This window comes from Phyllostomus discolor, chromosome 8 (genome assembly GCF_004126475.2).
Source record: "Phyllostomus discolor isolate MPI-MPIP mPhyDis1 chromosome 8, mPhyDis1.pri.v3, whole genome shotgun sequence".
Taxonomy (NCBI): Eukaryota; Metazoa; Chordata; class Mammalia; order Chiroptera; family Phyllostomidae; genus Phyllostomus; species Phyllostomus discolor.
The window spans coordinates 75,436,599-75,681,883 of NC_040910.2; the positions used below are offsets into that span (position 1 = coordinate 75,436,599).

General features: G+C 49.9%; 3 protein-coding genes and 2 pseudogenes across 10 annotated transcripts; 2 read left to right on the forward strand and 3 right to left on the reverse strand.

Annotated features, from left to right (window-relative positions):
* The first annotated feature begins 5,711 nt into the window (after nt 1-5,711).
* LOC114503780 (olfactory receptor 1D2-like) lies at nt 5,712-8,259 on the forward strand. The gene has a single exon (XM_028521393.2). It carries the CDS (start codon nt 5,782-5,784, stop codon nt 6,727-6,729), a length of 948 nt encoding a protein of 315 aa, XP_028377194.1. The 5' UTR covers nt 5,712-5,781; the 3' UTR covers nt 6,730-8,259.
* A 21,484-nt stretch (nt 8,260-29,743) lies between these two features.
* LOC114503547 (olfactory receptor 1D2-like) lies at nt 29,744-31,068 on the forward strand. The gene is given in 2 exon segments (XM_028521187.2): nt 29,744-30,519; nt 30,522-31,068. Coding segments are annotated over 2 exon segments (939 nt in total). The 5' UTR covers nt 29,744-29,762; the 3' UTR covers nt 30,704-31,068.
* Nucleotides 31,069-32,795: 1,727 nt separating this feature from the next.
* Nucleotides 32,796-40,114, reverse strand: LOC114503781 (annotated as a pseudogene).
* A 3,110-nt stretch (nt 40,115-43,224) lies between these two features.
* RAP1GAP2 (RAP1 GTPase activating protein 2) lies at nt 43,225-237,626 on the reverse strand. 8 transcript variants are annotated; one of them, XM_028520082.2, is made up of 25 exons: nt 237,444-237,626; nt 216,428-216,463; nt 142,205-142,289; nt 105,238-105,273; nt 101,190-101,234; nt 100,411-100,443; nt 99,853-100,065; nt 98,563-98,666; nt 86,085-86,163; nt 85,262-85,315; nt 82,668-82,751; nt 77,678-77,778; nt 75,296-75,425; nt 72,894-73,049; nt 67,728-67,799; nt 67,162-67,248; nt 65,632-65,766; nt 57,463-57,600; nt 55,736-55,854; nt 53,118-53,231; nt 52,784-52,901; nt 52,202-52,328; nt 48,600-48,676; nt 48,182-48,220; nt 43,225-47,333 (listed from the first exon to the last, which is right to left on the reverse strand). In XM_028520082.2, exons 2-24 carry the CDS (start codon nt 216,448-216,450, stop codon nt 48,212-48,214), a joined length of 2,139 nt encoding a protein of 712 aa, XP_028375883.1. In that variant the 5' UTR covers nt 216,451-216,463; nt 237,444-237,626; the 3' UTR covers nt 43,225-47,333; nt 48,182-48,211. The 8 variants fall into 8 exon arrangements, 7 of the variants coding, with proteins under 7 accessions (XP_028375883.1, XP_035889169.1, XP_028375882.2 ...); XM_036033276.1 differs by lacking the exon at nt 237,444-237,626 and adding an exon at nt 222,088-222,227; XR_004904796.1 differs by lacking the exons at nt 216,428-216,463; nt 237,444-237,626 and adding an exon at nt 180,742-181,171 and having other exon boundaries at nt 52,202-52,323.
* Nucleotides 96,375-98,037, reverse strand: LOC114502504 (annotated as a pseudogene).
* Nucleotides 237,627-245,285: the final 7,659 nt, after the last annotated feature.

Below are 245,285 nucleotides of genomic sequence, written 5' to 3' on the forward strand. Positions count from 1 at the left end.
GACATAGACCTGCCCTATTACCCAGTAATTCCCCTCCTACAGATAGATGCCCAAGAGTGACATGTAGCTGCACTGTTCTTAACAACCTATGGAAACTAAGCATGCCCCTCCATGGTAGAATAGGTTTTAATGGTATATTCACACAATCAAATGCTATAGAGCAGTGAAAATGAACAATCTATAAGCACATACAACAATATAGATGAACCTCACATATAAAACAGTGAGTGAACAAAGAAAACAAAAAAGAGTATAAAAGGTAAACTATTTAAATAAAGTACAAAAATGAGTAAAGCTAATGGATGCTATTAGGAGTCAGGGGAGTGAGTGCCCTTCTAGGAACAGTGTCTACAAGAGGACATGAAAGATCTTTGCAGGATCTTTGCAGGGTTGGGAATATGTTCATCTGGCTGCTGTTTACTCTTGTTTGTTTAGTTTGTAAAGATTCTGGTCAAAATTTTCTGGCTTGGCTCTATCTCAAAAACCCTTGTAAACATCCCTGTTTTTCAGTCTATGTTTGATTATTGTATTATCTGGAGTCCCTGTGTTATGCTTTCATCTGTTGTTCTTGGTTTTAGAAGCCTATTTCCTAAATATAGGGTTTCTCTATTTCTCTGGGTTTGGGCTGAATATTGTGTTTAAAGAACTATTAAGAGAAATCATTAGAGGTCTAAGATGACATTATTCCCCTCCAAATACTATGTTTTTCCATTGCTTTTCCTTAGTATTCAGGGTTACTAGCAATCTGGAATCATCCTAATCCAAATATAGTGCTTGAGATTTTTCCAGTCCTCCAAAGACTCCAAGACAGGAGGTCTTCTTTAATTATGGCTTATTCTTACTCCTAGGGTGCCCATTAGGATTGCTGCCCAATGTGGAATTGGTTTACTCCTCATAAACAACTCATTTCCCAAGGCTTTTGCTTATAGATACTAATACTGGAGCAATTATCCAGGTTCATCTCAACAAGCTTTCTTGGGATTGTCATCCCGGAGGCCTCTTCAAAACTGACAAATAGGCCTGATATGGATCCAGCTCAGTCCCTTTCCTCATGAATCTGGTATCACAGGGTCAGTTCTCAGATTCCCAAAGATCATCAGAGCATCCACAGCCTTACATTTTTCTCTTTTTATGCAGGCACTGAAGATCTAGGAACTAATTCCTCCTTCCCAGCTTCAGCCAATAGGATGAATCACCAAATCCTATTCAGAAACAACACCTTACAATCCTTTCTGTCCTGACAAATTTTCATCCTGTACAGAAGGAAAGAGGAAAGCAGAAGCAGCAGAACTAAGCAACTTTGAGACCAGTACAGACAGAGGGGGTAAGGTCTGAATATCTCAGACATTCTCCTCTCCCCTACCATATCTCTCTCTTCCTCTCTCTCCCCCTCTCTCCCCCCTCCCTTTTCTTATCTTCTTTTTCTCCATTTCCTGTGTTTCACAAAAATATATATTTTTAATATCTTCATATAATCTACCTTCTTAGTTTTTAACAGTAATATAACGATCCCTCCAATCTTTTTTTTCCATCCTATAGTTTTCAAACTGCTGGCAAACACAATATTGTGTGTGGTTCTCAAACTTTCAAGAAAGGCTTATGGGTAGGATGAGGAGGCTCAAGGAGGTTGTGTGCCCTCCTCGAGGTCATGCAGCTAGACAGAAACCCAGGAGTATGAAAGGAAACCTGTCCAGTGCTGAGTTTAGAACCCTTTTCCATACCATCCCACTTTCCCCTCTCTACCCAGCCACACTGCAGAGAGCATTAAAGACAACTGACATCACAAATGTTCAGAACCCACTGACTCCTACAAGCTAGGAACAGTGTTTCCCAAAGTGTACAATCAGAATCTCCAGATCATTAAAAAAACAAAAAACTTGGCTCTCAATACTGAAGGAAGGACATAAGGGGACAAGAACAAAGGCTTTTTGTTTTAAAGCATCCCAGGTGATTTCAATGTACACTAAAGTGAGGGAGATGCCTGACTTGAGGCCTAGAAAGCAGAGAAACCAATTCCTCTGGATGTCCTCTGGGTTTGACCAGCCCTCTTACCTGTCTCCTACCTTCTCTCCTGCCAGGCAGACGCACTTTACGTATACCAAGCTAGATTTACAGCTGTCTACTTTAAGTTGATGGTCACTTTAGTTTAAACACATTCTATGATATAATCACTAGCATTTTTACTCACCCCTTCCACATTTATGTTTTTGTCATTATTTACTTCTTTTCTGTGTGTTTGTGCATGTCTCTTAAGTTACTGTAGTGTTACACATTACCCTACTTTTGCCTTTTAACCTTTGTACTAGCTACTGTTGGGTGACTCACTGTTTTTATTACATGTTTGCCTTCATCAGTGAAAACTTTTTTCTTTCAGTATTTTCTTATTCATATTTCCCATTCATTTCTCCTTCTTCTTAAATAACTCCCATTACCATTTCTTGTAATACTGTTTTGGTAGTGATAAATTCCAGATTTTTCTTGTCTGGAGAGCACTTCCTTCTATTCTAAATGATAGCCTTACTGGGAAGAGGGATCTTTGTTGCAGGTCCTTGCTTTTCATCATTTGGATTATTTCATGCCAACCCATCTGGCCTGTAAAGTTTCTGTTGAGAAATCAGCTGACAGTCTTATGGGAGCTTCTTTGCATGTACCTAACTGCTTTTCTCTTGCAGTTAAGATTCTCTCTTTGTCTTTAACCTTTGGCATTTTAATTATGATGTGTCTTGGCATGGCCCTCTTTGAGTTCATCTTATTTTAAATTCTCTCTGCTTCTTGAACTTATATGTCTATTTCCTGTAGCAGGCTAGAGAAGTTTTGTCATTATTTCTTCAAATAGGTTTTCAATCCCTTGCTCTCTCTCTCTCTTTTCCTTCTGGTACCCCTATGATGTGAATGTTGATATGTTTGATGTTATCCCAGAGGTTCCTTAAACTAGCCTCATTTCTCGGATTCTTTTTGTTTTTTTGCTGCTCTAATTAGATGTTTTCTGCTACCTTGTCTTCCAAATCACTGATTTGATCCTCTGCTTCATTGATCCCCTATAATGTATTCTTCATTTCAGTTATTATTCCTCCCCATTTATGACTGGTTCTTTTTTGTTTCTATCTCCTTTTTTATATTTCCTATCTCTTTGTTGAAGTTCTCACTGAAATAATCTATTCTTCCCTCAGTTCCTTATAACCAGTGTTTTGAACTCTGCATCTGGTAGCTTGCTTGTCTCCATTTTGCTTTGTTCTCTTTCTGGAGTTTTGTTCTGTTGTTTCATTTGGGACATGTCTCTTTGTCTCCTCATTTGAGCTGCCTCCCTGTGTTTGTTTCTACATATTAGGTAGAGCTGCTACATCTCCCAGTCTTGGCAGAGTGGCCTTATGTAGTAGGTTTCCTGCCAGATTCAGTGACACAGTCTCCCTGTCTACTGAGCTAGTGTCCCAAGGGTGCCCTTTGTGTGTGTTGTGTGTGCTATTTTGTTTGAGTTGAGCTTTGATTGTTGTTGGAACGTCAGTGGGTGGTTTTGGCCCTGTGACAGACTGGCTATGAGAACTGGCCATGACTACAGCATATAAGCTGTTGTGTGGGAGCTAAGCCCACAGAGCCAGACTCACTTTAGTGAAACTTTGGTGCCTACTGAGTCCACCTTTTGGGTATGTCATTTGTGCTGTTCATTGGGTGGTGTTCTGGTATGCTATGAACTTCAGGTGTTTTGGTTCTGGGGCCTCTTGACACAGGCCAAAATCTACCACTGCCTGTGTCTTCATAGGAACTACAAAGTGACCTGTGGTTGGCAGCTGCCTGTTGCTGATCTTAGAGGCATCTGGGAGTGGTTATGCTGTGAACAGAGGCCAGCTGCCACTAGTGCTTGGCTTGGGGAACAAGGCATGCAGAGACCAGCTTCTGCTTGTTTGGGGACATTTGGGAGATTCTTAGGATAGTCCACAGCATGAGCCCAATGCAGCCACCTGTGTGGATTATCATCTGAAAGAGGTTCAGGCCTGGCAGGTGAATTGGCTGGGATGAAGTCCCAGAGAATCATCATACTAGGTGGAAAGCAATGTTAGCCAAGTGAATGGAGACTAACATTTGGTGTTGGCCTGGGTCTGCTGCTGGCTGGGTGAGGCAAAGGCTCTAAAAAAGGAACAGTGGCACCTGCTAGCATTTCTGCCTGCATCTAGGAGCTGTGTGGAGGAGAAGTTCAAGAAAGGAACAATGGCGCCAGATGACACTTTAGTCCCAGAGAGGGCTTTCCCTACAGCCCTCACCCTGAAGCCAAACAATTCAGCTCCTCCCCATATGACCCTGGTGCTTTTAAGCTGCTGTCCCTTTTCCTAAACTTAAGGCAAGTGAGGCTGTACTCAGGCTCTTTAAAGGAAGCCTAGGTTTTCAGTAGCCCTTTGTGTCACCCATACTGAGTCCCTGCTGATTTTCACACCCAGAAGTTGTAGAGACTTATCTGCCCAGCACTGGTGCTCCAAGTTTGGGTAACCTGATGTGGGGCTGGGATCCTTTGCTCCTCAGGGGGGACCTCTGCAGCCAGGATATCTCTTCCAGCTCTTAAGCACCACACAGGGATGTGGGACCAACCCATTTCACCCCTTCTGCCCATCTCAATGTGGCTTCTTTTTATATCCTTAAGTATATAAATTCTGTTTGGCTGGTCTTCAGATAGTTCTCAAATGTGGTTGTTCCTTAATTTACCTGTAATTTTGATGTAGTTGCAGGAGGAGGTGAGCACAGTATTTGCCTGCTCTGCCATCTTGACCAGAAGTCCTCATGCTCATTTTTAGATTAAATTTAGATGAGCTCTGTTTTCTTAAAAAGCCTGTTAGAATTTTGATTTTGGATAGGTTAAATTTTACATTAATTTGGTAGAATATGTGCCTTTGCAATAGTTCATCTTCCTATCTGGAATCTTGGTATATCTATCCATTTATTAAGATTTTACTTTATGACTCTCTGAAGAATTTGAAGACCCTGTCTGATTCTCATTAACAACTTAATGCATAGTTTTCTTTGTTGATAATGTGAATGGAATTATTGAACATCATATTTTAATCTTATTATTCCTGATTATTATTAGTAATAATAATCATGAATATTTCTTGAGTACTCACTGAAGGTTAGCTTCCTGTATTAAGCACTTTATTATTTAATTTTATTCTCAGTTTGACCCATTTTTTCACATTAAGAAATGGAGTCAAAGAACTTGTAGCTTGCCTAAGTTTTCACAGCTAGAAAATGTCAGAGCACAGACTTCTTTTCAAGTGTTCTGAACTTTCTTTTTATTTTTAACCACATTTCAGCTGATTGTTTTAGCCCAGATAAATCATCCTATCAGCAAATGATGATAATTTTTCAATTTCCTTTTCAACATTTTTACTCTTCCCTTTTGTCCAATTGTATAACATCAATTTATTATACTGCATACATCTGTTTTAAATATCATGTAAGTGTGTACAATATCATAATATAGCACACTAATCTCTAAGCACTTCTAAGAGAGTTTTAAGATCATATTATTTAAAATAATACAGTTGATATTATTCCTATTATATTGCATATCCTAGATTAGATATGGCTGGAATTGCTGAATTACATGAAGATTTCCCATGTTCTCTTTCTATGTTTATTGTCACATTGTTTCTTATTCAAAAAAAAAAGGTAAAATCTAGCTTAAGATATTTCTAATGCTCAAAAACAATTGGTTTTAATTATTTGAATCTTCTTATTTGATTGAGGGCATATAGTAAATGTCTGTTGGTGCTGATATTGCAGAAAGGTGGGGAAATGCATGGAGGCAACCAGAGTGGGGTCTCAGACTTCATACTCCTGGGGCTCTCTGAGAATCCTGAAAATGAGCAGGTCCTGTTCTGGATGTTCCTGCTCATGTACCTGGTCACCGTGGTGGGAAATGTGCTCATCATCCTGGCCATAGGCACTGACTCACGCCTGCACACTCCCATGTACTTCTTCCTGGCCAATCTCTCCTTCACTGACCTCTTCTTTGTTACCAACACAGTCCCCAAAATGCTGGTGAACCTTCAGTCCCAGAACAAAGTTATCTCCTATGCAGGATGTCTGGCACAGCTCTACTTCCTGGTCTCCTTGGTGGCCCTGGACAACCTCATTCTGGCAACAATGGCATATGACCGCTATGTGGCCATCTGCCGCCCCCTTTACTACACCACAGTCATGAGCTCTGGGATCTGTATTTTGTTCCTCACCTTATGTTGGGTGTTCTCTGTCATCTATGGCCTCATCCACACCCTCCTCATGACCAGGGTGACCTTCTGTGGGTCCCGGAAGATCCACTACATTTTCTGTGAGATGTATGTCCTGCTGAGGATTGCATGTTCCAACACCAAAGTCAATCACATGGTACTGATTGCCACAGGATCCCTCATATTCCTCATACCCTTTGGGTTCATGATCATGTCCTATGTCCGGATTGTCAGTGCCATCCTCCGAATACCATCAGCCTCTAGCAAGTACAAAGCCTTCTCCACCTGTGCTTCCCATCTGGCTGTGGTCACCCTCTTCTATGGGACACTTGGTATGGTATATCTGAAGCCCCTCAACACCTACTCCATGAAGGACTCAGTGGCCACAGTGATGTATGCTGTGGTCACTCCCATGATGAACCCCTTCATCTATAGCCTGAGAAACAAGGACATGCATGGGGCTCTAGGAAGACTCTTCCTAGGAAAAGCCTTCCAGAGGTTCACACAAGGGTAATTTTGAACAAGGCATTAAAGAGAAGACTAAGAATTTCCTCCACTGTGTGCAAAGCATTATCCTATGGGGGATACAGAAGTGATTAGGACAAAGCTCCACCTTATAATGAGTTCAATATCTGTGATGAAGAAAATACTTATATATGTAACCCAATGGCCCTCAGACATCATCAACCCTGGCAATAAATAAGGTCACATAACACTAATGCTAGAAGTTTGCAGGATTAAAGCCTTCAACTGGCCTCACACAGGACCACAGTCCCAGTCTTACTGACATGTATCTGGTTATGTCCTACTGGGTCTCTCATGTTAGTTAGCCACACACACCTCCCATATTTTTCTGAGCTCTGCACTATTCTAAGGGAACAGTTGCCAGCAAGCCATTTATAAAAGATATCTTGCACTACTCCCACGGTAGAATTGCTGAGTGAAGTTTCCCCTTTCCCAATGCTCTGTTGGGCCCCACTCCCACTGCTTCAATTCTGACCCACAGTCCCTCTGGACACAGGCCCTGATGTTCAGGCAGAAAAGCAAAGATTTCTTTTCTGTGCTCTGGGAAGATTTTTGTCCCTTGGTCTTCAAAATAATATTATCTCTCTTGCCCTTTTCCTGCATTCCTTTTCTCTGATTGAAGTCAGACTTTATCTTGGGGTGCTCATCCTTTCCTTTACTTCTGTGACTCCTCATCTCCATCTCTTCTTCATTCTTCTAAAAAGAACATTCAAGCATATCAACACATTCTCATGAACAGGTATGGTAGTGGGGGCAATAATAGGATGGGAGAAAGTAATTGTGAACCCAATCTCTACTTAGGTTCTATGATTCTGACACCAGTTCTGATGTGTGTGTGTCTTTTTCCACACTACCAAGAAATTCTCTGTCATCAACTGGATGGCCTACAATTCAACCCAATTCTGATATTATCTACCTGGAGGTAATATCAGATCCCATAGGTTAAGGGCTCAGTCCCACAAGACTTCACTTCAGACACAGATCACGAGTCCAGGTTGTCATCTATGCTTCTGAAAGACTAGCTATGGATCACAGGTTCAAACAATCCCCTCCATGGGTTCAGTTAATTTGCTAGAGTGGCTTATAGAACTTAGAGAAACATTTTACTTCATAGATTATCAGTTTGCTATAAAAAGATATAACTCAGGAACAACCAGATGGAAAAGATGCATAGAGCAAGGTGTATGGGAAAGTGCATGGAACTTCCATGCCTTCCCTGGGCATGCCACTCTCTCCAAGTCTCCATGTGCCACCAACCCAGGAGCTCTCTGATCTCCAGGCTTTTGAGTTTTTATACAGACTTCATTACATAGGGATAGTTATTAATCATTGGTCACCAGTGATTAATTCAGCATCCAGTGCCTCACCCCTCTCCAAAGTTTCATTGGTTGGCTGATTCCCCTGGAAATAAGCCCCAACATTATGTGCTTTCCAAAGATCACCTCATTAACATAAATTCAGGTCTGGTTAAAAGGGGTTTGTAATGAATATCAAGACACCATTACACTCTTATCACTTAGGAAACTCTAAAAGTCTTAGGAGTTCTGTACCAGAAATGGGAGGAAGATCACATATATATGTATATATACAAACATATTGAAAATCACCATATCACAGTCATGTTAATAGATAGAAATACTCAATATTGTCAAGATCTCAGTTTTTCCAAATTTGATCTACCAATTCAATGCAATCCCAATTAAAATCCCAGCAAGTTATTTTTTGGATAGCAATAAGTGGACTCTAATATTTATATGTGGTTAGAGCAATGGTCTGCAAACTGAAGGATCACTGGTTTGATTCCCAGTCAGGTCACATGCTTGGGTTGTAGGACAGGTCCCCAGTTGGGGCCAGGTGAGGGGCAACCTCTCTTTCTCCCTCTCTTTCCCACTCTCTAAAAAAATTAATGAAATCTTTTAAAAATTTTTAACTAGAAAATATGTTAACATTTATACAGTGAAGTAGACTTAAAAGAGTCAGCACAATATTGAAGTAGAAAAATAGTTGATACTATGCAACTTCAAGACTTACTACAGCCCTGGCCAGTGTGGCTTAGTTGGTTGGAGCATCATCCCATAAACCAAAGATTGCAGGTTCAGTTCCAGTAAAGGTACATGTCTAGATTGTGGGTTTGGTCCCTACCCAGTTGGAGCATGTACAGGAGGCAATCAATCAATGTTTCTCTCTCACATCGATATTTCTCTCCTTCTCCCTCTCCCTCCCTTCCCTTCTCTCTAAAATCAATAAGCATGTCTTCAGGTGAGGATTGAGGGGGAAAAAAAGACTTACTATAAAGTTACTGTGATCAAACTGTTGTATTGGAGAAAGAATGGACAAAAATATCCATGAAATAGGACAGAGCCCAGACATAGACCCATATGAATATGGTCAACTGATCTTTAAGCAATGGCAATACAATGAAGCAAAAAGAGTCTTTTCAACAAATGGTTCTGGAACAACTGGATATTCACATGTCATAAAAAAAAAAAGAATCTAGTCACAGATCTTACATTCTTCACAAAAATTAATTGAAAATATATTACACATCTAAACATTAAATGCAAAACTATAAAACACCCACAAGGTAACATAAGAAAACTTAGGGTGCCCTCCAGGGTTTGTGGCTGAGGAAGCCTGGTCTATGCCACTGGGCCTGGGAAGATGGAGCAGTGTGGTTGCCTGGCCTGATGAATTGATAGAATGTGAAGCTCCAGTGGATCAGACATCCAGTGGTGTCTCAAGTCTGGTGGTCTGGCCTACAGTGATGTGGAACACATGTCAGTCCAGTGCCGGGCCCTGGATAGAATTGAGGGTGCCAATCCTGGGACCTCCCCATGAGAGGATAAACCTTGTATAAAGTATACCAGACACTCCTTCATAACCACTCTACTCTACTCTTTCTTCCTGGGATGCTGTGGGGTGGATTGTTTCAGTCTGGGACACACTGGCACAGCAGTAGGGAAGCTATTGATGCTGGGAGGACTTGGGATTTGGTGGTTTGTTGACCTTATATTACTTATAACTGGAGGGCTGATGCCAAGTGATGGCAGCAATTAGTGCACTGCTTATGAAAAAGAGCTACTCTTATGGCCCAGAGATGTCAGTCTTCTGAATTCATCTCTACAGGCTCAAAACCCTTCCTTGATCAGACCTGACCATTACTTGCCCTCTTTGGAGGGAATGGGTTTGCTTAGGACAGTTTCTCTCAACTGTGGATTTTCAACCTAAATTTTACCTCACAGACTAGAAAAGACAAGCAAACAATGTTGCAGGAACCAAGTGTATACCTTTCCCTGTGTACAAAATATACAGGCTAGCAACTAACTTATAAGCTGCAAAAGGGTTCCTAAGCTCTTTATTTCTATACATGGTATGTCTTCAATCCTGTGGAGCAGGTGGACCCACCAGCTTAAGCAAAGTGAATATTTTTAGCCTTGTGCCTTTTGTGACCCTGAGGCTCATGCAGAGGAGAACTGAAGCTGAACCAATTAAAATCTTCAGCAGAAGCAGAAATGACCATGGATTTAATGCACATTGAAATTTCAACTTTTAAAATTTAAACTGCTTTATAAGGTTTGCCAACCTGGTGTGCTATTTGGGTATTCTCAGTAGGTAGATTGAAACTGTTCAAAAACAATTCCATCCAAATGACTATAACACTGTTCTTCATGATTAGATAAGATGAAGAGCATCATGCTCTTGGAAAGAAAGACAGACTGTTATTTAAAGGAGATTATTCTTGATCACTAGATAGATTTAGGATGTGATTTGTGGGGAGAAGGAGAAACTGAGCACTTTCTATCAAAATAAGCTTGATACCATAAGCTTTCACTGTGGCTACAGCAGTCAGTCATAGAGAAAGGGGCACACCCAAGCTTTCACATTCCCAAATCACTGGGAATAAAGGAAATGTTTTGAACAGTAAGTGGTTTTGTAAACTTAGTTCCTGTCCTTTGCAATCCAAGTTGAAAAGAACTGTTAAATACAAGTAAAAGGAGGACTTTATGGACAAGTCAAATTAAGATCCTGCTATTTGGAATAACTTATAAGTTCTAGAAGCAATTAAGGTAGAACTATCTAAAGTTTAGTTTCATAAATTGACTTAAAGACCAAGATTCACAGTTAAAATAGCTCAGGATGTGCTCTATTCTTATGAAACGGCTTTTCTAAAAGCCTCAGCTCTATAACCCCTTATCAATGCGATCACTGTTTTTATACTATTAAATGGTGGCAATTGTGTAAAAATTAGAACAGATCATTCTGTTCTGTCTTGAAAGTTCTGTATCACACTGACCTTAACCTGTTGACAACAATAATAGTTGGTAGATTTTTAATCTCTATAATCTCTATATTCTAAGCCAGTGTGTTTTAGTTTGTGGGTCATGAAGAAACTGGATCTTCTCCAGAAAAATACAAAAACACATAAAATTTTGCATAGATACCATATTTTTTCAAAATCCTCACTTCTAGAGAAGTCCAGAAAATAAACTAAAATTAAAGTCTTACCCAAAATAATATATTACTTTAAGCTACAAATTCTGCTTCATCTCACAACTTTTTTATAAATTTCTTTACAGGTAGTTACAAACCCCATCAAAAGCTAGCCTCTTTTTTTTTTACGTTTTTTTATTCATTGTTCAAATACAGTTTTCTCCTTTTTACTCCCAATCCAGTCACCCCTCCCAACCCTCCCCACTTCCCTCCCATTACCACCATCCCCTTAGTTTATGACCATGTGTCCTTTAAGTTTGTTCCTGTGAACCCTTCCCACTGTCCCCTTAAATTCCCTCTACTCTCCCCTGTGGTCACTATCAGCCTGTCCTCTATTTCACTGTCTTTGGTTACATTTTTTTTGTTTCTTGGTTTTGTTATTTAGGTTCCTGTTAAAGGTGAGATCATATGGTATTTGTCTTTCACTGGCTGGCTTGTTTCGCTTAGCATAATGTTTTCCAGCTCCATCCACTCTGTTGCATAGGATAGGAGCTCCTTCTTTCTTTCTGCTGCATAGAATTCCATTGTGTAAATGTACCATAGTTTTTTGATCCATTCATTTACTGAGGGGCATCTTGGTTGCTTCCAGCATCTAGCTATTGTAAATTGTGCTGCTATGAACATTGGGATGCATAGGTTCTTTTGAATTGGTGTTTTAGTATTCTTAGGATAGAGTCCAGGCAGTGGAATTGCAGGGTCAAAAGGCAGATCCATTTATAGTTTTCTGAGGAAGATCCATACTCATATCCATAGTGGTTGTACCAGTCTGCATTCCCACCAGCAGTGCACTAGGGTCCCCTTTTCTCCACAACCTCTCCAACACTTGTTGTTTGTTGCTTTGTTTATGATGGCCATTCTGTCTGGTGTGAAGTGGTATCTCATTGTGGTTTTAATTTGCATCTCTCTGATAGCTAGCGATATTGAACATCATTTCATGTGTCTTTGGATTTTCTGTATGTCCTCCTTGGAGAAGTGTCTGTTCAAGTCCTTTGCCCACTTTTTAATTGGATTCCTTGTCTTCTTAGAGTACAGTCCTGTAAATTTTTTCTATATTTTGGAGATTAAACCCTTGTCTGAGGTGTCATTGGCAAATATGTTTTCCCATACAGGTGGTTCTCTTTTAATTTGATACTGTTTTCTTTAGCTGTGCAGAAGTTTTTAATTTTGATGAGGTCCCATTTGTTTATTCTTTCCTTTATGTCCCTTGCTCTAGGGGACAGGTCAGTAAAAAAGTTTCTTTGTGAAATATCTGAGATTTTCCTACCTACGTTCTCCTCTAGGACTTTAATGGTGTCACGTTTTATATTTAAGTCTTTTACCCACCTTGAATTTATTTTGGTATAAGGTGTAAGTTGGTGCTCAATTTTATTTTTTTGCCCATAGCTGTCCAGTTCTCCCAACACCATTTGTTGAAGAGGCTATTTTTACTCCATTTTATGTTGCTGGCTCCTTTGTCAAAATATTAATTGGCCGTAGAGACTTGGGTTTATTTCTGGGCTCTCTGTTCTGTTCCATTGGTCTATGTGCCTGTTTTTATGCCAGTACCAGGCTGTTTTGATTACAGTGGCCTTGTAGTATAGTTTAGTGTCAGGTATTGTGATCCCTCCTACTTTGCTCTTCTTTCTCAAAATTGCAACCCCTATTCGGGGTCGTTTATGATTCCATATAAATTTTTGAAGTGTTTGTTCTATTTCTGTGAAATATGCCATTGGTACTTTAATAGGAATTGCATTGAATGTATAAATTGCTTTGGGTAGTATGGATATTTTGATTATATTAATTCTTCCAATCCATGAGCACGGTATATGTTTCCATTTGTTTGTGTCTTCCTTGATTTCTTTCCTCAGTGTTATGTAGTTTTCTGAGTACAGAAAACTCTTTGGTTAGGTTTGTTCCTAGATATTTTATTTTTCTTTTTGCTATTTCAAATGGGATTTTTTCTTGATTTCTACTTCTGCTGCTTCATTGTTGGTGTACAGAAATACCTTTGATTTCTGGATATTGACTTTGCATCCAGCTGTTTTGCCAAATTCATTTATGAGGTCAAGTAGTTTTTTGGTGGAGTCTATAGGATTTTCTATGTACACTTCATGTCATCTGCAAACAGTGACAGTTTTGTTTCCTCCTTTCCGATTTGGATGCCTTTTATTTCTTTTTCTTGTCTGATTGCTGTGGCTAAAACTTCCAGTACTATATTGAATAGAAGTGGTGAAAGTGGACAGCCTTACCTTTTTCCTGATCTTAGTGGAAAAGATTTTAATTTTTGCCCATGGAGTATGATGTTGGCTGTAGGTCTCTCCTACATGGCCTTTATTATGTTGAGGAATGCTCCCTCTATTCCCTCTTTGCTGAGTGTTTTTATCATAAATGGATGCTGTACCTTATCAAATGCTTTTTCTGCATCTATAGATATGATTATGTGGTTTTTGTCTTTGCTTTTGTTTATGTGATGTATTACATTTACTGATTTGCGAATATTGTACCATCCTTGCATCCCTGGAATGAATCCCACTTGGTCATTGTGTATGATCTTTTTAATGGATTGTTAGATGTGGTTTGCCAGTATTTTGTTGAGGATTTTAGCGTCAATGTTCATTAGTGATATTGGCCTGAAGTTTTCTTTCTTTGTTGTGTGTTTATCTGGTTTTGGGATTAGGATGATGTTGGCCTCATAAAAAGAGTTTGGGAGACTCCCATCTTTTTGGAATTTTTGGAATAGTCTGTGAAGGATAGGGGTTAGCTCTTCCTTAAATGCTTTGTAGAATTCTCCTGTGAAACCATCTGGTCCAGGGCATTTGTGTGGTGGGAGCTTTTTGGTTACTGCTTCCATTTCTTTTGCTGTTATTGGTTTGTTCAAGCTTTCTCCTTCTTCTTCATTGAGTTTTGGAAGATTACATTTTTCTAGAAATTTGTCCATTTCACCTAGGTTTTTTGTCAGATAAGGTCAAGTTAAAGGAGTTCAGCATCACCAAGCCCTTATTATATGAAATGTTAAAGGGACTTATCTAAGAAAAAGAAGATAAAAAATATGAACAGTAAAATGACAACAAACTCATAGTTATTAACAACCACACCTAAAACAAAAACACAAGCAAACTAAGCAAACAACTAGAATAGGAACAGAACCACAAAAATGGAGATCACATGGAGGGTTATCAACAGGGGAGATGGAGAGGGAGAGAGAGGGAAAAGGTACAGAGAATAAGTAGCATAAACGGTAGGTAAAAAATAGACAGGGGGAGGTTAAGAATAGTATAGGAAATGTAGAAGCCAAAGAACTTCTATGTATGACCCATGGACATGAACTAAAGGAGCAGGGGGAATGTGGGTGGGGGGGTAGTGCAGGGCAGAGGGGAATAAGGTTGGGGGAAATGTGACAACTGTAATAGCATAATCAATAAAATATATTCAAACTATACTACAAGGCCAAAGCAATCAAAACAGCCTGGCACTGACATAAAAATGGACACATAGATCAATGGAACACAATAGAGAGGCCAGAAATAAACCCACACCTCTATAGTCAATTAATATTTGACAGAGGAAGCAAGCACATACAATGGACTCAAGACAGTTTGTTCAATAAATGCTGTTGGACAAATAGGACAGATAAATGCAGAAAATGAAACTAGACCACCTTCTTACACCACACACAAGAATAAATTCAAAATGGATCAAAGACTTAAATGTTAGACTTGAAACCATAAAAATCCTAGAGGAACACATAGGCAGCAAAATCTCAGACATTGCTCATAGAAATTTTTTTGGATATATCTCCCCAGGCAAGGGAAACAAAAGAAAAAGTAAATAAATGGGACTTCATCAAACTGAAAAGGTTTTCACAGCAAAGGAAATCATCAACAAAATAAAAGACAAGCCACAGAATGGGAGAATATATTTGCCAATACATCTGATAAGGGGTTAATATCCAAAATTTATAAAGTACTTACAAAACTCAACACCAAAAAACAAACAACCCAATTAAAAAATGGGGAAAGGGCCTGAACAGACACTTCTCCAAAGAGGACATACAGATGGCCAATGGACATATGAGAAGATGTTCAATTCCACTAATCATCAGAGAAATGCAAATAAAAACCACAGTGAGATATCGTCTCACACCTGTCAAAATGACTATCATCAATAAATCAACAAACAAGTGCTGGTGAGGATGTGGAGAAGGGGAACCCTTTTGCATTGTTAGTGGGAATGCAGACTGGTGCTGCCACTGTGGAAAGTAATATGGAGATACTGCAGAAATTTAAAAGTGGGTCTGCCTTTTGACCCAATGATCCCATTTCTGGGAATATATCTGAAGGACCCCAAAACACTAATTCAAAAGAATATAAGCACCCCTATGTTCCTTGAAACATTGTTGACAATGATCAGGACATGGAAGTAGCCCAAGTGTCCATCAATAGATGAGTGGATAAAATAACTATGGGACATGACACAATGGAATTCTACTCATCTGTAAAAAAGAAGAAAATTTTACCCTTTGAGACAAGATGGATGGAGCACATTATGCTAAGTGAAATAAGCCAGTCAGAGAAAGAAAAATACCATACAATTTCACTCATATGTGGAATCTAATGAACAAATGAATTAACAAGCAAAACAGCGACAGGTGAGAAGACGGAAAGTAGATAACAGCTAGTTGGGCGGAGATGGTTTGGAGGTAGAGGGTTTAAGCAAAAAAGAAAAAGGTTTCATGGATATAGACAACAGGGTGGTGATTGCTGAGGGGAGGGGAGTATAAGGGGACAACATGGTAATGGTAAAAATATAATAAAGATTATATATTTAGATAGATAGATACATAAATAGATACATAGATAGATCATGTGGCCTTTGGTTTGATGTGCCAAAACATGTTAACACTCTGAATATATATCTGGCAAAGGTATTCACAAATAATTGCACAAATACATCATTTAATTGACTGACCCCCTTAAAAGAAACTGTGTCTTTGAAAACTTAACTCTGCAAAGAATGATGCAAAACACATTTACACCATAGCCAAAATAAGTTTACAGAAAGGGAAAGTAATGACCTGTCTACGTACATAAAATTATGCAGTTTAAGGATGAATTCTTCAAAAAGGTTCATTTATTTCCAATTGTATGTCAATAAAATGACATTATATGTTATATGAATATATTAGTTCATCTTTCTCAATATTAATAGTATAAAGGAAGAGCAAAAAATGAAGTTAGTGAAATACAGTGCAATATAACACTGAAAAGTGAAAAACGTAATGACAACATGGGAATACCAGAATTCTACATCTATCTCCAGAAAAGTGACCCCCCCCAAATATAAAAATGTGTGTGCAAACACATCCACTGACACTGAGACTTTCCAAATAAGATCCTTACCAAAATCTTTTCTCTGATTTCCAGATACTGCCTTGCAGACTGGCCAGAATTTCCCTCCAGTCAGGTACTACCCTATCTCAGGCTACCCTGTCACGTGGCTTAACACTATCCACACAACAACGCTATGATTTTTTCCTTAAAATTCATCCCACAATATCTTGGATATAGTGCCTGGTCTCCTCCTGATACCTTTCCCAGAGGGTGACTCAGGTCAACAAAACAAAAGAAAATTAAGAGGGAGCATTTCAGGTTAAGGAAACATCTCCTAACCCTGAAAAGACAGGACAGCATGCTTACCACAGGATATTTGCCAGGATTATGGGGGTTAAACCCAGCAAATTAATGTGTTTCCACACGTGGACAGAGAAAGAGGACTATGTTGACATGTGTTAGAGGGAAGAAGACTCTGTCTCTGACTCCTCAGGAATGATACTGTCTGGGAACCAGGTAGGAGTCATCCCTGTGTAAAACGTCTGATTATGGAGCTGAAGTCAGTCAGACAACACTTATAAACTCTGCCTTTGAGAACACATGTGAGCCTACATACTCCTTTCATTTCTCTACGTGTTGTTTTCTGCAGCTTTAAAATGACAGTACTGGCTTATCTCTGCCTACCTCCATACTACCACAAACTTGAAATCTCTTTTCAGAATTTCTTGAAAAATATAGAGGACTCTGTTATGATATACTTGTGAATCCTATTTTAAATAAAGAAATTGGATATGGTAGACACTAAGCAGACACTAGAATGTTGAGCAGTTACTTGGACTTTATGCTGCCTGAAGAACAGTCCTGTAAGTCACAACACAGAGCCTCAGTGATCTGGCCTGGAAGTAGGGAGAAGCCTAAGGCACGTGTGCTCTAGCCCAGCTAACTCAGTATGCCTGAACATATATGCGGCTTCTGGGCTTTGGCCTAGGACCCTTTTGGTATTCATTATAGGCACATGGAGATCCACCCTCTGTAGTCATCACCTGAGCCATTACAACATTCCTTCTTGCTTCTCTCCTACTTTTCTGGGCCTGAGGGACACTGGGTCCCAGCACAACTTACGTCTTGGAAAAAAAACATTAATAACAAACAAAGTGAACCCCAAAGTCTCTCTGGAACATGTCCCCTAGGAGGAGTAGGGTAGGAGCTTCTTAATGACTAGTCATCCTTTCAGCAGGAAAACAGGTATCAGAGAAAGCAACCTCATGCCTTAGTCCCACCAGGGATGCTGCCCTGGGTTCCAGAGCCCAGAAGGGCACTTCCTTCTCTGACTCGCTCATTACTTTTAGTCTTAAAACATTTGACTTAGGACACATGTCAGATTGATAACCTGTCATTCTGTGCAGTTCAATTATTGCTTCATAGATATTATTCCAAAAACAGGGGAAGAGACATTCTTTATTGGTCAATTTATTCAATCATGTAATCCCATAATTTATCCCTAGTATATTTAAGAAAAGTAATGTGAGTTACTTTAACATGATCCTCCTCATTAATTTTGGTATCTGATCCCAGTCCTTAAACACAGCACAATTGCTACTCCTTGAGAATGACTTTCCTAAGCTGCCCAGCCAGATTTGATAGCTGTATCTTGGATCTCTATGAGGTAACTGGATGAAAAGAATAAATGGGAAAAAAAAAGGTTGTTTTGAGCAAAGTAAACAATATATGCAAAGATTTAAGAGTTTAAGAAAAACTTGGCATATTCAAGAAACTAAACAAATTTCAAAATGGCTGTAGCATATTGTGTAACTAAAGAGAATGCATGGGATGGGGCAAGAGAGTCAGGCAGAAGTCTCCTCATGCAAGGCCTTTATGATGTGGTGAAGCACTTCACCTTTGTCATAAGCAAGAATTCTCCAAATGGTTTTAAAAAGACAACTCTATACTCACATTTAAGTTTTAGGAATTTAGTTCTGATGAAAGTGAGGAGAGTGCACTGGCACTGATCATCAAAAAGGCAGAGAAATGCTTTAGAAGGCGTTTCAGCACCCGAAGGTGAGAGACGACAGTGACCTTAATTAAGGGAATGACAACAGGTCTCAAAGTGGATATGTTAGAGAATTTGTCACTTTAGGTGGCCACAAAACAACACAAATTTTTAATATTAAAAGGGGTGTTACAGGCTAGATAAAAATTCTCATGGACAGAATGAGGCATTGATGCAAGCACCACAAACTGTCAGATGAACAAAGAATTCAGAAACAATCACACATACACAGTCACCCCACTACTGGAAAGACTCACAGGGCAATACAGGGGGGAGGATGGTCTTCCCAGTAAGTGGGACTGAATATGTTGGATATCCATACTTGAGGAGAAAAATGTATCTTGATCTCTCTCTCCCCAACCTAATAAAAAATCAATTCTCAATTGATCACACATCGAAATGTGAAAGATTAAACATGTCTCTTAGAGGAAAATATATGAGAATATGGGCAATGATTCTCAAAGAAAATATAAAAAGTAATAATTATAAAATGAAAATTGATAAACCATGCTATTTTAAAATTAAAATCTATTTCTCAGCACCCACCATTAATTGTATGAAGGTGAACCACGCTCAGATATTCACACAACAGAACACTATACAGCAATGAAAATGAACAATCTTCAAGCACATACAATAATATAGATGAACCTCATGTATACAACAAGTGAGACAAAAAAGAGTATGAAAGATACTGTTTAAATAAAGTACAAAAATGACCTGGCTGGTGTACCTCAGCGGATTGAGCATGGGCTGGGAACCAAAAGGTCACCAATTTGATTCCCAGTGAGGGCATGTGCCTGGGTTGCGGGCCAGGTCCCCAGTGGGGGCCATGTGAGAGGCAACCACACATTGATGTTTCTCTCCTTCTTTCTCCCTCCTTTCCCCTCTCTCTAAAAATAAATAAATAAATAAATAAATGTCTTTAAAAAATAAAATGATCCTTTTATAAATACATACATACATACATACATACATAAATGTACAAAAATGGGTAAAACTAAGGAACGCTATTAGGAGTCAGGGGAGTGAGTGCCCTTGTAGGAACACTATCTAAAAAGAACATGAGAGATATTTGTAGGGCTGGGAATGTGTTTATCTGACTGGTAACCTGTGTCTGCTCAGTTTGTAAAGAGTCCTGCTAAAATTTTCACACTTGGTTCTATATTCCAAAATATTGTAAGCATCATTGTTTCTATTCTATGCCTAATGATTGTACTATCTAAAGTCCATGTGTGCCTACAGCTATTGGTTCTTCTTTTGGGAATCTTATTTCCTTATATGTCTGTTTATCTTTGGATAGTGTACTGATAACATGATTAAAAGAAATAATTTGAGGTCTAATTTGTTATATCCTCCAAATGTGATTTTTTAAAATCTCTTTCACAGCTGTGGCCAGGTAGCTCAGTTGGTTAGAGAGTCATCCCATACACCAAAAAGTTTTCGGGTTCAACTCCCGGTCAGGGCACATGCCTGAGTTTCAACTTTGGTCCCAGGCAGGGCACAGGTATGGGGCAGCCAGTCAAAGGTTCTCCCTGACATCTCTGTCTCTCTCTGTCTCTCTCCTCCCTGCCTTCCTCTCTCTCTCTTTAAAATCAATGGACATATCCTCTTAAGAAAATCTCTTTCACTTAGTATTTGGAGTGACTAGCAATCTGGGCATCATCTTAGCCCAAGTTCAGTGCTTGAGATTTCCCAGACCTCTGATGACTCAAGGCCAGGATGCACTGTATGAGAAGTCTTCATTACTTCTGGCTTATTATAACTTCTAAGGCATCTTTTAATATCAATGCCCAATGCTGTTTCCTCCCTATAAACAAGACTCATTTCTCAAAAACTTTGCTTACAGGTATTAACCCTGGAGCAATTATCCAGGTTCATTTCAACAAGCTGTCTTGGGAGTCCCCCTTCCAAAGCCCCTCAAGGCCTCTCCAAAACACATAAACAGGCCTGACATGGTCCCAATACGCCCTCCTTGTTTATAAGCTTGGGATCCAGCCAGCAGCTCTCAGATACCCCATCCTCATCAGGGCATAAACAACCTTACCTTCTGTCTCCATTTTTAAGGACTGATTATCTAGGCACCAATGGGCCTGCTTCCCACCCTTAGCCAAAAGGATGAGTCATCAAGTCCTATTCAGACAGCAATGTCTCGGCCCTTTATATCCTGACTGAAATGTCATCCTTTATATGTTGAAAGTGGAGGCAGCAGAACCAGGGAACTCTGAGACCAGCCCAGAGCAGTAGGTAAGGTCTGGACAGTGCTGGCTAATGCTTCTCCCTCCTTTCTCCCTTTCTTCTCTCCTCTCCTCTCTTCTCTGCTCTTCTCTTATTCTCTCTCTCTCCCTCTCTCTCTCAGACACACAAACATACTCACATACTTTGAAAATCTTCCTATCATCTAATTCCTTATTATTTAAAGGTAATATAAGAAGCTCTTCAATCATTTTAACATTCTGTAGTTTTCAAAGTGCTGTCGCACACCCATGCACGCCTATCAAACCGGTAAGTGAGGCATCACTGGGGAGAGGAGGAAGCCCAGAGAGACTGCAGGCCCTCCTCAAGGTCACACAGCTAGGGAGCACCAGACAAGGCCAGTTGTCTAGTGCTGAATTGGAGCTCCTTTCCATTCTGCCCCCATGCTCTTTCCCCTCTCCACTCAGCTACACTTCACAGGAGTTTGTGTCTCTAAGGCTCAAGTGTTCTGACCCCACTGACTGTTACAGACTCAGAACAGCATTTCCCAAAGTATGTCATTAAATCACTGAGCGCTTGCTGAACTGACTTGGTTTTCAGAGCATAACCAAGAATCAAGAAAGGGGGAAAGGCTTTTGCTTTAAAGCATTGCAGGTGATTCCGATGTGCACCAGAGTATGGGAAAAGCCTGGGTTGAGGTACCGATTCCTCTGGATGTCCCCTGACTTTTCCCAGCCCTCCTACCTGTCTCCTACCTTCTCTTCTGTCAGGCAGATGGCCCAGAGGGCCCTGAACCCAGGCAACTAGCTATGGAAGGAAGTTGTTTCTGATGTGGTCTAAGGAGATGGACGACTTTATGGCAGAAACAGAGGTGGTGGCTAGGGTGCTCAGGGATGGAGTCACTCTGACTCACATGGTGCTCTTTTTCATCCTCAGATCTATATGGGGGTCTTGAGTGGTCTCTGGAATGAGCCCATCCATTCCCCTCTATTGGTCATGGTCAACTCTTTTCCTAAGAGCCAAACAGCCCTCCCTTTGGTAGCCTCAGGTTTTCAGGATGTCTGATGTCTGTTTTCTCTCAGTGCTAGGCTAACAAAAAGCAAACACCTAGCTTGGCACTCCCAGTCAAAGCCACTCAGTGACACTGGGAAGATCTCTTTAGTTAAAATCCTCACTTCAGTACCAAGAAATAGATAACTTCATTCATGGTGTAGAACCATAGAACAAATAATACACATAGAAACTGTATCCAAAAAAAGGCTCTAGGGCCTGTGCTAAGGGTTACTTGAATTTTCACTCAAATGTCAAAGGACCACCCTATGGTCACTGTCTGATTCAGAATCTGCAGGTCAGCCCACCATATCACAACACCATCTGTGATGGGGAACTCACCTCTCCTGAGAGCCCTCTTCACTGGCACAGTACTTGGGAAAATAGTGTGGCTCATCTTTCTATCTCCCTTTTAGTTTCTATCTCCTGACCTGGCGAACCCATATCCCTTTGTGTGGGAAGTCTATAACAATGTTTCCTCCCTCCCCTCTCACTAATGTAGATAGCACCAGGGGGCCAGCTGCAGCCTCCACCTGGACATTCTGCCAAGCTCCTGGCAGGCACTGGTGGGCTGAGGCTGTTTCTGTCTGAGTGAGAGGCAGAGCCAGCCCAGGATGGAGCTGAGACTGGGCCCCTGGACCACTCTTTGTCCTGAAAGCAGGGTTTCCTACCTGAGGGTTTTGGGAGACAGTAGCTTCAAGGAATGATAAGTAATAGGACTTGTCTGGAATCCCCATAACAGCTGCTCCCATTTACACAGGGCTTCCAGGCTGCAGAAGTGGTTCCACACCCAGCATTTCAGCTCTGCTCTAAGCCCACAGTGAGTGGCATCATCACTCCTGTCTCACATGTGGTAGAGCATTGAGGGTGTGGACCCTAGAGGCAGAAAGGAGAGGTCAGATCCACACTTCCTGACCTGTGGTTGAGCAGCAATAGGAAACCCATCCACCTTCAAGATCTCAATCACTGCATCTATAAAATGGAAAACTAGAAACAAATGGTGCTGTTGTGTGGGAAAAAAATATAAGAGACACATCATCTAACCAAGTATTCAGTAGTTGTTTAATCAAAAAACGGTTGTGTGTGTTAAGCTGGGACATGGACCCAAACTTCTGATGCAGAATTTCCTTCCACTGCATCACCGACATTGAATAGATATGTGGGAATTCCACTCCATTCATTGGCATAACAAATCCATTCATTTGCTGAGGGTCAGCTGGCCTCCCCCCTAAGACCAAGAGCTCCAAAATACTTTCATCTCCTAGGTTAGTCACAGTTCCCACCTTTGCATTAGGAAATCCTGCTGCTACTTTAACTTAGTCATGTTCCTGATTGAATTTTCAGAACGAGCTCCACACTTCCATTGTACATTGACTGACTTTCCAAACAACTGCATTTTTATCTGTACTATTGCTTCTTCATTTAGGTTCTTGGGTGTATGACTCTTCTCCATCCTTTCATCTTAAATGCATGGAATGCCTGCTATTCTATACCATTCAGTTCAAGCCTCCTGTCTTGATCCCTGTGCTGCACCTGACTCTGTGTGGAGTCCTGGGACACAGAAATGAAAATGATATTGTTCCTGCTCTCAAGGCCCTCACAGGCCTGTGGGGTTGGGGGGAAAGGTGATCTGACATTTAAGCAAAATGTAGAATGGATCAATCACTAAAAAATATAAAGATCAAAAATAAGGCAAAGGCTGAAATGGTACCCCAGGGGCAAGAGTTGATGTCACCAGGAGGAAATGGAAAAGCAGATTGGAGAAAGTACATTTGGTAAAAAGGAGCAGCTGGTCAGAAGGATGGAGGCAAAGTATTTTGAGACCTTGTGGAAAATACAAGCTGTGAGGGTGGCAGAGAGAGTGCAAGATCAGGGGGACAGGAGAGCCACTGGGGACTACATGGCCACAAACCTGGGCTGTTCTGGAGGCAACGGGGAGCTCAGCTGCTGCAGGGAAGCTGTGTGGTCAGATCTGTAGTCTAGCGAGCACACCTTGTGCAGCAAGGAGGTTGCCGAGGCCATGCTCGATTATGTGAACTTCCTCCTTTCCTTCTCACAGTGACACCAAGGACTGGGTCCTACTAGCAGCGCAGAAGCATAATTGGTAATTTTTCTATTTTACTAGGTAAGAGTAAACTATATTTTAATTTAATAATTATCATGAACACACATGTGAGTGGAATACACACTGATTCAGAATGGCTTCACTGTGTGCCTTTAACTGGACAGACTGCACCCTTTTCTTATATCTCTACTGGTGGGAACTGAGGTTGTTTCTTTTTCCTTTTTCCTTTTTTTAAATAAGGCCCTGATCAACATCCCATATGTCCATATATCTGTGTTTCTGTCCTGTTATAGTTTAAGATAAACCCCTAAAACCAGGGTTGCTCAGAGATATATCCTGCCCTACAGCCTGGTCTTCCAGGTCCTCCAAAACCACATTCCAGTGTTTCTCTTACCATTCGTCATCCTTACTTCTATTCTTTTCCTTGGCATCCTGAGGGGTATTTTAAAACTGGCATTCCAAATAATTGATCCTATTGTCTGCAGTAATCCAAACTACTCTCCATTACTCCAGCACATACACTTTTTTCTTGGCTGACTTCTTTCTTGACACCTAATGGAGATGTAATTCACACATCACATCCAATTCACATACTTAAGTGTCCCCTTCATTGGCTTCTAGTATATTCACAGATAAGTGCAACCATCACCTCGGTCAACTTTAGAATATTTCCCCCACGCCCCATAAAATCACTGTACTCTCCAGCTGTCACCTTTTGCCCACTGCCCTCCTCCCAGGCCTAAGCTACTACAATCTACTTTCTTTCTCTATAGAGCTCCCTATTCTGGCCTTTCATATGAGTGGAATTGTAGAATATGTGGCCTTTTGTGAAGGCTTCTTTCACTGAGCATACTGCTTTCAAGGTTCATTCATTCATTCACATTGTAGCATGTGTCAGCACGTCATTGCTTTTTATAGCTGAATGATATCCCCTTGTATGGACATACTGCTTTTCATTTATCCATGCACATGAGAGAGACATACAGATCATTTCACCTGTTGGATATTATAATATTACCGCAACATTTATGCACAAGTTTTTATGTGTACACATGTGTTCACTTCTCTTGAGAGATACCTAGAAATGGAAATGCTGAGCCATGTGGTGACTCCATGTTTAGCCTTTGGGGAGCTGCTACACTGCTTCCAAAATGACTGCACTATCTTACGTGCCTGCTAACACTGTGTGAGGGTTCTGATTAACTGAAAACGCTTGTTCTTATCTGAATTGTTCCTCCTACCCATCCTAGAGGGCGAAAGGGCATCTAACTGTAGCCTTTATTTGTGTTTCTCTGATGGTTAATGTTGAGCATCTTCTCATGAGCCTATTGGCCATTTGGACATCTTCCTTGGAAAACTGTCTTCAGAATCTTTGCCCATGTTTAGTTGGGTTATTTTAATTTTTATTATTGAGGTATAAGAGTTGTTTTTATATTCTACATAGAAATCCCTTATCAGATAGATGATTAGAAAATACTCTCTACCACAGTGGGATTTCTTTCTACTTTCTTAATGGTGTCATTTGAAGAACAAACAGTTTTGATTTTCATTAAATCCCATTTACCTATTTTTTCTTTTGTTGCTCATGCTTTTGGTGTCACATCTAAGGTCATGAAGATCTGCCTGTGTGTTTTTCTGAGAGTTTTTATGCCTCGAGCTCTTTTATTTAGGTCATTTATCCATTTTCAGTTAAATTTTGTGTACAGTATGAATAAGGGTCCACCTCTTTGGCATTGGGTTATCTTGGGGTCCCAACACTATTTGTTGACAGTATAAAGATAGTGGGGAAACCCCCACTGAATGATCTCAATCTCTTTGTCAAACATCATTTGACACATGGGTTTATTTCTGAACTCACGGTTCTCTTCCACTGAGCTACATGTTTGGGTTTGTGGCAGTACCACACTGTCTTCATTACTGTTGCTTTGTAGTTAGCTTTGACATTGGGAAGTCGAGTCCTCCAAATATGTTTTATTTTTCAAGATTATTTTGATCATTTGAGGTCCTTCACAATTGCATATGAATTTTAGAATCAATCTGTGTCAAGTTCTACAAAGAAGTCCTGGAATTCTGATAGGACTGCATTGAATCTGTAGCTCTCTTTGGAGACTGTTGCCTTAACAATGTTAAATCTTGTAATCCATGCATGGGATTTCTTCTGTTTATTCAGATCTATAATTTATTTTAACAATGTTTGTGGTTTTCAGAATATATATTTTGCATGTCTTTTGTTAAATTTGTTCCTAGGGATCTTTTTCTTTTGAATGATATCATGAATGGCCTTATTCTTCTCAATTTCATTTCTAAATTGTTCATGGCAAGTATGAATACATTTTATTTTTTAATATTGATCTTGTATCCGGCAATCTTTATTACTTTATCAGTTATAGCAGTTTTAGGAGGATTTTCTCTATGCAAGATCCTGTGCTCCATGAACAGAGATGGCTTTGCTTTCTCCTTTCCAGTCTCAATGACTTTTATTTGTTTTTCTTACATGTTTCTTGACTAAGTGTCATGGCTAAAATAAATTTTAATTTTTTCTGTATTGCTTGAATTATTCACACTGGGAAGTCTTTGTTTTTAATCAATAGATTGCAGAATAGTAGTACAACTTATTTTTACTTGGAAAAATAATTCTATGGAATATCTTTTAAAACTTATATTTTAAGCTATTGAAGAAATTCTAACAAATTCCAAATAACAGAAATCTACAACAAATTAATACATGTTTGATATGGAATCTAATGCAAACCAAATCATACCAAAAAGATGATAAGGATGGCACATAAAAAAAGAAACTATAAATAAAACTCAGTTATAAATATGACTGAGAAGCCTAAATAAAATATGAGAAAATCAATTTCAGTAATTTATACAGGGAATGTTAGTATGTTTCACCAGTAGGAAAGCTATTAACATAGTATATCTTGATAGGAACTGAAAAGTGTTTGATTAAAAATGCAATAGCCATAACTTATTGATAAAATACTAAGGGTAAGATAGCTGCTAAACATATACCTCCACTTCTGCTTAAATCCATTTACATTGACCATGCTGCTTACAACTCTTCACTGCACATTGAATAAAATTTTTAAATCATTACAAGGTTTGCAGGATCTGATCACTCTGCTTACTGCACAACCTCACGTCTCCCTGGTGTCCACTTCACTCCAGCCATGCTGGCCCCTGTTTGGCTCCTTAAACACAAGAACTTTCCCACCTCAGGGCCTTTGCACAGGCAGCTTTCTTTCTGCAATGCTCTCTACCTAGTGCTTGGCAAGATTGGCTTTTTTTCGCTCTTCAAGTAGCAACTAAAAAACACCAAGATACACCCAGTGGTTATCTATCCCAGCATGGTAGAATTTAATATGATTTATATCTCCTTTCTGGATTTAAATTTTTAATTTCATATTCATTAAGTGTTCAAAAGAAAAGGGAAACAAGTTATTTTATTTCATTTCTCATTTCAGCTTTCTTGAGGTATAATTGACATAAAATTATAAGATATTTAAACTATAATCGCAATAATTTATTCTGATCTTTAGGAAATTTTAAATGTGTTTGATGAGATACAAAAATTGATCTAACTGTTCCCTGAAATAATTAGACAGGTGCTTCAATACCATTCACTACATAATGCAACTTTTGCCTAGTCTCATAATAATTCACTCAGTTCCACATGTAGCTGGCTGTCTCTGATGTTTCTGTCCAGCTCTATTAACTGTTCACTTCAGCGCGAGTACCACACTGGTTTAGAGTCCTTAATATTTGCAGAGGAAGTGTTTCCTGTTGCTCTTTTGATGCTTCCACAGCTTACTTCCATGCTTATTTTTAGATGAAATTTAGATTAGTTTTTGTTTCTTAAGAAAGAAAACGTGAGAACATTAACTTGGAATAGGTGAACAGTTGGACATGCATCTTTGCAATGTTTCATCTCTCTATTTGGAATCTTGGAATGTCTATTTATTAAATTTTCACTTTATGTCTTGCTGCACAACTTGATGATCCTGCTTGATTCTTGTTAACATATTAATGCATAGATTTGTTTGGTAATAATGTAGCTGGGACTGTTTCACATTATATTTTAACCTTATCATTCCTGAGTATTGTTTACATGTAATAATTGTAATAATAATAGCTGATATCTGTTCAGTGCTCACTGCATGCAACCTTTTTGGTGTTATGCACTTTATCCCTTAATTTTGTCCACACCTGACCCAATTTTTAAGTGAATAAATGGAGTCTAAGGAGCTCAGGTGAATGGCCTGAGGTTTCACAATGCATCAGTGGCAGCATTCACACTTGAATCTCAGCACTCTGACAGCACACTTTTCTTTTCACTGCTTCAAATTTTTAATTATAGTCATAGTCAATACTATTCTGCATGAGTTTCAGATGTATGGTACAGTCTTTACAAAATCATTTCCAAGGTGGCCCCCATAATGTTTCAACTACCCACTTGGCCTCATACATTGTTATTATGATGTTACTGACTATGTTCCCTATGCTGTAGTCTACATCTCTGTGACTGTTCTGTATGCACATACTAATGTGTACTTTTTAATCCCTTGATCTTTTCTTAATCATTGCACTCTACAGCTTACTAAGAGCACCATTCCTTTTGGATCTATTCATTGTGTGAATAGCCACATGACTGAAATGTGGACTTCATTTTAGTTGACTGTCTTAAGTCTACCAGATATATCATTCTATCAGCAAATAATATTTTTCCTTCCAATATTTTTACTTTTTTCCCCTCTGTCCAATTGCATAATATCCATTTCCTATAATGCATACACACCCATTTTAAACATCATTTAAAATTTGTATACTACCATACCATACTAATCTTTAAGTACTTCAAGAGTATTATAAAATGGTAGGATTTTGTTTTTAAGTATATTTTATTGATTGTGCTATTACAGTTGTCTCATTTTTTTCTCCCCTTTATCTCCCACCACCCTGCATCCCCCCTACCTCCAGCATTGGCCCCATTAGTTCATGTCCATGGGTTGTACATATAAGTTCTTTGGCTTTTCCATCTCCCATACTATTCTCAACACCAACTCCCCATCTGTGTTGTGTCTACCATTTATGCTTCTCATTCCCTGTACTTTTTCCTCCCATTCTTCCCCTCCCCATTGATAACCCTCCATGTGATCTCTATTTCTGTGGTTCTGTTCCTGTCCTAGTTGTTTGCTTAGTTTTCATTTTTGTTTTTTTAGGTTTCGTTGTTGATAGTTGTGAGTTTATTGTCATTTTACTGTTCATAACTTTTTATTTTCTTCTTTTTCTTAGATAAGTTCCTTTAACATTTCATAAAATAAGGGCATGGTGATGATGAACTCCTTTAACTTGCCCTTATCTGTGAAGCACTTTATCTGCCCTTCCATTCTAAATGATAGCTTTGCTGGATAGAGTCACCTTGGATGACTCTAGGTCTTTGTCTTTCATGATGGTTCAGTCTCTGGTTGGGGTGCATATGGGAGGCAGCCAATCCATGTTTCTTTCCCTCTCTCTCTCCCCTCTCTCTTTCCCTCCCTTCCTTCCTCTCTCTCTAAAATCAATAACATATCCTTGGGTAATGATTTTTTAAATAATAAATACATAAATAAGACAAAGACATTATTTCTGTAATATTGAGTATGCCAGACTACAAGTTGCTGGAATGATTAAGTTGCAGAAAATTTTCTCTGTTATTACTTTGTTGCTTATGTTTTAAAATTCTTTATAAAATTTGGTCTAAGACAATTGTAATGCTAAGAAAATAGTTGATTTTGCTTATATGAATGTCTTTACCCAGCTGAGTACACTTACTAAATAAATGTCTATTGCTGCTGATGTTGCAGACAGTTGGGGAAATGCATGGAGCCAACCAGAGTGGGCTCTCAGACTTCATACTCCTGGGACTCTCCGAGAGTCCTGAAGACCAGCAGGTCCTGTTCTGGATGTTCCTGCCCATGTACCTGGTCACCGTGGTGGGAAATGTGCTCATCATCCTGGCCATAGGCACTGACTCATGCCTTCACACTCCCATGTACTTATTCTTGGCCAATCTCTCCTTCACAGACCTCTTATTTGTCACCAACACAGTCCCCAACACACTGGTGAACCTTCAGTCCCAGAACAAAGCCATCTCCTATGCAGGATGTCTGGCACAGCTCTACTTCCTGGTCTCCTTGGTGACCCTGGACAACCTCATCCTGGCCACAATGGCATATGACCGCTATGTGGCCATCTGCCATCCCCTCCACTATGTCACAGCCATGAGCCCTGGGCTGTGTATTTTGCTCCTCTCTTTCTGTTGGGTGCTCTCTGTCCTCTATGGTCTCTTCCTCACCCTCCTCATGACCAGGGTGACCTTCTGTGGGTCCCGGAAGATCCACTACATTTTCTGTGAGATGTATGTCCTGCTGAGGATTGCATGTTCCAACACCAAAGTCAATCACATAGTACTGACTGCCACAGGATCCCTCATATTCCTCACTCCCTTTGGGCTCATGATCATGTCCTATGTCCGGATTGTCAGTGCCATCCTCCGAATACCATCAGCCTCTAGCAAGTACAAAGCCTTCTCCACCTGTGCCTCCCATCTGGCTGTGGTCACCCTCTTCTATGGACACTTTGTATGGTATATTTGAAGCCCCTCAACACCTACTCCATGAAGGACTCAGTGGCCACAGTGATGTATGCTGTGGTCACCCCCATGATGAACCCCTTCATCTACAGCCTGAGGAACAAAGACATGCATAGGGCTCTGGGAAGACTTTTCCTAGGGAAAGCTTTCCAGAGGTTGACATGAGGGTAATTTGGGGCAGGACATTACAGTGAGGACTGTGATATCCTCTACTGATATCCCAGTGAAGACTACGAATATCCTCTACTGTGTGCAGGGCATTACCTTATGGGGGATACAGGAGTGATGAGGGCTTAGTTTCAGCTCAGAGTGATCTCATATATCTCTGATGAAAAAAAGAACATATAACCCAAAGTCCCCCAGACCACACCAGCTTTGGCAGTAAAGTCACACTAACACTAATACTAGAAGTTTGCAGGATCAAATTTTTGAACTTGTCCAACCACAGGACCACAGTCCCAGCCTTATCCAGATATATCCAGTTATAGCATAGGGAGATCATGTCCTCTGACACTCACAAACTCATGTTTCTAAGCACTAGCCTTCTCTAAGCCTGCTGCATTAAGCCAGGAGACACTCTGGTTGAGGTTGCCCCTTACCTGATGCACTGCCAGGCAGAACTCCCTGCTTTAATACTAACCCACAGTCCCTCTGGACACAGCCCCTATGTCCCAGGCAAAAACAGCAAAAAGATTCCTTTCCTTTTATCTGGGGAGCCTTTTATCCCTTGGGCTCCAAAGCAATATTGCCTCTCTTGACTCTTTCCTGCATTACTTTTCTCTGAATGATGCCAGACTGCCTCTTGGGAAGCCCATTCTTTTACTTCTGTGGCTCCTCACTTCCCATCTCTGTTTCATGCAACCACTCCATCCCTCTCTCTAAATAAAACTTTTGAGCATCTCAACACACACTCATGAACAAGAGTGGTGGTAGAGCCAGGAGAAGAAGAAGAGGTAACTGTGAGACTCAGTCTCTACATGCCTTGTGAAAATGCAAGGAATAGAAAGTGAATAGTAGCTGATGAGATGGTTAGTCACTGGGTTGTGGCAGTTTCAGAGAGAGAGAGCAATCTTTTACAGATCCAGCAGAGCCAGCACTTGGCCTAGACTTTGACAGGTATAGTTGAATCAATTTGAAGTTCTTTCAGTCATTCATCAATCGAGTGATTGTCCATTAGGGGCCTCAAACTGTGTTACAAACATGAATAAGGAGCTCACAGTTTACTGAGGGAAGCAGACAAAATTATAATAAATGCAAACAGACCTAACTCATCACTTAAAAAGCCATGTTTAACAGCAGAAAAGAAACAGACTCATAGATACAGAGAACATTTTGACTGTTGTCAGATGGGAGGAGTGTTTGGGGGGATGGGTGAAAGAAGTGAAGGGATTAAGAAGTACAAGTTAGTTGTTAGAGAACAGTCATGGGGATGTAAAGTACAGCATAGTGAATATAGTCAAAAATATTCTAATAACTAGATATGGTGCCAGCTGGGTGCAAGATTTATCCAGTTGATAACTTACTAAGTTAGGTAGTGTCTAATCACTGAAACTTATATAATAATGTTCACTTGAAACTTATATAATAATGTTTGTCAACTGTAATTGAAAAATAAAAATTATTTAAAAATGGAAATAAATAAATAAATATCCCCCCAAAAAAATAAATAAATCCTCCTTTGCCATTCCAAAAAACAGTTCACTGTCTACATTTTCTTCTAGGAGTTTTATGATTTCAGGTCTTACATTTAAGTCTTCAATCCATATAAGCTTATTTTTGTATTTGGTATAAGAAAGTATACAGATTTTTTTTTTTGCATGTCTTTATCTATCCAGTTTTCCCAACACCATCTATTGAAGGCACTGTCATTTCCCCATTGTACATTCTTGCCTCCCTTGTCATAGATTAATTGGAGGTCTCAAAGTGTTTCTTTGGTTTTTGTTCACTTGGTTTTTTTTTTTTTAACTTTGTAACACTTTTATTAAGAGTGAACCACATCAGGATTCCTAAATTGTAAACAATGCGGAACTGAAGTTTCAAAGGAAACACATTAAGGATCATATGTAATAGACAAAACCCCTTAAATTTTCTTATTGCCTTTAGACATCAATGCATAATACCCAAGCAAAACTGAATTCCTTACTAAGCAAACGTTTTTGCACACACTGCCTTCTCATCTTTCTGTGATTTTGTTTTCTTTCACTCTCAGCAATTCTGCCTCGATAGCTTTATTTTCTGATGCTGTCTCCCAAGTTTCTTAAAGATCAGCCAATGCCTGGTTGAATTCTTTTTTATTGAATTTATTGGGGTGACACTGGTTAATAAAATTATATAGGTTTCAGAAATACAATCCTATAATACATCATTTGTGTATTGTATTGTGTGTTCACCACCCATGTCAAGTTTCCGTCCTTGATCATCTTCTTTTCATTTTGCCATCCTTGAGCTTAACAGTCCAGTGCTTTGGTATTTAATGGGTCTATTTCAAAAGCTTCCAAACAACTGTCCATTGATCCCTGCCAATTTGACATCTTCCATTTACACCCACCAATCAATATTCAGCATGCAGCTTAAAGCTACAGGTTGCAACTTCAATTTATCTGCTTTCTCAATAACAGCCTTTGAACCTTCCGCCCATCTTAAAACCTTTGTATATTGTTAATGGCCATCTTCCAGTCCTGGGATTTGAAAACAGTATTTCCTATGTTTTTTAAGTATTCTGTTATTAATAATATTTTATCTACATCTTTGAAATCTATATCTTCATCCTCAGGGAAAGCTGAAGGACTGCCACCAGACCACCTTTCAGGAGTATTCCCCAGTCATCCCCTCTTTCAGTTCTCTGTGTTCTGCGCCAATGCACAGTTTGGCAGGTTTTTCACCTTTCACTTCTATGTTCTCCAGAATTTTTGCCATACCCATTCCTTCAATTACAGAGCTAAATACCACGTGTCTCCCAACCAAATGAGGAGTTGGAACTGCTGTGATACAGAACTGAGAACCATTTGTGCTGCAGCCTGTATTTCCCCTGCTCAATAAACCCTCCTGGTCATGCTCACGATAGAAATTTTCATCTTTAAGTTTTTCACCATAAATACTTTCTCCACCTGTCCCACTCTGATTTGAGAAGTCTCTACTCTGAATCACAGAGTTCTTAATAATTCAATGAAATGGGTATTCTTTGAAATGGAGAATGTGGACCAAAAAGAGGGGAGGAGCCACATAATAACCCTGACAAACTGTGGAGAGGCCTGTGTGGTGCACTTACAAACCCAGAGACCAGAAGCAACCACAGATGATGGTCTGAAATCAAAGCTTTCTAACTCAAAGCAAGTCATGGCAGGTAGTCAGGTCCTAGGCTGGTATCTTCCCTGAAAAAGGTCAGTCTTTACCTTAACCGAGCTTGTCTATTGTCTTTGGAATGTCAAGGTAATTTCCTCCCCACCTCCCACACCCCACTGGGACCCTTGGGGCACAAGGGCACCAGAGCAGAGACCATAAGTCCCCTCGTTGTTATCATATTAATTGTGACAATTAACATCCTACACTGGTAAGTGTAAAAGAAGTATGTGTCCCCTGGCTGGTGTAGCTCAGTGGATTGAATGCCAGCCTGCAAACCACAGGATTGCCAGTTCGATTCCCAGTCAGGGCACATTCCTAGGGTTGTGGGCCAGGTCCCCAGTAGGGGGGTGTATAAGAGGCAACCACACACTGATGTTTCTCTCCTTCTCTCTCTCCCTTCCCCTCTGTCTAAAAAATAAAATCAATAAAATATTTTTTAAAGCCGTATGTTTAAAAAAAAAAAGTATGTGTCTACTTTACTTTTTATCCAATCCCAGCAATTTCCCCCACTTCGCTTTCTTCCACCTCCCTGATCTATCACTAATGAATTTCATGTAACCCCCTTACATCTTCCTCTTTGATTCTGATCTATACAGTAAGTGGTAGACCTGCCATTCGCCACAGCATTTTCTCAATCCATTGAGATTTTGCTTCCTGACAAATCGTCTTCAGTTTGGCTCAAATAAACTCATAAAAATTCTCTACAGCTTTTTTATCTACTCATCTACTGATAAGACAGTTGGGCTGCTTCCAAATCTTAGTTATTAAAAATAACACTGCAGTAAACATAGGGATGTATATATTCTTGCAAATTAGTGTTTTGGGTTTCTTCAGATAAATTCCCAGGAGTGGAATCGCTGGGTCACAAAGCTGTTCCGTTTTTAATTTTTTGAGGTAACTCATATTGCTTTCCACCGTGGCTGCACCAGTCTGCATTCCCACCAACAGTGCACAGAGCAGTTCTTTTTTCTCCACATCCTCACAGTTCTTTTTGTTTATTGATTTATTGATGACAGCCATTCTGACACATGTGAGGTGACATCTCATTGTGGTGTGATACATCTACACCATTGAATACTACTTGGCCATAAAAAAGAAGGAAATCTTACCCTTTACAACAGCATGGATGAATAACTGATATAAGCCAATCAGAGATCAAATACCATATGATACTCATAGACAAATAGACTCACAGATAGAGAGCAGGCTGACAGCTGTCAGGGGACTGAGTTGGGGGGTTAGGTTGTGGGGGCAGACAGATTGAGCAAAAAAAAAAAAAGACTTTTGCTACTCCTGGGATGTCCAGTATCGGGGTAGACACCTGATGGAAATGCCTTTCTACAGTGGGCCCACTTCTATGCCTGACAAAGGAATCCATCCAACTGTCCAGTGTATGAGCAGCTGCAGGATCGCCACGGTGGGTACTAATGCTCCAGAGGGGACTGGAAGGCCCTTAGGTAATGCATTAAGAATAAGCTAGGACTATTACTCTTTTTTTTTAATAGTTACTTGAAAGATTTTATGTATTTATTTTTAGAAAGAAGGGAAGGGAGGGAGAAAGAGAGGGAGAGAAACATCAATGTGTGGTGGCCTCAAACGCACCCCCTACTGGGGACCTGGCCTGCAACCCAGGCATGTGCCCTGACTGGGAATTGAACCAGCAACCCTTTCGTTTGCAGGTTGGCATTTAATCCACTGAGCCACACCAGCCATGGCTAATTGTTGTATTTATTGATTTTTAGAGGGTGGGGGGAAGGAAGAGGGACAGAGAAACATTGATGATATACCCTGACTAGGGATCAAACCTGCAATCTTGGCCTATCGGGACGACCCTCTAACCAACTGAGCTATCTGGACAGGTGGACTAGTACTCATAATTCATCTGATATTAACAACACTAACCCATAAACCTGGTCTTTAACACACACGTTATCAATAACAGTGGACAGGGGTATACTTTTTCTGTCAATTGAACTACACAGGCAGCCCATCAAATTGCTGACCCAAAGGGTCCTAAAAATACCACCATAGAGCCATGGGTGACTAAGTTCAGATTGGGGCCAGATTCATACAGCTCTCTATGGTTATGGACATTTGAGCCCCCTGGGCAACCCTACATTGGGAATAGAAAAGTCACTCTAAACAGAGCCAGCCCAGTTGTACCAGAAATATGAGAGGCATATCACTGGAACTATGCAGTCATTCTGTCACACTCAATAATAACAACTAGTTTGACACTGACTGGGGTCACACCACCCAGGTATATATTGGGTAGCCCCAAATGGGATCCAATGGGTATGTGTCACAAATATTTGGCCATGGCCCTGGCCAATGTGGCTCATTATTTGGGCATCATCCTGCAGGATGAAACATCACAGCTTCAATTCTGTCAGGGTACATGCCTGGTTGTGGGCTCAGTCCCCAGTTGGGGTGCATGCAAGAGGCAACCGATCGTTGTTTCTCTCACATATCAATGTTTCTCTCCTCCTCTTTCTCCCTCCCTTCTCCACTCTCTAAAAGCAAATAAGTAAAATCTTTTAAAAATATAAATTTGGCCTTGGCTTCCACCTGGGTGGTTGTGCTCCTGCATCCTGGTTTTCCCTGGGCACAAGGGAGAATCAGCCCCATGGTACAAGGGGCATGTGAGGTTGAAAGAGCTGGTCAGTGGGGTAAAGTGTTAGAGGGAGTCATCTAGCAGGCATGACCTCCAGCTGATCCTGGGGCTAGATCTGGCCAATCAGAAGCCCCTGCCCCTCCCTTGTCCTTGGACAGGGCATTTGCCTGCCTTTCCCACACTAGAAGCTACCCCAAGGACCCAGCCTTGAGACCGTACTGTGTGGTTGAGACCATCTGGGCCAAAAGCATTACTAAATCCAGGTAAGGCCTCTGGAGTAACTTTTAAGATTCTGGCAGGTGGGTGTGGAGATCTACTTGCCTTGTAAGTAAATCCCCTTGCTTATTAAAACTGTCACCTACCAATCTGGAGAGGTTTGTTATTTCTTCTTTGTTCTCACCTTGGCCTCCATGTACTGGGAACCAATTTCAAGTTTCACCCAGTGAACTCCCGAGCTTACTGACCAACAAGGCTCAAGAAGAGGTTGTTGTCCCCTAGGTGCTGCCAGCTATTGTGCACTGCAGGAGCTGGACACTGAAGAAGCTGAGGAATCCAGGGCTGCATGAGCTGTCATGCTGCTGGAGGCCGGTCTGAGGCCCAGGCATGCACCTGTGCTGCAAGAGTTTTCAGAGCAAGCCCAGAATCAGAAAACAAACCTCTTCAACTACAATGTCTCTTGCACCATCTACTGGCAACGCTTAACAAGGTGCCAGCTGACAACAGAAACCTTTAAAGGACCAGATCCACTCCCCAGTCTAGGCAATGAAGGGAAAACTCCGTGAGGAGACCAGCTCAGCTGGTAGTCTTCAGGGCAAGAATAAAGCTAAACAAAAAGTTATCACAAATCCGTATGGAAAAGACCAACCACCCAAAAGAAAGGAAAGAAAGGTCCTCAGTCAAGAGGCCTGAGGACCTTTGCTGTCTTTCCAGGGGCTCAGCTGCATCCCTAGTCTTTGATTCTGGAAGACCCTCCTGTCTCTTTTTAATAAATACCTCCTTTTTTGTCAGCTCAAGCTGGCTTGAAGCCTGAAATAAGCCACCCTAATCAATACAAGTTAAATAAGCCACCCTAATCAATACAAGTTAAATATGTCACCCTAATCAATACAAGTTGGCCATAAGTCACTGAATTAAAATCTTAGATAATTTTATCATTGTGGAGCCCTTGCATGGCTTATAATTGTTTGTATCTGCTGGAATTTTAACCTTTCCAGTTTTGGGAAACTTTCTTCCTTAGTGGAAAATCCCACAATTACAGAAGTTAAAACCCTCTTCCATTATACTCACTACTGCTCTCTAATGGTGTAGCTGGGTTTCACCTGGGCCTCCTTGTCCTTTTTCCCCTGGACTTGTCCTCAGATTCCTCATTAGTGATAAATTCTTGTAAAACCTACCAACCGATATGTTAGAGCAAGGCTATAAAGACTTCCTTGTTAGTCTTATGTTTAAATTTTCTAGTGTAATGTCTTGCAGGAGGTTAGTAAAATTCATCTGATCCAATAATTTGAGCAAATTTTCTAACCTCTTTCCCATAAATACACGTTTCCACAATGCAGTCTTACTGTGTCTCTCACCCTTCATTTGTATGTTTTCATGTGGAACCATTTGTGTGGCAGCTTTTTTATGAGATCTTTTCTATAGGCTGTTTCATGTTATTATTCCACTTGATGGAGTCAATTCATCAACCACATTCTTTACCTGCTGCAGTTAGCAGACTGTTTTGCCTGTAACATCATTAGCGACAGAGAACACTTGCCCTGGGGGTTGTCCTCCACTCCTCCCAGCAGCTCTGCTTTGTTCCTGGGCCGCAGGGAGGTTTCTGCAGTCTCACATCACATCTTCCATCTGATCATTTGTTTTGATTTGAAGAAAGAGTCTCCAGCTGTATTTCGAGTTTTAATTTTAATTTCATTTCGATTCTCTCAGTATCTAATTTTCCTTTTCACTAGACTCCTTCTGTTGCATGCACAATGCTCACCTTGTCTCCTGGTGTTTCTGTTACAGAATGCCCTTGTGGTTCACACAGCCATAATCCATTCTCATCTTCAAGTACTCCTTACAGGCTTTGTGTTCGGTGTATATTTCCCTATTCTCTTCTCTCTAGCGATTCCCTTTCATTTTCCTGCAAGATCTTGTGTCTTGCTGGGACAGACATTTCTCTCATATGTGTGATAATGATGATGACCAATCCCCTTAGGTGGGGGACCAACATCTCTCAACCCCACCTGCTCACTTTCCCCACCACTTTCTCACTTGGATGAGAGCCGAGTATAATAGGAGCAAGACTGACAGAAACTGCAGACTGGATGACCCTGATGTATCCAACAGGCATTATCTCTGCCTGAATAAATGAAGACTGCAGGTCCCCTTCCAGGGATCACTGTCTTTAGGTGTCATAACTATGTCTCAGGGTTCCTCTCTGGAGCACAACCTCTGCTCCCATAAGCAGTGTCCACCATGGGAACCCCATGAAATGTGTGAGGGCAGGTGTGTGAACAGGTCGGAGCAGTAACCCACCAAGTTCACATTTCAAATTCAGGGAACCAGTGGAGTCCCAGGAGCCAGCCAGGGTGCCCCACTAGGCTTGCAGAGAGGCACCATTGCATCAGAACCAGCAATAAAACCAACACCTCCACCTCATTCCAGAGGCAATAGATGAGGAGGACTGGTTCCAAGAAGGAGGGAGGGCATTTGACACGTCTCTCTACTCCTACAAGGTTGCGTGGGTCCTCCAAACACATCCCCAATGGGTCATGGTATGGCAATCGTCTTAACACTGTCAAGACCACCTGTGACTGCTCAGGTCTGGAGAAAGGAGGAGGTAGACACAGGGTGAAGAGAAAAAATGCTAAGACATGGCACAGAGTAGCAAAGGTAGCTCCCCACGGGACACTGGAGGCTTAGGTTCGAGGGGATAGGGAATGTCCTGAGAGTTGAGCAGATGGGTACCAAGGAGGTAGCGGGCTTGAAATTTATACCTTTAACCAAAGACTGCAACATAGACTTCTTAGAGCAGGAGCCAAGGAAGAGGAGAAATGGGCCCAGACTGAGCCCCATCTCTCATGGCAGGGGACTTGTAACAAGACAGCAGCATTTGAATGCCTGCCAAGCAAAAGAAACCACTGGAGGGTTGGTATGAGACAGAGAGGCAGAGAGAACCAAGAGAAAGGGGGCTTCAACCTCCCCATCTGCTAGTGAGGGCCTCTCTGAAATTGAGGGGAAATTCCAAATGGCCAAAATTGGGGCAGTTCATAGGGGACCATGAGAAGGTAGCTATCAGGTCTCCAACTGCAGGGGGCGTAGTTGTCCGACAGCCCCAGTTGCTGCCCTTAGAAATCAGTCATGATTTGCACCCAGGCCAGGTTTCCTGTGAGCCACTCTCACCCAGGGACTGGGTGTGGCAGAGAGAGCAATTTTAGGCTCATTCCTGTGATATGCAGGACTTCTCTGGTGGGCAACTTTGGCAAGGGAACCCCCCAGCAGCCCTGCAGGATTTTTCTTAGCACTGGACTGCTATCAAAGGGGCCTCCATCCCACCGAGGTTCTCCCAGCTCTCCTTCACCAGGGCAGACCACATCACAGTCTGAGAGCTCACCCGCCTTCTCCAGCTCCATCCTCATGTCCTCTCACAGGTCTTGCTTCCAATAAATTCCTTTTTCCTGCCTTGGTATCTGCTTCTCAGAGCACCCCACTAACACTTTCAGGGGCTGGCTCGAAAAGAGAGGCCTCTTCTGCCTCCCTCTTCCCCACCCCAGCACCAGTGTGGAAGTGCAAAGGAGGGGTGGGGGCTTGGGCATGAGACTGGGCCAGCTGGCTGTCAGAGAAAATCTGCACCAGGTGAGTCCAGCAGGCAAGGAAGACTCCATTGAACACTGTTGTGACAGGGGAGAGAGATTGGCCTCAACTCCAAACACAACAGGGACAAGTGGGGATCTCTTGCCACCAGGCAGGGTGAGGCACTGGATGGAAAATTACTAGAGGAACTTGGTTAGGTATCAAGGGTGGAGGAAGAGCAACTTGATTGGGTATCAAAGGTAATAAGTGAGGAAGATTCTTGATAAACCAGTTTAATAGGATACTTTGCTAAAACTGGGCTGGGAAGGCCAAGGGCAGGCCAAAGATGACACCCCCTTGAAAAGAAGGCTCAGAGATTAGGTCAAGGAGGGGGTCCTCCCCACACACAAGTCACTGCGCCCAGCGGCTAACCTGCCCCAGGGTGAGGTGGGCAGTGCTAGAATTGAATGTGAATTGAAGGTAAAACAAAGGGGACTGAGTCTGCACGGAAATGACACTGTCTTAGTAACTGATAGCTACTGCAAAGTCCAGAGAACTGGACTGTGATATTGTTACTGGCAGCTACCCAGAAGGCAAAGGGCTGGTTGGAGCACAGCTGGTAGCACCACTGAGGCTCTTGGGAAGTGAGATGGAGGGGAAAACTGAGCAGGGCCCCAGACGCTGCCCAGGACAGCCTTCCCATGTGGCAGGCAGAATAATGGCCCGAGATGTCTGCTGACTGCTGCGAGCTGCTGGACACTGAGGTGGGGGGAACAGGTTACCAGAGTCTGAAGGTGACGCCAGCTTGACAGAGCGCCCCAGCTAGTGGAGGACATCTGAAGGCAGACCTAGGCTGAAGGATGAGCCTGCTGAGAAGCTGAAGGTTTAGAGGGACTGGAACTGGCCCCGCTGACAGTCACCCACGCCTCCTACAGCACTTTCCCACGGATAGGAAACGTCCGACCTCCACAAAAGCTCCAAAGAGTCAGGGATCTCCCAGCTTCTGGGAGAAAGGCTTGAACTCGAGAAGCAGACAACCCCTGAGGTGCAGACGGGCATGGTGGTGTTTGTGTAAAAGACGCAGCTTCATTTGCAGCCATGAGGACTCAACAGAGGGAACCTAAACCTCTGAGAGACGGGTGGCCTGACACCATGGGTTTGGGTGTGGCTCCACAAGGCGTGAGTGTGAGGAGGGTAGCCGGGACACTGCAGACATGGCTCCAGCACTGCGGCTCCAGCACTGCGGCTCCAAGCTGGGCAGGGAAACCGAAGGACTGGGATGCACTCTCCTGCACTCTCCTGCACTCTCCCTGGCCCCTCCCTGTGCACCTGGGGCCCTACAGTCCAAACCACACCTTCATGCTGAGGTCAGCATGTCCATGTGACCCTGCATCCAATTTAGATTCCAAACTGAAACTTGATTCTAACTCTTTAAATGAAAGAGAGACAATAACACATGCTTTAATAGGTTGCTTGGATGACTAAGATAATATGATCAGTTCTGTGGAAATACTCACTTTGAAAATGGTAAGGTGGTCCAACACAATTGATATATTAGAAGAAAATATGAATAGAACATAAATTGCACATTTCAGGGTGCAACTCTCCCGTGAGAAATACCAAGTGAATGCAGAAAACTGCACCCGGCTGAATGGAGCTGCATAGGTGCACAGAAAACCTACACATCCACACCCCAAACCTCCACCAGCTTCCACAGCGTACCACATGTGAGGGGGGCCACACTGTCCACATCTGGGGCGGCTGCCATCCTCCGGAGTTCGGGAAACCTCTCATGCCACTTCTCAGCAGCTCACCCGTGGCAACCCTTCCACACCCGTGCTGCAGCCAAACTTTGGGGATATTTCAAAAAACGCCATATTTATTGTAGCATTTACATATTTCTCAGTCATTCAACATGTGTAAAACTGTTACCATTTTTACTGACTAGTGAATATTTACTTTTATCTGTCACTGTTACATGTTATGTCCCTAGCCCTATTTTTTTCCATTTGTACAGTTTTGCATAGCGCTGAGACTTCTTAGGGGCTAGGATGCCAGGTTACAGCAGAACTGACGAAGCATGTAAAACACTTAAGCTCCAGGGAAGCATTCAATAAGTGTCGGCTGCTCTTACTGTTATCATAACAACAATTATTACTGAAGCTCTGGTGCTTGAATAACACTTATTTTCTCCCAAATCTCTTTCCTGATTATAAATTCACTTTTAGCCTCATGCTTTCCTTATGGGTTATTTCCCCAATTATACATAAAAGAAAATGAAAATCCAAGAAGTTAAGACCACCCAAGACCACCCAACCAAGTCCCAGGAAATAAAGGCCCATTTCTTGCCTTCAAATTTCTTAAAGGAAAAATAAATACACATATTACTTCTAAACTTTGTAAAGTTTGCACATCCAAGCATTGGAAGCAAAGTGTATATATGTAAGTGTGGCCACCCGGGAGTCAAAGAAGACTGGGGGCGGTCGGGGGGGCGCATTTACTCATGAAGAACCCTTGAAGAAGCAAACTGGGAATCTGGAAAGAAAGCAGGCAAGGAATCCCAGGCTGAAGACACTCTGTGAACAGCAGGGACCTCAAACTCAGAGCGCCTACAGAGACAAGCAGAGGACAAGAAAGAGTGAGACACTCCAGGTGTCGGCAGTGGGACCAGCGGGCACTATGGTGCGTGCCGATCCCCATGAGTGACACTCCGAAAGAGTGGACCCAGCATCTGATTTTTAACAGAAGCAGAAAATTCAGGTTTTCTGTGAAGTATCTAGGTTTTCAAAAAAAACTTTTAATGGTGGTCAGCTTTTTTAAACATCAGCAAGTAGTTGGAAAATTTTCAACCACTTTTTAGATACCAAATGAACAGGCCCATGGGCTGCCAGTACTCAACCTCTGTGAACTAAAAGGTTCAGGAGAGGGGCCCCAAGCAAGGAAGTCCGAACACTGATGGACACAAAATATGTTATTTATTGTCAATTTCTGCAAAGACACATTTAAGCAACAAAATATACATTTGTCAACCTTTTAGAATTTGTTTTATACATTAACAAATACAATGTGCTACCATAGCAATAAATTAAATGTACACTATTTACATTACATAGGCAGTCAGGGTCTACAAATCCCTCCCCGCGAAGAGGAAAGGAAGGAAAGTCATTCACCACGTGATCAGCATCTCCAAGCTACAGCTCTAAGGTTCAGTCACACCGAGGGATCTCTGCACACTGCCACGTCAGCATTCCCTGGGCTGGAGTGTGGAAGGGGAACTCCATGACAGGGGAGAGTTGGCACACATGCTAAGGAGCAGGAACAGGGGACTGACTCTTCCAAGCAGAAATGTCACAGAATCAAAGACAATGGCATTTAAATTCTAGTCTTCCAGCCACACACCCTCTCCCCAGGGCAGGTCAGGCACAGAACAGAGCCACTGCCCCTGCGGCCTCGCCCTAGGCAGGGCTCCCCTGTCCCTGGCCCTAGTGGGGGTTGTCTCCTTCCCCTCAAAGTGGCACACAGCCCAGCTAAAAGGAGGGAGACATGGGGCGAGCAGGGCAAGGAGCTAGTGGTAAAACAGATCAGAGTTTGTAGAAGAATGCCCCACCTGGCCCCCCCACCTGGGGACAACCTAAGTGAACTCCACTGCCTCCCACCCCTGGTGTTCGAGAAAGGGGTATCCACAGGCTGGGGGAGGAGCTGAGCAGTCCTGAGTACAGCTGCACAGCTGGTTGCTGCCTGCCACCCGCAGCCCTAAGCTCTGCTGGAACCCCGCCCACTCCCCCATGACAGGCCTGCCTCTACTGACTCCCAGTGGAAGGATGAAGGTAGTGTTTGAGTTGGCACCTTGAACAATCAGGGTAAGAAACTGAAACAGGCTCTCATCCCACCTCGCCGCCTGAGTCTATATTTTTACTACCACCTTTGTTTAAGGACCAGGGAGAATCAAAGACTTCTCATTTACACTTTTCTTAACTGAAAAAGGGGAAACTGAGGGCTGGATAACTGCATCTATGCCCTGGCCTCCACCCCCTTACACACCAGAGTTGAAGAGTCGATGTCACCCAGGAACAAGCCACTGAAGAGCCCAGTATCCCTCCCAATGAAAGGAACAGAGTCAGAGGCCCCACCAGCACCCCTGACTGCAGACACCTCCCAGCCAGGGCCCCAGGAAATGCAGCCCTTGTTGAACCAACCATGTAGGCGGTGCCAAAGAAAGGGCCCTGGGCTGTTTGTTCTAATCCCAGCTTTGCCAGTAGCTGCTTATGCAACCTCAAGCAAGTTCTTTTTCCCTGCTCTGGAGCTGAGGTTCTCATCTGGAAGGTGACGTGGTTGGATCAGATGCTACAAGGAGCCCAGAAGGCATGGACATCAAGATGATACTGTCAAGGCTAAACCACGGAATATTTTTTAAGAAACACCATCTTCCATTCATGACAGAAACCCATCCGGGCTCTTCCTGAGTCTGCATTTCAGCATCATCTGAGCAGAGGCGTGGGGGTGCCCCCCAGACCCTGACAAGCATGGCTTCGTCCGTGAGTCAGGCAGTTCCCGGAGCCAGGGACAGGTCTGGGGATCACATGTGGGATGCCTCAAATGCCAGCACGAGCACCGTTGGGATGAGCTTGGCCACAAGGACCAAGGAGCTTTCAGCAAATCTCTGAGCCCCAAGACTGAACACAGCAATGAAAGAAAGACAGTTGGGGACAGAGCAGAAGCAAGGGGGTTGTGGGGAAGGCAGCATCCAGGTCCAGAGCAGGGAGCAGAGCCTGCTGGGTCCTGGTTCTCCTCTTCCCCCTCAGCCCTGGGACCTCAGGGAGGCTGGGTATGTACATTCTGGAAGCCATAGGATGGACTTTTTAGGGATGGTCATGCAGGACATGGGGGGAGGAACAGTTTAGATCCTTCCCAGAGCATCCCCATTAGCAAACAGAGGGTAAATGCCCCCTCTCAGGTCTGTGAAGCTCAGGGCAGACCTGCACCTCTCAGCTTCCCTGGTCACACCCAGCCATCCCGGCCACTGGTGGAGGCAGGAGGGAAGCCCTCCCAGCAGGTGGGAGCTGCAGTGGGGGCAGCAGAGCACAGCGGGAAGTGGGGTATGAGGTTCCCAAGTAGGACAGAGTGGGGGCCACCTGGAAACCCCAGAAGACCCCCAGACCACGACACAACACAGCACAACCACGGAGCAGCTGTAAGTACCGGCTATCCAGAGAAGCAAGCCAGAACCCTGGAACTGTTTTTAAAGAAATGCAGTTTAACCTTCCAAGTTCCTTCAGAAACTCAGCCAGCAGAACGCTGCCAGCATCCGCAGGCCTCACTCCAGCAGTGGGTGCTGCCACCGTGATTTGTCATAAAATCTAAACAGACATTTGTTGACCTTCTAACTAGAATAAGTTCTACTAGACTAGTACTTTAAGTAAACACATTCCCCGAATGATGTGGGGGAGAGGTCCACCAGCCCACAGACCGGACCCCACCACGTCCACGGGAGCGGGGGAGTGGAGGATCGAGGTTTTGCTCTAACTGAAAAAGCAATGGGGAAATGACCACATCAGTCAAAAACAAGGGTAACATTTGTATGCCTTGACTTTGGGGATAAGCCCAGATCCAATGCAAATAAAGCATTTGGTTGGAAACCCTCATCACCTGCTCATTCAAGCAGGAGCCCAGCCAGCGAGCAGCCCTGTGTCCCGGACGCCCCATGCACACTTGAAATTGCAGCACCTCCAAGGGTCTGCTCTTCAGACTCTGTTTTTACCTGGAGGATACCAGGCCTTAAACCCCACCAGGGCAGGTCTGCAGAAACCACCTGCAGACTCAGGTGGGTAGTGAGAAGCAGGGAGCAGCTGTCCCATCCCAGGGGAGGTGGCTCTCTCTAGCTGAGGGGGCAGATGGCAGGTGGTTTCTGAACTGCACCCAGCTGGGGCTCTGGATGAAGGAATGTCTCCAGGAATGCCACAGGCCCACGGTTGGTAGGTCAGTTGGGAAAGGGAAGAGGGCGGGGGATCCCACCCTGACAAAGCCAAAGGGCACAGTCGCTGTAAAGAGCCCCCCAGGCAGCACTGAGCTGCCCACATGAAATGCAGAAGGAGGTCGCTCCTTCCTGTCACCTAAGTTCTACACCCACAGTCGGCCTGACCACACCTACCGAGTCATCCCCTCCTCACCTCTCCCGCTCCACAAAAGAGCTGGGTTGCGGTAACTCTCCACGAACCTCCACGGACAGCCGCCACCTGGGTCACCGCCTCACCCTCGCACCCAATGTCCTCCTCTGCCAAGGCCCAGGCGCTCACTGGCTCTCTCCCTGGATTCCTTCTCTGTCCTGGCTGCCCTCCCTTTCGTGGGAAAAACACACACTCAAAGGGGAGCCACCGACACAGGGCTTCTCCCCCAGCAGCCACCGTCTGGAGCTGGCATGAAATCAGCCAAAAGGAAGGGTGTGGCGCCCACTCCCACACACGCCGGGCTGTGCGCCGGCAGCAGGGACAGAGGCAGCCCTGGGCCTGTGGCAGCAAGAGGGGGAGAAGTTCCTGGCAGAGAAGCAAGCAGATACTGGGAGCTCCAGAAGTGTGAGAGCAACAGAGCCAATGTCTATCAGGACATCTCTGAGGAGCTACAAATGGGTCCCTGGAAAAGTGCCCCCCTCACCAGCAAGAATGCACTCACTGTGCCTGTCGGGCCCAAGACACAGCCCTCAGTGGGCCTGCACTCCCCACGTCCCATGCTCTCTGCCTCTCTGGTCTCCAAGTCCCCAGTACCTAGGTTCCCCCTTGCCCAACACTTGCCTCTGCAGGCAAAAACGAGATAACAAACGCCCCAGACACACAGCACAGGGGATGGTCAGGAGCAGGGGAGACTGGAGGAATGAGGCTTTGTCCACAGAAGGGGAGGTGCTGGCAGGGTATCCTGGTGAAGGGGTGGGCCACTGTGGACAGGTCAGGACACCAGGACAGGTCTGGTGGGCAGGTGGCCAGTGGAGCAACAGGCCTGTGATGGTCATAGTAGTGAATGGCACCCCCGCACTGCTAGGACAGGAGCCTTCTCCGAGACAGAACTGAGGCTTCCCTGGAGGAGACGAGAAGGAGGGAGATGATAAACACAGGGTGAAGGAAGGAGGGGAGAACTTGCGTGCCCATGGCCACAGCCCACTGGACACGCCAGGACAGGAGGGTGCCAGCCCGTGGTGGCCAAGACTCTGGGCATAACATTACTCTGGTGAACCAGGCGTGTCGCTCCTTCCTGTCACCTAAGTTCTACTTAGGAGTAGAACTTAGCATCCCCTTTTCCTGTTGTTTTTTCTCACAGTCAGATTCAATACACAACGGGCCCAGCTCTGTCCCTCCCCTTGGCTCCGGGACTCACACACCTGCAGCCCCACTTCAGGGTGGGGATTCAGAAGGGTTTCTACTAACTTCACTAGTACAAGTTCAGGCCTTGAGGCGAGCTGGACCCAGGCCCTGATCTGCTGAAAACGACATGCTCCCAGCGCTGTGGCTGGGAGCAGAGGTCCTCCCTCAGGTCGCCTACACGTTTACAGCGCTGAGGCCTCTCTGGACACTCAGGCAGGGCCTCATCCCAGCTGTGGTCAAAGACCAGGAGGGAAAGGCTGCTGAGAGCAGAAGGGCAAGTGGGCAAACTGAGGACTCTCCCCTCCAGGAGAGGAAAGCAGGCTCTGGGCTACTGCCCCTCAACCGGGCTCCTGTGGGGCAGGGAGACCACCTCAGTGGGTCTGGCCCACATTACCAAACAGCCCTTCCCAACCACACCTGAGGCCACCTGCCTTCTTCCCCACCCTGGGCGGCGCCACAGAGGCTTGGGAAGAGGCGCTGGACCCTCCCCAGCTGTCAGGGTCCCTCAGGCCATTCTCAGGTTACCAGGCCACGTGGCCAGAGCAGGACAAACACTTGACCTACCTTTGATAGGCAAAGGACTCCTCTTTCTCATTAGTGACCCTGTTTCAAGAGAAATCCATCCAAGAGTTTTATAAAACTAGACGTCATCATCCCTACCAACTGCAACCTCAGTGCACTCAGGCCCCAACCCCCAGTGAGCTCGGGGAGGGACCGGAGGCCCCAGGAGCCAACAGTCCACAACTCACACCTGTGTGTGTCCAAGGGCACAGCTCTGACATAGAACGTGTGGCAGAGGGGGCTGGTGACCCCCAAGCTGATGCTTGTACTGCATGGGATTGATGGCATCACCCCCAGATAGAACCAAAGCTTTCCTCCCCCCACGGTGATATGCCCCCAGGAAGGAAGGCTGCCTCTTGGAGGAGGTTGGCAGGTGGGCTGTGGGAGGCCCCCCGCCACTCCCACGCCCCTCCATCCTTACCGAACTGGAACTCCCGTGGCTGAGCTTGTCAAAGCGGAATTTTAGGTTTGACCTCGGGGAATTTCTGTTTTTGGCATCTAGGACAAAGAAGAATGCCCATGGGGCCAATGGGGGAACACTTGGGACAACTATAATAGCATAAACAATAAAATACTTTTAAATAAAAATAAAATAAAAATCTTGGCGCACTTACAACAATGTTATACACTGCATTATTGAACATGTTATTGTTATGAAATTATATCAATTAAAGTGGTTCTTCCTCTTTCAAAAAAAAAAAAGAATGCCCATGGAGAGGAGGCGGGGCTGCAGCAGGTCACAGGCCATGGAGAGGGAACTGGGCAGGGGAGGGGCCTCCTCCCTCCACCAGACGCTCTAGCTGACTTGCACAGGTCACAGGGGCCAACTTTTAAATTGTTTAGAAATTTTTTGAGCTGGTTGTTACACACAGTCATTTTTTAATTACATAAGCTTATAATTAAATGATATTCATCAAAGGTAATAAATACTCAAAAGTCATCACTTCCTTGTTATTTCACTACAGTTCACTATTACCTATTTTTAAGGTTATTTATATCTATTGCTATCGGGTAGTTCCTCCCAACCCCACGTCACACTGGCTGCTTGAGATCGGCGAAAGCTGCTTATCAGCTTGATTTATTTTGCTGTAGGAAACTAACAGCCTTCAGAAACTAATGCAGAAAATATTAGTAATAGAGATTAAATTTAAAATGCGCTGTGTCTTAGGCATTGTGACTAGCACAAAAAACTTAGCAAATATTCTTCCAGCATTTGAAAACTATTGTCCAATTCTGCAAAGAAGTTGCTCACATCACTGACAAAAACCACACCCATCGCCATTCACGTCAGAACTACACTTGTTCGTCACTCGCATCCTTGAGGTGGCTATGGATGTAAAGTTAGGCAAATGATTAATAAAAGTGTTTTTGTGAGCATCATTTGGCCATATGGGATTTATAGTGAAGAACAGTGTATATTTTGTCACTATTTATAAATTGTGTGCTTTGGACCCTGCACATCAATAAAATCTACAATTAGCATACACAGATGTTTCCGGGGGGAGAGTGGACGGGGGCCGGACAGCCAGATGTGCAACATTTGCCAGCACACCACTGGCGGGCCGGGTGCGGGTGGACACCTGGCCCAGGTGGACAACCTGCAGCTCAGCACACCGCACTTGGAGGCCACTGACTTACTCCTGGTGCTTCAATCAAGGGGTCCTCCCAGCGCCATGAGCACCTCTCGGTGTGGCTGGCCAACCCCCTCTCAGAGCCCCGAGAGCCCAGGTATGACATGCCCAACGGTCAGGGCGTCTGAGATTAGGGAAGAACGTCAGGCCCTTCCAGGCCACCTCCTTCCCCTCATCCCTGTCTCTCCTCAGATGCAGCCAAAGTGTCTAAAATAGGTTTCCAGATCTGTGCAGGGCCAGAGTGAGCCTGCGGGTACCTGGCACAAATTCCTCAGAGCCAGGGGTGACAGGTGACCCCTCAGGGTTACATACCCCATGGGGAGAGGGCCATGGGGTGCGGAAAACACCAGGCAGGAATCACTGGGCCTGTTCCACATCCCTTCTGCCCTGGGTGGCCTTCAGTAAGTGGCAGATACTCTCTAAACTTCCTTTATCCAAAACCTTGGTTATTTTTATATTTATTTAATACCAACTAGGCCCTGGCTGGTGTGGCTCAGTGGTTTGAGAGCCAGCCTGCGAAATGAAAGGTCACAGGTTCAACTCCCAGTCAGGGCACATGCCTGAACTGCAGGCCAAGCCCTCAGTTGGGGCGTGTGAGAATCTGATGCTTCTCTTTCTCCTTCTCCCTTCCTCTCTCTAAAAATAAATAAATAAAATCTTTTTTAAAAAATACCAAGAAGTAGCCAAGCCTGGTTACATATTCTTTCCCTCACTCCTTCAATAGTTAAGGCTTATGTTCTTAAACCAGAGAATCTGCATGACTGCCCCACTTTACAGGTGAGGACACTGAGGCTCAGAGAGGTGGGCCGTCAGTCATGCAGCCAGGATGGCAGCCCAGCTCTGCAGCTGCCCAGCTCCGCAGCCACCCGGCCGGAGGGAGCACCCACATTGGCCCCTTCTGCATCTCCATCATTTAGACCAGAGTGTCCTCACCTCGGCCTGTTGACCGTTTGGGCCAGACAGCTCTTCACTGTGGTGTCTACCCCGTACACTGTAGGACGCTGAGCAGCGTCCCTGCCCTCTGCCTGTGAGGGGCCAGCAGCAGCCCCTCCTGCCACCGTGAACATCAAAAAGACCTTTTGTCCAGACACTGCCGGATGTGCCCTGGGGAGCAAGGCCCCTCCCTGCTGAGACCTGATTACACTGTTGCTCTGTCCCTGTTATTTCACAAGCACGTAGGTTAACAGTTGTAACTTTCTTACAGGCGTGAGCTCGTTCAATCTTCACACAACCATGAGGTAGAAACTATTTCCCCTCCCTCCATTTTTTTGCTTGGGGAAACTGAGGCACAGAAAGGCTCAGCCACTTGACCAATGTCACACTGCTAGTAGCAGCAGACCCAGGATCGGGACCCAGGCTCCAGAGCCCTGTGCTTGCCCCCACACTGCGCTGCCCTCCCCGAGAGCAGGCCCAAGGCTCTGATTTCGGAGCACCCACAGAACCCAGTGGTGCCTACCGTGCACACCCACCGGGACACCCCCCAGGTGCCAAGCCTTCACCCTCTCCCCAGAGCTGGCTCCTCCTACTCTGCCCAACTGCAGGGATCACAGAACCCCAAAAGGCCCAGACTCCTTGCTCTCCCTGAACCCCCACTACTAAACCTTTACCTCCTTGGCATCTCTTGAATCCACATGCTCCTGCCATTGCTCCAGCACCCTGCAGATCCATGGGCCATCCCCTCACCGCTCACAGTAACCCTTGAGGATCTCTCTCCCTGCACCTGCGTCCACCAACCCTGTCTACTGAGCCAGCTGCAGCCACCAAAGTGGTCCTTCTCTACTCCACATGGTATTTCCCTACTTAAGAACCTTCAAAGACTTAAGCCTTCTGGATGGCTTCCACTGCCTGCAGGATAAGGTCCAGATCCTCACCAGGGGGTCCATGGCAGCCCCGGTCTTGTCTCCTAACCACGGTCTCCTCTCATCTGTCCCTTGTCACCTTGGTGAACTCCAGCTGTACTGACCCATGTATGATTCCAGATCACAGACTCTCAGTCTCTCCAGGACTTTCCACGTGCTGTCCCCTCCACCTGCAACACTCTCCCTACCCAACACCTGTGCATTCTGAGGACCACCACTGTCACAGAGGGGCCCTGAGTCGGTGATGAGGTGGAGTGAGAGGTCAGTGGAAAGAATCTCAGCTTTGGACTCCCACAATCCCAGCTCCTCCAGCAAATCAGTGAGTTCTCTGAGCTGCAGCCTCCCCCTGAGTGAGGACAGCAAATGGGCTCTCAAGGCTGAGGAACAGGTGCAGGGAGCTGGCAGAGCTCTGGGCCATACCCCGGGGATTGGAGCAGAAACAGTTCAATATGCCTGGGGCTCATGCCCCACAAACAGGGGTCAGACACAGTCCCCGCCCTGGCCACGTGGTGCCACCATCAGATGCCACCGACCTGTAGGACTCCGGCTCATGATGATGGGAGTAGTGGCTGTCCCCAGGCTGGGACTCTCGCTGCTGGGGGATGGGCTGTAGACAAACACCTCCTGCTTGAAAGGCGAGGTGGTGGACGGCTGGCTGCTCTGGGTAGAGAGGAGGGGTGAGTGAGGCCGGTGACCCAGGGCTGCCCCTGCCCCCTGCCCCCTGCCCCCTGCCCCCTGCCGCTTAATCCCTGCTGGGACATGCTCTTCCCTGCTGCTGCCTCCAGCCCCAGGAATTGCCCCGACCCACACCCATGGAGCACTAACCCCTCTCCTCTCCAGCCAGGAATCCCATGGCAGGGACACCCCTCAGCCTGGCCTCTGACCCTCTGCTGCTGCTCCTGTGTCTCTCCAGGGAGATGCCCTGAAGCACTGCTCCCAGAGGGTGGAGAGGCCACTTGGCCAGGGCTTGTTTCTACACTTCCCCTTCGTCCCCAGAGAACGGAGGGGCTCTGCCCACAGGAGCTATTTTGGCGCACAGGGTGGGTGTGGGGGGGCAGGGCAGGGGCGGGCAGAGGACCCTCCCCACCCCCAGGGCTGGACAGGGCCCCACCTACCCCGCTGTCACACTCCTCCAAGGCCTCGCCCTCCCCGGCCGTGCTGCTGAAGCTGCTGGTGCTGGAGGAGGAGCGGGAGATGTTGGCCCGGCCGTTCTCCTTCAGCTTTATGAAGGGCCTACAGGGGACAGGAAGGAGGCCCTGGTCACAGGCCAGGACCGGGGCAAGGCAGGCCTCCCGCAGACTGAGCTTGCCCACCAGTGGCTCCCACAGCCCTGCCTGCCAGCTTTCATGTTCCAAGGAGTTCCCACAGCCAGCGAGGCCTGGAGCAGAGACACACCGCAGGGCTCCAAGGGGCTAAAACCAGCCGCCCTCCCCCGACCCTCACTCTTACTTCTCCTTATTGGGGCAGATTTCTGGAGAGCTGGGATTGGATGAGGTCTCAGACTTTATCTCCTGAGAAGAGTGCCCGCCATCCAGAGCCTTGGGGTTGTTGGATGCACTGTCACTGAGGAAATGAGGATGAAGAGGAGTGAGGTCAGGGGTTCAGTCCCCAACCCCTATCTCACCCCCCGCCCAAGACAGAGCTCCCTCTCAGTACCATGGGGGTACCTGTGGGGATCACAGCACTCCCTGACAAAGCATGGCCACCAGGACCTCCATTCCCACCCACACCCCCCTCAGAGACTGAGAAGGGGCAGACAACGGGGTTTTCTGCTTTGCAAGGGGCTACAGCAGGCTGCTGGGGGAGAATTGAGAGCTACCAGGCAGAGTCCTGGCCTGAGGCCACCAAGCCAACCCCCCACCCAGGCAGGGCACCCAGCTGGCAGAGCTCTAGGTCAAGAGCAGGCCACAGAGGGAATGGAGTGGGGTCTGGGACATCCACCACCACAGCCAGGAACCAACCCAGTACACTTTAGCCCCTCGGGGTGTGGGCAGGGCCCCGGCTGGGCTGCGTGACTTCCAGGCACGCCCTTCCCACAGACTACAGAACAAGCTCCCTGGATGCTGAGGTTGAGGCTGCCCTTGGGGCTGGGAAGGGCATCCAGGTAAATGGGCTACTCACAGCCCGGCACCCAAGGGTTTCTTCCTCCTCCAGTTTAAGGGCGACTGTGTACCACTGCCCGCTACTTCTCTGTGCCCTCTGTTGGGGACAAGATGGCCCTGTCCTTAAAATACTTTTACTCTTATAACAGATTCATGGCAATATAACCCACACACAATTCACTCATTTACAGCGTACCATTCAATGCCTTTTTAGCATATTCACAACCAGACCACCATCTAATTTTAGAACATTTCTATCCTCCCAAAAGAAACTCTAGACAGATTCACGATCCTCCCCGGCCCCTGGCAACCACTAGTCTGCTTTCTATTTCTATGGATTTGCCTCTTCTGGGCATTCCATACAAATGGAGTCACACAACATGGTGTGGTCGTTTTGTCGGTGGCTTCTCTCACTGAGCATGGTGCTCAGAGGTTCGCTGCACTGCAGTGTGTATCAGTCAGTACTTTGTTCCTTTCTATTGTAAGATGATATCCCATTTTGGGGTACACCGCATTTTATTTATCCACCCGCTGAGTGATGGGCATTGGGCTCGCTCCCACTTTTGGCTATGACGAACAATGCTGCTACAGACACCCGTGTGCGTGTGCTTGTGCTGGTGCAGACATGCGTGTTCTTCCCTTGGGTAGACACCGAGCACCAGAATCACTGGGTCATATGGTAGCTGCATAAGGAGGACCAGAGGATCTGAGGAGCCGCCAGACTGCTTTCCGAAGCAGCCGCACTAGTTTACACCCCCACCAGCAATGCATGAGGGCGCCAATTCCCCTGCATCCTTGCCCACACTTACGATTTGTCTTTTTGATTATAACCGTCCCAGAGGCGTGAGGTGCCTCAATGTACTTCTAATGAGGCCACTAATGAACTGCTCATTGTCAACCCATGCCAGGACTTGGGCCACCGGGCTAGACTTCTCTGCACAACTGACACTGCTGACCCTCCCTCCTGGAGTGGCTCCTCCCTAGTTTCTGAGATGTGCCCCCCCACCCCCCACCCCCCCCGGGGTCTCCTCCTCCTCTCCCACCTTCCTTTCCCGCCAGTCTTTTCACTGGCTCTCTCTCTCCTTCCGCCACTTGCCCTTAAGTGCTGGTGTGCCCAGGCCTTCTCCACACACCCTTGGGTGATCATATTCATTGATCCGTCTCAACCACCACCTCCACACCCGTGACTCCCACCTCTCCTTCTCCAGTCACAACCTCTCTCCCCAGCTGAAGACAGTGATTCTGACCACTCAGAGTTCTGGACTTCTCCATGGAGTGGGCCACAAGGACTCACTCACATGGATAGGTTCCAAACAGAGCCCTCCATCCCCCTCCACAAACCTGCCCCTCATCCTGCAAGACCAAGCTCAGGGCTGGTGCCTCCTCCAGGGCCGCAGGCAGACAACTTGGGCACTGGGAGTCAACCTACATGCCTCCCTTCCCTCACGAGGCTACAAGCTTCTGGAGCTCCAGTCCAAGCAGGGAGACCACCCCAGGGGACAGGCACTCACAAATGCTGCTGGCTGAAGCAAACAGCAAACGGGCTCACCGATTAAAGGATCAGAAAGACAATTAGCAAGAAAGGAGTAAGTATGATATGAGAGTTGCTAGAAGAAAGAAGAAAAAGGAAGAAAGAAGAAAGAAGAAGAACATTCATTCTGGAACCCCAAAGGAAGGTTCAATTAACTCTGGCAGAATATGGGAAGGCTTCCATAGAAAGGACATTTGAGTAAGCTTTGAAAAGGGAAGCAAAGATGCTAAGCGACATTTCTAGCCTGGGTGAAATGCGACGAGAACAACCATGACCGTCAGGGGCAGAGACTGCGGGGCAGCCTCCGTGGGTGAGCTGGGTGAGGGACAGCAGGCGTGCAGGGCCTGGTGCGGGGGCCGGGGGTAGAAGGACGCCGTCCCCCAAAGCTGCACCAAGCCCTCCCAAACCTGACCAAACCCACACTGGGCAGTTACCATCGCGTCCGGCTGTCCCCTTGGCCTTCGGAGCCCGTGTGCAGACGGGGGAAAAGCCCTGACCGCCGCTTGATGGGGCTCCTCGACTGGTTCTTGGCGGTTGCCGCCGCCACTGGAGGCTGCCAATGAAACCACCAAAATGAGTGCTCATTCCCCAAACCGAGACCTCCTGCCCTGCGTCCCCCTTTCTGGTCTACAAATGGCCCCTGCACCCTGCCCACCAATGGTCTGAAGAAACCCCAGGAAACAATGAGACAAGAAGGCCGGGACCTGGAAACAGCAGCTGAAACCCAAGGCTCATGCCGCTTGCAGCCCATTTTCCTGTGTTCTTAACCCTACCCTGATGGCCCCAGGTAACAATCCACCAATGACCGGAATTCTTAGAGTAACTTGGGGTCAGAGCCACCCTAAGAGAACCCCATATAGTGAGAAGGACAGGATGATTCACGGGGGTCACAGACTCGGGAATGCTGAGAGAGCCTGGGAGTTACCTAGCTCTACCAATGAGGAAGCTGTAGAGTCGAAGGGCAGGGAATTTGGTCAAGGTCATAGAGCAAATCACTGGCAGGACAAGCGTAAGGACCCAGGGCCCCTGACTCTCTAACCACTGCTTGCAAATAAATGGGTCTGAGCTGGGTGTCACAATAACAAGACAGCACACGAGTGGCAGGGCCAGGTCCACCTGCACTCACAGCAGAGGGTGGCTCTGCTTCTGCCACATGCAGGGGCCAATGGAGGGGGGCTGAGATGGGGGAGGGTGGAGCCTGCAGCCCACCTTTAGGCCCTGCCAGGCCTCCAACCCAGGCCCCAGCTTTTGCCATTTGCGTGCTGCGCAACCTTGGACGAGGGGGAAAAGTTTCTGGGCCTCAGTGTCATCCACAGACTGAAGATCATTGCCCTGCCCACTCACCTCATAGACCTTCTGGGAAGAGCAAGGTCTTAGCTATGAAAATACTATTTGGTACATGAAATGAATTACACAAGGCCATTTATAATAGGAATTGTTGGTACTGTGGTGGGTATGTTCTGCTATTACAGAAAAGAAAAAGAAAGCCTGAACATGCACTAATCCAAACCCTAATGTGCACCACTCCTGGCACAAGCTGACCAGGCCCAAACCCCCGGGCCGGCCAGGCTCTCTTCTCTTGGAACTGTACACACAGAGACTGAGAGCAAAGACTTGGGATCTAGGTGACCTGCAACCAAACCCCAGGTCTTCAGCTTAGCCGGGCGACCTCTAGCAAGGTACCTAACCCCCTCTGGGCCTCCTCTTGCTCAAACGTGAACTGGGGGAGCACAGCCGTTCCTACCTCACGCAGCTGGGACGGGGTCCACAAATTACTCAGCTCAGTGCCCAGTGCACAGCAAGCAGGGGCAGCCACTCCTACCCTTGATAATAACAGAAGACTGACGCCTCTCTCAGGATAGTCACAGTCCCCAGCCCCAGGCGAAAAAATGCGTCCCAGGACCACTTTGCCAGGCTGCCCAGGAGGGGGAGGCCCAGGTGTCAGGAACCCAGGTAACAGGAACACATGAGGGCTCTGGTCCGGGTCAGGCCAGGTGCCACCAGGAGGAGGCTCTGATTTCAGAGGGGGACTGCCCCCCAGCCTGCCTTGGTTTCCCTCCATCATCACACTTCCTCTGCTCTAGTCACCTAGCCCACGCCTGGGCCAACACACCCCTCCCTGACCACAACCCGGGGGACCCCGGCGCATGCAGGCACTCACCGAGAAGGTAGTCTTGGTGACCTCTGTGCTGTTGTGGGAGATGCCCCCGCTGAGGCTGCCAGGGAGACCTCCGCCATGTTGCTTCTTCTGGCTGCTCACCATGGTCTCCATGGAGTGGCTGCGCACTCGGATGGCCCTCTGTGGGGATGGCAGAGGACAGGGACCTGAGAGCAGGAGCTGGACCCTTCCAAACGCCCTGCCCTCTCAGAGAGCTCTGCAGACGCAGCCCTTGGCACACGTGTGCACCCCACCCATGCACACACCCTTTCGCCCTTTCTCCCGAGAAGAGGGGGATCCTCTAATCCCTGGAGTCTACAGAGGATTTTTGCCTGCTCTAGGAGTGGACGGCTCTCTGCAGGTGGAGGTGAAGGAGGATACTAGCCAGGGAAGTCTGAGCGGTCAGTGCCCCAGGTCCCCTGCAAGGTGGACAAAGGTTATTACAGAGAGGAAAGTGGCTGGAACAGCTCACCAATCGGCATGACCCTGGTCTAGCTCTCTAAGCTGCAGCTCCCTTGCTGTAAATTGGAAATGACGAGGTCCAAGCAGCATCATTCAGCCACATCCTTCACCCCAACTTGACTCTTGTTTCCAGAAAACCAGGCACCCTGCATTTGAACACTGGGTATCCCTTCTGCTGTCACCCCAAAGTGCACCTTGCACAACTCAGTGAACTGTGGCCCAAGCTCCTCCTGATCCGTGCCCTGAGCCACTGCCCACACTCGCAGGGGCTAGGGACAATGTCAACATGAGCCTGCCAGCTGGTTCAGCTGCTGACACAGGATGTGCGTGCTCAGACACGAGGCTGGAGCCCTCAGAGGGCCCAGAGTGGCTCAGGGCACGCAGAGCCCTGTGCCCATTCAGGGCCACCAAAGAGCATAGGGCACAAAGTGCAGTGTCCCAGAAAGGACAACCGGGACAGTCAGGGGCTTGTCCCTGTGCATGCCAAGATAAGAGGGACAGTTACAATGAAGACTGCTGAGCCCACAGCAGGGACAGACCTGGGGGATGGCGGCAGCTCTCACACTGCCCTGTGGGCTTCTCACATCACTCTGGAACCTGTCCCAAGGACAGCGGTTAGAGTGAGGTGGGCACATCTCAGCGGGGGCTGAGGGAGGATTTTCCGATGCAGGAAGCCCTAGAGGATTCCACAAGGACGATGCTCCTGGTTCGGAAGGCCTTCGAAGATGACATGAGAGTTCCAGGAAGGAAGTTTCTCTCCAGGAACCCCCAAACCCCACATCACTTCCCTTTGGTCACTTAGTCAGTCACTCAACAATACGGGCAGGCAGCCAGGCATACAAAGTTCTTAGCCCCTGCATACCCTAAGTACCCAATAAATGTGGCTACTCTTACTGTTAATAACAAGCATTTGTCATGTGCTTCCCGTGTGCCCAGCACCATGCCACCAGCTGGGAGAACTGCAGGAGGGGAGCCAGAGGGGTGTGAGACATAGCCCCACCTCCCAGGAGTGTGCACATCAGCGGGGGAAATGGGACATTCCTAAAAGTAGACAGCACTAAAGGGCCCAGGCCCGTGGGGTGCTCCTGCTGTGTTAACTCGCTGTCCAGGGCCCCTGGGCCTCAGAGCCACATGCAAGGACTCTCGAATGCAAATATTACTGGTTGCTCACATACAAGTGCCATCCCATCCTGTTCCTTGCCGGCTGCCAGAGCCTCCGTCTGGTCCAACAGCCCCTCCTCCTCCACAGGACAAAGGAGTCAACCATGATCCTCTATGGCAGGCATGTAATCCGTGCCCTTGCCAGTGGAACATGAGGGGACAGCGGCTGGGGGCTTTGAGGAAAGAGTTCCTCAATGTTTCCCTAAAGAGATGTGACATGTCTGTACCTAGAGCCGCAGCCGCCCCCTTGGACTGTGAGGGATGAGGCCTGAGGGCGAAGCTGACAGGTGGGGATGACAGAGGGGAACGGGGAAGGACCTGCCTGCCGGCCCGTGGCCAGGCTGGGCCGCAAGTCACCTGGGGCCTTCTGGTCAGGTGAGCTGACAGATGTCGCTTCCTGCGTGAGCCAGTTGAGGCAGGGTGTTCTCAGAACCGCAGCTTCAGAAAACAGATGCAGCGAGACAAACGTGTGGGCACTGCTCCCATCCTCACTTGGCTCACACCCACGCATGAACACACACGCGTCTGCCTGCACGCTCCACGTGCCAGGCCACAGATTGTCCCGTGGAGGAAGCGGCCCTTCCCTCCCTTGAAGCATCGAGGGAAGAGCCTGGCCTACAGAAAGACAGGCCCAAGAAATCAGCAAGAACACTGCCCCCAGCCCAAACAGCAGACCCCGAATTCTCCAAGTTCAGGAATGACCAAGCACCACAGCCTGCTGCCTTTCTGCCCTGAGGAGGGGAGCTGGCTCGGGGGAGGGGGGCCGTTTGTAAATCTGACTTTGCTGGAAGGGAGCTCCCCGTGAATGAAGCACAGAGCCCACCAGCCCTGTCACTCATCTGACCTGGCCTGTCTGAGCCACAGACGCCCCCTCCAGGACATCAACTCTCTCTAGGCCACAGAAGAGAGTGTCCTAGCAACAGTCTCCCACAACGAGGTTGGAACAGCCAGCATGTTGTGTTCACACCACCACCCAAACCCACCAAGTCCCAGGCCCTCTGCAAAGCCCAGGGCAGGAAAGGTGCGGCGCCACCCTGAGGTGTCCATGGGTAAACGCCCAGCTTCCTTAAATGAGTCAAGTGCTCCATCGAGCGCAACACATTCCCTGGGGCCCTCCGGTGTGTCACCACCATCGTCATCAACTGTGACACGGCCATGAATCATTTATGTTCAGATGTGTTCTCTCTGTCTTTTCCCAGGAAAAACTAAACATGTGGAATGAGCACCGTGTGCTGGCATCTGGTCTGCTGAGCTCCACAGGCATGATCCCACTGAGACCCCATAACTCTGAGATGCTCAGAGGACCAACGCTGGGAGGCAAGGTCCTGAAAGGTGAGTGACGGCCCGAGGTCACACCAAAGCTAAGAGATGGAACTAGGACCCAAACCCAGCACCCTGGCTCTTGATGAAAGGGTCCCAGCAACCCAAAACTAAGTCCAGATCGAACGTACACTTCCACTGGCTGAAGGACTGAGGGTGACTAGAAACCAAGGGGTGTCAGCCTCCCTTCGAAAGAGCCCAAGTTGGAGTCCGGGAGGAGCGTTCTCCTCATGTGCCCTTGGTGCTGCCAAGGGAGTGAGTGAGTGAGGCAGGTCTGAGGGGACAGGGGGCTGACAGGGAATTCAGGGGCGTGTAGGGCTGAACCCTGGCTGTTCCCAGCGCGGTGTGTGAACCTCTCTGAGACACAGTCTCCTCGTCAGTACGACGTGGCGATAGTCCCTGCGTGAGGATGACAACTACCTGGCGTGACACCTGCTTGCTCACGGTCACCTCTCCTCCCCACTCTGAGGGACCAAAGAAGAGAATGAGGATGGCTACCTGGAAACCCTAAAGTAATGAATGATGCCCCACTTGGGCAAAATCACCTAGGGACGTGGTCTGATGTGTCGCACATTCCCTCTGGGACTGAGCTGGGCGCACTGTGTTCTCAAGTCAGGCCGGAGAGTCAGGTACCAGGTGGAGAGGGAGCAAGGGCAGCGATGTGGAAAGAGGGGGCAGGAGAGGCGCAGACGGGCACAGGGAGGGAGCCTTTGCAGGGGCATCAGGCAGCAGGGGGGCTCCCAAGAGGGGCACCTGGCCCCTCTCCTACTCGGCCCCTGCACATCCAGGCCACAGCTTGTGTCCTCTCCACCTGCACATCCCAGGGACAGGCTGCTCACTGCTCTCAGGCCTTCCTGTCCCATGGGGAAGAGTCAGGCTCTTGGAAAGGCCTTCTGTGCACTGAGCGGAAATCCTACCATTTCTAATGTCGGCATCTCAGACCCGTCCACTCCATGCCACACACAGCTATTCCTGCCTCTCCCTAGCGTCTGCTCGCCTCCCAGCTAGTCACCCCTGGCTCTGTCACCCACCCTCAGCCACCGTGGCTTCCTGGCCCTCGGCACACCTCACAACTTACCCGAGAGTGAGTTCTCCTCTGGGGGAGTGAGAAAGAGGAGTGGAGTCACTTTCTCATGGTCAGCTTGAAGCCACCTCATTTCAACTGGGGTGTGCGGACCAGTTGGCGTACCATATCTCCTCTGGGCCAACAAAAACCTCGCTTCCTTACAAATGGGTTTCGTGAGTTGTTTCAATTTAGCAAATTCAACTCGAGGATGACCACCGAGGAGGACATGTGACCATGTGAGCCCTAGCAGGGGTGTCCAACCTTTTGGCGTCTCTGGGCCACACTGGAAGAAGAGTTGTCTTGGGCCACACATTAAATACATTGTGACACATAATCACCAAAAAATCTCATAATGTTTTATGTAAATTTACTATTTTGTGTTGGCTCACATTCACAGACACACCTGTGGCATAGAGGCAGGGGGCCCTCAGAGAGAAAGATGCTAATTTTTTGCTCACTGTGATGGCCCCTAACCAGGAAGTACTCTGAGGTCCAAAACAGGAACTTCTTTCCCACTAACAGCACAAATAAAGGAGGGAGGCCGACCAGAGAAGGAAATATTCCTCCCATCTTTAGGACAGATGATTGTTCTACGCTGCCCCTGCCTGCAGGTACTCTGCCCAGATAGCTGCAGCCGGGCGCTCCTCTCCTGCCACTAGGGGTCAGGGCAGACCCACACATCAACCTCCACAGCCTGCAAAGGCTAGGAGAAATTCACTTGACAGCTCCCTGTTTTAGGTGGTCCAAGTTCAGAGGCTGCTGGGTGACCTTCACCTCCCAGGCCCGCCAGTGCCCCTGCTGCATGATGAGTTGAACAGAGGGTTGGGCTGGCTCAGGACTTCTCAAAATGTGCCTCACACGTGCTTTATATGTTGGGACCTCAAGCAGCATCGCTTTTTCATTTCATTAGGGACCAACAAAAACATCAACAGCTGGCAGTGGCTGCGAGTGGCATTTGAGAACAACAGTCTAGAGATTGATATTTTCCCAATGTGAGTAATATGCAGATCCCTTATAAAGAAAACCCTTCTGGCAAGACTCCAGGAATATGTCCATAGACACCCCCCAACCCCAGAGCAACCTGCCTACTCACTCATGTATTTCAATTGTGAGTTTCACTGCAGAAGTTTAGTCTCTATGATTAGAAATATATTTTTTATATCACCCACTAAGTAAAAATGCACAACTTACAAGTGTAGAACTGGCAGGTTCTTGAGAATACCACCAAGCACCTGCTCAGAAGCAGGTCCAGTTGGCATAAACCAACTGTTCCATTTCTCATGGAGAAATGCTGACGTGGACAGCCAGGGGAATGGAAGATGGATGGGGAGAAGAGCTATTCCCAGTGGTGGGAGGAGCCAGGAGCACAGGCTGGGGCCGTGAGGGGCTGCCTCCCAGCAGGGGGGCGAAGGGTCCCTGCACTGCAGGGTGGGGGAGGGCGGTCACAAAGGCAGGGATGGACAGCTGAGAGTGCGTTCAGCCCTGGGAACCCTCAGTTATGTTCCCATGCACATGCGAGATGAGAACTGGGACAGGAAGGAGAGAAAACATTCAACTTTTCTTCCTGGAGTCATCTCAAGTACCACTTCTTGTAAGAAGGATGTTGTGGAAGTCTGGATAAGAAACCCCAAGAGGAATGTCAATAATTGAAACCACAGCACCACCCAAGGTGCCTAGGAAGAAATACCAAAACTGGAGACAGTTTCCTGAGCCGGGGCAGACCCCAGGCCTGGCCATAGGCAAGGCCCAAACACCAGAATCCCTGGACTCCACCGCCTGGGACACCTGAAGGCAATGATGGAATGGAAGGGGCAAGAGAGCTGGGTTCCCCAGGGGGGAGGGGAAAGAGCTGCTCACGACCGCAGAGCTCTGAAAGTTTGCTCTGTGCGAGATCCCACGGACTAGAACAGTCCCCTCCCTCACCCCACAGCACCCCCTGGGACACAGGTGTGGAAGTCAAATGTAGAAGCGGGTGTCCAGCTTACAGCTGGAAGGGTCCAGGGTCAAAAAGAAAAACAGCCCAGATTACTGGGTCAAAGACAAGAAATGACAAAGTCCGGAAGCATCTCCCTCTCTTGGCAACTCCTCCAGTCAGACACGCTGGAGTCGGTCCAGAGGCAGGGATTGGAACGCAGCCTTGGGGTCATTCCCCTTTCTACCCACAACTGGAGGGAGCTGCTGGGCCGTTTTATCCACAGGGCACCATGGACAGAGTGTCCACAGCCTACAAGCTTTTCCAGGTTGTAAAAGTATTGTAAATGTGAAAAAAAACATTGTTAACTCCAAAGTACAGAAAGCAACCTGCAAAACTGAATGCAGCAACTGTTTCCTTAGATGTCTGCAGTCCGCTGCAGCTCACGTCATGTATAAATCACATTTACTGCGGGACCCAGGCACACTCCACAGGCTTGCTGTGATGTAGGGCGGAGCCTACAGCAGTTTTCCTACTCACCTGGTCTCACTTTCACCTGCCCCCTGCTGGGCTAGCTGACCTGGCTCCCTCTCTCCTCCCCTGTCCCTCTTCTCCCTTGGCCCCCTTTCCTCTCGACCTCTCAGTTTCTCCTGTTTCACCCTGGCTGCCACTGTCCATCAGGGCGGAAACAGATGCCCCAGGAATCTCCCACCAGCCTGGACAAGCATCCCGGCTCCTGCCCGCACCCTGGTGAGGAATCCTGGCAGCTGGCCCTCAGGGCCAGCGGGGCCCCGCCCTGCCCTCTGTGCCTGGCCTGGCAGCGAGGGACAGACCCCAGGCTTGCCCGGGCCAGGCTAGCACAGGTGGAATCTTAACTGAGTCGGGAACTGGGAGGCCTCGCAGTGGTCCTTAGGAACACAGGCTTCGGAATGCGGCAGACACAGACTCTGGTATCTGTGGGTGACTTGGGACAAATTACTGTGTCTCTTTGAGTCTCAGCTTCCTCACATGTAAAATTATGCTCATAATTAGTAAAACTGGGTATGAATTATTATGCCAAAATGACCATACCCATAATAATGGCCTTACCCACGGGGCACAGAGGCAGAAATAATGTGTGTTACATGTTCACTTTACAAGACAATAACAACAGCACCACCTTCCCTGGCTCTTTAGTTGTCCCAGGCCACGTGCCCTCCTCCAGGCTATTTCACTGAATCTCCCAACAACCCTAAAATAGAAGTCCCATTATCAGCCCTGAGCCATCCATGAGAAAACTGAAGCCTCGAGACCTTCGAGACCGTGCCCAGGATCACACAGCTGGGATTCTAACATAGGCAGGTGGAACCCTCACCCCACACACTGTCCACGGAACAGCAGCTTTATAAACCCTTCTGCAAAGAGCAGTTCAGCAGAACACTGACCTATGGACCAGAAAACCTGGGTTCGAAACAAGGCTTTACCTCTAAGTAGGTACAAGGCTTTGAGCATTCCTGAGGCCTCTTGTCCTGCCCCCTTGTGTGTAAGCAAAATAACAAGATCAGTTGTGACAACCGCAGGGTGACAGCCAGGCTCAGATCAGATGCTGGAGGTAAGTGCTGTCTGGACCAACAAGCACTTGGCAAGCACGTGACAGTGAGCCATTTTTACACCATGCAAGTGAAGTGGCTGTCCCAGCTCCACTTGAATACTTCCAGGGACAGGGAACTCACTACTTCTTTTAGTAGCTCATTCTGCTTAGAAAGTTCTTCCCTTTGCAGGGTTCATGGGGACTTGCCTCTAACTCCATCACACTGGCCCTGGCAGGTCCTCCAGTGTCCTGCCAGCTGGGAAACATCCTTGCAGTACCCCACACTGGCTGCAGAAGACACCTAGGACTTGTGTCCTTGCTCCTGTCATTCTGTCCTGGCACCCTGACCACAGAGGGAGGCAGATGGAAGCGATAATGCACTTGGTTTGCACTGGCTCCTCTCTGCTCTTTCCCAGTCCCTACCTGTCAACCTCCTGGCCAGGAAGAGATAACCTAGATCGAGGAAGAATGTGGAGGATGCAGCAGACACCGTTGGCTGCTCCTACCACTCACACTTCCTGATGCCCTGCTCTCTGAAAACACCTGTACTGCCCCTGCTGGTCCTGCAGCCTCTGGCTGGCACTTGAGCCCTGGGTTAGGGTCATGTGGACCTTGCCCTCTTCCCTTGTTCGTCCCAACCCTCCCTGTCACAGCAATCCTCAGCCACTCTTGTGCTCGTACCTTAAAAGACTCCAGGAATCCCCCATGGCTCCCATTCTCAAACTTGTCCTCTTCTGGGCCCAGTCCCAGCATGACCTGTGTGCGTGCATGGAGCTCATCGTGAAGGTTGTCCAAGAGGGCGGCCCTCGTCCGGTCCTGCAAGGGAAGAGGGTGGAGTCATGGAGCTGGCACTGAGAACAGAGCAGGCACCCACTCCGTGGGGGCTCCAGACACCTGGCCTAAGGGCTGCTATTCTGGCCAACTGCATCTTGGTGATGGTGTGGGCCTGGGGTCAGGCTGGGCTCCACCCTCACAAATGTTGCAACTGATACCACAGCTCCATGCCCAGCCCTCTGCTCTCTTCCCTCTGCTCCTTCTCCCCAGGCCATCCCACCCTCCCAGCTCTACCCTGCTGACTCCCAGTTCCTATCTGTACCCCAAGCTCCACAGCCATGTACCCAATGACCCACTGCTCCTCTCCATCCCAGTGTCACTCCAGAGCAATGCATGCAACCTCCAGGGGGCACTATTCACCCAGACAAGAACTAGCCCTTGCAGCAACCAGGCCTTTGCAGGCACCTCCAGATCAGCAGGTCCTGACAGCTCATCTCCCAGTGGTCCCCATGTCAGCAGAGAACCCAAGCTAAAGCCACCCCACAATTCTACTTCCCCCTGCCCTTTATATAGAAGTCCATCAAGTCTTCCTGATGGACCCGAAATCATCTCCTCCTACACCTGGTGTAAGCAAGCTGCCACCGTGCCCCTTGAACTCCTGTAACAGCTTCTAACTGGCCACCCTTCCTGCCCTCCCCCCTTTCACCCTGTCCTCCCCACCACTAGCATCTGATGTGCACATCAAACATCACCCTCCTGCTCAGTCCTTTAACAGGGCTCGTCACCTCTAGCTCAAAACCCTTCTTCCCATGGCCCAACCAACATCTCCAGCTGAAGTCCCCACCCGTCTGTTCCCCACAAGTCCCTCTCAGGCCGCTGGAGCTCCCTCACAGAGCCATGCTCTGATCTGCTCTGATTCTTTGCTCTTGCTGTTTTCCATGCCCAGAATAACACCACCTCCCCTTCCCTCCTAGCAAAAGGCTCATCAGATATCCAGGTTTGGCAGTGCAAGGGGCGCCTCCTCCAAGAAGCCTTCCCTGAACCCATCCTAGTCCCCCATAGGCTGAAGCAGTCACAGCACCTGCTGGCCTCCATCGCAGCCCAGTGCTGGCAAACTTACAATACCTGTCTGGTAATGGCTCCTCCCACCAGCCTGTGAGCTCTCTAAGGACAGAAGCTGAGTCTTATTTACATCCAGGAAACAGAATGAAGCCTGGCACACAGTAGGTGCTCAATTAACAATTGGTGAATAGTTGACTAGACCTGAAGTTTGGGCTTAGTTTCCACAAGAATTAAGAGTTACTGTATCAGCACAGGGCTGAAGACTTACAGGGGCATAGACAATGCTCCCCGCCTTGAACAGCCCCAGGAACAGAGACCCTAGCAGCCACCGGCCAGCAGGAGGACAGAGGGAAGACCAGCAGAGACCACGCTCACCTCCAGCTTTGCAAACTTGTCCGACTTGCAGCAAGCGTTCTCTGCGTTGGTGAGCTTCGTGAGCAGAAACTCCCTGAACTCCGGGCCCTGGAACAGACCAGAAGCCCAGAACTCTCTCAGCCTCGTAATGGGAAGGCAGAACAGGGCATCCAGGAGAGCTCCTGAAAATCCCTTCTGACATTTGATCATTTTTAGCCCAGGCCAAGCCCGCCTGCTAAGATACCAACACGGACACCAGCTTCCCTGGTCTCGGGAAATCAACCCTCCACACCCAGTACTGTTCCTGTGACTGGAGGCAATTTTTGCCCAGGGCTCCCAGGACTGCAGCATGGCATAAAAATGCTTCTTTCAGCAGAAATTCAAACATCCTCACAGGAGACCCTGTGCAAGGCCAGGCTGGCAGCAGGAGAGGTGAGGAGAGACCCCAAGTAAGGAGATCTCCACCCCTGCTGATAAAGGCCCTGCTGGTGTTCCCAGCCCAGGCTCAGCCCCACCCCCACCACTGCCATTCGGGGACGGGGACCCAGAGTCTTGGACATGAAGGAGCAGGAAGGAGGGCGTCTCACCTTCTGGAAAACAGGGGGGCTCGGTAGAGGTGGGCCGAAGGCAGGCACGTCTTCCCTTGCAGTGACCGAGACCTGAAACAGGGTCTCCGTGTGGGCGAGGAGGGAAGAGACCCAACCCAAGGGCTGTAACGCACTCCACGTGTGCCATGCCCTGGCCCCAGGGGAGCCCTGCTTCCCATGACAGATCTCCTCTCCTCCCTCCCCCCTTGCCCCTGTGAGCCATCACCAGCAGGGCTCCCTGGGGCGGGGGGGGGGGGGGGGGGGGCGGTTCCCAGCAGTGGGGCTGGATGGCATGGAACCATCCCCATGCTCCCATCTGCACTGCTGGAGGCCAGAAGCAAGTCTGGCAAGATGACTAAACAGGGCTGAGGAGCAGCCTGGGACCCTAACTCCAGCGCAGAACAAGTGGATTATCTCGTGACTGCAGTGGATTGGGATGCTCAGCCTCCGGAGAAGGCACAGTGAGAATTATTAGCCCGGTTTCACTGATCAGGAAACAGATGTCCAGAGTCCTGAAGTGGTCCCCAAAGTACCCAGGTGATTAGCCAGAGATGAACAGAATCCAGATGCTGCTCTTGGGTTCTTCCCCACAACACTGACTCCCAAACCTGGTCACACTTCGAGTGTTTGGAAAACAAATGCCAACTGCATGGGCTCCACCCCAAGCCTCCTGAATCTGCAGCTCTGAGGCAGAGCCAGGAATCTGCAGCTATTAAATGGGCCTGAGAGCTTCTGCGCAGTGGGCGGACTAGTGTTTGGAAGCCCTGACCCCACACACAGGGTCAGTCAGTCTGGGTAAGGCTTAAACTAACAGTGCAGGGCCCAGGCTGGGAATTGGGGGTAGAGGACATCAAGGTGTGTGCTGCATGCTGCAGAGGGGTGTACCAGGCTCAGGGTGAGGGGAGGAACGTGTGCACCTCTGGCCAGCCTGGGGAGGCATGAATGAATGGAGTGAGAGCCCCAAGGGGCTCTGCGTGGGGTCTCCCTGGCCTGGGACAGGTCCCACACTCCATCTCCCCCCTGTATGCAGGTGCCCTGGTTTCACCCATTCTCAGGCCGTGAGGCCGCAGGCCTCTCTGGGGACTCTGCCCTCTCTCCCCCTTCCCCAGGCGGGCAGCCGCTGACGTGAGCCTGGCCCTGGCACACCGCCAGCTGCCTGGCCTGTGAAGTAGGGCAGATGCTGAGAGTCAGCCAGAGCGGGTGAGCAGGCAGCTCGGAGCCAGGCCAAGGAAAGGCCCCACCAGGGTCTGGAAGGGAAGGGAGAGGGGTGGTCTTACCCAGCTCAAGTCTCTCTCTGCCTGAGCCCGAGCTGTCTTCAGGGCCCAGACTGCAGTGACCACAGTCAGGAACCAGGGTAGGTTTGGCTGCCATGACTTCAGGCTGGTTCCAGCGACCAAACACAGGCCCCCACCCCCACCCACCATGCACCCATGGCACCAGTCAAGAATTCCACCCACAGAGCCAGCATCTGGGGAGAGGGTGGTGAGAAGGCCCCTGACGGGCTTCCGTCTGGGACAGGGCCAGAGGCCAGGCCTGGCCCCACCCTCTTCCCACCGTGACACCCCACCCCCCCTCCCCACCCCCACCCTGTCTCAGCCCGCACCACAGTGGGCGGTGCTGGCTGAAGTGTCTGTCCACGTTCTTAAATCCAGCGAGTGTCCCAGACAGACACGTCCACCACAGCAGTCACGAAAGCAGGGGACAGGATCCTTTCTTGTGACAGCCCCATTCATCTTCTGTCCCCATTGTGTTCCCTCCGCTGACCCCTTTCCAGCAAAGTGCGGAGCCTTTGTTGTTCCCTCCTCTAGGGGACGGTTGGGTTGCTGGGCTGAAAGCAGAAGCTGCCTGGAAGCAGCCCCACCTTCCTGTTTTCTAAACGCAGTGCAGGCGGCCCAGCAGGGGCCGGAGCAGGGCTGAGAGGCAGCAGAGCACCAGGGAAGAGGGGAGGCTGGAAAGTGGAAGGAGGCTGGGGACACGTGAGTGATGAGGAGGAGGCACCAGGACTCGGGAACCACGCAGGAAGTGCCTGAGGGTGACCTCAGGCAGAGAGAGGAGGGAGTCCTGGTGAAGGCTCAGACGGCTCAGTGAGGACAACCACAGGCAGATCTGGACAAGGACACCAGCTCCACCGCTTTTGTGGCCTCAGGCCTTAAGTGACATAAGCTCTCTGCCTCAACGTCCTGAATTTCTCTGCCTAAAACAGTGCTAAAGAGAGGCCCTGCCTGGCCTGGAGCTTGTGAGGATTCAAAAAGACTGTGTTTTTAGGGGCCTAGCCCAGTGCCTGGCATGGAGCCAGCACCCAGGGAGGGCCAACCACTGTCACCCAGTCCTTTTTTTTTTTTACTTTCTCTATTAATGTACACCTAATAAAGGACACCTGGAATACTACAGCATTCCCCCAAGCCACGTCTTAATCCATCTCTCTCGCTCACACACACACACACACACACACTCTCTCTCTCTCTCTCTCTCTCTCTCTCTCTCCCTCTCTCTCTCCCTCAACTCCCCCTCTATCCACTCCCGAGCATCTCAGGGCAGGAAGGAACTCAGAGGCTGTCTATTCTGGCTTCCTCCTCTCACACAGACAGAATCAGGAGCCCAGAGGGGGAAGAAACTAGCCCAAGGGTAAACAGAAGTCAGAGGCAGGCCAAGAACAGGACCCTTTCCTGCACCCCCTCCTTTTCTTCCCTTCCCTTTCCTATTGTTTGTCCTCCCCAGTGGGGGCTTCCCAGGGCATTGCTGAGCCCCTGGGAAACCTCCCTCACCCTCCTTTTCTTTGTTTTAAGATGTATTCATTTTTACACAGAGGGAAGGGAGGGAGAATGAGAGGGAGGGAAACATCAGTGTGTGGTTGACTCTCATGCGCCCCCTACTAGGGACCTGGCCTGCAACCCAGGCATGTGCCCTGACTGGGAATTAAACCTGCGACCCTTTGGTTCACAGGCCGGCACTCAATCCACTGAGCCACAACTGCCAGGGCCCTCCTTTTCCATAGCCTCTAAGCCTGCAAGGGTCAGCTAAGGTCTTATTTCACCCTGGGCCCCCTGAGGGATCTAACTAGGTCCCCCTTGGTCACCAGGGTTACTGCTGGGGGTGTAGATGAACAGAGGTTTGGGGAGACCTTGGAAAGTGGGGCTCCCTCCCTGTCCCCTGCCTCCCTGGTCCCCATTCACAGGGCTTATCCTCCAACCTTGATGTTTTCCTGACAGGTGGGGCCCAAGATCCCATATCCCAGAGGCAGCCTGGCTCTTCCTGGGGGTCCACTTCTCTGCTTCCCGACACCTCTCAGGAAAGTGCTTTCACCTGGGCCATAGTCTGTGGCTGGGAAGACTTGGTAAAGACTTCTAGCATCAAAGCAGGAGGTGGGGTGCTGATTTGTCAGCCTCTCATTTTTCCCTGTATAGTTCCACACTGCTAAGTTCTTGGGAAAGCAGAGAAGCCAGTTAGTTGAGCTCCATTTTCTATCAGAAACTAAAAGCTAATGCTCAATGTCCACAAAAGGCCACATTCTTCTGGCAGAGGCCCAGCAGACAAACCACACACTCGTACACGACTGCCTGGTCGGGTCAGGGAGCCCCCCATCACACCACTTTACTTTGGGGGTCCTGATCAATAGCTCTCTGCCTCTATTGGCTGCTGGAAGAACCGGCTGGCTGCTTGGGTGGCCCAGTGGCTCAGCTGCACTCAGTGGCTCTTTTGTCTCTTCCCTACAGGCTGGTTCTGTATGTCACTGCCATGGGCCCCACCCCTGGCACACAGGAGGCACTGAATGAATGAAATGCTTCCACCAACAAATCCAGCAGCTGTTTGAAATGAATGCCGACTCTGGTCGAAGCAGGTGAGCCCATAGCCTTCAAGGAAATGCCCAAACCATGCTCCAGGAAAATGCCAAGGAAATGCTCCTCTTAAGTTTTCAGCTAAAACTGCTCAGTGACAGAGAAACATGAATATGAACATGGGCACGGAAAGAAATCAGCTCTCTTTCGTAAAAACAGGAGAGAGGTCAGGGGGCGGTTTGAAACCTCATACTTGGACTTAAAGTTGATGTGTACTTTGCACTTAATATATCTGAGTTTGTACGGATATGACAATTATATGACATCATTTTCTTTTCCCAAAATCTTCAAGCCAAACAGATACTTCATGCAGATGGCCGTGACGCGCCAGAGCTTCGCAAGCCCCAGAACCGTCGCTGGCCCATCATCATACAGGAGATGTGTTCAGGTCTCAGAGTTTCCCATTAGCAATGACAGGCTGGTCCCCCTCTCCCTCTGACAGCAGTCCCTAGCACTGTGGGGAGCAGGTGGCCCTCTGAGAACCTGAGCTACGGCCTCTCCCCCTAGAACATGCAAAGAAGCACATACACTCAACACGCACCTGCAGGGGGTTCAAAGACTATAGAACATCCACCCTAGGAACCCTGCTTCGGTCTATCTGTGATGCAGAGAAACTGTTGCCCAAGAGGCTGGGACTGTTTCTCCAGGAGAAGAGAAGGAAAGAGCTGGTGACAGCCATCAAGGGTGGGCAGGGTGAGGGCTCCTGAGGATGATGGGCTCCCCGGCATTCGTGAGGATTTTGAGCCCGTCTGAAAGACTGCTTACTCTGATCAGGGGGCTGAGACCCGAGTACTCACAGTCCCGCTCCCCGGGAGTCTTCAAATTAACACCGACCGTTGCTTCCGGAGCAGCTGAACCGGAGGGGCCACCCAGTGGTCAGGGTCTACCAGGCCCCTGCTCTCCCCTCTTCTCACCATAAACACCAACGTTTCTTTCCCTCCTTTGTTACCACCCTCCTTCCTTTCCCTTCCCGGACAGTCCTCTCTACTTTTCCTTCCTTCCGCCTGGTTCTTCCTCACTCTAGCAAGTGGCATTACCAGATCCCAAACAGGAGCATCTGGGCTTCTCGACCCTTGAGACAGATGCTGTCGAGCCTCGAGGGACCCGATGGATGAGATGGCCCTCAGGGGGTGCTCTCCACCAGGAGTCCAGCCCCCAAGGCCGAGAAACCTGAGAACCGTGGAAAATCAATCACACCCAACCTAGGAGTGACATCGTGGAGAATGGCCCAAGGAAACATTGAGAACTCGTGCTTCCTGCTATCACTGAATCCGTAAAGCGCGGGGAGGTGCCTAGGCTGCCGCTTCCTCCAGCAAGACTGTCCCCTTACCTTGTAGGATGGGGTCTCTGTGCCCGGGCTCTCAGCCTGCACCACGATGTAGGCATGTAAAAAGTTGGAGGCAATCATATCTGGGACAAAAGGTGTGTTTTCTTCTTGGAAGATGATGGCCACAATGTCATTGCCAATGTGTCTCTTTCTCTGGAGCTAAAGAAAAAGTGTTTCATTGTTATAAGCCAGTTGGGAACATCCTGAAAGCAGAATAGATCTATACAGGAAATTCCTCATTATTCTATCTTTATACATAAACCCTGAAACTTGGAGACCTAACTCTCCAGGGAGCTTTTTATTTTATTCTTTAGAAGCTATCAAAAAGAAAAAATGGGGGAGTTGCCCAAGTGGTTAGGGAGAGGCTGGCAAGCATCTCACTGAGCTCTACAGCATGCAGAGCTCTGACTCGGGACCCACGGAGAAGGGTTAAAAGTTGAGGCCCAGGTTTTGTCCTGCTAGAGTCTGTGATTGATCCAGGAGAAACACAAACACAGGTGAAGGTACCTGAGAACAGGAACAAAGCCCCTTGCACAGAAATGCCTGCCACTGGGGGGACACAGAGGGCAGGGAAGAGGGCAAAGTCAGAGGCCTGACGGTGATCTGAGAAAGCTTCCTGGAAGAGGAGATGGAGGGCAACACCTGGCAGAAATGTGAATGAGCAGGGATGAGGGGGCCGATCATTCTATACCAGTGGGGAGAGGAGCCATGCCTAGAGAAACACGGGCCACGTGGCTCAGCAGAGGTCATGGGAGAGAAAGAAACCCAACCCCGATTCGGCACCCCAAACTGTGCCGGGTGCTGCCACAGGTGATTTCAATCAGTAGGCACCTGCTGTATGTCAGGGCCACACTGGGCTATTCATATGAATTATTTCAAATGTCAAGGTCCTCCTGCACACCAAGTCCTGGCTAGGCACTCATCTACGCTTTTGTTCCTTTATTAAGCACCTACCGCATGCAGGCCCTATGCTTCACTTGGAGTTTCTCACTGACTGAGCACCTGCTATATATTGAGCCTGGTGCTGTGCACCTCACACAAATTGTCTCACATATTCCAGACACACTATCTCATTTCTTGGGAAGGGAAAATTAATGTTTATTCAGTCCTTGCCAACAGTCAATCTCGATGTACTTCCCACTTCATACAGGGGAGACTGAAAGAGAGCCAGGGAGATAGCAGCCCTTGGCCCCAGGCTGGGCAGGAGGCGGGGGGCCGTGAGGGGATGGGACTGGAGGTGAAACACTGAGAGAAACCTACTTTGGATACAAAAGGAATCCTGCTCCCATTTGTTTCTAGAACATTCAGTAGTTATTTTAGAGCCAAATCACAGTCTCATTTGCCAATTTCCTTTTTTCCCAAAGAAGCCAAACACTGTTTACAATATTACATCTGCGCTCCCTCCCCAGTTCCCTGATCAGAAACGGATGGGTCAGCGTCTGGTGAAAGGCCTACCTTCCCTTCTCATCTTCCTAGAGACTGAAAAGGGGAAAAGAGTGGGATGGGGCAAATGGTACCACAGCCAGGGGCCAGCTGCTGGCTTCAGGGCTCGACAAGAACAAAGCCAGGCCCTTCCTGGGGACATGCAGCCGTCAGAAGCAGCAAATGTGAGGGTGAGCAGGAGAGCCCTGGAAACGGAGGTCTCATCCAGGTTTCCCCGGCTGAGGCAGAGAGGCTGGACTCCTGCCCGCAGGCAGGTGTGGTGAGAGAGGAGGCTGGGAGACTAGAAAAGCTGCGAGGTGAGAGCTGATTCGTGAAACAACCAGCTTTACATCGCTGGGTCAGGAAGGAGGGCAAAAGCCTAGTGGCCTGGATAGTGCACAGCTGTTAGGTAAGCAGCCTGCCACAGCCAGGCATCACACCAAGCCCTTCACTCATGGACACCATGGGTGATGTCCACAACAACGCACTGACGTACATGGCGCTATCCCCACTTTGCAGATGAGTACAATGAGGCCACAGGGTTAACTGGCTTGCCCAGAATCTCATGCTCCCAAGTGCAGGGCTGGCATCAAACTGCCATCTGCAGACCCCGTCCTGTGCGCTTCACCACATCCCACGTGACCAGGGCACCTGGGCTCTGCTCCCAGCTCTGCCCCATTCAGCTGGGAAACAGTCTTTTTACCACACCAAGCTGCAGCTTCCACGTGGTCAAAGCCTACGCACACCCAGGAGCCCTGCTGTCCTGGCGTACGTCAGCAGCACTGATGCCCAGCCTTGGTGAGATGAGATAACATGATAGAACAGGATCGGACGAGAGCACAGCGAACAGACTGGCCTCTTGATTATGACAGGGAGGAGGGCAAAGGGGCAGCGCAGGCCTTCGGGTAGATCGGCCCAGGGACCTGAAGCTGGCTTTCACCCCGCATGCCCCAGGCTCCCAGAGCCCTCCCAGCCCAGGTTACCTGCTGGGTGTCTCCCTCCGTAAAGGGCAGCTTTGTGGAGACGTGAAACATGATCTCCCTGTCCCGAAATATCGTGTACACTGACTCCGCCCCCGTCTGTCCGTGGGTCACATCCAGGCCTCCTCGGAAACTGTCAGTAAAAAAACAGGGCAAGCACCACAGAGAGAGAGAGCGAGGGTTAGTGGGCAACCTGGCACAGCCTGCCCTAAGAACATGGGGGCAGGTGAACGAAGGAGGGGATGTGAGAGCTGAGGGCCAAGACTGAGACACGGGGAGAGCCGGTACATTTGCTTTTCTGATCAGATGAGCCCTGGTGTTCCACTATAAGCCCATATTTAAAAGACAAAGGCAGAATCTCTATTGCAAAGGTCATGTGGGAAAGGAGGTCATCCACCCACAATCCCGGACAAATGGTGTCCTCAGTGCCAGTGGCCCCCAAGGCTGGGCACAAGCCTTTGCTCTCTACAAGGCCATGTCCAAGTCCTCTGCCCAGAGTCAGGGCAACCGGCCATCCTGTTAGATGATGGTGAGCCCCCCAGGAGCGTCCAAAATCAGCCTGAATGGGGTGACAGATGCTTGACTTCTGCCCAGCCAGTGGCTGATGTGGAGACCCAACCCCAGAGGTGTCCACGGAGGTCCCTTCTCTGGCTGTCTCCTCACAGGCAGGAAAGAAACTAAGGAACTCGGTGGGCCTCTGGGAGCTGCCCCTTTATTCTCCATGGAAAAAGGGCTGCTAGCCGTGGATCATATTTTTCAGCATGAAGAGGAGGATGTAGGTGACTTTAAGAAAATGAAATAAAATAGACCCTGGACATCAGCCTTCCCAAGCACTGTACTATGATCCAGAAAATGTGCTCAGCCCAGTGTGGCAGAAAGCACACTGGGCTGGGAGTCAGGCGCTCCGGGTTCTAGACCTACTTCTGCCCCTAAGTCAGCACATGACTTTGGGCATGTCACTCAGTCTCCCTAGGCCTCAGTTTCCTCTCTCAATAAAAAAAAGGGATAGGATGATATGATCTCTGAGGTCCTCCCTGTTGTTGTTTTTTGTTTGCTTTTTGTTTGTTTTTTTTAATTCTCACTCAAGGTCATTATTTCATTGCCTTTTTTTTTTAAGAGAGAGAGAGAAGCATTGATTGGCTGCCTCCCATACGTGCCTGGACTGGGGATCAAACCTGCAACCAAGGCACACACTCTGGCCAGGGGTCAAACCCACAACCCTTCAGCTAGGGGACAATGCTCCAAGCAAATGAGCCACACCACCCAGGGCCCTTCCTGGTTTTAATCATTTCATCTGTTCTAAGACACTTTTTTTGACACTTTAATACCTGTGAAACAGGATGCATCTCACGAAGATGGCATCTCAGAGTTTAGGGAAGGTGGTATAATAACAGTAACAATAACGACACCGGTGCTTCCTCTGTGCTCAGCATGCACTTAAGTGCTTCACAAGCATTACCTAGTTTAACACCAACAACCTGTGGGGTCACTGCTACCTTTACCTCTCTTTTTAGAGATGAGGAAACTGAGGCTTGCAGAAGCTATGTCACTTGCCCAAAGTCATAGAGCTAACAGGTGGTAGAGGGGGAGTTGTAACCCATGTGTGACAGACTCCAGGCAGCAGTGATGACCTTGAAGGGAAGGAAGACGGAGGAAGAGGAGAGAAGGACGCAGACGAAGGAAGTGATTACTGAACATCTACTACCTGACAGGCATGGAGCTGCGTGTTTGCACACATGTTGGGAGATCCTATTAATTTGGCTGCTGCAGTTGGGGGTTGAGGGCTCTGTCCTGTTCTAGCCATGAAGCACAGCAGTCTGGCCAGGTGGGCAGGCCCCTCCCAAATGCTGCCTTTGCCAGGGAAAATCAGAGGCCAGAGTTTTCCAAGGATTGGGTCTAAGATTCTTTCTGTCCACTTAGAGAACCATAGACTGTTGCATAGATTCCTGCTGGGGGTTTATTTTATTTCTACCAGCTCTTAATTATCCCTTCTTTTTGTGTATCATCTAAAGTGGGTCATTTCCCCCCAACAGCACAGGGCCATCTTTCCTGGATGCCCAGCAGGTGAGTGATAGGGAAGGTGGATTCATTTCACTCTCAGTCTGAGCCAAAGGTGAATGCGGAAGGCAAAGCAGAGGTGGGGCAGTTTCACCATGCACCCAAGGCCAGACGTCACTGCCTTTCGGATGCCCTGCCGTGCTGGCTTACCCCGGGACCTCGGTTTCCTTGGAGGGAGTGTTGATCGTTTGCTAAGAAACGGTCTCGTGGTTGTTGAGTGTGTGTGTTGAACTGTCATATGCCCTCCCCGAAACTCAGCTGTCTCCCCTCGCCCTTCCTCCCAGGCCCCATCCATGGGGCTGGAGGCATCACCTGGCTGAAACCTACCCTTTGAAGTCCTGCAGGGTGATGGTGTCCCCCAGCAGTTCCAAGAACTCCTTGAAAGCTGGGCTCTCCTCATTGTTCCCAAACAGCTCCTCCTCCAGGGTCTGGAAGAGAAACAGACCAGGGGCAGGAGTCAGAGAAGCCTTCTTGGTGCCACGGGAAGGAGTGTGGGTGTCCAGACTCCTAGTCCCTTTCTGTCTTTCTCCCCACCCCGCACCACAATTGCCACCCAGCGGCTCTGTCCTTGGCCAGAGGAAGGACTAAGGCAGACCTGGATTTGGGGAGCTGATTAATGAGGACTTTCTCTTCAAATGAAAGCTGCTGGTCAGTATAAAAAACAAAGCTGAAGCAAAGAGTTCTTAGGCCTGATACCAAAAAGCAGTCCATAAATGAAAAATTGATAGTTAGAATTCTGACAAAGGACTCCTATCTAAAAGATATTTTAAAAACCTCTTAAAACTCAATAGTAATCAAAACTGCAATGAGATACCACTTTACATGCACTAATGGCTAGAATCAAAAAGACAGACAACAAGTGTCGGTTTAGAAAAATCAGAATCTATGTAGGCTGCTGGTGGGAATGTAAGATGGTGCGCTCACTTTGGAAAAGTCTGGCAGTTCTTCGAAAGGCTACACACAGGGTTACCATAAGACTAGAATTCCACTCCTAAGAATATATCCAAGAGAAATAAAAGCATAAGTCCACCCTAATGTTAATAGCAGCATTCTTCATAAAAACTCCAAGATGGAAACAACCGAAATGTCCATCAACTGACGAATGAATAAAATGTGAGATCCATACAATGGAATATCCTTCAGCCATAAAAAGGAATGAAGAGCTGATACACGCTACAACATGGATGGATGTTGAAAACAGTATGCTAGGTGGAGAACGCCAGACACAAAAGGCCACATAATATCATTCCATCTCTAGGAAATGTCCACACCAGGAAAATCCATAGAGACAGAAAGTTGATTTGTGGTTAACAGAAGCTAGAAAGAGTGGTGGTGGAAAGTGACTGCTAATTAATACAGAGTTTCTTTTGAGGGTGATAAAAGTGCTCTGGAATTAGTGGTGATGGTTGTAGAAGTCTGGGAACACACAACAAGCCACTGATTCATATGCTTTATTGAGGTGTAGCTCACATACCATACAATTCACAATGGTATGTGAATGATACCTCAGTATAGCACTATAAATTTTTTAACCTAACAGTTAAAAATAATGCAATTAGAAAATAGCCAATAGTCAGCCATCTAAATCTAGTTTCTCTCTCTTAAAATATTTCTGTGTCGAAAGATACAGAAGACTGTGGTTGTAAATAGCATCCTCTCCTGCTTATGCTTTCTATTTTAAGGATTAGAATCTACTGTGATTAATCTTCATTTTAAAGTTCCTATTATGATACTAATGAAAAAGGAGGAAAATAGTCAAAAGACACAAACAATCATTCCACCCAAGAGGATATACAGATGGCAAATAGGCACATGAAAAGATGTTCAACATCATTAGCCATTAGAGAAATGCAAATTTAAATAATAAGATATAAAAATAATGATATCACTACACATCTACCAGAATTGCTAAAATAAAAATAGTAAAACACCAAATGCTGGCAAGGATGTGGAGATCACAGATCAAACAAAAATTGCTGGTAGGAACATAAAACGGAACAGCTCTAAAAAATAGTTTGGCAATTTCTTATAGAACTGAACATATGATTACCATATAACCCAGCAATTGTACCCCTGGGCGTTAATCCCACAGAAATAAAAACTTATGTTCACACAAAAACCTATCTACAAATGTTCAAAGCAGCTTTATTCATAATAGCCAAAACCTGGAAACAACCCAGCCTTCCAACAGCGGGGGAAAGGTTATACAGACTCTGGTGCACCCATCCTGTGGAACACTACTCAGCCCTCAAAGGGGATGAATTACTGGTACTCTCCTGCACTCAGATGAATTTCACTAAGTGGAAAAAAGCCAATCCCAAAATCTTATATATTGCATGATGCAATTTAGAAAATATTTTCGAAATGACAAAGTTTTAGACATTCAAGAACAGATCAGTAGTTGCCAAGGGTCGAGGACAGGAGGGCGAAGGAGAGCACAGAGGTGAGAGAAAGATTGCCACGGTTATAAAAAGGCAACACAAGATATCCTAAAAGTGAAAAGGGTGATGGGATTTTGTTTCTAGACTGCATGACCTAACCATGTGATAAAATTATATACAACAAAATACGCACACCCACACACCCCGGGTGAGTACACATACAACTGGGAAATGGAAGGAGATCCATGGACTCCTTGGCTGTGACGTCGCCCTGCAGTTTTAGAAGACAGAACTTGTATGGGAAACTGGGTAAAGGGTACACCCTTCTCTCTATGCTGTTTCTTACAACTGCATGTAATTTTTAGGTACAGATACCCAAAAATTAAAAGCTTAATACTTTTTTAGATAGAAAGCAAAGCTGAAACAAGCAGTGTGCTCTCCGATGGTGACAGGCTTCTAGCACCAGGTGGCCCTGCCTAATCAACAGGCTCTGCCCACAGTGGCTGGGTCTGCAAACAGCCTCAGGCTCTGCAAACATCCAGAGGTGCAGGGAGCAGCTCCGTGACACAAAGACACTCCAGTCTGCACAACCCCTTCCAGGGGAAAGCCTCCCACAGGTGGTGCCTTCACACCTCCTTGCCGCCTACATTAAAACAAAAAAGGGCAGACCTGAGGTTCCAAGCCTTCGATAGGTGACAGAATCTAGTAAGATTTCAGTAACTCTTATTTTTTATAGCATTTCTGTTCAGAATTAATTTCGTTTCATGCAAACAATACCAAGTTTCCAATTACAGTATTGATATGAAATTTCCTTTAAAAATAATATATTTAGTTGAAAAAACCTTTAAAGAAAGTATCACATACTTTATAGCAGAGGTGTGATAAAAACTGTCACAGCGCCATACAGTGGAACAAACAATACGACACAGAGACTGAGTACAGTTTGTGAATGTGTGAAGTCTGGGACACGCCGCTCCCTAGCAGAGGTCTGCGAACTATGGCCTGTTTTCATACATTAAGTTCAACTGGAACACAATCAGGCCAACTCATTCACATATTGTCTTTGGCTGCTTTTGGACTACAAAGGCAGGGTTGAGTGGCTGCAACAGAGATAGCACAGCCCATGAAGTCTAAAATATTTTACCACACAGCCCCTCACAGAAAAAGCTCTGCAGCATTCTAGTAAGACACCCCAACTCCAGCCCAGCATCCTATGTGCCCCAGGTCACGAGGCCAGAGTGTGGGAGAACGACCACCTCCGGGCAATGTACATCTGCTGGGAAAACATTTCCGCTCATGCTCTCTCCAGGTTTCCACGGGCCTGGTATTAGCATTATCTTTACTTTTGTACTGGCCTTGAGCTTGACCATGTACTCAGGGAGGGTGTCTTAGTCATTACCAGTATCCCCCTCAGTGCTCAGCACAGAGCTGGACAAACAGAACAGTTAGATGGGGCTTATTTATATCCTGAACCGGTGTAGGGCTTTCATGCAACAAATGCTCCTACCAAATGTCCCCCGGCTCTAGGTTTGTGAAACAACAATCTCCTGAGTTTTTTTTTAAAAAGACATCTCCTCCCACACCCCCACCTTGCCTCGGCAGTATCAGGTACATAAACAACACACAGACTCCTCAGAGGTGGATGGTTAATGTTCAGTAATTATAACTTTGCTGGAACATTGGATAATAATCACCTTATGAGATCTGCTTTGGTAAATTTCACAAGCAAAGAACTTTAATTAGGTGGGTTATATTAGCAGAGCTGTACAAAATAAAAATGCAATATGTAAAAATAACCATAGCGGCTCCCTGAATAATCTCCCTTAAATTATACAATTTATGTGTGCTAGTCTTTCAGCTCTTAAACTCTTCACTTAATTAGAGTGTTTTTAAGCAAACACAGGTTTCTGGTGGTCTAATATCTCCAGACAACAAAGTCAGGTGTTAGGTAGCCAAGACTCAGACACGCAAAAAAAAAAAAAAAAAAAAAACCCCACAGATAATAGTAAAAGTTACTATTGACCTACTATCAGCAGGGCCAAAACTTTTATTCATTCATTAATTCACATAACAAAAAACTATGAGTGCATTTATACAAAGTCACCATGCTAGGATCCTGGATCACACAAAGATGAAACAAGTGTGAAACCTTCTTTCATAAAACCTAGCTGAGGAAACATCGGTGTGTTCAGCAGGCTACTCATCAGGATGTTAATAAATATTCAACAAAGTTATAAAGAGTTCTTTACCTTGGGGGTTCTTAGAGCCTTTAAAATGTCTCTATGCACCCAAACTCTGTCCAAGTCACTCATTCCCAGAGCACTTCACACACTGAGAAACATTATTCACCCAACTAACTGCAAAGCGTGTAAGAGCTGAAACAGACGGAGCAGGGGCAGCAGGGGTGCACTGGAAAGTTTTTAACACCCAGCTCCCCACGTTGGACGACAGAAGCCCCGGTGTTTGCCGATTTCCACGGTGCAAATACTCCACCATGGCTGAATTCAAGCTTCGAACGTGATGTCACTGAACACAGATTTGGGGAGAAATGCATACAACTGGCTGCCACGCTATGAAGTGTGGGGAGAAAAAGCTATTCCCAGCAGGGAGGACTTTGGGCAAAGAGAGAGCAACTTGGGTTAATCCATTCCCTGCAACCAGTCTGATTTGTCTTGTGACCCCCGGCCTAGAGATAACGACACTCGGAAGTAGCCACCAGGAAGAACCAGAAGTTACCATTTGGAAAACCACATTACCATTTAAAGGCTTTGCAGGCCTCGGTGTGAGGAATGGCCTGACAATTCGGCCACCTCCAGTCTAATTCATACTTGAAATCAGCATATTTAAGAACCTAATACTGTGCTAGGGGAAGAAAATAAGAGTACTCAGGGAGAAACCAGAGGATATAGTGGCCAGTATGGATTTGTGGTGCTTACCTGCCTGGCTTTCTGGTAAATGACTCCAAATTTGAATGTGTTCTTGACATCGTGCTCATCATAGGACACAATCATTTGGGAGGCCTGGAAAAAGTGGGAAGAAAAAAATCAGATTGTTTGTCAAGTTGGAGGGAAATGGAAGGGGAAGCACCCATTTCCATGGAGAGCGTGCCCGCCTGACACGAGACATCCACACGTGCATTAGAGGAGAAAGGGCGGAGGCCGGAGCAGACAGTCAGGATGCGGCTCCCACGGTCTCAGCTGGGCCTCGGCACAGGAGTGCCGTCCCGTAGCAGCCGGACCTCTGCCTCGCTCGCTCCCTTCCCATCCAGACATGCCGGCCGAGGCCCGGGCACACGGGGAGTCCAGCAGGACTCAGGGAACTGACTTCGCCCAGTGTTTCACCTGTGAAACCAGGCTTCCAAAACTGGTAAGCAAGGGAGATACTGGCTCTAATGCCACCTATAATCAGCAATACAATGTTCACAAGGCACTGCTCCTGCCAGACTTTAATCTGCCTTCTCTATAACTGAGAGACCTAAAAGGAGACCGCTGTTAGGAGGGGCGTACCCTAATACAATATGCGGGGGGAGCTAACCACTGCTTCTGCCTGATGTTCTATCGCACTTTGAAGAATTGGTATCTCAAGGCCAGGAACACTAAACTCTAATTTTGAATATGCTGTTTTTACCTGTATAGCTTCAAGTGAGCCACTTAACTTCTCTGGGCCTGTTTCCTCGTTTGTGAAATGGAACTGTGTAGTTGTGAAGATTCAGTGAGACCGGGCACGTAAGGTGCAGAGCACAGAGCAGCTACAACCATCACCATCACCATCACCATCATCACCATCTATGTAGCCCCCCCAGAAAGATTACAGCAGAACCAGCTCAGTGGGAAAGAGAAGATGTGGATGCTACCATGATAACCTTCTCGATAAAAAGGAGACACCCAACCTCCTGTCACGCTACAGGAAAAAACAAACCAGGCACGGCTTGTTTGTTGGCCGGATGATGTGGCCCATGTTAGGTCTGGGAGGCATTCATCTGCCTGAGGAAATGGACACTCATCAGCTCCCCTGGAAGGGCACTGCTAGCCGACCCAGAGCGAGCCACCCACTCCCTCCCAGGATGAGTTGAAGGAGCGGAGCAGCTGCCCTGCCGGGGAACAGGCGCCCAGCCACGGAGACCTGCCAAGAAGCCTTCTAAACTCTGTGAATTCTGAAAACACACACACACAACATCCCAGCCAGATGAACATCCAGCCGGACTGAGGAGTCCTTCAAACACAGCAAACATGAAAATACAGCTGCTCCTCCATCATTACCAGAGCAGGAGGCTTTCCAAGTGATGGAGAGAACTATGCAAATGAGCGTCATTAGGTTCTCTCGGTGGATATGATTTGACAACAAAATTTGCCAAACTTGTAGTTAAGTGAGGCCTTTATGATGAGGTTTTAATGTGTGGTTAAACCTCACTAATTCAGCTTTAATTATAAAGAGAAGGGCAGTTGGAACAAGAGAAAATGTTCAGTGGAGTGCAGCTTATTACTGGTAAGTGCCTGCAGATGCTCAGAGGGCTGCAAAGAGGTACCTGGGAGAAGGGGTCTGGCGCATGCACTGTGCAGGAGATGACCCTGCACTAGCTGGGCCACTGTGTAGGGATACATGGTGTCCTGCCCAAATTGTGAACATTTAAGGCATTTCTTCCAGGGCATTCTGGATGTCCAGCCAAGATAAGGCCTCTCTTCCCCACCAAACATTTCACCTCGTGGTTCCTGGTTGTCAGAGAGGAACCAGGGAATGGACTGAGCCAGCCCCCGCAAGCCTCAGCCGCCACAGCGCTGGCCCACGGGGCAGGCGCAGAAGCACAGCTCCACGCCCATCTCCTCTCTCCAAGCCCCGCTGGCTCATGAGGAAGCAGAGGGTGCAATGGGGCTCTTCCTAGATCTAAAGCAACTCACTGTCTGTGGGTGATTTAAGTCCTGTCATGCTGTAATTGTTCTTGAGTGGGCTGTTGTTTTGTTTTGTTATTATTGCTCCTCTCCCTACCCCCACACCCACATCAGAACTGGGGTTAAGATTAGGACAGTCCGGAGGAAACTGATAACAGAGAGGCAGCCAGTTCATTAAAAAGGACTGAGCAGGGGCTCAGAACTATGCAGCATTGGCAATGAGGAGCCACAGTCGGCCTCTTATTTTTTAGTGGAGTTCTGCCTTCTGCCCCGCTCCCTCCTCCATGATGGCTGACCAGGTCTGCACCAGCCCCCAGCCCCCCAGCTAGAGGTAGAACACTCCCCACCCCAGCACTGGCCTCAGGGCTGTAGGACCAGAGTGAGATGGAGGAGCTGCTATACCTCTGTCACCCCCACACAGCTGGGGACCGACTTGGGCAGGCCAGAGACCCAGGTGTGGCCAAGGATGGCTTCCCCGTGGACCAGCTTGTGAAGCAGTAGGCAGGGAGAGGGGAGACATGAGGGGTATCACAGAGGCCCCACAAAACCCCACCAAGATGCAAAGAACCTCCCATAGAGCCGTGGGTGAACAAATGCATGCCAAGCAGCAGACCCTAGGACAAGGGGCGGGACAAAGGTCTCACCTTGGGGTACAGGACAGGGCTGAATTTCAGTCCCACTGCATCATCACAGAAGGCCTAGGCAGGGAGAGAGAAACATGCAGCTCAGGGACCGTGTCCCAGACAGCACCTGGGCTCCTCTGCCCACCAAAGAAAGAACATGGGGGGCCAGGACCTGTGGGGTCGGGAGGCCTGGCGCTACTGCTCTCTGAGGGGCCAGGAAAGTCAACCTACTTTCCTGATGAAGGGAGGTCACCAAAGGGAGTGTGCACAATTCTGCCCAGCATTCCCGCCCCCAAAGCATGGGCCCAACCCAACTCAGCTGACCATCCTTCTCATCCCACTTGGCTGACTCAGTTCCCAAGTTTCCCCAGAGCAGTGACACACACCCCTCTACCAGCTGATGGCTCCTGACCTGGGGCTGGGGGGGATGGAGAGGGGGGAGTGGGAAGGGCGGGGTGAGGAGATGGCATCCTCCATCTGGATCAACAGCATGGCCATCCCTAAGCCCAATTCTCCACTGCTGTGCAGGCTCCCTAGCCACTCCCTCCCGGTCCTCCTCTAAAGTCCTACTCTCCATATCAAGCTCTGTCTTTCCAAGTCTCTTATCTCCTGAGCTAGCCATGAACTTGGGGGCAGAGACCATGGATTATACTGAGCAGCCTCAGCTGCAAGGATGAGATAGGGAGGGTGTCAGGAAGACAGGTGTCTGCCAATAGCCCTCCCCCACCCCCATGCATTCAGTTAAGAGCCAAAGCCCACCCAGGAGAAGCCTGCATTCCCACCCACCCCAGAGGCCAGCCCTGGGCTAAGGGAAGAAGGCACCTTCTCTCAGGTGGGCTTTTACCTTTGCAATCTGAGGGATGCTGGGCAGCTTGCTCAATCCTGCCAAGGGGATCCGTTCATGCACTGTCTTCACCTTGGACCTGCAAAAAGAGAAGCATCCACAAGAAATGAGTCAATGAGGAAGGTGGCTGAGATCATGCCAGACCACAGGGCAGGGACACTTGCTTCGTGTCTCCCTGAGGTCAGATGTGCCTCATTTTACCCAACCCATGCACTGGGTACCACACTCAAATGGTGGGAAAAGGAAATCCTACCTAGGTACCTCATTGGAAGTGGGTACTTAAAGAACCTTCCTGGTGAAGTTACCTAAAACCAAACTATGGGAAAAGCAAAGACCTTCAAGTTCACCATTATTTTTTGGTTTCTTTGTGGGGTTTTGTGTTCTCCCAAAGAACCAGGCACAGCTTCTGGATATATTTGGGTTCTCACATGCAACTAAGCCTTTATGAAAAGAAACTCTAATATATGAAAATCTGGATTTACTCAAAATATAAATGGGATAAAAGTTGCTTTATAAAGGAATTTACCATAAGACTCTAAATTTATCCTGTTCCCCTGATTCATTTAGCACATTATGAAAGCGCCGGATTTTACTGAATACTTTTTTGCATTTGCTAAGACAATCATGGGTTTTCTGTAACCCATGGGTTTTCTGACAATCTGTAAACCTGGTGGATTACACTCTATTGAGCCATCTTTCCAGTCCATGGGTCAAACTCCACTTCTTATGTATGATCTTTTTATATCCTGCTGAATTCCATTGATTAAATAAGAGTTTCACATCTATGTTCAATAGCAACACTGGCCTTTTCTTTTTTCTTGTACTTCCCTTGTCAGGTTTTGGCATCAGAGTGCCATTCCAGCCTCATAAAATTGCTGGGAGTTCCTCATTCTTTGAAAGAGTCTTTATACCACAGGGACTTTCTGTTCCTTAAAGGTTTGTTAAACCTCACCTGTGAAACCTCTGGGCCTGCTTTTTTTTTGGGTTTTGTGGGAGGGTACCCTGGCTACCAATTCAGTTATTTACCGGTGAATATTTAGGTTGCCCACTCCTTATTGAGTCAATTTTGGTCATTTATATTTTTCTACAAAATTATCCATCAAATGTATTGACATACATTTGTTTTAGAATGTATGTCAATACATCAAGTTGTTTTGGAATTCACTTAGGACTCCATTTCTGTCTGTAGTTCTATCCCTTCATTGCTGTAATACCATCTGTATTTTTTGTTTTCCTTAATCAGCCCTCACTAGGGGTTTATCTCTTCATCTTTTCAAATAGATAGCTTTTGGTTTTGTTGATTGTCTCTATTTATTAATTTTGCTTTCTACTTCACTAGCTTGTTCTTGTCCTTTTTATTTCCTTTCTCCTATTTACTTAGGGTTTTTTCTGTTCTTTTCCTAACTTCTCGACCCATGTGCTTACATATTTAATCTTTCTTCTTTTTCATGAATGCATTTAAAACTACATATCTTTCTGAAAAAAAATGAAAAATTAGCCAAAGAACATATATGTGTGACCCATGGACACAGACAACGGTGTGGGGAAGGCCTGAGGAACTGGGGGGCTCAGTGGAGGTGGGCCAAAGGAGAAAAAGTGGGGACAACTGGAATAGCATAAATAATGCAATTTAAAAAAAAAAACTACACATCTTTACCATTTTTTTGCATCCCATGCATTGATAAGTAGTCTTTTCATTATCATTCAGTTCTAAATATTTTGTCAGTTCTTTTGAGATTTCCCTATTAGCCCACGAGTTATTTTAAAGGTTTTTTTTTACTCTACAAATGTATGATGTTTTTTCTTCAGTATTTTAATTTGTTGACTTAATTTAATTTTCTTTTATTCAAGGAATATAATCTGTATGATATTAATTATGTGAAGTTTACTAACTTAATATATAGACTTTTATTTTCATGTTCTACATAGGCTTGAAAAGAAGGTATGCTTTTCTTTTGCCGAGTTCAGGAACGTATGTTACAAGATCAAATTTGTTAATTGTATTGTTCAAATCTTCTATATCCTCACAATTTTTTTGTCTGCTTGGTCCATTGGTTCACGAGAGATGTTATTGAAATCCCATAATAACCGAGGATTCGTCTATTTCTTACATCCCTAAGAGTTTCTGCCATTTTAAACTCAAGACTCTGTTACTAAGTACAAGCTTGCAAGTTCAGGGCTGTTCGATCTCCTGGGTGGACTGCTCTCTTTATTGTCATGTAGGCTGAGGACTCAGAGGGGCCCTGCATCTTTCCTTACCAAGGTTATGAACAAATTCAGAAACACAAAAAAATTAAGAGTCAGGCAGTTGGAAGTGAAAATAACTCCTTTGTTATTGCCAAAGACCAAGAGAAAGCACACAAGTTAACGTGAAGATGAAATGAGTCTTCTAACTCAATTCCAGAATTAAATTACCCACCCAGGCACAGGCAGGGCTGGGCAGGGGCAAGCCTCCTGTTGTGGGGTCTGCTGAGGTGGGACCTGTAGTACTAGGGAGCAGAAGGAAGCCCTGATGGCAACACAGCTACACATGCCAAGGTCTTGCTCCCAAACTCACCTACTAGAGAGTGCAGAGACAGCCAAGGGTGTTACACAGAAGTGTTCCCTCTATGCAGCAGGAAACATCAAGAGGGGAAGGAGTGTTCCCAAGTTATAAAGGAGTGCTCCTTTTACCCCTACTAATGCTTCTTTCCTGAAATTCTATTTTGTCTGATAATAATATTGTTACACCAGCTTTCTTGGTTGGTATTTTCCCAGCATGTCTTTTTTCATTTCATCTTAAATAGTTTCACATTATTTTTCTGTAGGTATGTCTTTTACTAAGCAGAATATAGCTTTGTTTTTAGTCCTATCTGATAGGCGTATAATTTCATAGGCTACTTTAATCAATTTATACTTATTGTGATTACTAATGTACTTGGAATTATTTGTTATTTGGTGTTTTCTATTACCTTATGTTTTCTTTTTCTTTTTCCTCCAATTTCCTGCCTTCAGTTTAGTAGAGTTTTTTTTTTAAATCTTCCTTTTATCCCTCTGCTATAGATTGTATTTCTATAACTTCCAATATACATAATTATATACTTTTCCAACAAACTCTAAACTTGATTTCTCTGTCTTGAGAAGGGTGAACAATAACTACTGAACCCTTCCCTTCCCATTGTCCTTCCTACTTCTGCTTATAAATTTAGTTCAAGCATCTTTAAACACACACAAAAAATTTACTTCCTTTTTCTAGTCAGTAATTAAATTTATCAACATAGTTTACCTATTTCTTCCCACTTTTTATTGCATCTTTTCTTTGGTTTCTCTTTTTTTCTGGCTAATGCACATCCTTTAGTAATTCTTTCAGAGAGGACCTATGAGTGATATACTCCCTTCATTTTTTTGTATGCATCTGAAAACAGTTTAATTTTGTTTTTGCAAATAGTTTTTCTGGGTATAGAATTTTAGGTTAAAGGGGTTCTTTTTCTTTCTTTCTTTCTTTCTTTCTTTCTTTCTTTCTTTCTTTCTTTCTCTTTCTTTCCTTCTTCCCTTCCTTTCTTCCTTCCTTTGACATTTTGAAGATATTGTCCCATTGTCCCATGGCTGATAGTAAGTCTGGTTGTCATTACTTCATAGACAATGTCCTTATCCTTAGATAGCTTTAAAATTTCCTTTTTTATCTTTGATGCTCTAATGCTTCACTTCGATATATCTAGAAGCATTGTTTCGTTTTAAAATTCTGCTCAGCACCATAGCGTGTGCTTTTTCTTTTCAATTCTGAAACATTCTCAGCCATTTTCTCCTTGGATATTTCTTCTCCACTGGCTTCTCTATTCTTTCCTTCTGGAGCTCCTTTAAGACACACGCTGGGGCCTCTCAGTCTTTTTCATATACTTTATCACTATGTCTGTGCAGTGCTCCTGAGGAATTCTGGGAGACTACTATCTTCCAATTCACAGATTCACTCTTTGGCTCTGAACAGATTATGTTAGACCAGATTTTTACCCTGTGTATTTTTTTTTTTTTACTTCACCAACTATTTTTTTTATTTCCAATGATTCCAATTATTTCCTTTTTATACCCATATATATCCATTCTTGATTCATTTTTATTCATTCATTGTACCATAATTTAGTATCCCTTTTATAGATGCTATTCTTTATCTCTTGAGGGTCTTACATATATTTAAGTCATTTTAAAAGAGTACAATTATTTACATTTCATCAGCATTAGACCCTTCTTGTTGATGTTTTGGGCTGTCTTTCTTAATGCCAGTTTTCCCTGGATGTGTTGGGATTTTCCACCCATTTTTCTCTGTCCTCAGTGCAGGGCTCCTTGGTTCCAGTTTCCATCCAGGCTATTGGTTAGCACAGCTCTGGAGACACCATTCACATTACACCACCCGATGGCCTGGATAATCACCTGTGATAATCACCTGACCCATTGAAGCGGCCTCCTGACTCATGTTCTTACTGCCGGCTTTGCCTTCCCTCTGAGCCATCTTTCTTACTCTAGCCAGCACTCACTCCACAGTGCAAACCTGATCATGACATTCTCCTTCCAGGAGCTCTGCTATTGCTCACAGGATAAAAATCTAAGTTCCTAGACACAGTTCCTACATGATTTAGCCTTTTCTTACCTTTCCAGCCTGACCTCTCCACTTCACACACATGTGCACATACACACACACACCTGCATTCAAGCTCTTTTGAACTTCTTTCATTTCTCCCATAGCATCTGTCTTTGAGTCACCCTCACTAGCCTGTAATAGTCCATGTCCACAGAAGACGAGTAAAGACAAGGAATGAGAACACCTAATGTGTATTAGGTGTTCCCCATAGCCAGAATATTCCCCATAGAATATTCCCCATAGCCAGGTGACAAGAGTTTATTCCTCACATATCCCCATCCCTAGAGAAAGCCTGGCATATATGAGGTATTATTATGCCTTGGTGAAACAAACACTGAATGGATAAATGAATTTCCTAATATAACATTTTTGCACTTCTACAATAACTCTTTCTTGGTTATAGTAAATTATTCTGTTAGTAGACTGCTTATATTTGAGTTGCTGGAATTGGTATTTTGTTTAGAATCTTTACTTCTACATGCGTAAGGAATACTGGTCCCTATTTCTTTGTCTTTTTTTAATCCTCACCCAAGAGAGAGAAAGAGAGAGAGACACACACACACACTGATGTGAGGGAGAAACACTGTTTCGCTGCCTCCCCTATGCACGCCAGCCAGGGGTCAAACCCACAACCTAGGTATGTGCCCTGAGCAAAGATCAAACCTGCAACCACTTGGTGTAGAGGACATTGCTCCAACCAACTGAGCCACCTGGCCAGGGCTGACCCACATTTTTCTTTCTTTTTCTTTTTTCATTTCATTGGTCTAATATCTTTCATGAGAATCTTTTAAACACTGTTAAACTAATTGGGAAGCATTCCATATTTTTTTCTCTTGAACAGTTTAAACAGCATGAAATCTATTCCTTATGAGTTTAAAATAACTACCTGCAAACCATCTAGACCTAGAAACTTTTGGAGAGAGAATTCTTTGGAAACTTTCCAATTTATTACATAGTTATTGACCTCGTCAGGTTTCTAATCTTGTATGAAATTAGTATGGTTTCCTAGAAAGGCATCTGTTTTGAATAAAATTTCCAATATAATAATGTGGATTGAATATAACATCTACTAGTAATTATTCAGTCTTCTTCATATCTGTGGCTATATGCCTTTTCTAATGCCTAATTTTGTTTTGTATCATGTTTATCTATATTTGACTAGCTAGTTACCTATTTTGGTTTTTTCTCCCAAATGAATATCTTTTTCTATGCTATATATAAATCTGTAGCCTAGATTGATTTACTAAGTTTTAGGTTGGTCCAAAGGTTGTGGGTTATTGCTAAGCTGATTTATCAAGTTTTGTGTTCATTTTATTTCTAATTTATTTGTGTTGGCCTTAATCTTTGTTAATTTCTTCCTCTTGTTCTCTTCAGGTAATAATATTGATAATAATAGTAGTGACCACTGTTGACTACTATTAGCTACTATTGTACAGTAGCTACAATGTGTCGGGCTCTGGCATATACTAAGCATTCAATAATTCTAAGGTGGGTACTACCACATTCACTTTATAGACAAATAAACTGAGGCACAGAGAGACTACTAACAACACCAACCACTTGAAAATATTATTCTTTCATATTTAATAAGAAGCTATTTAAGATAATTAATTTTCTTCTAAGTACAGCAAATATGTTTGGCAAAATATCTGCTTTTTGAAGTTTATATAGATTTACTTTGTGCCTGAAAAGACTGGTTCTTAAATCTACCTACTATCAAGAATTGTTTGCAAGGTTTTTAAATATAGAAATCTGAACTAACAATCCAATTTTAAAAAGAAGCAAGGCTTATGAACAGACAGTTCACAGAAAATAAATACATGTGCTCCTTAAACATATGCCCAACATAATTCAATACAATTATTGTAAATTTAAACTACATGAAAATACCATTCTCACCTATCAGACTGGCAAAAATCCCAAGTGATTGACAAAATATTCTGTTGGAGAGGCTTTGGGAAAATAAGTACTCTGGATATGTTACTGGCAAAGTTCAAATTTATAGAGCTCCTACCAAAGGCAATTTGACATTATCTATTAAAATATGAATGCTTTCATGTTTTGACCCAGCCATCTCACTTCTGAGGTATTTTAACCCATCCAGACTGACATCTGTACATGGTTATTCATTGCAGCATTATTTGTGCTACCAAAATACTGATAGTGGCCATGAATGGGGGATCTATTAAACAAATTACTTCATAACCATGGAATGGAATACTACGCAGGAGTAAAAAGAATTAAGCCGCTCTTCACATGCCAGTATGGAAGAACTCTAGATATTGTTAAGGGAAGCAAGTTCCAAAACAATATGTTTAACAAAATGTTCTACAGAATGCTAGAAATATGGAGGAAACAGGAATATATATTATTATTTGTCTTTATGTATCTTACATATCTATATTCAAACATTATGTATGTGCATGTTTAACTTTTATTGTCTTTTAAATGGTTGGAGCTAGAAGTCTGGGTTGGTTTGTCGCTTGGCTCTGCTCCAAGATGACTCTGTGGCAACACAGCCACAGAGCCCCCGATCTCCTCACAGCCGACCTGTGTACACGCCCCACGGGCGCGGGGGCAGAGATCTCCTCACAGCCGACCTGTGTACACGCCCCACGGGCGCGGGGGCAGAGATATCCATCAGAGGATCAAAGGTTGAAGGCTAAGTACAGACAGATACAATAAAGATCTATCTACATATACATATATATAATCCATATAAATAATACTGAGATTATCTGTATCCTCTCACTCCTGTCCTCATTGATCCATAAGTGATAAGAAGTGTGATATAATCTACCACCACAATTATGTCCTGTGAATTTCTCTATATTCTAATCATTACATATACACTATATATGCATATATGCATGTATACTATATGCATGTGCATATACAATGATATGTATCATTATATACACACTGCTATAATTCACACTGTTAATGATAAAAAGCCCATCAGATACCTTCGCTGGGGACCTCACCCTTCATGACTGGACAATAGCAGCCTTTCTCACTGATTGCTTTTTCACCCTGAATTCTACTTTTCCATATTAATATTGCCAACTGTGCTTTCTTTTTGTATTTGATTGCTATAACTTTTTCTCAACACTTTTCTTTTTAAATACACTGAGCTACTTTCTTTAATAAAATATAGGCTGGTTGATTAATTGGTTGATTGATCTGGGGGGGGCAGTTTCAGGGAAGGGATGACCCAACTTAGAATTGTTACTATTTCAATAAATGAGTGAATAAAACAACTATGGGACATTTATACAATGGAATTCTACTCGGCTATAAAAAAGAAGAAAATTTTACACTTTGCTAAACAATATGGATGGACCTGGAGCACATTATGCTAAGTGAAATAAGCCACTCAGAGAAAGACAAATACCACGTGATTTCACTCACTTGTGGAATCTAATGAACAAACTGAACTAACAAGGAAAATGGGGACAGACTCATAGATGGAGGACAGATGACAGCTAGTGGGGGGTGGGGGTTAGGAGGTGGAGGAATTGAGTAAAAAGGAAAAAGGACTCATGGACGTGGACAACAGGGCAGTAACTGCTGGGGGAGAGGGGGTATAAGGGGGCTAAATGGTAATGGGAAAAAATATAATAAAAATTAAATTTAATTAATTAAATTAAGATAGAGGAAACAGAAATAATCTTTACTATTTAACGGTGTAATTTAACTCACTTATATTTTATACATCATCTATGTGTTCAGACTTCCATTATATGTATTCATTTATGATTCCTTTATATTCTATCTTTTTCTATGTGTGTGTGTTTTCTTTGTCTTTATTATTTGGAATGTTCTCGTTCTACCAATGATTTTCTATCTATAGAATACTAAATATTCATCAGAATATGTCCAGTTACTTTCCTTGACTTTGTCTGTTACTGAGTGAGTCACTTTGATCTGCAGATTTAAGTATTCAACAGCTTAAAAAAAAATCAATTATCAACATTTAATTCCTGCTCACCATCCTCCATAGTCATTATGATTTTGCTCTCATCACTTTAAAGCTGTTATGCTTTCCTTTGAATTATATTAGAGCCCCTTAAGTATGTTCTCAATAGTACTAACTAGGGTTTCCACAAAGTAGATTTTGCTCTTTACCGCCTCTAATGTCATTTAAAATTCTTTTTGGCCATTTTCTTATATTATTTTCTTAATTTCTTTAAAGATTTTATTTACTTATTCTTGAGAAAGAGGAAGGGAGGGAGGAAGAAAGAAAGGGAGAGAAACAGTGATGTGAGAGATACATGGATCACTTGCATCTCACCTGCGCCCCAACCAGGACCAGCCCGCAACCCAGGCCTGTGCCCTGACTGGGAATCGAACCAGCAGCCTTTCACTTTGTGGGATGACACTCAATCAACTGAGCCACACCAGTCACGGCTATTTCCTTAATTTAACCAGCAAATTTTTCATGTAATTCTGTTGCCTTATTTTATCTTTTGTCTTTTCTTTCATACAGGTTTTTTTTCAGAAGTTTGTTGAAAATACAAAGTTACTAGATACCTAAATTTTACTTGACTTTCTATAGTAAATCCTTTTCAAAACGATTATTTCGCTACCTTTTAAATGCTAAGCTATGCTTTTTTAGATGCAGAATCTTTTCTTTCACTGATTCTTCACTGATTTCTTCAACTTTTCTTTCACTGATTCTTGAGGTTCTTCTTCTTCTTCTTCTCCGTATTTAAATGTGAAAAGGAAGAAATCTATTTAGGCTTGTTATTTGTTTCCAAATTGTATGTCAATTTTTCTGGGCTACTCTCAATGGTACACATAGACTGTTAAAATAGTCTTCTCAGATTTTATGCTGAAGAGCTGGTTGTTGAGAGACATCAATCAAATAACCAGAAGCCTACGAGGAATGAGGAAGAAGCTCAGACAGGAGTCACTACCAGCAGGGAGTTTCACCTCTGCATAATTCCTTCTCCGTGTCTGGAAAAGCAGGGCCAGATTTTTTTATGCCTGGTTTTCACTTTGGCCTGGCCATCATTCCAAGTGCATGATGGGACTGTCCAACTTGCCGGCTGGTGTATGGCTTCTCTCTGCCATCCTATCCACGGGTTTTCTATGTGTGAGAGCCACATTTGAGCTTGCCCTTGGGCTCCCTGTGGCACTGATTTCAAACACTGTTGGCTCAAAACAACCAAAGCAATTCCATGTGGGAAGACCCTGACTATTCCAGGGTGCTCCTTCACTGCTGAAGAGCTCAGGACTCCCCCAGAATCTCCGGTCTCCTATATTCCCGTATTACACTGCTTTCTCAGGAAGGGGAACTGGAATTCAACTTTCAACATCCCTATGTTTTAGTCCTAACTGCCCCATAGAATACAAAAAAAAAATCAGTATGTTACCACGTTCCTGGCATCTTTCTCTAGTTTTCAGTCCTGATGCAGCATTTCAGACAGGATACAGTATGAGAAAAAGAGGTGACATCCTGACGTTTAACTGTCATCTGACTCAGAAACCCTACCCAACCTGGGTCAGATTTTTACTAAGAAAAAAGGTAACTCTTAACAGAGGTTCACCTAGCTCAAAATCCTGTTTGGACGTGAGGGTGCAGGTAAGGCTCCCTCAGAAAACTGGCTCCAGTGGTTTAATTGATTCTTCCTTGCCTTGCCAGGTGAACCTCAGTTAAAAAAAAATTGCTTCCTTTTTTAATTTAAAAAAATTTACTAGAAGCATTCAGAATATCGACAAAACAGCTATAAACTTTTTTGCCATTAGACTGGTATTCAGTTAACAGAACAACAATGATTTCACACAAGCTGCATCAGAGACAACTGAAGATGAAAACCACATTCTCCATGAATAACTAATCCATGCTGCGCACCAAGAGTCTGCTTTAAACCTCCACGCCAAGGTCCGGCCCCCAGACTGTGCCAGGCAAGGCTTGAGGCTCCTGAGAAGACCACCAGGATGGGGTTATCTGAATGCACATTCAGTAATGCATTAACTCTGCAAAAACAGGCACTGTACAATTTAAAAACAAATCTTACACAGCCTTAATTTCTATTTTTTTTTTCTTTAAAAGGAGAGAGGTGTACAGGGGGTTAAATGCTTTATAGACAAGAAAAAACTGCGCTGGAAGCAACTTATTCATCATCTTCTTCATATTCCTCTTCCTCCTCCTCATCTTCCTCCTCGTTCTTCTTTTTCCTGCTTATTTCAGCCTTGATGCCTGCCTCCTTTGCCGCATCAGGCTTTCCTTTGGCTCGGTCTGCAGCAACATCCTTTCCGGATTTCTCCTTCAGCACAGCCGCCTTCCCTTCATCAGGCTGCTCGCCCCTGCAGCCATGTCACCCCGTCTCTCCCAGCTGCTTCGCAGCATCACCAGGGGACAGGCCTGGGACACGGTCCTTTGACTTTTGGATGGTACTCAGAACAAAACAAGAAGGCCGAAGGCGCCCTCTTGGGTGCACCGGATCCTTGAACTGCTCCCTTGTTTCCCCTTCAGGAGGGATATTCGTCTTCATTTCTCTTTCGTAACGGGCCTTGTCCGCCTTAGCCATACATTCAGGCTTCCCTCTCTCTTCGGCAGACACGCTGCTCCCTCTCTCTGAGGACTTCTCAGGAAACTCTGAGGAGCCGACTGAAGCATCTGGGTGCTTCTTCTCGTGCTCCTCTCGGCGAGTTTGCACAGAGAAAGCGTGTGATCACATTTTGCCTCGCAGCTTCTGAAGATCTCCTCAGCCTATGTTTAATCAGTCTTCTTCCTGCCACCTGGCCCCAGGAGTCTGGGGACAAGAGGCAAGGGAAGAGGTGGCACATGCCCGGGGCCACCATGGTGCCCTGCGCCCCTCGTTCTGCAGAACTTGCCAAAGGAGAAGCTCTGCCCAACATGGGGGCTGGCTCCTCCTACGGCCGCCAGCCCAGAGCTAAATCTCTTCCTTTTTTAATAAAAAGCAAACCAAGACCAAATGGGTGCAACCAACTTCCTGGTACCACCCTACCTCTCCCATAGCAGCACTGAGTCCCGCGCTCCTCCCATAGTTATCTCAAAATTTGGGCAGGAAAAAAATGTTATGTTCTTTTCCAAATACCTTCAAGAACTTCCAATTCAATTCAACCGGTAGAGACTGGGAGCTGGAGCGGCTCACAGCACTCTGCTCAACGCCAGCACTCGGCCTTGACACTGGCTGTCCTGGCTTGTCCGCCAGCCCACTGGGGACAGGCAGAAATAATACACAGACCCTGTGCTCCCTTAGCATCCCATGCACAGCACCAAAATAATGCCTGTGACACATTACTGAAATCCTGTTTTCCTCTCCCACTAGACTGTAAGCCTGTACAGAAGAGGGCCCACGGCTCAGCCATCACTGCAGCCCAAGCACCTATCACAGTTCCTGGTGCAAAGAGGTTCTACAAGACAAGTGAGTCGAACCAAACAGAGGCCAGTTCCAGCTCCTGCCCATGAGGATGTCATCATCCAGAGACGTCCCCACCTTAGCTGTAAATCGGTGCACCTGTTGTGACCATCATTCCATCTTGGGAAACACAGATGCTTTGGGATTTATATTTCCCATCTGGACGCATGCCATAGGCAGTGTTCTGGCAAACTCTCTCCCAGGATGATCTGGCATTATGTCTTTGCATAATGAGCCATCCCTATTTTTTCTTCCCTTCTTCCTTACCACCAGAGACAGGCAGGTGAGGGTGCACGGTCTCTACAGGACCGTGAGACCTGCATCAGCCAGCTGGCATAAACACCCAGTCCCCCTGCCCAGCAGCTCCAACACTGCCCGGTCTGTTCCCCCCAGCACTCCCAAACAGGACTGGTCAGACTGGTGTTTCTGGGTGTTGGCCTCGAGGGGTGTGGCCTCCACAGCGCAGCAGCCCCACCTGAGAATAATCCGAAGGTACTCAATGCCCTCCGCCTCCTCGCACTTGATGGACAGGAGCAAGTTCCCCAAACTGCTGCCGGTACAGTAAAAGTTTAGATGATCCTGGAAATAGAAATCAGGTGTTAGCAGGAAAGAGGGGGACCTTCCAGGGACGATCCCCCCAAATCACCCCTTTCACCAGGAGTGAGAAGCCCACAGCACGCAGGAGGAGAAGGATGCCACAGTGGTGGCTGCTACAGATGAGGAGGGAGAGGCAGAAGAAGGGAGAGAGGAGGACCCCCACCCCCAAGTCCATGGGCCGTCCGTGCCAGGCACTGGGCTACGGGCCCGTTACCCACTGTCCCCTTTAACCCAGGCCAGAACTTCATGGGGGAGAGAGCACCCCACCCCCACTTCACAGATGGAGAGAACATGTTCAGGGAGGCTGAGTGACTATCCAGGGTCGCACTACTGGTAGGCGACAGATCCAGGATTCAAACCCACACCCGTCTTGACTGAAGCTCAAGTTCTTCACACAACGCACTGAGTCCACTTCCACGCTCCCAGGGAGCAGCCCACCAGTTCAGACTCTCCATGAGAATAAAATGAGGAGGAGTCTGGGCGCCTCTACCACGTGGAGCAGGGAGATCTCTGGACAGTGGGTCTCCCCCTGACTCAGGGGGCCCACCCAGACCTGCTGTATCAGGCTGGGGCCCTGGAGTCTGCATTTTAACAAGGCAGGGGGCAGTGGGGGGACTTGGGGGGGACAGGGCAGGCCCCACTCCATCTCCTTCCTGTGAGACCCAGCAAAGCTGACTTAGGATGGAGACTTCCAGAACCTGCCCTCGGGACTTCTGGAACCTGGAAGGTCTGAAGGGCAGAATGTATATGAAGAAATGTAACTGTCGCTGCTAAGCAATTGGAGGCTCACAGCACATCATCCAGTACAAGCACCAGGGGACCCGCCTGAATGCGGGCACGAGAGATTTGTACTGTTTACATGGAAACGGACACTTTGAGGTGTGAGAACATATTTTTTCCTTCCACCCTCCTTCACCCCCCAAACACCACCCATTCCATCTCCTCGGAGGACATTTGCTGGGGGCGGTCCCCTCAAGGGCCCATCACACTGTGCCTTCCAGACTTCTGCACACCTGGGAGCAGGGCCAGTCAGGCCTCCCCAGGGTGGACAGAGACCGGCAGCACGGAAAGGGAACAGAGAGGGGCAGGTGACACTGGAGAGGGACACTGGGCTCCCCACACAGACCCCCTCTGGCGGTCCTTCTCACCGGGGGCCCCGCGGCCTCACCTGCCCCAGGAAGTGCCTGCGGTAGGCCCTGGCTTCGCTCTTGCACTCCAGCTTGTAGCCGAAGGTGCTGGGGCTGAGGCCATCCTCGTCCTCCTCCTCGCACACGCTGCTGCCCAGGGAGGTCGGCGTGCCCACGTTCTCCGGGTCCTCGATCCAGTAGCCCCCGAACTGGGGCAGGACAACCAGGGGGTATGGGCCTCCCTTCCCCACAATCTGGAGGCAAAGGGAGAGTCTGCCACTGCAGCCTGCTCTCAGTCTGCAGCAGCAGAGGAGGGGCCCCAGGGCGGGGTGCCCCCACCTCTGAACCTCTCCATGGAGGGAACCCCCACAAATGAGGCCCAAGGCAATCCTGTGAAACCCTCCTATGAGCCCCACAACAGCTCCAACCTCAGCACTCCCAATGTGCACCCGGGGAAAAGCTGATGTCGCCCAGCGGCAAGGCCTCAGGCCTCAGCTCCCAGTCCCCAGGCTCTCTCCCCCATGGGGCGAGGCAGGGACCCCATCACCACCATCAGCTCCCCCAACCCTGCCCCAGAGACAGGATCAGGGGGCTCCTACCTCATCGATGCTGGGGTACGGGATATAGTCATCCTACAAGACAAACAGACATGCCGCCGTTAGTCCCGCAGTGCCCAGCAAGTGTGACCACTGTTCCCATCCGCGCCCCAGGTCCGGGGAGCAGGTGTGCTGGGGTCTGGCAGGCTGCGCTAGGGCTTTGGGAGCAGCAGCAGGAAGAACACCAGACGGATGAATGGCCCAGAGGCAGCTCCGGGCCTGGGTTTCTGGTGAGTTCGTCCCCAAACTGGCAGACCTGAGTGCGAAGCAGCCGACGGAAGATGCGGTACACAGAGGAAGGAAGATGCAGTACACAGAGGTGCTGACTTCACCCCTTGCTGACCTTCCTAGCTTCTCCCCCTAGGAGGCTCCCACACGGAGCTGGCCCTGGCCCCACCCAGCACCCGCTCCAGGTGAGGGGGCTGACCTCCAAGTGACTCACTGTGCCCCTGGGCCTCAGACATGGAACCTGAAGCTGAGAGCTGATGTTGCTGGGGCCTGGAGGAGGAGCCTGCGCCCTAAATGCCATGTGTGGTTCGCTCACAGGAGCGGAGTGGAGGAGCCAGCCCTTCGGCCTCCCCCAGGCCTCCACCCTGGCCTCCTCTGAAGCTGTGCACAGCGCCCTAGTCAACAAAGCTGCAGCCACTTAAGGGGCTCTTGGTGAAAATGGGAGTTAGATGGTGTAAGACAGGGACCCCAGCATGCTGGCCATTCCCCCACCTTCCTCTCAAAAGGCCCCCTCACCGGGCCCACCTGGCTGCCACCTCACCCACCCAGCCCACCTTGTTCTTCGGGGGTCCTGGCTTCTGCTCTTCGAGCTTGATCCCCTGCAGAAACAAGGAAAAGAGGATCCATAGAAAAGCAAGGGCCACAGAACAGAGGCCAAACAGACAGAGTTCCTTAGAAGCACGTGCCTTAGCTGGGGGTTAGTAACAATAACAGCAAGGGCTACAGGCGCTGGGCCCTTACACATCACACACCTTGTCACTCTCAGGCCTCACAGCGGCCCAGGTGAGGCAGCAGGGCAGCGGGGTGAGAGCATGGACTCAGCCAAACCACCAGGGTTCAAATCCCAACACTGTCACTTGGGACCATATGACCCTGGGCAAGTCACAAAACCCCTCTGTGGCTCAGTGTTCCCATCTGTAAAATGGGAACAATAACAGCACCTGCTATAGTGGTGAAGGTTCGATGTGGATGACATGTTACGTAAGCCCCTGGAAGAGTGACTGGTATATAGCAAAAACTGTGACTTACTACTGTCACCAGGTCGGCAGTGTTCTCATCGTGGTGCCGAAATAGCTCCCCCAGACTCTCAGAGGGTGAGGCAAGGGGCAGAATGGGAACCACATCTGTGGGGGTCAGAGCCAGCACTCCAGACCTCAGGCCACACCAGCTCCAGCCCCACCCCCAGTGGGAGGTGCCACGGGCGGCAGGCTGGTGGCCTGGGCCTGGGCCTCATTCCGCCACTGTCCTGCTATTAGTGACTCTAGAGAGCATCGTCGAGCCTTTCGTGGCCTTCACAGCTTCATTGTGAAACGAGGGCTCCAACACCCCTCCTCCCACCTGCCGGAGGTGTGGCTGCGAGGGCCGTACTCCACACGGAGCCTGGACCAAACGGGCTCCCGCAGGCATCGGGAGGACTCGGTGCTGGGGAGCAGGGCCTCCGCCTGCAGTCCCAAGGTCAGGCTCTGACTTAACTGGGTTTTGTGGGTGGAGAGGACACGGTGTTCCACAATTGTGTGTTAATTTATAAATCCCACAAGGGTATGAGATGGTGGGACAACTGGGAGAAACAGGTCCCCTCTGGGGAAGAGGGGGTCCAGGAGCAGCCGCTGCCTAATCATATAACACAGGGGCCTTGAACCTGCCACGGCACACCCCTCTGTCGTCTCCTTTGAAGCCCTCAGCACCTCTCCACGAATGAGAAAACGGAGGCCCAGGGAGGAATTTGCTCGCCTAATGTCACACAGCTAGTGAATGGCAGAGCCTGGCTCTGAAGCCAGGCCACCTGTCCCCCAAGTGCATGACCAAATCCTGCAGCACGAGGAGCAGGGCTCCTGCTCCCTGGGCGGACCTAGACCTCGGCTTCTCCGGACTTCTCTGGACTGAGTCACCCCGCAGCGCTGGTCAGGTGGGCATGGGAGGGCCCCTCCCACTGGATCCCACTGGACAGGTGCTCCCGACCCCACAGGGAGAAAGCCACCTGGGTGGGCCAGCAGACTCTGTCCAGGCAGGCAAACTGGGCGGATGGGGAAGGGGGTGATGTCAGAAGTTTGTTTTGTTTGTCCTGCATTAGTCATTCCAGCCTGGGAACAGCCTCTGGGCAGGAAAACAAACGGCCTCCGGTCCCCACCCCTCCCCCATGCCAGGGACACCGCCAGACACTGGGCCCTCTCCCCTAATTGTCTGGCACCCTTTGCAACAGGCATTGTCATCATCTCTCCTCCCCCCACCCATGAAGAAACTGAGGCTCAGAGAGGCAGAACGACTTCACCAAGGACACTCAGCTAGAGAGTGTCAGGGTCAGAACCCAGAAGGGAAGGTAACCTTGGCCTCTGTTGCTTCACAAAGACTGCGCCCTTCTTCAAATTCCTAGAGTCTAGGGCTGGGGTCAGGAGGCCTGCGCCTCAGCTTCAGCTCCGCACAGTACCAGCTCTGGTCCGGGGACGAGCACTTCCTTAACCCCAGTTTCTGGCCGCTCACTGTCAAGGCGCATGCCATGCCCGTCTCCGCAACCTGGCTGTAAGGTCCCTGAGCACCTATAGATACATGTGAAGTTAGTCTGTAGTCCATACTCTGCTGGGCACAGGGGAGGATCTTAGTGACTTGCTCACGATAGTGACACAACCACTAATATTTTCCCCTCAAACAGTCCCTCCCCTTCTGCAACTTTAGAGAGAACTGCCTCTCCAGCGAGGACCTCGCTCACAGTGGCAGCCCCCAGGAGCTCCACCTGCATCTCAGGACGGCAGTGGCCTCCCTACCTGCCTCACTTCCTAGAGCTTCCAGGCCACTCCTGTAGAAAGCATCTTCCTTCCTTGAGCCTGGAACGCCAACTTCAGGCAAAAGGCATGATATAATGACTAAGCCTTTCTGGCTCTGAGGCTACTCACTGTCATGAGCCCTTGAGTATTTAATAGCTCTGTGCCTCAGTTTCCTCACCTGTGAAATGGGGACGATGATGAGAACAACAACAACAACAATGTACCTACTTCCTGGGAGCCTTGTCAAGAAGAAACGAGATAACACCTGTCAATCTCTGACCCCAGACAAGTGTTTAAAGTACATGTGCTATTACAGGTATGTTCTTCCCACTCTTCTACCTGTATCAGTGAAACCTTCTGGTCCTCTCCCCCTACCCCCTAGGGCATCGCCAGGTCTTACCTGTGAACCCTGACCCCTTGGTGATGAGGAATTACAAAGGCCTCCAAATCCACACTGAACACTGATTTCTAAGCAATGCCTGCCAAGTATTTACACATATTATCATCTCACTTCGTCCCAGCAACAAGTGGGTACTGTTATTCTTGTTTGTTTATAGAAGCTAGATCCTGGGATTTTTCAAAGAAATACATATCCTGGTCTTCATCCCACTCCTGGCACAGACCCCCTGAAGCCCTGGGAATTCCCTGAGCGGTAGGAGCGCATTCGGCAGCACTTCTGTTACAATGTTTGGCCTTTTGTCCTTCCTTCCCGCAACAGCCCCTGCGCCCTAAAGGTGAAAGGAGTGTTATTCACGAGTTTGTGTTAATGAGGTGACTTTGGGGACCTTCCTAAGGATGGGAGCAGGTTCAGGGGAACCAACCACAACTGAAGGGCTGGAACTCCCAGTCCCACCCACCCCCAACCTCCAGGAGGGGAGAGAAGTCAGTCAGTCAGTCGTGCCTAAGTGAGGAAGCCTCCATAAAGCCTAAAAGGATGGGGCTCCGAGAGCTTCTGGTTGGTGGGCACGTGGAGACTTGGGGAGAGTGGTGCACTCAGAGGACGGCGAAGCTCTGAGCCCTCCCCACACCCCTGCCCTCCGCATCTCTCCCAGCTGTCTGTTCCCGAGTTATATCCTTTTATAACAAACCAGTAATCTAGTAAGAAAACTGCTTCCCTGAGTTTTCTGAGCCACTCTAGCAAATTAACTGAACCAGAGAAGGGGGGTCGTGGGAACCTCCAATCTATAGCCAGAGGGTTAGAAGCACAGGTGACAACCTGGACGTGCGACTGGCACCTGAAGTGGGGGGGGGGGCAGCCTGTGGGCAGAGCCTTCACCCTGTGGGACCGGACACTAACTCCAGGTAGAAGGTGTCCCCAGACCTGAGGGGAATGGTAGGACACCCAGCTGGTACTGCGGAACTGTTCTGTGGGGTGGGGGGAAACAGCCACTCGTTTGGTGTCAGAGTGAGGGGAGGCTAGTGTTGTGAGCAGACAAAATGCAGGGGTGAGAGGCTGGGAGAAGGCAAGGAATTTGGCAAGCTGGTGTTAGATGCAGGATCTGAACTCAGGTCTGCCTCCCAGACACAAAATGAGTCTCCCAAGGAGGGGCTTTTTTCCAGGCTTTCTTCCCGACCCATTCCAGGAATGTCCCTCAAACCCTCCCCACATCCGTGGGGCTCACAGCATCTGTCTGCTCTGCTGGTGGTTCTGCTGTTTCTCTTCTCCCCGTTCTTCGGGCAGGAGCCACCCCAGGCCCCTCGGTGCCACTCAGCACGGAATGGGCACTGCGAGTCCTCTCTCCTCTGCCCCTCCCTCCAACGTCCCCGTGTTCTGCCCGTGGGTTCAGCTGGGGGGTGCCCTCCCCACCCCAGGGTTCGGCTCCCCCACTTTGGGGATGCTCACCTGCATTTTCTCCAGCATCTCGAAGAACTCCGCCGACTGAAAGACACAAAAGGACGAGAGAAATGGGGCGTCAACCCGGAGGTCTGCTGGGAAGGCCACCTCCCCAACGGTCTGCAAGCTTACTTAACCCGGGTTTCCCCAGAGACAAAACGTACTGGGACCAAGAGAGAGGTCACTGATTTCACCCTCACAGAGCTGGAGGGCCAGAACACCCCACACGGCAAAAGGAAAACTAAGACACACGGGGCTGGCGAAGGACCCCACGCCGAGCAGCGCTCCTCGGGGGCAGGAGGGAGGACCCTGTGGGGCCTCTGAAAATTCAAGCTCCCCAAAACGCCTGTCAGTCCTGGCAGTCGGCCTCCAGCAGGCTGGTGTTTGGGATGTTTTCAACCCAACAGGGGGGCCAAGAAGCCCACCCCAGGTGCTTGGCCAACAGAGCCCTCCATCTCCTCCTACGAAATCTCACTCGGATCTCTAACCTGCAGGAACAGTGAGCCCTGGCGGCGGGCGGGGCTCGGTTGGCTGGCGCCTCATTCTGCTCGAGGAAGGGCTGCAGGTCCGGCCCCTGGTCGGGATGGTCCGGACGCCGGACGCACGCAGGAGGCAGCCAGTCCCTACTTCTCCCTCACAGCACTGTTGTTTCTCTCTCCCCCTCCCCCTTCCTCTAAAGTCAACGGAAGCATGTCCCTGGGGAGGATGGACAGAGAGATGGACAAAATGAAAGCAGCGCCACTCTGGCCAGGGCGGCGGCGGGGGCTGGAGCCCCGCACACGCCGTCTGCCTGCCCCTGTCGGGTGCTGCGTCCCTGAGGCCAAGTCTGAAGCCATTGACCAGCAGCCTCCCAGGGCCTGGACAGGTTACTTTAAAAAATCTAAAACTACATAAATCCAAATCTTTAACCTACTTTGGTGCCACCTTTATAAACTCCAGGGAAGACAAAAAGGGGGAAAGGCAGTGGAATGAAGGGGTGAGGGGCTAAAAGCTCCATGGCTCCCTCCGGAGTTTCCCTGCTTCCCGCTCTGGGTGGCAGCCACGCCTTCACTGCCCATCACAGCTGGGCCCTGGTGAGCTGTGAGTGAGTGTGTGCCCAGAACACACAGTCCCCAGAAAAACAGGAAAGAAGAGAAAGCAGTGATAAGGAGGACCAAGTATGTCCTTGTCACTTCCTCACGCAGAGGGAGAGCATCCAAATGCCTTCCTCTGTGGACACCAATGGCAGAGCTCCCTAGAGCCCCCACTGCCCTCAGAATTCTCAGAAGAGAACCTCCGTGGTAGGGACCCTTAAGGCGAGACCCAGCCCTGCTGCCGCTCCACGTGACCTCTCCCAGGCTGATGCTGACCCACCATCAGGTCAGGTCCCAGGGTCGGAACCCCCACGTGTACAGGACTGACAAGCGAGGGGCAGCCACATGAAGCGTCCTTGACCAGAAGCAGCCACAGAACACCCAGCTCCCAAACATGTCCTTCCCACAAGCTCTGACCATTCCTACCAACTCCAGTCTCCAAGTGACCAAGCTTACTAGGCATAAAGAGCCTACATAAATCAGTAAGGACAGAAGGATGAGTGGAAAGAGGATAAGGGGCAGAAACATCAACATTTTAAATACACAGACCTCTGCCCCAGCAATTCCACTTCTGGGAATCTATGCTATAAACACAGTTACACATGTACGCAAAGATAGATACAATGACATGTTCTCTGCAGCATTGTCTGTAACAGCAAAAAATAGAAACAATTTAAATGTCAATATGCAGGAAACTGGTTAGAATAAAATACAAATACCATGACCAACTATGTATCAATAAATTAGGTAACTTAAATGAATTAGACAGTTCTCAGCAATACACAAAACTACCAGACTCAGGGAGAAATAGAAAATCTAAAAAGATGTACAATAAAAAAAGAGAGAGATTGAGTTAGTAATCAACAAAGTGACCCACACCTGGCTGGCGTAGCTCAGTGGATTGAGCTCGGGTTGCAAACCAAAGTGTCGCAGGTTCAATTCCCAGTCAGGGACATGTCTGGGTTGCAGGCCACAGCTCCCAGCAACCACACATTGATGTTTCTCTCTCTATCTCTTTCTCCCTTCCTTCCCTCTCTAAAAATAAATAAATAAATCTTTAAAAATAAATTTAAAAAGTAAATATAAAAAAGGAATCTTAGAATTATTTTTTTAAAAAGTGACCCACAAAGAGAAGCCCAGTCCCGATCGATGGTTTCAGTTGTGAATTCTACCATTTAAAGAGTTAATACTAATTCCTCACAAACTTTCCCCAAAGTAGAAGAGAAAATGCCTCCCAACTTATTCTATGACGCCAGTTTACTTGGACACCAAATCCATCACAAGAAAAGAAACCTACAGATCTAGATAGCTTGTGAATATAGATGCAAAACTTCTCAACAAAATACTAGCAAATGGAATCCAGCAACATATAAAAAACAATTATACATCATGACCAGCTGGGATTTATCCCAGTAATGCAAGGTTGGTTTAACAAACAAAAGTCAATGAATGTAATATACCACAGAATAGAATAAAAATAAAAATCACATTATCATTTCAACAGACACAGAGAAAGCATTTGACAAAATCCAAAACCCTTCTTTGATTAAAAAAAAGAACACTCAACAAACTAGGAATAGAAGGGAAGTTCCACAATGTGATAAAGTACACCTACAAAAAACTGCACAGCTAACACCTTACTTAATAATGAAAGACTGAATACTATGTCCATAAAGTAAGGAACCAGACAAGGATATCCACTCACCCCACTTTTATTTAACATTGCACTTGATGTTCTGAGCAGAGCAGTCAGGCAAGAAAACTATATGAAAAGCATCCCAAATTGGAAAGGAAAAGGTGAAACTATAACAGTGGAAAATCGTAACAGGGAACTATAACCCACCCACCTCTCTTTTGACATTGTTTCTGTCCATGCAGACTCTGACTAATATGTACCTTATAGATAATCAGCATGTTTGTGTAGGAATCCTAGGAACTAACTTCAAAAGATACAGACTCCGACCTTCAGGCATACCAGCCCTGGGAGCTTTGCTGACCTTCAACCGTGCAGTCAGGGTGACGTAGAGCCACAATGACGTGAAGCCAGGGTGACGTGAAGCCGGGATGACTAAGCCAGGATGACGCACAGCAGGCCATCATCGCCTGCCTTATCGGAATGGACTGGGCTAGTGCACACATAGAGAACTTTTCAACCCCCTCCCTTCATCTTTGTGCTGTTCCCCTCTTCCTCCTTATAAAAGCCTCTGCCTCCACTGAGAGGAGGAGATGGGTTTTGAGACGTGAGTCCCCCACCCTCCCAGAAGATGGGCTTTGAGGCATGACTCCTGCATCTTCCAGGTGGTCAGCACCTGAAAATAAACCACTTTGCATCAACACCTGCCTCCCAAGTATCAGCTTTCATAGCAACAGGCAGTCGGGACCTGCTTTTGGTTACAAAACTATTTCTATTTACAAATGACATGGTCTCGTATATAGAAAAATCCTAAGGAATTCACTAAAACAAACATTTAGGATCAGTATCAATGAGTTGGGCAAGGTTGTGTGATGCAATAATCAACTGCATTCTTACACACCGTTAGTGAACAATCCAATTACAATTACAATAGCATCAAAGAGAATAAACACATGGGTGTAAATTTAACAAAAGAAGTGTAAAACTCGTACTCTGCAAAGCACAGAACGTGGATGACAGAAATTAATTAACCAGGTTCTACATAAATGGAATGAACGCCACGACCACAATTAGAGAGTCAGCAGGTTAAGGTGGTGCGTTCCCCAACAGACCTACAGAGTCAGCACAGCCCCGGGCACGGCCCCAGTCAGGCCCTTCCCGGAAAGTGAAAGGCTCGTCCTAACATTGATACGGAAACTCCCGGGGCCCAGAATACCCAACCATTCTTGAACAGGAAGAACAAACGTGGAGTGCTCACACTTCCCAATTTCGAAGCTTACTACAAGGCAAAATTAATCAAGGTAGTGTGATACTAACATAAGAACAGACATACAGATCAATGGAATAGTAGTGAGAGTCCAGAAATAAATCCATATATGTATGACAATCAATTTTCAACAAGGGTGACAAGACTGTTCAAAGGGGTCTTTTCAATAAATTGTGCTGTGAAAATTGGACAGTCACATACATCACATACAAAAAGTGAATACGTTAAGAGGTAAAATTATAAAACCTCTTAGAAGAAAACATAGGAGTAAATCTTTGTGACCTTGCATTTGGCCATGGACTCTTAGATATGATACCCAAAACAAGCGATAGACAAAGTAAATAAATTAGGCTTGGCCAAAATTATTAACATTTGTATTTCAATAACCACTATTAAGAAAGAGAAAAGACAACCCACAGAACAGGAGAAAATATTTGCAAACCATATATCTCATAAGGGACTTGTATCTAGAATATATAAAAAATTCTTACAACTCAGCCCTGGCCAGGTGGCTCGGTTGGTTAGAGCGTCGTCCCACGTACCAGAAAGGTTTCAGGTTCGACCCCCTGTCAGGGCGCACAGGGGAGGCAGCCAATCACATGTCCCGAAGGAAGCCGCTCCAGGGCCTCGGGGCTGGCACAGGGGCGAGATCAAAGGGAAAGAGCCTCGATGCAGCCTGGCCCTAAGTGACGGACACGCTGCATGGCCGAGTCCTGCGGAGACAGCGGCCAGGAGCAGCCCCAGCCAGTGGCAGCCGGGCCTCAGCGGGGCTGGCTCCGCTCCCCGGTGACTGGCTGAACTTTCCAAGGGGACAGTTCTAGTCTTGGCAAAGAGCAAGTCTCCTTCTCCACCTAGCAGCAGGGTGACTCAGGGCAGCCTGGAAGAGCAGCTCCAGCCGCTCGGACCCACCCTGGTCCACACCCTCTGAAATTGCTGCCCACGGCCAAGGGCACACAGCAGGCGCTCGGTAAATGCTCACTGACTCACTGGTGTTTGTCCCACAGGCCCTTTAGGACGCCATGAAGCCCTGCCTGGGGCACCCTTAGGAAGGGGATCCCCCTCCATGAAGAAGCCAGGTACTGGATTGCCACAGAGAAAGGTAATCCGGCCTCCTCATCAATAGCGGCCTCCACTCAGCTGTCTAATTTATTATTAGCAGCAGCTGTTGCCACACAAACCAGCACCACGACCAGCATTGCTCCACGGGCGTTGCTCCAACAGCCAGTCAAGCAGGCTGTGAAACAGTCACACAGAGCGCTAGAGCACTCAGCCAGGGAAACTGCAGGCTGGGGCCCAGGGTTCGGTTTGGATTCAACCCCTACCCTCCCCACCTCCCAACACAGAAACCGCCCAGTCTTCCCCGGGAAGGGCAAAGCGAGTCCTTGGCGGGGGGAGAATGCTGAAGGAGGTCCAAGGGAGCAGAAGTGAGCAGAAACTGCAAGGCTCATCTTAAGAACTCCTCCCAATGCCCCTCCTTGCTCTCGTTGGCGCTGGCCCCCTGCCCAGACAGTGAAGAAGTGGCAGCAATGCCACATTACAGTAGAGCAGGCCACCGCCACCCCTCTCACCTCCCTGTGCCCTTCCCGTGGCAGGAGCTGCGGGCCTGCCTTCCTCTGGTCCACAGCAGCTCTCCCCATGGACATGCCCTGCAGACCGGCCACCTGTTCCTTCCTCCTGCTGCACCCAGCCCAGGAGGCTCCCACCAGCTCACTCCTCACTCCCCTCTCCTCCTCTCTGACCCTAATTGAAGTGACACCCAACTGCTACCCACCCACTGTCCACGGGGTTCCTGCCGGGGAACCTGCCCTAGCTCTGGGCTCCTCCCCTCCCCTCCTGGAGGGGGGGGTATGTTTATGTGTGACGCCCCCTGCCCAGGGGTGCCACACACCCACCGCTCACAGCACAGGACGATGCTGTCTGAGCGACCGCGCCTGGAGCAGGGCTAACGGTGCCGACGCGATACCGTGAGCTGGTCTGCAGAGCCTGGCACAGCACCCAACACAGGACACACCCACACACAGCAGCGAGGGCCTTCTGTCCCTGCCCCCCTGAATCCAGGACACACGCGAGGGAGGGGCAGAGGCATGTCAGCGGCAACGAGAAACACTAAAACTGACCAGGGGGGAGGACAAGGTGCTTCCCACCCCACACAGCCCCAGGAGAACAGGATGGGGGTGTGGGCAGCACAGCACAGTTGGGAGCGCGGGGGACAAACGGGGGTCAGAGCAAGTTTCTCATCCCCTCAGAGAAGGATGGCATTGTGAAAAAAAGGACTGCTGGAGAGTTTTGTCAAGAGAGTTTTGGAAAGTTGGGGAAGTGAGACACACAACACATTCCCCATTGGGAGCCACATCCGCTCTGTCCCGTGGCTGCCTAACCCGGCACACAGCACACTCCCCGGCTCCAGGGCTGATGCGGAGCTGCATCCTCGGGACAGCTCCAGGAAGGGGCAGCTGGCCACCGGTCCGGATGCCCAGGCTCTTGGAAGAGATTGGAGCTATTCACCAGAACACAAGGTCCTCAAGGGCAGAGCTCTTTATTTTGCTCACTGCTGCATCCCTGGGCCTAGAACCATGTGGTATATAGTAGATGCTCAAGAAACATTTGCTTAATGAATGACTAAAAATACTCTGCCCAGCAAGACAGGGATGAAGCAGGCAGTGGAGGCTGAGCCCCAGGCCTGGGAGCCAGGGCTGAGTGCCTGTGTCCCTGCTGGTACGCAGTGTCTGTCCCCTGGGAATAGACTGTCCCCCTCAGCCTGGGCAGCCAACCCTATCCCCAGCGGGTGCGCCAACAATGAGCTGTGTTCAGACACAGGCCTGTTCCAACCAAGACTCTCTCCCCTTGTCTCCCATCCTACCTTCATGCTCCTCTTCCCCTCCCTCGGTCTCCCCTCCCACCAGCTCACACTGAGCACAGCTCCTCTGCAGCCAGAGGCTCTGCTCCAGTGACATCAAGTTGGGCCAGGAGCCTGCAAGGCTCTCTGTTACCTGTGGCAATGGTAATGCAACAGGACCACCTGCAGGGCTTGTTAAAACACAGGTTCTGGTGGCGCTGATACTCCTGGTCCAGGGGCCACACTTTGAGGACCACTGACCTACGGAATTAATTGTGTTTAGTGTGCAGGTGGTGTGTGTGGAAGGGACCGATCAGGCCAGAGCAGAGATGGAGCAGCATGAAGAAGAACGGAAGGATGACTGGGTTTCTAGGAGACATCTTAAAAATTAGGCAGACTTACGTTTCAGTCTCTAAGACAGGATTTTAAAATGCAAATTACTACAGGTACCAGGCATGTAACATAAAAGAATGAAGGAATAACAAGTAAAAATATTACTACAATTATCAAAAACCTCCTAACTACAAAAGGTGCTGGAAAAACTGGGTATCTGCATGCAGAAGAATGAAGCTGGTCCCTACACTTCTCACCATATGCAGAAAGTCCCTTAAAATGAATCAATAACCTAACACTAAGAGCTAAAAGTATAAAACTCTTAGAAGACAACATAGGGGTAAAACTTCACGACTTTAGATTTGGCAATGGATTCCTAAATATGACAGCATAGGAAACAAAAATAATAACTAAACTGGGCTTCATCAAAAATTAAAACGTTTGTGCTACAACAGGTGTTGCTGTGAATGCGGAAAAACTGGAACCCCGTGCGCTGCTGGTGGGAGCATAAAACGCTGCAGCTGCCGGGGAAACGACTCGGTTCCTCAGTGCGTTTAACACAGAGTTGCCACATTCCACTCCCAGGTAAATACCCCAAAAGAACCAAACACTGGTGCTCTGACAAACACCTGCACAAAAATGCTGTCCACGTGTACACTGAGAAGCAGCACTGTGCACAGTGGCCAGAAGATGGAAACACAGCGGAAGTCTATCAACAGGTGAATGGATAAACTGTGGCACAGCCACAAAATGGAATGTCGTTCAGTCATTAAAAAAGGATGGAGTCCTGATGCGTGCTAAATGTGAATGGGCCTCAAAGACATCATGCTGGCCCTGCTGGTGTGGCTCGGTGGATGAGCACCAGCCTGCAAATCAAAGGGTCACGGATTTGATTCCCAGTCAGGGCACATGCCTGGGTTATGGGTCAGGTCCCCAGTAGGGGATGCTGAGAGGCAACCACACATTGATGTTTCTCTTCCTCTCTTTCTCCCTCCCTTCCTCTGTCTAAAAATAAATAAAATCTTTTTAAAAATCATGCTGAAGTGAAAGATACCAAAAGGTTATAAACAGGGTGGGGCAAAAGTAGATTTACAGTTATTCATACAGAAAATAATACAATAATTAATACATAATAATACAGGAATGAACTCTGTGCTTTGCATACTCACAACTATAAACCTCCCATATTTTGCCATGTATAATGAGTACCCATGTTTTTGGTCCGAACTTTCAAGAAAAAAAATCTTTCATTTAAGTTTTTAATTCAATTTTTTATTTATTTATACTTATAAACTAGACCAAGTATCATATTCCAGGGTGTTATTTTGTATACTGCTCTTCTTATTGCTTTCTAGAGTTACACTTTTAATGCATAAGCATAAAAAAGAATTAAAAACATTTATACAGATACAGAATTAGTACCACCAATGTATAATGAGCATTCTTATTTTTCCTTCAAAAATTTGGGCAAAAAAAAAGTTTGCATTATGCCCAGCAAAATACAGCACTCTCCCCAACCCTGTATAGCATGATTCCATTTCTATAAAATATCCTGAATGGGTAAATCCACAGACAGGGAAGGCAGATTACTGGTTGCCAGCAGCTGGAAGGAGGAGAATGAAGAGCAACTGCTTAATGGGGCTTTACTGAAAGGGAATAAAAATATTTTTGAACTAGATAGAGGTGATGGCTGTGCAAATTGTAGATGCACTAGATGGCCCTGAATTGCTCACTTTAAAGTGACTAATTTTATGTTCTGTAAATTTCACCACCACAACAGAAAAGAGTGGGAGGCGAAACAACAGTAAACGGAAGAGCACACGCCCCTTCCAAAGGGCAGCCGCTGCTTCTCTGAGGCCAGGCTGCAAGCAGAAACACAGTTTCCAGCTTCTCCGGATAAGCCAGAAATCCAAATTTGAGTGTGAACTCTCCCAGTTCTCACACATCAATAACTAATACAAGTTTTTATAGAGATCTCTATGTGGACCCAATGAAATACATCTGAGCCAAATCAGCCCAAAAGACACAAGTTCCAAGCTCAACTCTTTTCAACAGGGAGCCATTGAATGTTCCTGAGCTAGAAAATGGAATGACAGAGGCAAAGCTTCAGGAAGAAGCCCCAAGGTATCCTCTGTTGGATGCCATGGTGTGCCAGGCTCTGGGCACTGAATCGGGCACTTCACAAATGCCTCCCCATACCCAAGCCCCCCAAGAGCCCAGGGAGGGGCAGTAGAGAGCAACTTGCCCAAAGTGAACACAGTAAAGGCAGAAGCCAGATTCAAGTCCAAGTCTGAGCGTGCCAGCTCCACACCTCACATGCATCTCTGATAGGCATCTCAGATTTAATGACACCCAAGAGAATGGTCCCTAACTTTTTCTCTCAAACACCTTCCTCCACCCCAGCCCGTCTCCCCATCCTCCCCCTACCCTGACACTCAGGACAAAACCCCAGGGGTCGTCACTGATATCTTCATCCCTGATTCCCCACGTCCAACCCACCTGCAAGTCTACATCCGTCCTAAGGCTGAGCCCTTCTCAGCAGCTCCCCTGCCCCCACCATCTCCCACTGTCCCTCATGGGGACCATGGGGCAGCCCCAGCTCTGGGTCCTGGCCTCCACACTAGCACCTCCCTAATCTACCCACACAACAGCCATGTGGTCTTTACGAAAGATAAATCAAGTGACATTGGTCCCCAGTTTAAAATCCCCCAGCATGCCACTCCACACCCCTGCCAAGGTCCAGAGGGCTCAGGCCACTTCTGTTTGGTAACAGGGACACCAGGCTCTCCCCTGGCCTTGAGCCAGTGGTGACACAGCCTGAGACTGGGGGACTCCTTGGCCCACCCTGCAAACAAGTGCCACATCATGCCACACTCACCCCTCGCCAGCCATTCCCATCTCCCCTAGAGAACAGGGGACAACATGGCCACAGCGGGGAAGAAAGGGAAGGACACAGCCTACCGCCGGCTGCAGCAGGTGGGTCCATGAATGGGGACGAGCCCAGGCAGCCTGGGCCCCATGGTCCCTGGGAGGGACACGAAGGGGCTGGAGGAGCTGAAACAAGGGACCATAGAGCCTCCTGGCACAACCTTGCTCAGCAAAAAGGTACATTGATGCTCCAGGCCAGCCAGGAATGCCACACATGCCACCTCCAAGTGTCACACTAACCACACAGCTCAGAGGCTCCGAGACAGGACACAGGGTCCCCTGCCAGGGCCATCCCAGGCACGACGCATCCCTGGCACAAAGGGGAGAGGGGCCAGTGCCACAGGGCGGCCTGACCAGCTCCAAGTGCCTGCAGCCAGGCGGCAGGAAGCCCAGCCACAGAGTCCCTTCCGGTCTCGCCCTGGCACCCCCACCTGTGGCACAGCCTGCACCTGGCGTCGGGTCCTCTCAGGCCCTGGCACAGTACCAGGAAGCCTTGTCAGAGGAGCACAGAGGTGAACCTGGCCCAGTCCCATGCCAGGACCCCCAACTCAGGCCTCCAGGCCAGGGAGGAAAGGCCCTGGTCCCAGACTCTGTGCCATGGCCTCCCTCGGCCCCTCCACACGCAGGCTCCCTGTACCTGCTGTCTGCTCCTCCTTCCCCGAGTGACGGGCAGCTTCCATGCCCCATGGCAGGCCAAAAGCCACCAGGGCCTCCCTGCCAGGGGCACAGGAGGGGCTCTGGCTTCACCCCCATGCACCCCTCACCCTCAGACAGGTACTCCTCCACAGCCCAAGACACTCACCAAAAAGTTCTTTAAGAAATCCATCATCTTCCACCAGCGCCTGTCCCCGGGGAGCCGGGGGGCCCTGCCGCCTGCCTGAGCACCGCTGTAGGTGTGGCTGCTGCCACCCCAGCTGCTGCCGCTGCTGACGTTGAACAACTTCCTTCAGATCAAACAAGGAACTGTAGGATTTGGGTGTCCGCCCGGAGCTGTTATGCCACATTGACAAGCCCTGACCTTTGACCCCTCCTCGGCCAGTGCTGTTTTTCTGGGGAGCCCAGGGCTGGTGGAGTCACCACACATTGTATGTTATGAGGCAAAAGGTTCCTCCATGGGAAGAGGCACCGTGCCAGCAGGTGGTGAGAGGAGACACCTTTGGGAGCAGAGGAAAGCCAGGGTGCAGAAATCATTCCTGCCCTTCGTCCTTCTCTTGAATGAGTTCCCAACACCACTGGCCTGTGATGTGGATGGAGGCAGGCCTGGGCCGCAGGACAGCAGTGACAGGGCAAGACCTGGAGAAGACCCAGTGTCCTGTGCACTGTGGGGCTCACGGCAGGCCCCGCCTGCTCGAGGGCCTCCGTTTCCCATCTGTGAACGGGGACACCCTATGTGTAAGGAAAGTGAAAACAAATCACTGAAAGAAAGAAAGCCAGGGCCTGCATCTTTAAAGGCATTCACGTGAACCTTACAGACCCTAACATCCCACTCAAAGGTTCAGAGAAACAGCCACGAGTACGAAGTGGCTCCTTCGCAGGTGAAGCGTGGGGAGGGGGGCCGGGGGCAGAGCTACAGTGAGCTGTTGCTTTCACAGACAGCCTGGGTTTATTTTTTAATCACTGCGTGTATTACTTTGGTTTAATTTTGTTTAACGTGCTTTACAAAAGAGAGCAGTCCTCTTGCCCTGTGGCCATCCCACAAGAAACATTAAAAACCAACAAAGTGAACGGCCTGGGGAAGCTCACAGGGCGGGCACCTCTGGCTGGGGGCCGCAGGCGCTGGAGACCCATGGAGTGGAGTGTGGAGAGTGAGGGGCCCGGCCCCGGGCTCGGACCTGGGTCTCAGGAGCTCTTTCCACCACTAATGAACACATCACACGCTCTCAGTCCTGTTCCAGCCTTGGTACAAGAGCAATATGCCGGACTCGGAAGGAAAAACAAATGAATTTTTAAATCTCTCTCTCAAAAAAAAAAGGCAGCGTGGTGTGGCAGAAACAGCCCCAGCTTCACACGCAGCAAACACGGTTTTAACTGATGGCTCTGCTGCTTCCCAGCTGTAACCCGCAGTAACCAGCTGTGCAGGCTGGCGACACAGCCTCTGAGCCTTAGTTTTCACCCCTGAAAAATGGGAGACCTGACCAATGTTGCAAGGTAGCGGAAGAGCAGGGTGTGGTTATACGGTGTGTCCAGTGGAGGGCGAGACACAAATACCCTCAGTCAATGGCAACCATGGTGACTGTTACTGCCCCCTCCCAGCCCTGGCTCCGCGCTGGCCCTTCCCACCCTAGCCCCCAAAAGTGCCGGGCCACCCAGGAAGCCCACCTTGCCTCTGCTGTTCCTCCTCTGGCCCAGCCTGCCACCCACACAGCCCACTTCCCTCTCCACACAGCCCCGTCCTGCTCCTGCTCAAGTTCCTGAAACCCCAACGGCATCCTCGGGGAAACAGAGTCCGGGAAATGTCCCCATCCACGGCAGGGGGCACACCTCAACTGAGTCAGAGAAGGCCTTGGCATGGGCCCACCCTTGGGGGCTCAAAGTGTCCCTGGAGGTCAGAGGAGTTGAGGAAGGAAGAGGCAGAGCTCTAGGATGTGAGCTGGGCCATCTCACGCACTTGGAGGGGCCGTGAGCTAGGATGGCTGCTGAGAAGCCTGGCAGTATCCCTGCCAACCCTTCACATTCCGAGAGGAAAGCCCACATTGGGAGAAGGGACACGGTCAAGGGTAGGTGGTTGGTCAAGGGGATGGCATGTCCTGAATGAGCCCTTCTCTCAGGATAAGGCTCCTGTGTCCTCAGCACCCTCCCTGACCCCTCCCACATCTGCTCTGGCTCACCTGCATGCCTGCTCCGAGCCAGTGAGTCACTTGGCAGAGCCCCCTCCACTCCCTGCCATGCCTACTCCCGCAGACTGCTCCCCGGGACATGCCACATCCAGAGGACTTCTGCAACCCGCTTGGCCACAGCGCCCCAGGGCTCAGGAAGCCTTGTGGTCCAAGCGCCTGCCTCTGTGCAGGATGCACTCAGAGGCAGTGAGGAGGGAAAGAGACAGGAAACTAACTTTCTGACCCGCTCTGGGCCAGGCACTGGCTTGGGATTGGGGACCCAATGAAGACCAGTCTCAGGCCCTCTCCTGCTACCCACTCCCCTTTATTTGGTTGACTCTTGTAGGCCTTAGCTTGGAGATCACCTCCTCTGGGAAGCCTTCCTGCCCTCCACCCCTCCTCCCAGGTGGCACTCCCATAGCCTCCAGTACATGCCCTATCAAATCATGTGTCTCTTTACATCGTCCTTTCTCATTTGTCTTTTCACCCACTTATCTGCCACCTCAGCTCCTGGCGCACAGGATCTCCGTAAGTACTCTCTGAATGAATAACTGAGCAAAAGAACTGACTGGCATCTAGTGACTAAGACAATCAGGGAACTAAATAATTACAACCCGATAAGGAGGAGCCATCATGGGAGTAGGCCAGCACCCACGGGGACACATGGAGGAGTCAGGCAACCACTACGCCGCAAAGGAAGACTTTCTGGAAGAGGGTTATTCTCCCCATTTTGCAGATCAGGCCACAGAGGGCACAAGACAATCCAGCCCTGCTGGAAGGACAAAGTGGTCCAATGGAGCACTTTGGAGCCAATGTCTGGGCCCAGGAGGCCTTCCCAGCTTTTCCCGCTGGATCCTGATGAGGATCCAGCCGGGGAGGAGGAGGGGAAGGATGCTCACAGGAGTGGCCTGCTTAAGGTCACCCAGCCCGTTAACAGTGGAACCAAGTGTTCTAGGTGAAAAAGAGGACAAGTTAGAGAGAATGGAGGGTACGGGGAGGGGGTGGGGAGAAGACAGCATTCGCCTGTGTGAGACTCAGAGGGCAGGGAGGACACTCGGGCAGGGAGGACTCTCAGGCAGGAGGCCCACGGGCCTGGCAGGGGCACCGGTAGCAGTGCTAGCAGGGCCACAGACCCGCACCCTCGGGGTGGGCGGGGAGGCCCACAGGCCGGGGAGCGTGAGCCCTCGGACAGCCAAGCACAGAAGGAGGAGCAAGGCCCAGGGAGACAAACCACCTGCCCACTTCCTACCGGCAGCAGGGATGGCGTGGCGAGGCTAAGGTCTGAGCAGATTTCCCTCCGACCAATCAGCCTTTCTGCCTCAGAATGAGACCTCTCCTCCTCCTCCACCAGAAACCCAATATGAAGACCACCCAATGGCAATAATTGGGTTATAAAATTCGCTGCCTGAAGTGAGTGCCCAGCATCAGCAAGGTTTCCTTCCTCCCCTATAATTTTTCCACAGCCGCTGCACCCCAGTGAAAAGACCACCCAACGGACGGGGGCGTCAGACAGACAGGCTGCAACCCCAGCCCCGCCACCGGCCCCTGTGAAGGCGCCTGTAAAGTTACAATAACAATTCCCCACCTTCCCAGGTGCTACTGACCATGAAATGAGATGACAGGTGTGGTTGAGGACAAAGGCCCGCCCACTCTGTCGGACGTGTGGAGCATCGTGGTGGGGGCGACTGGCGCTGACTGGGCTCTCCCTACAGGGGCCGGGCCCTTGGCTCAGTGCTTGGCTGCACACGCTCCCTCATCTACTCCTCACGACCACCTGCAAGGCAGTCTCCGCTGCCCTCCCCACTCTGCAGCTCTGGAAGCCGAGGCTGGGAGCGAAAGAACGAGGTCAACAGACAGCATCAGAGATGCCAACAGTCCACTTCCAGCGTCCACGTTTTAAACCGGCACACTGATGGGAGCTGGGTCTGCCCTTCCGATCGGCGGCTGGCACACACGAAGCAGGATGCTCAAGGCCCAAATCCCACCCATCCCCCCAGTGTCCTTCTGAAAGCCCTCCGCCGGAGTCCCCACAGCACTTGACTCAGTTTGTGTACACAACACAGCCTGTGTTGGGTCAGCGGCCAGGACTGTCTGATCTGTCCTCTAGACTGAAAACTCCCGGCAGGCAGAAGCTACATCCGCACATGCCCAAGTTAGTTATTCACGCACCGAACTTCATCCAATCTTAAAGGACGTCCATTGTGAGATCGACACTATGTGAGATACCACTAACAGGGCAAAAACACCACCAATTACAAACTACGGCAAGCAATTACTAGGGAAATGCAACCTGGCTTCAGAGATGTGAAAAGAGAAGGAAGAAAGTGTATTACAAGCCAGGAAAACCAGGAGTAGGCACTCTGTAATTATTTGCACTCAGTCATTATTTCCTGGGGTAGTAGAAAGAATGTTGAACTTGACATCACAAGCCTCTAGTTTGTGTCTTACCCACTGGCTCAGGGGAAGACTGCATTTATCTAAGACTCAATTTTCTCATCTATAAAGTGGGAAAATAATTCTACTCTTCAGGTTGGCTGTGAGAACCACAAGAACTCAAGAAAATATTTTTTATAAAGTGTAGATCGCTGGACCAACCTGAAGCAAACAGGATGAAGGTGACATTGAACAATGGACACCATGAGTGGTCCTGGGTGAGGCCAGGAGACCCTGTGGGGGTGGCAATCCAGCCCCACTTTCTAGGGAACAACTGGGGTTCCTGCTTCCCTGTTGTCCCTTCTTTAGAACAAGGGTGTGACGCTTGTCCCCAGCCCAGCACTGGTTAAGGAATCGTGGTGTCTACACCGTGGAGGCTCTCCGAGCCAGGCTCTGGGGTGCCAGTTGGCAGAGCTTCTGGTTCTGATCCCCTTTGAGGCCTGAAACTTCCAGTCTCCCCACCACAGTTGGGCTCAGCTTCAGGTCTGAAGCTCACAATGTGGGGGAACCATAAAACAGCTCTGTGAATCTCATCGGGTTATTGAAACAAGCCTATAGGCCTGCAACAGGGGGAACTGGAGGCTCAGGCACTGGGGAGAGCAACAGCCTAGACAGAGGCCCGGAGGCAGGAGCGTGCACAGGGGGCCGGTTTGGCTTTAGTCTCACCAGTGCTCGTGCTCGTGGCCCAGGCAAGAGGCCCAGACCCCCCGCGTGTGTCTGTCCTGAGTCACAGAAGCGAATGGTAGTGTTAACCTCCAGGAAATTCTGCTTCCCTCTGAGCCTCCGCATCCCTGAAATGCAGTTACGTGCTCCATAGCTGTCCCTCTCCTCAGTGGTGCTGGCCCATGGGGTCTGGCTGAGCATCAGAGGCGTGGTGCCTTCCTTCAGTCACCTGGGTGGTCTTCGTTCCCCAGACAAGGTTCCCGCACAAACCAGGGCGCAATCCAAGTTAACCTCCCCGGGACAAGCCCTCCCCTCCCACTTCTCTCCTCCCCCCCCACCCTGCCCACCTTCCTGCTGGCTCCCTGAGAGGGGAGACTGCAGCCAGGCCCAGCAGCCCAGACTCTGGGCTTGCAGCTGGGGCAGCAGACGCCTTCTGAGCCCTGCCACCGCCTCTCCACCGCGCCCTCCACCAGGTCAGTGTTAGAAGCAGGAGCAGGCACTGTGGAGCCTGGTACCAATCGGCCTCCTCCCCCTACCCTGGCTTTGACTCGAGCCCGGGTAAGAGAAGAGAGGCTGAAGATGCTCCCTCGAGAGAACCCATCACAGGGCAGTGGTGGAACCTGTGCCCGCGCCACCCGCCCTTGCTGCCGCCATCTTCCCCTGCCCCAGGGGGTGTCCCAGCCCCAGGCAGCATCCAGCATCATCTCAGGGAAGCAAGGACAGGCCCAGCTCCCACTCGAGAGGATGTCCTCATGCTGCCAGTCACTTGGCTGTGACCACAGCTCAGTTCACCGATGTCCAAAATAAAGGTCCAAGCTGTTCTCAATCCCCAGTGTCCTCCACGGCTGTTCAGGGACAACTCAGTGAGTGGAAGGATGCAACCTCACACTACTTCTAAAGTAGGAGGCACCATACACCAAGGTGTACACCACATTCCACCAAAACACCTTCTCGATGAGCCTCTCCTACCTCCGTGCCTCTGTTTTCACACTCAACATAGGGTATGCAGGTGGCTGCTCTGCCTTCCCCTCCACTGGGGCTGAGCTGTCACCCCAGAAAGACCACTGGGTGCCCTGTGACCAGCCGCGGCTGCTGACTGCCCAGCACTTGGCTGCTCCGGTCCCCGCCCGCTCCTGCCTCCAGCAGCACAGCCTCTGCTCTGAGGTGAAGAGGGAAACAAAGCTTCCCCCCTCCATGTCCACACCAGCACAGTGAGTGGGTGACAAAAGCAAGGCGTGGAGATGATCTAAGCCAGAATTTTGGTTATCTGGGCTCTTCCTGGTAACGCCTCCTGTACCCAGGACAACAGATGACTGGGACTTTGCTGCAGCCGGTCCCTTGCTGGCCACATAGCAGATCCTCATCAGGTGTACTAGACTGAGAACAGAATCAATCAATCGATCAATGCAGGTTTTGTGCCACGGGGCTGGGCTTGGCTGAAGAAAGGGGCAAGAAAGTCCCAGGGAACTGGTCACTTTGGGGGCCTGTGCTCCCTGCAGCCCTGATAGACGCCAGCCCACCCCGGCTCTGGAGGCCCCTGAATGACCCCAACCTTCTCCTCCCCAGGGAGACGGCAGGAGGAAGGCCGCAGGGCCTTCCGTTTCGGGCTGACCTGCAGGAAGGAGCTGTCTACACATCGCATGTTCTCTGCCGTCCCCATCTTCCAGCTAATGGTTACCTAAATAAATGCTTTGGTCCCCTGTGACTCTATCAGTCAGTCCCCATGCTCCAACAGCCTAATTATACATGTGCCACCACGTGGGGACGCTAATGACGAACAGCTCTCTTCCCCACAAACCATATGTCAAATAACATGATTGCCCCACCCCCTTTTGCCAGCTGGGGCTGATGAATGGGGTGCTGGGGCAAATGCAGGCCCCGACAAGGTTTGGGGTAGGGCCCTCGGGCTGCCTATCCCTGGCCCAGCTGCTCAGGCTGAGGGGAACCTCCGGCTGCAAATGCATTCACACAAATGCAGAGGCCCACAGCACCCACCCCTACACTAACAACCAAACACACGGGTGGTACAGGGGAGCTCCCCAAACATTCACATTCACCCCAACACACAACAAACACTCACTCACGCAAACACACACGCCCAGGCTTCCAGGAGACTGATGGGCCCCCAAGGCCCAGCTGTGCACACCCTCCTGCTCTAAATAGTAGTGGCCTGTGGCTGCTTACAATTTGCCTGCCCAGTGGTCCCCTCTTCAAAAGAGGCAAAGGAGGCACATAGAGGGAAGGGAGACGAAGTTAGAGACCTCAGCCTCCTTCTCACAATTCTCTTCCTTTTCCACCATAGATCCATGCATCCAGTAGATATGTTGGAAGCAGTGCTGGCACCTGGCTCAGAGGGCTGGTGCCGCCTCCCAGGCCTCACACTGACCCTGGGCGGGACCAGAACCACAGAGGAACCTATCATGCTGGGAATGTGTGACCCAGCTGCAGGAGAACTGAGGAGGTCTCCAGGGGCACCTGAGTGGTGAGGTTAGCAGTGGACACAGGAGTGGGGCCCCAGTTCCTGGCAACCTGACTTAGCCAGCAGCTGTCGGCTGCTCTCCAGTTCCCTAGTTCCTGCCCCTGCCAGCGGACCGTCTGGTGTTGACTGTATCAGCCACAAGGGGGCCTGGTGAGCCACAAGAAAGGTGCAGACCCACAGCTGGGGCTCCAAGCCACGGCCTGCAATGTGGATAAATGGAGCCAAGACAGGTGACTGCAAAGCAGTTCTATCTGAAGAGAGCTCTGACTTCTTACTGTCCCAGACACAATTCCAGGCCCCGCCGAGCAGGTGAGGTAAGATGCCCTGACCCAGGGCACAGCCCCATTCTCACTAAACTGGGAGTTCCTTTGGCCACACGGCTATCCAAAGGGAAGGGTAAATGGGAGCCCTGGGCATGAGCAGTCTGAAAAGGCCACCAGGGAGTGAAACCCAAGCCCTGCTCTTCCAGGCCTAAAAGGCGGGACATGTCTCCTGGGGAAGGAAGGTGCATCCTGATTTGGGCTGAACCTGCGAGGCACAGCTGGGCTCTCACCCTGGTAACCACCCTTCGCCTGGAACCAGCTGTCCTGCCCTGGGAAACAGGGCACCCAGATTTCCAAAGGAGCCCACTGCCCTTGCAAGGCAGGGCAGTCATGGGGTCCCGGCCACCAGGAGGGCAGCTTCGCCTTACACACAGGAGACCCCACCCCCAGCTGCAGCAGCTGGGTGTCAGTCTTCCTACACTTGGCCACTCGGGTCAGTGCTGTGGAATTCCTGAGCGCCAGTCCTCCTGCCTCCACCAGCCGATCTGGCCCCACAGCTCCCCTGAAATGCTCTAGTCAAAGTCACCAAATCCAAGAAGGACTTCTGCCCTTCACCTCCTCTCTCAGCACCACTCCCTCCTCCTTGCAGCGTTCCCTCCTCTGGGCTCCTGGGTCTCCTGGGTCTCCTTCAGCCCTCCTCCTAGGCTCCGCCTCCTCTGGAGGGCCTCCTCTCAGCCCTGTCTCGGCTGTCCCCCCATGCGATCCATCCTTCCCCCAGACTTCATACCATTGCTATGCTGATTCCCCCACAAGAATATCCCCACCCTTGGTCTCTCCTTGGACCTGCACATCAGCATCTCCAGATGCGTATCTGATTTTTCTACTCCACTGTCTCATGAGTTACTCAAACTCAGTGTGTCTAAAATAAGAGCTCTGATCTTCCTCCCCAAACATTTGTGGGCTTCTCCATCTCAGAAAAAATGGAACTGAAACCCATCCACTGCTCAACTTCATCTACGATGACTAGACACCCAGATTGCTCCCTTTCCCTCACTTCTTATGCCCAACCCATCAGCGCATCTGCTGTCTCGGCTTCTTCAATGTAACTTGGATCCATCCACTTCTGTCCATCTCCACTGCCGGCCCCTCAGGTCCAAGTCCCCTCTACTCTTTGTCCACACTAGAGCAATGGCCTCCAATCTGGCCTCCCTCCTTCCATTTTTGCTGATCCATTCTCCACAGGACAGCCAGACTGAAACCACATCACTGCGCTGATGAAGATCTAAACCCCGCCCAAGGCCCACAGGCCTGGCGTGCTCAGCCCCTCTGCTACCTCCCCTTGTTCATGTGACACCAGCCACACAGGCCTCCTCTCTGTTCCTCAAAACTGCAGCCTCTTCCTCGGCACCAGTGCACTTGTCATTTCTGGCATCCAGACACACCCCCAGTTCTCCACACAGCCAATCCTCCCATCCTTCAGGGTTCAGCCTAAAAATCACCTCTACAGGCCTTCCTGGAGCCCCCCGGGAAAGCCTTTTCTCCCTCCCACAGACCCTGATGTTCTCAGATAGCACCCTTGAAAAGATGAGCACCCAAACGGCATGGCTGTGCACAGTTCAGAAGCTGCTGCTGTTCATGACTTTCTTATATCTACAGCCCACCTCCCTCCACAGGGCGGGTAAGCTCCATAGGACAGGAATCGAGTCTTCTGTATCCCCGGGCCCTAAAGCGGTCTGTAACCCGTGGCAGGCTTTCAGTGCACATTTGCAAAGTGAATAAAAGGAATTCACTGGCACTTCGATGTGGAAGGTGCACTGGCACAGGAGAATAAGCAACGCAAACTCCTGCTGGAGGAGTTTAGGGAAGGCTTCATGGGGGAGGTGGCACCCCAGCTGGGCCTTTGAGGGAGGAGCTTTGGAAAGAAGGAGGGAGGCTGCAGGATCAGGGGAGAAGAATAAGCCTGAGCACGAAGCACATGCAGGAAAGAGTCACCCTCAGTAGCTGTGGACCAGCCGTTACTTGTCAAATGATCCCTGCCAGGAGTGGTCTTACTGGGACACCACGCCATCGCCTCCCCTACCAAGTGCCGGGAGACGCCCCAGGCAGCCATTTGTGCGCCTCCAGCTAAGAGGGCACTGTCCCGTTCTCCCACCCCACACAGCTGCCAGGACCCCGGCTCCACCTCAGCACCCAATGAGGCTGCCTAGGGATGATACTCAGCATCCACACGGGGACTCTGGGACTCACCCAACTTCATGAGTGTCCCTTTAGCAGGACCAAGGCTAGCCTACAAAGTGCCTTTCTATGAATCTGAAATGGGCACCTCTCCAGCAGACCAACTGGGAAAGGCATCCTTTCCTCTGGTCAGATGCAGCCCCTCACAGGACACCTGGCTGGCCAGCAGATTGCCAATTCCAGCCCCCCCATCCCCCGTGCTGGTGCCCCATTCAGCACACACCTTCCCCAGCACAGGTCTCTTTGCAGCCAGGGCAAAACCGGGGTGAACTGTACCAGCCCAGTACCCTCAAAGCTCCACCAGCTGAGGGGTGCAGGCCAGTCTCAGGGTGTCTCAGGAGTCTTGCCCAGGGGACCATGATGACAGTCCCCATGAAGGCTGAAGCAGTAACTCACCCCCTCCCCCTGTCCCTCACAACAGCTGATAGCTAATTCCTAGAAGAGGCCATCTGGGTCTCAGTGCAGGGCCCCCCACTCTCATGGAGTGAGGAGAATTGCAGATTACCGGTGGACTGGCAGGCCCTGCTGGTGTTTGCCTACCCAGTAATATTGAATTGTAAACATGTGTGCCTGTTTACTTTCCCTGCCAGAGCCTCACCGGCTGCCTCGCAGCCAGGCAACGCTATCTGACCTAAGGGGACAGGAGGGGGACTTTCTGTGCCAGGCAGGTCACCTGGGGAGGGTTATCTCAGCATAATGAGGGGCCTCCCTCGCCTCCCACGGGCCTTCCCATCCTCACCCCACAGTGACCCTGGACCCACACGACAGACAGTGCACTCTGCCGGGAAGAAGCAGAAGGTAGTCCTGAGGACAGGAGTGGTGGCACAGTTAGAATGGGACGGGAGCAGATCAGTGGGACTCAGTGTCACTATCGAACTGGTGGGCAGCTCTGCTGTTTCCCTGCCAGCCAAACTGAGAGCCGGGAGGCTCAAATTGCCCCAAGAGAGATTCAGATTAGACGGAAGATGACAATGTATGACTGGAGGCAGTCAGTAGGCAAATCCTTTCAAGAAGAGATCAGAAAACTTCAAATCAGGGCTGGGCAGAGCTCGTGTATGTCACTATTTTTCCCCCAATGAGGGGTTATCTTTCCAGCTGGATGGGGGACCAGCAAGCTGCTGAACAATGGTGACAAAACCAAGGCCAAATCTCAGCTCTAGACGGACAGTGTGGGTCTTGTGTGGCCTTCTCTTCTCCGTGGAAAAGCTCAGTAACATGCAGCATGCCTACCCTTTAAACCCCATGGTCCGGGGAGGACCTTTGGAATCCAATAATCGGTCACGGGCTCACAAGGGAATAAAATAAGGCTGACAGAGAATCAGCGACAGAACCACGGGACCCCACAGAAGAAAGGCCTACTGTGGGTTTCCACAGGAAGTGGGTTTAAAAAACCCACATTTCACAGATGAGGAACCAGGTCTAACAAAGCCCAGCCCCTCCCACTGAACCATGAAGGTGGCCTGACCTCCTCATAGGCTGAAGAATGAATGCCCCCCTCCCCGATACTCTCGTCCTACTCCTCACAGCCTGTAAATGTGTAAGGTTTTACAGCAGCAAAGGAGCTTTAAGGCTGCTAATCAGTTGATCCTGAGATGAGAGGAGGAGCCTGGATTACCCAGGTGGGCCCCTGTAATCACAAGAGTCCTATAATGGGAAGCAGAAGAGTGAGAACCAGAGAGATGGCAGTGTGAGAGGCTGGCTCAGCGGTTACTGCCTTTGAATCAAAGAAATGAGGCTACAAGCCAAGGCATGCAGGCAGCCCCCAGAAGCTGGAAAACGCCTGGAAATGGATTCTCCCTGTGAGACCCACTTCAGATTTCTGACCTCCGGAACTGTAAGATAAGTCTATTGTCTTACACCACTGAGTCTGCAGTCATCTGTTTCATCAGACAGAAGAAATGAGACAGACCTCCTGACAGGTATGAGGCCAACAAGACTTTGTGGGAGGAGAGGAGGGAACTCGACACTCTAGCTTCATGCCTCTGACTGGGCAACCTTTCCCATTCCCAGAGCTGAAACGCCCCGGCGCATACTCGTAGCCTGGGGTGCACTGCACTTTGACCTTTGGATAACTGTCTCAAAGCTCTGTACTAATCTTCAAGAATCCCTGGCCTGCACTGGGCCCAGGATTCATATGGCAAGGAAAAAGGCAGCCCACCCGGGTAGAAAAGGACCACACCGTGCAAACAGGACTCAGGACACTGCCTGTCCATGACAACTCAGGCTGGACTGATGCCCTGCGAGGCCTGGCTTCCTCGTTCCAACCTCAGCTTCCAGGCCCCCAGGCTCTGGATCCCCAGCTCAGCCCTGCTCTCCAGGGCACAAGGCCCAGCCCTGACACTTACTGGACCCTCCCAGATGTTGAAGACCCATCTTCCTGCTCCTGGAATCTGACCATGGTTCCGGACCTGCTTCCTGCTTCACTATTCTGGTGTGAGAGGGACTAACTTTAGGGGGCACTCAGACCCCAAGATCCATCCCCTGATGGGGAAGTGACAGGAAGAGCACCCTGCATGGATTTCCCGCCTTTCTGCACTTACCCAGAGAAGCCCTGCTCCACGCCCACGCAGGGACCGCTGGAGCCTCCGTGGAGACCATGCACTTCCGTGCGTCACTCACTCTCAGGGGAGCCATCCTACTCTCCAAGAGTAGAGCTCACAGCTCCCTGGTTCAATGAAGGGTCACCGAGCGTGAGGAGAGGAAAATAAATAACCACAGACCCTGCCTCCTGTCTCCCACAGCCCAGGAATAAGCACCCACAGAATAAGCACCCCAAAGGGACACTCAAATGTTGTTCTGAACCCCATCTGGACATCCACGGAAGGGTGAGGCCAGGGAGCCATGAGAGGATCTAGTCGGAGGCTCAGCATCATCCTGACCCCCACCGCTTCTCTGGGGCAAGATGCAATTAAGGTCTCCTGTGAGCTCGGGCCACCCACCACAGCCAGCCCCTGGGACAGGAGAGCTCTGGAAACAGCAGCAAAGCACCAGGCAAAGGTCCTGAACCCAGACACCTCCAGGAGTCAGGAAGGATCTGAGGCAAAGCAGGAGTTGGAGAGAACACCCCCATAGTACTGAAATGAATTTTTGAATATCATGTTGGCCAAACAAGGTGTACCTGGGGACAAACTGAGCCTAGGCCACCAGCTAGTGATCCTCGATGAAGCACACCCAGCTCCTCCACCTCGCCTCTCTCATCCTTCTCCTTCCTTCTTCCCCGCTCCCTCCTGTTCTTTCCCTTCTCCTCTCTCCTGGCCTTACCCACCCCTCGCTTCTGGCTTCCCACTGACAGCCAACCAGCCATCACGCTCACATCTGACATTTCAAATACTTCTCGGTCCTGCTGCCAAATCAAAGCAGCTCAGCCCATGTTATTTGCTAACAAAACCAATTCCCTCCCCCAACACAGCCCAGCTTGATTTCCTCTCAACTGAGCCCGGGCCCTGGAACATTCTGGAACATTCGATGCCCAGCCTCCTGGTGAGGGTGTGGCAGTGTGCCCCTAAAGCAGCAGCCGAACACTGTTTACCCACGCACTACCCCCTCCAAAACCACCTGGGCCTCATATTTCAAATCAGAGAGCCAGCCACTATGGATAAAGTTGAAACAACTTTTAGTAAAAACAACAAAAAAATTATGTCTCCACCTTCCAAGTTGTTGTTTAATCTTTCACCCCATCTTCAGAGGACCATCATAGGAATTACTGTCTCTTACAGAAAGAAAACATTTATCTAAACTTCAGCAATTCCTTCTGAGCCACCAACAGTTTTTTTCACTGGTTAAATGCAAGTGAAATGGAATTTACTTTTATTACCAAGGCGCACCAACAGTGCGACCCTGCAGATCGACGCCTCTGTCTGTGTATGATGCCAACCCATCTGGATGCTTAGCAAACCGTAAGGATGAATGGGTCTGGGGGTAGAATTATTATTGGGGTTTTTTGTTTACTTTCTCTGTACTTTATAATTGCCTAAATTTTTATAATAAGCAATATATTACTTTAAAAATCAGGTGAGGGGTTGCTGTTTATCAGCAAAAACAGTCTACAAAAATTATCTAAGGAGCCCTGGCTGTTGTGGCTCAGTGGACTGAGCACTAGCCTGCGAACCAAAGGGTCAGCAGTTTGATTCCCAGTCAGGACACATGCCTGGGTCACAGGCCAGGTCCCCAGTGTGGGGCGTGCAACAATCGTTGCCATTTCTCTCACACATCAATGTTTCCCTCCCTCTCTTCCTCCCTCCTTTCCCATCTCTCTAAAAGTAAATAAAATAAAATCGTTTTTTTTTAATTTCTCTCATAAAATGCTGAGCTTTTTCTTCAATGCTACATTCTCAAGGTTGTGTCCATCAATGAGGATTCACCAGTCACCTGTTGGAAGTATTTATTAAACACTAACCACTAAGTGTTTACGCAGCATCAACTGTGGGCCCCTTCTGTACCAGACCCTGTGCCAGCAAGGGTGGGAAGAACACGCCCTGTCCCCTTAGGACATGAGCTGGGGACACGCAGGGCCAAACCCTCCCGGCCCTGCCCCTGTGGCACCCTAGCCCATCACACACACACACACCCTCAGTCTCCCTTGAGTGACATCCAGCGACACGAGGGTGAGAAGAAGGTGCCGGCACAGCTTCTGGGCCTCACCAAGCTCCCACCAGAAGCTCCTGAGAGGGGGAAGCCCACTGCTATCCTGGGTTAAATGGTGTCCCCCCGCCCCCTCCCAAAATATGTCCATGTCCAGGAACCTTCAAATGTAACCTGATTTGGAAAAAGGGTCTTTGCAGATATAATTAAGAATCTTGAGATGAAATCCAGGTGGACCCAGGTGGGCCTTAAACAGTTATATGAGACCCAGAGAGCAGAGACAGCCAGGGAGAAGGGTCAGCCATGTGAAGGCAGAGGCAGAGCACACAGCCTCCAAGCTGAAGAAGTGCCGGAGCCACCAAATGCTGGGAAGTGCAAGCAAAGGTCCCCCCCTCCAGCGCCTAAGGAGGGAGCTGGGCCCTGGCCACGGGTTTGGACTTACAGCCTCCAGCACTGCAAGAGAATAAACCTCTGTTGTCTCAGGAGACCAAGTTTGTAGTCATTTGTTACAGCAGCACCAGGAAATAAAGAGACACCCCAAGGCCTGAAACTCTATCTCCACACTCGGGAGGGAGTTGGCCAAGGGCCCAAGAGAAAAAGCCAACAGGAGGGGGATGCACAGGCAGCACCTACTGGGGCTCAGCATCCCTTCAGGAGTGAACTCAGATGCCCCCCACCCACGGTCCCCTAAAGTACCAAATACCCTGGGCTTGAGTGTCAGGTAAATCCCACACATACATGAGGGTGGGGACAGAGTCTGGTGGGCCCCCCGCCCTGAGCTGGTCTCAGTGAGGAAGTGTCTGTGGCACTGGAACAGAAGGGCAAGATGATCAGTGAAACCCCCCACGAGCACGCAGCTCACGGCCCAGGATCACAGCCACCAGCAGCCGCTGCACACCAGCACACAGGGTCCAGCAGAACAACGCCTGCTCGAGTGTGGCTGGTAGGGTAATATTATGGGTATAATAACTTACAGTTTTAATTTGAACATTCCACCTAAACTGTCATACAGTGTGCTTGAGTGTGATACTGTTATGTTACAGAATTACACGCTTATGATTTTGTAATAAAAAAGGGGAGTTACGTGTGCCGGACCCTGTATAACACCTGTATGTGCCTGGTACGTCTGAAGCCCTTGCCCACCTGCCTCCTCCTGTAATCCCCAAAGCAACCCTACAGGGGACTCAGTCCTACCAGTCAAGAAACTGAGGTTCACAGATGACTGAACTGCACCACGTCACATCGATGGTTACTGAACCCCAGGGCCAGGCCCAGGCCTCTGCGCCCCAGACCCGCCACAGTCCATCAGGAAAAGCAGGACCCACGCCCAGCAGGACATCGTGGAGCCAGGGACTGCATTAGGGGACGGTGGCTGGTCAGGCCTTCAGAGGCAGGTGGCATGACTAGGGCCAGAGCAGCGTGGGAAACAGCCCCAAGAAGACAACTGAACGCCAAGGGCTCCATCAGGGCACAAGGTCAGTGTCCGTCTAGAAATATAGATTTGTTTTAACGTGAGCCGCAGGCAAAAGGGATTAGGAAGGAAACTTCCGGTGGGGACAAACAGATCATACAGTACATTCTCAGGCCAATCCTGGGACTCTCCATAGCCTCGAACTGCCCAGGTCTCCACTCAGTCCAACCCCCAAATCCTTTGCGAGGGCACTGGCCTTGCAGGGTCTTCCAGTCACCCAGGGACCACATGGACTGCGAGCCCGGATTGGCTCAGGGCAGCCTCGCTCCAGGGCATGGGGGCACGGTACAGAAAGATGCGCCCTCCCCGAAGGCCCCTCCGGGGTCCATCTGAGTTGATTGCAAGACCTTTGTCTCAGCCTTTCTCCAACACCCAACACTGTCATCCAAGCTTCGCAGGCAGTTTTGGGTCTAATCCACAGGGCTCAGGTGGCCAATCACACAAAAGGCAATTTCAGTTTTTATGCATTGGCCATGCAGAGGCAACCCAGCCATGGGGACCTGGTAGGGCTGCAAATCAAGGAGTCCTGGGAAGAAACTGTAATAATGGCAGAAAAATTGGTGGACTGCTTCCTTCCAAACTTTCCCTCTCAGCGTTGCTGTTCTCTGGAGGAATAACAGCGAACACTTCTGCACACGCTACATGCCTCTGCTCTAAGTGACAAAGTCACATCGCTTCAATCAGTCTCATTGCAGGCACATGAGGCAGGTTCTCTGATATTTCTGTTCTGCAAATGAGGAAACTAAGGCAAAGAGAAATTACACAGCCACAAAGCCCAGGCAGACTGGCTCCAGGAACTGTGTTCTTAACTACTAGCTGACACTGCTTCACTTTTTTGAGAGAGAACCTCAAAGGGATCCGGATCCTGGTCAAAGGAATTGGATTAGTCTCCACGGTGAGGGGAGGCCATGTGGCCTGTCAGGAGGAAAGGGACATGGGCTGGAGAATCAAAGGAGAGGAGAAGAGGGTTCCCAGAAAGAGCATCTGGAAGCCCAGCTGACTTGTTCCCCAACACAGAGGAGAGAAGGAATAAGGCCCAGATGTCCCAGAGGCCTAGGTCTAGGCTTGGGCTTCCTTAGCAATTTCTAGGCTCTCCTATGAGGCCCCTGGCTCCAAAGGCCTGGGCTTAAGGTTACATGGGACCAGGCAAGGGACTCACAAGTGCTGGTCCCTCCCAGTTCCCTAAGGAAAAGTGTTGTTTCTCAAGGACAAGAACCACATTCTTCATCATCATCATTATCATCATCACAATTGTCATTATTTTCATAACCACTTAACTGAGCACCTATTATGTGTAGTCACCCCACCAACTACTTCATGGATTACCCCGTTACTCCTCTAGGTGGCCACTGTCCCTGTCCCACAAGTGAGGAACTTAAAGGTCAGGAAGACTAAGTGGCAGCTGCAGTGCGGGTCTGGAGGAGTGAACAAGACAGCACAGGCTTCGGAGGTGCACAGACAGCCCTGACTCCAAATCCTGGCTCTGCACTCACCAGCTGTGGGGTCTGGAGCAAACAACCTCTTCTGACAACTTCAATCAGAGATGCCAGAAGTGATGCATCTCAAATGTCAACCCCAAGTGGCTGGCCCTGGCTGCCTGCAGTGCTTTGGTGGAGAGGATTCTGACCCACGTCTGAACTCATGGGAAAGAGTGTCGTGATCAATTACTAACAGCTGTCATAGGGGCAGAAGGCTGGAGAGACGGCACCAGTGCCACCTACTTGCCATCCCTGATCCAGAGAAACACCCTGGCTTGCAGAGACAGCTATACAAATACATGGCTGCACTTACCCGGCCAGCGGACTCTTGACTAAGGTACGAAAGCAGCTCAGTGTCTTTTCAACAACTGGATATCCACATGGGAACAAATGGACCTAGACCCCTATAGCGTGCTATACACAATTAAATTAAATGGACTTGGATCTTAGACCTATAGCGAAAATTATAAAGCTTCTAGAAGAAAACATGGAAGAAAATATTTGTGATATGGAATAAAAAAGATTTCTTAGGAAACAGAAGTCTACAGACATAACATGAAAAAAAAATCCATAAACTAGACATCATCCAAAACTTCTGCTCGTCCAAGACACTGTTAAGAAAAGAAGTACACTAGTGTCCAGAATATGTAAAGAACGCCTACAAGGAGGCAAACAATTTTCAAGGTGGATGAGGGGCAACAGAAGCCGTAAGAATGACCAACAAGCACGTGAAGACATGTTCAACATTTCAGTCACCAGAAAACCCAAATTAAAACCACAGTGAAATACCCCTCCACACCCACTCAAGTGGCTAAAATTAAATAAACTGACAATAACAAATGTCGGTGAGGATGGGGAGCAGTCAGAACTCCCACAGCCCTGCCCAGTGGGAATGGAAAAGAGTACCACCATCTGGCAAAAAGCTTGGTGGTTTCTTCATACATTGATAGTTAAACACTCCCCTAGCCTGTCACCCAGCCATTTCACTTTTGGTATTTACCTGAGAAATACAAATGCATGTCCAAAACAAACAATTACACCCAACCAGAATGCTCATAGTATCTGGTTATGTCTTAAAGTCCCTCACTGGAAACAACCCAAATATCCCTCAACAGGAGCATAAGCAAACCGTGGCGTGTTCGCACAAAGGACACACTCAGCAGCACGTGCGACTCTCGCAGCACTTTTGCCGAGCCAAACACAATGGCATACAGGCTACAATGATTCCTTTTTTTCACTTTTTAAAGTTTCTTTTTTTCTATATTAATTTATTTAAAAGTATGGTTTCTACTTCTTTTTTAAATATATTTTACTGATTATGCTGTCACAGCGGTCCCGTTTTTTTCTCCCCTTTATTCCCCTCCATCCTGCACCCCCCCGCTCCCACCAGCATTCCCCCCCTTAGTTCATGTCCATGGGTCGTACATATAAGTTCTTTGGCTTCTCCATTTCCTATGCTGTCCTTAACCTGCCTCTGTCTATTTTGTACCTACCATTTATGCTTCTCATTCCCTATACCTTTTCCACCATTCTCTCCCTTCCTTCTCCCTGCTGATAATCCTCCATGTGATCTCCATTTCTGTGATTCTGTGTCTGTTTTAACTATTTGCTTAGTTTGCTTTTGTTTTTGTTTTTAGGTTCAGTTGTTGATAGTTGTAAGTCTGTGGTCATTTCACTATTCATACTTTTGATCATCTTCTTTTTCTTAGGTAAGTCCTTTGAAGGTTTTATATAAGGGCTTGGTGATGATGAACTCCTTCAGCTTGACCTTACCTGGGAAAGTACTTTATCTGCCCTTCCATTCTGAATGATAGCTTTGCTGGATAAAGTAATATTGGATGTAAGTCCTTGCCTTTCATGACTTGGAATACTTCTTTCCAGCCCCTTCTTGCCTGCAAGGTTTCTTTTGAGAAATCAGCTGATAGCCTTATGGGAATTCCTTTGTAGGAAACTGTCTCCTTTCTCTTGCTGCTTTTATGATTCTCTCCTTATCTTTAGCCTTTGGTAATGTAATTATGATGTGCCCTGTTGGCTCTAAGTCCTTTAGGACTCTGAGTTTTCTGGACTTCCTGGAAGTCTATTTCCTTTGCCAGATTAGGGAAGTTCTCCTTTGTTAAGTTTTCAAATAAGTTTTCAGTTTCTTGCTCTTCTTCTGGCACCCCTAGGATTTGGATGTTGGAATGTTTAAAGTTGTCCCAGAGATTCCTAAGCCTCTCCTCATTTCTTTGAATTCTTGTTTCTTCATTCTGTTCTGGATGAATGTTCATTTCTTCCTTCTGGTCTAAATCATTGATGTGAGTCCTGGTTTCCTTCCCATCACTGTAGGTTCCCTGTACATTTTCCTTTATTTTACTTTTCATAGCCTTCACTTCTTCTCTATTTTGTGACCATACTCAACCATTTCTGGGAGCATTCTGATTACCAGTGTTTTGAACTCTGAATCTAATAGGTTGGCTACCTCTTTATCTCTTAGTTCTATTTTTGGAGCTTTGATCTGTTCTTTCATTTGGGCCACATTTTTTTTTGTCTCAGTGCACCTGTTGTGTTGTAAAGGCGGGGCAACCCACCTTGCTGTGTTGTGATGCTGTATGTGGGGGCGGGGCCTGAGAGGGAACAATGCCACTTGCTCGGCTCTCCACCAGCTTTCAGTCACTTCCTACACTACCCACAAGCAAATTGGGCCCTTCTAGTGCTGATTCCCAGGTGAGTGGGCTTGTGTCCATTCCAGGACTCTGTGGGTATCTCCAACAAACTCTCCTGCAAGGCTGGGAGTTTCTCCTGCCACCACAACCCCTACAGGTTTTTACCACCAGAGGTTTTGAGACTTTATTTCCCCATGTTGGAACTCTGGGTTGCATGGTCTATGTCACTCCTCAGTCGTTCCTCCCAATTTATCCGCACACAAATGTGGGACTGTCCAGCCCACCAGCCACCACCTCACCTGGTCCTCCAGCCCCTGCCTTGCCAGGAGATCTCTCCACCCCTCCTACCTGTCTGGATGAATGTTTCTTCTTTAACTTCTTGATTGTCAGACTTCCATATAGTTTGATTTTCTGGCAGTTCTGGTTGTTTTTGTTTTTAAATTTTTTGTTGTCCTTATTTTGGTTATGCAAGGAGGGAAAGCGTATCTACTTATGACTCCATCTTGGCTGGAAGTGCCTTATTTCTTTTTTTCTTTCACATGATTCCTTTTAAATTAAGTTTCAGAACAGGCAAAACTTATTTGCAGTGAAAAAAATCAGAACTCTGGTTGCTTGGGAGGGATTGTCTATGAAGGGACATAAGGAACTTCATAGACACGTGCACGTGTGTGTATATATATGTACATATATATATATATATGACATGTGGGTGGCAGCAGTGTCCTATATCTGAGCTAAATCAGAGTATGAGTCACATGGGGGTATCTTTTAACAAAAGCACACAGTGAAGATTTATGCATTTCAATGCATGTCATTTTTTGAAAAATCTGGTTACACCTAAAATAATTTGCCTGAAGTGTAGGCTAGTTGGTCTTAAAACATGAACAAAATCAGGGACACTATATACATACACAGATGTACATGCATGAGGGGTGGGTCTATGCAGGTGGTATGCACACAGGGATCTCCGTGCACCTGGCACCTGCAAGGCACAGCCCCACAGGTGCAGACCAGGTAAGCTTCCTAACATCTGCACTGCCTTGGGCCGCCCTGTCCACTGGCCTTTACGACTTCAAAGGGCTCCTGGGAAGTGGCTCCTGAGGAGGTGACATCAGGACGGGCAACATAAACAGGGTCTGTATGGAGACCAGAGATGGCTCTCCCAGGGCCTACAGAGCATCAACAAGAGAACCAGCTAAACCTCCTACATTGGTGGTAATGGGGGGAGCAAATGTTTGTCCTCTGAGGTCCCCTTCCAGGGGATCAGGATCCAAACCTCCTTTCCATGGTCCTTGAGCCCTTCCTGCCCCCGCCCAAGAAGGCTCCCCAACATCCTTCCCACAAATACCTCCTCACCTTGTCCCTACAAAACTGGTAGATCTGAGAGGGGCTGATACTCCTCACTCAACCCTTCCCAGAGTGGACAGAAAAGACAGCATTGGGCCTGGGGCTGTGCTACACGCTAGAAAGGAAACCCAGCCCATGCCCAGGGAGAGAGCCTGGCCAGTGGACAACTGGTGAGCCGGGGAGGGCGGGAGGAGGAGAGTAGCCCAGCTCTGACTGGAGGGAATGAGAGAAGGCTCCCCTGACCTCTGTCGTCCTCCCTAGCATCTGGACGCCTGCACCCTTGCCTGACCCTCCTCTGAAGGTTTTGGAGGCATTCATGAGTCGTGAAAAACAAAGGACCAAGGAAGCAGAGTGGGAACAAGACCTTCTGTCTGTCCCCGCAGAAGGAACGCCAGGCCTCCTTCTCCTCTCCTGGAAAGCAGGTCTGCGGCAGGAGCCGCCCTCAGAAACTCACACGGTGGTATGGAAAAGACAGAGCAAGGGGCACCTCTAGGCTGACCTGGCCGGCCCAGGCCTAGTGGAGTTCCAGGGGCCAGTGTGGTGATTCAGATCCAGGTCACATCAAGTCCCAGCATTGTCACCTTCAATGAAACACTCTGCACACTCGCTGTGAGCTGGAGGACAATCAGAGGGCCAGCCCCAGCCCCTTCACTTCACGAAGCCTGGAAGAGTTGTTGCGCCCGGTCAGTCCCACGGGGGTCATCCCTACCCCACTGCTTGCATTAGGGCCCCTTCCTGCTCCCCACCAGCCTCCCCACCAAGCTGTCCTCACCCCTCTCCACCCCACCGAGTAGCCACATGACACACTTGAGCTTGTCACATGCTGAGCCATATGGTTTCTTCTGCTCCATTAGGGCTCCCTGTAGACAGCAGGTTCTTTGAAGGGTGAAGACTTTGGCCTGGGTTTGACCCCACGGGGCCCAGCACAATGCTGGGCACACAAAGCCAGCCCTCCCTAAATGCCCGTTGATCCATTTGGGCAGGAAAACCAGATCATAAAAGACGTGGGCCTGGAAACAATCCACAGCATTCCCAGGGAGAGAGCCCCAAACCCCTTTCCCAGCCCAGCCAGCACCATCCACACAACTTGAGTTCTGGCTGGGAACTGGGCTCTCATTCAGCCCATCTGCTCAACATCTCTTTGGTTGCTTTTTCTCAGTTTCATATTAGGAAAAAAAAAATCTTGAAAAACACAAACAGCAAGAGGTGGGGAGGGGGAGGAGGACCAGTTGCAGCAGGCATGGCAGTGGGGGGCAGTGGCACTGGGAGTGAAGCAAGATTCTCAGGCCAGCCACTCCCCCAGCAGGCCCTCCCCAATGGGAGAAGGGACCAGAAGGGCTATCCCTGCCTGCTGGGTTGGGACAAGAAGTGTGCTTCACCAAAAATAGCTTGGGTCTTCAAATTTAACTAAATCTGCTGACTACAGTAGGAACACAAGTGTCTCCAGTGGGACCTCAGGCAAGTCGCTTCCCATCCAATTCGTCTGCAAAGGAAATGGATCGTCCACCTCTGACATTCTGTGATTCCCAAAGGGATCAATAGCAAAGGGATATGCCTGCTCCCCCTGCCCCTACCTGCACTGTCAAAGGGTGCAAAAGCCAGGTCCTCATGGTCCCTTCTGGGTCACTCCCTCTCAGAGAGGGGCTGTGACATTCACCCAGTTGCTCCAAACCTGGGGCCACTCTTGCCGCCCACCTCTCCCAAATCCTCACATCTCATCCATCCACCTCCCGGGAAATCGGGAGCCAGACCACTTCCAAGTACTCACAGGGCCTTCAGGGTCTGGCCCCCACCCTGTCCTCACCGGACTCCTGCGGAGGGCCATCAGCTCGTCCCCCACGCCCCGTTCTGCTCCTTCCCACACACTCTCCATACAACAGCCAAGGCGGCTTGTTCAAAAGTCCCATCATCTTACTCCTCTGACTAAAATCTTCAATGATTCCATTGCCTTCAGTTAGAAGAAAGCCCAAAATCTTTAGTAAACCTTCCGAGGGTCTGACTCTTTGTCCCCCTAACTGTGGGTGCTCTGGCCATCCTGGCCTCCTGGTTGGAGAAACTCCCTGTCCCGCCTGAGCGCATGTCAGCCTGCAGCAGTGCTTCTGAGCTATAGAGTGTGTGTGAACCAGAACGCTGGTAAAATGCAGGTTCCGATTCTGCAGTCTGGAGTGGGGCCTCTCTGCATGTCCCAGGAGTTCCCAAATCATGCAGGTGTTAGTGGTCTCTTGGCCTGACAGCACCTTTGCCTAACTAAGGCCTGCTCAGCTCTCCGGGTTCAGCTTAAACATCATTCCCCCAAAGAAGCCCTACCTGACCCTCTCCATCCACAGACCTTATCTTGGCCCCTGGGTATGCTGTGCTTCTCCTTTGTAACAGTCACCGCACCGAACTGTTCATCCCTCATTCTTAAAATTATTTTTTCAACTCTCATCTCCTGAGCTAGACTACAAACTCCAGAACCAGGACCACCACGATGTTTTATTCACCTTTAGGTCCCCAGTCCTCAGCATATCATCAGCATTTGTAGTAAAAAGCTGTTGGTCTTGGCTGCCTGCATCCACTTTCCCTTCTTCTCACAGTAAAGCCTCAATTTTCCTTTGAAGAGCCACCCTTCTCCCACTCATGTCTGTTAGGGTTTAGGTAGAGGACATGAGACCCAAGCCTGGCCAGTCAGAGCCTTCTCTCTCTCCGGTTGCAATTATTGGTTCAGAGATAGACATGTGACCTAAGACAGGCCAATGAGCTTCTCCCTGAGACTTCTGATAGAATTACTAGGGAAAAGAGACTCTTCACTGGAATTATTTAGCAAGCAGGAGCAGCTGTCACATTCCGGTCATCACAGAGACAGAGTCTGACAAAGAATGAAACCAGTACAGAAGAGAGGTGGAAAGAGACAGATTTCCTGGATGCAGCCATGCCTGGAGTCTATACTTGCCATTACAAAGGCAATAAAGTCCCTTTGATGCTTAAGCCAAAGTGAGTTATGTTTCTGTCAGTTGAAATAAGAGTCTTGACTAATAGAACATTCAAATGAATATTGGGTGTTGAATGAATTAAATGAGTATGTGAGTAATTAGAGACTGCCGAGAGAACTCAGTGACTCCTCCCAGAAAACTTTCAGAGTCCTCCCTGCACACTCCTGCCACCCATGAGCACAGACACAAGCATCCCACACCCCATTTTGCAGACCAGCGTGTGGAAATGCATGATGGCGACATGCTTTTCAGCGCTACCTGGCGCAAACAAGCCACCGCAGCACCTGGCTCAGGTGCCAGCACCATGACTAGGCTGACGAAGGCAGCCGGGCTTTCAGTGCCCCCAGGCACTCCAGCAGGGGGAGAGCAGAGCAGTCTTCAGCCAGCCTATTCCCCACCCACTCCTGAATCCTAATCCAACATGGGCGGGCTCTGGCTGCCACTCACTGGTATCACCTCGAGGGTGCACACCACACGGTTCTGTGCATACCACACGGTTCTGTGCGTGGGAGGCACTCAATATGGGATGATCACGGAAAGATGGTTTTGATCCACTTCCCTTGGGGGTATCACTCTGTAATGGATTAGGTTAGGGAAGAGGGGGTACAACAGAGAGCAAGAGAAGAGCCCTAATTATTTGCCTGTGAGTCACCTCACAGCAGAGCTTCAGGACAGAGATGGAGGCTGGCCTCAATGTCCCCTCAGATGGCTCAGGAGGCAGTGACTTCTTCAAAGCTAGTCCTCACCTGGCAGAATGTAAGGGAGGGGGGTGCACTGCCCCCAAGCACCCAGGCAGGCACACTGCCTGAGCCGAGTCCTCCCTGAGGGCATGTCAGGAGTGTGTGGCCATCGGGACATGGGGGACTCGAGGGTAAAAGGGGAAGAGCACAGTGGGGGGAGGGCGCTGCCCCCTCAGCTCCTGGGCAAGAATGAGAGGGGCCTGGGCCTGGGCCCTAAGATGTGCTCTCCTAGAAGAGAGACTTGTGAATAAAGTGTTAATTAGAAAAGAATTACTGGCTTCCTGGAACCTCTAAAGCAACTGTCCCACAAGGGCTGGGGGGACAGGGCCCGCTGAAGAAGGCTAGTCAGATGCAGGACGACCAGCATGCAAGTTCCACTCAAGAGCCAGGAAGATGCTAGCCCCCAGGGCCTGGCAGCCCTTCTGGGCAGTAGCCCCTTAAGGCACTAGCCTGCAGCTGCCTTTGAAGCCTCTCCCACTTACCCCTGCCTGGGCCCCTAGTTCCAGAACCCCACAGCTCCACAAGGCCTCTCACTAATTACAAAGCACCCAGCCAAGCCCACCCAGCCCGGGTCTATTTCCTCACCGTGCCCTAACACCCTGTGTCTCACACTCGCACCCTCCTCCTACACTGCTGAGCCCCAGTGAACGCTCCTTCCAGAGGTGCCTGGGCCTCCACAACCCCACGGGGACAGACACAGCAGGGCCTGCTGCCACAGCAAAGTGCAGCCTTGAGGTTTACCCCCCACCCACCACCTCCCCCACTTACCAACTCTAAGCCTCTTACCTTCATGGTGGGAGGTGCAGTGAGAGGAGGGGACAGCGACCGGTCTGGGAGAGTCACATCTGAGCTGTTGGCCAGCTCCTGCTTCCTGTAAGGAGCCAAGAACACAGAAGAGGTGAGTAAGGGCCCACCTGTACCATCCCCTCTCTCCTCTAAAGCAGCAGGGCTTGGCGACAGAGTCTAGCACACACTGCTCGACACTAGAGTGGGGTGCATTTCTTTGCTGGAATGCAGAAAAATCTAAAGCCAGGCTGTTTCAAGTGTGGCCCCTGATCCAGCAGCACCAGCATCACCTGGGCACTGTGAGAAACGCAAATTCCGCCCTGGCTGGTGTGGCTCAATGGATTGAGTGCCAGCCTGAAAACCAAACAGTTGCCGGTTCGATTCCCAGTCAGGGCACAAGCCTGGATTGTAGGCCAGGTCCCCAGTTGGCAGCACAAAAGAGGCAACCACACATTGATGTTTCTCTCCCTCTCTTTCTCCCTCCCTTCCCCTCTCTCTAAAAATAAATAAATAAAATCTTTTAAAATTTTTTTAAGTAATGCAAATTCTCAGGTGTGCACCAGACTCTCCAGTGACGGGGCCCAGGAATCTGTATTTTAACAATCTCTCCAGGTGGTTCTGATGCACACTGAAGCCTGAGAACCACAGAGCTAAACAGATCCAGGGCTGGGGCTGGAGTGGGAAAAGAAGGGGAAAGGGGTACACATTTTCACTTCACCCTCCTGGGGCCCCTTTGTCCCTCCCCACACACACACACACACACACACTGACCAGATGGCAGACATTGGGAGGATGGGCTGCCTGGGGTACAAGCTGCAGGTAAGACTTATTTTAGTCCATGTGGGCTAGGACCATGGAGAGACAGCTAAACAGAGTTGTGTCACCATGACAACACGACTGCAACAAGTTCGCTGCTCTCGCACGCTCCCCACTTCCCATCTGGCCCTTGCTGGTGGCCAGGCAGTGCTAGTTTGCAGTCTGAGCACCAGGCAGAATGTTTGCGGTAGGATAAGGCTTCGGAACAACGGTCACACAACAGGGCCAGCTGGGAAGAACCTGGGGGAGTCCCCAGACGGACGAGGGACTCTGGTGTCCTGGACATGCCCTAGTTATCTCCTGGGACAGGAAGGAAGGCAAGAATAAGAGCAGTAAGAGCCTAAGAGGACCAGGAGGAAGCCCCAACTCTGTAACTGTTTCCTTCCGCAGAGCCCCAGCCTGAAGCAGCTGTCAGGCCAGCACCTGGTCCCGCTTAAGTGACCAAAGCACCACTTCTGCCAACTCGAGAGAATGTTTCTGTACTCCTTTCCAGCCCACGTACCGCCAAGGGAAGTAACAGCCCCCACCCAACCTCGTTCATGAGAGAAGCCCACTCCCTGCCCAGCACCCCGCCTTTCTGGGGCAAGCCCTTGACCTTGGACCCAGCCACCACCCTGTCCAGGCGCCCCTCAGCCCAACAGGCCTAGTCTAAGGCCCGGTGCCACAGGGCCCTGTCCACCCTGACACTACCCTACGAGCCCTGCCACCCGTCCCCTGGGAAGCACCCTAAGGAGGCTACCTGAACATCTGGCTTGGGGAGGACCCACGTCACCCCATTAACCTCAACCCTGCCCATTCCCCCTCTCTGCTGCCCCTTCCTCCTCCTTTCTTCTTGGGCTTGGTCTCACTCCAACGGCTAAAGAGGGGTCTCCTCCCCCCGATCCAGACTGTAACTAGCTCAGGAACCAGCAGGGCCATGACCTGGCGCGTGCGCACACACACACACACACACACACACACACACGAATGTGCTCCTTCGAGCTCTCAGCCAGAGCCACCGGCCTCCCTCCATGGCGGAGTCAGGCCCTCCCCACCTGTGGACCTGATGGGGCTGGGTCCTGCCCCTCTGCCCTCCCGCAAGCAGCCACTGCTCCTCCTCTATGGGCCTGTGCCCCTGAAAGCCATGGTGGGGGAAAGGGAAGGGAGGAAGAATGATCAAGGATGGTCCCCTGAGGTGAGGACAGGCAAATACAGCTCCCTGGGGTGCTGGGAGTCTGGTAAAAAAAGCATGCAGGGAGGGGTAGGCAAGCTCCCCAGCCAGAGACTCTAGGACTGCTGGGGGTGAGCTGAGGACTTCTGGCCTACTCCCTGGAGACGGCTTGTGGGCAGACTTGACCCATAGCTGCCCTTGGTCTCCAATAACACAGACCCTAGGGGAGGGCAGTACCAGCAGGTTCTAGTATCAGTGGTCACGGGACACTCATACACAGTCTGGTTCTCCCCATGAGGCACAAGCTGCTCACTCCCATGAGACCAGAGCAGATGTGATTCTTATCCAAGGTCCCTGAGGCCCAGACAAAGGGCCCCCGGTACCCACCCTGCCCTGGGCTGAGCCCCTCTCCTCTGAGCCAGCCTGCTCTCCCTGGACGCTGGAATAACTCCAAAGACCAGTCTCCAGGGAGCAGTGAGGACTGCCAGGTGGGAGCACAGGGCGTCTCCTGCCAGGATTTCCCAAATGATGCGTGGGGCCTGGAAGGTGCGAGAGCAGGAAAGAGCACCCAGCCTCACACCAGCTCCAGGGTCCTGTCTGAGATTCCGGAGGGGATGCCAGGGTGGGCAAAGGCATGACTGCGGCCCTCCAGAAGATGAGAACTCAGAGCGCACAGCAGCCCTGGCTGCAGATTAGAATCTACTCTAACTGGGTGGAGAGATGGCTCGGAGTGGCACCTATGGGGGGAATGAGCCACGCTGAGCCATCCTTCCTCTCGACCCCACCCCCCGCAGAAGCCAAAGACACTTATTTAAGAGCTAACTTCCCGTTATGAATTGAATTTGCCCCCACCCAGAAATATACTAAAGTCCTAACCTCCAGGACCTCTGAATTGTGACCTCATTGGAAATAAGGTCTTTGCAGATATAATCAAGTTAAGATGAAGTCATTGGGTTGGTTGGCCTCCTAATTCAACATGACTGGTTTCCTTATAAGAGGAGAAGGTGGCCACGTGAAGACAGACACACAGGGAGAACGCCACGGGATGATGGAGCCAGAAGCCACAAAAGACAAGGAAGGGCTCTTCCCTGGAGCCTTCAGAAGGAGCTCGGCCCTGCCGACATCCTGATCTTCGACTTCTAGCCTCCAGAACTAGGACAATAAATACTGCTATTTCAAGCCACCCTGTTTGAGATACTCAAGTTATATTTGCGACACTTGGTTACAGCAGCCCTAGGAAACAGAAACACCAACCAAGTCGCAGGCTCCAGCCTTGGCATTGCCCCTGGAGGACCAAAACAAGGAGGACGGAATCCCTGCTGCTGCCTCACCTCCCCGCTGCAGCCAGCTGGCCCCACCCTGTCCTGTCCCGGCCCTCACGACCAATGACATTTGAGTATGAGCCACCCTCCCAAGGACAGCCAGGACTGGCCACTGGCTGAGATAAGACAGAGTAAGAACTACAGTGCTCAGTGCAACGCCAGCCCTTTCTCAGGACAACATGCCACATGTGAGTAGGTGACAGTGACACAACTCTGTCAAGGGGTGACCTTGAATCTGCCCTAATTTGTTGTAAGCAAAAGGTAAATTATTAGCAGAGGCAGGACCCTCAATGCTCTTTGTAGCATGTCTCTAGGAAGCCACCGTGATCTTGACGTGTGTCAGGGCACTGAGACTGAAAACTGCCCCCTGACCAAACCAGTCAAATGCCCCTGCCCAGCTCTCCAGACCAGGGGCCCAGACTCACATGGGGACACACAAGAGGAGGGGGCAGCGATGGGAGCAGAGGAGGGGAGAGGACAGAGGAAGGCAGAGGAGGGAGGCAGAAGGTCATTCACTCAGCTCAGAGAAAGGCGGTAAGAGCTGGCATGAGTGAACAAGCCAGGAGCCCTCTTCCTCCTGCCTCTGGCGGTCCCAGAGGCCCTGTCTCCTCAGCATCCCTCTGCCCCAGAGCCATGTGGCACTGAGGCCCTCTACTCTGGGAGTCTTTCCCCAGAGCCTGGGGATCCTGGGATGGCTAGGGGCGGCGGGGGGCGGGGGGGGGTTCAGGGAGGCCAGGAGAGGTCCTAATTGGCTTTAGCCAAATGAGGTTCTGGCCAGCTTTGTCCTCATGAAAATCTCAAGAAAAAATGGTCAAAAGCCTGGAGTAGAAGCTGGAAAAACAAGGGAGTGATTCACCCAAATGGGGCTGTTGGTAGGGAACCCAACAACAAGCCCCAGCACGGAGCACCCAGCTTCTGGCACGCAGGCATCCAGCGTCCTTGCCCCCAGCCCGAGCTGGCTCTGCCTTGGACCCTCTGAGATCATCGCACACTTCCGTGAAAATGCCCTACACTAAGAACCAAGAGATCCCTGGGGTCCAGCTCAGCTCTACTCGCTACCCCACTGTGCGAACTTGGTTTAAGTCACCTCACCTCTCTGTGTCCTTCATCTGCAGAGATGGGAGTGAAATAAGACATAAAGCCCTATACAAATGTAGGCCATTATCATTATTATTATGATCTTTTTTATTATCATAACTCATAAAATGGTTGTGCGGTCTCCAGGTAGAAAGAGAGAATCAAGGGTCAAGGGCTATTTAAATGTCTCTGAAAATACTTACGGCGTCTCAGCTAAGCACCAGTTCTAGCCCCAGGGATCTACTCTCAGGATCACAACCATCAGTTAATAATCACCAGGGAAAATATCTGCCGATCACCAGACGGCTCTGGGGCCAAGTGTAAGCCCCTCCCTCTGGCAGATCCTTCTCCCCAACCTTCACACCACCCTGGTGTGCACTTGCACCTCCCAGCACACCAGTCCCCAGCTGACCACCACTCTCGGCTCTGCTTTCTCTTGCTCTCCAGACAGCCAAGCTGTAGAAATGTGGACAGCTGGCCACTCCAAAGAGGTGCTCAGGAAAACCAAACCAAAAGGAATGAAAAATGTTACTCACAATAGCAAAGGATAGAAATAACCCAAGTGCCATTATCCAATGGATGGATAAACAAAATGTGGTCTGTCTGCATGGTGGAATATTACACAGCCATAAAAAGGAAGGAGGAAGTGATACATGTTGCAACACGGATGAACTCGAAAACACAGCAGGCAAATCCAGAGGAGAGGCACAGTTCCCAAGTCACCTGGGCACGAGTGTGCAGAAGCGAGCAGGTCACATATAGGAAAGCATAGCTGGTTTATAAACAAAGCATGACTACCAGGGCCCTGTGTGAGGGGAGAGAAGGGGCAGGGGGCCCAAGGGGTCTACAGGTGCCCTGGAAGGAGTGGACTGAAGGCAGAGGCCAGGGCTGCACAGGAGGTGTGCCAGCTCTGACCACCACAGGCCACAGCCTGGGCATGGAGATGTGGCTGCACGCGGGACCAAGGGAGGCCTGGAGGACGCTCATTCTAGCAGCTTCAGAGGACATGCCGGTTTCACCTCTAGCTGTCATGGGTGAGGACGACACTGCCCTTCCCTGGAAGACCCCGAATCCCTGAACTGGGCCAGGGGTAGGAGGAAGGGCAGGTACCAAGGGGAGCCAGGATACAGCAGGGTGACGGAGCCCTGGAGTCCAAGCCCTGGCCCAGCACTGGGGACGACGGAGCCTCCTCCTGCATCGTGTCTCAGAGCTGATGGACCAAGCTACACCCACAGACAGACAGATCTCCACACTCCTAAGAAAATAAGCCTTTTCTGGCAATGTTTAGAACTGAATGATACTGTACACGTGAGTAAGCAGAGACTCTGAGGGGTTCAGTGTGGGCCTGAGGGTCACAAAGGCAGGAAATTCCAGAGTTGGTCCTCAGGCCCTGAGATGCCCGAGCCAGCTCTGCCTGGCCAGAGTGCCACAGCAGGGTATGAAGAGAGGACACTGAGCACCACCTTCTCGAGTCCTTGAAGCTTGAGCTCCTGGTGGGCTTTGTGTCCCAGCGTGGGGCGGTGACCCCTGTGTTAGTTACAAGCATCTGAGAAGGCAATGCAGGCAGGAGACGTGACAATGCAGAAACGACCCTGAAGGCACAACCTCTTTGGGAGATCCGTAAGGTGCACAGAGGAGGTGACGGCTGAGCTAGACCTGCAGGGAAAGGGAAAGCACAGCAGCAGAGGCCTGGGGGCAGGAGGGGGAGTGGCAAAGAGTCCTGTGGGAGGCCGTCTGGGCCGTCTGGTATGCTGGTGTGGCCAAGACAGAGGCAGGCCCTCAGAAAGGAGAAGTGAAAACCAGCAAACAGTCCTCAGGGCTTATCATGTCCTAGATACTGTTTGAAGTGATCCCATGTCCTAGCTCACTCAATACTCACGACAACATTTTGCAGCAAGTATCACTAACCACTTTTACAGATAGGGAAACTGAGGTTCAGAACTTGCCCCCATTCCTGCAGCTGGAAAGGAGCAGAGCAAAGCTTGGACCCAGGCAGCCTGGTTCCATAGACCACGATGTTGACCACTGTGTGCACGGCCTGTGGGGAAGGGCAGGAGTCCTCCTGAGAGGGGTGTCCACACCATACTTGCCCAGAGTGGGGCGCATGCCTCCCCGCTGGGGTGATCTGGGGGGGTCTTGACTGTAACAGTAGCTTACTGATCTTTTACAGTGACCTTCCATTTGTGACAAGGCCACTCTGATTTTCCTTTTATGGTGATGACACTGCCTTCTGAAATGAGCTTATTCATTTTAAAACTGAGCCAGTTGAAGAAAACCATTAAGTAATTAACAGAGGTAGCACACAGACATGACAGACACAGTGAAGGTGGTTTGGGGACAGCTGAAATCTGGGGAACAGGCACTAAGCAAGCTGAACTCTATCTCGTGGGCAAAGGGGAGCAGCAGGTTTCAAAGGTAGGGCACGGTGACCTACAGGGCTTTGTAGCAGAGAGGAGAACAGAGGGACTGGGAGGGCAGGACGCAGAGGGAGGAATGAATGGGAGCGGCTGCCCCGTGCTTATGGCCACAGAAATGAAACAAGAGGGTCAGATCCACAAGGCATCTCAGAGACACACTGAAGAGCACTTGGTGACTGAGGGTAAAGGAGAAAGAGAGCACTAAACTCGTGGAAAGACTTCAGAAAATTGAATGACCGAGCCTTCAACCCTGATACAAAGAAGAACTGGGTTTGCAAGAGGCAGATGATAACTCATTTGCTCTGGACATACTGCAAGGCCCCTGGGACACCCAGGTGGGACCCGAAAAGAACTGCAGCCTGAACAGAGAGACAGGTGTAAGGAGAACAAAGGTGGAGGTTGAGGCCCCAAGGGAGGAGAGGCCCCTTGGGAGAATAGGCAGGGCAGAAACGAAAAGGAGTGCTTAGCAGGGACAGGAAAGCAGAAGCAAGGGAAAGGAGAGTGCCAAGGAGGGCGTGGTAGGCAAGTTACCGCTTTGCACGAGAGGCTCCGTCTCCCCAGCACTGAGGAAATCGCTAACCTACTGTGGGTGTCTCCTCCAGCCCTTCACACACTGCATCCCTTGGAAACTGCCGCATGAGTAGGTTCCCTCACAGGGCCAGTGGTTCTGCTTGGCACTGCATGGCCTCAGTTGAGGGAGCTACATCATGTTCAGAGCAAAGACGGCCAGCTCACAAGGTCATGGCCTCAGACAGCTTCAGAATCAAAGTCATAAAACCATGCTGACACAAAAGGACAGAATAGCAGCATCTTTCCACCCTGTTAGTATTTCTTGACCAGCATGGCAAGTACATGGGTGCTTATTTTATGATTTAGATGTACGATGTATATCACAATAAAAAATAACTTTAAGTCATTCCCCCTCACTTTGTTAGGAAAGAGAGATATAAATATGGATGTGCATCTGGATACGGGTAGAAATATAGGGATAGAAATAGATATAGCCTCAAGCCTGTTGAGACTTCCATGATGAACATATCAGACTGACCATATGCACTTATTATGTTTTGCTGAGGCCCCTTAAGAAAATAGGTTACTTTTTTAAATAAAGAGAAAAATGTGAACTGACAAAAGCAAAGATAATAGAAAGAAAAATTCAGCCTACAAGAGATCACAGGTGCCTGGAAGATGGATGAGGATGGATGATGACCTGTGGGAATGCTAGGTACTTGAGACACTGGGCCGTTAAACCCCCACCTCCGCCCCATCACTCCCAATCTGCCAGATGACCTTTCCAATGCTCACCAACATGAGAAACTGAACAATCCCTCAGAAAGACAACAACTTGGTTCCTCCAATGGAAACGGCAGCTTGCTACCCAATAATCACCCTTCATGGCAGCCCCCAGGTGGCACACCAGCCCAAGTATACAGAGCCCCCACACTCCTCCCTAGTGCCTTGCTCTTGAGCACAGAGAGACAGTCAAGTGTGGCCAGACATCAAGAGTACCTGAAGTAAACAGGCAATGCAAGAAACCAATAGGAACTTCAAAAAACACTATAATATACACAGATAAGTTTTTTCATATCCATGACAGAAAGAGAGAATGCTATAAAAATGGAATGATCAGATTTCCAGCCAAGATGGAGGTATAGGTAGATACACTTTGCCTCCTTGAAAAACCAAAAGAAGGAGAACACCAAATTTGAAAAAAAAGAACAGAACTGCCAGAAAATCTAACTGTATGAAAGTCCAACAACCAAGGAGTCAAAGAAGAAACATTCATTCAGATGGGTAGGAGGGGCAGACACAGGGAGCCAGGGCAAAGAGGACACACGGCAAGCACTGGGTGGTGCCACATTTGCATGCAGATAAACCAGGAGGAACAACCGGGGAGTGAGACAGAACATGTAACCCAGGGTTCCAGTGTGGGAAAAGAAAGCCTCAAAACCTCTGACTGTAAGAATCTGTGGGGGTTGTGGTAGCAGGAGAAACTCCCAGCCTCACAGGAGAGTTTGTTGGAGAGACCCACAGGGTCCTATAACATACACAAACCCACCCACCTGGGAATCAGCACCAGAAGGGCCCAATTTGCTTGTGGATAGTGTAGAAAGTGACTGAAAGCCGGTGAAGAGACGAGCAAGCAGCATTGTTCCCTCTCAGACCCCTCCCCAACATACAGTGCCATAATGCAGAGACTTGGGTTGCCTCCCCCTGGCAAATACCTAAGGCTCCACCCCTTACTACATAACAGGTTCACCAAGACAAAAAAAATATGGCCCAAATGAAAGAACAGATCAAAGCTCCAAAAATAGAATTAAGAGATAAAGAGATAGCCAACCTATTAGATGCAGAGTTCAAAACACTGGTAATCAGAATGCTCCCAGAAATGGTTGAGTATGGTCACAAAATAGAGGAAGAAATGAAGGCTATGAAAAGTAAAATAAAGGAAAATGTACAGGGAACCTACAGTGATGGGAAGGAAACCAGGACTCACATCAATGATTTAGACCAGAAGGAAGAAATGAACATTCATCCAGAACAGAATGAAGAAACAAGAATTCAAAGAAATGAGGAGAGGCTTAGGAATCTCTGGGACAACTTTAAACATTCCAACATCCAAATCCTAGGGGTGCCAGAAGAAGAGCAAGAAACTGAAAACTTATTTGAAAACTTAACAAAGGAGAACTTCCCTAATCTGGCAAAGGAAATAGACTTCCAGGAAGTCCAGAAAACTCAGAGTCCTAAAGGACTTAGAGCCAACAGGGCACATCATAATTACATTACCAAAGGTTAAAGATAAGGAGAGAATCATAAAAGCAGCTAGAGAAAGGAGACAGTTTCCTACAAAGGAATTCCCATAAGGCTATCAGCTGATTTCTCAAAAGAAACCTTGCAGGCAAGAAGGGGCTGGAAAGAAGTATTCCAAGTCATGAAAGGCAAGGACTTACATCCAATATTACTTTATCCAGCTAAGCTTTCATTTAGAATGGAAGGGCAGATAAAGTGCTTTCCCAGGTAAGGTCAAGCTGAAGGAGTTCATCATCACCAAGCCCTTATATAAAACCTTCAAAGGACTTACCTAAGAAAAAGAAGATGATCAAAAGTATGAATAGTGAAATGACCACAGACTTACAACTATCAACAACTGAACCTAAAAACAAAAACAAAAGCAAAGCAAACTAAGCAAATAGTTAAAACAGAAACAGAATCACAGAAATGGAGATCACATGGAGGATTATCAGCAGGGAGAAGGAAGGGAGAGAATGGGGGGAAAGGTATAGGGAATGAGAAGCATAAATGGTAGGTACAAAAATAGACGGAAGGAGGTTAAGAATAGTATGGAAAATGGAGAAGCTAAAGAACTTATATGTACAACCCATGGACATGAACTAAGGTGGGGGAATGCTGGTTGGGGGTGGGGGCAGAGCGAAGGGAAATAAAGGGGAGAAAAAATGGGACAACTGTAATAGCATAATCAATAAAATATATTTTGTAAAAGAGTAATGATCAGGAAAGAGACAGATCTTAGAAAGCAGAAACATGACTGGAAGACTGAGTTGAGGAAGTCTCCTAAAAACAACAAAAACAAAGATAGGGAAAAAGAAAAAGAGAAGATAAAAACTTCAGAGGGTCCAATATCTGATGAATAGAGGTTGTGGAGAGAAGTAATAGAGGAGAGGGGAGTTGCAGTAGCTCGTCTCCAAGTCGGCTTCCCAATAAGCATATCTCTCAGTATCAATTCCCTTGGACCCGCCTTGCCTTGAGTCTGGACTGGCTCTGTGACTCAGTTTTGACTAACAGAATGAGACACAGTAACATTACTTAATTTCTAAGACTGAGTCATAGGAAACCCTTAAATCTTCTACCTCAATCTCTAGGAACATTTGCTCTAGGAAAAGCAAGCCAGCATGTAAGAACTGACTATACTGAGAGTGCCATGCTGCAGCTGCACCATTGGACAGGCCGCATGGAAGGACACCCAGCCAAGTCCCAGATATTTCAGACACACCAGTCCATGCAGATGAGGAAATCATCTTGAACATCTTAGCAGATGTCATGAGGAAAAGAACCAAGCCAGAGCCAATGCCCCAGACACATAGCCCCAGCTGAGCATCTCAGCCATCTCCAGACAAGCCCCTGAGATGCCGTCTCAGACATTATAAAGCAGAGAGGAGCCATCCGTTGCCAAGGCAACCAATAAAATGGTGGTTGTTTCACCATAATAGGAGCACATTAACAGAGAATCGGTACAAAAACATTTCCCAGAACTGAAAGACCTGAGTCTGAGTCCACCAAGTACACAGCACATGAATGATAAACAATTCATCCCAAATATTGTCAGGAAACTTCAGAACACCTGGGTAAATGAAAAATGCTCAACAACTCTGGAGAGAAATTATAAATACATACCGTATGCAAAGGAAAATAAATCATCATGTTATTAGGAAAATAAATCATCATGTTATTAGACTTTCTACAGCAGCTCTAGAACCTAGTAGGCAATGATGTAATACCTTCAAAATTCTGAAAGAAAACTATTTTCAACCTATCATTTTATACCCAGGCAAACTATCAACCAAGTGTGAGAGTAGAATAAAAATAAAGACTTTCTGGATTATGCAAGAGCTCAGAATAAATGTACTCCCTGCACCCCTTCTTGAGTTCAAAAGCAACAGTCCCATACAGGAGAAAGGGCTCTGAAAGTGAGGTCTCCTGATGGAAAGAATGGAATTGACCATCTATCTAGTGGGTGCAAGGTTTGGGTAGAAAAAAAATTTAAAGAATTAAGGCAGGCCTTGGCTGGTGGGGTTCAGGGGATTGAGCACTGGCCTGTGAACCAAAGGGTCTCAGGTTCAATTCCCAGTCAGGGCACATGCCATGGTTGCGGGCCAGGTCCCTGATAGGCTGTGCACAAGAGGCAACCATACATTGATGTTCCTCTCCCTCTCTTTCTCCCTCCCTTCCACTCTGTCTAAAAATAAAATAAATTTCAAAAAAAGAATTAAGGCAGAATAAATAAAATAGTAAAACAGAAAATATATAGGTATATAGAAAACTATGCTAATGGGAAGAACATGTGTTAATCATTAACTCCAGGAAAAATAAAAGACAAGAAAGAAAACCTAATTTATAGCACCCTCCTGGGCTCAACAATGAACAATATTTACACAGTCATAATAAATAAAGATTGACTATTGAATTGAACCAAGAAATGGAGAACACACAGCTTACTAAGTGGTCCCAGGTCTTGGCTGAATTCCTAGTAAGCCCTGGGAGAGGAGCCCCACCTCACAGCGTCCAGCACAGCGATGTATGAAGCCATCCACGCTAAGAAACCACCCAACAGCCTGTTGGCATGGGGAGTCACCCTTTCACAGAGCAAACCAGCCTCGAAGCTAAGCCATCGCTGCCCCATACTCCAAGACTCTGCCTCTTAACTCTTCTGAATAAGTTATTATTTGGTGACATACCAAATTAGAGATTTTCATCATTAGTTCAAACTAAATGACATTCTCTGTGGGCTCAAACCATAGCATTTCAGGGCAAATATGTCTTGTCTTTTCAATTAATAATGTCTGGGCTGTTCAATTAATAATGTTATTCCCTATCTGTTTCACTCCTTAGAGAGACAAATACTTGGAGCTGCTCTCCAGTATTGAGGCAGGGCACATGGCCCATCCTCATTCTTGCATCGCTGGGAGAGAAATGTCCAGGGCATGGTGGTCCAAGGGTTGCTGACTCAGCCCCCTAGAACCAGGGCTGCAATCTCATCTTACCAACAGCGTGCTCTAACCCAGCCTACAGAACCCAATGCAAATTAATCAAACCCAGTGACATCAAGCCTCGTGCCTCCTCCCAGCACTGGCTTCTTTCTCGGGGACACCAGGAAAAGGGGAATAGGACAACTGTGAGAGCTTCCAGGGGCACACTGGAATCTGAGCATGACCCTGCAGTATATTCTATATTCTATGGCTGGAAAGTTCAGGAAAAGGGCTCGGCAGCCTGGAACACGCCTGGATAACCAAGACTTCCAAGCGATGAGCAGAAACCAACTCCCCTGGCCAGGCCCATGTCCTGACTCAGTGAGAACGGAGTGCCTTGATGAGCTGGTCCCTAATGTGCACCCTGCCCACAGGCCCAGCTCCCAGTACAGAGGCTGGCACTGAATGAACTGAAGAATGAATAAGCAGCTGAGGAGCTCATAAACCCCCAGAGCTCGGGGACTAAGTTAGAGCAGTATGGGGCTGCAATTTGGTCTATTCTCAGTTGTTGGCTCTGAATGACCTCAACTCCCTGCTCAAGTGCCTGAGACAAAGTTAACCCATTCTGCACTAGTCTGATCTGTTACTCAACCATGTCATTCCCTGGTAACCGATTCTGGTCTTGACCCTGCACTACTCCTCTGGACACGGATAGTAGAGATAAAAGAATGATCCTTCATCATCATCATCATCATCATCATCATACTAGTTAATCCTTATTTAGCACAATGTGAACCTCTTCACATGTAATTATTTCATTTAATCTTCTCAACAACCCTATAATACAGAATTATTCTCCCATTTTACAGATGAAGAAACTGAGGCTCAGAGAGCTTGTGTGACTTGTGGAAGGTCCCACAGCAAGGAAGTCTTAAAACTGGGACTCCAGGGAGCCCTGGAGGGGGGATTCTGGATGGCTCCTCTCTGTCGCACTCCTGCTTTGGGGCCTCAGCATCGGCCCCACTCCCTGCCTCCAGCCCCCAGTGGGTCTGGTCTCTGAGAGCTGGCAGCTGAGTCATTGGCATCATTTATTAAATCTTATTTTGGAAAAAGTGAAGTTCAAAGGCCTAGGAGTGACCTCCTACACCAACCTGTAGTCCAAAAGCAATGCTGCTTGGGAAAGAGCCTAAGGTGAGTTTTTTTGTTATTGTTGTTGTTTTTGGTTTGTTTGGGGTTTTTTAGACAAAGTTTTTTCCATTTGCTAAATGCCTACAAAATATCCTTTTAAGTACAAATAACCCATTCTGGATTGTTTCAAAAGGTACACTGAGTAAGATACCATCATTCAATTTCTGGTTTTTTACATTTTTATTGCAAATATTAATGCAGTGGTTAAAAAATACAGAGAACCCAGAGGCATCTAGTCGAGTGCATCGGGTGCAGGGAGGGGGGCAGGGTGCCCTGCCACATCTGCTTTCTGCTCTTCTGATGCAACCCATCAAACCAGAGCACACCAGGCCCAAGGGAGCAGGCGCAGCACCTGCCAGAGGGAGCCAGGGCTTAGAAAAGGCTGCTGTTTCAGCCTTCCCGCTGAATCACTTCCAGCTGCCCTGGTCAGTTAAGTGACAAGATGATGCATCAATGTCAATAATGCTAGAAGGGTCTGTCCATGGACACGGCATTATTCTCCCCAGGAGGGAGGCACGATGAAGTCAGTCTCTGCAGGCAGCTAGGGCCACAAAGAATTAAGGGTCCCTGCCTGGGGCCTCTGTCATCCCCTCCCACACCTACTTCCTGACCCAGTTGGCCAGACCAAACAGGGACAGAAAGAGGCTACTCCTGGGCCAGCCAGAAAATCAGCCAGTCAATAGGCGCTCCTGGAGGCCCTGGCCTCAGAACTCAGTGGATGTGGTGGGACGAGCGGACACAAAGCCCTTCTGCGAGAGGAGCCAAGCACAGCGCCAATGACTTGGTGGGGCACCTAGGCCCTCCACTGGCGTCCAAGTGGCCCCCACACATAGCCAGGCTCCTGTGGGCACTAGGTTACTATTTGTTGAATGAATTGAAGAGGCTAGTGGCTATACTGAGTCAGTGCCCCACGAGACAGCATGATGAAAACCTTCCAGACAGATTCTCCAAGAAAGGCATCTATTTGCAGGCCAGGCTGCGAGCGCTCTGAAGGCAGGAGCTGCCTCAGCCATCTCCCTGCAGCTCGGGGGCCCAGGGCAGCATGCGAACACCACAGGCCCTCCTAACTGTCCATCAAGCTAAGACCTTATATTGTGTAACAATTTGCACTAAAAACGTTTGTTGTCATCGTCACTGCCAACCACAGCTTTGCGAAGATGATCAGGTCCAGGAGTGACGTTTTCATCTTACTTGTGGGTAAGCAAGTGGAGGTTTGGGGAAGGCTGAATGATTTGCCAAAGGCAACACAGCTGGAGGAACTAGAACTTAAACTTGAGAATTGTGAACGCAAGATCTGCGGTCCAAGCTCTCCTGCCCTTGAACGGAGTGAAGGAGTAGACAAATGAAGGAAAGAATGAATGAAAGGATGGCTGCATCCCCGGATCTCGCCCACCCTGCCTTCCCACAACATGCATTCCCTCCACCCCACGCAAAGCATGGAGTTCACTGCACTTAGTTTTCCTGCTCAGTCAGGGTCCTGCCACATGAGGATGGTTCTCACTTGGAGTGCAAACTCCAAGCTTCCAGGGACCACAGTCTGTGCTCCTTACATCCCCCCACCAACCCCACACCTCCAGCAACGCTGAGCAGTAAATTCCTGTTTGGCTGAGCAAAAGACACGGCAGTGATCTTGTTGGCGTAGCACCTGATGCTGCTGCATGGCTCGCCTTGCTTAGCCCAGGAACCAAGCCTGAGAGCAGATGTGCCTCCAGCAAATCCTCCCCGCAGTCCCTGCGCTCTCCCTGGGGAGAGGAGAACAGGCAGAGGTCGAGTCTGCCCTGAAGCCCATGGTCCACACAGACAGATGACTTCAATGGCCTATCTAGCTTTGCTATTGCTCAAAGACTGGGTGAAGTCCCAGTCTCCTGCCTGTCCTTTCTGGGTCCCTCCCCAGATGAAAAGGTAAGCCGGAAGCAGAGAACAAGAGCTACCACCTGCCTATCTGGGTCAGAGCCTCTGAGGCCTGGCTGACGAGGCCGCAGGGCGCACGGCAGTGCCTCGGAACTCTCGGCCACTCGCCACGGGACACAGGGCGGACTGAAGCCCAAGCTCAAAGCCAGCTCCCAAGGGAGGCAGCCACTTTATCCTGCTTCCAGCGGCAGATGGAATAGATAAATGAGGTTTTTTAAAATATGTTTGTTTTATAGATTCACAGAAAGGAAGGGACAGGGCAGAAAACAGGGGCAGAGGGGCAAAGGAGAAAAAGGGAAAGAGAAAAGACAGGAAAGACAGACAGGGTGGAGAGAAGAAGAAGAGAGAAAATGGAAGCTTTTGGAAGCTTTTAGATCGAAGACAATTTGCTCCCCATCAAAGCCAAAATCCATCAGTTAAAAGGTTAATGAGCTGAAGAAGCCCCAGCGCCAAGGCCCGGGGCAGGAACAGCAGTGGAATCAAACAAAGGGCTGAGCCAGGCCTTTCTGGGTCCTTCTGAATTCTGCCAGAAAGGTCCAGAGCAGAGGAAGCCTCTGAGTGCTCCCTGGGTGTCCCCTAGAGGCTTCCCAGCACAACCCTGGGGCAGGAAGTGCTTTCACCCCAGGCCTGAGGGACTGACTACCCCCTACCCTCCCCCTCCGCCTCCCAGTTTGGGTTCAGACCCTCACCCAAAAGGCCATTCTCCCCAGCTCTCCAGTCCCATCCACATGGTGACCTTGAAATGGAGAGGATGGAGGAGATGGTCCAGAGCAGGAGGCCCCCACCTTTCCATATTCCCACTGAGTAACCTGCCGCCTCCCTCAGAAGCGGGGCTGCCAAGGCCTCTCCTTGCCCCGCCCCTCCAAGACCAAGGGCACTATTAGGGAGCAGTCATGGGAGGGCCCTCAGTTGGAACTAAAGAGCTGCACAGCCTCCTCTTCCCCTCAGCAGGGATCTGACGTCATCCAGTGGGCACTCACGAAGCACTCACTAGGTGCCCATACAGTGACAGCCCCTAGGGATCTGGTGGGAATAAGTGGTACACAAGCCCCCCCACACACACACACAGGCCTCCAGTGCATCACGGAGTCCTCACCACCTCCCCATCAATTCTGTTCTCTCCACCCCACTGCGACCATCACCCCACCCCCTCACCTGGCCAACGGTGCCACCATCCCAACCCACATCCACCCATGGCTCCCCTCCATCTACCCTCCAGGCTGTCAAACCAGCAAGGCCATAGCCACACACTGAAAGAGCCTGGTAAGGAAAAGACCTGCCCCAAGTCCTGCCAAGGACCTGAACGAACAGCCCTTCCTGGCAGTGGCTCTGTCATGGCAGTCATACAGCTTCCAGAGGGGCAGGCGGCCCTCACAGCCCAGGCCTCCCTCCCTGGGGAGTGATGCCTCCTCTCCCCTCTCAGCACCCCCATGCCAGAGCTGCACTTGCCATCCCATGATGGCTCCCTAGTTTCACTCTTCAGCTCAGGCCTCTCCTCTGAGCCTCAGACTCCCCTGCCAACTAGACATCGCCACTTGGGCTCCTGCCGCACCTTAAACTCAGCGTGTCCAAAAGTAACCTCATCGTTTCCTCCACCCTGTTCCTCCTCCCAGATCCTGCCTCTCGGTTAAAGGCACCAAGCTCTCCTGGCCCTTCCTTCTGCCTTATGTTTGACGGCCAGCCCCAGCGTGTGTCCATGGCCCAGCAGCAGAGGTGTCACCTGGAAGCTCTCTTAAGATGCAATTCTCAGCCCGCCCCAGACCCGCCCATGCCACCCTGCCTTTGGACAAGATGCCCAGGTGACCAGTGTGCACAGTCAAGTATGAGAAGCACAGCTCTAATAATCAGTGATCCTTCCCCCCACCCTGACCCACCTCCTACCTCTCTCTCAGGTATCCCCACCCCCTCCGTCCCCCTCCATCCTCTCCCCCGCCCCCTGGTATCTTCCTAAGCAACTGCCATAATCCCACTCTTGTCCTACTCCAGTACCTTCTCCCCCAGGAGCTGAAGTGACCGTTCAAAATGCAGATCTGACCACATGAGCCCCCTACATAAGGCCTTGCAGTGACCTCCCATCACCTTCACTATAAAAACCGAATTTCACACATTCATTCAGGACACTTTTACTAAGCATCGTCTCCGTGCCAGGCACTGTTCTAGACCACGGGGAGAGCAGCGAGTGAAACAAACAAAAACCCCCATCCTCAAGAAGCTTGTATTCCAGTGGGGAAGAGAGATAGTTAACACCTGATAATATAAAAATTCTAAGTAAAAAGCTTTAAATAATTTTAAAAATAACATTAAAACTTGGTATATTTAAAGGTGTATCGAGCAGTAACAAATGCTCTGAAGAAAAATAAAGTGGAGAAAAGTTGCAAATTTAAAGAAGGTCATCAAGGTCATCGCTGAGAAGACCTCAACGAGAAAGTGACATTTGCGGGAAGAACTGAAGGCAGCAAAGAAGTAAGTGATGCGGGTTTCTGGGGGGAAAAGCATTCCGGGTAGAAGGAACGGCAAGTGCCAAGGTCCTGACGTAGGAGCACCACTCAGCTGGGCAACAAATAGCAAAGGTGTGGCTGGTGCAGAGTGGGCAAAAGGTAAATAACAGGAGCTGAAGGCAGAGAAATCACAGGGAGGGGGCAGATCATGTAGGGCCTAGGGTCAAGGTAAGAACATTGTCTTTTCCTGCAGGAAACAGGAAGCCACAGCAGGGAGGATTGTAAGCAGAACACAGATGTGATTATGGGTTCGGAGGATGGTTCTGGCTGCAATATTGAGGACAGGTTGTAAGGAGGCAAAGAGTGGCAGCAGGGAGGCTATTTAAAAGGTTACAACCTCAATGACCCAGACAAGAGCTGAAGATGGAATGGACTTGACTGACAGTCGTGGGGATGGTGAGAATTGGTCCAACTCCAGATGCAGTATGAAGGTAGGGCCAACAGACTTTGCTGATGGATTGGATGCGGGCAGTAAGAAATAGAGAAGTCAAGGGTGATCCTAAGAATTTAGACCTAAGCAACTGAGATGGGGAAAACAACAGGAGGGATGAGTCTGAGGCGTGTGAGGAGGAGAGAAATAGAGCCCAAGAATTCCACCTCGGACCAGTTCACTTTAGAATGCCTTTCAGACAGCCAAGCGGAGATCACTGAGGGAGACAGAGAAGAGGAGGCAACCAGACACAACTCATCAAAATCAGAGAAGGAGGTAAAAGGAGGACGGACTAGCCAGGAGATGGAGGAAAAGCTGGCATGATGGTGAGTCTTCATGAGCAAAACAAAAAAGTGCTTTAGGAAAGAGGGAGTATTAAGCCATGTCAAAGGACCCTAAGCTGAGGGCAGAAAAGGTAACCACTAGACTTGGTAACCAGGCAGCCACTGTGGCGTGGAGGGGAGCAAAGCTGGAGCAGTCTTCTAGAAGTTCCGCTGTGGCAGAAGGCAGAGAGAGCAGTGGCTGGAGGTGGATATGAGGTTGAGGGAAGCAGGGGTAGGTAGGTCGGGTCTTTTCTTGGTCGGTCCACAGCTTGTTTGTTTTCAAAGGATGTCTCCTTTTCTCTAGATGCAAACCTTTGGATGAGGACCCCTCTCTCCTCCTAGTCTACCCCATCCCACTAGCAGGTCCTTCATTCTTATGCTTGCCACACAACCATCTACAGCCACAGGTGAAGACCAGGTAAAAGTTTAACTCTCCCCAAGAAAACACAGACCTCATTTTCCCCAGGTGGAGCTATAAATTTTTCTGAAATTCCAACCATTCCTCCTTTGAGTCTTCCAGACTTTCCATTAAAATGCAAATGTCCCAGCCAGCCAGAGGGGAGAGAGCCTGACTTGGGCAGCCTTGGTAATCCTCACCTTTTTTAAATTGAGAAAACATTGGTTTATAAGATTATGAAGTAATTTGACATTTGTATATACTATAGCATGCTCACCACCAAGTCTAGTTTTTATCCATCAACACAATTGAAATCTTATTAATCAATGTCACCCCAATAAATTTAACCATTTCGCCCTCCCTCCACCCCCTTCCTCTTTGGTAACCACTGATAGATACCCAAAGAACACAAAAACACTAGCTGGAAAACACACATGCACACCAGCCCTGACCGGTGTGGTTCAGTTAGTTGGGCGCTGTCCCGCAAAGAGAAAGGTCACTGGTTCGATTCTCAGTCAGGGCACATGCCTGGGTTTGGGTTCCATCTCCAGAAAGGGTGTGTATGAGAGGCAACCAATAGATGTTTCTCTCTCACATCGATGTCTCTGTCCCTCTCTCCCCCTTCCTTCCCCTCTCCCTAAAAATAAATAAATAATAAAAATAGATGCACGCTTATGTTCACTGCAGCATTATTTATGATAGCCAAGATGTGGAAACAATGTAAGAGTCCATGGGGGTAAGTTTTGATAAAGAAGATGTGGCATATACAGCATACAATGGAATACTACTTGGAGCTAAGAGAGGTGAAATCCTGCCATTTGCAACAACATGGATGGAGCCTGAGCATGCTGTGCTAAATGAAATAAGTCAAATGGAAAGAGAGAAATACCATACGATTTCATTCACATATTGAATTTTTTTAAAATGAACAAAAAAAAACCCATAGGGACAGACAACAGATTGATAATCCTCATCTAGTAATCCTCGTGTTCCTCCACGGCTGACCCGCAGGGAGGCGCACCACACCCCAGGCTCTGAGCTGAACCCTCTACCTCCCATGCAGTCTCCAAAACATGGCTGTTTTACTATCCATACTTTAACTAAATTGATTGTCCAAGAAATTAAGTAACTTATCCACAGTCCTAGCGCTAGAATGCAGCAAAGCCGGAATCTGAAACCAGGCCATCGGACTCCAGGGCTCACACACCATGTCTGTTTCAGTTTCTTTTACTTTTTCGGAGTGGGTGTCCCAGGTTCGATTCCCAGCCAGGGTACATTCCTGGGTTGCAGGCCATAACCCCCAGCAACCACACATTGATGTTTCTCTATCTCTCTCTCTCTATCTCCCTCCCTTCCCTCTCTAAAAATAAATAAATAAAATCTTAAAAAAAAAAAAAAAGAATTTACTTAAAAAAAAGTATTTGTTTAAAAAAAAAAAAAAATTGTGGTAAACATGCATAACAAAGTTTACCATCTTGACCATTTTAAGGTATAAAATTCAGTGGCTTTAAGTACATTCAAAATGTCGTACAAGGATCCAAGACAGTGGCGGAGTAGGTGGAGCCCACACTCACCTCCTCCCAAAACCAAACTGGAGTTACAGCTAAAACATAGAAACATCAGCCTGAATAGCCAACTGAAGACTGACTGCACAGAAGTGTCATAGCCAAGGGTTTACAGAATCCACACTGATGAGACTGGTAGGAAGAACAGAGAGGCAAAAGGGGCTGACCCTGCACCCACGTGCAGTGGTTGAGAATCTGAGGGGATATCTCTGCTGTAAAGGTCCCCCGTGAGGGATGTGGGGGTCTCAACCCCACGCTGAGCTCCCCAGACCAGAGCACCCCAGCCAGAAAGAAGAGCCCACATAACATCTGACTGTGAAAATCAGCAGGGATACGGTCCACCAGGAAGAGAAAGGAGTTTGCTAGGAACCAAGGCGTCCTCTTAAAGGGCCAGTAGACAAAATCTCAATCATGACCACTCACCCTGGGCTCCCCGTGAGGGAGGGCAGCTCGGAGCAGACTGGGGTCATGCAAGGAAAGGCTGGGTTGTGTGGCTCTAGGGAGAGAGATGAAGGGACAGCCACCAGGGTCCCTGTGCTGAGTCCCTCTCCCACACTACCCTCATACGCCATCTTTCATGGACTGGAAAGTCCCCTCCATAGAGCATAGTGCAGCCTGGGGGAATGCACCAGCACGCTCTCCCAACTCCCTGTTGCCCCGTCCTGCCGAGCTCATACCCTGCGGAGGAGTCAGCTGGCCGCCATCAGCCTGGGCCCACAGTGCAGACTTTTGTGGAAGGCTCTCAAGGAGGTCCGAGCAGACCCGGAGAGAGACTGAGTGGTATGGCTCTGGGCAGGTGCCATTTTTCTCTTGCACACCCGACCAGCACCATCTTTCCTATGCAGAGTCCTCCCTTCGCACGGCCAAATCTCAGTCTGTTCAGGCCTGATAAATCTGCTGGCCTCACCCTAATGATTCCCCGAGACCCCGCCCCACCACAAAGGACTGCAGGCACCTGGCAGGTGGAGGCTGGATTTGGTGTATCCTAAGGCTTTTGCTGAGTGGCCTCAGGACCAGCACTGGAGTCAAGTTTGAATCTGTATCAACCTGGTGAACACTACTCATACCAGCCTGGGGACTCACTGAGAACGTACCTCAAGGAACTCCCATACTACCAGAGGCTCTTTCAGTGACTGAAAGGCAGCAGACAGGCAAGGGTACCTTGGGCCTTCTGCTGACCTGCCTTAGGCTCAGTGATGGGGAAAGACAACCTTAGTGTGCAGCTTGGCCCCTCCCACACACACCCAGCCCCAGCAGAGGCAGCCAAACTGTGGATCACTTTCTAGCTCCAAACAGGTACCTCAGGGCTGGTCACAGGCAGTGTCTGACATTGATCTGCACCTGAGTCCCTCCCAAAAGCCCCAAAACCAACATACCTGGTGGCAGGCTTCAGACCACAACAGAACACACCATAATTAGCTCCACAAGCAGCATACCCAAAAGAAGATTTCGGCAGACACCAGACCCTTCTGAGGCAAATACCATTTCATGGGATCAACCCCTGCACAGGAGCTTGTATGCTGTGGTCAAGGTCAGTCCTCACAGTCAGCCAGCCTCAGGGTCAAGCCCACCCACGGATGGGCCAACAGCAATCAAGACTCAACTGCAACAGGAGGGCTCACATAGCCCACACAAGGGGCCTTCAGGGAGCACCTAGCTCCGCTGATCAGAGACTGAGCCAACTGAGCCTCACAAGACACCTAGTACATAAAGCAACTCTACGAACACTAAGAGACATAGCAGATCTTCCTAGTACACAGAAGCAAATACAGAGAGGCAGCCAAATAGGAAGACAGAGGAATGTGCCCCCAAGTGAAAGAACAGGAGAAATCCCCAGAAAAAAAAATTCTAAATGAAATGAAGGCAAGCAACCTACCAGATACAGAGTTCAAAACAATGGTTATAGCCCTGGTCAGGTGGCTCGGTTAGTTGGAGCATTGCACTGAATCCGAAAGGTTGTAGGTTCAATTCCCTGCCAGGACACATACTTAGGTTGCAGGTTCAATCCCCAGTCGAGGCACATATAGGAGGCAACCAATCAGTTTCTCTCTGACATCAATGTCTCTCTCTCCCTCCCTTTCTCTTTCTCTAAAATCAATTAAGGAACATATCCTTAAATAAGGATTTAAAAAAATGTAAACAATGGTTATAAGGATGCTTAAGGAAGCTAGAGGAAGAAAGGATGAACTCAAGGAGAACTTAAACAAAGAGAAAGTGAGCATAAAAAGGACACAGAAACCATAAAAACAAAACAGTCAGATGAAGAATACAGTATCTGAAATGAAGAATACACTAGAAGGAATCAACAGTGGGCTAGATAAAGCAGAGAATCAAATCAATAATTTGGAATACAAGGTAGCAAAAATCAGCCAATCAGAGCAACAAAAAGAAAAAAATGGGGATAGTTTAAGGGACCTCTGAGACAACACCAAGCATAACAACATCTGCATCATAGGGTTACCAGAAGAAGGAGAGAGAGAGAGCAAAGGATTAAAACCCTATCTGAGGACTTCCGGTCAAGGCAGAGGCACAGGTAAACATGCTTTGCCTCCTTGCACAACCATAAAAAGGATCACAACTAACCTCAAAACAAAAACTACCCAGAACTGCCAGAAAATCGAACTTTATGGAAGTCCAACAACCAAGGATTTTAAGAAGAGATATTCATCCAGACGGGTAGGAGGGAGAGAGACGGGGAGCTGGGGCAGAAGGGGCACAGTATAGGGGTGGCGAGGCAGCGGTGGCAACCAGATGGCTGAATGGGCAGTCCCACATTCATGTGCGGTAGATAAAAATCAGGACGGATACTTTGGGAAGGAGCGATCCCAGCCCCAGGCCAGACCACACAACCCAGGGCTCCAGTGCCAAGAAAATAAGCCTCATAACTTCTGACTATAAAAACTAGTGGGGGTTGGGGAGGCAGAATAAACTGCCAGTCTCTTGAGAGAGGCCGTTTAAAGGGCCCACAAGGTCCTAGAACGAATGCAAACCCACCCACCCTGGGAACCACCACTGGGGCAGCAGCGAGAGGGGCTCCAGTCACACATGGGAAGGCACTGAAATGACTGGAAACGGGGCAAGTGCTGAGCAAGCCTCAGTGGTATTGTCCCCTCTCCGACCCCCTCCCCCACATACAGACCACAAAGCAGTGAAGTGGGTAGCCCCACCCTGGTGAATATCGAAGGCTCCACCCCATACAAATTAACAGGTACACCAAGACAGGAAGTCAAAGCAGCTATACCTAATACACAGAAATAAACACAGGGAGGCTGCCAAATCAAGGAGACAAAAATGAAAGAACAGGACAAAACCCCACAAAAAGAGCTAAGTGAAATAAAGATAGCCAACTTATCAGATGCAGAGTTCAAAACACTAGCGATCAGGATGCCCAGAGAACTCACTGAGTACAGCAAAAGCATAAGGGAAGAAATGAAGGCTACACTAAGTGAAATAAAGAAAAATCCACAGGGAACCAACAGTGAAGCTAAGGAAACCAGGGTTCAAATCGACAATCTGGAACAAAAGGAAGGAATAAACAACCAAGCAGAACAGAATGAAGAAACAAGAATTCAAAAAAAATGAGAAGAGAATAAGAAGACTCTGGGACATCTCCAAAAGTGCCAACATCCAAATCACAGGGATGCCAGAAGGAGAAGAGGAAGAGCTGGAAATTGAAAGCTTATTTGAAAAAATAATGAAAGAAACTTTCCTAATTTGGCAAAGGGAATAGACATACAAATCCAAGAAGCACAGAGTCCCAAACAAGTTGGACCCAAAGAGGACCACACCAGGACCCATCATAATTAAAATGCCAAAAGTTAAAAATAAAGAGAGAATCATAAAAGCAGTAAAAGAAAAGCAGAGAGTTACCTACAACAGAGTTCCCATAAGACTGTCATCTGATTTCTCAAAAGAAACTGCAGGCAAGAAGGGACTAGCAACAAGTATTCAAAGTCCTGAAAAGCAAGGACCTACAACACAGATTACTCTATTCAAGAAAGCTGTCATTTAGAATTGATGGGCAGATAAAGTGTTTTCCCAGCCAAGGTAAGGCTAAAGGAGTTCATCATCACCAAGCCCTTATTATATGAAATGTAAAAGGGACTTATTTAAGAAAAAGAAGATCAAAACTCTGAACGTTAAAATGACAACAAACTCATAATTTTAAACAACTGAACCTAAAACACAAAAACAAACCAGGCAAACAACCAGAACAGGAACAGAATCATAGGTATGGAGATCATTTGGAGGGTTATCCATGGGGTGGGGGAAGGAGAGGGGGGAAGGTACAGGAATTAAGAAGCTTAATTGGTAGGTACAAAATAGACAGGGGGATGGTAAGAACAGTGTAGGAAAAGAAGACAACCCATGGACATGAACTAAGGGAGGCAATTACTGGTGGGAGGGGGCACCGAGCAGAGGGGGACAAAGGGGAAAAAATTAGGACAACTGTAATAGCATAATCAATAAAATATACTTTTAAAAAAGGTGAAGGCATTAAGAAGTACAAATTGGCAGTTACAGAAGAAAACCATGGGGAGGTAAAGCACAGCACAGGGAATATAGTCTGGGGTATTGCAGTAACTCCGTGTGGCGCTAGGTGGGTACTGGAAACATCGGGGGAAACACTTTGTAAAGTGCATGACTGTCTAACCACTGCAATGTATGCCTGAAACTAGTACAAAATAATATCAAATGTAAACTAACTGAAAAACGAATTTTTAATGTTGTACAACTACCACCAAAATTCTAATTCCAGAACTTTTTCATCACCCCCAAAAGAAATGGATCAGTTGGTTTTTTGGTGAGTAATACTTTAGTGTATTTCAAAAGCCAAAAATTACTGGAAGGTATACAGTGACAGGCTTCATCCTGTCCTTGTCCCAACCTGTCCAGTTCCCAGCTGGCCACGTAATGGTTTTTACACATCCTTCTGCAACTTCTTTATGCAAATATAAGGCAATACAAAGATGGAGTCCTTTTTTCCCTTTTTTATCACAAAAGGTAGTATATTGTACATTCTATTCTGCACCTAGCTTTCTTTGCCCAAAATGTCCTGGGAGAACTTTCTTTCAGTACTTAGAACGTTCACCGTCCTCCCTTTAGTAACACAGTCCACAGTCCAGGGCACGCGTGTGGAGTAATGTAGGTGACCAGCTCTCTGTTGATAGGCATTTGGTCGTCTCCAATGTTTTGCTATTTCAAATAATATTAGGTCAAGGTCAGTGAATGACCTTGACCTTCACCATTCCACGTGTGTAGAATATATATACATGCTGGATAATCCCTAAAGTGATTCACTGGGTCAAAGGGGACATGCATAATGGTGACAGGTGTTGCCAGATTGTACTGTTTATGGGACAATACCAACTGATCTCCCAATAAACTGGTACAAGAATGAGGACCCACATGCCCACCCGACACTCTGTGCTAGCCCCCCATGGCTGGACACAATGCCAAAGCAGTTTTTGTCTGTGGTTTTTTCTGGCCCAACTCACTTTCATCCTTTCCTCTGGTAATAATACTCCCTACCTTTACTTTAGAGATCTGTCCTATCCCACTGGAAAGTAATCTTGCAGTCACCATGGCTACAGTGGCACTGGAATGGACCCCTGACTAGGCTAGGCCAATCCAGTTCCCCGCCCCCACCCCCTGCAGGGCTTCAAGCAGCTATGAGCGTGTGATCCAGGCCAATCAGAACGCCCCCTTGGGCTCTAACCAGAGCTGATGGAAAGGAGCTTTTCTCACCCTCTCTGGATGAAAAGGGGTTAAAATGTTACAACCAGGATTGCAACATCATGGGGATAGATGACCCAAGAGAAAGAAGACAATAGGAACAGGGGCAGAGAGAGCAGACAGGGAGGAAGAGAGACTGCTGGCGGCCTGCAGCCGGCTGTGCCTGAGGCCCGGCCCCTCCACAGGTGCGCCACGCCACGCCCGTCAGCAAATAGGTCCCCTGTTTCATTTGGCCAACTCGCCTGGGCTTCTGTCACTTGTCCCCAAGAGTCCTGACTAATCATGTGTGTGTGTGTATGTATATATATATAAAGTAATCCCAATGTTGTTATAGAGAAACAGATGTAAAATATATTGTGTGGGAAAGTGTGTATTTGGGCAGGAAAAAAAAACAGAAGAAAATATATTAAATGTTAATGGTGATTATCTCTGCAATCCCCCATCTGGGATTGCAGATGATTTGTATTTTAGCCTTTGTACTTTTCTGTGTTTTCCAAATTTTCGGCAAGGAACATAGATTTTTTTTTTTAATATAACAAACATGTCTTTTAAAAATCAGACTGGCAAGAAGCAGCCCAGAGAGTGCTCAGAGGAAGGTTCAGAGCCCATGCCATGGTCGAGGACAACAGAGACGTCTGCCCCTGAAACCTGCTCTGCACAGTCTGTGCACCCTGGGGTGGCTGCCTGCTCGTCCCAAGGACAGCGGGCAGGTCGCTGGGACATCCACACTGTACACATGAAAGGCAAGCCTCCGTCACGTGGCCACGGGCTCCCGTCTCTGTCCCCAGATGGGCACAGAGCCAAGGCTTCCCTGCACACTCCTCCCGGAACCGGAGCCCACGCAGAGCCTCCGGAATCCCCTCCCACCAAAGTCTCCCCCACCAGCAGTCCCCAGGGCCTCCTAGAAGAACCCCATTAGGCCTTGGCACACTGCAGGAAAGGAAAATGTCAGCATAAAAGGGGAGCTCACCCGAGGTGGCGCCGTCCTCCAGCACCTGCTCCCCAGACCGACCTCACCAGCGGCATAGGACAGTCGGTGAGGGAAGTGAGTTTGGGCAGGACTGAGGCCTTGGGGACCTTCAACTTCAGCACATGGGCTGTTAGGGAGGACATGGGCTTCCCTGGAATCCCAACGCACTCTGGCTTCAAAAACACCTCATTTTCCATGGGGATCAGGCCAGAGCCATCCCCACCTGCCCATCCCATGCTCAACCAGAGAAAAACTCTCTTATCTGCTTTACATATTCTAGGCACCTTAATTTACTTGGAATCATACAGTATCTGTCCTTCGTGTCTGGCTCAGTTCACGTAACACAAGGTTTTCAAGGTTCGTCTATGTTGTATCAGAATTCTATTCCATTTTATGGCTGGGTAACATCCCATCGTACACACACCACATTTTGTTCATCCATTCATCTGCCAAGGAGCGCTGGGGTTGCTTCCACTCAGGGCTGTTGGGAATCGTGCTGCGGTGGACATGGGTATACAGATACCTGTTCAAGTCCCTGCATTCAGTTCTTTGGGGTACATTCCTGGGAATGAAACTGCTGAATAAGATTACTGTTTACACAAAGATTCAATTAAAGAACAAGTGAAAATCATCCATTAGTCTTAGTCCCATCTCACAGACAGGGAAACTGCGGGCCACAATTTGAACACCATGAACATTCAAGGCCACACATATGGTGTTGCTTCCCTGGGTTTTAGCCTGAGGCTTCAGCTGCCCTTCTGCTGTTACATTCTTGCTATCCAGGGGTCCCTACCTGTCATACCTCTGAGATCCCTGGGGGGGGCAGGGGGCTCCAGCAGGGGGATGGACCACTGAGAGCCAGCCCCACTCTCAGCCAGGGCCTTGTGGCTGGATGGTCAGTAATCTGTAGTAAGAAATCCAGACTTTCAGGGTTACGAGCAACTGGGACCCACTGCGCATCAACAGAAGAGGTTGGGGAAGCATCCTCTAGCCTCAGGGCTGAGGGCCAATCCAGAGCAAGGCCAGCCTGTCCCTCAGATGAAGCCCAGCGCAGTCACCTGTCTGACTGCCTCAACGTTCAGGATGGACTCAGGAAAAGGGGGGCTTTGAGTGCTCCCTCCTCAATTTGGTATCCAGGGCCCCTGGCCCCTCTTCTCCAGTGCCCACCGTCTTCTGTCTGGTCACCCCCTCTGGAGCACAGGCCGCGTGGGGCAGAGAACGTGTGTTCTCCTCCCGGACCCTGCCACGGGGGGCCAGGTGCACATCTGGCACTCCACAGACATTGATGGGAGCGAATTGAAACAGCACGAATGAGCATTTGGAACACAACTGCTGCCTGCATTTGCATTTATAGAGGAGAAAGAGAGGGCACATGCTGGGAGCGGGGGCTGCCACTTCCAGAAATTGGGGGGTGGGGAGGCCAGGGAAACTGAGATGTAGAAGCCAGGTGTCCCTGTTCCCATCACTCCGCCTGCATGGCTGGCTGTGCCCCGGGGGGACCTTCTCGGCTATCAGTAACCAGCCTCCGCTGCCATCTCAAAAGTCCTTCCTGGCACATCTGTGGATCTAGTTTTCACACAGCCTGTTTCCGTGACCTCTTGATTTACACAGTGTTTCTGCCTGTGCATCTCAGATGAGATATCTTATTAAAATAAATGCTCTATTAAAACACAGATGGCACGGGTAACCCCGGCTCCAGCCCGGAGCTCCCCATTCTCACTGAGAAGCAGGAATCTCTGTTCTAATTAGTGAGTACTGCAGCCAGGAGGCCTTTCAGCTCATGTGCGGCCTGGTAGGGCAGACCCTTCCCCCCAGTCCAGGCTCCACCACCTCCCCCGCAACCCTGCAGCTCAGGCCCCGTATTCAAAAGAAACCAAGAGACCCACCCAGTCCCCTCTTTAAAAAATAATGGGAATATGCTAAGATGCCACAGTCCTTAACGTTTTGAAGCTATTCACACACCTGGTACAGATTTCACACTCCAGACCTGCATGACAGCCCACTTCACAGACACTGAACGTCGAGGGCAGAGGGGTCAAGTAACTCAGCCAAGGTCCCCATGTAATGGGCAACGGGAGAAAAGGCATGAAATCGGGCATCAAGACAGACAAGAAGAGAGAGATTTGGGTTTGAATCCCTGCTCTGCCGTACCACCTGAGTGACACTGGATGCGTCACCCCTTTTGAATCTCGGCTTTCTCCTCTATGAAAGATGAAGAAGACAATAATACGCCTCATGCAGAGAATGAAATGAGATAAGTGAGGTTTAAGTGCCAGCCCAGTGCGGTACAGGAGTGGAGCTCAGCACAAGTTCCATCCCTGCCCCTTCAAGTGGGATTCCTGAGTTTTTGTATCGTAATATCCAGCCTTCCATAATTTCTGTCATTTGAGGGTAATTAGGGAGAATGCAGAAGGAGGAACATCTAAAGGCAAATTAGCCCTGGCTGGTGTGGCTCAGCAGATTGAGTGCCAGTCTGTGAACCAAAAAGTCACCGGTTCGATTCCCAGTCAGGGCACATGCCTGGGTTGCCGGGCCAGGTCCCTGGCTGGGAGTATGCGAGAGGCAACCGATGGATGTATCTCTTGCACATCTATGTTTCTCTCCTTCTCTTTTCCACTCCCTTCTCCCTTCTCCCTCTCCAAAAAATAAATAAAATCTTTTTAAAAAATAAATAAAGGCAAATTAACAGTGGACCTTCTGCAGCCCAGATCCTGCAGGGACCCCAGCCAGACCGCCCAAACTCCCTGTTTCCCATCACAACGGACCTGCCCCCAACCAAGGAAACCCAGAGGGCACTCGGGGGGTGGGGCCTGGCCTCCAGCCTCCCTGTTCAGTGAGTCACACCTAGAGCTTCCCAGCCCCAAGACTCCTGCCTCTCACACTGTAGAGCCAATGCCTCAGGGGCCGGGCAGGTGGCACAGGTGTGGCCAGGTATGGATGCTGAGGTGGGCAGGCGGACACCAGCCTCCTGACGCAAGACAAGCCCAGTCAGTGTTGCCACAGCTTCCGGTTTCTCAAGAATAGACTGAAATACAGATTCATAACGTGGAACCTTTTAATTTTAAAGTATCAGTGTAACAGGAAAACACTGCACGTGGATCTAGCAGAGTCCCGGAGGGTGGACAGGGCTTTGCTCCTGGGCTGTTCCCTGCTGTATCCCCCGGGGCCTAGAACAATGTCAGGTGCAGAGTAGAGGTTTCAGAAAGATCTGAAGAATCTGTGGGGGCCCATTTCCGACTGCAAACTCCCAGGTGCCAGGGTGCCGCTGTCCCCACTGTCTGCAGACAGGACAGCATGGCATTGTAGCACATGACAGTGAAAAATGGGGAGGGGAGGTCCTGCCTCCACCCCTGCCAGGGGTCTGTCCTGTAAACCAGGTGTCAGTTGTGCTTTGCTGGGCAGGGGGAAGGGAGGACCCTGTTATGAGTCTATGAGTTGTAAGCACTTAGGACAATCACAACGCCCTTATGCTGCCACTCACATCCAGTGTGATTCAACGTGGTTGGTAAAAATCTTCTCAGGAAAGAAACAGAAAAAGGGGGAGAAGGGAAGGACAGCAGATGGGGCAGCTCTAATCAATGGGCCTACTCCCTCCCCCTTTGGAGAAGCAGACTAACAGGGAGACCCGGCGGGGTCAGCCCACCCCCCGAAGGCTCTGGGAAGGACTTGGCCGGAGTTCCAGCCTGCATCAAAACAGAGTGTTCATAACTGATAAGCTTAAAAGCAAGTGACAATTTTTCAACCCACCCTTGCTCCAAGGGCAGCAAATAAACACAGCGTCGGCTCCAAGTTCCCACTGAGCCTGTCTGGAAGGAGAAGGGAAGGTGAAACTGAGCTCACTCATCCCTAGAAATCGGCGTGGACTCTGACACCAGCCTCTTCAGGGCTGAACCGGAACGTCCCACTCAGAAATCCCAGGCATGCTCTTCCCTTTATCACGGGTGTCAAGATTACCAGGTGCCACCCAGATACAGGGCGAGGGACTGAACTCCACGGTGATTACAGTCAGTCTGTGGGGAGGCACAAGGGAGCCTGCCGGGGGGCTGCGGAGTTCTGTCTTGAGCTGGGTGGTGTCTACCAGGTGGATATGTGTGTAGAAATGCACCAGCTGTCCCCTTCCTTGCACACTTAACTCTATGTAAGTTGCACTTCAGTACATTCATAAAAACAGAGGCAGCCACATGTGTCAAGCACTTCTCAGAAGCCAGGCACTGCATATCCAAATAATATAATAGTTCGGGGCATGACCTCTGGAGCTCAACAGACCAGGTTAAAATACCTGGTCCTCCACTACTGATGCTGCCCCCTGTCCACTCCTCTGCCTTCAAGCCTCTGTCCCTCAGCTGGAAAACAGAGATAACAACTGACAGAATTAAGACACATGTGCATGCAAGCCCTTAGCACAGGGCCCAGCAAAGAGGAAGCCTCAGAAGCTGTTAGCTTGTTACAACCGTTCATCAGCAACCCTAGGCACTGGTGTTACCGGGTCCATTTTCACAAGTGAGAATTGTGCCCCCTTGGTTCCAACTAAGCTCCCTAAACCACAAGCATCTCCATACCGTCTTCCCAATTTTCCCCAAATCCATGCACCACCCATTACTTTTCTTAACGCTTTTCTTTAAATTGACTCGCAATCTTTGCCTTAAACAAATTTACTTTTTAAAAATGTTATGTAACTGTCATACATGGAAAATCAGTATCACTTGCCAGGATTCGTTTTTTAAACTAGCTATTAAAATAAAAAGCACTTATCCACCTGAAAGCGTCTTGCCTGCCTCATTTACCCTTTACGGATTTGGGAGGCAATGAACCTCTGCGCGTGGGGTGGGGGCACCGTCTGCCTGAAGTGACAAGGAACTTCCTGAGCCCCTTCAGCAAGCCTGTTTGCACAGAGGTGAACCAGGCAGGCCTGGCGAGCCCTCTATTTGGCAACATCCTGGTAACCAGCCATCTGTGCACCACGCGGGCTCCACAGAGATAAAGCTGCATTTATTTTTTTTTAGATTTTATTTATTTATTTTTAGAAAGAGGGGAAGGGAGAGAGGAAGAGAAACATCGATCCGTTGCCTCTCACACGCCCCTAACCGGGGATCTGGTCCTCAACCCAGATCTGGAATTGAACCGCAGACCTTTTGGTTCACAGACCAGCACTCAATTCACTGAGCCACGCCAGCCAGGGAAAGACAAAGCTGCATTCAGAAAATGATATAGCCCTGGTCCCCAGTTGGGGGCATGAGAGAGGCAACTGATCCGTGTTTCTCTCACACATGGATGTTTCTCTCTTTCCCTTCCCCTCTCTCTAAAAATAAATAAATCTAAAAAAATTATTACAAAAAAGAGAGATATATATATTTATTCACTCATGGCAACTGTTCACTACTTCAGACACCCACTGGTCCCTGTTTGGCAGGAAAGATGGGACTCTGCCTCTGCCTATTTGACAGCAGCTCGAGGGGCCGAGACCCAGGAGCCCAGAGCCAGGTGCCCAGCCCCTGCTTCAGGATGGTTAGGACTGAGCCTAAACCCTCGTATCTATGGGTCCCCAAACCACACAGAGGCAGGGAAGGAGCTAGATGAATAACAATGAAACAACATATGTGCAAGTGATCAGCTGCACTTCTTTCCAAAATCTCTTCCAGAAAGGAAGGAGAGGGAAGGGAAAATCACTCCAGTCTCAGACAAGAAAAGGGCACCTTGACACCGGTGTCAGAGGACACTGCACTGTTAAGAGGATTACCTCAGGGTAACAGGCAACAGGCACACCTCGCCCGGGGAGCCAGTGAGTCTTGTGAGCGCCCATCCATTCATCCAGCAAATATTTACTGAGCACTTCCCATTCTGGGCAACGGGGAGCCAGAAGGGAAAAGGCGAAGTCCCTGCTCTCAGAAAGCTCACGTTCTAGGGGACAGAACAGTCAATACATTGTTTATTATGTAAGCTAGATAATAGCAGTTAATAAGTGCCATGTTGGAAGGAAACCAGGGAGCGGTAATAAGGGCCGGAGAGAGCTGCTCAGATTGGACAGTCAGAGCAGCCCTCTTGGAGGAGATGATATTTGACTTGAAAGCCCTATGAGGGGGAAGCAGTCAGTTAAGTCACTGTAAACAGCATGTGTAAAGGGCCTGGGGCAGGAACAAACTTGCCGTGTTCCAGAAACAGAAAGCAGGCCTTCGCAGCCTCAGGAGCACAGCGATCACGGTGAGTGAGAGGACACGGGCTGGGAGACAAGGTCAGGGACCCGGGCAAGGGGTTCAGGACCCTGGGAAGCCTATGTGCAGAGCTTTCTGCAGCAGAGACTTGATCTGACTTGAATTTTTAAAACTCCACTCTGGCGACCATAAGGAAAATAGATATGGGAGACAAAAAGCAAAGGCACCAAACAGCAGACTAAAATAGTGGCTCAAGGGGAGTCAAATAAACTCTGTCCCTCAACTCTAAGAGTCCACCTCCTCAGACGCTCTATGAGGTCAAAAATGAGAAGTTGGTCAAAGGGAGATGTTTGTTCTTTAAAGCAACCACAGCCAACCAGGTGGCATTCAAACAGCACACAAAAGAGGGTGAGTGACAGGCCCTTCCACACAGGGCAGGACCCAGCCACCTCCTAGGGACAGAACAAGCGGCCATCTGTTCTGGGGCCAGAGAGTGGAGCAGCTCCCGCCTTGTGTCCCTTCCAGCCCTGGGACTCAGGGACTACAAGGCCAGGGCTCCTGGACACCCAGCCGGCACAGACCGCCTCTCCAGCCAGCTCGTGGGGCTGTCTCTGGCTCTCCCAATGGGAGAACGCAAGAATCCTCCAAGACGCCAGCCTTCAAACCCTAAGGACAAAACAAGCAACGCTGCCATCACAAAAAGAGACAATTAGACCACCTCCGGCAACACGGGAGTGGGGGCAGGGACGGATCTGAGAGAACCTCTAAAACTAAACACCAATTTAAGGTAACTTAAGGGACAGCAGAACATGTGAAACGATACTAGGAGACACCATCCGCAAAATCCTGACTGTAGGAAACTCCCTGCGACACACAACTCAGTTACTTCAACAACTGTAAAGAAAAAAAGAAGAAGAGTTGGGGGAGGAAACTTAGAGAGAGAGAGAGAGCCAATCACGCTTCTGTGACACAGCTAGGGAAATCGGAACACTGAACACGAGAGTAGGAAATCAGGGTTAGCTCAGGGTGTATGGCAAGGACCATGTTATATTTTTTAGAAGGACTTTATCTTGGAAATGCATACTGAAATATTTCAGAATAAAATGATATAATGTCTGGGATTCACTTCAAACTGGGTATTGTATTACACTGTTCCCTCTCCTCTGTGCACTTGAAAATTTCTGCAATAAAAGTTTGGTGTTTTGTTTTTTTTTAAATCTAGGAATGGGCTTTTTCTGATGACCTACCCAGGAAAAACCCACTGGACATGATACCCCACAAAAGAGGAATCAGATTCATCGGACGCACTGCTCTGCCCTCCGGAGCCATTAGTGATTTGCTGACTGATCAGTGAATTCATCCCTCCCTCCTCATAAACCCCACGGTGGCTGTTGTTTCAAATAACTACCCCCAGTAAGAACCAGAGTTCTTTTCCATTTATGCTAACTGCCCTCTCCCCAGTCCAGAATGCCATGCCCGAGGCCACACTGACTTGATCCACACCCTTCAGAACACACACATTTCCCTGCGTTCCCACCTCGGTCCTTCCTGCCACGAGTGCCCACCTCCCCCGCAGAGGGCGCCACACGCCCCAGCACCCACTTCGGTCACCCCTCGCGTGGGGCTGTGGTCCGACCCGCCCTGTCCACAAGAAAGCACGCTCTGGAAAGCAAAGCTCAGAGGAGCTCTCTACTCAGGTGCCTCCTCGGAACCAGGCTCAAACCCAGTCCCCTCGCAAACACACCACTGCTTTGGCAGGGTCCCCGGTGACAGCATCCCTGGAGGACAGAAAGAAGCAGAACCTCCAGGCCCATACAGAGTCATCCTGCCAAGGTTGATGCACACCACACCCATTTCTCCAGGAGGCCAACTGAGGCTGGAGCCCAGTTCTCTGGACCTATGGACCAACGGTGCCTGGGAGTGAGTGCCCTGGTTCTGGGCCCATTTGGGATACCTGTGTCATTACCGCCCCCCCTGGCACTGCTACCTGCTCCAATATATATTTTTAGGTGGCCTGGGGAGAGCAGGACGATGTCAAGGATTGGGGACCATCACTGCAAGTCATCCTTCTAGCCCACAGTGTTGTCTGCACAAGCCTGTCAATCAGAGGTGCTGGGAAGATGGATGGATGATCAAGCCTGCTGGGAAAAATGAAGAAGGGGCCCGAGTCTGACCTGACCCTGCAAGGACAGGAGGGGAAGAAGGAGGAACTCCGCAAATTTCACACCCAGCCTGCAGTTTGGGGAGTGCTTAAGAGAGGTTGGCAGCTGCAGCCTGCTCCAGGCCCCCCGTGGCCAGTGCCAGCAGAGGAAGGGTCCCCAGTGGGCACTGAACTGATTTCAGGTGCTTAAAGAAACAGAAACTGCAGATTACAGCAAGGGAAGCAAAGGTCATCAAACACCAACATGCAATCAATCATTCTCTCCTTGAGTAGGTTAAGTCCATGGCCAAACCTGTCAGACTGACAGAAGCAGCAGCGGAACAGGATGAAGGCAGAAGCTGGGAGGGTCACCAACATCTGCTGCATTGCAGGAAAGAGTCCAGTGCATCCAGGAAGACAAGATGTCATGAGCTTGGGGCATCCTCGCTCAGCCCAGTCCCTTCCTGTCCCCTGTCCAGGCCCTTCCCAGTGCCTCACTGCTCTCCCCACCGGGGTCGTGCCTGCCTGGCTGATTCCTGGGCCACGGCTGGTTGGTCCTGGCCACTAGCAGGACTGCCCCCATCAGACATCCTAACTTGGCTTCTAAGGTGCAGGCCCAGGGAGAGGAGAATGGGAGCAGCTCTGATGGAACCCCTCCACCCTCACGCAGCACTTCCCACCTTTCAGCTGCATGTTTCCCGTTATCTCACCTGAGCCTGCAAAGCCCTTTGTGTGGATGCAGGAACTCAAGCTCTGGAAGATGAAATCCATCCATCACATCACAGGACTAGAACTTCCAGCTCCCAGTTCAGGGACATCCCCCTACCCCTCAGCCCCCCAACCACACATCCTATACACAGAGACAGGTGCTGGTCCGGTGCATCTGCCTTCTGTAAAGTACATCCTCCTCCTCATTCCTCAGAGCAAGCCATCCCATACCCTCCTGACTTCAGAGGGCTGGCTGGCTCACCCCACCTCTGCAGATAAAAAGCTGAAAGGCAGGGAATGGAAAAGAATCAAAGTCTAGAGAAGAATGGCGTCTAGACCTGGAACACTGGACTCCAGAGTCTTGCTGGCAGCGTTTTCTGCTTGACCTGTGTGTCCCCAACATCAGCCATTCCTGGGTCACCTGCAGGATTTCTGCCATTTTCTGCTCCATTCGTACTATTACTACTATTTCTATGAAAGACTAATTCTTGTGACTTACACATTCAGCTTGGGGTGATACTTTCTGTCACCACCACAAAGGGGACAATCAGTGCCCCTGGGCATAACTAGGGGGAAACCCTAACAGTAAATAGTGCAAGAACAGCCCATGTTGTAGGGAAGCACTGTTCCCCATTTAAAGGCCCTGAGCCAGAGGTCTCCTCTTTGTTATAAAAGGGAGATAAGCAAGTGTTTAAAAAGTGTTAAAGCCAAGACTAGCACCAACCAGAAGCTTTCTCCTTGAAGAAATCACAAGGATTCACAGAGAACTGAAAAGGGAAGAACTTTCTCACTGAGTGACTCAATGTTATTTCATGCTTAATCACCTGAAGTCGTTTTACTGGAGAGTCATCCTGTGCTGTGGAAACATCGCAGGAGACTACACACAAGAGGGATGCATTAGGGGAGGGATAGGAGACAACCGCAGGGCCACCCATGCCCGCTTCTCTCAGTGCTCCAGTCCACTGCCTGCCACCTTCCCCAGGCACACACAGCTTCCGGGCAAGTCCGAGGCCCACCAGTCACCACCTAAGTGTCTCTGACTTCTCTGTCCTTGTCTTAGCCCTTGACTAATGCAGAGCAGAGCACTCCAAAACTCTGTAAATTAGGATCCAGCAAGGCCACGGGAGGTTACCTCAACTCCACAAAACATATCTGTGAACAGCCAGCTCCCATGGCCCTCAGTTGCTGGCCAGCTGAGGGCTCCTGCACCCCTAGCAGGGGAGGGAGGCTGTGCCAGCAGGTGTGGGCAACTCCATGGGGTCTTGTGAACATCAAGCCTGCAGCTGGGGGGCTGGAACCCAGGAAGCTGCCCCCAGAAGCTCCTATGCCCACGGGAAACCCACACCTCATCCCATAGGTCGTCCAGCTATATCTCTGAAATAAACTGGGAACATGACTTTCAATACCCAGGAGCAAACAATTAGAAGAGTAACCCCAAGAAAAGTGAAGAGTTAAAACCAGAAAAACCCAAAGACAGAAGGCATGGGGTGGGGGTGGGAGGGTTGCGGGGAGGGAGGGGTTGAAGTAACCTCTAAACGTGCCCCTTGGCTGCAGGAACCAAACTCAATGCAAGCACATCATGGCCTGGCGGGCACCTCGCCGGTTCGGCCAAGTTGCAGGGAAGCAAATGGCATCCCCGGCGCATTGAGTCACTCGGGCTGAGCTGGAGACTATGTTACCCGGGTTGGATCAATGCTACCCGCGCTGCAGGATTCAGCAAGGGCGCCGCGATCGGCAGATGCCGCGACTGGGGGCTTAGCACTTGGTGGACTTGGGGCTAAGGACTTGGACTAGGACGAAGCCCTAAGGGGCCTTCCAGGTGCCCGCCGACCCAGCCAATGCCCTGCCTGGGCTTCCTCCTAACAGCCAGTCTCCGGGGCCAAGCTCCGAACTCGCTCCCCCGACGGCGCCCGGAGTAGAGGCATTTCCCATCCAACTCCGAGCCTAATGCCCTTTTGGAAAAGTCGACCCCAAAGAAAACAGGATTTTGGCACGAGAGCGGAGGGAAGGGGGAGGTAGTGATGCCAGGCTTTACCTTTTCTCTTTATTCTGTTTTCGGGATTTGTGCAGGAGTCCGATGAGCACCACCGCGGCGCGGATCCCCGCCTTTCGGCAATGCATCCTCCCCGCCGGCTGGGACATGGCGAGGCCGCCGCGGGTGCCCGGCCGCGCCCTCGCCCGCCCGCCGCGCGCCCCCGCCGGCCCGGCTCCGCGCGCTCCGCGCCGCCTGCTCCTGGCCCCCGGCCGCCAGCCTCGCATGGATCCCGCCCCGCCTAGGTGCGCCCCGGGGGTCAGGTGACCGGGCGCTCACTTCCCGGCGACCTTCAGCGTCTCCTCCGGGCCCACGGAGCGGCAGGCACCCGCTCCCCCAGCGCGGGCATTTCTAAGGCTCGCTCGGGGCGCGGCCCGGTGGGGCGGCTCTGGGGCTCCGGCTCAGACGCGCCCGCCCTCGCAGGGAGCCCGCCCCGGCCCCGCCCCCCGTGCTTGGCCCGGGGCGCCCAGGCTGCGAGCGGATCCGGCTGCCCGGCCGCCTGCACCGGGAGACCGGCTGTCCGCTCGCGCTCGGTACTCTCGGGGGTCTCGGCGCCCGCGTTCGCTCACTGCCCCGCGCCCGGGCTCCTGCCCTTCTCTCGCTTCTCCTCTCCGTCCCCGCCTCTGCGCCCCACGTCCTCCGCCCCCGCTGGCCGGGCCGGGCTCCCTCTCCAGGCAAAGGCGGCTGACGCGCCTTCCCAGCCCGGCCCTCCAGGATACTTCTCCGATGCTGTCACTGTCTTTAAAAACAGGGAGAAAAAGCGTGCACGGAGAGGAAACGCGCGCCCTCAGTCCAAGTGAAACTGCCTTTGAGCGCGGGCACCGCCGCGGGCCTCGGGGCCCCAGACCCACGCTGCCGGGTGGTGAGAGGGGCACAGGACGCCAAGTGCCTGCCTTCCCCGCCGGAGGCTCCCGGGCGTTAGGACTCAGTCGGAGGCTACTTCTCCCCTCTCCCCAAATCCAGGAAAGGATTGTGGTGTGGTGTGGAGTGAGGGTGGTTCACTCCAGCGTGGGCGCCTGAGTGGGCTGAGGTCAGTGCCCCAGTTAACATTTATTTTCCTGAACCCAGGAGTTAGGCACAACCTAAGGTCAACGGTCCTATTCCCCCGCGGCTACAATTTGGCCTCGCGTCCCAGTTGCCAGGGAGACGCGGGGGTGGGACAGGGAAACCTCCCACCCCACCCGCATCTCGGCTCCAGCGCGGCCGCTGCACACACCGCAGGGCGGTTTTCCCCTGCCCCTGCAACACCGCGTGCAAGCTGCATCCTCACAAAAGGCACGCCAGCTCGTGGGGGAAGGGGCCCTGGCCGGGTCCCTGCTGTGGGCGCGGGGTACTCCTAAGCGCCACTTCCAGTTCCTGCGGGGAAGTCTAACCCCCTCTCATCACCCACCTCCCTGAGGGCTTCTTCCTCCGGGCCGCTAGGAAAGACCATCAGCGAGCGGGCTGGAGGGAATTAAAACAAGCCAACTAGTCAATCTTTCTCAACAGCCCTGTTGGGGCCAAAGAGGTTCCTGAGGCAATTTGCTTTTTTTTTTTTTTTTTTTTTTAGTAGTCTGGTGTCCAAGCAAGCACAGAAAATCCAGACCAGGACCACAGAAAGTCTAAGGGCCTGAGGCCTCAACCCCACCTCTCCTGTGGGCACAGCTTCTTGCTGGCAGGGGAGTTGGAGTGGAGGAGAAGGAGCACCAGGCTGGTGCCCAGATGTGCCTGGTTTATTTATGAAGCATCCATTAACAATGGCCTCAGTGCCCCCCCTCCCCGAGCCTGCCTGGGTGGTGGGGATCACAGATATTTCCATGGGCATCTATTTATAGCCAGAGAGTGAGTGACCCAGGCCCCACCCCTGGGACTGCAGCTAGACTAGCTGCCAGACTACACCAGTAGTGACCTTAGAATCCGTCTAGAAACAAGAATGGGGAAATGAACGTCCTCAGTGGGGAAGCGGGCAGAGCCCAGCACAGGCAGCCCAGGGCTTGTTCTGCCTCCAGCGGTACACGGAACTGACAGGTTAGTGATCGGCTGTCTCAGCCAGACGGCAGAGAGGGTGCTGGGGCACCGGCCGCAGGTCCAGCCCCAGAAAAGTGGTGTATTTTATTCACACACAAGGTCTCAGGGCAGGGCCTGACTCCCTCCCCCAGGGACGTGTGGGTAGCCCCCACCCATCTCCCACTGTCTGGGAGAGATTTTAGGTCAAGCGTATCAGTGGACAACAGGACCCTGGGATGAAAGTGAAAGAATTTTCCACCTACCAGGTAACTTGATTCACTGTGGTTCTGGGATCCCAGACCCTCACAGCTCCTCTACAACCACAATTGTTTCGAGCCCTAGTGAAGCTAAAAACACAAGGTTGTCCCCCCAAAACCATAACCTGATCTGATCCCTGAGAGGTTTCCTGGGGGTGGGGGAGCCCATCCTTCTGCCCACACCCCACAGCATAAGGGAACCCATGCACAGCAGAGAACATGGTAGCCACCTGTGCTGGGTGTGCCCATTCCACCAGCGTTCACTGAACAGTCAGGACACGTCCCGCTCTGCGCAAGAGACCAAGGCAGGAGAGAAACGGAAGACCACCCTCGCCCAGAACAAACCGTCCCATTCCCACTTGCTTGTGCGTTGTGACCCGGCCACTGTTCTCCAGATCTGGGCCATTCATGTATCACCTTCCCACCGTATAACCTGGTTATTTAATCCTTTTTTTAGGATTTTATTTATTCATTTCTAAAGAAAGGGAAAGGGAGGGAGAGAAACATCAATGTGCAAGAGAACCATCAATCGGTTGCCTCTCTCACACCCCCTAATGGGGACCTGGCCTGCAACCCAGGCCTGTGCCCCGACTGGGAATCAAACCCGGTGCTCAACCCATGCAGCCACACCAGCCAGGGCACACTCGCCTTTTTATTTAATTAAATCAATGCATTCTTTACTTAGTTTTATAAGAAAACATTGTCATTACCCTAAATGAAGACTCCAGTATCACTTGTTATTCACACCATGAAAACAAATACAAATGTCTTAAACTTGAGCTCAATACTGAAGGCTCTGAGCCTGAAGTACCTTCATTAAAATAGAAAAATAGCCGAGTGTTCAGTGTTAGCCACACACTTGCCACCAAATGAAAACAAAAACACTGTCCATGGGGCACTGCGGGGTGGACGGAGAAGCCTGGGCACATCCAGTCCACAGGGAGCGGGGCAGTGAGGACTGCAGCAGTCCGAGAAGGGGTCTTCTCCCAGATCCCAATCCACCTGGCACAGCTTGTTCCCAGCAGCAGTGTCCCAAATCACAGGACCTCCTGGCCCAAGCGAGCCCTCCTCCCCCAAGCCCACAGACCTTGAGAACAAAGTGCCAGGCAGCTGCCAGACGGGGCTCTGCCCTGATCTGGGGAATCCCAAAGGCTTAGGGCGCCTGGTTAGGAGGGGAGGTGGAGGGGGTCAGGGAAGTTAATCATGAACGCTGGACCCAGCTGCACAGCCCCGTCCTAAGGAGCCGGTGGGGTGAGGCAGGCAGACACGCATGCTTGGGCCTGAAGAAAAGGGCCTTCTGTGCCTGGGAGCCGGCTCCAGGAGACACATTTGTGTGAAACCGGGAATCAGCCCAGTGCTGGAGCTTAAGTCTCAGACAGAGCTGGGACCAGTGCTCCCTCCCTGCCCCACACCACCTCTGACTCCAGGGCCTCTACCGCCCCACAGAATGAATTGGGAGTAGAGGTGGGGCCAAAGGAGCTTTGGAGCCATGGGGCGGGCCTTTTAGGAGAGCAGGTATCTTCAGATGCCTTCCCCTCCCCTTCTGGAGGGAGAGAGCCTGCAACCATCCATGAATCACACAAACTTTGGAGCAATTCAAGAGTTATAAACACACATTAGACCTGCTCAGGGCAGGCTGGCACCCCGGCTCTCTTATGCCTTTAGAGGCCCACCCATACACACACTAACTGGGAGAAATCACTCAGAAGCCGCCTTCACCTCTCACTTCTGCAGAGCACTCACACCTGTGCTAAGACTGCCCTTCACGCTTGGCTGGTGCATCAGCGCCCCCTGCCGGGCCACATTACAGTTGCACTTCTGGAGTGGGAACCATGAGAGGGAACCACCTCCAGAGGGAAAGGAGAAAGGAAAGGGGGAGAGGGAGGGCAGAGAGGGAAAGAGGAGGGAGGGACAGAGAGAGACAGGAAGGGGGTGGGTAAGGGAAAGACTGAGAAGGTCATTTGAGGTAGGGAAGCAGTTTCTATTTTGGAAGGAGAGAGACAGGAGTCTTTGCCAACACGTTGACTCTCCTCCCAGCTCCTAATCTCCCCTCTCCGAGACCATGACCACTGGCCAAGGGGTGCATCCCATCGCAACAGGGTCCTTCAATGACGACCACAGCCATGGCCAGGCCGGGCTGGGAGGCCTGAGAGCCAAGCTCGGGAACCACAGCTCAGCTGTGCTTTCCTGGAGCCATACACATCACACTGTACTGAAGTTCTGGCAAGAAACTGGCTCAGATTTTGGAAACAGATCTCGGTGACTTGCGTGGCATTTCCAAGCTCCGGGGAAAGGAAGCCATGCCCCGAGGAAACCCACAGATCCCACTCAGTGGCAGGCATCCAGCCTGTGGATGGCGTTTGCCTGGGTACCCTGAGCCTGCAATGCATGTCAGTCTGAAGCTGGGTTACAAGCAGGAGGCTTAGGGAGGAAGAAGGGAGTTCGTCGTCTATTTCTTGGGTTACTGAAGGTATTTAAAGTATTTCTTTTTGGTTAATTTATGGAATGTTGAATCCATGAATCCAAGCAGCATGACTATAATTTTTACCATAGGAGGAATATTCAAAAGGATTTTTCTAAGTGTGAAATTTTGATGAACATGAAGAAGTGAGTTTTGCATGGAGGCTGCCCAGGGGTCACTGCAGGGAATCAAGAGCCGATGAGGCGCAGGGCTGGGTGACCGAAAGCAGGCCTCTCATACCCAGGGTGCCCCAGCCCCCACCTCACTGATTCCCAAGCCTCCCCAGCTACTGCTGCCACCGAAGTCACTTCCAGCTCTAGGGTTTCTGGGGCTGACTGGAAAAGTGGGGAGGGAAGCTGTCTTTCCATAATATTAGCAACATTGCTTAGCAACATCTTTCAAAGCAAGAACCAGCAGACTCTCCAAAAATCCACTCTGTTTGTCTCTACCAAAAACACAGAGTGGTTTCTTATACATGTATTACTAATACACTATTTCATATACCCAGTGACGCCTTCTGCGCCCGTGCGCCTGGCTTCCTGGAAGGATGACGTGCCACAGCTGAGCACCAGTTCCAGACGACAGAGCTTTGAGTAGAAAACTTCTGCTTGTTTGCTTGCTTGCTTTTATTGCGATGACCTTGGCTACACATTTCTCTAAAATGCCTTCTATATTTTTGTCCTTTATAAAGACAGGTTTAATGTAACCTGTTCCTCATGATTCCAAGCCATTATTACCAATACCATCTACTGTACAGAGTGGGCTAAAACCCAGTTATGCACTAACAGGCCATTAAGGTGAGGACCCATTTGTCCCTGTCACAATGGAATGGCCTCCATCATCTGTGGCACAAAGATGCCAGTGAGAGAATAAAAGCTAAAAGGCTCTGCAGTCAGACACACCTGGGCGGGAACTCCATCTCTGGCTTTTTCTGCCCGTGTGGCCTGGGCTAAAAATGTAACCTCTCTGAGCCTCAGTTTTGTCATCTATGAAACAGGAGTGACAACAGTGCCACCTTCCAGGGTTCTTGCAAGGATTACGTGAGCATGCATGGGCCATGCAAAGACTTGTAGGAAAATGTTCATAGATGTATCCAAGAGACAGCCCATCAGCAAACGGGGGCCTACCCACACTGGGGACTGCCACTCCACCAGAAAAAGGGACAAAATACTGACACTCGCAACAACATGGTTAAAGTTCAAAAACAGTATGCCGAGTGAAAGAAGCCAGACGTAAAATATACTAACTGTACGATTCTGTTTACACCAAGTTCTAAAACAGACCATCTAAGGCACAAAAAGTGAGAACAGCAGTCTCTGGGGGAGAGGGACATTCTGGAGAAGCGGATGGAAATGTTCCGTATCAGGACAGGGCAGTGCCGTCCACTTGTCCAAATTATATGATTAAGATTTGTGCATTTCAGCGTATGTGAGTTTTTCCTCAGAAAGATCTGGAATTACTGATAGTAACAGTAACAGAACGGGATGCGGAGGGGCACAGAGGAAATGCGGCCCAGAACGTCCGTCACCGCGGGGGTTCGTGATGCTGGCCTATTTGTTTTGTGCCTGCTGGACATTTCCCATAATGAAGAGTGAAGGAAAACATTCACAGTGGGAAAGAAAAGTTCACAGGGATTTTCTCTGGAATTACAATTTCTATCGTTCTTTGTGTTTTTCTTCTATTTACAAATTTGTAAGGACTACCTATCAACTTTATAAACAAGTAAAAAGGTGGACACTGTCATTAAGTAAATGAGAACGCCTGTGAAGACACCTGGCAGGTCCCCTTTAAGGGGCCTTTCTCCCCGCGCTGTTTGGAGTCCTTGCTCACAGTGACAGTTCGCTGGGACCCAAATAACGGAGCTTGACAAAAATCAGGAGCAGCTCAGGGGCTTTCTGACCCCAACTGCAGAGCCACCCTTTGGCTCTCCATCGTTCCTTCTGTCCTGCATCTGCGTGCTGCACACAACAGCTCTGAGCAGGCAGCTCACGGGTCCATCACTAACAAGTAGGAGGCACTGAAGATCCTTTTCCCAATCGTGGCTCTGGCCGCTATGTCTGGAGCAGCGTGAAACAGTACCTGGACCCACGCACATCTGAGGAGGAGCTGCTCCTTTATCCCCGCTTCCTGGGCTGGCAGGTCCTCCACGCGTAGGGAGCCTGGCTGGTGCCGCCTCACCTTTTCGGATAAACCCCTCCGCCTAAAAGTCGCCCTGCCTAAGAGTCACCCTGCGTCTGTTCTCACAGGTGCTAGGGGAGCAGAAGCAGGATCTGGGGGAGAAGCGCATGCAGGATGGAGAGAAGCAGTAAGCGGTCTGCCTCCCCAGCTGCTCCGGCCAATTGCATGCTCAGGCGGCCCCTGCCGCCAGCCTCCTGTTCAGAAGGCTGTAGCATTGACCTGCCGCGGTAACAAACAGCGGGCTCCTCCAGAAATAGGCTCTGCTGACCCTGTCATCACCCTCAAGCTGAGCATCCATCACTTTGGGAGCTTGCATTTTTTCTTCTTTGCTAGCCACTCTGTGGTGTGAAATGATTCTAGGAGGTTTGGGGTGGGAAATCCTGTAGGAATAAACGGAGCTCAGGGTGGGTTTCATTTTGTATCCTATATCTAATACATTCCATATTCTCCTTAAAAAGTTTTTTAAAGAGTTTTGAGGAGCCCTGGCTGGCGTAGCTCAGTGGATTGAGCTCAGGCTGCGAACCAAAGTGTCACAGGTTCGATTCCCAGTCAGGGTACATGCCTGGGTTGCAGGCCATGACCCCCAGCAACCGCACATTGATATTTTTCTCTCTCTCTATCTCCCTCCCTTTCCTCTCTAAAAATAAATAAATGAAATCTTTAAAAAAAAAGAGTTTTGAGAAAGACTGAGGGGCTGCTGTGCATGAACTGTTTCCTGACACCCTGACAGCCATGGTGTGATCTCGGGTTTTGGTGGCCAGTGCAGCGCGGTCTCATTCCCAGCACACTCGGGGTGTGTGTGTGTGTGTGTGTGTGTGAGAGAGAGAGAGAGAGAGAGCAAGCAGAGCACATCGCTCACAAGCCTAGTCAACCAGAACATTCAAGAGCTAGAGCCCCATCTACCTGATTTCTGATCCATTCTCTCCCCAGCCCACCCCGCCCCCACCTTGTGGGAATTAATCTCTTGCTTCTCTGGGTCCCTGAAGAACTCTGGGTCAGAAACGCCTTTCCAGAGGAAATTGATCCTATTGGTGGGCAGAATCAAAGGCTTTCTGCTTAGCCACAAGGAGTTTCCTTCACAATGGACTCAACTCATTGATGTATTAATGGCTCTTTCCCACCCTGACATTAAGTCCTTTCAGACTCCAAGGCAAACACAAGGCTTATCTACGCTGTGGACACCAGGCTCCCAGCTCTGAGCCTCCTGCTGAGCAGCTGCGTGCCTGCAATTTGCAAGCTTTTCACCAGGTCTGCTTTCTGGGGCCTTTCCACCCCTGCAATCAGGAAAACTTCTTCCAGCTGTCCAGCCTGCATCACTCTTGCTGTAATCTAAGCTCTCTTCGGGTGAGCAACTCAGAACCCCGAGTCCCAAAGCAGCTTCAGAAACTGCCTAAAGGCTCCAAACGCTCTGCTTCCACCCATTCTTTGTCCTGCCCCGCTCCCCTCACTCACAGCCACAAAGCAGGACACGGGCAGCGTGGGTCACAGCCAATAACCAGAGGACCAGAGTTCCCCAATTACTTCCTTCTTCTTAATACATGAGGGCAGTTTCAAGATTATGGGGAGCTGGTCTCAGCAGCCGGCTGTGTGTGAGCATCCATCAAGCCTGTCACGGCAGAGGACGCGTGGAGAAGGTGTCGTAAGACTGTCTCGAGCCAGGCAAGGCCAGCGGGCAGTGACCGTCGAACGGCCATGTGTCAGTTATGAGAACGCTTTCTTACCGTGCTGGGCCTACCCGCCCCAAAGGGCAGTGGGATGCTGGACAGAAGTACAGACAGGGAATCAATGTCCCACGGGGAAATCAGCTGAGCTGCTTTCTCAACTGTTGACCTGTCCCTGAAGAACGTCCCCCCCCCCCCCAGAGAGGCCTCCTTTGACCACTCACCTAGGGCATCTCCCCTTGGCTATTCTATACCTAGCTCTTGGTTTGCCTCCTTTGTGACCATTATTCTCCTTTGGGGGGCAGGGTAAGCAGGGTTGGTTGGTTGTTTATTGATTTGTGTTTCCTTGGGCTTTGTGGCCTGTCTGCCCCAGGGGAATGTAACCATCCTGGGGGCAGACACCTCAGTATGTCTTGGAAGTCCCCACCCCCTACCCCCACACACTACTGGGGCCCAGATGGCATCTGACACTGTCTAGCCCTCAATAAATATTGCTGGAAGTGAGGACCGAGGTGGGGAGGGAGAAAGAAGGACGTGAGGAAGGATACCCCCTGCCCCCGAAAAGGATCGATCGTATGTCCTGGAGTCTGAGCTTACTTGGCTCCAAAAAATCCTTGCGGAGCTCTTGCCTGGACAGAATTGGGTTGGCCAGAGGGTGTCGCTGCCCTGGGGACCAAAACCCAATCTCCCACAGGGGCCAGCGCTCAGACAGGGTAGCTGGAGGAAGCCCTACACCAAGCGGGTGCGGCCCTGTTAGCCAGTCCAGGGGAAACTTCAAACAATATCTCCAGCTCCAAGGTCTCTCTCGGGGCCCCCAGAAGTACCCCCAGCTGTGAGACAACCCTAGGGAGGGCAGACTGCAAAATTACTATATTTCCTGCCAACCCTAGAGGAAGTTTTTAAAGTATTTTGAGAAAAATTAAGGAGTGTAACTTATTTTCCTCCCAGGGGTGGGTGGGCAATCCCTACCTGTTATTCAAGCATGGACGCCAGAGTCAGGCTGGGTCTGACCAGCAGCTGACCTAGACAGGTCCCTGCCCCCATCTGTAAACAGGACAAGGATACGAAGACCCCCTGGGTTGTGGAATAAACACTCATGAAGGACCTTTCTGACCTTGAGCTTGTAGGGCGGTGTGAGACCTGGACCTGTTCAGAGGCCATCTGCACAGGGTGCTGCCACAGGTGCCCACCCACCCCAGGCCCCCGAGCTGGCCCATGAGAAATGCTCCAGGATTGGGAAGGCCAGGGGGTGGGGAGGGGGAAGGTCATGCCCAGGGAGTCATCAGGCCCAACTCTGGGGTGGCTGCAACTCTTCCAGGCTGTTTGGAACTTCCCAGGGGCCACATCTGTCACTGCCTATGAATGCACACCTGCTACCTGTCTGGGTCTTCAGGGGACTTCGGGGACAAGCCAGAAGTGGGCCTGAGGACTCTGAGTTTTCCTACCCTATATCCTCAATATTGACTTCCTTCCAGAGTTTCTTTAACATCTACCATTCAAAGACGGCTTTCCTATTTTTGAAATGTCTATTTTTTATTTTTTTATCTTCACCTGAGGACATGTTTTCATTGCTTTCAGAGAGAGAGGAAGGGAGAGGGAGAAACAGGATGCAAGAGAGAAGCATCAGCTGGCTGCCTGCCCCACTTGCCCGGACAGGGGATCATACGCGCCAGGACCAGGGATGGCGCAACCTTTGGATTATGGGATGGTACTCCAGCCAACCGCGCCACACCGGCCAGGGCAAAAGAGATGCCTGCTTTATGTATGGGCCTAATTTACTTATCTACTGAATACTATTGACCTTTAGCTACTTAATATTTTTCTATAAATCAACCTACTTTTTAAAATACTTTGTATTAATAGCATAAATGGATATCATTGCTTCCCAGAAATAAGGTGACTATAAAGCTAAACATAATGGATCCTACTCTCTGGGTGCGGGCTGGGTACCACGGCTTCCTTACAATGGGCACAGCATGAGCCTGGGGGATAAAGAGTGGCTTTACAGTGGAGAATTAGGCCGGTACTGCCCCAGTACTGGCCCAGGCGGTCAAGACCGACACGGACAGTGGTAGGTCATATGGACGGCGCGTGCTGTTGATGCTGCGTGATGACAGTGGCACTGCACCTCTGTGGCCTTCTCCCCCAAACCCCGTAGCCCCAGTCTACTCGTGAAGGAACCTCAGACAGATCCCACTTGAGAGGCATCCTCTCAGCCCCCGACCAGCACGTCCCAAAACTGTCACTGTCACCAAGATCAAGCCCAGTCTGAGCAACTACCAGGGCCGGGAAGAACCTAAGGAGATATGAAAACTGAATGTGTGGTGTCCAGAAAGGACCCTAGAACAGAAAAAGGCCATTAGGGGGAAACTAAAACCTGAAAAAAACACAAATCATAGTCAACTATACCAACATTGGTTCATCAGTTATGGCCAGTGCACCACACTAATCCAAGATGTTCCTAATAGGGGAAACTGAGTTATGGGGTATATGAGAACTTCCTGTTACTATCGTCTCAATTTTCTACAGGTCTAAAACTATCCCTAAATAACTGTCTACTTTGTAAAAAGTAAATATAATGAGCCCTGGCTGGTGTGGCTCAGTGGGTTGAGTGCTGGCCTGAGAACCAAAAGGTGCTGGTTCAATGCCCAGTCAGGGCACATGCATGGGTTGCAGGCCAGGTCCCCAGTAGGGGGCGTGTGAGAGGCTACCACACATTGATGTTTCTCTCTCTCTTTTTCCCTCCCTTCCTCTCTGTCTAAAAATAAATAAAAGTAAATACAATGAAAATGAAACAATGATATTACACTCCAGCTATCTAGACCCTTGCCTGCCTGGGGCCCAGAGCCTGGGACCCTCTCTCTATCACGAAGGACTATTAGCCACTGCTGCCGAGGTAATGAAGACATAGGAACACCTAACTGGGATGGGCTCCCTGAGGGTGTGAGGAGCACTGCAAGAGAACTGAGAAGGGAATGGGTTTTCCTCTGGTGATCACTGTCAGGCAATGTGGTGTCCTCGTACCACGTACTGTCACCTCCCCAGTCCCAGCATGGGCATGGCTGTGCCAGCTTGTGTTCTTCCGCCTCCTTCCCGTCCTCACCTGAATCCCAGAGAAGGAGCAAGGGCTCAGGCAGTCCCCTTGTGGGAGGGCTCTGCCCCCACTCAGCTCTCAACATCCCCTTTCCGAGGGGTCCACAGCCTGGTGTAGGTCACCATCCCACCTGTTGGAGGAGCAGCTCCGAGGGCAGAAGAACCACTCACAGGGTAATAAGAACCACCCCTGGTACGACATTTTTACAGTTGCAAGCACCTTCACACCTATTACTCCACTGGAAACTCACAGCTCTGTAAGGAAGGAATGTTAATAACATTCCCATTTGCTGGATGAGTAAGCTGAGACCCCAAAAGGTTAACTCTTCTGCTGAGGATCACACAGCTGCCAAGAAGCTGAGCCGGGACCCAGACACAAATGGTCCCTGTGGACCCCAACTCCCACAAAATCCAAAATGAAGAGGGCTGAGACCCTAGGGGATGCGGGGATGACTCTCCCAATCAGAGGCTCATGGTGCCTGTCACCAGACGAGGTGGAGTCTACTTCCCTCAGTACTCGGGCCCCTTCTTCTGGTTGGCAGAGCTTGGTTCTCCCTTGGGGAATACCCTGACACCACTGCTGGGTTTTGTGGTTCAGGTGGGACTGTCCCTCTCCGCCTACCCATCTGAGCTCTAGGGTGGGTACAGTGATTGCTTCAGGGATGGGCACATAAACCTAGCCAGCCCAAAGAGAATGAACACCTGAATTTTTGTTGGCACCGCTGAAAGGAGCTTCCTCCTTCTGGGGTTTCCGGAGTCAGTGGCTGTCTCATGAGAAGAGAGCTGCCTGGGAATGAGGTGAATGCAGAGGAAAGCGGAGCCAAAAGGTCGGGACAAACACTGTCTGGTGATATTTTCTGACCCACCTCGATCCAGCCATTCCTGAAGCCGTTCTCTTAAACGTATCAATGTTTTCTGGGATTTGTTTTTTCTTGTGGGGTCTTTTATTTTTCTTAAGCCCTTTTGAGTTAGATTTCTATCACGAATAGTCCAGTTAATGAACACACCAGATTTCTACCCAGTGGGCAAGAAAACACATGAGAAAACAAAATAGCAACTTGAGGCGAGTCAAAAGGCCACACCGCTCACCCCTTCACTGCGGGGGTGGGGGGCGATGGAGGGGGCATCCCTGAAGAGTGGCTCCCCAAGAAGAATGCCTGGAGCCACTCCCCAACACTGAAAAGACTCAGCTGCATTGGCCCACCCTGTGAGCAACAGGCTCAGCGGGGCCAGTCCTCTCGACCTGCCCCGGGGGCAGGCAGGGTGGCACAGACTGACCCTGAAGACAGAGCAGGGATCTCTCCCTTCCTCTCTGCTGCAGCACGTGGGTCACTCACTTCATCATTCTTCAGTAAAATTGAGGGCTATTCACAGAAAATACTGAAAAGAAAAGGAACATTCAGACAATCCCAAATGTGGGGCATTCTACAGAACAATTTTGCCAGGTCTGCTGTTCTGTATTTTAAGAGACTGAAGACCCTGGCTGACTTGACTCAGCTGATTGGTCACCATCTGGCAAACTGAAAGGTCGCTGGTTAGGTTCCAGGTCAGCGCACATGCCTGGGTTGCAGGCCTGGTCTCCGGCTGGGGCACATACGAGAGGCAACCAACCAGTGTTTTGCACACATCGATGTTTCTCTGCCTCTCTTTTTCCCTCCCCTCCCCTCCTCTCTCTCTAAAAATAAATAGATAACATCTTATATAAAAAGAGACTAAGAGCCCTGGCTGGTGTGGCTCAGTGGATTGAGTGCCAGCCTGTGAACCAAAGGGACACCAGTTCAATTCCCAGTCAGGGCACATACCTGGGTTGCAGGCCAGGTTGGGGGTGTGTGAGAGACAACCACACATTGATGCTTCTCTCCCTCTCTTTCTCCCTCCTTCCCCTCTTGCTAAAAATAAGTAAATAAATATTTTGGTAGGCACCTGCCGAGATACTTAGGTATGAAGCATCACAATGTCTGCAATGTACCTTCTCTATGTTACTATCAGTATACAGAGAAAGAGCAAGAACGACTGTGGCAAATCTTCCTAAGTGGAGAATCTTGCGAATACAGATGCTCATTGTACTATTCTTCTCATTTTTGCATAGGTTTGTAATTTTCAAAACAAAGAATTGAAAAGAAAAGAACACATCGCCCTTGGCTGAACCCACCCTCAAGTCTGCACATATGAGTACATGTGTACATGTGTGCAGTGTGCATGTGTGCAGTGTGTGTATACCTGTGCAGTGAGCATGTGTGTACCTGTGCAGTGAGTGTGTGTGCAGTGAGCATGTGTGTACACACAGGCATGCATGCAGTCTGCACCCCAGTGGACTGGTGTGCAAACAGCACTGGGCCAGGGTCAGCAGAACCAGCTCAGAAGCAGATCTGTCCTCTCACTATCTGTACGTTCCTTTCTGAGTCTGCTTCCTTGGCTGTGAAATGAGGGCCAAAGCATCTATGTGCTCCATGAGGTGCGCTGTGGGCATTGGAGTGGCTGCAACAGTGCAGTGAAGGGGTTAGGAACTGAAGGCAGCAGCTTAGAAGACATGGTCCTTTCTATCTTAAGGTCCTTTCTGAGGAGCTGGGTTCAAGTGACAGAAACTGTCTCCAGGATCACTCCCTACCTACCTAAGTGCCCAGTTCTAAGCCTCTCAGGGAACCAGGTCCTTAGAAGAGGCATGTCAAACTCATTTTCACTGGGGGCCACATCAGCCTCGAGGGTGCCTTCAAAGGGCCGAATGTAATTTTAGGACTGTGTAAACGGAACTACTCCTTAACAGTTAAGTGAGAACTTGGCACTGCCACTGGATAGAAATAAGATGCCAGGCCAGATAAAATAAGGTGGAGGGCCAGATTCAGCCCATGGGCCTTGTGTTTGCCACCTGTGCCTTAGAAGTTGACCTTGGGTTTGAAACTGGAAGGCAGCACTCCTGGATTAGCCCAATGAGATTCAGCCTCTCCGTTCAATCAGCAAATTAAATGCATCTGGGCTCCAAGCTGTGGCTTCCCCAAGGGACTCTCAGGGCAGAGTCTGTGACTTAGTAACTGTGAAAGGATGAAAAGCCAAGGTCAGCCACTCTGAACTTAGCTGGAGAAGTCAGTGCGTTCAGTCTCATAACCAACTCACTGGCCAGCCCTCCAGTCAGTAAAGGTCTCTGGACTCCGGGGGCTCTGCAAAGGGAGAGGCGGAGGATGTTCTCAGGAAAAGGCCACCCTGCCGAGGTCCCAGGAGAGTGCAGGACTTCAGAGAGCAGCAGGCCACTGATGTCAGGGGACTGCGCCGGATGGGCAGAAGCCATGCAGGCAGGGAACAGCGGCAGACACCCAGAAGCTGAGAAACCAGGGAGGTGAAATCACAGCAAAGAGACAGAATGTTTCCCCCAGCAGACTGGCAAAGTGCCCACCCTGTCAGTGGTGGGTGTAGAAACTGGAGGGCAATTTCACAGTACCATTAAAATAAAAAGTCACCTACCCTATCACCCAGCAATATCACTTCTAAGATTTGCTCAGGTCTAGAGAGACACATGCACACATGTAGAGACAAGTGTGAGGATGTTCCCAGAGGCACTTTCTACAAGAGTAAAAGAATACCAGACCCAAACATGTAGAGGGGAGACAGATAAGCAGACGGGGTACATTTGTAAGCTAGACACTACACAACCGTCAGAAGGAATGAGCTGAGTCTATATGTGTGGACAACTCTGGTTATTTAAGATGCATGTAAAAATATTTTTTAAATATCTTGAAAAATATGTACCAAACACTACCTAGTGGCCACTCTGGGGAGGACAGGAAGCATGGCTGGCCACAGGAGACTTCCCACCTGGCAGGAGGATTTAAGAGACCAAGCTCTTAACCGGTGTGCTCAACCAACAGCCTTCCCCTGACAGGTGACAGCCAGGAGGTTGACACCAGGCTGCCTCCAGTTCAGTCTCCGCTGAGAAATCACTCAAAGGCATGTCCTAAACGTGGGGTGGGACAGATGCTTTCTCCTTGACAACAAAAATGACCCTTTCATAACGTTCCCTACAGTGAGCGCTTCTGCTGTTTCCTGCCATGTGTGTTGCTGTCCAGCTGTCCACTCACAGTTAAAGCCGGAGTCCCCACTGTCAGGGATGATGGGAAGCCAGGAGCGGCTGGAGGTGAGCAGGGCATGGCACTGGGAGGCAGACCCAAGAGACCACAGAGTGAAGGGTCCCCAGCAGTATTTGCTGCTGATTGGGGTCACTACAAGAACCCTGGCCTTTTAGGGAGAAACCCCAGGAAGGAGGAGTAGGCAACAGAAGCAGAGACAGTATCTTCCTGACCCTAACTCACCCTGCCCTCCATCTGAGCTTCATCAGGAACTCGAGTAATTAATCTTTGAGACAGGAAGCAGCTGTACCAGGGGGCAAGAGGAAAGGGAAGGGACGAGACTGAGAAAGAGCAAGATGGAGCAGCAGAGGGGAAAGATGCATATACTCAGTAACGGGGGAGGGAAGAATCACCACTAGAGGGGAGATGAGCAACGAAACTCAAAACGACACAGCAGAAGGAGACGCCTTGTCTTCTGGCCCTCCACAGGGATCCCATGTGCCTTGATCCCATCTCCTCAGAGGGCAGTAGAACACATCCCCACATTACAAACCTGAGGTCAAGGCAACTACTCTTCCACAGCCTGCCCAGCCACATCCCGAAACCCCAAAGCCCCAGAGCCTCAGAGCGGGCAACTCTGGGCTAAGAGCGCCATCTGCTGGCACAGGGAAGAACTGTCCATGTTCCCATCTTGCCATTACCTGGAAACATGCCACCAACCTCCCATCCTCTCCTGCCGGTATGTCTCCCTCAACTTCACACCTGCCAAGCCTGTTCCTGCCTCCAGGATTTTATAGCCTCATGGTTGGCTCCTTCTCTTCCTTCAGGTCTCCTTTCAAATGTCACCTCTATGGAGAGGCTGTTCCTGACGACCCACCTAAAGCACCCCCAGTACCCTGCCCATATCACCTCACTGGTCTGTTCCCTTCACGGGAGTGGGCATTATCTGAGATCACCTGAGTTCTTAATTCCGTTCCTGTCTACCTCCCCCATCAGAAAGTGCCAGAAGGCCCCACCGGGCCTGAGTGGTCCACTTTGTCATAACCTGCACTCAGAACAGGCGTTGGCAATGAGCATCACTGAATAAATTAATTGTTCCATATGCATCCAGTTGAGCTCTTCTGAGCTCAAGAATCCAACTTCAGACTCCACAGGGACAACCCACAAGCCCTTCAAACTCACCTTGTTCAAGGCCAGAGTCATTTTCTTCCCCTGCAGACTGAGTTTTCCTCCCACACCCTCCAGTGACCCACAAGACAAATTTTCACATCCTCTGGGCACAAAAAACAGTTTCTACAGGACTCCTTTCACACTCCCCCTGTGGATCAGACACCGCATCTGAGGATTCCACCCTCACACAGCCCTGGCCCAGCCACTGCTCCAGCCCCATGCCCACCTTCAGGTTCCTCGGCGCTGGCAGTGTCTTCACCTCTCTAATCCACCCCCAGAACTCCCAAAGTCCCCTGGAGATAGAGGGTTCCCACCCCACTCTCCCAAGGCACCCCTCGCCTCCTCAGCACCACATTTGAGACTCCCTGAGCAGACTCCTCACTTGCCTCAGTAGCTGACTCACTGTTCCTCGGACAACTCCATACCTTTTCTTACCTTTGCCTTTTTCTTACCATGCCTTTGCCCTTGCCATTCTCTCAGGCTGAAATGCCACCTACAGCCCTCCCCTCCTAGGGGATTTCTTTTCAGCCTTCAAAAGCCTCTTTCAGGAAGCCTTCCCTGATTGCAACAGGGAGAATTCACTGCTCACCCCATTCCTCTACTGGAATTGGCTATTAAATGTCTGTCTCCTCCAGAGATTCAGTTCTCTGGGCACAGAGACCAGGCCCTGAGTCACCTAACGACCCTCAGCATCTGCAGTAACAGCTACAGTGGTGAGCACTGAGGACTGCGCTGAGTGTGTTTCGTGTGTGAGCTCACTTAACCCTCAAACACCCCTACGAGGTGAGGACTCACATCATCTTCACTTTTCAGATGGTGGAACAGAAGCTCAGAGAGGTTCAGGCATGTGTCCAAGGACCAGTAGTGAGTGGCAGAGCCAGGATCCCCAACACCTACAACAGTGCCTGGCAGAGGTAGGTGCCCAATGAATATTCATTAGTTAAACAAACACCTTCATTTCTCTTGCATCGGAGCTCAAATTGATGAGTATCCTGTGTTCTTGCTTTCTCTATTCCAGTTCTGGCCCAGTTATATCTGCGAAGTGTCTTCTCTCTTCCTCTCCCTCCCGTCCCAACTGTGAGTTCAAAATGGCCCTGCTCTGAGAAGTGAGAGAAATACTAGTGATAAACCTATGTTTAAAAGGGGGGGGGGGGGGACAGGCACCCTGGCCAGTGAGGCTCAGCTGGTTGGAGTGTCGTCCTGTAGGCAGAAAGGGCTCAGATTTGATTCCAGGCAGGACACAGACCCAGGTTATAAGTGCCTCCCTGATTGAGGCACTTACAAGAAGGCAACCGATCGATGTTTCTCTCTCACATGGATGTTTCTGTCACATTGGTGGCGTTTGCTCACTCTCTCCCCGCCCCCATCTCGGGAAGCAATGAAAAAATGTCTCCAGGTGAAGATAATAAATAAACAAATAAATGGGGCAGGACATGGTAAGTTTTTAGGTGAAACTGGACACTGGACAGAGGCATCCTTCACAGATTTCAGGTGTTCCTTTCAGAATGGCCACGGGCATCTCCACCCACCTCCTCTCTTTCTTCACAGCCAAACCCCCTTACTCATGCTCAGTCAACAGCTTCTGACCAAAAACACTATTTCCCATTAATTTTGTTGTTTCCCTATTCAGTTTAATTGGTAATTGTTCTGGCACTGTCTTCACACTCTTTCTAGCTGCTTTAGATATTACACAACCATTCAAGAGCACGGCCACCTCTTTTGACCTTGACCCGATGGGTGTGGGAGCTGTGTGTTCTGGACAGCTAACCCAGAGGGCAGTGTGCGGCGCACCGCTCCCCGGGAGGCTGCAGTCAGTCAGCCCACGTTGCTCTGTATGCTCAAGGCCCCTCCACAGCAGACACAGTAGTACATGCTCAGTACCTGCCCTAGAATAGGAGTGGGTTGTGAGACACCAACAGATGGGTTTTTTTTTTTTTAAGATTTTATTTATTTATTTTTAGAGAGGGAAGGGAGGGAGATAGAGAGACAGAGAGAAACATCAGTGTGCGGTTGCTGGGGGTCATGGCCTGCAACCCAGGTATGTACCCTGGCTGGGAATAGATGGGTTTTTAACTGAATTGTAACCCTAAGTTTTTCTTTCTCATGCACGTACAAATTCCTGGACCCACACCAATGAGCAGGTCCCAGTGCACTCCAAGAAATTTAGGCCCAGGGAAGGAGACCAAAACACCTAAGACACAAGTGCCTTACATGTCCTCTCTGCACTCAGCCTCCCAGTCCCACATGACCGATCCTGCTCCATCTCCTACTGGCCATGTGGCCCGGAGGTCACCTACCCGCCCTGCACCTGGGTTTCTTCCTTTTCGAAATGGGAAGAACATCGGAAGCCACCTCACGGGACAGTTGGGAGGACGGAATGAGGTGACGGAGCCAGTGATGTTTCTGTTGCCGTCAGAACGGAATGTGGCGTCAGCCATGCTTGTGCCTTTTGGGGGACTGTGTTTCTGAGAGTGGATGTGACTGTGTGTGACCCTGGGTGGCAGGGGTGCGTGGGGTCATGCCTGAACGCGTGTACCTGAGTGTGGGTGTCTGAGTGTGGATGCAGGAGAAGCCCACGACTTTGTACACTTAAACCGGATGTCCACCAGTTCTCTCTGCCCCTGTTCACAGGCCCGGGTTGCTGTGGGTGAGTGCCCAGCTGCCAGATACCGCTCGCGGCTGCCTCCTCAGCGCCACCTAGTGGCACCGGATTTGTGCAGCTCAGATATCATCTGACCGGGGAGGTCTCTGCAGCGTGTGAGTCAGACTAGGAAGAATCTCTGGGCTTGTTCGGCCCTTAGAAGATCGCCAGGAGTGTCCGGCGTTCGATCTTGACCAGCACTGTCCACCAGAATTTTCTCCGGTGATGAAAATGTTCTATATCTGTGCTATCCAATACAGTAGCCATTAGCCACATGTGACTATGAAGCACTTGAAATGTGGCTAGTGCGAGTGGGGAATGGAATTTTAAGTTGTACTTAATTTTAATTAATTTCTATTTAAGTTGACGCATGTGAGCGTATTGGACAGAGCTGGTGTGGAGGACTGTTTGAGTCCTGGGGTCCAGCTATGCCTCAGCCAGACAGACCAGCTCTCTGGGCCTGTCAGTTAAAGAACCAAGACGCTTTTCACCCCCTCTGGTTTGACCTGGGTGCTGGCCACTTCCACAGAGCCCTGTCTGGTGATGACCACCTGGCTCATCGGATCCCCTCCTGAAAGGGCATCTGAACACAAAACTCAGAGGAGGCACCAGGAAGCAATGCCCGCCTGCTGCTGCAGACGGGTGACGCCAGGACCCTGGAGTTGCTAGGGGGTCCCAGGCACGCTTCTAGGATGCTGCACACCCCAAACCTGAAGAGCGGGGTGCCACGTGACCGAAGAGCTATCCAGGGACTTTCTGTGTCCCCGTCCTGCGGACACAAGCATGGGTTTAGAGACAGATAAAGCTGGGGCAGTTCCCAGATAGCCAATGGCCACAACTCTCTGAGGCTAATTTTCCACAGCTGTGAAATAGGGCTCAGCGTGTGTATCTCACCGGGACTGGGTGAGGGCCAAGGTAATGTATATAAGAGCATTTTGCACAGTGGATTGAGTGCCAGCCTGTGGCCCAAAAGGTTGCCAGTTTGATTCCTAGTCAGGGCAGATACCTGGGTTGTGGGCCAGGGCCCCAGTTAGGGGAGTGCGAGAGACAACCAATCAGTGTTTCTCTCACACATCTATGTTCCTTTCCCTCTCTTTCTCCCTCCCTTCCTCTCTCTCTAAAAATAAATGAATAAATTTTTTTAATTATAATTTCATCTCTCATCTTACTCCAAACCAGAAATTCCAAATGGATTAAACAGTTAAATGTGAAAAGGAAATGAAACTGTTAAAAAAGTAAATAAAAGAATATGTAGGAAACCACCAACTTTCTGGGCAGAAAAGGACTTTTCTGAGCATAAAAGTAACAAAAGTCACAAATGAAAAGACTGACAGGTTTTACTATCTTAAAATTTCAAATTTTTACACTGAAAAACAACAGAGTCAAATTTATTGGCAAAGGATAAAGGAAAAGATTACTGGGAAATAAAAAGACAAATGACAAAAGGGTCACAGCTTTGATTCAGAGTCTTAATGAGTCAAAAAGAAAAATATGAACATCCTGACAGAAAAAAAAGGCGAGTCATTAAGAAATATTTTCCCCAAAACATTTAAAAATAAATGTGTGAAAACATTTCATCTTTAGTGGCAGCTAAAGGGAATAATCAAAGATTCATACAAAGATTTATATTCAAGGATGTTTTGCAGCATTATTTATTAACAGTTTAAAATTGAAAACAACCTTAATATTTTTTAAAAAGCAATGGGTAAACAAATTATGGAACATCATAATGATAAGATGGTGTGCAATATTTTTAATCACATTTTTAAAGAATATTTCATGGTGTTGAACATGTCAATTATATAATAAATTTTAAGAGGGAACTAAAAAGCGCAGGAAGATTTATAAAGAAATACATCAAAATGATGACAGTTTGGGTGGTGAGTCATGGGTCTTTATTTTTCATCTCAATATTTGTACGTATTTTCTAAATCTGCCACAGAGACCATGCACTGTTTTTCTAATCAGAGGGGAAAAGCTATTATTTAAAAGAGGAAAAAAGACTGTACCAATATGGGGAACCGCCTGTGATGCTCGCAGAGAAAAGGAGAACAGACGCATCCCCAGGCCTGGAGGGAGAGGCCCCCAAAGGTCACGAGGACTTGCATTCGCTTACTCAGAGTTACATTAATGATGAGGGTAAAAAACAAGACAGCGTGTGCTGTGGTCAGTCAAACCAGCGTCAAAACTAAGTATCAGTGAAGACAGGAGGACGAGGACTCCAGCAGAATCCTCGCACACTGCAGGGAGTAATGAAAATAGTCAAATGTCTCTGTGGGCAGAGCTGCCACCCAAGAGCGCCCCCTTCTGGGCCCTCCCCACATGACCTCTTAGGCAAAGGTGCCAAGGGTCACAGGAGGGGACACTCACTACAGCACTGTTTGAGATTTAAGAAAACGGGAACAACCTAAGATTCCGTCAACAGGAAATAGAATAATGGGAAAAGTGTGATAACATGTGATATGTTTGTATAAACAAATACTACCTGGCAATTAAAAAGTAGGAACTCGACACTGAGGCTGGATCCCGAGATCCAAGCAGCGGGGCACCAACGCAGGGCTGTAAGGGCGCCGACTGTCACATCCGGTGCGCTCTCCATCCCGCCCTGTTCCGAACCCCTGGCTCACGCAAGCTTACTAAAGCCCCAGAGTAACCCTATGAGAAGGCCTCAGGTTCCACTAGTATTCCCACTTCACAGATGACTAAACTGAGGCACAGAGGAATTAAATGACCTGCCTGAGGCCTCACAGCTGGTGAGGGGAAGAACCCAGGCCTTAGCCCTGGCAGGCTGATGCCAGAATAGCACTAGACACTCACACAGAGTTCAACAGGGCATCGTGTACATGGGGGTTTTTTTAATCCTCACCTGAGGGTATATTTATTGATTTGTAAAGATTTTATTTATTTATTTTTAGAGAGAGGAGAGGGAGAGAGAGAAACATCGATGTGTGAGAGAAACATTGACTGGTGCGCCCCCAACTGGGGACCTGGCCCACAACCCAGGCACGTGCCCTGACTGGGAATCGAACCGGCGGCCTTTCGGTTCTCAGCCGATGCTCAACCCACTGAGCTAGTCCAGCCACGGCTATTTATTGATTTTAGAGATGGGGAAGGGAGAGAGAGAGAGACAGAGAGAGAAACATCGGCGTGAGAAAGAAACATTGATCAGTAGCTTCCCATAGGTGCCCTGACCAGGGATCACACCCACAACCTTTTGGTGCACAGGATGACGCTCCTACCAACTGAGCCACCTGGCCAGGGCGGCATGTGGATTTTAAAAACAGAGCAAAAGCTAATAGTGTAACTAGATACCACTGTAGATGAGAAAGTACTAAGAACACGGACTGAGAAAACACACCAAGTTCCTCTGCACCGCTGTGGACAGAGGTAACAGGGTAATGGGGCCAAAAAGGAGTGGTTGCAGGGACTTAAATTTATGATGTTTTGTTTCTTTTTTATTTAAAAGCAAAGCTCAAAAGTTAAATCTAGAATTCCCTTATGACCCAGTAATTCGGCTTCTGGGTGGACGCCCCAAAGGGCCGAGAGCAGGGGCTCGACCAGGCACCTGCGCGCTCGTGTGCACAGCAGCCAGATGGAAGCAGACTGGGTGTCTGCCGAGGAGGAAGGAACAAACAAAATGCGGTGTATCCATGCAGTGGAGCAGTATGCAGCCTTAAAAAGAAAGAGCACTCTGCCCTGGCTGGGTGGCTCAGTCAGCTGGAGCATCGTCCCTGGCACCAAAGGGCTGCAGGTTTGATCCCCAGTCAGGGCACATGCCTAGGTTGTGGGTTCAATCCCTGGTCGGGGCGCATATGGGAGACAATAGATCGATGTTTCTCTCTCTTTCTCTAAAATCAGTAAGCATATACTCAAGTATTTAAACATAAAACAAAGAAAAAGGAGGGACATTCTGACACATGCTATCACACAGATGAACCTTGACACAATGCCAAGTGAAAGAAGCCAGCCACAAAAGGGCAGGTCCTGCATGGCCCCACTTATCAGAGGCTCCTGGAGTCGCCGCGTGCACGGGAGCAGAAGGCAGAATGCTGGTTGCTGGAGGACGGGACGTGGGAGTTGGCGTTGAATGGGCACGGACTTGGGGATAAAAAAGTTCTAGAAATGAATAGTGGTGACAGTTGTGCAACATTATGGACACACTTAATGCCACTAAATGGTGAGCATTATGAAAAATGGTTTAAAAAGAAAATTTTATGTTATGTATATTTTACAATTTTTCAAAAGGTTTGACGAAAATGCAACTGGATGTTAACAACCATCAGTTCTGAGTCATCAGTGCTCAGAGGTTTGCCGTGTCATTTATTGTAAAAGTCAAACAAACAGAATGAGAGCCTCGGCGCAGCCAAGGATGCAGAAACGGCCCGTGGCAGGCGGGGCGCCCCCAGCCAGCCCAGGCCTTGTTCATCTCTTCCCTCTGCTCCTATTTTTACCGCATTGTGGTTGCTATAGAAACAAGGGGCATCTTGGGCTCCCAGAGCTCAGCCCAGGTGCTGCTAACTCCAGGAATAATGTCAGAGTGTGAATTAAACAAAAGCCCCTGTCACCTAGGCTTTCTGTACACACACACACCTGGCCCACTGATACATTTCTGGAGTGACTGCGTGTTCACCGCGTGCCTAGGACCATACTACCACCTGCACATGTCTGTCCTCAGGAGCAGGCCTGGGTCTGGGTGCACTTCACTCTCGAGTGCCAGTGGCCATGTCACGTGGTTACATGTGTCTACACTGCCTAAGGCCATCATTGCTAATATCAGAAACATTAAAGCAGCTGACATTTACCCAGGGCCATGTACCCGGCACTGTGCCCCATGCTTCACCTGGATTCCCTCCTTTACACCTCACAACAATCTACATGTAGGTGCTATTGTTACCCTCAGACAGAAAAACGGAGGCACAGAGAGGTTGTGTAACGTGCCCAAGGTCACCCAGACCACATAAACCTAACCACTGAATCTCTACTGTGGGGAGTGAGAACTTTAAATGTCACTGGTTTCCAAACAGCTGCAAGCCCAGCTGCCTCAGAGGTACCACCTCTGGCCCTGGTAACACACAGGCTTCCTGGCCCCACCCAGGCCTCAGGAAGCCGTGTCCCCAGCGTGGGTCCACACTGCAGCCGGCTGGTCAGTCACTGAGCCAGCCTAGGGTGAGCTGGCCCACAGGGTGTGGCAGGGTGTGCACAGGGGCTGTCCCCAGGAGTCCTGTTCCTAGGCCCAGAAGCAGGCCTGGAGAGTCTAGAGCCCAAAGGTCCTCAATTCCAGATGGCATCTGCTAGTGGCAAGACAACAAAGAAGGTGACGGTGGCTGCTGTGTCGAACTGCACCCCCCCCCCCCCCCCGACCGCCCCATCCAGGGCAGGGCTCCAAACGTCAGTTGTGTGGCTTTGTGGCCTGCCAGGCGCGGATTTCCGCCCCTCCACCCTCTCAAGGGGAGCTGGGTGTGGGGTGAAGGTGACGCTGCGGTGACCTGCTGTTGTACAACACAGCCCAAGGCAGGGGGTGGTCAGCCACCTCCCCCAAACGACAACACAGCGCTGACACCCAGACGGGCACCCGAGAGGCTCCCACTGACTCTCTGACCTCGAGGGGAGGAGGTCACAAGCAAAAACCACGGACCACCATGTGGCAGGAAGAGCTGATAGGACCCCTGAGGTGGGAGCTGCTCCCGCAGCAGGAGGGAGAGAGCACTCGGTTCCCATGGGGAAGGAGGTGTTCACAGGGGAGGCAGCATCTAAGCCGGCGCTGGAAGGACCGCAGGACGGCAGGACGGTGCTGGCGGAGGAGGAAGAAGTCAAGGCGTTCCCTGCCAGGGACAGATTAAGCAAAGACCTCCAGACTTTCAGTCTGGAGTCAGAAAGCAGTCACCTCATTGGCTGGAGCTGGAGGTCAAGAGGAGACACTTACAAGAAAAGGAGAAAGAGAGGGCGAGTGCTGGCCGGTGTGGCTCAGTGGTTGGGCGTCGCCCCGCCAGGGGGCCAGCTGATCGGTGTTTATCTCTTGCACTGTGTTTCTCTCACTCCTTTTCTCCCTCCCTTCCCCTCTCTCTAAAAATAAATAAGTAAAGCCTTGAAAAAAAGAGGAAGAAAAGGCCAGAGATGGACAGAGGCACAGAGAGGTCAAGCAACTTGCCAAAGGTCACTCAGCTGGTAGAGTCAGGATTTAGACACAGGCCGCCTGACTCCAAAGCCCATGAACTGACTGCTAAGACAGGGCTCACGGGGGTAGACTTTTCTTCCGAGCGTGTTCGAGAATGCTGTCAAGGTGGGCCCGGCTGGGCTTGCAGCAGTAGTTCTCAGCAGGGTGGGAAAGCTTTACACTTGCCCCAGGAGCTGGGCTGTGTCTGGAGACAGTTTTGATTATCACCACTGTGTGGAGGTTGCTCATCTCGTGGGCAGAGGGGATCTTTAAACAGTACTGACGCCGGGTCCTACCCCAGAAAGTCTGCTTTCCAGTCCTGGAACTGGGTGCAATCTGGACATCAGAACTTTTACAAAGCCTCCTGGGTGATAGCCAGGTGCAGAAAGGTTTGGAAGGCACTGCTTGGGGGAGAGCAAGAGGTTCACACTGCCTGGTGTGGACCAAAGACAGTGAGTGGGTGCTAATGCCAGAAAGAGGAGTCACCAGGGAGTCAACACCACAGAAGACTGCCCAGCCCCCACCGCCAGTGAGTGGGCCATCCACCCTCCAGGGCCTGAGGGACCAGCCTGTGTGGTGTCAGCCTTAACAAGGTCTGCCAACCGCAGCACAGCCGCCCCAGCCTCCTCGGAGCGGGGAGGGGCAGAACCGGAGCTGGCTTTGGGGATGACGGATTAGTCCGAGCTGGCAGAGCCCAGAGGAGGAGGTTAATTAGACAGCCTTTGTCACCGTCTGGGCAGGAGATAATGGGCCTGAACTGGGAGGAGGGCGGGAGAAGCCTGAACCCCATCACCACCCAGGGACTGAGGAAGAGCTGGATGTGGAAGAGAGAACAGGTTAATTGAGAGTGAGTCCAATCTGGGGGCAGTGCAGGAAATGACCAGCCAGCCGCTGCGGGAAGGGGCGTCCACGGGGTAGACAGGACCTGAGGCCAAGAGGCACGACACACCGGAGCCAAGGTGGTGCGCCGGTGAGCCCGTGGGCGGAATCTGGCCTGCAGGACAGGACACACACAGCTTTGTTTTTGAATTCTCGAGTTAGTTGTCAAGATGTGGCCTGGCATCCCAAATTTTCCACTTCCCTTGTAAGTGGAGGATCTGGTGAGTCGGTCAACACCCTGGCAGAGCACAGATGCTGCTCGCCTGAGCCCCCGGCCCCTCACCGGGCTGGCACCCCGGCCTGGCAGACCCCTGCAGACCTCAGGCCCATCCTCAGAAGAAGAGATGAGGTCCTCAGCCAGAGAGCTGCAAAGGCAAAGGGTTAATGGGGAGCAGAACAGGGCCAGGCGCGGCACCAAGACCGAGCACCGACCTCTCACGTCCTGATCCCGCACCAAGCACCTGCGCACTGAGCCACCTCCAGTTAGGAAACCCCCGCCTGGGCTCTCAGTGGCCTGATCTGCAAACAAGGAGGATGAAGCCCATGACCTCTAGCTGCCCGTCCTCATGTCCCCCTGTTGCCCCTCTCAGCCACCCCTCCAGCACCACTACCCCCAACCCCAGTCCCAGCACAGCCTCACCCAGGGCCCCAGAGGAAGATGGAGCAGCTCACTCCTGGGCAGAGGTGGCGGGGGGGGGGGGGGAGAGGCTATCTATATTCCCTCCTGACGTTCCCCTCCCCACTCCCTGCTCAGAGCCCCAGTGGACCCAGCAAGAGGAAGGGGATAAAAGCCAGCACCCCACACACACACTCCCAGACACCTCTGAGTGCTGCCTGGGCTCCTGTCCATCATGAGCCTCTCCAAAGGGGCCGGGGGTCCCGACACACCCGGATGTCCGCACTGTGTGGACAGGAGCACAAGGGATGCACGTGTGGGGAGCCAGACTCCCAGCTCAGAGGGAGCCCCCTTCCCAGTCCTGGCCAAATCCAGCTCCCGTGAGCTGGACTGGGCCCGCTGGCCTCTTCTCCCTGGGACCCTGAGTCTTCCCACACAGACGAGACCGGCAGGCCCCTGGGCCTAGGGAGACCTGTGAAGAAGTGGATTGCACGGCCAGGGACCTGGGGTCCACAAGGACTCGTTCACGCGGGGAGCTGAATGAGGCGAGGGGTAGTTGACTCCGGGCCGGCAGGCCATGGGCTGCCCCATTTGCATTCTGCTCACCTTCCTCTCCCACAGTAACACAGCCCACCCTGTCCCCAGAGGTCAACAAGTACCATTCGGTCCACGGCCACATGGAGGCACTCCCAAAAGGCCCCAGGACAAACAGCTCCCCTGCCTGCATTCCCACACCCATCCCAGAAGATCCCCAAAGCCCAAGCACCTACTGACCGAGCTGCCAGCTGGCTCCCTGCCTGTCCACCAGCAGATGCCCGCCAGACCTGGTCAAGACCCAGGAAGCTGTTGTCCATTAAGAAATCAGAACAGGGACTCACCAGGGCTTCCTGGGCATGTCGGGGACTGGCTGGGAGGCAAGCCAGGAGCATATAAGTCCCTGGAGTTTGGGGCTTGCTGCCTGGCGATGGTACCTCTAGGTACCTGGCAATGAAATCAGGCCACAGCCCAATTGCCAGCTAAGCACCCACTCGCCTTGCTTCTCCCTGTAGCCACTCACGCCCCAAGACTCCAGATCCCAAAACAGACATGTTCGTGGTTACCATAGGAACTCACTAAAGCCAAAAAAGGCACCACACAGTCACCCACATGGGCCCTCAAAGCTCATGTCCACCTGCACAGGCAAGCACACCACAGGCCCACACACGCCCACACATGCCGACGCTGCTCTCGGGGCAAGGCCCAGCCTAGAAAATCAATGAACTGAGGCCTGCTACTTGAGACAGAAACAGCAGCTTTCCCCTTTGTCCCACCTGGAGCACGTCTGAAAGTGGGTTCTGAGCACCCAGCCAGGCCAGCTGTCAGTTACAAGGACAACCACTATGTACCTGGAGCTCACCTGCCAAAGGCACTCCAGGAGCCAAGTAGGGTGGGGGCCAGAGCCCAGGGCCACCCCGCAGCTCTGCCTGCCAGGCCAGGGAGAGAGCACTGCCTGGCCTGATCCCGGGCCACAGAGCTGCTCCTGCAGCCCTCGAGCTGCTGCTGCTCCCCTCCACTGCACCCTTCTTTGGTGGGGTGGGGTGGTGAGGAGGTAGGTATGAGGGTGAGGATCTAAGCCAGCCACAAAGGAAGAAGGGACAGTGGCACAAAGGGGGCAAAGATTATATATTCGGTCTCCATAGATGTGGCCGAGGGCTCACCTGGAAACCTGACAGTTTTCACCTTGACCCCTCCCTTGCCCTCACCTCCTAGATCCCAATCAGCTCTAGGCTGGGGAGTCCACCACCTCGGCAGCTCCCCGGTCAGTCCACTCCCGCCAGCCCCGAGGCCCCTGCCCCAGCCTCCAATGGCTCTGATGAGTCGGCGGAGGGCACTCAGGCAGCCCTCAGACTCCAATCTGGCCAAGTGGTTCTCCAGTGTAAACCCCTTCGCCAGCCCCCGGTCACCCAGAGAAGCCAGCCCAGCCCTCCACACAGCCCCCTACACTCCTAGACATAGCCCAGCAGGTCCCAGGACTCCCACCCGGTTTTCTACCTGGTAGTAACAACCATACCCAGGTCCCCCCACCCCCCTGCCTGTGTGCACTGCTGCTGCCTGAGTGCAGGGTGCGTGCCTCTCCCCTCGACAGCCTGATCTCACTCACCCTTGAAGATGGCTTGGGCATCACCAAGGCTCCAGGAAGCCCTCCTCCCTCCTCTCTGGGAACATCTCCGTTAGCACCTGTCACATTCCATTGCGATGGTCTGTGCATCTGTCTCCCTGTGGAGCTGCGAGCTTTCAGAGCAGAGATGGTCTTTTTCATCTTTGCTTCCCCGCAACCCCTGGGATCTACCACTGGGCTTGGAATGTAAGTGCCTGGTAAATGGGATCTGAACTGATTCAGCCTTCTCGCCACCCCCCACGAAAAAAATCAAGTTCCCCCATTCTTAACAACCCCAGCAAACTCTCAGCAGATGTCCTAGGTGTGTGGAAGAGGAGTTGAGCAAGATGGAGCAGCCAAAGAAAGTTCTAGAACATTTGGTGGTGCCACAAGGATTCTTGTAATCCACAGTAAACAAAGACCTGGTGGAAGCTGAGGGAGTTGACCGGCGATCATGGCCCGAGAGCAACACAAGAAAAAAGCCATTAAGTTGGAATCGAGGGGTGGACTGTGGAGGGTGGGCTTTCTGGAAGGAAGGCTGGAAAGCTGGATGCAGAGACGCGGTGCACTGACACCTGGGCCCTGACTCTGCTCTCTCCCGCCTAGGTGAGCGAGAGAGCCCGGGGAAGCAGATGTCCGTGAGGGGAATCACCCAGACCCTGTGCACGATTCTCATAGAAGGGGAATGGAAGCCCTGAGTGTAAAAGGGCAAGAAATTAGATCCTTCTAGATGCAACAAGCCCCACCCCCATCCTGCATGGGCAATGGCCCTGCAGCTGCCATCAGGGACCCCAGGGGCCAAGGGAGGCTAAGCTGAGACACACTGTGTCCGCTCCTGCCTGTGTGGTCACCTCACTTCTAATAGGATTTTAAATTCTTAGCTGGTGAAATCTGAAACCTAGATGAGGGGTGACTGTGTGGTGTCTTCTGGCCAAACCACAGGACAGCTGAATGCTGCCCAGCCAGGCTGCTGGGCAGACGGCTCCTCCAGGCCCCCTCATCCCTCTCCTGAGGACGGAATAAGAGGACACAGTCTCCTCCAGGCTCCATCACAAGCTTTCCCTCTGTTCAGAGATGACGTTTCTAATGACCGAAAGCTGGATTCTTTTTTCTACAAGGCCATAGGTTCCAAATTTCCCATCATTGGGGGTGTGCACGACACTGTGCCCCCAGCAGCAGGGACAAGGCTGCACTGAACCGACCCCATGCTCACCCCACCCCACGATGGCTAGTCCCTGGGTGACGGTCATCCCGGTCAGCTGGGACACGGCTTACCAGCCGGTAAGATGGGCAGACACATACATATCTTTTTCTTCAGCAAAGAAGCAAGGTCCCTGAGAGGGAGAGCCGGGGGCAGCAAAAAGTGATGGAGGGAAGTATCTGAAGCTCCCAGCCCGGGTCCTTACCTTCTGGATGCGGCTACTTGAGCAAACCCCAGATACCTGGTCTTGCCAACCTGGGCCCTCACCTGGGGGCATGTAGTTTGACTATGGCTCAACTGCTGCAGACAGGGACCTTGTCCCAAGCTGATCCCAGAGCAGGCTGGAGAAGGGGGAGCCCCACCTGCTGACACTGCCTCTTTCTTTCCATCCCTCCACCTGCATGTAATGGGCTAACTACACGACCCGTGATTCATTCAGCAAATACAGACCGAGAGCCCGCTATGTGCCATGGTGTCAGATCCCTGGGTGCCAGAGACGAGGTGTGCAGAGTCCCTGTTCTCAAAGACATTCGTGCATGCATGCACTCACTTACTCAACAGTGAGCATCTGCCATCACCAAGGTCCTGAGAGAAATGCAAAAGGACCCAAGTCATCAAGGTCAACTCCTAGAATGTCAAAGCTAGAAGACAGCAGGTCAAACACTAGTCCAACCCTCCCATTTTACAGATGGGGATGATCTGGCCATTTGTTAGCCTGGGGGTTTGACCTGACCCTCCCAGCTCTTTCTCCTGCACATACTGGACTGTGCTGCCACCAAGCTCCAGTGTTCCTGCGTGGCTCCACCCCCCTGTAACCCCGTCTGAGGGTGCTGTCATTCAGGCACCACAGACACTCTGAACCCAGGCCTCCCGCAGAGGGACGGGCCCTCTTGCCCACAATGTTGCGGAGGCAGGTGTATTCTGTGACCGAGTCACATGGAGTCTTCATATACAGCAGGTACAAAAAGGTGGGAAAGGAGGGCAGGGTAGATGCTGAGAACTACTCAGCTCCAGCCTGGACTGAACCAGCCACGAAAAACACACCTGGATTCCAATCCTAACCCCATGACTTGCTCACTGATGACGGTGATCAAGTTTCCTGAGCCCTCTGAGCCTCCACTTTCTCATCTGTAAGCTGTGGGGAAAAGTGGTAGCTGCTTCATGAGGTGGTTGTGAAACCTCAGGGGAACTGTGCAATGAAAACTTAGCACATAGCATGTGCTCAGTAACAGTGGGGCTGGAACCCCCTTCTTCAGAGCTGCGTAGCTCAGCGACACCTCCAGGAGCTGCTCGGCTGACTTCATGTCAAGGACACCAGGTCCGTGCAGAAGGAGCTGAGGCCACTGGGAGCATGGGTCACAGCCCAGGGCTATCTGGTGCTCAGTGGAGTAGTCAACGGGGCATTAGTAAAGAGGAAGATGTCTCACCTAGCAGAGGCAGAAAGAAGGAGGCACCGCAGTGCCGGAGAGAGCCCTAGCATGAGCAGTTGGCCACCGCGTGGACCTGTCAGTGAGCAGAGACGTGTCCTGGGCACCAGGAGAGAATTCCATATTAGGTACTGCCAGTGGGGGAGGGGAGGGGAGGAGGAGCAGGCACAAATCCTCTTTTCGGTCCCCAGGATAGTGGAGAGGGCTGGACAAAACCTCCTACAGTATCGGCCCAGCCCATAATCCACCTTTCCTCTCTGAGAACTAACCCCTCCCACACAGAGAGGTGGCCTCAGCAGCCAAATTTTATGCACAAAACTCCATCTCTCCAGCTAAGCTATTTGGCCCAGTGGTACGCAACCCACCCAAGCTGGGGCAACCAGATCCTCTTTCTTTGTTTAAATAGCTTTGTTGCTTATACCATGCAAATCACACCCTTTTAACAGTTTTGGGTATAGTCATAAGGTTGTGCAAACACTGTACCACTACATAGTTCCAGCACACTCTCGTCGCCCCCAGAAGCAAGCTGTAACCCTTAGCATTCACTCCCCTTGTGTCCCCAACAACCGCCCCAGCCCTAGGAAAACACTAATCTATTCTGTCACTATGGATTTGCTTATTCTAGACATTTTATATAAATGGAATCAAATGGGTGCTTTTCTGTGACTGATTTTCATTCAGCATATCTTCAAGGTTCCTCTATGTTCTAACATGTATCAGTAACTCATTCCTGTTTATGGCCAAATAGCATGCCATTGTACAGATATGTCACATTATGTTTATCCATTCACCTGCTGATACACATTTGGGTTATTTTCAGTTTTGGCCATTATTAAGAATGCTGCCATGAACATTCATGTACAAGTTTCTGCATGAACATCCACTTTCATTTCTCTTGGATAAATATTTTAAAATGGAATTGCTGGTCTTGTGATACTTCTACGTTTAACCTTTTGAGAAACTGTCTTCTTGTTTGCCAGAACAGCTGCACCATTTTATATTCCCACCAGCAATGGATGTATGCGGGCTCCAATTTCCCCACTTCCTCACCAACACTTGTAATTATGTCTCCTTGATTATAGTCATTTGAGAGGGAGTGAAGTGGTATCTCCCTGTAGCTTTGATGTGCCTGTCCCTGATGGCTAATGAGGTTGAACATCCTTCCACGTGCTTATTGTCTCTTTGTACATCTTCTTTGGAACAATGTCTACTCAGATCCTTTGCCCATTTTTTAATTGTGTTATATCTTTGTGTTATTGAGTTATGAGTTCTTTATATTTTTAGATATGAGTTCCTGTATGTTATATGCAAATATTTCCTCACATTCTGTAGGTTGTCTATTCACTTTCTTAGTGGCATCCTTTGTGACACAAGAGGTTTTTTCATTCTGAAGAAGTTCAATTTATCAGTTTGCTGCTGTTGTTGCTGCTGCTAAACTTTGGGCATCTCACCTGAAAAACCTCTGCCTTATCTCAGGTCACAGAGATTTCTATCTATGTGTCTTCTAAGAGCTTTTAGTGCTAGCTCTTACATTTGAGTTAATTTTTGTGTATGGTGTGAGAGAGGGGTTGGATTCCATCCGATTGCATGTGCTATCAGTTATCCCGCCACCCTTTGTTGAGAGACTATTTTTCTCCATTGAATGTCATGACACACTCATGAAAATCAATTGACCATGAATGTGAGGGTTTATTTCTGGACTTGGAATCCTATTCCATTGATCTGTGTGTCTATTCTTACACCAGTACCAAACTGTCTTGTTTACTGTAGCTTTGCAGCAAATTTTGAAATCACATTCTTCTTTTTCAAGATTATCCTTGAATTTCCATATGAATTTTAGGATCAGTTTATCAGCTTCTGCAAAGAAGCCAGCTGGGATTTTAATGGGGCCAGTTTCTAGTTCGTGCTCCCCGATTCCTGAGCTCTACTCTACCTCTTCCCCTTGGGTTCCCTGAGGCAGCGTGGGATTTTCCCCATAAACTCTGTCTTTTAACATATTAAACTGGGTTATGTTTCTTGCAATCAAAAAAATCCTAACCGAATAGAGTAGAAACATGGTCCTACAGAGTGCCTCAAACAACCACCTCAACGCCATCTCCCCAGGGGCCACGCCCTCAGACCGTCCCCCAAGCACCTGAAGACCCCACGGCAGTCCCAGTCTCACCATCGCCCCATGACATGACCCTGGCCCTCACTGTGTTTTGTAACTAGTCCTTTTCCAGGTTACATATGCCCTCTTTACCAGTAAAAATGAACAGAACCTCATTATATTAAACTAAACAAGATGTCTCAAGACAGCACCATAAGACAGATTTGCACCTCTCTACACCCCTTGGTATCTCTGCTCCATGCCTTGCTCAGCACACAGATAAGAAGCTGTAGGAAGGCCAAACATTGCCGTGCACGCTGGACAGAGGTGCAGAAACTGAAGCCCACAGAAGTTAAGTGCCATGCCCAATGGTGACTCACCCTGACGCTGTGCTGTGCTGATGCGCACCCCATGTACAGGCACAGGTGGGCCCATTGTCCCACCCTGTCTCTAAGAGCTGCTTTAGAAGCCACCTCCTCCTATCAGTCCTCCAGGATTGCTCTCGTGGCACCTCTGATGTCAACTCTACAAAGAGACTAAAAGCTCTGAGGGCAGGAATATTTTGCCATCCATCCCTGTCCCACCAGCTGCCCACCCTCAACCTTCTGAGCAAAACAAACCGGAGTAGGGAGGATCTTATTTTGACCACCTTATATGCCAGCTCTCAAGATTGGCTGTGTTTTGCCCAGCAACATGTACCTGGGGGAAATTCAGTCAGTGCTGGCATCTGAATGGTGTGGCGGAGGGAGACTGGCCTGGAAAACCTTTCAGCTGAGATGGGGGAGTTAGAGGCAGAAGAAGCCAACTCTGGAGGAGGAATTTTTCATGCACAAGCCAATTCACATGTGGCAGGATAATATTTTGAGCTAGTGGCCAATGCTATTTTTCTCTCCTAGAACATTCCTCATTTTCAATTCACTCCATTGGCATAGATGATTGGTCAGTACTCATTGCCCAAAGGAGGGATACAGATGGAAGTGGACTTTTGCTAAATTCAAGAGGGAAAGGGCATCAGGATGTAGACAAGATTGTTTGGCCAGAAATATAGAGGGGAGAGGAAAGGGGTGGTGAGAGAAGAGAAGGAGGTTCTGGGAGAGAGGTGCGTCTGCTCAGGACTTCCCAGACAGACAAGAAGATACCTGGCAAACCGAGCAGATAATCCCTAGGCCCTGAATCTGCTGTTGGAAGTCTCCGAGAGCCCCAGGACCAGGCTGACCAGCAAGACATATGTCTGGTAACAGATGACTCAATAACCTACTGATCGTACATACACACTGGAGTGTGTCGTAATGTCCTAGAATTATGTAGCACAATTTTAAAGTAGGTGAGAATGTCAGAAAGACAGCCTGTGGGACTAGGGCTCCACACAAAAATGCAGAAGATAGAAAACACATATATCTTTCTTACACGCCTAAGATGTAGTCTAAAAGTCACATCGCTTTCCCACCATTCTGGTGCCTGCTGTTTGCATTCCAGCACCTACTTTCCCCAAATACCCCAGGAGTCAGGAGCCTGATCCAGCCTCCTCCAATCCAGAAGCACCCCCAGACTGAGAATGACAAATGCAACAGCCCCACCCATATTTCCCAGAACTTCAAGGCAAATGGGGTGGGGGGTTGCGGCGAAGAGCTTTAGTCTGCCATCATCTCTGACCTCTGCATAACAGGAAGTGGCTACTTACTTGACCTTCAGGCCTGCCAGCATGGTCTTGTCGATCCTGCCAAGAGAAAAGCAAGGGCTACGGTCAGTGCCAGGGCTGAAGGCACCCAACCAGCATCTGCAGGAGAGAGGTCCCTGGGCCAGTCCAGACCACCAGGCCGACCGGGCACTGCAGGGGACAGCTGCTGCCATGGGGAGTACTCCTCCAGCCCAGGAAGGGAGAGCAGTGAGCTCTGGTAGGGCTGGAGCCCCAGCTAACCCTATGAGGTGGATACAGTTATTCTGCCCCCTTTTTAAATTTAATTTTATTTTTAAGATTTTATTTATTTATTTTCAGAGAGAAAGGAAAGGGGGAGAAGAGAGAGAGAGAAACATGGATGTGAGAGAGAAAAATCAATCAGTTGCCTTTTGTTCATGCTCCAGCTGGGGACCAACCCACAACCGAGGCATGTGCCCTGACCGGGAATTGAACTGGTGGCCTTTCGCTTTGCAGAACAACACCCAATCAACTGAGCCACACTGGTCAGGGGGATTCTCCACATTTTAGAAATGAGGAAACTGAGGTTCAGAAGGGTGAAGTCACTGGCCCAGTCTGAATCTCAGTATCTGACTCCAGACCCAGGGATCCTACGCACTTTGTATGTAGCCTCGCCCTTCATTACCCCCATTCCACAAGAAGACTGGGAAATCTAGATTCATCAGTCACTGGCAGCTGGACATTCAACACATCAATACTTCCCAAGATTCTTCTCTGAAAAGATGCCAGCACTCCCAGCACCAAAGACACCCCCATTCTGTGAGTTGGCACTCTAGCCAAGGAGGCAGATCTCACTCCTGGGACAGAACCTGAGAGCAGGCTCTAGGGTGCCCAGGCGGGTGGGACCTGTCAGGCCCAGGAGCTCGGCACAGGGTAGATCATGTTTGCGGCAGACTGTCACGGCAGCCAGCTCCTCCGCGCCAGCCTGCACCTCACTGGAAGACAAGACAGCTCTGCCAAGCTTCTATTTTTACTCTCTGCATATGTCAGCCCTTATGGCTGGCAAAAGAGGTGCCTTTCTCTCTCCAGAGACAGAAAGGTAGGCAACATTCCCACCATTGGTGTCTCTTCTTGTTTAGGGGTCACAACCACCAATGTCACTACCAGTGTCACCACTACCACCAGTGTCACAATTACCATCAGTATCACTACTACCACCATTATGACCATCACCACCAGTGTCACAATTACCATCAGTATCACTACTACCACCATTATGACCATCACCACCAGTGTCATAATTACCACCAGTGTCACCACTGTTGTCAGTGTCACCACAATCCCATGTCACCATCACCACCAGTGTCACTATCACAAGTGTTACCACCCATCAATGTCACCATCACCATCAGTGTCACCACCATCCCTTTGTCTGCACCACCATCAGTGCCACCAAAATCACTACCACCTCCAGGATGCCTGAAACCCTGAAAAGTTCTTTCAGCCACCTTTGCCCATTCAGCTCAGACCTGCCACAAGCTTCCCTCCCTTATACCTGACTACCGGGGCCAGGAGGGGTAGGGGGTGGTACCAGGAGCCACACAGTGGAAATGGGGAGCCACTCCAGCAATCACAAGTCAGCGCCACGCCCCTGAGCTGGAGGGTGGGATGCTTTCCCTCTCTGAGTCCACTCAGTCCACTCTGAGTACACTCCCAGCAACATCCCCGCACCCCCCCCCGCCACCGCCCGAGCAATCAGGTATTTAATAAGAGGCATTTCTATGGGAACAAAAAACAAAGGTTAATGATGGGAGCAGACGATAATCTCAGTTCCTGAGTTCGGAAGGCAGGCAGGCAGGCAAGATTTCTAGATGTCTGTCTCTAATCATCTTTGTATGGAGTGAAGGCGGGCAGTGGCAGTCTGACAGATTCTCCCAGTCTGCGGTTTGAATGTCCCCGGTGATCTTTCTGCAGCAGGAACAAAGACTGTCCACAGAGGAGCTGTTGTGGTGATTTCTCTGAAGTCTACATCGAGTCGTCCCACTTTAGCTTGCATGGCCTTGAGAAACAGGCAGTTTTAGTTCCCAGTGATTCCAAGTCAATGGATGGGAAGATGAAAGTAGCAGTTTGGAGGGCCATAGCCGAACACAATATTTTAGCCAACTGGAAGAATTCAGGCTCCAGTCTAGTTTATAGGTAGAAAAAAATTTAACTGAAAAGACAATGAACAGCACTAGAACCTAATACACACAAAGAAGTATTATAGCTTCTATTGAAACAACCCTCTCTCTAAAATGACCCTCATTTTTATCAAAGATAGCCAAACAGAGACTAAATTATTTGCAAAATAAGTCTAGTTTCAATAAACTTGGCCTGATTATTTGTATAATCAGCAAGTCCAGCAAGAATAGTCACCAATGCCATAGGCTCTTTAAAACCTGCTTTGTTGGAATTTTCCATAAGGAATCTTCAGGTGGAAATTTAAAAGTCCTCTTGAGGCCAAGGGGCTGAGCTGTGTCCTCGCCACAGGACTTTGCCTGCAATAACTACAGAGTTGGGGCTAATTCCTCCCTCCTCAAGGTCCCCAGTACATCCCGAGGTTCTTTGCATTTCCCAGTAAGCAATCTTCGCTCTTTGCTTGAAAAGGACACTGCGAACCGAGGTGAGCGAGGCATGGAAAGGAAGCCGCAGCAAAGTGAGAGTTCGGTTTTCCCGCTCTGCTGAAAGGGCTAACAGTCTGCTACTGATACTGTGAAAAAGCTTTCTGCCCAAAAAGCAAAAATTTTGTTTTATCAAAAGAATTTGTTTTCTGTTGTCTTAATCAGGCACTTGACTATTTAAGAAAACGGAATCTGCCCTGGCTGGCATAGCTCAGTGGATTGAGTGTGGGCTGCGAACCAAAGCATCACAGGTTCGATTCCCAGTCACGGCACATGCCTGGGTTGCAGGCCATGACCCCCAGCAACTACACATTGATGTTACTCTGTCTTTCTCTTTCTCCCTCCCTTCCCTCTCTGAAAATAAATAAATAAAGTCTTAAAAAAAAAGAAAACGGAATCTAAATAGTAAGAACTAAGTTTTGCTAACAATTATGTAAACTTCTGTATTTTCTCTGAAATCTTTCATTGCCACTTTGGTTAAATAGATAATTAAGTATTGCTTCATAGTGACTTATGATTCTATTTAGTCAAACGTCCAAACCTCTTGCTGTAGTTTGACAAACTTCCCAAAATTTAAATGATAAATAAGAGTCTTGACCTGGGAATAACTTTGGGGTGTTCCATAAGGACCCCTGAACACCTCAAAAGATCTGTTTTCTAGCACCTTTGGATGTCAGTTCCCAACAACAAAACAACCCACATCCCAAGGCTCCCAGTCTGGGACCCTCCCAGCTTCTTCTCCTCAGGCCTCCTGGATCCCATCCTTGGGGCTTCCACAGCTGGTCCCTAAGGGTCTCACTGGCCCCCAACCCCCTCTGGATGCAGACCCTCCTCCTCTCCCATTTAACCCACTGGATGAGGATAGGCTGGACCCAAGAGTCAGAGCCTCATATTCTGCTGCAATATTTGTAGTCTAGAGCAACCCAATCGTAACCCCAAACAATAAGCCCTTACATTTTATATTTTCTCAAGGGATCTCTTTTAATTCTTACAGCATCCCTGTGTTGTAAGAAAGGCAGAAATCCCCCACTCACACACGGAGAAACTGAGACCCAGAGAGGGGAAGTGTCCCATCTGAGTTCCTCAGTGAGTCAGGGTGGAGTCAGCACTGGAACCCAGACTCCTGGTGTGGCCCCTTCTTGGCCCCACCCCCACTCCACTCCCCAGAACTCTGGATCACAGCAACCCACGCAAGTGCTCACATCCACAGCTGCCCTGCAGCCTGTCCAACACAGGGTATACATGTGGGGGTGTGGCCCTGGGAGGGCGGGGCCTATGGCAGGGCTGAGGACAGAAGATAGGGCAGTGGCTGTGACACTGAACCTTTCCCTTTCAGTATTCCAAAGTCCCCAGGTTCTCCCTGGTGCCTCCTTTCCTCCCTTCCCTCCCCTCCCCACCCCGTCACCTTGTGTCTCCCTGGCATCCAATGGGGATCTAAAATAACCACTCACGAGATTCTGCTCACTGCCTGCAGTGGACTAGGGCTCCAGGAAGCTGTAATTTAGTCCTGGACCGACTGATATGCCATGCCAGCTGACGGCCATCCCAGATGACCCCTGTCCTAACCCTCCAACCCGTCCAGGAAGCCCTGCCATTCCCTCAAGCTCACTGAGCCCCCACCTACATGCCTGTCGTGGACAAAACACCTCAGTCATTCCATAAGCACCTACTGAGCATGTACGACGTGCCCAGCACAGCCCCCCTTTCTCAGCTCCACACCTCCCACAGAAGGGTGGGCCTCAGAGGACACCACGTCACTGCCTGGGCCCTGCCCTACATACATCCCAGCCCAGCCTCACACACTGTCCCAACCAGGAAGCAGGCCAGGTGATTCAAATCCAAACCCCACCTTCAAGGTAGCGGCCCCTCGGCCCAAGCGTCAGGAAAGGCCCATGAGCAGGCACCAGGCCACACAGTGCCACTCCTGACCTCATCATCCTGTCTGTCCTCATCTGCCAGATATGGAGCACCCAGAGGCCCTTCCTACCAGAGGATGGTGGCAAAGTGCTTTCAGAGAGGAGAAAAGGGGAAACGAAAAGCTGCACACACATGGGATGGAGGAATCAGCCGAAGGAACAGAGCCCGCCTCTTCCCAGCACCCAGTGCCTCCTTCCCTGTCTCCCTCGCTTCTTGTGCTGCCCATGAGCCCACCAGCTCCTACACCAGGACAGCCCCCAGCCACCCTCTCTGCAAAAGTGTGAACCTGTGTTTGACAACGCCCCTGGCCCAGAAGCTGAAAGGAAACCGATAACGAAAACCACTAGACCCTGTTCCCCAGCTGAGGAGAAGCTGTCAGCAGCTGGTAACCAGAGACAAGCTTTGACCTCAGTGTTCTGGCCCCTTGGTGAGGAAAAAATTTGTTCTCATCCCAGACAGTAGCTTAGTGGCTAAAGGTGGTCCCAAGGGCCAGGCAAGAGACTGTAGCACAGACCCTGCGGCTCAGGCTGGGACAGAGCTAGGTTGACTGCCTAGGGTGGCGGACATAGGGGAGGGACCTCTAGGGACAGGCCTGCCCCCTCTTCTCACAGCCCACCCCCTGCAGAGAGGAGGCAGCCCCAAAGGTCCTCAGGCCACAGACTCCTCTTGCCACCGAGTCACAAAGATGACACAGACAGGAGCACAACGCACCTGCACAGAGAAGAGCACACACAGGGTCAGAAGACCAGAGGTAGAGAAGACTGGCACCTGCTCAGAAACAGAGCGTGCACACGTGGTCACATGCAGAGAAACACTCACCCAGCCAGGCACACACCTCACCCCCGGTCCCACAGACTAGTAGCTGCAGGTACGCACACCACACAATCTCGGACACTCACACACACGGTCATCGCAGAGGTGCCTACACATATATGGGAGCACATGACAGTGTCTGATGCCCCTCCCAGAACCCTCCCTCTCCATCAGCCGGAGATCTGAAAGCGCCCCCGCTGACCCAGGGTTCAGGCACAACCTGAGCTCCCTCTCCCCAAGGTACCGGCAGTGCTCAGCAAGACTGCACGCCTAAATTGCCCCCACCCCTGCACTATCCCCCGACCTGTCACCCACCATCCGTAGCCCCCAAAAGACACGCTGCGCTTCCTGCCAAACATGGTTGTGGCTGCACGGCCCCAGGTCCCAGCAATGTTCCTGGGGCTATTGGCAAAGTGGCCTCGGTGCAGTGGGGTCAGCGGGCCACCGGTGTAGGGCGGGGCGCCCAGCAGGGCACCTCCCCCAAGGCCTGCCCCCTCAACCTATACTTCCTGTGCATGAGGCCACAGGGCTAGGAGGTGTGTCCTGTGTTCTGGGAGGCACCAAGGCAGGGAGGGGAGGTTGAAGAGGGCAGCTTCCCCACGCCCAGAGGAACCCACAGCTCCGGAAGGGGATCTGCCAGCAGATTACACCACAGCCCAAGTTGGCAGCTCAGCCCCAAAGAGAACTCAGAGGAGGGCTGAGGATTCCTACACTGGGCCTGTCTGGGAGACTCAGGGAGTCCTGCAGACTGGGCCCCTCATATACCCATGGCCCAAGGTGGCACCTCTGCCTTCCTGCTCCACATGGCTCAGCACACACCAGAAAAACCAGCCCCAAGCGTGCAATGACATCTGCACAGGTGTGGCACCAGGGCACATGCATGTGCACACACCTGTGCGCATGACTCACAGGTACACACAGGTTCATGCATGCTCATGTGTGTGTATCATTAGCTACGCACATGCACAGGTACTGCATGCTCACATGCAGGTTCATATAGACACTAACAGATACCTGAGACACCTGCACCTACATCCTATATACACATACAACTCCCCATCAGACACAGGCTCACACATGGATGCAGACACACATGCTCACACACACATCAACATGTGTGTGCAACCCAGGCATGCACTCAGACTGCACGTGTGCCTACAATACACATTGTCGTGTACCAGACACAGGCGCAGATCACATTGCTCAGATCCCCCCAAAAGTCTAGACAGAACTTAGCAGTGACACTTCATGCCAGCACTGTGCGAGGTGGCACCTGCGTGTGATTGTCCTTGCAGCGGCACCTCTGAGTGCACCAGTGCTGGCCACACCCAGGCACACAGTAGGCACTCACCAAAACAGCCCAGAGAGGGCTGTGGTGCACACGCTGCAGCAGACTAGGGCAGGGCGACCCAAGGGGGTGCCAGGCCCCTCTCCCACCCCCAAGCTGTGGGAAAAGGAAGTAAAGCCGCTGTGGCTACCACACTGGCCTCTCTCCCAGACCCACCCTCCCTGCAGTTTCCTGTGTGGGGCCCGCTGCCACTCGGGGAGTCAGATCCTTGCAGTGGTGCCAGAGGGCCACCCCAGGTTGTGGACAAATGGCACAGACATTTCTATTTTTTGACTCCTCTACGGTGGGGAGCCCTATGGGCTGTGGGAGCAGCTTTGGGGTCCTGACCCAGTTCAGGGACATGGGGGCCAAGTGTGGGTGGGGTCCTTTCCTCCAAGACAGCAGGCTTCTCAGCAGGAGCCCAGCAGTTCTCAGCTCAGGCCACACCCTCCAACCCCACCCAACAGGAAGGAAAGGATCACGTGGTTCACCCTCCAGGCTTGCATCAGACCCCCAGTTCCCTGCTGGATGTCCACTCCACACCCAGACCTCTCACCCCCACTGCCACCCACACCCAGGGGATGCTCTACAAGCACCTTGGACACCTTGGGTCCTGCCTGCCCTACAGTCACTTGGCCTCTCTGTGAGCAAAACAGCTCTGCCCGCCATCCGTCCTGGGGGCAGGGGGCACCTGGCCAGGCCTGGCCAACCAGGACATCCACCGTCCTGGCCCCAGAGCCTGGTTCAGGAGTGGGCAGGAGACCTACGCAGACCCAGCAGGACTCACTCCCAGCACACTCCCCCACTCTCTCCCCTGGGGCTACTAAACCACAGGGTGGAGAGCACAGAGGAGGGCGGGGGGAGAACTGACAGAGACGGAACGTGACAAAGGTCAGGGTTTGAGGACTGCATCTGAGCTGCTGGATCCAGCTGCGCTGAAAGTCAGGGCAAAACTCTGGGTCCCTGTGTTCCTAACGCCAGCAGGAGTTGGATTTCTCTCCCTCTCCATTGAGGAAGTCCTGACTAAGACAAAAAGCTTGACACGTGAAAGAACGAGGGCGAGAACAAGCAGCCCAGCAGCGGCTGGCAGCTCAGCCGGCTCCCTCCTGGAGGCCAACACTGACCCCAGGCCAAACACTGCACCGCATGCCTGGGTGCCAGGGTGAGCCAGACACAACTCCCAGTTTGCACCCAGGGGCCCCGTGGGCTACTAATAACAAAGTTCCTTTTGCAAATCATCTTCCCTTTTATCAATTAGAGAGCATTCACAGCAAGCCCATTATCGGAATGTATTTTGATGTGCTTTCACATGAGAGAAAGAGGTGGGGTGACAGTTACACCAAGCTTCTGGACTCCCATTTCATCTCTACACACAGGTGACCGTGCATGTACAGTGTCCATCACGTGTGGTCTAGGGGAAGACACAATCGAGAGTTGCTCTTGTAGAAGCCCTCCCAGTCTACAGAGATCCAGTGCTCACACACCGGGAAGGATGCAGGCCCAGGCCCAGGGAGGGACCAGGCCGGGAGAGGCGTGCCAAGGCCGGAAGCTGCTGCCACCAAAGCCAGATTCCCCCACCTGGGGCTCTGGTCCCTTGCAGGGCAGCCACAAAAGACACTGAGCCATGGGACTCAGATACCTGGCTGAGGAGCGGCAGTGGCCTGGCTGCGTTGGCAGGGAAGGGCACAGAATTCACAGTGCCTTGGACTTCCCTGAGGCCACTGCGATTTGCGAACTTTGGAGAGCCCAGGAGGGACCATGCCCTCCTAGCTCCCCAGAGTTAGGGCCTGGAGAGAGAAGGGAGAGCCCCAAAGGGCTTTCCAGTTTTATGCTGTAAGTTCTGGAGGGAGGTGAGAGCCACTCTTGCACCCCCTCCTCTCTCAGCACTCAGGTCCCCAAGTTTCAGAGCCGTGTGGCCTCCAGCAGGTCACTTACCATCTCCTGTATAACGTAGGGTGGCTGCCGTGAACCTCACGAGATTACACATGAATGTAAACACTCCGCACAGGGCTCCCACACTATTATGGGACCCATTATAATTACTACCTGTTACAATCCCTCCCCTTCCCTCAGTCCTGCTCAGCTCCCTACCACCCCTGCTCTGACCCCTCTTCTGTGTGGGGTGGGTAGCAGGGGGTCCACGGGCTCTCTGGGAGAGACTGTGAGTCAAGAGAAAAGAGAAGCACTCTGAGCCAGGCCTCCTGCTCCCGTCAAGCACAGCCCAGCTTCCTCCCAAACCTTTGCTGACTCAGCGAGGCCAGAGGGCAGAGTGGACATGAGGACAAGCTGTGGGAACAGGGGAGCCAGGGGCAGCGCCTGTCTCTGGGAGTTTACTGTGGACCAGCCCCAAGCTAATAGCCTAGCTATTACAATCTCCCAACCCCTCTGAGATGCTAGCACTGTTATCCCACTTTACAAAGGAGGACACTGTGGCTCAGAGAGGGTAAGGGCCTTGACAAAATTTACCCGGCACTGTAGTGACACAGCTAGGTCTGACGCCAGAGCCCGAGTTCTCAGCCACCGTTCTGTGTGATGAGCAGCACCAGCAGGTGCCAACCAGCAGGTCAGACCTGGCCCACTGGTTCTGAAACCTACAGAAATGCACAGCGGATGCAGTGCCCGTGCACAGATGGAAGAACTGAGGCCCCGAAAGGGCACAGTTCAGCTCAGCCACTGGAAGAGAACAAGGATGAAACGGCAAAAAGCAGGTGCCAAGTCCTCCCAACACCTGGCCAGAAAGGCTCCTTCTCTCCCCAGGTTGCTCCTCAACGCTTCTGCAGAACCTACTCTGAACCACCAAGTCACAAGGCCCTGGCTTCTCTAGTGGAAGCCTGTGGGTGTTCCTGGTGCCACTTGAAGGGGCACGTCCCAGCCCCAACCCCAGGGCAGAGCTCCAGGGGACCCACCGGGCTCTCTGGGCTTCAGAGGAACGCAGAGCCGAGACAGCTGGCTAGGATCAGAGGAGGCAAGGCAGCCAGGCCCCAGCCAGGAGCCCCTCCATCGTGTCTGTGGGCTTTTGGGGGCAGGGGGAAGGGGGAACAGTGTGGTTTCCTCTGCTTGGGCAGCTTTGTCCTCACAGCCACCTGAGGGAGCTGAAAGATGAGACAGACAAGCTCCCTTCCCAGGCGGGGGCCTGAGGCAGTTACTGGAACTCAGGAAACAGATGCCCCGAGAGAGGCGGGCACTCTATCATCTGGCCTAGGTCCTCTGCACTCCGGGCAGCGTGAGTTGGCACCAGGGCCACCCAGGGGGGCTTGGCTCTGCTCACAGCTCGGCCACTGAATCACCTTGAGCAGGTCCTGTACTCTTTGGGGGGTTTTAGCTGAGTTTTCCTCAAAGGAGAGGCTAGATTAGCCTCTGCTTCCTTTATAAGCCAGGTGAGGACTGAGGACAATGGCAGAGAAGGACACTATGATCACCAGAAACACAGGGCACCGTGGCATTTAGAGCCAGCAAACCCAGAGAAATTAGGAATTCACACCTCGGGATGGAGATAAAACGACAGATCGCTTCCCCACGCTCACTATCTCAGTGGCTCGGCTGACTTTCCTACTGTGCAAGTTCTGAAAGGCAAGACACTGACCAAAAAAGAAAAAAAGAAACCCTGCAAGACAAGTGCCTGTGCTAACTGGGTTCCCGGAGAAGGACCCAACGCAGGGCCGCACAAGCCACGCAGTGCCATCATGCCAGAGGACTACTAGCAATGCATGGCAGTGGACGGGAGAAGCTACAAAATGTACCGTAATTTTGTGAATGTTACACAATAATAAGGTATCACTTTTGCCCACCAGATAGTAAAGGTTAAAAAAAGTGCTAATGGCATGAAGATGTCAGGAAACCAGTGTGGCCGCCACTCGTGTGCGGACATTTGGCGACATCTGTCAACAATTTCAGTGTGCATGCACCTCATGCCAACATTTTTGTTTTTAAAAACTTACTTATTCCACAAGTTAACTCATATGAGGCGATAAGATCTCTGCACACAGGCATTGATTATATCACTGTTTGTAACAGCAAAATACAAAGAAGTAACCCGAGCGACTACCATTCAACCCTCTTGTGGAACCAGCGCCCGAGTGCAGCCGAACCAGTGCAGGAGTGCAGTGGAACACTACATGGCCATTGAAAAGAGGGAGGTAGAATTCATATATGCTACTACACAGCGATACCCTAATGACTCATGAAAACAAGATGTAGAACAGCTCACAGAGTAGAATCCCATGAGTTTAGGTGAATGTGTAAATTCTCATACTTGCCCAGACAATTTCCGGAAGGAAACACAAGCGACGGTCCTAGACTGCTGGTCACCTCTGAAGATGGGGCTGGAACTGGAAATCTCAAGGGAGAGACTTTTCACTCTGTCATTCTGTGCTACTTAATTGTTGTTGGTTTTTTTACCATGAGCATGCTATAATTTAAAGATTAAAAAGTGTTAATTATGCCCTGGGTGGTATGGCTCAGTGGATTGAGTGCTGGCCTGTGAATCAAACGGTCACCAGTTTGATCCCCAGTCAGGGCACATGCCTGGGTTTCGGGCCACTTCCCCAATAGGGGGTGTGCAAGAGGTAATCACACATTGATGTTTCTCTCCCTCTCTTTCTCTCTCCCTTTCCTTCTCTCTCTAAAATTAAAGTAATAAATAAATGAAAATATTTTTAAAACATTAATTATATGGATGGTTTGCTCTGAAAGGAGAAGGAAAAGGAGGGGAAGAAGTTACAAAGGGCCATTGCTTTAAAAGCTTCTTAACCTATTTGGAGCTCAAACCGACCCCCGATCCCAGTCCTGGATGACCTCCTCTTACCCCAGGAAGGGAGGACCAGCATCTGTCCCTCACTGCCTGACTCCAGATGGTTTTGTCATCCACCCTGGTTGTAAACAAAGCTTGTGCTTCAATCTTAAGAAAACTCAAACGAGAGTAATATACAACTTTGCTGGAGGAAATCTGGCAATACAAAAGAGAATCATTCCATGCATGCCAGCAGGGCTTCTAGAATACAGATCTAGGCCCATTTCTGGATGTGAGTGTTGGCTTTTCACGTGTGTGTCAAGTTCGTGGAAATTCATCAACCTGAATGCTCATAATCTGTGCACTTCTCTGTTAGCATAACATGCTTCGAAAGGGTTACTTTAATATGCATGCCTTTTGACCTGGCAATTCCATTTCCATTTCCATGCCATCCCACAGGGAAAAATTCACAGATGTGAGCCAAGCTGTACTTTCAAGGGTCTCCACCACATTATTGTGATAATTATGAAACACTGGGGACCACCCACATACCCAACAGGAGGGGGCAGGTTAAAGAAAGACAGCATCACCCAACCACCGAGCACCTCTCAGCCAGTACTAAGTGGGTGTGGAAGCACAGGTAATGGGGACAGACTTAAAGAAAATCTCAGAATAAAATGAAACAGACTAACTAATATGCTCAGGGCCATATTGTTCAAGGTATGACATTAAGGATCATGATTTTTTTATTCTTTCTGCTTTTCTGAATTTTATAAGTTTTCTTAAAAAAAAAAAACCACAGACACCATTTAAAATGACAAATAAGAGGAAACAAAAAGAGACAAGAAAGGGGATGGGGCTGGTGTTCTAAAATAGTGGTTCTACCCTGGCCGGTGTGGCTCACTAGGTTGGCCTGGTGGCCCATAAACTAAAAGGCCATGGGCTTGATCCTTGATTGAGGCACACACCTGTGCAGCAGGTTTGGTCCCCAGTTGGGGCATGTATGAGAAGCAACCAGTTGATGTTTCTCTCTCACATTAATATTTCTCTCCCTCTTTCTCTACCTTCCCCTCTCTCTAAAATCAATAAACATGTCTTCAGATGAGGATTAAAAGGAAAAAATGTGTGGTTCTGAATGCACTGAGCACAAGAACCACCTGGGTCTTAAATAGCATGGGGTCAAGCCCCAGCCTTGCTGCTTGCCAACAGTGTGACCTTAGGCAAGTTACTTAACGTCTCTGTGCCTCAGACCAGACTCCCCATCTGTAAACGGGGATGCTAACAGTACCGAGCTCACGGGGCTGGAGGGGTCAGTGAGTTACTACATGTTAAGCCTTCAGAGCCAGGCCTGGCTCAGACCTATAGTCGTGTTAGCTAGTGTGACTGCTCCAGTTCTGATTCCATCGCCCTGGGGTGGGGATGGGAAACCTGTGTCTTTAACAAACTCCCCGGATGATTCTGATCCAGGGAGAAATGCTGCAATGAGTCTACTACAATACTGCCACTATCACTGGTAGCCCTAGAGTCTTCTGCAGGAAGACTTGGGCACTAGCTGCTGTCTAAAGGGCATTCTTACTAAAAGCGACCACAAAGCCAGCTCTTGCTCTCCCTTCATCCCACTGGATCGCTCCAACCCTCCCCTATCACTGCAGAGCCTCACCTGCGTACTTTCCCCGCACCAGGATGGGCCAGAAGGTGGACATTGGCGCCCTCTACAGGCAAGTTTGGTAGTGCAAAGAGGAAAAGGGAGAGTCCTCCTGCTGGTATTTCTTAGGATGACGGCCACATTGCCCTCTGGCAACAGGGATTGAGGGATGGGGGTAATTCTCTGTGTTGCAGGAGATGAGTAACAACCACTTGGTATCAGAACACCTGGGTTCCAGCTCTGGGTCTGACACTTAACATAGTTGTAAGGAAACCACTTAAACTCCCTCTGCCTCAGTTGTTTCATCTGTAAAGAATAACTGTGATCATTTCATGAGACTCTCCCATAACCCAAATATACTATAATTTTTACTTCATTTAGTCCTTACCACAACCATGTCCTTCTTCCTGGAGAGAAAATGGAGCCTCAGAGAGATTGAGACCCACCCAATGTCACAGAGCTGATAGGTGGTGGTGACAGAATTGAGACCCAGAACGCTGCTTTCAACCACATTGCCATCCTCACGGGGGAGGCGCAGCGCGGAGCAGGCCCCGGGAGGGCAGTGCTAGACGTGAGGCAGCACCAGGCTGGGCTGGCGCAAACCCCGTGATTCTTCCCGGGCCCCCTGCCAACACCCGGCTGAGGAGCAGCCCCAACCCGGGCCAGGATGAGCAAACCCTGAGGTTCCTCCCCCACGCTCACAGCCTGGGTTGGGGAGTCACACTTCTGGCAGATGAGCAGTGACTCGGGTGGAGGCAGGTGCGGGGGACACAGGAAAGGCAGGGAGATCCCTCAGACACATTCTAAACGGCCTGCAGCTCAAACATAGCATGTTCATGATTCATTTATCCAGATCTCCCTGGATAAAGATGGGGGTTCTGCCAGGGTCTCCCCCTCCACCCAGGCCCAGAGAAATCCTGATGGGGCCCCAGCATCGTGGTGTCTCTACCAACACTTGTCCTTTGTCCCTCAGAAAGGCTGACTCCAAATGATACAGTAAACTGAGACAGAAAAGGTCTTTTCTACTCAAGGTACCCTGTCTCCCCCCATTAGTTGCCCCTCCCCCCCAGAAGGGCTGTGCACAATAAGGTGCCTCCTGTATGACATGAGAGTGGGTGGGTGGGGAACTGGGGCTGGATCCTGTCTTTTGGTGAAAATCCAGACCAAGACCTCGCCTGTGCCAGGGCATCTGTGGGCAGAAGTGTGGGCACTACTAAAGGAATACCCATGCAGTACCTACTGATGGTGTCCCCCACTTCAGAGATGGGGAAATTGGGGCACAAAGAGACTAAATACTCTGCCCAAGGTCACACTCCTAGTGAGTAGCTGTGGTGGACTGCATCTCCCCAAGCGGCCACACCGTCCCACAATATGTCCCCCATCTCACATGCTCTTCTCACCATGTGACATTGACACCCCTCAGTTAAGAGGTGGGGGGTTGCCCTGGCCAGGTGGCTCAGTTGGCTGGAGTGTCATCCCATACAGCAAAAAGCTGCAGGTTCGATCCCTGGTGGAGGCACATACCTAGGTTGTGGATTTGATTCCCTGGTTGAGGCGTATACATGAAGCAACCAATGTTTCTCTCTCTCTCTTTCCCTTCACCCCCCTTCCTCCTTCTTTCTCTCTCTCTCTCTCCCTCCCCCTACCCCATCTTCTCTCTCTAAAACCAATAAAACATATCCTCAGGTAAAGATTTTAAAAAGAGGTTCAGTGTGGGTCTGTCTGTGTGGACCTGTGGCTACAGCAGAAGTGGTGCCACCTCATTCCTATGACTAGGTAAGAAGAGGTGAAACAGCTTCTGCCTGGCTCTTTCTTGGGATTCTTGTTCTTTACCAGCCGCTGTGCTGTGAGAAACCCCGGACAGAATCCAGGGAGAGGCCCATGTGGCCATGAACTGAGGCCTCAAGCCAGCAGCCAGTACCACATGCCAGACACGAGAGTGACTGAACCTGCAGGCGACTCCGGCCCCTAGACTTTGAGCCGCCCCGATGGCAGTGGCTGAGCAGAAACATGCGTACCCACCTAGCCCTGCCCAAACTGTGGGTTCATGAGCTGAATAAATGTCACCATCATTTTAGGCCAAAAGCTTCTGGGTGGTTATTATGCAGCATTAGATACCAGAACAGTAGAAGAGTCGAAATTAAATCCAATTGCCTGGCTGCAGAGCCTGTGCTCCCTGCCACTCTGGGGTGGTCCCTGCTGTGCGAGGGACAGTGGACAGGAGGGTCAGACATATCTTCACATGTTCATTCATTCTTTCATCAAACGTCTGTTGTATCCCTACTGCATTCCAGCCTCTCTGCTGAGGCAGAGGCTATTTCGGTGAACCAGACAGACAGATCCCTGCCCCGGAGGACTTAGGGGGTGGGAAGGTGGAGGATAAAAGAGAAATTACACTACACAGGTGTTTACCATACGGCCACATCATCAAAGGGGACCTGGCGGGTGAGGAGCCCTGTTTAGGTGGGGAGCTGGGACGGCCTCTCTGCCTCTCTGAAGGGAAGAACGAAGGCTGAGATGGATCCGACTTTGAGAAGAGTGGAGGGAAGAGCCCTGGCCGGGCGGCTCCCTAGGCTGCAGCGTCGTCCTGCACACCAAAGGTCAGGGCGAGTGTGGGGGCCAACTGGTCAACGTTTCCCTCTCACATCGATGTTTCTCTCTGACATCAATCTCTCCCCCCAACCCCTCCCTCTCTTTCTGAAAATCAACACACATATCCTCTAGTAAGGATTTTTAAAAAGAGAGAGAGTAGAGGGAACGGCAGTGAGTGTCAAGAATAGACCTGGGTTCTCTCACAGTTGTGTGACCTTGTAGAAGTAGCCCAGCCTCTCTGAGCCTCCACTTCCCCTAGGATGGAGATGCTTCCAGAACCCACCTCACAGGATTGCTGTGAGGAGCCAGTGAGCTAACACACACGCAGTGTGCCGTCCAGGGTCTGGCACAGGAAGAGCCCCATAAATGCCCACGACGATGGCGACAGGACGTATGTGGAGGCCCAGCCCCCGGGGGGTGCCCAGAGCCCCAGAGACCACTCTGCCCCGCCAGGCCCTCCACCAGCCACAGGGGCAGAGGCCATGGACCAGCAGGGGTGGGAGGGCCTTCACACTGCTACACTGGTGCCCAGCGTCTGAGAGTGGGTTGCAGGGGGAGGGTGCACATTTCCTGGAGCATGCTGACACACAGCCCAGCTTCCCCCACCCCTGCAGCCATCCTGACTCATCTCCTCAACCCGGGCTCACCCACCCGCCCCCTTAGCTCAGAGCTCGAAGGATGCAGCTGGAGGTTGGACTGGCTGTCCCTCCCATGCCCCACCCCAACAGCAGTGGGCACCCACGCAGCCACGGGGGAGAAGCAGCTTCCTCAAGGCAGAGGCAGGGACAGGACAGAAAGCCTGAAGAGAGGGCAGAACTGGGCAGGGCATAAGACTCAGGGTGTCCAGGGGTCCAGGAAATCCCTCTGGGTTAAAGTATCACCTGCCACCAAACAGGCACACCCTCGAGGACCCTGGAGAGCACCTGGCAGGGAGCCAACAGGCATACCCAGAGAAAAGTACAAGAACAACTTGGTGCACACAGGGACATGCCCTGGACCCACACAGAGCCACACACAGCCACCCAGCAGCATGGCCTCCAGGGACATGGTGCACAGGTGTGCACACATGGGCACACCTCGCTGCATCTGACAGCCCATCACTTCCTTCTGCTATTGCTCACTACCAGTCAGCTGATGGGCAGGCCCCCCAGTGCCCATGCCTGATGCCATCTGTTGACCCAGGCCTGGCAGGGCCCAGCCAGCATGCCCAGCAGGGTCCAGGAAGGAGTCTGACAGCCTTGGACCTGAACTAGGAAGAGGGCGGGACACCAGCCAGCCCTGAGAGCAAGGTGCAAGTCCAGAGCCCACGAGTGGGCAGGGATGGGGTGGGGGGTGCTCAGCACAGCCTTGCTTGGGCCAGGTCCCTCAGAGCACAGGCCTTGCCTTGGCGTCCCAACTGCCTTGGGAGGCCCCTACAACTGCCGCATCTTTGTTTTTAATTATTTTAATCCTCACGCAAGGATATGTTTTATTGATTTCAGAGAAAGAGGAAGGGCGAGAGAGAGACATTGATGTGAGAAAAACATTGATTGTTTGCCTCCCATACATGTCCAGACCAGGGATCAAACCTACAACCTAGGTGTGTGCCCTGACCAGGAATTGAACCCGCAACATTCTGATGTACGGGAAACACTCCCAACCAACTGAGCTACCTGGCCAGAGCACTGCCTCACATCTTGAGCAGATGGAAAAGAATCTCCTTATGACTATTCGGAAGCCCAAAGGGTTGTGGCAAACAGTGGGGGAAAGTGCAGCATGGCAAGCTGAGGTCAGACACAAGGTAGAACTTCCCACTAGAGAAACACCAAAGCATTGAGGGAGGGGTGGGCAAGAAGAGCATGCCATCTGCCTCCATAAAGATGCCCTCTTGACAAGCGGAGAAGGTAGATGGGTAGATTGCTGTTTTTGTTTTTTACTAAACTTACTAAAAACAAAATGAGGCCCAAATTGCAGGGGTCAAGAAGAGTCTTTAAATGACAAGAGACAGTGGCTGCTGCACTTTCTAGCCTAGGTGCGATCTTGCCTGTAGGCCAGAGGATGGACACAGTGGCCTTTGTGTGCCAGCCTGAGCCGCTCCTGTGCATGAGCGAGAGGCAGCTGGACACCTTCCCGCTGTGCGACCTCTCCCCAAGGGGGTGGCCCGTTGCTCAGAGATGGGAGAGGGTAGGGAGACAACGGCCACCATGGTACCATGGCAACAGGCCTTGGCAGAGACACGTCCACGCCTTCTCCAATCACCTCTCGCAACAGAACCTAAGTGTTTGCAGACAGCACTTCCCCTGCCAAACAGGGTGGTGGCCTGGGAGGGACAGGTAGACACACTGGGGAGAAGAGGATATGAGGAGACTTACAGGCACGGTAACCTGAAAATATGAAGCCTACGCTGGCTAATGCCCTAGCAACCCCCTAACTAATCCCCAGCCACTGCCTCCCCTCCCTCATGCCACCCAATCATCACGCCCCACAGGCCCAGCCCGTCCCACCTCCCAGACACACCTGGTCCCCTCACACCAAGGCTGCACCAACTCACACCACAGCCCTGTTTCCTCCCTTGTTCTCGGCACCGCGGCTAGTCCTTCTCTCCCCTCCGTACTGCCTCCCATCTTTTCTCGCCTACTGTCTCATCCCCTGCCCTATCCTCCCACTGAACTGTGGCCCAGACCGGTGCCCATGGCCAATCTGCCAGCTCCAAACCCCAGCATCCACCTTCCTCCACTCCTCCTCAAGCACCTGCTTCCGAGCTGCCTGCTAGTCCCCTCTGCCTACTCCCGGGCTCCACGTCCCTCCTGGGACAGACCCCAGCAACAGGCGTGTCTGAGGAGCATGCCCAGGGACAGGGCACTGCTAGCGATTCACAGACTGTTAAGCAGACCCTTTCAGGCGGCCTGGAGGATGAGGCACAGCTCCAGGAAAGACTGACCAGGTCAGCTATCTGGGCCTGGAGCCCCAGATTCCACAAGCAGGAGCAAGGCCTTTGGTGGTCAACCTCCGCCAGCCTCCTCCGCCACTTGAACAAGCGGGTACCTGAGCCACCACCCATAACGTGTTGGCTTCCCGAATACACAGAAAGGCTCTGTTCATGGGGCTCTTTCTAGGGACCCATCATCATGTTCAAATTTAACAAATATCTTATTTTAACACTCACAACCCCAGATAAGGAAACAGAGGTTCAGAGAAATTAGGTGGCCTGCCCAAGCTCATGCAGCGTGCTGGACACCTCAGCGTGCTGGACACCTCAGTGTGCTGGACACCTCAGTGTGGCCACTTTCAAACACTCTGGGCCCCAGTTCTTACTCCAGCCTCTCCGGCAACCTACCACTGAGTTCCCTGTTGGCTTCGAGCCACGCCTCTGCTGCCACACAGCCTCAGCTTCATCTGGGGCCATGCTGGGCCTTCTCTGAAGCCACAGTGTAGGGCAGCACCCACAGGAGCCCCCGGGCCTCACACGTGTGTGCCTGGAACCTCACGGGAGTTCATGTCCATGGGGGTGCCCTTGTCCATCAAGGGACAGAGCTAATGGACGACCGCTCCCCTGTTTTCTCTCCGACAGGAAACACATTCCATAGGCTCCCCGAGAGAGGGGCTGGGGACAGGGCGGTGGCAATAATAAAATGATTGTGTCCTCATGCTGCTTTCCCTTCTCTCCCCATACCTCTCACCCCCCACCTTATTCCCTGAGACCACTTCCCAAGTCTACTGCTCGGGCTCTGCTTTGGCAGAACACAGGTGGGATACAGCATGGGCGGGAGGGGCAGGGGGCGCTGGGATGTGGACCCAGGGCTTAGTGACAACAGCCGTTTTGCTCAACCACTGTGCTGTGCGGCTGCCACCACCATCCGGCTAGGGTCCCTTCCCCTCAAGTTCAAGTCATTCTGAACCACCGTGGTTCAGCCACACTTGACCCAGGATCCTGGGAAAGAGGGAGAGGAAGGTGTCGGGGCGCCTGCAGCCTAAGGGGCCTCTTCTCTGGAGCTGAGGTCACCTCCGGCAAACTGCTTCACCACCCCGGGCTGAGCAGCAGTCCCAGCTAGACAGAGCTGGGCTCTACCCAAGCTTAGCATCTGCCTCTGCCCAGGAACTTCTGTGGCTCTTCACCTCCAGTCCCCATCCCCACTCCCCAACATCTTGGAAGGGAGGAGGGACTTCAGGTAGCTTTTTAAAACCTGAGTGGCCAGATCTAGCAGCCACCCACCGTGACCCACCTTTGGACTCAGAAAACTCAGTGCCGGCTTGGAGGAGAAGGCAGAGCCTCCCTGGACCCCTGCCCAAGTTGCAAAGATGGGACTTTGCTGGGGGAGATCAGGGCTTGTGACCTCACAGCCCCAGCTGTGTGACCCTTCTGTTTACTCCTCACCATGGCAGGAAAAGTGGGGGAGGGGGCCTTCCCCCCTCTCTGGGAAACTGAGGCCCATGGGGCTAAAGGTACAGCCTCAGGGTCACAAAGCAGGAACAGAACTAGCAAGTCCTGGTGCCCAGCCCGGGACACCCCCATTATTCCCTGTGAAGGCACTCTGACGGAGGCCACTCAGAGGCAGAACCCAGCATTCGGAGCCCAAACCCCACTTGCATGTCAATGCCCTTCAGCTTGTTAAGAAGGGTGCAGAGGGAGCTACAGAAAACAGGAGAAAGCAGGATGTCCCCACCAGCAGCTCCCAGGTCCAGACAGACACTCAGCGTCTGGTGGTGGCAAAGACAAGTGGATTCTACCCAGTTCTGAGGTCCCCTGGACACACATCTGCCCTGGACCCCACCCCAGCTGGCTCCCCCACACCCACCCGCCCAGGATCTCCCTAGGATTGAGCATCCGACTGGAGACTGGTCCTGCCCCAAGGGTCCACAAAGGCCTCTCAGTCAGCACCCACCATCCTGACTCCCCTCCCTGTGACAGGCACACGTTGGAAAGAAGATGGGGTGGCATTTATGACCTTTGGGCGCGGAAGGGTGGGGACGAAACAACCCCGCCCAGCCAACAGGGTCCTCCTGAGGTTCCTGGCTTTTTTTCCTTCTACCACCACCTGTGAACACCCACCTCTGACGTCGCCTCAGTCAGCTTCTCCGGCCAGAGACTTTGACAGGGACTGAGCGACATTTCACGCAGGCACGCTCGCCCCTATCCCCGGTGTGCGTGCGCAATGCCCCGCCGGCGTGCGTTTCTGAGGACAGCCACCCCACCTCCCAGACACAGCCCATTACGCTGAAGCGCTGTGTGGAATCGCAGCACAGAGCTCCCACACGCCAGTACGGACTGGATTTCTCTTTGCAAATACACGCATTTACACTCATAACATACACCCCAATCCCACGTTCAGTTACACCCAGGACTCGCGTCCTGCTCCAAGCTGACTGTGGGATTCACACCCAGCCCTGGACCTACTGACCTTCTGTGACGCGGGCGCCCAGGTTCACTCTGCGATGTGGACAGAATGTCAACAGTCAGTCGCGGCGGCTGTCTCCGCCTGTGCGCTCGCCACAGCGACGTCCACCGTCTCCATCCGGACCCAGGCCCCCTCCTCCTCCCCCGCGGCCGGCTGCTCTCGCCGCCCGCCCAGCGCGTGCCCCGTCACCGCGGCGCGCACACGCGCACAGCCGGCTGCGGCTCCGCACGCCCCAAGCTGCTCCCGCCTGCAGCTGCTGCACACCTGGAGGGCCAGCCGCCGGCAAGTCCGCGCCCGGCCACAGGCTGGGTCCTCCAGCCGCCGCCGGGCTTACTGCGGGCCGCGCCCACTTCTCTCTCCGGTCCCGAGACACCACCGCCCAGGGCCCGCCCTGGTCCCGGTGGTGCCCACAATGCTCGCCAAGCTCCGCCGCCGCGCAGCTGCTGGAGAGGGAGTGGGAGGGCGTACACCGGGGCAGACGAGGACGCCGGGGCTGCGAGGGGGGATGCCGGGGATAGGATGGGGGATACCGCGGGTCCTGAGCGCCGTGACGGAATGCCTTCGGGACTGCCCAAGGCGGATCTTCGGGAACAAAGGCGTGGCCGGGGCTGGCGCGCCCAAGGGACCAAGGGAGAAAGGCGGGAATGGCCCACTCTGCCCAGAGAAGTTCCTGGACGACGGAGCCCCAAGGCAGTGCAGTGGGCAACCAAGGTGCAGGCAGATCCATGGGTTCCTGGTCTATTGAAGACACTCTAGAGCCATCCCCAGCTCCGAGAAGGGTGGGACCTGGGAGGGAAGCCGGTGCTGTCTGCACTTGGAAATGCGAGGCGTCAAGATGCCAGAGCTCCTGAAACTGCCCCTGCTTGGACCTGGCAGCCTGGAGCTTTCATTCACTCACTCCACACAAATTTTCTCAGCTTCGTCCAAACCAAGGGATACTCATGAACTTGAAGGGACTGAAGGGACAAAGAATCTTCTAGGCAGCCTTGGGGATGCCCAAGTCTCTTCCTCTGTGACCTCCAGGGAGGGAGGCCTCTGAATAAGGGGTGCGCACCCCAGTAATGTGGCACTCACTCCCTCAGGCAGCTACCTACGGGGTCCTCAGGCAGCTCTGGGTACTAGAAAGCCTTGCCTTTCATCACCAGTGAGTCGGCCTTGCTTCTGCCTGTCTGCCAGGACTCACTCAGCTCTGGCCACAATGGCGTTCTGCTTCTAGAACATACTTGGGGCCTTGTACTAGCTGTTCCTCCTGCAGGGACACTCGTCCTCCCCATTTCCTGAGCCCTCTCCCCACCATCCATTCAACCAGCACCTTTTCCACGTGGCTACCCCGGTGTCCTTCAGGACTCAGCTCAAAGGTCACTTTCTTCCGTGGTCTGAAAAGTTCACTCTGAAATGTCCTTGTCCATGCAGCTACCGTCTGTCTCTCCCACTAGAAAGTGTGCCCCGTGGAGGCAGGTCCTTGTCTGCCTTGAAACCAAAGGCACTGTAACCCTGGGGCCTTACCCGCAGCAGGTGGAAGGAAGAAAGGAGATGGGGTAGCCAGCCCTCGGTCTGAGTCTCTTCAGCAGCCTGGTCCATCGCCCCGGAAGGCAATCTGCTCAGCTGTTCGAGGGTGACATCTGGCACAGTGTTAGCAGCAGAACTGTGTGCAATTCCCATCCAATAATAAATGAACGGAAATCAAAGGAACATTCCGCTGAAAGTCTGAGACTCAGAACAGAACGGCGGGTCCTTCCCGCCCTCGCTGTGGACGCTGCCCTGAGCTCTTGCAGCTTTGCGTGCGAGCATTTTCTTGAAACCTAAGTCATGGGGCCACACCCAAGTGTCTAGTCTACTGGAGCCCCTCAGGCAGCTCTGATCCCTCACCCTGCTGCCCAGGCCCAGACAGGATTGGAGGCCAAAATGGACTTCTCCCTGCTAAATGGTACCTCCTACACCTGGCAGGACCTGGAATCCAGCCCCCCCAGGCAGTGTGGGTCCCAATTCTGACATCTCAACTGTTGTGATGGTGCCAAGTTCCTGCCGTCAGCAAAGGCACCGACATGCTGTCCACATCCTTCTGCACCTCGCCACTCACAGACACACTGAGCAGGACTTGGCCAATGGCAGCTCACTCGTCAACCTCCCTAGTCCTGCCATCTCCCAGGTCACGTTCCTGTGTCCCCTGCAAGGCTTTGTGGGAAGAAAAGAACCATTATTGCTGGAACTCACAACTCCTGCTCCAACACCCATCTTTTCTCTACATTATTTGAAATCCACCTCTGGAGTCCAGGGCACCCGTTCCCTAAACACCAAGTGTTCTCAGGTGGTCTGAGTCACCTTTCCCAGTCACCTACTCCGCATCATCATCTAATGATTTTTTCCTCTTCGGACAGAGACGGATCCAGAGTATCCACCCACCTCCCTGCTTCCTGGACCTTCTGAAATCATCAGTGAGATCACAGGGAGCAGATGCACTGCTCTCAGGCAACTAGGATTCCCGGCAGTGTCTGGCGAGGTGAAGGCTCCCGTCACATCTGCACACATCCCTGCGGCAAGTGTGGGGAGCTGCAGTACAAGCACCATCCTTGCTCTCCAGTTGGCTGGCCCAAGGTGCCATGGTGCACCCCCCATTGATACCACATCCATCCTCTTCCCTTCAACCATCCCTGGAGGAGAGATCTGTTTGTCCTTGGCTTCAAGAGTTCTGCTCATTTAGAATCTAATGCAAAGAAGTTTTGATGGGGAAAGAGATAATAAAGGTCCAGGATCAGGTCTGGCCGAAGCCTTGGGAAGGGATGTGGCAGCAGCAGGGCCACCCAGGAGATCTCTGTAGAGACCAATAACACTGGTCACACCTTTCCACAGTATAAACAAAGAGTGGGCAGGGCCCTGGCCAGGTGTCCCAGTTGGTTGGAGCATCTTCCCCTACACCAAAAGGTTGGGGGTTTGATTCCTGGTCAGGGCACCTATGGGAAGCAACCAATCAATGTTTCTCTATCACGCCAATGTTTCTCTCTGTCTCTCTCTCCCTTCCTCTCTCTAAAATCAATAAACATATCCTCAGGTAAGGATTTAAAAAAAAAAAGAGTGGTCAGGAGCCTGGGAACAGGAATCTAGGCCAGGAAAAGCTCATCTCCCAGCCCATCACAAGAAAGGCGGGGCTGCCTCCACCCAGGTCAAAGCAGGGGCTGCCCAGCAAATCTGGCTTCTATTTCCCACTTTAAGAGGAGGTAGTGGATTTCCTGGCTTTGGGAATTTCTGCAGGCATCACTTCACTCAAGACTCATGATCTTCCTCATAGAAGGGAGAATATGGTCATACCCATTTTACAGAGGAGAAAGCAGAGGCAGTGAGCTACTTCCAATCATTCAGTGCATTCTAGGCTGGACAAACTTTCCAGAATCCCAGGAGGCCTCTCCACGAATGAGGGCAAGTGTTCCCCAGTGTGGATTTAGGGACCAATGTGGCTGCATAAGTGCCACCTGTGGGGGCCTGGAGTCAGGCCAAAGAGTGAGATTTAGGGCCGTAGGTCAGTTTACCTGGAGGGAGACTCAAGGTCAGCACGGCTGAGGATGCGATGGTGCTGTGGGGCTGTAGAGCCACTGGAAGGCTGTCAGCGTCCTCTCCTCGATGCGGAAACGCCCTTCCTGTACATACCTGTGGGACAAGAGAGAGTGAGGAGGGAGGCAGGCAGGGCGCCTCGGAGCTCTTCTGGGGAACTGGCCTGGCTTGCTGCTAAAAGGTGGATGTGAGGTCCCTGTCCCAAATATCCCCCTGCTCATCTGCCAGAGAGTCTCATTTCCAGAGGACCACAGTGAAAATTCCCTGAAGAGGAGGCAGGAACAGAGAGCAGGTTTCAATGGATAGAAAAGCTTTTTAAAAGTTAATTGTCTGAAGTTGAAAGGAGGCACTTAGAAGGAGTGAGTCCTTTGTCACTGGAGGTATATAAGCAGAGGGTGGGCAGGGGAATTCAAGCACCACCAGACAAGGGTCCATTCTCCAAGTCCCCTACAGTAATGAGACATTGGACTTCTTGGTTTTACAGCAGGACAAGAGGAGGTCATGGGTCAAATATCAGGCTTAGGTCTTCAGCAGTTCAAGGGTCCCAGCCACCTTCCAGACAGTCCGCCTGCAGCAAGGATGGGGGAAGCTGGGCTGGGCAGAGTGAACACAGAAGGATCTCTTCCACTGGCCACCTCCTCCTGGCAGAACCGTGCCTCCATTAATTAACTCGACATTTAACTGGGTGCTTATGATGATGAACCAGAGACTTAATCCCTGCCCTCCTAGAGTTTGCAGTTTTGTGGGAACAACAAGGACAAACATATCACTACAAAAAGACCCCTTTATGCCTTACCAGTGGGAACGTCAGCGGTACAACCCTTCTGCAGGACAACCAGACTATGTCTGTCTAAGTTACAATTACACTTCCCAGTAGCCCAACGACCCCTTTTGGAGAATTAATCTACAGACTCCAGCATGTGGACAAGGTGATCTGTGGCGTTGTTTATAATGACAAAAGACTGGAGCACGACCCAAGCGCTCATCAGTAGGGGCCGGCTGCATAAATTACGGCATGTTGTAGCAGGACAGTGCACAGCCATCGCTTTACAACAGATGCTTCCAGTGAGAGCCTTCCCTGTGTGCTTCACGCAGTGATCTCCACGACACATTCTTAAGATTAAAAAAAAAAAATCAGATGCAGAATGAGCAGTATGTGTAATTTATGTTAAAAAAAGGGGAAGGAGCCCTGGCTGGCGTAGCTCAGTGGATTGAGCGCGGGCTGGGAACCAAAGTGTCCCAGGTTCGATTCCCAGCCAGGGTACATTCCTGGGTTGCAGGCCAAAACCCCCAGCAACCACACATTGGTGTTTCTCTCTCTCTCTCTCTATCTCTATCTCTATCTCCCTCCCTTCCCTCTCTAAAAATAAATAAATAAAATCTTTAAAAAAAAGGGGGAAGGAATAAAGTACAAATGTATATTTCTTACCTTTATATACAGAAACTCTGGAGACACAAAAGGTAATGTAGTTATCTGGATGGGGAAAAGGGGGGACTGGGAGACTGGGGGGGTAGGAGAGTGACTTTTTGACAATGAATCTTTTCACACAGGAGGGTATTGCCTATTCCAAATGTTTGCTCTGTGTGTGTGTGTGTGTGTGTGTGCACGCGCGCATGTATGGTTGCAAACTGCATAAATTGCTATGCAAAAGAATTATGCAGCTGCCCTGACAGCGCCCGGTGGGCTCAGCCTCCTTACTGGGGTGGGAGGTTCCCAGGGGGCAGGGTTGCCAGAGAACAGAGGGCTTTCCTTGCTGCCCTGGCCTCCCGTATTAGAGCATCGGCCGACCTGTTTCCCTTCACTCTCCTTCACACCATCTGATGGGCGTTTGGGAGAGATCATCCAGGCTGCTGGGTGGAAAAGAGCAAGGCAGCCAGGTTAGACGCTGTTGCAGGTGCCCAGGTGGGACAGCGGTGGCTTGTGAAGGGGGACAGTGCTGGAGATGGAGCGAAGCAGGAGGACTCTTGAGTGAGCTAAGGAGGTGGTGAGGCAAGACCCAGCGGTGGGCTGGACACGGGTGAGGAGGGGAAAGGTACAACATTGTTCCCAAGTTCCTGGTTTGTGCAGGTGGCTGGGCAAGGACAGGTTTGGGGGACCATCTTGATTTTATTTTGAGAACTGACCCTCCTCTGTGGCCTCTTTCTTGCCCCAAGTTGACACTCTTCTTGTAAAACCTGGTTCAAAACTAGGTTCCTCCAGGAAGCCCACCCTGATTAATGCCATCCTATCTGATGAGGTTTCCACGCCTTTTCCTGTCCTTGGGCTCCTCAGGACTCAGCCTTGAATGACTCACTCTTGCCATCTCCGTGGGAGCAACTAATAACACCAACTGCCTCCCGAAGAGAGAACTGAGTGGCTGGGGAGCATTGTGACTGCTTTAATGCTTTTTGAATTTGAACCGTGGGAATATAATATGTTTTCAATGTTTTTTTAATTTGAGAACTCTGCTGATCATGAAGTCTTAGGTCATTAGGAAAAAAAAACAGGTCACTTATCAGCCCAACAGCTTTATTGTAGATGAGGACAAACAAGCAACAGCCAAGACCACGCAGTGGTGTCCCCCCCCCACTCGCAGGCTGACAGACCTTGACCTCACGAGGCCCCCACAGGTGCCTAGGCTGAGAGAAGAATAGGCCCACTCAAGAACCGTCCCCACCCAAACCCTGTCCACCACCCACCACTCACCCCTGCCAACAGGGGTGCAAACAGCCTCAGACACAGCTCCAACTCTATCTCCTTGCCCCAGCCAACACCCAGCCACCCTTCCCTCCCCTCTCCCAGAGACAGGAGGAAGGGACTGTCCCCCACTATTTGCAGACACCCTGACCTGGTTCCACTTACTAGTATTAGCTGTAGGTGAGTCCTTCTTCCATTGCGAGCCCCAGATTCCTCATCTGTCAAATGGGGGTAATAATGCCCACTTTGAAGGGTTGTTGCAAGGATTAAATGAGATAATATGAGGGACACTCTTTGCCACATGGTCATCACTGTCATCTTCCCTCCCCACCATGCTCCCGGCCCTTCTCCAGTCCACGGGCTCTACATGCTTCACCAATGACAGACAAACCCACTCCCTAATTCTTTCCCTTAAGCCTCACGTCACACTCCTCGGAACTTGCCGGTCCCATTTTGGAGTTGAGGAAGAAGAGGCTCGGGGGAAGGAAATGAATTTGTCCAAGGTCACTCACACAGGAAGTCGCAGAGGCCGGCCTTTCTTGCACCTTTTGCCCGTGGCATGCAGTTTCCTCCTAACCAGTCTGTCCCACACACACATCCTCTCCTTCCTCCGCACCAGCCCCTCTTCCCAGCCGTCTCGTCCAGCTCCTCCCCGACCCAGAGGGTTAGTGTCTTTCCACTGCACATCAAGTATCATCCAAACTGCGCACCTGAGACATCCTTCCCCACTTTGCTCCCTTCCAGCCTTTCCCACCATTACATGCCGCCCTCTCCGCATTTACACGCACAAACCCCTGCATCCCTGGCTGCCTGTCCTTCTTGAAACATGCACAGCCTTTTCTTATCTCGGAGCCTTTACTCAGCCTGTGCCCTGACCTGAACTGCTCGCCCTCCATCTCTGCCCCAGACCTGCCCACCCTGACCCAGTGGCTCAACCCACACAGCTGCTAAGCCCAAACCCCAGCCAGAATCCAAGCTGGCTCCAAGGTTCCCAAGATGCTTTGCTTAACCTTGTTCACAACGTTGCTCTCTGCTAGCCTGTGAGTTATTTATGAGCCTGTCTCCCTGCTAGAGTGCGAGACTATGTCTGATTACCTCTGAAAACCCTGCAATGTCCTCACGCAGCCCTCTGGCCAACTGAGCCGGCCTTCTGTAGAAATCACAACAGTCGATGAGCGATCATCGACTCATAACATCCTTGGGAAGCTCGGATTAACTCCATTAATGAGTCCACTTCAATTGACGAAGTGTATTTGCTGAATTGTACCACACCGAATATAAGGAAAAACAGAACACTCCTCATCCCCAAATATGTCCCTTATTAACCTGCCACATCCTGAAATTCTGTTGACCAGTACATTGAAGATTAAATACAACAGAGGGTCAGCCTTGGAAACCAATATCAGCTATCAAAACTTTAGCAAAAAACAGCTTCTCAGATTCTCCTTGGGGAAGTAGGAGTCCAGAGACCTGGGCATTGGCGGGAACATGCTGAAGGGAATGAGGAGAGAAGAGGAAGGGCAGGAGCTGCTCATAGAGACAGGTCCCAGGTGCAGGGCTGGGCGACACTCCCAGGAGGATGCAACCCATCACCATGGAAAGAAGAACCTGGCCCTTCACAG

What these genes read in the sequence shown, in the direction of transcription:
- LOC114503780 (XM_028521393.2), top strand. Translation starts at nt 5,782, where the DNA reads ATGCATGGAGGCAACCAGAGTGGGGTCTCAGACTTCATACTCCTGGGG.
- RAP1GAP2 (XM_028520081.2), bottom strand. Translation starts at nt 180,965, where the DNA reads ATGCGAGGCTGGCGGCCGGGGGCCAGGAGCAGGCGGCGCGGAGCGCGC. An exon ending in CGTACCCCAGCATCGATGAG is followed by an intron (nt 100,066 to 100,410) that starts GTAGGAGCCCCC and finishes CTTTGCCTCCAG; the next exon opens with ATTGTGGGGAAGGGAGGCCC. An exon ending in TGGAGGAGTGTGACAGCGGG is followed by an intron (nt 52,329 to 52,783) that starts GTAGGTGGGGCC and finishes CTCTCTACCCAG; the next exon opens with AGCAGCCAGCCGTCCACCAC.